Below are 283514 nucleotides of genomic sequence, written 5' to 3'. Positions count from 1 at the left end.
TGGGCAGAGCTGACAGGTAAGGATGGCTGGTGGCAGAGCAGGGTGTGGAGACACCTGCCTTTCTGTCCCCTTTTCCTCCCTGCCTCCGCCTGAGGCCCTTCTGGGTGGGCAGAGTGTGTGTGTGAATGCTTCGGGATCAAACATTTCTGGGTGTCTCTGATTGAGGGCGAGGCTGAGCTGGACGAAGTTTGGCTAGACCCCTTACATTGTGTGTGAGGCCTGGGTAGGAGTCAGGCTGCTCCAGGGAACCCTTGGTCTGCTGAGTTACCCACCAGAGATTCTGGTGGCCTCTACTTCTCATTAGCTCTAGACTTAAGGCCATGTATTGGAGACAGATTTTTCTCCCTAGGCTGGCCATGATGTCACAGCTGAAGGAGAGAGAGGAGCAAGGGTGAACGGTGGTGGCCTTCTAGGCTGGCCGAGGGCTGATAAATTACCTCTTGCCCTCAAGGCTCAGCAATTACCAGCCCATTAAATCCTTTAACCCTGGGAAGCAGAGACAGCTGGAGCCTCTGGTCCCAGAGAATCCACAGTAATGAAACCTTTTATAACAGACCTTTGGACTAACCACTCTTAAAAATCATAGATTCAAGGGGCCAAGGTGGCTCCAGGGTAGAGCACTTGTCTAACATGCATAAGGCCCTGAGTTCGATCCCCAGCACCACACAAAACCAGACACAGTGGCACATCCCTATAAACCCAGTGCTCGAGAAGTAAAGGCGGGAAGATTAGAAAGTAGTTCTAACTCACCCTTGGCTAAGTAGTGGGTTTAAAGCCAGCCTGGGCTACTTGAGATCCAGTCTCATTAAAAAAAAAATCAAAGTGAAACAAAAACCATAGACTCAAGGCCTGGGGATGTGGCTCATTTGTAGAGTGCCCTTTTAGCAAGAGGGAGTTTCTGTGTTCAAGCCCCAGCTCTGACAGAATATAGACTCATTGATGTTTTCTTTGGAAGACTGGTGAGAATACAGTGAAATTGTGTATGGGAGAGACACAGAATAACCCTGAGTGTTCACACTAAAGGGCAGGTGTTATCCGCATTCTAGGGGAACAGAGGCCCAGAGAGGTGGTGTGACAGGTTCAGGAACACACAGCTAGGAAGTGCTGGCACACACTGACCTGGAGGAAACCCAGGTGGACTGACGCCTCTTGAAGTAACTTGCCCCTGTGACCTAGTCCACAGCTCCTGTCTGAAGCTGAAGGCCTCAGAGGTCCTTCCTTGATGCGAGGCCCAGGGACTCCAGACTTTGAGCCAGCCCTGGCTCAGTTCCTGTGGAACCTCAGCCAATTTATTGAATCTCTCTGGACCTCTGTTTCTTTGTCATTAAAAGAGCAATGGAAATCCGCTCCCCTCCATGTGCTCCTAGGCAGAGGATGTTACTTTACTGAACCACTTCCTCCTGTGGGCACTCCCCCTCCATTGGGTGGACGCTCTGCCTGTCCTCAGCTGCAAGACCGGGAGGCATGCTTAGCATGGCTGGCAGAATACAATGCTGGGTGCTGGCCAGCGGGAGATGCCTGATCCTCTGTAGGACAGAGGGCTCCATCCTGTGAGCATGGTTATTGTCTCAGTTAGGGTTTCTATTGCTGCGATGAAACACTGAGACCCAAAAGCAAGTTGGGGAGGAAAAGGTTTATTTCTCCTGAACTTCCAAATCACTATTTATTGATTTATTTATTTATAAAGGAAGTCAGAACAGGAACTCAAACAGGGCAGGAACCTGGAGGCAGGAGCTGATGCAGAGGTCATGGAGGAGTGCTGCTTACTGGCTTGCTTATCCTGCTTTCTTATGGACCCCAGCCAGGGCCACCAGACCAGGGATAGTGCCACCCACAACAGGCTGGGCCCTTCTACATCAATCACTAATTAAGAAAATGCCCTACATTGCTGGGCAGTGGTGGCATACCCCTTTGATCTCAGGACTTGGGAGACAGAGGCAGGTAGGTCTCTCTGAGTTTGAGGCCAGCCTGGTCTACTATGTGAGTTCTAGAACAGCCAGAGCACAACAAAGAAAGCCTGTCTCGAAAAACAAGAAAAGAAAAGAAAAGAAAAGAAAAGAAAAGGCCTTACCGCTGGCTCTTATGGAGGCATTTTCAGATAACTCTAGTTTGTGTGTCAAGTTGACAGGACACTGGTCAGCACAGCTATTAATGGGCAGCAACCGCTTTCAAGCCCTACACGCTTGTGTCTGAACGTGGGTAGGAGCACATTGAGCCATCATGTTTGCCAAAGGCGGAGCAGGGCCCCAGAGTTGAGCTATGGACTTGGAATTACAGTTCCTCTAGGCCTCCCCAGGGAGGAGAGGAGTGTTTATGGAGCATCTCTCACCCCCACCCTCCTCACCCTACCCCCACACTCCCCACTAGGCAGAGGTGAGATGCTTCGGTCAGCCCTGGGAGCCCAGAGCCACCAGGCTGGGCCTGCAAGCCCAGCCTTATTATATTAATGAGCACCAGGGTGAGGATTACCACTAATGAGATTAGTCACCAGTGGAGCTCCCCCACTCCCACCCTCAGCCTCCAGTGAAGCGTGAGAGGAAGGCGTTGGGCACCCAAGCCTTTTCCATGTTTCTAGAACCCTGAGAGAAGCTACCCATACTTTACAGGTGAGGAAGCTGGGCCTCAGCAAGGGTCTACCTCATGGTGTGTGTGTGCTTTTTGCTTGCTTGTTCTTTCTCTGTCTTTTAAACATATTTACTTACTGAATGTGTGTGTGTGTGTGTGTGTGTGTGTGCCACAGTGCATGTGTGGCGATTAGAGGACAATTCACCGGGTCAGTTCTCTCTTTCCATCACATGGACTAAAGGTGTTTATTTACTTAGGCGGTTAAACTGTCCGTAAGCCCCTTTACCCACTGAACCATCTTGCTGGCCTTGTTCTTGTTCTGTCTTTCTATCTTTTCCCCCTTGCCTTTTATTTTGAGTCAGGGTTTCTCCTGGCTGCCTTGGAACTCACATCAATCCTGCCTCAGTGTCCCCCCTTGAGTGCTGGGATTACAGGTACCACCATACCTGGCTCACCACTCCCTCAGTGTCCCCCCTTGAGTGCTGGGATTACAGGTACCACCATATCTGGCTCACCACTCATTAGTTTCTCTGTCCCTCAAAGCACTTGCAGACCTTTGCAGTGGACCAGGACATTTACTTGTCTCAATCTCACGAGAAAAGCAACGTCAGCCTCCTCCAAGGCGGGGGTGGAGTTGTGTGGGGGGGTGAGTTTCCCTGTTTTCACCTCTGGGCCCCCTTTTCTTTCAGCAGTCCTCACGCTGTGGATCTAGATAGACCCTGGGCGATTTCTCTCAGTAGAGCCGAGGTGTAGCCAGAGGCCTCACTACTGTTCTCTCACCTCTTCTCCCCTCAGGCCCTTTGGTCAGGCCAAGCTTGGGGCACCGCCTCTTGGTACCACCTATCAGGTACAACTGAGGCTGCCACTTAGCCATTCACCCTACAAACCCCCGTCCCTTTTTAGGAGCAGAGTCAAGCCTCTCGTGATGCACCCAGGGAGTCTCACTCTCAGTCAGCTTCCCAGACAGCCCAGTGACCTGCTCAGGCTCTGGGGACACCAGGAGAGAGACATCCGTATCCTGCGAAGCCTCCCTTCTCACAGGCGGTCACTGTGACATGTCACAATGATACAGTCAACGAGACTGTGGGGTCTGCCTCTCTGCTGAGGAGCCAGACCCCCGGTAGTTTACATGAATTGAGCTGAAGGATAAATAAATACCTTCTCTCCTATTTAAGCCACTTCTCTGGGTTTCTGAGTTAGATGCTAGGCTTACATCCTGTCTAAGAGGCAGGTCAAAGGCTAACCTGCTGGGGCATAAAAAGACACTGGCATTCGGGGGAGCCTGTTATATCCACATCTGGCGAGTCTGGCCAGTTGTGTCATTTCTCCTGCCAGTGGCAAGGCCAATGATGGCTTTGCCTTTTCCAGGTGCGGCCTGTTTAGCATCCCGGACCAGAAGGAGGCCAGCTTCACATCTGAACTTTAGAGTCAGGCCTTGTGGGCTGCCTGCAGCTTGCTTTCTTTTGATTCTCAGGTACTTGTGGGAGATGGGTTCTCCTCCATCCTCACAGGCTAGGGCGTCAGGGTCTTATGAGGGTAGATTTGGGGATGAGCAAGAGATGATGGGGAGGTGGCCTGGGTAGGGAATAGGATGAACAATGACAAGGAACTTGTGCCGTGATGCCTCCTCCAGTTGACTGGACAGGAGTCCAGTCAGGCACCCTGAAGCTCTTTGCGATGGCGTCTGTGGACAATGGCTGGTACTTGCTTTGGCGCGTGTGACTCAGAGGTAGGAAGTGTCTTTCCCCACTCTGCCTCACTCTGTTGAGTGTGTTTACCTCACACTCATAGCAGGTGGGAGACACGGTCATGGTGAGGGAGGCTGCTGCTTCCCTTCAGTTGTCTGACAAGGACAGAAACCCAGGCTCTCGCAGAAACCATGTATCAAATCCTGGGTTGATGCTTACGGGGAAGGTGGACCACGGCTAGTCGCTCTACTGGAATGTCCTGATGGCCAGGCCTGAGTGTCTTCTGATACCTGGGACAGAGCTCCTGGGTGGAGAGCAGACATTGCTGACCTCTTGGACAGCGGAGGGGACACATGCTGGATGTCAGATGGCGGTAGAAGGCAGGAGAGTGTGGGAGGTGGGATGCGGTCCCCACCCCGGTGTGAGCGGACGATGGTGTTCAAAGCATGATATTCTGGGGTTTCTCTTTAGCAGAGAGTGGGGCGTGTGTGCAAAAACAGCTCTTTCTTTTTCTCTTCAAGGGGGACAGGGAGAGAAGTGAGCGTGGAACTACTGATTCCTGAGAGATGTCTCCCTGCCTTGTTTGTTTGTTTTTGTTTTGCTTTTTGGTAGGGTCTCACCAAGTAGCCTTGACTGCCCTGGAACTCACTATGCAGACCATACTGATTTCAAGCTCACAGAGATCCTCCTGCCTCTGTCTCCCAGGTTCTGGGATTAAAAGACATGAGCTACCACATTCAATTTTCCTTTCCTTTCCTTTCCTTTCCTTTCCTTTCCTTTCCTTTCCTTTCCTTTCCTTTCCTTTCCTTTCCTTTCCTTTCCTTTCCTTTCCTTTCCTTTCCTTTCCTTTCCTTTTTCCTTTTTCTTCTCCTCTCCTCTCCTCTCCTCTCCTCCCCTCCCCTCCCCCCTCCCCTCCCCCCCCTCCCCTCCTTTCCTTTCCTTTCCTTTTCTCTTTTTGAGGCAGCATCTCACTATGCAGCTTTAGTTGGCCTGCAACTGGCCATTCTTCTGCCTCATCCTCCTGTCACAGACACACTTGTGGACAGACTCGCATACACACTCGTGGGCACACTCACATAGACACACCCTCACACACAAACACACACTCACAGACATACCCACAAATATATACTCAAAGACATATGCACACTCAGACACACACACACACACACACACACACACACACACACACACACACACACAGAGTCACACCCACAGGCATGCTGCAGAGGCCCAGAAAGCAACCTGGCTGGGATAGATTCCCGGGGCTTTCCCTATCTGGGACATTTTCCTCTGGGAGCCGGCACAGGCCACATCCCTGTGGCTGGGACCACACCTCTGGCAGCAGGAAGCATATGGTCCAGCTTCCAGTTTTGGAAACCAGAGGTAGGTCCTACACCCCTGAGAGGCGCTGTCACCATGCTTCATCCAGGCAGTGCTCTGTGCCTGTGGCAGTCTTCCTGTCGCTCAGGTGTCTCTCTTGTTGTGCATGTAGATGCTGAGGTGCCAGTCCTGGGGAAGGGCAGTGAGTGGATCCATTACTTACGAGGTATCCTGACGGTCTTCACCACCCTGGGTGCCCTGGTTCTGAGCACACAGGAGATGTTCACACTGCTGTGAGTGAGTCCATGGAGGAGATACTGCCAGTGCCACCTGCAGAGAGGAGCCCAAGGGTCCCTCAGGCTCCAGGGAACAGCAGCTAAGCGGCACAAGTTTCCGGCCTGGGACCCTGGGGGTCTTCTACGCCCATCGCCATGCTTATTCTGAGTCTTGCTTTCCTCCTCCCCACAGAGGGCTGCTGGTAAGACGTTGAGGTGGGATAGGGGAGCCACAGAGACTGTTTAAGATGAGAGACCCCTCTTGAGCACCAGCCTGGGTTCTGCTCTTTGCACCCCCCCTTTTGGAGAGAAAGAGCTGGGGGGGGGAGATTGATGGGGGTGAGCTGAGATTGACTCGCTTTGAAACTGGTTGGCCTGGAACTTACCAGGCTGACCTGAAACTCAAGATGATCCTTCAGCCTCAGCTTCCCAGATGGTGGGGTCAGATGTGCTCTACCACACTGACCTTCTGCTTTGCGTTCCCACTTCACCTCCTCAGAGAGGACTGGCGTTGGGCAGCTCAGGAAAAGAGGACAGAGAGAATCCTCTGGGGTGGAAGGTGACAGGTTGGGGACCTCCCCTGGGTCCTGACTCACTTTTGAGGTCAACCACGGTCATGTGGTCCCTGTCCTCATTCCTCTGAGTTCCCCAGCTCTAGTCTCTGGGTTCCTCCTGGGCCTGGCTGGGGGCTTCCTGTGTGGGGTGGTCCTAGTGGGTCCTCACCTTAGATTCTCTTTGTCCACATGATGGGGGTGAGGACCCACGAGTGTCAGGAAGCCACTCACAGGGGCTGTGAAGTGGATGGTGCCAGTGGTGGCCTCTGGGACTGCAGATGCCACCAACTCAGGGATGGAACTGTCCCATGAGTTTCCTACAAAAACTACGCAGAAGTGCTATTTTGGGGTTCCTGGTGTGGGTAAGCTGTGTCCCCTCCCCCAGTGCAATCCAGGAGCTGACCTCTGCCACCTGCATGTGGCCTTCCTTAACGGACAGTTCCAGCAGGTGGGATCCAGGTTAGATGATGTCCCTGCCGGCTGGAGAAGGTCGAGTGTCTGCTGTTCTTTAAGGGGGCATTTATACACGCAGGGAAATGAACAGCAGGGGTGGTCCTGTTCCCAGCAGCCCTGGCAAATGCATAAAGCTGCCATCTTAGAGATAGGAAACAGAAGTTCAGAGAGGTTAAATCTTCAGCCTAAGACACACAGCAGGCTGGTACCGAAGTCAGGACTGACTCCAGGGCCGTTTGGCAACCAAGTTCCTTCCCCTGGCCAGGTGTTGGTGGGACTGGCCATCTTGTCTGGTGGTTGTTTGTACCCAGGCTCCAAACCATGGGGCTACCTGTCCCCAAAGACAGCTGCCAAGGTGCGGATCAGTGTCACATTTCTCAGGGTACAGGCAGGAGCAAGGAACAGACACCCACAACACTCATGTCTGAGGTCCCTAGGCCCTGAGGAGCAGACTCGGCTTCTTACAGTGTCCCCACGAAGGAGAGAGTACATTTGGTGCCTAGAGCTCAGATCGAGGCTGGCCTGTTTCCAGAGGTTTCAGTCTCAACCCTTACCAGGCTGGGAGTCTGAAAACTTCACCTCCTCCACCTTAGTTTCTCCATCTGAAAAATGGGTCTAGGCTTCCAGGGCCTAGGGTGTCGAGAGGGAGCATCTTGAGGGCATTGTAGGGACAAAGGACCCTTGTTTCCGCAGCTTTCACACCCACACAGGCTGCAGGATGACATAGGGGAGGTGATTCAGGGACAGATTCCACCATGGCTATGGGGAGGGGAGGGGAGGGGAGCGGGGGAGGGGCTTCACCCTAGCCTTTGGTTCCCTCGGGAAACAGGAAGTCCGAGCTGCCGACGCGCTGCTGCTCTGGCTCCAGGAAGCCAGATGACCCCTTCCTCTCCCCTCTCCCTCCCAGCCCGGGAAGGAATTCACTGAACTGTCAACAACCCAGCCCAGTTTCTGAATACATCTATGGAATGGCGGTGGGGGTGGGGGCGGAGCCAAGGCACTACCTGGATCCCGTAATTCACTGTACTGTCAACAGCCCCGCCCAGCTTCTGAATACGTCTATGGGATGGTTGGGGGCGGAGAGGGGAGCTAAGGCACTAACCAGATCCGGTAATTTACTACTGTACTGTCAACAGCCCGGCCCAGCTTCTGAATACAACTAAGGGGTAGGAGGTTGGGCACCAAATATCTAGACCCCGTTATTCTTCTGGGTGGCTGCCGAGGCTGAACGAGGGGGAGGCACCTAACTCAGGCCACACAGCACACAGGGGCAGGCGTGGGTAGGACCTGGGAGTCAGGAGCTCTCACACTTAGCAGGAACATCATGGGAGAACAGTGTGTCGCCCTCATATCCTAGGGAGCAGGTGGCATCTAAAGTGCCATCTTTAGAGGTGGCACTCTCTAAAGATGAGGAAACTGAGGCCCCAACTGTTTAAATACCTCCTGAAGTCGCGCAGCAAGGAGGTAGCTGAATCAGGACCTACACCTGTCCATTATTTCCTTCTGAAATGGGAACATGGCAGTCTAGCCTGGGAAAGGACATATCTCAGATCACTCAGAACGCCAGCAGCAGGCTTGCACTGCCCCAGCCCCCGTGACAGACAGCCGGCTGCGTGAGTTTCCTCAACAACCCCCCCCCCCCCACACCCAGAAGCAAGGCTGCATTACAGTGTCTGTGTGCCCCTGCCCTCTCCAGTACATCACGATGCCCCTAGACCCTCACTGAACCTGGCGTCCAGGAGAGTATTCAGGGGGAGATCCGGCATGGACCTGGAGCTCTTTGCTTCCTGCTCATAATGCAGACACAGTGCCGGGACTGTGGCAGCCATTCTGTGACAGTGAGGCTTCTCCCCTAAGATGAAAGTGTGTGTGGGAGCTGGCTGAGGTTTATGAGAGGGAAGGGGGATAGTGGCATGGGCTACACCTCTGCCAGCCGGATCTAGCTGGCTTTTGTTTGTTTGGTTTGGGGGTGGGTTTTTTTGTTATTGTTGTGTGTCCTCCACCTCTTCCTTCCCCCGCTTCTCTTCTTCCTCCTCATTTTCTTTTTCTTCTCTCTTGTTTTGAGACAGGCTCTCATGTGGCCCAGGCTGATCCTGAAATTACTGCGTAGCCCAGGCTGGCCTTTATCTCCTGGTACTCCTATCTCAGCCCTCTAAGTGCTGAGATGACAACTATGAACCACGACAGGAGGCAAACTGGCATCTAAAGCAGAGGGCACTGTCAGAGGTGTGGCAATCAAAACAGATCACAGGATTGAGGGCGGAGCTTGTGTAGGGAAAGGGCCCCAGGGGAGGGTGATTCCATTGTCTCATGAAGTCAGCAGCTGACCCCTGTGTAAGCAGAGTGTTCCATAGGAAAAACCGGAAAGGGGATTCATGGGACGGTGATGGAGCATCCAAGGGCCGCTAGGGACATGGGTTGAAGGTCCTGTCACTCTGTTCTGGTGAACTCTTGACTGATGCTGGTGTTCCATGTCCAGTGTCAAACACATGTACACGCACACACACCGATGCACAGGCATGCGATGCACAGGCACGCACACAGACACATAGACAGACTGAGGGAAGGCTTGGTAGAGAGCCCCCTGAGGCTGCAGGAGGGTCTCTTGTACACCAGTATCTCATGCTCATGGTGCTGGGGACCCCATCCTGAAGGTGAGAAGGCTGCTCCAGGGTCGGGGCCAAGTGATGGAGAAACGGTTCTGAGTCCCTGTGTGTTTGCCATACCCGGGCGTCTTTGGCAGGGTGAAACCTGCCCTAAAAAGTTGGGTGGGCACAAGCTCTTACAGCAGGTGACAAATGAAGCAAGTGCTGTCCTGGCAGGTGAGCCTTCATGAGGAAGGCAGTCTTGTGAAGGAAGGCTGTGAAGAAAACCTGGAGAAGGCTTCACTCTCTGCCAAGTCCACTCTGGAGGGAGCGCTCTTCAGACGGGGACAATGATCCACCTGGTGTTCCTGTGCATCCGGGCACTCTTCCCCAACCAGACAGTTCTACATTCTCACACATATTTTTACTCGTTCATCCACCCATCTTGTCTCAACTCCTATGAAAACCTTTCTATTCCCCTACTGATCCACGCCCTTTTCCCTCTCCTCATTTCTGCCCTCCCTCCCTCCCTCCCTCCCTCCCTCCATCCATCCATCCATTCCAACACTCCTTTATGCCTCCTCCCCCTCTTCTTCCATTCTCACATAACCCATCCATCTATCCGTCCACTCATTCATTTGCTCATCACATCCACCCACCCATCCATCCATCCATCCATCCATCCATCCATCCATCCATCTATCCATCCATTCATCCACATTTCCCCATCTATTCCCACTCCCATGAATACCTTCCCAGTCACTCAGATTCCCAAGTTCACTCATCCATCCAACCACATTTCCATCCATCCATCCATCCATCCATCCATCCATCCATCCATCCATCCATAGATATGCTCACGTTCATGCATGCACGCATCTATCTATCCATTCATGTACCCACCCAGCCACACTGGTTAACCTGGTCGTTCAAAGGCAGGTTCTTTCTGCTTATTTTCCTCTGTGGTACTGACACTGTCAGGTTTTTGTCCTCTGTTTTTCTCATGGTTACAACATGGCTGCACACCTCTATATGTGTCATCTCACACACCCATACCAGAGACCAGAAGTGAGGATGTTTCCTATTTGTGCTCCTTTAATGAGGAGGCTGCTCCTGCAGAGCCCCGATGGGCTTGCTCCTTTGTCTCTTGAGTCAGGTTTGCATCACATGGCTGTTCCTAAGCAAGTCTCTGCCTGGGGAAAAGGTGTCATGGCGGCCTGGAGAAAATAAGATGGTGCCTGGGGAAGGGTTGGTCTCCTCCCGAGTGCTAGAGACGGAATAAAGCTGGGATTCATTTAGCAAGGAAAAAGGCAGGGGAAGAGGGAGGCGACCGTTCAGTAGACAAATGCCTAACCGCTCTATCCATCTTTCCATTCCCTGCCATCCACGTGGCGATTCATCCATCCATAGAGCTCTCATTTATCCATGCATGCATTGACTCATCTATCAAACGTTTATTGATGCCCACTGTGAGCCAGGCCCTCCGCTCTCTGTCTGCTGAGAACTCAGAAGAAAAAGATCTCGTTAGGGAGAAATATGGAATTTCCCATAATACCCCTGATAACGGCTTTATTTAGTCACAGTAAGAATAATATCGGTGGCGTGTGCTGTGTGGCTCTGGCTGCAGAGATCTCTCAGGGCCTCTCCTTCATTCTGTACACGTTTTGGGGGCGCCTGCTGCATGCCAGGCACGGGCTTTGAGCTTTACAGAGTGCTTTTCCCTACATTCGTCAGCAAGAGACCTCCAACGCCAGAGTCCTGATGGCTTCCAGAGGTGGAAGAGAAGTGTCCCTGGGGCTTCCTTCTGAGCTGCAGTGTCCCCGGGGCCAGTTGTCAGGAGCCCCCCACCCCCAGGAAGGAGGGAGCATTTTTACAGAATGTCTCTAGACGGCAGGTGAATCTCTAGAGCATGTGATGGGTGGTGTTCAGAGTGGGGATGGTGTGTCCTGCCCGGTTACAGGTGGCTTCCAGGTCAGCTCTGATGGAATTGTCATTCATCAGAGGGCATCATCTCCACCGACCCCAGATGCCCAGGTATTTGCTCTGCCCACCCAAGCAGTGTTCACAGCCAACTCTCCAGGGACTGTGATGTTGGTAACTGTCAGTTTGTCCTTGACACTTGTGTCCCCCATCTTAGACAGGGTCAGTAGCCTGTCTGGTCCCCATGGGTCTCTCTGGACCTCTGTGTTCACCTTTATAACTCACCCAAACTTCCATCATCCTGGTCTATCTTCCTTTTCTCTGCTCAGAGGGTCCCAGGGTGCCCATGATGAGGTGCCCATGCCTGCCTCCCAGGTGGTCATATTCCCGCTTCCCAGATGAGCTATGTGTGTGTTCTGGGGACCTGTGGGGTGTGGTCAGGACACAGGGACTCTCATCTTTCTCTTTGAGGTGGGCTTACTTCTGTAAGGGGAGGCGTGTTGGAGGCCAGTTGACATGTGACCAGACCTGAACATGGCTGCCAGTCTTCCACACACAGAGCCCTGGCCTGTGATTTCTCCAGTCCAGGATGACAAAGGCATCTGGATCCAGTTCCTCGGGAGTCCCCATAGTCAAGGGTCAGAGTCCTTCTCTCTCAGGGAGCTGGCTCCACTCAGGGACTGCTGGGATCAGTTCTCTGTCGATTCTGCTTCCTCGGTGATTTGTAGAGGTCAGTGTGAGGAGCCAATCACAGAAATGCATCAGTCAGGGCCCCACCAGTCAGGGCTCCACCAGTCAGGGCCCCCACCAGTCAGGGCCTCCACCAGTCAGGGCATCACCAGTCAGGGCTCCCACCAGTCAGGGCCCCACCAGTCAGGGCTCCACCAATCAGGGTCCCCACCAGTCAGGGCTCCCACCAGTCAGGGCCCCACCAGTCAGGGCATCACCAGTCAGGGCCCCCACCAGTCAGGGCCCCCACCAGTCAGGACATCACCAGTCAGGGTCCCCACCAGTCAGGGCCCCACCAGTCAGGACATCACCAGTCAGGGTCCCCACCAGGCAGGGCCCCCACCAGTCAGGGCCCCCACCAGTCAGGACATCACCAGTCAGGGCCCCCACCAGTCAGGGCCCCACCAGTCAGGGCCCCACCAGTCAGGGCATCACCAGTCAGGGCATCACCAGTCAGGGTCCCCACCAGTCAGGGCCCCCACCAGTCAGGGCCCCCACCAGGCAGGGCGCCCACCAGTCAGGGCTCCCACCAGTCAGGGCCCCCACCAGTCAGGGCCCCCACCAGTCAGGGCCCCCACCAGGCAGGGCCCCCACCAGTCAGGGCCCCACCAGTCAGGGCATCACCAGTCAGGGCCCCACCAGTCAGGGCATCACCAGTCAGGGCCCCCACCAGTCAGGGCCCCCACCAGTCAGGGCCTCCACCAGTCAGGGCATCACCAGTCAGGGCCCACCAGTCAGGGCCCCCACCAGTCAGGGCCCCCACCAGTCAGGGCGCCCACCAATCAGGGTCCCCACCAGTCAGGGCCCCCACCAATCAGGGCCCACCAGTCAGGGCCCCCACCAGTCAGGGCCCCCACCAGTCAGGGCGCCCACCAATCAAGGTCCCCACCAGTCAGGGCCCCCACCAGTCAGGGCGCCCACCAATCAGGGTCCCCACCAGTCAGGGTCCCCACCAGTCAGGGCCCCCACCAGTCAGGGTCCCCACCAGTCAGGGCCCCCACCAGTCAGGGTCCCCACCAGTCAGGGCCCCCACCAGGCAGGGCCCCACCAGTCAGGGCATCACCAGTCAGGGCATCACCAGTCAGGGCCCCCACCAGGCAGGGCCCCCACCAGGCAGGGCCCCCACCAGTCAGGGCCCCCACCAGTCAGGGCCCCCACCAGTCAGGGCCCCACCAGTCAGGGCATCACCAGTCAGGGCCCCCACCAGGCAGGGCCCCCACCAGGCAGGGCCCCCACCAGTCAGGGCCTCCACCAGGCAGTGCCCCCACCAGGCAGGGCGCCCACCAGGCAGGGCTCCCACTAGTCAGGGCCCCCACCAGTCAGGGCCCCACCAGTCAGGGCCCCCACCAGTCAGGGCCCCCACCAGGCAGGGCCCCCACCAGTCAGGGCCTCCACCAGGCAGTGCCCCCACCAGGCAGGGCGCCCACCAGGCAGGGCTCCCACTAGTCAGGGCCCCCACCAGTCAGGGCCCCCACCAGTCAGGGCCCCCACCAGGCAGGGCGCCCACCAGGCAGGGCTCCCACTAGTCAGGGCCCCCACCAGTCAGGGCCCCCACCAGGCAGGGCCCCCACCAGTCAGGGCCCCACCAGTCAGGGCATCACCAGTCAGGGCCCCACCAGTCAGGGCATCACCGGTCAGGGCCCCACCAGTCAGGGCCTCCACCAGTCAGGGCCTCCACCAGTCAGGGCCCCCACCAGTCAGGGCCCCACCAGTCAGGGCCCCCACCAGTCAGGGCATCACCAGTCAGGGCCCCACCAGTCAGGACCCCCACCAGGCAGGGTCCCACCAGTCAGGGCCCCCACCAGTCAGGGCATCACCAGTCAGGGCCCCACCAGTCAGGGCATCACCAGTCAGGGCCTCACCAGTCAGGGCCCCCACCAGTCAGGGCGACCACCAGTCAGGAGCCCCACCAGTCAGGGCCTCCACCAGGTAGGGCCTCCACCAGGCAGGGCCCCCACCAGTCAGGGCGCCCACCAGTCAGGGTCCCCACCAGTCAGGACCCCCACCAGGCAGGGTCCCCACCAATCAGGGCCCCCACTTAGTCAGGATCTCACCAGTCAGGGCTCTCTACCCTGAAAGCCAACCCTTCGAGTATCTCCCTACACATCACAGAGACCTGCAGAATAGGTGCCCATGCAGCAGGCTTTCCAAGCCTCGTGAGGAAAGGTTTTCTGGGTTTTTTGATGTGGTGTGGCCCTCCATTCCCCTCTCCTTCCCTGCCTTCTTTCTGGCCTAGGGAAGGAATGAGCCCCACACCCATCCCAGACAAGCATGCCACCACTGAGTCACGTCCTTAGCCCTCTTTTTATTTCTCATTTTGAAATGTAAGGTTGCCAGGTTGGCCTTAACCTCTGTAGCCCAGGCTATCCTTGAACTTTTGATCCTCTTGTCTCAACCTCTCCAGTAGCTGTGATTACAGGCCAGTAACCACTAGGCCAAGGCAAGAATTTTCTTGATCCAGAAATAGATTTTTCCCCCTCAACTCATGGCCAGAGGCAGCAATAGAAATTCCTGTATAGAGCTCTATCTGTCTTCCAAGATAGAGATGCCATTTCCTTCCGAGGTAATGGCAGCCTGGCATTCCCAGGTCCTGTTCACAACACGACTCCACAAACCCCACTCTCTCTAGCTGTATCTTCCAGTGGTGGGTAGCAAATCCCTCCTAATGTTAGCCACATGGATGAATCCACAGAGGAGCCCATGGTTCAGGACCTCTTGTGGAGGGAGAGGGCTGAGCTCGCGACCTGCCTTAACCCTCTGTGTGTCAAGGGCTCCAGCGTCTCCATCAGTTCGCAGTGAACTCTGGCTATCCGTCTTCACGCTGACAACTGCTCAGAGCTTGACACAGCGGATCTGTGGACTTTGATGCTGGCTCAGATTCGGAGGTAGGCCTCTTCAGGAGCACGGTTTCTTCCTGGATAGGTGAGTTTCCCAGCATGGCTCCTGGGAGGAAGACCCCAATAACTGGGAGGGAGGTGCAAGAGGCAGGAGGGAGATCAGTCTTGGTTCGTGGGTGTTGGCATCATTTTCAGGGGTGCCTTCCTCTTCTGGCTGTTGGGTTTTACGTCATAATACAAAGGTTACAGGGAGGTTGGGATTGTCACTGTGCTGGCCAAGCATGCAAGGAGCCCTGGGTTTGACCCCCAGCATAAGCTAAGTATCCTGAACAACAAAAACAAAAGACAAATATGAATGTCCTTCTCTGATGTGTGTTACCTCAGAATGGAGAGCTGCCCCAAAGCCAGCCTGTGAGTGGTCCCAGACTGCCATGCTACCCAGCAAAATTCCCCTGCACACAGCGGTAGGGCTGGCTCTCTTCTTGTGGCCATTTGTCTTCTTGACGAAAGGCTTCGTGAGTAAACCTCGGAAGGTCTTGAACTCAAAATTCTGCCTCCACATCTGGAGTGCAGGTATGTGCCACTGTCTTAGGGTCTCTTGCTGTGAAAAGGCACCATGACCATGGCAACTCTTACAAAGGAAAGCATTTAATTGGGGCTGGTTTCCAGTTCAGAGTTTTCGTCCATTCTCATCATGGTGGGAAGTATGGCTGCATCATGGTAGGCAGACATGGTACTGGAGAGGTAGCTGAGAGTTCTACCTGCAGACAGGTAGGCAGCAGGAAGTGAGTGAGACACTAGGCCTGTCTTGAGCATCTGAGACCTTCCAATGACATACTTCTCCAACAAAGTCACCTACTCCAAAAGGCCACATCTCCTAATAGTGCCACTCCCTATGGGCCTATCTGATGCTTTGAAAGAAAATGGTCTCCAAAGGAAGTGGCGCTATTAGGAGGTGTGGCATGGGTATTGCCTTGTTGGAGGAAGTGTGTCACTGTGGGGGCAGGCTTTGAGGTCTCCTATGCTCAAGATACCACCCAGTGTTTTAGTCTACTTCCTGTTGCCTCCATATCAACATGTAGCAGCTCGTTCTGCAGCACCATGTCTGCCTGCATGCTGCCATGCTCCTCACCATGATGATAATGAACTAAACCTCTGAAACTGTAAGCTGCCACCTCAATGAAATGTTTTCCTTTATAAGAGAAGCTGTGGCCATGGTGTCTCTTCACAGCAGTAAAACCCTATCTAAGACTAAACTGGGGGTCATTTTTATTCAAACCGCCACAGCCACCATACCCTGCTTGGATTAGGTGTTTGGATGCTGTAAGCAGTGACTTCCGAATAAGGATTCCCCTGTTCCCTAGAGAGCTCCTTGTCTTTCTTAGAGATTTCCTAGATTTTCTATGTAGAGATCTAAAAGAACCAAATAGAAATTAGAATATTTTCCAATTCTAATTCGCATTTCACAGGATGTATTTTAAGCCTTAAGCTGTGATTTTTATTTGTGAAGACTATTGGGCCACTAGGGAGAAAAATCCATAGTAATTGATACAGTGATAATCTGAGCTGACATTTTGATGAAACTGTATCATTTTTAATTCTTCATGGATTCGTGTTTAAAAAAATATCTGCAGTATAAGTTTAAGTTTGGCACCGTGCATTTGAAATAAAACAAACAAACAAGGAGACGCACATGTCCGGCTGGGACAGCAGGTGGCAGGGCCCTGTGGGGAGCTCGTCACTCCCTCCTATTGTGCCCAGAGGGATGAGCCCATATTGTCACCTAGGAACTGAGGCTGCTCTCAGAAGTCACTGGAAGGCAGTGCGCTGGAGCTGCTGTGGGCTTCCTGGCTCATCCAGCTTCAGTCAATTAACACCTGAGTGTCTCAAAAGCATTTATATAGAAATGTTTGTGGTCATCTTCCTTTCGTTTTTATTTTTATGAGGCCTGATCTGGGACTCAGCATGTAGACCAGGCTGGCTGTAAACTCACAGAAAAAAAAGTTCATCCATCAAGGAGTTCCGACCCAAATAAAACTTTTTAAAACTAAACGAGACAATTGCCTTCTATTGGTTGTCTATTCAAATCATCTGAACTCAGCTGGGGTTCGGTTGGTAGAGCGCTCACCTCGCATGTGCAAAGCTCTGGGCACTCTGGGAACCAGGCTTTGTGGCTGTGATCCTGGCACTTGGAGGAAGAAACAGAAAACCAGGGTCATTCTTGGCTGGAAATTGAGTTTTAGGCCAATCCGGGCTGCATGACACCGATTTCAAATAAATAAATGCATGAAATTACTTAGCAAGGCCCTTGGGCACAGGCCTGTAAACCCAACTACCAAGGAGGCTGAGGATGGAGGATAGCCTGGGCTACCCAGTGAGTTCAAGCCCAGTCTAGGTGACATGATAAGGTAACTCAAAATGAAAAGTCTGAAGAGAGCTGGGGATAGTTGCCCAGTGGATGAGCGCTCGCTGAGTAGGCGCAAGGCCCTGGATTCAATCCCCAAGGTTAACATAGAACAGTCACCGTGAACGTGCAGGTGTGTGTGCGTGTGTGTGTGCATGTGCGTGTGCGTGTGTGTGTGTGTGTGTGTGTGTGTGTGTGTGTATGTGTGTGTATGCTTCCCAGGGAGGCTGAAGACAAAACTTTCCTTTTAGGGCACCATGAACTCTTGCCATAGCATAAAAAGCGTCCAGATGTATCAATTGCTTAAAGATGCTGAGGAATCCGCCCAGGTTCTCCCATGCTGGAAAGCCCCCAGGCGGCCCCCAAGAAACAAATGTGGACAACAACAACTCTGCAATAAAGCCCCCGTCCCCGTGGGAGAGCTGCAGACGTTTGCCCATCACACAGATCTCACCCATCACCTGCACTTGTGTAGTGCAGGTTGAGTGGGCACAAGGCACTCATGCCTCACGGTGCTTATTTTATATTAAGGATGACTTTTTCTGCCCTCTCCCCCACCTCTGTAAACCATCCAGGTGAGAGAATTCGGTTAGCAAGGGACACAAACATTGAACTACACTTTAATCCATATTTAATTTCGCTGGGCTATGGATCTCAGACCCCCTGCTCCTGCCTTGGCTTTCCCTTTCTGCCTTATGGATCTTGATATTTTATTTATGAACCTAGTAATTTTTATATAAAGCAAGATCTCATTTACTTTTTCATTGATTGGTATTCAATTAAGTCATAAACTTGACAGATTAAATCCTCGTAAACTTTTTAACACCATTCAAACATTTAATTAAGCAAATTCCTTTAGATATTTCAAACTACAATTACAAATTTAATTTATCCAATTCAAATGCTTCAGACTCCTGACAAGGGAGCCTTACAAAGATGATGAGCAAATTCTTCTTAAGCACCTCTAAGCAACTTCTGTAAATCTAATCAGATGCGAAATTAGTTGCTAAGATTTTGTTTTAAGTATTATAAAGACAAGTCACGACAGCGCATAAGAGGCTGAGGCAGGAGGATTCCCAGTTTAAAGCCAACATGGGGTTCCTGGAGGGAATCGGTCTCTAAAGAAGTCATAAAAACCACGTAGAAAAAAAGCAGCCCTTGTCTTAGGGCTTCTATTGCTGTGAAGAGACACCATGACCACCGCAAGTCTCATAAAGAAAAAAAAACCATTTAATTTGGGTGGCTTGCTTACATTTTCAGATATTGAGTCCTTTATCATCATGGTGCGACACTGTGGCATGCAGGAGATGGGATGCTGGAGAAGTAGCTGAGTATCCTACATCTTAGTTTGCAGGCAACAGGAAGTGGTGTGTCACACTGAGTGAACCTTGGGTAAAGGAGACCTCAAAGCCCACCCCCACAGTGACACACTTCCTCTAACAAGGTCACACCTAGCCAGGTGGTGGTGGCGGTGGCCGCGCATGCCTTGAATCCCAGCACTCAGGAGGCAGAGGCAGGAGGATCTCAGAGTTGAGGCCAGCCTGGTCTACAAGAGCTAGTTCCAGGACAGGCTTCAATGCTACAGAGAAACCCTGCCTCAAACAAAACAAAACAAAACAAAACAAAGCCCCAAAAAACAAAACAAAAGAAAAACAAAACCATACCTACTCCAACAAAGCCACGCCTGCTAGTAGTACCACTCCCTTTGAGGACCATTTTCTTTCAAACCACCATACCTCCCAAGCCTGGTTAGCCATGTCTTGTTACAACGGAAACACAAATCATAAAAAGTATCAATTCTGTGGGTTCCTCATCTTGTATTAGAGGCAAGGTCTGTCCTTCGACCTCTGTACATTGTTCCTCAGTGTTGGGGTGGAGCCCAGGACCTTGAGGATGCTCGTCAAGAGGATCTATAACTGAGGCACACTCCAGCCCCTTCTCTGTCTTTCCCATCCCAATCAAGATGAACAATGCCCCCGTTTTAAATTAAAGCTACTGGGCAGAGAGCTGGAGAATGTGGCTCACATGGGAGAGCGCTCTCCTAGCAATCATGAAGTCCTGAGTTCCACAGCACACGCCTGCAGTCTCAGCACTTGAGAGCTGTCCACAGGAAAACCAGAACTTCAAAGTCTGAGCTGGATAGGTGGTTCAGTGAGTAAGCATGCTTGCCGCTCTTTCAAAGGACCCGAGTTCAAGTTCCATCTCCCACAATAGATACCTCACAATTGCCTATAACCCCATTTCCAGGAGGTGAGCCAGCGTTCTCACACCACACATGCAAAAAACAAAACAGAGCAAAACAAAAAAAAAAAACCCAAACCAAAAACACCCTCTTTTTCTCCCTTACCTCACACACACAAATTTAAAAAAAAAAATAAAAAAGAAAGAATTTTAAGGTCATCCCCAGGCAGGCACAGACTGAGTTTGAGGTTAGCCTAGGGCACCGTAGGTCTTATTTGGGGGAAAACAACAAAAGCACAAAACAACAACAACAAAAAGCCCACAAAACCTCAGGTCCATGACACAGAAGACTGGGCCGTGGGACACGAGTCAGAGAATTAACAACGGAGGCCAGTGTTGGCGAGCTTCCAGGTTATCTATGCTAGCTTGGCTTCCGAGTGGTGAGTTTCCATGGGCCACACCACTGAGACACCTAACTTCTTGCTTTTAGGACTCACCCAACTCCACATGCTCTCAAGGCTGTTTTCTGGAAGTGGCCAGTCTGTGAAATTACCGGGGACCTACACCACTGGTCTCACTCTGTTCTTACAAAATTTAACCGTGCGATCGTTTACTCAAAACCATGAGAGCTCTGTTTGCCTTTACAGCACACCCGTTGTCTTTACAGGTTGACCCGTCTCTTCTTAAGTCAGTAGGAGTGGTTTGGATGTTCTGAATGCGAGTTCTTAGCCACGCATGTCTGTTGCCGACGTTTTCACCCACCTCTTCTTCAACAGCTGCGGAGTCTGTTCTCTGAGCTCCTAGATACCCTTCCTCACTCCTGATAACCTCAACGACCGTGGGGTAGGCTGGACTTCATCTATTGGAAAACGACGTCTCAGTCTGACCCTCGTTCTCCCTCCCCATCTCCTTCTTGCTTATGTGATTTGAAACCAGAAGTGGGCGCTGCTATTTTTCCAGTCCCCCCATTCATTGGAACAGCTTATATATATCATAGAACAGAAAATGTGCATAGAAAGTTCATGAGAACACAAGTTGCTCAGCATCTATAAATAACCCCTCCCCAGCGCTCCTGTGAGTAACCCTAATTAAATTCATTGGTTCCCTAAAAATAAAAGACTTTAAAGTAGAAGGGGGTTAGTTGGAAAGAGGAAGGGGATGGGGGGATAAGAGAGAGTAATGGGATGAGATGAATATGCTCAAAATATGTTATACACAGTGTGAAATACATCGTTTCATAATGAAATACATTATTATATACAACTAATGTATGCTAATAAAAACCAAAAGGTACACAAAAGTAATTGGACAATTTAGCAAAGATACACCCACATACTTTCCACCCGGGCTGAGGAATAACAGCGCCAGAATGCAAAAGTTATTTTGTAAATCTCTTAAAAATGTGTGCTTGTGAATTTCAGTTTGGCCTGTATCTGAACATATTGAGACACTGTCTCAAAAAAGCAGGACCCGAAAAGCAGGACCCAAACCTGAGTCTACGGTTAGAAGGTCATATAGAGCCCTGCCTCTGTCTGTCTGGTCCCTGTGCACTGTCCCCTTCTGGTGTGCCTAATTCTTAGGACACCTGCCCAGAGCGACACCTGCCGAAGTCCTTGACATGTCACCTTGCTTATCTGTTGAGGAAGGTCAAGACTCCCCCAGCTACAGAGTGGTTCAATTCAGAGACTTGCTTTCAACTGCTGTGTGTTGCTTGGAGCTCATGTGTCTGTTCCCACCATCAAAAGTGCTGGACACTGTCCTGAGTGGGGAGGGAAAGAATTGGGGTCCCGTCAGATGCTACTTCTGAAAGTAGAATGGGACTTTATTTCCTTTTGACTACCTAATCTTGCATTGCTTTTCCCTGTTTGTAGAACTCACGCAGAGTCCTAGTGTAAGGATATCGAGGAAGTGTTGTTGTCTGTCCCCCCCGCCAGCCCTACTAGATCCAGGGAAATGCAGACCTTCCTTAGAAACAATGCTGGGACAGTAAGGAAAGTCTTTCATGACCTTGACTGTGGACCTCCTGGAACCTGTGACTGGGTGTTGGGACAATGAAGAAGGCTTGAGGTTGGGTCTGAAGGTTTCAAGGGGATTTGCAGCTCTGACCACCAGGAACTTCAGACTAACACCGCCCTGCCCCAGGGTTTCTCTGTGTAGCTCTGGCTGGCCTCAGACTCTCTCTGTAGACCAGGCTGGCCTTGAACGCACAGAGATCCACCTGCCTCTGCCTCTCCGGTGCTGGGATTAAAGGCCTGTGCCAACATGCCTAGTGGAGACTGACTCTCTTGACGTCAAAGAAGCAACTAGATTACTCTAGATGGGATAGTCTACACACAGCCATCAGATCAAGGATTTTGTTGAGCTCTTGATGGCTTTGATGTGGCATTATGACAAAAACCCAGGATTCTGTCTCACCGCTTTGTTAATACTTAAGGGTGTGCTTTCCCCAAGAATGTGTGACAGCTGTGAAAACAAGACCTTGTGACAAGCTAGTCAGATCCCCACCTGCAGGGCTGTGCACACCGAGGTCCTGAGGAGGTCTCCTCACCTGCTTGCCTGCGTAGTGAGTAGCTTTGTCATCCTGATGACTGACTGAAGGGATGGCCACTGTGTGCTCCCAGCCCACAGAAGAGGTCCTGCACCAGGCTTGGGAAATCTGCTATGATGTTTGACACTTTCCTCCTTGCTGGAGGGGCTGAGACATGGTGGGGAGGGGAGAAAGATGGAGAGGGAGAGGAGAGAGGGGAGACGACCATCCTTAAACCTAGACGGTGGCTACAGCTTCAACTGTGAAAGAGGCATGGAGGTTGGGTGAAGGGGAGGCCAGAGGGAAGGGAAGCTGGGTCAAAGAGCTGACCATGGAGCAGATTTTGATGGCAGCGTGGGTGAGCTTAATGTTTGTGGGCTGGTATTTAGGATGAAGTTCTGTACCAAATGATGGAGTGGGGGTGGGGGAGGGATAGAAGGAGGAGATGAGAGGAGGCGGGAAGGAGGGTCTTATCAATTTAGTACAACTGTTGACTCTGTTGCTGCATACACAGACAGCATAGTTGCTGTGGAGGGTCATGGTGGCTCCGTTGGGTTGATAGGAAGCCCTAGGTGAGGGGGGATATGGACGCAATCACCTGACCTGGGGTGTCCCCATCGTTTATACCTCATGAATTTGGTTCCCTGGATTTCAACTCTGGCTAGGGGCATCAGTATTTCTCTACCCCTTGGAGTCTCTGCAGACACAGGTCTCCCGACTCCCTTCAGCTCACCCTTCAAGGCAACTAAGGTACATTCTCTCTATCTCAGGTTCCCACACCACGGCCCCTCCCCTCCACCTTGGGTGTGGTCCAGAGCTCCTTGGTATCACTTTCAAACCCTCTGGGACCTTGCTCTTGCGTCTCCTTCAGATTTACCTCAATTCCTCATTTTCAGTCTTGCCATCCCAGCATCTAATTTCCTGCCACTGCGCCTCAAGCACCTCCTGCCTCTGGTCTTAGCATGGGATGGAATCCTTCCTCTATCACCCAGAAAACTTCAGCTTTGTCTTCCTGTTTCCCAGTAGCCTTTAGGACCTGGTGGTTGAGTTGGGACATCTCAGAGCCACCCATCGGCCCGTAACACAGGCGTTCAGTTTTGGGCCCTTGGCTTGCTAGCTGGGGCAGGGCTTCCAGCGCACACAGATCTGCCGGTTTAGAGCCCAGCGCCGGCCAGTGTGGTTATGTGCGTCTGGCTATCTGCAGGTGCCCGTGTAGTGACAGGGTGTGTCCTCGGGGCAGGCTCTCTGGGCACAGAAAGGCGGGAGTGGTTGTGGCAGAGAGGTGGTGGGTGTCATGAGAGGAGTTCTGGTTTTTGCCGGAGTTGCTGGAGCTCAGCTTTCCTCTTGAGGCCCCAGCAGAGGTCCGTGGGGGGATGAATGGGGATCCCTGGGGAAAAAGTGGGGAGCCGCCTCCTGGCATCTCTGCGCAACGCCTCAACGCCGGCCCAAGCTGTCATAGCAACAGCGCGCTCCAGCGCAGGGGCCAGCCAATGGCAGCGCGTCCCGGTGAGGTAATGCCCGGACCTGGCAGCCTATTGGTTTAGCTTTTGCCCACGCTGGGGTCCTGGGCGCGGGTGGAGCAGGCTGAGGAGCTCGACAAGCGCTTGCTCAGAGCCAGGCTCCTTGCGCACTCTTGCGCGTGGCCTTTCGAGCGCACGGACTTTATCTCTGCCCCTTTGCTCTGGGTCTGGCTGCATCTTCCTCCTCTCCGTTTCCAATTACCTGGGTCCTTCCGTGTCCCTCCAAGTGTGTCTCAGGGCCTTTGTGACTCCTGATGACAGTCCCTTCTGTCTCGGTGCTGCGACTCCTGGGTCTTCTCCAGACAAGGGCGCACTGAGGGTTCCTTGACTTGCAGCCAGGAGGTGACTCACTGCCTCACACTGCAGGTTGGCCCGGTCAGTCTCAGGGGCACCTTCTTTCCGGGCCCTGGGGACCTCAGTCCGGCAGGCTCAGGTCTGGAGTTGAGCTCTGGTCTGCGCCTGTCCCCTGATGGAGCTCACCAGGTGCTTGTTGATTTGTGGCCTGTTCCCCGGAAAGACTGGGTGATTTGTGCATTGGGGAGGGGGCAGGCACAGAGAGAGGCATGAGCTCCAGCAATTTCAGTAGCGGTAGTTAGATAAGAGAGTATGTCAAGGTGACTGGACTCTGGCTGTAATCGTTCTTACCCTCCATGAACACATTTCCGTCCCTCTGTGCCATATTTGTGTTTGGCTGTATTCATGCGGAGTGTACAGGAAGTCACAGGTTTATCTGGGGGAGCTGGCAGAGACCTCAGGGGCAGAAAGGCAAGGAACCCACCTGGAAGGATCCAGGACTGGGGAACAGTCCAGGAATGTGGTACCTACAGGGGAGTTTGCACTTGACCCCAACAACCATGTGCCGGGGCCACTGCAGTGTGTCTGAGCAGGGACAGGGCACAGGTCCAGCACTGGCTTCATGTTTTGCTCAGCCCCTGTGTCCATCTTAAGAGCCCTGTATGACTGTGGGGAGGGGACAGACACTTGTTGAGGGAAAGCGTGCACCGGAAGTGTGGTTCTGATAGAGGAGGCAGACATGATGAGGAGGGTCCTGGCTTCTTCGCTGTGGAAGGGACAGCTGTGGGAGAGTGTAGAGGGGCTCAGGGCGACACCTACCATGCTGACTTGAGCAGCTGAGTGTGTATTCCCAAGGAGAGAGGCAGGCAGTGCAGAGTTGGACCCCTGGGCTCTGAAGAACTGGGGGATGCCCAGCTGGGCTGCCAAGGGGAGAGCTGTGGGCTGGGGTTGTCTGTGTGAAGTGGTGACTGAAGCCGTGAGACGGCTTGAGGACAAGGACGCTGAAGGACAATTGTGTCAGAGGAGGGACCCTCTGAGGTCCCAGGGAGACCTGGCTTGGGGTTGGGTCTCAAATGAACGCCGACACTGGCTCGCTGTGTGTCTTGGAGCGAGTTACTCTTCTCAGGGATGTCTGTTCTGCCAGCAGAGCCTCTCAGAGGTGGGGAGAGGGTTTTGGGGAGCTCTTCTGTTCTTTGGTCCTGCTGCCTACTAAGGAATTGCTATTTTTTGCAATGTTTATGATGTTTACTTTGCACATAGTGAGTGCATGAGGTTGCACATGTCAGAGAGGGTTAGGTAAAGATACTTGCTGCCATGCCTGATGGCCTGAGGCCAGTCCCCAGGACCCACATGGTAGAGTAGGAGGATGAACCTCTATATGTACTCTATGACATGTGACACACTCTGTGTGTGCATGCATGTGCAACTGTGTGACAGGGTCTGGTGTAATATAGGCTAGCCTTGAACTGGCTACATAGCTAAGCTAGGGATGATGGGCTTCTGATTCTCCTTTCTCTCCCTTCCAAGTGCTGAGATTTCGGGTGTGCACCAGCATGTCCTGTTTGTTCAGTGCCGGGGATGGAACCTAGGGCTTCATGCGTATTTGTTAATACTCTACCAACTGCTCCACAGCCCTAGACATCTCCTGTTCTTGGTGGCTTCAGCTGTCAACTTGACACAACCTAGAGTCATCTGGGGGAGTCTCAACTGAAGGATTACCCAGATTAGATTGGCCTGTGGTTGTGTCCATTATCTTGATCGATGGCTGATGTGGGAGGCCCAGCCTACCACGGGAGACACCATCCCTATGCAGAGGGTCTGAGCTAAATAAGCCAGCTGAGCGTGAGCCAGACAGGGAGTCAGTAGGCAGCCTTCCTCCCTGGTTCCTGCTTGAGCTGACTCCCCTCATGGTGGGCTGTGACCAGGAAGTGTAAGCCAAATAAACCTTTCCACTCCCAAGTTGAATGAATCTCTTGGGATACAACCTAGGTCTTAGAGCCAACGTCACCCCAAGTCAAGGCTGAGGCCGAGGACCATTGATCCAGGCCAGTGCCCTCAAAGTCAGGGACCAGGTCAATTAGTCCATGTGTGTTCAAGCCCCACCAAGCTGCTGTACTCACGATACCCAGGGGAGCCCCTACGGTCTGTGTTAGTGTCCCCGAGAGGATTCAGAAGCAGCTGAAGTATGAGAGGCAGGATCTAGAGGCCACAGTCCTTGATTCCAGTGTGACAGTAGCAGCCTGCTAAGCCCTGCACCCTGCTCTACCCGACTGCTTTGGGTGACTTCTTGTGTTCAGACCCCTGAGCAGTGTGATGTCAGTCACACGGCCTCCATTTTCTAGTCGATGGCTGGAGACTCCAGGAACTAGCCAGGGCTGCCTGAGGTCAGGTTCCTCTAAGCTTGGGTTGAGCAAGGAGAACACTGTCTGTGTCAAGTCCTGGGCCTGGTCTCCTGTGGACCTAAGAGAGCCCCAGGCAGGGAGAAGCTCCAAAGAACACACAGAATAATGTCACGAGGTGGTCTCTGGCCGTGAAGCACAGTGAGGAGGGACAGATGCCCTTTTATCTTCTGTCATTTGGTATCTGTGAAAGAATTTGTGAGAACATGGGTATAAGTGTGTTAGAATGTCACCCTCCTGAATATCCTGCATACCAACACACACACACACACACACACACACACACACACACACACACACAGAGAGAGAGAGAGAGAGAGAGAGAGAGAGAGAGAGAGAGAGAGAGAGAGGGGTGGAGGCGTGGGGAGGTGGGGCTCTGGCCCTGGCCTCGCTGCCAGGAAGCCCCAGGGGTGTCTTTCCTCCCGCACAAAGCCTGCTCTTCCATGTCCAGCTGGAAGTGTCAGCGCTGTGCTGAGCGCCAGTCTCTGCTTGGAGCAGGAATCTTCTCTCCTATCAAAGCCTCCATTTTGAAAGGCATGGACCCTGCCAGGCAGGGAATCCTGGCAGAACCGAGGGCTGGGGGACCAGGGTGTGAAAAGCCAGGCCCCGGGGAGAGGGGAGCAGTGTAAACTATAACCCAGAACCATGCATAACTTTTTTTCTTTTTTGAGAATCCCATGTACTCCAGGCTGACTTCAAACCCAGGGATGACCTTGGAGTTCTGATCCTCCTGTGTCCATCTTCCTCGTACTGAGATTACAGGTACATGCCCAGCACGCCCAATTTATGAGGTGCTTGGGATTGAACTTGGGGCTGGCTTTCCTGACTAGGCAAGCCTGCTACTGACTGAGTCACATCCGTAGCCCAGCCACCTCTTTCCTCCTCACTGTGTCTCAAACATCTCACTGACATCATGGATTCTTCAGAAGAAACCCAGCTTCGGAGAGCCTGCCTACCTGCTCAAGATCCCATGGCTAGAGAAGGGCAAGGTGGAATACGTCACCACGTGTGCAAAGTGGAGCTGGGATTTGAACTCGGGTCTCTGCTCTCGGAGTCTGTAGTCTTTGTGCACCCCTCTTTCCAGGTTCTGTGGTGGATCAGACAGACTGAGGGTGTGTGGCAAGACAGACACGGGTGGCTAGGGGAGGGAAGGGCTGACTCTGCCTGTAGGGTCAGGACACAAGGCATGAATGACAGCCAGGGGTGCTCTAGGGAAGGGGCGGGGCAGGGCAGAGAAAAGAAGGGCATGCAGGCGTGAAATGGGGTGCCACGTTCTGGTGCTTTATGGCTGGCCCACTGAGCAAGAAGATGACCTCCATTTCTCCCTGCCCCCACCCAGCCTGGTTCAGAATGCTTTACTGTCCTCATCCCCCCCCCTCCACCCCATGTAGGCTCCTGAGATATGGACAAGAAAGGAGCTTGTCTTTTCCTGGCTCTGCTGGAGTCCTGCCGCTGAGGTTTGGTTACCATGGTGACAGGCTCCATGGAAACCCTCAGCTGGCCTTTTCCAGGATGGGCCTGGACCCAAGCCCACCTGCTGGTGCTTTGCCTCTGCGGCCTTGGCATCTGGGGAGATGTGTGGGTGGTCATTCTGGGAGTTTCCTTGCATCCACACGCTTACCTTGGCAAGAACAGAGACTCCTAAGGGTCAATAAGAGCCCTAAGGTGTCTATTCCTCTGGCACGGAGGGCACCAGTAGGTGGCCCCAGGATGCCTCATCAAAGCAGGCCCAGAAGCCAAAATTCTCATGTGGAGATAAACTGTCTGTGGCTACTGGTTGGTGACCTGCCTTGCTGGCTCCACGTCTGGTCTGGGTTTATTTCTCCCCGCTCTGTTTCTCTCTGAGTTCTGCTCTGGCCAGCCTGTCATCTGTCCCACACCCCGGCACTCACTTTGTTTCCAGGGGGACCTTGAACAAGTCACTTCCTCCTGAGCAACGGTTTCTCCCCTGCTCTCTCCCTCTTTCTCTAAGACAGTTTTTTTTTTTTTTTTTTTTTTTTTTTGGACAGGGTCTTATCATATAGCACAGGCTGGCTTCAAACTCAAGATCCTCCTGCCTTGACCTTCTGAGTGCTGGATTACAGGTGTGTGCCACCATGTATGGCACCACAGATACCATATCTCCGAAGTGTCCCCTGTGGACTGCTGCTTATTTGGTGAACATGGGCTAAAGTGACCATTGCATTTAGTAAGCACTTATTGGTGTCCGTGTATCTGGTTCCTTCTTTGTGCTAAGAGCTGCCCTTCCACCATCTCATGTTCATAATGCTACTGTGAGAGACAGAATTCACATGCACGCTAGGCATGTGCACTGTCACTAAGCTGCACATGTATACGCATGCCACAACCCATATACAGAGGTCAGAGGACAACCTGCAGGAGGTGGATCTCTCCCTCCACCATGCGGGACCCTGGGATCAAACCGCAGGCTTGGCTGCAGGTGCCTTCCCCTACTGAGCCATCTAGAGTCCGAGACAGTTTTCACTCAGTTAGTCTCTGAATGCCCTGGGGTGAGGAAGGTGGAGGTCCTGAAACAAAGCCACCAGGGGAGCAAAAGTAGAAGGCGCTGCCGTCCGTTAGCTCGGAGTGACTCTTAGACACCTCATTTCGTGGTCTGTTAGCTTTTATTGAGCACCAGCTACACCGTAGCCTCCTGGCTTCTGCCCTTCAGGAGCTGTGGAGTTGGGGGGGTGCAGAAGGGAGGGGTGAGGAGGCCAAGCTGCTGCAGTGTGTCGAGAAAGAGGACGGTGGATGGAGGCAATGCTTGTTTTTGCTTCATTCCATTTTTGACTGGTGCATACTAATTATGCAGGATCATGGGTTACAGTGAGGTTTTGATGTATGTGCGCATTGCATGATGAAAAATTAGGTAATTAGCCTATCTGTCCCCTCAGATATTTATTGTTTGGTTGTGGGGAAACTCCAAACCTCTCCTAGCAATGTTGGAGTCGACACCGCACCATCGCTGAGAAGCAGGTTCCTAAAGAGGGTGGTGATGATGTCTCTGAGGGATTGACACATGAGGGTGGCATCTGAAGAGTGAGGAGATCAGTCTACGAAGGTGGAGATCTAGGTGGGGCCAGCATGAATGAGGCCTTGATGGAGGTGGAGCTTGGTGTGCTCAGGGTAGCGAGGAACCAAGGAAGTGAGGGACCATGGAGCTTGGAGGACTGAGTGCTGGGGGAGAGAGTCGAAGACAGGGAGAGGGAGGCCCAATCTCACACTGGGGCCCAGATGCTTCATATGGCTTGGTTCTGAGTGGAAGGTTCTTAGGAGAAGAAGGGACCTGGTTTATGCATTAATCCCCCCAACACCTGGGCTGCTGTATGGAAGCAGGTAGGAGAGAGAAGGCTAGGAGGCCAGGAGGCTGTCACAGTGGTCCAGCTGGGGATGCTTGGGCTGGGGAGGAGATGAAGTGGCTGAGTGGGATGCCCTTTGCATTTAGGACAGAACTTTCTGGTGGGCATTGAATGGATCAGGAGGAGCAGAAAAGAATCAAGGATCACACCCCCCAATGCCTCTGGCACCTGCAGGAAGGAGGACAGACAGACAGAGCTAGGGAGTGCTGGGACTGCTCCTGGGGCAGCTGGCTTCTGAGAGAAGAGAGAGAGTACAGAGCTTGGAGGAAGGCATCTGAACCAGATACTGATGGCTGAGGTTCTGGGACGAGATCTGGGGTGCAGAGGCAAACTTGGGAGTGGTACTATAGACAGTTGTTTTAAGTCATGGGCTTGAAAGATAAGTCCACATAGACAAGGGTGGGGAAGAGACAGAGGAGAGGAGGGGAGACAGTGAAAAGAGAGGAATAGAGAGAGAGAAAGGAAAGAAGAGAGGAGACAGAGAAAGTGAGGGAGGTGGGGGAGAGGAAGAGGGGAAGAGAGACATTTGCTCAGTACATGTGCATGTGTCTGTCAGGACCTGGTGTGCACCACGTGCCCAGCACCAAGGAGCGAGTAGAAGGTCCCAGGTTTGCACTGAGTCTAGATGCTCAGCCTGGGGTCGTCCACTGGGGTCTGAGCCCTTCTGTGTGATGCTGCACTGTGGGGATAGCAGGTTGCAGCCAGAGGCCTGGAAGGAGTGCATTTAAGAAATACCCCGGAGATCTGAAGGGTATGGATGAAGAAGAGAGCGAAAGTGGAGCTGGACCGACGTTTGACTAGGTAGGGGTTGGGGAGATATCCAGGTAGAGGCAGCAGGAGGGATTCCCTGGAGACTCTTAGGTATTCATGGTTGCTGGAGGAGCGGAGGGAAGAATCATGAGGCCCCTAGCAGTTCCTCTCCCACCTTCATCCTGACGGTGCCGCTGGTTTCCTGAATTTCCAGGTTTTGGTGTCTGCCTGACCTATTAGCACACATACCCCGAGGAAGGCAGCACATGCTGATACATATGTGTGCATCGGAGAGCATATGTCAGGCTGTAGAGTCTGGAACAGCTTGGAGTCTTGAAATTTCTGCGCTTGGGGACAGCTATGAGCCGTGAGCCTTGGGTAGGGATACCCAGAGGCTGCCAGACTGGGGTCTCACCCGGAAGAGGGTGATGATGACCTGTGGCAGCTCTGCAGTTCTGCCCAGATGAGAGCGATGGCCACAGATACCTGACTGCGAAACCTGTGGGAAGGTGACCCCAAGAGGGGGCAGAGGTGGTGAGGGCTGGGGAGAGGGGAGAATGAACACAGACTGTGGGTGTGGGGACAGGAGAGATGGCTCAGATGCACATGGCAGCTCACACCAGCTGTAACTCCAGTTCCAGGGATCTGATGCCCTCTTCTGGTCTCTGTGGACACCAGGAACGCAAGTGGTGCATAGACATACATGCAGGCAAAACACCCGTACATGCTTTAAAAAAAAGTGTGTGTGTGTGTGTGGGGAAACATAAAAGAGACATTGAAGATTGAAAGTTGTGGAAAAAACCAGAAAGAGCCAAGAGAGAGACGGTGCATGTAGAAGCAAGGGCGGAGGTTGCTGAAGTGAGGGAAGGAGAAAGGGGGGAGGGAGAAAGAAAGATTTGTATCTTAGCTGTGGGTGGCTTTGATTTTATGCTTCTGTTCATATTAGTTTCTAGGTCTTCTTTATGTATACTTTCCAATGATCTCTTAAAGAAATAAGGGCTAGTGAACAGCTCAGCAGGTGAGGTTGCCTGCCACGGCCTGAGTTAAACCCATAGGACCCATTTGGTGGAAGGAGAAAACAGACTCCCAGAAGTTGTCTCTTCTGATCTCCATATACTGAGTTGTGGTACACATGCATAAATACACACACACTGATGCACACACACATACATACAAACACACTCACGCACTCACACATGAATATATACACACACTCATGCACACATATGCATACACACACTCATGCACACATGTATGCATCCATATACTCTCATGTGCACACATATGCATACAAACACACTCATGTACACAAACATACATGTATGCATACACATTCATGCACACACATACATGCTCTCATGTACACTTACACTTGAATACACACACTCGTGCACACATACATGCATACATATACATCCACTCATGCACATATACACTTGAATACATACATGCACACATACCCTTGAATACATACACATATACTCATGCACACACAATTACATACATGCATATACATATGCTGTGGGAGTTCCTTCAGCTCCTTCAGCCAATCGCCGCTGAGTTACCAGCCCATTGGGGCGTGGTCTCTCCCTTTAAAAAAAGCAGCGGCTGTCCTCCACTCTCCTTTTGTCTTCCGGCTCCGTTTCCGGCCCCTGGACTCCTTTCCTGTTCGCGCGGAGGGGCTGTTGTCTGGGACGGTAATCTGTAAGTTTTTTCCCCTTTGAATAAATAACCATTCTATTAATCATAATTCCAAACTGGTGTGGGATTGTCTGTGACTTACGCCTTCATCTGGCGCCCCACGTTTGGTTGTAGAACCCCCCCTTCCCCCCCACTCAACTGCTTGCTACCAGCTCGGCTAGTCACGAGACCTCCCTCAGCTGCGGCCTGTGCCCTGTGTGTGGAGCCAGCAGTTCAGTTAAACCCCACGCCTCCCAAGCTCCACAGGCTCGGGACAGTCTCTGCCTGCCTGGTTTGCTCTTTTCTGAGTTGTTTTTAAATTTCCCTTGTAAGTGCGGTGCTTTAGTGGCGTGAATCAGAACGACTCGGTCACGTGGAGGCATACGCGGCTTCCGGGTTGCTCTTTTCTACCCCTGGATTCTGGGTTTCTGGTTCCGTGTATGGAATTGATTTAATTAAACTTTCTTTCTTGAGCAACTTATATTTCCTAGTTTTTAACAAATACTAAGGCAGACACTGAAACAGGACCTGTTTAAGTCACCTTTGCAGTGGTTCTAGTCGCAACTTGGCAACAGCGCCGCCAACTAGACAAGAGGTAATATGGCAGTTTTTGTTTCCAACGCCAATTTTACTGTTTTCTTTATTAATACAATGGATTATGTCATGCAAGGTTTATATGACTATGGGAATATATTAATTTACTTGTTGCTAGGTTTCAGTTTTCTTTTCAATATTTTATCATTAAGAAAGATACGATTTTTACGGACTAATATTGAACAACTAGTTGAAAGGATTAAAATTATTGAAAATCAGGGGTTATCTGAACAAGTGGATACTATGATAGACAAAATTGACTCCATGTCCAAGGGTACTAGGAAGTTACCTGAAAGGGTACAGGCTGTTGAATTTGACGTTCAGATGTTACCACAAAGTTTTGATAAGGTAACAGATAGAATGAACCTCCAGAATGGGAACCAAAAAACTGATACCTTAGTGAAATTACTAGAAACACGGGTAGGTCAGGAGATTCAGGATTTAAGGGATACAATGATAAAAAGATTAGAAATGATTGAAGAAACTATTGGAGCTGGTGAACAGAGTAAGAAGGCACAAGGACAGGATACAATGCCACCACCAGCTGTTAGAACTGGCTTACCCAGGGTCCTAACAACATACCCTGTAATTTATTCTGACAAAGGGTTAACTTCCAAAGGCTCAAAGGGAGTTAAAGAAGCTAGATGGACACCAATAGCAATGAATGATTTAAAAGAAATTAAGCAAGCTGTCGTTAACTTTGGCTTGCACTCTGCATTTGTTAAGGAAATGATAAGGACTTGGGCTTCTAATGTCAGAGCTACCCCCCATGATTTCTCTCAGCTAGTGTCTGCAGTTTTAGATGATGGGCCTTCCTTGATGTTTGGAATTTATTTCAGAGAAGAATCCAAACATATGGAACAGCAAGGAAGAGCAAAAGGTGTGGAGGTTTCCCAAGATCAAATTCTTGGTGTAGGAGCATATGCTGATCCACAGGTCCAAGCTCTTTATGATGAAGAAGTGCTGTCCTTATGTCACAAAGCAGCCTTGAATGCTTTGAATAGAATACAAGATCCAGCAAAAAGGGTCGAATCATATACCAGGGTTAGGCAGGGACAGAGAGAACCCTTTACTGACTTTGTGCAAAGATTAATTAAGGCTCTGGACATAGGGGTAACAGACCCAGAAGCTAGACGAATACTTCTTGAATCTCTAGCTTTTGAAAATGCAAATACTGAATGTAAAAAGATAATTGGGCCTTTAAGATCTAGATCAGCACCAATGGAAGAATGGATACAGCATACAATGAATGTTGAGATGTTTAGCTATAACGATGAATCCTGGGTAGGAGAAGCGATTTCCAAAGCTATGAGGAGACATCAAACTACCAGGTGTTTTAATTGTGGTAAATTAGGACATCTGAAAAGGGATTGCAGGCAAAGAAATCCTAGGAATAATATCTCCTCTGGGAATGACAAAAGTAAGAGATCTCAGCCTTCAGGTATATGCAGAAGATGCGGTAAAGGCCGACATTGGTCCAACGAATGCAGGTCAACAACAGACAGACAAGGCAACCCGATACCATCGGGAAACTCCTTGAGGGGCCTCTCGCAGGCCCCCAAGCCAAAAGTGGCCCAGTCATTCCCAGTTACAGTCGAAAATGTGTCTCACCAAGAAAATTAAAAACTCCAATGTCTGCCGTAAAAAGTAATACTGGTCTAAATGATGAATTACATGTGGAGAATGAGTCAAAAAATTCAGGAGGACAGAGTAAACGTATATTTTGGCAAACGTATATTAACGATCAAAGACCAAAGCTAAGAGTCTGTATAAATGGCATTTTTATTGAAGGCTTATTAGACACAGGTGTGGATGTAAGTATAATTACTCCAGAATCCTGGCATCCGAATTGGCCTCTTCATGAGGTAGATGTTCAGTTCCTGGGAATTGGAACCCTATCTCGTGTAAAACAAAGCACAAGATGGGTGGAATGCATAGGGCCTGAAGGGCAAATAGGAAGATTAAGGCCATATATAGCAAATATTGCAATAAATTTATGGGGCCGTGACCTGCTACAGCAATGGAATACCCAGATTAACATTCCTGTAGTTCCAGGAACTCACAATTCTGGGAAGGATATAATGAGGTATTATGGAAAAAGGTCACCAGCCATTCAGGCTGTACAAGAACACACAGCCAATAGCAAACCTTTAGAGGTACCAACAGCCCTACCTTTAAAATGGCTAACTGAGAAGCCAATATGGATCAAGCAGTGGCCTCTAGCTGAAGATAAGTTACAGGCTTTGGAACAGCTGGTACAAGAGCAACTAGATGCTAACCATATTGAAGAATCAACCAGCCCTTGGAATTCTCCTGTGTTTGTTGTAAAAAAGAAATCTGGTAAATGGAGAATGGTGACAGATCTAAGAGCTGTCAACAAGGTAATTCAGCCTATGGGTCCGCTACAATCTGGAATTCCTTTGCCTTCTCTATTACCAAGAGGATGGCCTCTTATAGTTATTGATTTGAAAGATTGTTTTTTCACTATACCTTTGCAAAAAAAGGATAGAGAAAAATTTGCCTTCACAGTGCCTACTTATAATAATTCTCAGCCTACTAGGAGATATCAATGGACTGTCCTCCCACAGGGGATGCTCAATAGTCCCACATTGTGTCAATATTTTGTTAATAAGCCACTGGAAATAATTCGTAAGCAATTTCCCAAGTCCATAATTTATCATTACATGGATGACATTTTATTATCTGATTCAAATAAAGATATTTTGGAAAGTATGTTTGAAGAAGTAAAGAAAGTTTTGCCTAGGTGGGGATTACAAATTGCCCCTGAAAAGATTCAAAGAGGAGATTCTATTAATTACCTAGGCTACAGAATAGGGTTAGAGAAAATTCGAACACAAAAGGCACAAATTAGGAGAGACCGGTTACGGACTCTTAATGACTTCCAAAGATTGTTAGGAGATATTTCCAGTCTACGACCAGCTGTTGGGATAACACCTGATCTAATAGTTCATTTAAACAAAACCTTAGATGGTGATAAGGATTTGAATAGTCCCAGAAAATTGACAGTTGAAGCAGAAAAGGAACTGACAATGATTGAGGAAAAATTACAGGAGGCACATGTGGATAGGGTCAACCCGAATCTTAGTTCCATCCTAGTCATACTGCCTTCCAGAATTTCTCCTACAGGGATTTTAATGCAGAGGGAAGATATTATTTTAGAGTGGATATTTATACCTCATAAACCAAGTAAAAAATTAAAAACTTATGTAGAAAAGGTTTCAGAATTAATTATAAAAGGTAAACTGAGACTTCGTCAACTAGCAGGTATAGACCCAGCAGAAATTATAGTGCCTTTTACTACTGAGGAAATAAGAAAGTTATGGGAAGATAATGAACCATGGCAAAGAGCTTGTGCTAATTTTTTGGGAGAAATTAGCAGCAACTATCCCAAAAGTGATAGACTTAACCTCATAAAGAGAACTTCTTGGATTCTTCCTAGAATTGTACGTGATGCTCCAATAACTGGAGCTCGGACATTTTATACCGATGCAAATAAATCAGGGAAAGCAGGTTATAAATCAGAAGAATTGAGTAAGGTGGAACAAAGCCCTTATAATTCTGTCCAGAAGGCAGAATTATATGCCATTCTTATGGTGCTAAGGGATTTTAAAGAACCTCTTAATATAGTTACAGATTCACAATATGCAGAAAGAGTTATCTTGCATATTGAAACCGTTGAATTCATACCAGATGACACAGAGTTGACTTCATTGTTTATCGAGGTACAGGACATAATTAGCAATAGGCTTTGTCCAATGTACATAACACACATCCGGTCCCATACCGGTCTGCCTGGGCCTCTAGCACAAGGTAACGCTGAAATTGACCAATTATTGATTGGAAGCGTTCTGCAGGCCTCAGAATTTCATAAAAAACATCATGTCAATAGTAAAGGCTTAAAGAAAGAGTTTTCCATTACATGGCAACAAGCTAAGGACATTATAAAGAGATGTCCTACTTGTTCTTTCTATAATCAAACACCATTGCCTGCAGGGAGTAACCCAAAGGGTACTCAAAGGAATGAAATCTGGCAGATGGATGTGTTCCACTTTATGGAATTTGGTAAATTAAAATATGTACACCACACCATAGACACGTATTCAGGTTTTCAATGGGCAACTGCCCTGAGCTCAGAAAAGGCTGATTCGGTAATCACACATTTATTGGAAGTTATGGCCATCATGGGTATACCTGCACAAATAAAGACAGACAATGGTCCAGCATATGTATCTAAGAAAATGAAACGCTTCTTTGCTTATTATAATATAAAACACGTTACAGGTATACCAAATAATCCTACAGGTCAGGCAGTTATAGAAAGATCAAATCGTACTATAAAGGATATGCTAAACAAACAGAAAGGGATGAAAGATACCCCCAGAAATAGATTGCATAATGCTTTATTAACCTTGAATTTTCTTAATGCTAATGAGAAAGGAACAACAGCAGCAGAGAGGCATTGGATAATGGAAAAAACTTCTGAACTAAACCAACCTGTTTATTTCAAAGACGTGCTGACCTCTCAATGGAAGCCAGGAGATGTGCTACGTTGGGGAAGGGGTTTTGCTCTTGTTTCCACAGGAGAAGAAAAATTGTGGATACCATCAAAATTAATAAAGGTTCGATTTGAAGAGGAGAAACCTCTTGGAAAGGAGAAATGACAGCATCTACAATGATGATAACCATACAGGTGGTAAGAAAAGCATATAGAATGGGGGCAGGGTTCTGTTCTTATCTCCACAGGAAAACACTGATCTTTGAAAAGTTCAAGGGACCCTGGATATTTGAATACTGACAGATGGAAAATAACGGCCCAATAGGGACTATCAAGAAAACTGAATAGGTTCTGTAAGTACCATATACTAAATCATATTTCTAAATTTATAGAGCTGGTTTTAGAGTTGGACTCTGGCTCAGTCCCTCTCTAATTCCAAGCCTGTTGTTTAAAGAAAAACCCAGAGTTTCTGGAGTTTCTGTCTCATGTCAAGAGCCATGATATGGGACAGAAAGAAATATGAGTTTAGAAAACATCTTTACTTTTCTTCATATCTATCATACCTTCATTAAATATATCTATCATGTCTCTCATTGAATATAGGTATTCATGTATATGTCTATATAATTAATGTTTAAGTTTTCCACAATGAACAATGAGTTTTTCCTACAGTGACATTTGAAGTTTCCAGGAAGAAGATGGGGCCCCATAACAACAACTCCACCTGGTTGATATGACGTCATGATACTGATAGCGCTACTACAAGACCTGTTTTGGGTACCAGCTGCACAAGACGGTTCCAACGTGCTGAAATGGTGCACATCTTGTACAACATTCTGGCCAGACCTCCACAAAATACTCAGAGACTATTTGCAATTTTAAAAGACATTGATCTTGAAATTTAACCATCATTTTACTTTCACAGGATCCCCCAGAAAGAACGTCGCCCCCATGACAGCTGGAAGTAATTCTAGAGAACGACGTCCCCTCTCCCAATAAAGTTTGTCCTTGGGTTTAGGGACATCATTTAGGGGTTGGTTATAATTAGTATACGGTTGAGGGTTGGGGGAGGAATTTTATAAGCACAGGAATCTTAAAAAAAAAAAAAGGAGGGATAATTGGATTATGGGATAAATAGATTTGTACTTGTGAGTTATTGCTTTTAGACAAACATATTGGTATCGATTCTTATATATTGATACAAAGTTAAATTATGTTGACTATTTTATGCATGCATGCTTCATGCTTCTACTTCTGTTTAAAACATTTTTATGTATTTGTATATATATATTGTATTGATATATGTATATTTACCATATTGCATTGTACACTTCTACCTCTGATTAAGATACTTATATATTGTTTATGTATTGATATATATTTACCATATTGCAATGTATACTTGCACATTGTTTATATTTGGAGGTCTCATTGTCCTCATTTATTGCACACTTGTTTATTATCTCAGTCTTTAAGTTAGATAGATATTGAGAATTATATAGATCAACAGTCATCTAAGTTTGTCATTTATAATTAGACTAATCAGGTTCTTTAGATATATAGAGATTATATTCAGTATAGATAGATAATCTTCAACCTCTTCAAAGAGCTGTAGAAAATGGCCTTTAATCTAATTCAGAGTTCTATGGTAGGGAGACACAATCACTCCTGGCAACACTGATCTATGCCCGAGAGAATGTTGAGCACCAAAGACACTCCACCTGGAGCCTTTCTTCTTGGCAGAACTGGCCTTTGGGTAAAGAAATGCTCATACCTCAACTACTGACAGAGTTACAGAATATCCGTAAATGGATAAAACAAGACTGTCATATCCTGCCAAGACAGGGTAAGATAGTTTTGAAGTTTCTTGCCTTTGAAAATGGTATGTCAGTTACATCAGGCCTTAGCCAAAGTTGGTTGCTTCAACGCTGCAAATGTGACTTTGGGTGTTTGTCCAGGTAGCCAGTTGTCTCTGCGATTTGGTACATGTTCTGGAAGTTGTTTGATTGCACTTCCTAATTACTCAGATAACATTATTTCCCTTCTCAGATCTTCGATGGGATTGAAGATTATATAAATGTAGTTACTTTCCTTTCATGACTTGGCCAAGTTATTTGTTATACAAGACTTAAGCTAGTTAGAATAGGATATTTGTATTTATTGTATATAATTTCGTAGGTTTGTACTTATTGTATATAATTGCGTAGTAGGCTTAGAACTCTCTTACTTAAACAAAAGGGGGAGATGCTGTGGGAGTTCCTTCAGCTCCTTCAGCCAATCGCCGCTGAGTTACCAGCCCATTGGGGCGTGGTCTCTCCCTTTAAAAAAAGCAGCGGCTGTCCTCCACTCTCCTTTTGTCTTCCGGCTCCGTTTCCGGCCCCTGGACTCCTTTCCTGTTCGCGCGGAGGGGCTGTTGTCTGGGACGGTAATCTGTAAGTTTTTTCCCCTTTGAATAAATAACCATTCTATTAATCATAATTCCAAACTGGTGTGGGATTGTCTGTGACTTACGCCTTCATACATACACATGCACTCATGTACATACATGCATATATACACACACTAAATAAATAAACTTCAGTAAAAATATAAAACATGGTTTCTAGATGTAAGTTGGGTCTTTAAACTTTTGCAATTTGGAAATATCTGAGGAAATCTTAATGATTTGCATGCAAATTGACCTGGAAATTTAACTTCATAAAATTTATTCAAAGGAGGTAATCATGGACATGCTGATGACTTAATTGCAAGGAGGTTTCTGAAGTGTCAGTTGGTAATAGCAAAAAACTCCCCGAGAAACGAAAAGGAAAAGAAAAGCCACTATCTAAATGTACAAAAATGGGCAGATAAACAAATAGAAGATGGATCCATTGTGCAGAATGGATCTTTCCCTTACGCTTCATCCATACAGTAATTTTTGAGTGGTCTTTAAAACAATGCAGAAGGCAAGAGGCAGGAGGGCATCCTGCAACCCACTCTTAGTAGGAAAAAACATGTTTGCCTGTCAAACGACCTGGAATTTAAAATGTTAGAACATTTTTGTTTATTTTTATTGGGTTTATGATGTGTGTCTTTGTGTGCATGTGTTTCTGCATTTCTGCCATGATACACATGTGGAAATTAAAGGGAAACTGTGAAGTTGGTGCTCGTCTTCCAGCTTGACGTGGGTCCTAGCGATCCAACTTGGGTTGTCAGGTCCCGCGGGAAGTGCTTTGCTGGATGAGCCTCTTGCCTGCCCAACTATCAGGAATTTTTATCAATGGAATAATAACTTCGCTGTGCAGCAGCCAGAACACTAGAAGTGAGTTACGTCGCTGTGGTAAATGCTCTGCACTGGGCTGCTGTTGCTGCCCTCCTGCCTTGTTGAGTCCTCCAGGGACACAGACATGGTGGCCATCATCCAAGTGTGATTTTGATGGTCACCATTAGATCCCACCTCATCCATGCCAATTCACACAGATATATATGCCACCTCTTCTCTGTTAACTGTCCCACAGGGGCTGAAGCCAGCTGCTACCCACTCAGAAAAACAATCTCTTACACCTTGGTAGGCGCTAAGGCAGTCTGCTCTCCCGACAGCTGCAAATGGATGTCTTTTAAGGTGGGCGCGTTGGCAGTCTGTTTGTTGCGAGTGAATGAACCCTGTAACTGGAGTGTCAGAGACCGACTCCAGGTGTGTGCAGAAGGTTCACATACGCCTGAGGCTTGGTCCATTCCCTTCCCTTCCCTTCCTTCCCTGAGGAAATAAAAAAAAATAAGATAAACAGGGACTGGAGAGATGGCTTAGTGGTTAAGAGAAATGACTGATCTCCCGGAGGACCAAGATTTACCTCTCAGTGCCCACATGGTGACTCACAACAATCTGTTTATTCCAGGTTGAGGGAGCCTATGCCCTCTTCTGGCCTCAGAGGGTACTGCACACAGGTGGTACGTTACCTATATGCAGGTAAAAAACCCACACACATAAAATAAATTGGGGAAGGGAGATAAACAGCAAAGCTAGAAGAAGACACAACACTTCCAGGAACTGAGACTTGCTAGACTGGATTTGTCTTTATCTCCCCTCTCCCTGACTCTCGGTGACTCCATGGTGCTGAGGATTGAACCCAGGGTCACACACACCAGGCTAGTGCACCATCAGATGCCAAGTCTGTCTCTCTGGCTATCTGTTTTCTGTATCCCACCCAATCTGGAGCAAACGTAGAGAAACATAAAACCTAGGCATAAGCTATTTACTTCTTTCCTAAACTCAAATGTCATCTATGCTTGTGCAAACAAACCGAGCCTTCATCCATCTCATGGGAGAGGGCTTCTTCCTCTCACATCCACAGTTTCTAGACAGCAGAGAGTTGAAGGTACCCAGGACCCACAGACAGGACCCCAGGCTCCTCTCTGGCGTTCAGAGTAGACAAATCCACAGAGAGGGTGCCCGCCTTCAGGTTCGGTGGCTGGACTTCCTGTCAGCACTGCCCTCCCTTCTCCAGCCTTTGACCATAGTTTCATGTTTCAGATTCCTGATCCTCAGACAGGAGCCATTCCGTCACATCCTCAGTCTCTGCCCTGATCCTGGGTATGCCCACTGGGCTGGTGATTAGATTTCAAGTGAGATGTTACCTTGGCAACCAAGTTACTGGCTCACTCAATTAACCCGCTTCCCCCTTGTAATCAATACTCATTAGCTTCCAATCGCTTCTTTTCTGTGTCTTGCAGCCTTAAGCACACTTAAAGGCTCCACCTGCTTCTTAAAGGTAACAACCGTCTCCCCCTTGAAACCTGGGAACATGTTTGAATCCGGCAGAAGCCTTCTCCCCGGGCCCTTGGGGCTGTTGCCTTCATTCAGGCTCATCGAGGAAGGTGCTAGCTGGTCAGCTAGGATCCAGGGCACTTCTGGCATCCCATTAGGCCACAGGGCCTGCCCCACAGGGACATAGGCCAGGAGCATGAGGGGACCTTGGCATTCAGGACCAGAAAACGGGCTTCTGTGTCCCCTTGGCGACCCCTACATGCTCAGAGGGAGAAACATTACGGAATGGGTGTGGTGGGCAGCCCTAGTTGAGAACAGAGAAAAAACATGGACCCCCGTGGTCTGTTCCCCTTCTCACTCTGCCTCTAAAGCAGAAGTAGGGTGGTGGCCTCATTTATGGGGAGACAAGGTTCTAGACACCCCCCTTTGTTGCACAGAGGTGGGGACATCCTCTGTGGACAGTGGACATCCCAAAGCCTCTGTCCTGATCCAGAGCTGGTGCCCTCCAGGGGCCTGGCCTGGCCCTTTGTGGAACAAGGATGTCACTGGGGCTGGCCAGAAGGGACAGTGGAATTGTTTAATAGAGCCGGAGGCATAGGCACCTATCTGACTGCCACATCTTGGTCATGGTACATGTGTGACACCACCCCTGCATGTACACATGCACACAAAATAAATTAAAAGGGAAAAAGGCTACATCTGCCTTTAGCAACATGTTATTGGCAGAAGTGTACTATGGGGGTAGTCAGCTGACCAAATAGAGCATTCTCTCTCTCTCTCTCTCTCTCTCTCTCTCTCTCTCTCTCCTTCTTTTTTACTTTTTTTTTAAAAAAAGATTCATTTATTTATTATGTATGCAGTATTCTATCTGCATGCCAGAGGAAGGCACCAGATCCCATTACAGATGGCTGTGAGCCACCATGTGAGTACTGGGAATTGAACTCAGGACCTCTGGAAAGAGCAGCCAGTGCTCTTAACCACTGAGCCATCTCTCCAACCTCCTCCTTACTCTTTTTTAAAGAAAGTTCTTTAAAATGATTCACTTGCTTGAATGTCTGTGTACCACATGCAGCCAATGCCTCAGGAGGCCGACAGACGGCACCAGATCTCGTGGAACTAAAATTACCGATAGACACCTGTGCGCCACCATGTGGATGCTGGGAATTGAACCCAAGTCCTCTGGAAGAGCAGTTGCTCTAACCACTGAACCATCCCTCCAGTCCTTATTAATTTAAAAGACAGTTTCATGTAGTCCAAGCTGGCTTCAAACTCATTATGTAGCCAAAAATGGCTTTGGGCTCCTGATCCTGCTTATACCTCCCAAATGCTGGGACTACAGTGTAGTTACCCTGATTTGCCCAATTCAGTAAGAAACACAGGACGACCTTGAACTTCGGATCCCCCTGCCTCCGCTCCTAAACACTAGGATGATAGATAGATGTGTATAAACAATGCTGCCTGTTTGTTGCTTGGGAATGAACCCGGGACTGATCCATTCAGTGGGTTGTAAGCCCCTCTGCCTCTCCCAGAGATAGGTGATCATGCAGCTTTAGAATCTCACTCTGTCCTCACAAGCTCAAGACGGGTTCCCATTTTATAGACGAAGAAACTGAGGCACAGAGCTACACTTGGCGAAAGTTACCTGCAATTAAGAAAAAAAGTCAAGACTTGTCCTTGGGGTTCTAACTTTTGCACATGCTGTTACCCTTTTCCTTCCTCTCTTTGAACTCCTATTCATCCTTCAAGACCCAGTTCATTATGGCCCAATACCACCTCTTCCAAGGAGTCTTCCCTGGTACCCACCTGTGCTCTGGCTTTGGCACAGACTTCTAGCAAGTCATGTGTTGAGACAAGAATGGGGCATTGGTGACCATCTAAGTTGTAGATTCAAAGCCCAGCTCCCCTCCCCAAAGGGAGGGGGCAGTCTCCTGCTTCTACCCACCCCCATAGGTCGTAGGCAGAGAAGAGAGACTGACTTGCGTTATTCCCAATGAGTGCCCTGAGGTTTAAAATGGAATAGATGTTTCTTAGAAGGTATCTGCTCGCCTTCCTCATGGACAATTCTGGAATTGCTTGAGCATTTAATGGTGCATCCTCTTGAGCCTCAGTTTCCCTGCCTGTCAGTGGAGATAGTGCTTCCTCCGAAGGCTGGGGGAGGGCAACCTGAGAGAGCCCTGTGATGCTTTCCTGTAGGTGACTGCTGGCGGCCGGCTCCGCTCAGAACTATTATTTTCATTAATCTCATTACCGAAGGGCACGTGGTAACGGGCTGCTCGCCAGAGCCTCCTCCCGGGCTGGACTGCGTCTTCAGGCCAGGCAGTGGCTGGCTCCATGCCCAGCTCCATGGAACAGCTCTTTGAGGGAGGAAGAAATGAGTCCGTGGCTCAGGGAGGGCTCATTGGAGAGAGAGGTTGAGTGTGGGGCAGGGGCAGCATTCCCGGGGAGCCCTGGGGACCTCAGAGATGGCCCCCCTCTGTGAGTGCAGCTCCAGGGCAGGAGTCAGGGGGAATCACCACCCTGCCCTTGCTGTCCACTGGACAGTTACCTGTAACGGGATCCCACTCCGAGACTCCGGGTCTATAGTCAGCCTGGACTCTGGGGAGGGTTCTTACTCACTTTGTACCTCAGTTTCCCCTCTGGGAACTGGAATCCTTCCCATTGGGGTCATTGCTAACTGAGATGGTCCCAGGAAGTGGCTCAGAACAGGTACAGCATGTGCTCCATAAAATGACAGCCATGGCTATTTGGCACAAGGGAGGGGCTTGTGGGAAGGTCCTGGGTCTCCTCTGAGCGGTGACTTGAGCTCCACCCTCCACTACCTGTGTGAGCTTAGGCCTCAGTTAACCTGGGGGGGGGAGGTTGCAAATGGCTGTAATGTCTGTCCTTCTCAGGCTGTGCTGATCCACAGACACCAGCTCCTGCTTGGGAGGTAGCACCATGTTGAGGGGCAGAGAGAGAGACAGAGACAGAGACAGAGACAGAGAAAGGAGGGAAGGAGAGGAGGGAGGGAGAGAATAGAGAAGGAGGGAGATATGGAGATTGAAGGAGGGAGAGAGGGAGGGAGGGAGGGAGAGAGAGAGAGAGAGAGAGAGAGAGGAGGGAAGGAGGGAGAGAGATAGAGGAGGGAGAGAGGGAGGGAAGGAGAGGAGGGAGGGAGGGAAGGAAGGAGAGAATGAGAGAGAGAGAGAGAGAGAGAGAGAGAGAGAGAGAGAGAGAAGAGCAAGCACCTGCCCTGCCTTGTAGAGGTCAGCTGACATCTCTCAGGACTCCATGCCCTCCTTCTACCATGTGGGCTCAGGACCCTGTGGGCTCAGGTCTCAGGAATTTAACTCAAGCGCCTTTCCCTACTGAGCCATCTTGGTCAGGTGTGCGTGTGTCTGAGGACTGAGGGTTGAGGTCCGACTGTGTATGCTGATTCCCTCCGCTCTCAGCCATTGTACCCGCCTCCCAGGGTCTGCATCCGGCCAGCACTACATATATATGTTTTAGTTAATAATCCACAACATGACCGTCGCAGGAGTTAGGTCTCCGTCTGAGGCTCTGAGAAGCCGAGGTGGTGACTCCGGATCACACAGCTCAGTTGGCCCATTCTGTCAACTGTAACAAAGCCCCAGACCTCCCCAGACCTCCACTGAGCCCTGGCCCTTCCGGACTGGCTCCGAGAAGTCTCAGGGTCACTGGTCTGTCCCTGCCGTGCCCCTCCAGTTCATAAGCAGTACCTGAGCTCCCATACTGAGTGGCAGACAGTTCATCTTGAAGAGTGGCCTTGGCGGCCTGGGGCGTGTGGGCGGGGCACAACTTTTCAGAAATCCAATAAGTCAAGTGACTCAGTGTGTGAGCAGCCCCCTTCCCAGCCCAGCCTCGCTCTGGTCCCACCCCTGCCCCGCCTCCTTCCTTCTTCCTGACTCCCATCCCAGGTACAACCTCTTAGGTCCCAACTCCTGTCCCTTGCAGCCATCTTCCTAAACCCCACCCACCCACGCAGCGCCTTCCCACAGGCAGATTGGATTCTGTTCCTTCTCACCTGTTGCCCCCCCACCCCCCCCCCTCCCGCGCCCAGACAGTAAGACTCACCTTCCCAGCTGCGTGTCTCAAACTGACCCAGACATGGCCCAGGGCATTGCCTAATGTGCCCAGCGGCCTCTGAGGTTCCGAGCTCCTTTGGCACCTGCCAGGAGCGCCCACCACCGCTCTCTCCTCAGTCCGCTTTAGCTTCCCCTTGACGCCTTCTCTAGGAAGACCTTCCCTGATTCCCAAGAAGGGTTGATGGCATTTCCCCCTGGGTGACAGTTATCTCTGGAATTGTCTCTTCTCTCCATCACACCTTGAGAACCTGTAATGATACCCGATAGTTGCCTTCATGGGGCTCTGCTCTGTGCTGTCCCATGCCTCACCTGCCTGACCTACCATTTTCTAAACGTCCCGAGATGAACGGGAGTGCAGCTAGGCTTGCCCTCCCCCAGGCTAGCTGTGTCTGGAGTCTGCTAAATGAAGAGGAGCAGCTGAGCGAATGGATAGATGACAGGTCCCCCTTGGTTAAGTCTCAACCTTAGGAACTCGATGGGAGAGAAACATTTAATGGCTCCGAGTGCTATTATCCCATTTTACAGATGTTAAAACTGAGGCTTAGAATTACCAAAGGACTCTCCTATGCCCAGAGAAGGTGATGGCAAAGATGGGGTTTATGTCATTCAGTGTGTGTGAAGACTAAGGTCTGTGGAGTTATTTCTGGGCAGGGGAGGGACTCATTTCATTCAGTAAAGCTGTCTTCCTGGGGATGTGGTCTTGACTCTGTGCCAGGCACCTTTTAGGTCATAATCATGAGGTTTTTGGAGTGAATCTAGCTGAGGTTCAGCCAGGAGAGCCTCTTCAGAACACATTGGAGGGAGGGTGTGTAGACATGGCCCAGAAGTTGGTCTTTGGGAGTGCGTGGTCCTGGGTTCGAATCCTGCTTCTTCTATCTGCTGGCTGAGTGGCCTTGGGCAAGGGTTTAACCTATTGGGACCCCCTTTCCCTCACCTGTAAATGGCGCAGCGAGCTTCCTGGCGGGTTTGTGTGAGGATCACACAGACTGTTTCTAATGTAGGCAGTGCACACACACACACACACACACACACACACACACACACGAGTGTCTCACCAACATTTACTTCTGTTGAACCACAGTGAAGCTGGCTTTGGGTCAGGTTGAGAACTAGGCCATAACTGGGGAAAAAGCTAGACCAGTACTTCCAGGAAAGTGTCGGAATCTGGCCGCATTTCTCTGCTTCTTGGGGTCACCCAGAGAGTTTGGCTGGGGGTTAGCCGCAGGTTGGACTCAGCTGGGGCCTGGTGTATAGGAGAACGAAGAAAGTAACTGACAGGGCTCAGAATCCCACTGTAGCTGCATCTACTCGTGGGCTGTGACCTTGGACCTCTTTTTTTTTTTTTTTTTTAAAAATGATTTCATATATGTATTGTGTTTGCCTGCATGTGTATCTGTGTGAGGGTGTGGGATCCTCTGGAACTGGAGTTGTAGGCAGCTATGAGCTGCCATGTGGGTGCTGGGAATTGAACCTGGGTCCTCAGGAAAAGCAGTGCTCTTAACCACTGAGGCCCAGCCTTAGACCTCTTTAAACCTTAGTTTCTCCTTCTTCTCCTTCTCCTTCTATTTTATTTTTCAAGACAGGGTTTCTCTGTCTGTCCTAGAACAGGCTGGCCTCAAACTCAGAGATCCACCTGTCTCTGCCTCCCAAGTGCTGGGATTAAAGGTATAGGCCATCACCACCGCCCGGCTAGTTTCCCCTTCTATAAAATGGGGGTAATGTCACCACGCCCAACAAACTGAAAAGATCAAGTCAGATCACGAGGTTGGCCCTTAGATCTCAGCGAGTGCTTTACAGACTTGACAGCTGAGCTTGTTCTTCCAACGACGTGGGATGATCCTGAGTTCAAAGCTTGCCTGAGCTTCAGCTTTGAGTAAGATCCTGTCTCTCCTGTCTCAAAATAAAACAACGCAAAAGAGAGGCCTGAGGCTGTGATTCAGTGTTAGCATGAAAAAAAAAAAAGATTGTCTTTTTCCGAGGATTTCTGTATTGGATTATTTGTTTCTGAACCATGCGGGTGGTTTGTAGCTGGGTTTCTTCTACCCATCACTCATCCACCCAGGCATCTCTTCCCATTGTGGTGCAGGTTAGCAATGAAAAGTCGTAAGGGGGTCTGGGTGAAGCAGCTAGCCTGGAATGAGCAGGGGAGGCCTCACCAGAGGTGGGATGATCCGCTCGCTCCATTTGCAGCCTGGCAGGGGCACACTGTACACAAAGGCACAGGAACCTGGTCTTTGCACGGCGGGGGAGCTGCTAAAAGGAGGGCTGTTTCCAGTCACCTCCCGAACCTACTTCTGGCTCTCTGAAAGTCAACCTCTAGTAAATGAAGCATGCTCGCCCCCTGCTGGACATTACGGCCAACTGCGTGTTTGGCTTTGGAGACTCCCAGCTGCTAGGGCTGGGAAATCAGATGACCTTAAAGGTGAATAGAGGAGGCTGGGGGTGGAGGGGGTCTGGGGACTTGTACAGGGCAGGATTCGAAGCTGTGACTCCATGACTAAGCCCTGTCAGTTCCCAGGGAGGGGGACCCCTCCTCTGGAAAATCCTGGCAGCTGAGCCTCAGCTTGTGGAAGCAGGGTGGGAGGCTGTGGAGAGCAGAGGGGGTTTCAGATTCCCAGTTCCTTGCCTCATCTGGCCGGCATGGTTCTGGGATTTCCTGTTTTGTCCCAGATAAGACTCAGGGGATAAACTGATAGCCATGAATGAGAACTCAAAATGTATGCACCAGTGGATGCATGTGTGTGTGCATGCATGCATGCGTGTGTATGTATGCATGCGTGTGTATGTGCATGTGCCTGTACATGTGTGTGTATGTGTGTGCTCACATGTGTGTGTGTACGTGTGTGTGTGTGTGTGTGTGTGTGTGTGTGTGTGTGTGTCTTGAAGGGTACTGTAGATATTTAGCAACAGGTGTCCTGGGCTGGTGACATCACCCAGTTAAGACTTTGTTGTTCCTTTATAAGAATGTCCCCACCTCCACAGCCCTAGGATTGCCATCGTGAACTTGTTCCGGGTTCTCCAGCATCAGATGGGGGGGCAGGGCGGGATGGGGGCACGAAAGCAGGACAGACAGATGGATGGATGTTGGAGCAGGGTGAACTCATATTTCCCCTAAGGCTGAAACAAGAAGGTAAGAGGGGCAGGAGAGATGGCTTAGAGGTTAAGAGCACTGGCTGCTTTTCCTAGAGGACCTGAGTTCAATTCCCAGCAACCACGCGGTGGCTCACAACCTTTTGTAATGAGATCTGGTACCCTCTTCTGGAATGCAGACAGAACAGTGTATACATAATAAATAAATAACCCCCCCCAAAAAAACAAGAAGGTAAGAGAAGCTGTTTGTTGGTTGGGGGGCTACCTGAGCCTTTAGCCTAGGGAGGACCGGTGGCCCTCAGTGTCGTGAGGAGCCAGGGAGGCCACAGCTGTGTGATGCTGGGCCCTTGTGGCATGTACGGGGCTTTGTGACTGCCTGACCTCCTCTTCCTCTCCCAGCTGTTCTTCCTGCCTGGGCTGCAGTGTGCTGGCACTTGCATGTGTGCATGTGTGCATGTGTGCATACGTTCCCGTCTTCATGTGCTCCGCATGTTCATGTGTAAGAGCTGGGAGCCAGGGTTGCAAGCGACTGGAATTCTGTGGGCTTGACTCCCTCAGGAAGAAACTCATCAGTGCTGGGATGCTGCCCTGTGGGCTTCGTTCTTTTTGCATCCTCTCCTTGCTGCGTCCACGTTGGCTCTAGCTAGCTTTCAGTGTCCACACATTGCCAGGTCCCTCCCTGTGGTGGCGGACAGCTGGGATCCCCACCTGACTTCTTTCCCCGGGGCCTCTAGGCCCTGCCCAATGCTCTGCTGTTTGCAGCCCTCTTTCTGGACCATCCTTAGAGTCCCACCCCTGTCTCGGACTGAGCACTGGAGCGGACTCTCTCGTGTTCCCTACTACGCCTCTGGGACTTACACCAGTGTCTAGCACACAGTGGGTCTTCAACAGTTCTGAGTGAACTCCAGCAGAAGCTTCTGCTACGGGGGCCATTTTGGGGCCAGATCATTCTGGCTTGAACTTGGGTTGGGATCTCAAGTTCCAGCTACATCACTCATGGCTTCCTATCCCTGAGTCTCCATTCACCTGCCCTGGGGTGGGGGGCTAAGTTGACTGGTACCAAGCTGGCTTGGAGGACTCATCCTGCAATGCATCGGCATGTGGGGGGCAGCAGCTGGCATTCCCAAACAGTAGCAGAAGGTCAGACCGTGTGCTCAGATTCCCCTCTTCTTTAAGATCACTTTACCATCCCCACCGCCAAGGCTATTGTCTCACTTGACAGATGGAGACACTGAGGAAAAAGCCAAATGCCCAGTGTTGCCCCATCTTCAAAGCCAGGGCTGCAGGATTGAGAGACTTGGGTCCTAGCCAGCCTCCTGGCCACCCCATACTGCTCAGGAGGACGAACTGAGACCTAGCCCCAGCTCTGTCTGGTTCACTGTGACCCTGGGGGTCCATGAGAATCCCATATCTTCTCAAGCTTCAAGGAGGTCCAGGCACAGAGCCTGGGGAGGTAACACAACACCACATGGACTTGGCATGGTGGCACATGCCTGTAATCCCCGTGCTAGGCCGGTCAAGGCAGGAGGATTGGAAGTTCAAGGTCACCCTTGGTTAATAGTTAAGTATGAGCCAGCCTGGGCTGAAGAGACCCTGTCTCAAAGCAAACAGCCAACAGGAGGTCCAGGAGCAGGGAGGGCTGGGAGGAGGTCAGACAGCTCTGGGAGGAGCCGGGAGCTGCTGACGTGGGGTCAGCCGGCCTTGGCCACTCAGCTCTGGTTCGAAGTTGCCAGGCCAGAAGGCAGCCTGGCATGGCCAAATCTTTGAACTTTTCAAGAAAGCAGATAATTTGGATTTTTGATGCGAAATCTGATTTTGAAAGCATTGGCAATGATTTCCAAAGAGAAAAGAAACAAAGAAGGCTGTGTGGGCAAACAGAGGCCATTTGTGGCCTGTGTCTGGGCTCGTGGGCTGTAGCTTTGCAGTCCACAGAGTGCCCAGTTGCTACAGACCCCTTCCTGCCCAAAACTCTTCTTAGAAATGACTCTTGCTGCTGTGTGCTTGCTGTGGCTGGATGAGGTCATTTAACCTCCTCCACCCCCCCCCCAGTTCTCCTTCTGTGTAAAAGCTCTGTGGGACATATTATCTCCACGGGGCAGGTGGGCCAGCAGAGACCTAGAGAGGTGGATTAACTTGTTCAGGGTCACACATGCTTCTCCCAGCATGCCTCGGGCTGCAGACTGTGTGGGAACGTGCTGAGCAGTGGTCTGAGGAAGCAGCGCCGAGGCTGGACCTCTGCCAACAGCCCATCATGGATGTTAACAGATGTCCCCTCCCCTCTGAGGTCCTGCTGAGTGACTGCCCTGGAACAATCTTGAGGTTATGGGGTGTGGGGGTGGGTGTCCCCACTCCAAGGTCAGCAGAGCCTCTGTCAACTTGTGATTTCTAGCAGTGTGGTGAATTTCTCCAAATTGTGTGCTTCTGAGGGCTTGCCCGCCTAGCTCAGGTGCTGTGTGCCATGTCTCTGCCCATCTGAGCCCAGGAGGCTGCAGTGTGCATGCCTTCCTGCCAGCTCAGGCATCTGCTTGGTGGGTTCTGCCTGTGTGCACCACTGACTGGGCCGGTGTGCCAGAACCACGCATGTGTTTGGTGCTTGGACCTTGGAAAGTCTTAAGGGTTTAAAAAGAATTGAGGTTTAATTCACTCGCAGAAAGCACACACGTCTCAAATGCACAAGGGGAGGGAATTTTTACTTACAATCATGTGACTACTACCAGAGCAGGGGCTCCCTATCCTCCTGTACCTGATAACTGCTGAGTTGGTTAAGGTTCTAGCCTCCATCACTGTGGGCTTCAGTTTTCCTTGAGTTTTGACCTTGATTCTGTACCAGGTGTTTATTGCATTAGTGCATTCAAGCAGCAGCCAGGGCAGGGAGAGATTTGGAAGGACTTCCAGGTGGATGTCAGGAGAGTCTGGGACTCACGCCCTCAGGGAAGCTGTAAGCTCAGGGAGGCAACAGGCAGTAATTAAAGTGGCCATTGCTTATGCCGTCCAAAGAATCGATCTTATCTAACTGCCACCATCCCTGCTCAGCCGACACACTGGTCCCCATTCTGTGGAGGGAGACTGTGGCCGTTAGAATGTAGTCAGTCCCGATAAGCTCACAGGGAGTGGCACTAATAGGAGGTGTGGACTTGTTGGAGGAAGCTTGTCACTGAAGGGGTGGGTTTTGAGGTCTTCTATGCTCAAGCTATACCCAGTGTGGTAGACAGATCACTTCCTGTTGTCTTTGGGTCAAGATGTAGGACTCTCAGCTCCTTCTCCAGCACTGTGTCTGTCTGCATGCCACCATGCCACACTGTGATGATAATGGACTAAACCTCTGAAAATGTAAGCCACCCCAATTTAATGTTTTTCCTTTATAAGAGTTGCTGTGGTTATGGTGTCTCTTCATAGCAATAGAAATTCTAATTAAGTTAGAGACTGAGACTCAACAAAGGCTCACGGAGTGGTCAGGATTTGAACCCAGGTCTACCATCTCCCTGCCTTCCCCCTCCAGTCTCTCCACTGTCCCTTTGCATCAGTGGTGACCTCTTGCTGGGGGCTGGGATCTCACTCCTGGGGGCTGTCCTTGAAGCCCTCTTCTCTGTCCCTTTAGGGAATCCATCCCGCCCACAGATGAGTGTCACTGGTACGCTGGTACTCCCAACATGGGAGAACTAAGTGACCTCTCCTGAAAGTGTCCCTGGGACCTACCTGACCCACTACCCCTTAGCTGACGGCTGTATGATGGACTCACAACTAATGCATGCCCACCCTGATATCCACTGACCTGACCCTTACCCTATTGGCTGAAGCCTGGTCAGTCTCAGGGATGTGGCCATGGTAGTATTGTCTGTGCCATCCAGCATTTCAAAATGGTGGGCCCCAGGGTCTAAAGAGGGGACACAGACTTCCACAGGCTGGGAGGGGACACTGGCCACACTTTTCCATCCTAGAGACCCCAGGGCACCTGTTATTACGGCCCAGTTGAAAGGCACAATGGTGCCACAGAGACTGGGGTTTTCAGGCACACAGGGGGTATGAGTTCGAATCCCAGCTCTGCTACATATCTACTGTATGGTCTCAGGCAAGCCATTTTGCCTCTTGTGGCCCCAGTTACTTTATCTATCAAATAAGAACAGAGTGAAGGCCTTAATAACCACGGCCAGGCCAGGAGTGATGACATTGTCCAGCTGCTGTCATACACCCACTATCTCCAGAAGACTGTTGAGGGGTATTGCATCACCCCATTTTACAGAGGAGAAGGCTGAGGCTCAGAGGGACTCAGCGTCCTGCTCAGGATCTTCACTGGCGCCTGACGTCTCTCTCGATCTGACTCCACAGCTGAGAATGTTTAACCAGGTGGGTGATCCCACTGTTTAACAGTTGGCCTGGCTTGGGCCTCGTGCCATCAAAATAGATGCCCTCTGGGAAGAAACCAGCGGTGTGCTCTCCCAGCCCCTTCGTTCTGCACTTGACGGTGTTAAATGGGATTAGTTCGTGAAATGAGATTACAGATGTCACACGTCTTGGGGGAACCACAGAATACCCTGGAAGCCTTGGTTTTAGTTCCTCCTGTCCAGTGGGGAAGGAGAACTGACTAGGGAGTCAGGAGATCTGGGCTTGAGTCCTGGCTGTCACGCGCTCTCTGCCAGCACTTCCCAGAGTCTCTGGTGATTAGCTCCAAACCCGCTAAGCAGCTGGTGTCCATTAGCACCCGTCAGGCTACGCGCTAATTACAAACGGCTGAGCCTGGAGGCCTTCCGTGTGGCCACTGTTCACTATGTCAGTCAAAGAAGGGATGCTGTCCTCTGAGCAGAACTTATTAGGGTCTTCATCGGGGGATCCTTAAGAGACCCCTGTTGCTATTCCCTCAGGGAAAGAAGGGGTGGGATGGTCCTTAGACCCTCTCCTGACACTCCAGCCCTGCCTCCTGCCCCTTCCAGCCAGTTGTGTACAATTCTACTCCAACTGCAGGGGTTCGGGAGGCCCTAGAGTATGGAAGGCTGATTGAAGCAAGGGTTCCATCTATGTGGCTGTGAGGAAGTTGTCATTCATGCTGGGACAAGACTTCCCGGGGATGTGGCTGCTATGGGGTCATGTGAGACCCTGTCAGTGACTCCACTGTAACTAAGCACAAGAAATTCACGGATTCACCAAGTTGGACTTCGGTGGAACTGTACCTCCGTCTGGCACTGATGCTATCTTGAGGTGGGGTGTCAAGCATTTGCCTCTCTCCTCCCCAGTCCAAGTTCACACAACAGCCTTCAAGAGACACACATAGTGGGTTCAGCTCAGTATGCAACCCAGGAGGTTTCCATGTGTCTGTGTAGACCAGCAGAAGTACCCCGCTGCGAAGAAAGGCCAACATGCCCATCTCCCTCAGAAGACTTCCTGTTCCCCTCAGCCTTGGAACTTCTTTTTCCTTGTCCCCAGGCAAACCCTGAAATGTGTCTACCACACTAGGGCATTCTCTTTTCCTAGCTATCTAATAAATGAAGTCATGCGATGCGTCTGTGTCCCCTTTCCTTCCTGCAGGGTAGTGTTCGAGGGGACCCCCACTGTGTGTATTCTTCCTATTAAAAGGATCCATGACTGTCTGCTTTTCCACTCATAAAGCTGCTGGCGGAGCAGGGGTGTGGGGCTAGCGAGATGGCTCAGAAGAATGCTTGCCATGCAGATTTGAGGACCTGTGTTTCATCCCCACGTAAAAAGATCAGGTGTGATGGTGCGCATCTCTAATCCCAGGATTGGGAAGGCTGAGGCCTGGCGCTGTCGGGGGCTTACTGGATAACCAGCTTAAACTGAGCTCATGAACTCCAGGCTCTGCCTCAAAAACCAAGATGGCAGGCTCCAGAGGACATTTGTCTAAGGTGGACTTCTGGTCTCCATACGCATGCACACCTGACATAAATGTGTCGCCGAACACACATGACCACTTCTTCCTCATACAAACATTAACGCTGCTGGGAACACCCCTGTGTGGTTGCTTTGGGTGGTCACGTGTCCTTATTTCTCCTTGTGGCAGAGGATCTGACTGTTTGCCAGGTGGTCTGTCCGGGGAGTTCTGCCCCTCAGGACTTATGCTGGGGGCAGGAAGATCATGTTGGTTCCTTTTTTAAAAATTATATATTTTATGTGCATTAGTGTTCTGCATGTATGTCTGTGTGAGGGTTTTGGGTTCCCTGGAACTGGAGTTATAGACAGTTGTGAGCTGCCATGTGGGTGCTGGGAATTGAACCCAGGTCCTCTGGAAGAACAGCCAGTGCTCTTAACCGCTGAGCCATCTCTCCAGCCCCTCCCTCCCCCTTTAAATTGCGTTTTAGACAGGCTCTCAATATAGAGCCCAGATTGGCCTCAACTTCAATATCCTCAGCCATCTGAGTACGGCTATCCCAGGTCTGTGTCGGCAGACCTTTCTAGAGCATGTGGCTTCTCATGGCCTAAGGTGGACGAGGGAAGAGCCAATATGAGGAGAGGCTGGCCATTGAACATCACTGCCTGCGTGCTGATTGGTCCTAGGAGGCAGCAGAGAGAGAACAAGGTCTAATCAGAGAGGTCCTTAGAGAGGCAGGTTTTGTCAATATTGCCGAGAGACCATCCTGTCAGCCCGGTGCTGTCTGAGGATGAGTTTGCTTTCCTTGTGGAGCAAGAGTTCCTGGTTGCAGAGTGGCCCTGCCTGGGCCAGTGGCTTTACCAACTGAGCTGTCTCCCAAGGCTGTTGAATTCTGGGAAATCCTTCTGTTGCACCTGTGACCTTGGCTCTGCATACTCGCTGGGACGATGCCCGGGAGTCACACTGCTGAAGCAGCAGCCCTGTTATACCAGGCCTCTTGGGGACCAAACTGTCAGGAAAGAGTCATGTCGCTTTATTTAAAATGAAGTGGATTCTAAACACCACTTAAAAACACATTAATAATGGTGTTGGTGTGTTATTCATCTCGGAAAAGTGACAGATGTTTCCCTCAGCAAATGGCCGAAGGGGGTGTGTGAGGCAAGGAGCCTGGGGATTGATTAGCGCCTGTCAAGGGGCCCATTCCAGTTGCCTGGTCACCTCCCTTCTCTGCCTGCCCCCTTCTACCCTGCCACCCTCCAGGGAGGGCTTCTAGACAACCTTCCTCAAGCATTTGGGGGGGCTGAGTGCTAGCCTGGGATACTGGTCCCTGTATTTTGGGTTCAGTACTCTGACTTTCTTTTGGGGTCACATCTGTCCCTTTTTTCAACCCCATTCCAGTGGCAGGCTCAGAGCTGGCCTCCGCTCCAAGGTGAGCCAGTGTTTGCAGCTGGAACCAGATGTACCCGAGGCAATTCACACCCTGGCAATTCAAACCTAAACCTTCCTCCTTAATTTTTTTCTTTCTCAGCTGGGCATGGTGGCGTATGCCTTTAATCCCAGCACTTGGGAGGCAGAAACAGGTGGATCTCTGTGAGTTCGAGGCCAGCCTGGTCTACAAAGTGAGTTCCAGGATAGCTGGGACTGATACACAGAGAAACCCTGACTTGAAATCTACCTCACCCTCAGGTCAGTCCCTATGAATTGCTTGCCAGTTATCACCAGGAATTGCAAAGGGTGCATAGTGTGGTCTTGACTTGACTTTCTGAGAGCCTCACTTTTCCCTCCTGGGCTCTTCCTGCTTGCGGGGAGGGGAGATGTAGAACTCACACTTGGGGAGAGCCATGGGCATAGGCAGTGGCTCAGCATCCTTCCCAGAAACCCCAGGGCACAAGCTGTCCCTTCATCCATGGCCAACCAGGTATGGAGGCAGGGACACAAGGATGCTGTAATCAGGAACAAGGTACAATGCTCCGGCTCTGGTCTCTCACTTGCTCCCATGTACCTTCCGGATTAAGCCTAGACGGAGGAGGTACTCAGTGAGGAGCTGGAGTGCAGTTCAGTTGGTAGGGAGCATGCCTGGCACCCACAAAGCCAGGGCTCGGATCCCCAACTGCAGGTGCCAGTGTGGTTGTTCACGCCTATAATCCCAGCACTTGGGAGGTGGAGGCAGGGGGATTAGAAGTTCAAGGTCATCCTTGGCAATTTAGCGAGTTACCAAGGATACTTGAGACTCTGTATTATAAAACAACAGCAAAAATGAATAAAGGAATGACCGCGCTTTGATGCCCCTCCTGCCCCCCAGCACAGAACTCGTGAACTAAGGTAGGGTTCTCCTGGGCCCACCCCACCTGCCAGGCCTCCCTGCACTGAGTCAGAACTCTGCCTAGCTCCTTCATTTGCTGTTTTCTTTTTGGCCCTACTGTGTGCTAAGGGCTGCTCCAGGAGCTGGTCATGATCAGGCAGGAGAGGTGGAAAGGCATCACCGTTAGGGTCAGTCAGAGCTAAAGGCTGTGCTGTGGAGAAAATCAGTCAGGGAAGTGTGTGTGTGTGTGTGTGTGTGTGTGTGTGTGTGTGTGTGTTGGACTTTTTTGTGTGTGTGTGATTTGTTGGGGAGGGTTTTTCAGAAAAAAAGGACATTTAAATTGAGACCCTGTAGGTGAGAGAGGGCGTCATGCACATCATTGAGAAGGACCGGACAGCAGCAGAGGCCCTGAGGTGGGGGTGAGTTCAGAATTCTCGGAGAGTCGAACACAGACACCAGTGGTTGGGGAGGAGGGGTGAGGCTGGGGAAAGGGGAAGGCAGGGAAACAGGGGAAGGGGTGAGGCTGGGGTGAGGAGTGAGGCTGGGAGGAGAGGGGAGGCTGAGATAAGGGGTGAGGCTGGGGGAGAGGGAAGGCTGGGAGGAGGGGTGAGGCTGGGATGGGGGTAAGGCTGGGAGAAGGAGAAGGCTGGGGGAATGGGGTGAGGCTAGGAGGAGGGCTGAGCCTGGGGAAGGGGGTGGTTGGGAGAAGAGGGGAGATGGCAGCTTACAGTGTGGATTGCTCACTGAGTTTTACAGGAAGGAGAGGGATCCAGGGGGTTGGGCTCCAGGGGACAGGGGTTAAGGAGAGAGCCTAGAGAGGACATGGGAGAGGCAGGAATTATGTATTAGAAATCCAGAGTGGGACTGAGAGATGGCTCAGAGGTTAAGAGCACTGGCTGCTCTTCCAGAGGTCTTGAGTTCAATTCCCAGCAACCACATGGTGGCTCAGAACTATCTGTAATAGGTCTGATGCCCTCTTCGGCCTACAGGCACACATGCAGGCAGAACACTGTACTTAAAAAATAGATAAGTCTTATAAAAGAAAGAAAGAAAAAGAAATTCAGAGTGGAGCATCAGGAATGGCAGAGTGATCTGCTTGTTGTGCTGCGGAGGCTGGGGCATGGGAAGCTATAGGTGAGCACTTTGCTGTGTAGAGCGGTAAGAAGGTGGGTAAACTCAGAGACAGGAGAGGGCCCTAGGTCAAAGGTCAGGGAGGAGGCGGCACAGCAGGCTGCCAAGGAGGGCCAGAAGCACTCTGGGTATCAGGGGTCAAGGATCATGGGTCAGGACTTAGGGAGATCTCTAAAGTCAAACTTCAGGGACCAAGGAACCAGGGAAGAGGTTACCCTACCCACTGCTACGAGGTAAGGAAGCTGCCATGGAGTGAAGAATGGGATGGGGTGGGGGCATGCGTGTGAGCATGTGTGCATGCGTGCATGTGTGTTCGTGAGTGTGTAAGGAAGACTGGAGCTGAACCCGTCAACAGCTGACCGGAAGCTGCTGGGAGACTGTATTTCTTTATTTCCAGATGCCTTCTGGCCCTAGCAGGACGGCCTTTGGGGAGCCTTTGATCTGACTACACCCCTCCTTCATCCCTTCCTGTTGTCCCTTATCTAGGCTCCTCTGGCCTCTAATAGGGTCACTCTCTCCCCACTGTCTCTGATCTCAGCTAGGCTGTGTGGGCCCCTGGGCTACCCCAGCAGGAAGCTGGGTCAGTGGGCACATCCCCAGCAGAGCGAGGCTTCTCTGGCCTGTGAGGCCCTTTGTTTGGGATGAACTCTACAGTTTGATCAGGCCCCAGGAAGTGATCGCTGGCACTCACCAGACAAAGGGCCTCTTGAGAGGTCAGGAACTGACCATTGGGCTGATCTGTCCAGTGACTCATGGACCATCCCGGAGTCAGAGCTGGAGCCTGGGCTTCTGGGGTGCTCTGACTTCATGGATGTTGCTATTCCTGCAGAGGCTTCTTCGCTTCTTCATCCAACCCCTACTGGGTCCTCCATGAGCCATCCCAGCTCCATCTCCTACCCCACCCCTAGCAAGCCTTGTGCTCCCTTTTCCAAATAGGCTTCTCTTCCTGAACCCTTCTGCCATTCTAGGAGAGGGAAGGGTGTGTAAGCAGCCCTTCCCCTCCCTAACCCCAGGGGCCAGAGCTGACTACAGCTTCGGTGATGGCACACTTCAGGACACTTCAACATTGATGATGGCCTCTGGTACATCTCAGAGAGGGGACCCGTCACCTGGAGAGTTTCTTCACCCCTCCACATACAAAGGAATGAACCCCTCAATGGTGGAATGCCCCAGTCTGTGCAGGTAGAGGAGGGACTTGCAACATTGCGGTGTGGGGTTCAGAACCTCAGGGATGCACAGTGGACCAGCTGCTGAAGTTGCTTAGGTTTTGCTGGGTTTTGTCTTTTTTTTTTTTTTTATTTTTGAGACAGGCTTTCTCTGTGTAGCCCTGGTTGTCCTGAAACTCACTCTGTAGACCAGGCTGGTCTTGAACTCAGAGATTGGCCTGCCTCTGTCTCAAGTGCTGTGATTAAAGGCGTGTGCCACCACCACCGGTTTAGACTTTGCTCTTGATTAAAGAAAGGGCTGTGAGTCAGGGATCACACTTGGCTGCGCCTCTGTTCAGGTTCTCTATGAGCTCCCCTTTCCAGGCGGGAAGAGGGAGCCCAGTCAGGGCATCTCCTTTCCTAAGCCAGTTAAATAAGCCTGTGTGTGTTCTGAGTCCTGGATGGGAACCTGGGGTCCTCTGTACCTTCTCAGCTTCCTTCAAGGCGGGTGTGGGTGTGTCATAAGAACCTTGTGGCTCATCATCCTGGACCACAAAAACACCAGTCACTCTACTCCTAGTCCAAAAAGGGTTGTAAATCAGATCTAGGGAGGACCACAAGGATCCGCAGCTGTGTCATGGTTCCCAGATATGCCTCCAGGAGGGGCAGAGGCTTCCTGGCATCCACCTTGGAGCCTGACGTGCTCAATAGGGATGCAGACAACCTCAGCTGCCTTATCTCCAACGTATGCCTCAGTTTCCCCGTACTTCAGCGACCTGGGGTAGGTGTGGGTGGTGATGTTGCCTCTTTCTTGGTTCCTCTTTGCTTCCACACTGCCTTCTGTCTGGGCTGAGCTCCCTGGGGGCTGGAGGAAAGAGCAGGTATAGGCATGCTGTATCTGGACGCCGTCAACTCCCGGGTTCCGCTTCTGTAACAAGAGTCCCTCCCGGTTCTAATCGCCTCCCTAGTTGGATATTCCACCCTACTAAGGAGAGTGCCCTGGGTCCTGGGACACACCTTTTGTACCACAGTTTGGAGGCAGAGACCAGCCACTCATCGATGCAGCGCGCCCTCTGGTGGCTGTTCTTGAGCACTGCTCTGTCCTGGCCCTGGTAGCCAAATTATCTGGGGGCGGGAGAGAGGACCGTTTGTTTTGTTTTGCTTTTTTTTTTTCTTCTCCTTTGTTGGGGGAAGATGCGTGGAAGTGAGATCCCTACAGCGCTACAGCTTCTGGGAAGCTTTGTGGAGCCCAGATGCAAGCCTGCCACTGACCCCTGCTCCTTCAAGGCCAAGGCCCTGGCTGGGGTTTTCTTTCTTGCTTGGTGGGACCTTTGTCCCTGGGAACTTAGTCATCCTTACACCATGACAGGAGGTTGAGCCTCAAGAATCCACATGATGGGCGTGACCTGCCCAACCTCCTTCTGTTCTGTGATAGATGTCGACAGAATCTGGAATTTTCTTTTTGTTTTTTTCAAGACAGAGTTTCTCTGTGTAGCCCTGGTTGTCCTGGAATTCACTCTGCAGTCCAGGCTGGCCTCAAATTTCAGAGAGATCCTTCTGACTCTGCCTCTCAAGTTCTGGGATTAAAGGCATGAGCCACCATGCCCTGCCATGGGGGGAGGGGAATATCTTGATTATGCTTAATTAATTTGGGAAGACACATCCTTAATTATGGGTGGGACCACTACCAGGGCAGGGGACCCCGGACTGTATAAAATGGAGGAAATGAGCCAAGCACTACTGTGAAGCCTTTCCTCTCTGCTTCTTGACTGAGGATACCACACGATCTCTGCCACAAAGGGCTGTAAGCAGGAACTGCGAGCTAAATAAAACATTTCTCCCTTAATTTGTTCCTGTCAGAATATTTTATTATAGTAACCGGGAAAGACATGAAGTCACCACCCTTCTAGAGACTCCCCAGGGTCTCTGGCTCCCAGGAGAAGGCCTATCATGCTTCTCCCTGGAAAGACCCTTCCTTTTCTTAGAAGAAAACTACTAGTCTGAGCTTAAGACTCATTTTCTCTCTACAAGTCAGGGTCTTATGTAGATCAGGCTGACCTTAAACTCAATATATAATGGAGGATGAACTCTTGCTTCCTCCTCCTGAGTCTGAGTGCCGAGATGACACCTTAAAGGAGTAAGTCACAAAACAATCCCACACCAGTTTGGAATTATGATTAATAAAAGGGTTATTTATTAAAAGGAAAAAACTTACAGATTACCGTCCTAGACAACAGCCCTCTGCCGACCAGGAAAAGAGTCTGGTAGCCGGAAGCAAAGAGAGGGAGCGCACACCGCTACTGTTGCTTTTTCAAGCCAAAGAGACCACGCCCAAGTGGGCTGGTATCTTAAAGCCTATTGGCTGAAGGAGCGGAAGGAGCTCCCGCAGCAACACCTTGCCCAGTTTGTGGGGTGCTGGGATTGGACAAAGAGCTCTGTGTGCTGTGTGTCCTGTCGGTTTCTGTCGCTGGGATAAACTACCAAAAACAGCTGGAAAGGAGCGGGTTTATTTGATCTGCAGGGCTCAGTCCATCACTGAAGGGAGCCAAGGAACTCAAGGCAGGAACCTGGAGGCAGGAACAGAAGCCCAGACTGTGGCGGGGTGCTGCTTACTGGCTTGCTCTTCACAGTTTACTCCCCAGCTTCTTACACTCCCCAGGATCACCTATAGATTTGCCTGCGGGCCAATCTGATGGAGGCAATTTCTCAGTTGAGGTTCGCTCTTCCCAGGTGTGTCTAGGTTTGTGCCAAGCTGACGAAAACTGTGGCGCTAGGTAGCAGGTCCCCAGCCCCCAGCTGCTCTTTTACTTATTTTTATTTTAATAATGGAAGTAACAGATGTCTGACTTCACATTGACCATTTATCTGTTTTTCACATGTATTTCAGTGGCATTACGTACTTTCTCATTGGTGGGGGTCAGTCACCAGCCTGCACACCACAGCACATTTTTTTCACAAACTCCATCGCTGTCCCCATTAAATACCAACCACCACCTCCCAGCAGCTGTCTGCTCGGTCTCTATGAGTGTGACAGCTCTGACCTCTTGATGAGCCATGTCATGTGCTTATTTTGCTGAGTCTTTGAGGCTTGTCTGTGTTGTCGTAGATGTCAGAGCCTCTGGGTGTGTGTCTGTGTACATGTGTGTGTGTGCACTTGTGTATGAATGAGTACCTGTGTGCATGTAGAAGCCAGAGGTAGATATGGGACATCTTTATCTATAGCTCCATCTTATTGTTATTTTTTCATGTATTTCCTTCCTTCCTTCCTTCCTTCCTTCTTCCTTCCTTCCTTCCTTCCTTCCCTCCCTCCCTCCCTCCCTCCCTCCCTCCCTCCCTCCCTCCCTCCCTCCTTCCTTCCTTCCCTCCCTCCCTCCCTCCTTCCTTCCCTCCCTCCCCCCCCTCTGGAGATAGGTTATGTATCCCTGGTTGTCCTGAAACTTGCTCTACACACCAGGCTGGCCTCAAACTTAACAGAGAGCCGCCTGCCTCTGCCTCCTGAGTGCTGGGATTAAAGATGTGCACCATCACTGCCTGACTTATTTTTTCTTAATAATTTTAAAACTTTATTTAAAATATTACTACAACATTTCCCTCTTCACTTTCCTCCCTCCAACCCCTCCTGTGCACTCTTGCTCCAACCTCTCCCATGCCCTGCCCCTCTTTCTCTCTCAAATTCATGGCCCTTTCCCCTTTGATTATTATTGTTATGTATATGTATAAATTATATTGAGTCTGTTTACTGTTGCATGGATGTGTATGATTTCAGGGTTGACTACATGGTACTGTATAACTAATCAGGGGCTCATCCTTGGGGAAGACTAATTCTCCCTCTCTCTGCAGTCCTTTATTGCCTGTAGCTAGGGCTGGGGCCTTGTGAGATTTCTTTTTCTATGTTAGCAGTGTCTGCTGGGGTTGTCACTGTTCAGGCCTTACTTAGGCAGTCATATTGGTGAGCTATTTTGGGTATAGCTTTGCTGTCATTTCTAGGAGACACGATCTCATAGTGGACTTCCTGGTCCTCTGGCCCTTCCAGTCTCTCCGCCCATCTTCAGAGATGTTCTCTGAGTCTTAGGTGCAGACATGGCTCTGTAGATGTAGCTGCTGGGGCTGGGCACAAGCCCGTTGTTCTGGGTCCTTCGTTTGATTTGTTTCTGTCATGGTTTCCATTTGCTTCAAAGAAAAGCTGCTCTGGTGAGGGGTGAGAGCTACAGTTGCCAGGAGGAGGCAACAAGACCGCTCGCTGAACCTGGGGCTCACTGATTGGCCAGAACAGCTGGCCAGCAGGCCCCTGAGGTCTCCTCAGCCTCATTCCTCAGTGCCAGGGTCATAAGAACCAGTATTCTGGGCTTTTATCTTGGCTGCCAGAGATCCAAGCACTTACCAACCAAATCTCCACCCCAGCCCTGTTTTCTTTATTTTTATGGTCAAGTCCCATCCTGCCAGTCTGTCTGTCCCTCGATGGAGACTGGGTGACTCCCACACCTGGAGTAATTGCAAATCTGGGGCTTGAACAAAACCAGCCACGTCCCTGTTCCTGCTTCCCTCAAGGGTGTCCTGGGAAGGGCACTTGCCCGTACTTTCTGCGTTTGTCTTTCTGAGGCTCACCACAGTTTCCACAGGCTGCTGTGCCAGCTCACGGTGTGCCAGCCACATGCAAGTCACCGACTGCTCCTGTCTCCGCTTCCTCCTTTTCTTTTCTCTGTTCCTTAAACAAAACAAAACAAAACAAAACAAAACAAAACAAACAAAACCAAACCGCAGTAGCTCTCCTAATGGTGGGATGTAGCATCTTATTCTGGTTTTGTTTATGATTCCTAGTGATGAATGATGATGTGTGTTTTCTTGAGAGCATATGGATCTTTTATTATTTTGAAAAATTATTTATTTGCATATAATTTATTTATTTATGTACATTGTTGTTTTTACCTGCATGTATGTCTGTGTGAGGGTGTTGAATCTCCCGGAACAGCAGTTACAGACAGTTGTGAGCTGCTATGTGAGTGCTGGGAATTGAACCCTCGTCCTTTGGAAGAGCAGCCAGTGTTCTTAATCCCTGAACCATCTTTCTAGACCTTTCTATTCTTTTAAATTAACATCTATTCTCACTTGCTAGCATCTCCACCAAAAGTATCACCACCACCTCCTCCTCCTCCTCCACCTCCTCCACCTCCTCCACCTCCTCCACCTCCACCTCCTCCACCTTCACCTCCTCCACCTCCTCCATCTCCACCTCCTCCACCTCCTCCACCTCCACCTCCTCCACCTCCACCTCCTCCACCTCCACCTCCTCCACCTCCACCTCCTCCACCTCCTCCACCTCCACCTCCACCTTCTCCACCTCCTCCACCTCCACCTCCTCCACCTCCACCTCCACCTCCTCCACCTCCACCTCCTCCACCTCCACCTCCTCCACCTCCTCCACCTCCACCTCCTCCACCTCCACCTCCACCTCCTCCACCTCCTCCACCTCCACCTCCTCCACCTCCACCTCCACCTCCTCCACCTCCTCCACCTCCACCTCCTCCACCTCCACCTCCACCTCCTCCACCTCCTCCACCTCCTCCACCTCCACCTCCTCCACCACCTCCTCCACCTCCACCTCCTCCACCTCCACCTCCTCCACCTCCTCCACCTCCACCTCCTCCACCTCCTCCTCCACCTCCACCTCCACCTCCTCCACCTCCTCCACCTCCTCCACCTCCACCTCCTCCACCTCCACCTCCTCCACCTCCACCTCCTCCACCTCCACCTCCTCCACCTCCACCTCCTCCACCTCCTCCACCTCCACCTCCACCTTCTCCACCTCCTCCACCTCCACCTCCTCCACCTCCACCTCCACCTCCTCCACCTCCACCTCCTCCACCTCCACCTCCTCCACCTCCTCCACCTCCACCTCCTCCACCTCCACCTCCACCTCCTCCACCTCCTCCACCTCCACCTCCTCCACCTCCACCTCCACCTCCTCCACCTCCTCCACCTCCACCTCCTCCACCTCCACCTCCACCTCCTCCACCTCCTCCACCTCCTCCACCTCCACCTCCTCCACCACCTCCTCCACCTCCACCTCCTCCACCTCCACCTCCACCTCCTCCACCTCCTCCACCTCCACCTCCTCCACCTCCTCCTCCACCTCCACCTCCTCCACCTCCTCCACCTCCTCCACCTCCACCTCCTCCACCTCCTCCTCCACCTCCACCTCCACCTCCTCCACCTCCTCCACCTCCTCCACCTCCTCCACCTCCTCCACCTCCTCCACCTCCACCTCCACCTCCTCCACCTCCTCCACCTCCACCTCCACCTCCTCCACCTCCACCTCCACCTCCTCCACCTCCACCTCCACCTCCTCCACCTCCTCCACCTCCACCTCCTCCACCTCCTCCACCTCCTCCACCTCCTCCACCTCCTCCACCTCCTCCACCTCCCCCACCTCCACCTCCTCCACCTCCTCCTCCACCTCCACCTCCACCTCCTCCACCTCCTCCACCTCCTCCACCTCCTCCACCTCCTCCACCTCCACCTCCACCTCCTCCACCTCCTCCACCTCCACCTCCACCTCCTCCACCTCCTCCACCTCCACCTCCTCCACCTCCTCCACCTCCTCCACCTCCTCCACCTCCTCCACCTCCTCCACCTCCCCCACCTCCCCCACCTCCACCTCCTCCACCTCCACCACCTCCACCTCCTCCACCTCCTCCACCTCCTCCACCTCCCCCACCTCCACCTCCTCCACCTCCCCCACCTCCACCTCCTCCACCTCCTCCACCTCCACCTCCACCTCCTCCACCTCCTCCACCTCCACTTCCTCCACCTCCTCCACCTCCACCTCCTCCACCTCCACCTCCTCCACCTCCTCCACCTCCTCCACCTCCACCTCCACCTCCTCCACCTCCTCCACCTCCTCCATCACCATCACCATCATCACTGTCAATCACCTGGAAACTTGCTAAATTTGCTGCATACGGTGGCATACATTTGCAATTCCAGGACTTAGGGAGATTTCGAGTTTGGGACTAACCTGGGCTATACAGAAAGATCCCATTTCAGGCCCCTCTAGGAATGGACTGAAGTGGACCCTCTGGGCGTGCCATGTAAGAGACTGTATGGCACAGATTGGAGAGCCAGAGCCACTGGTTTGGGCATGGTGCCAGGCACTTCCCAACATCATTTGACTGAAGACACTATTATCCACACATGAACAATGAAAACAGAAGCTCAGAGAGGTAGAACCACTTACCTAAAGTCACACAGTTTGGCTTCTAACTACCTTGCCTTCCCAATCATAGCCTTCCCTTGGGATTTATCAGGTGCCTGGGTGAGGTTCCCTATATGGCCATCAGGCGGAGCACTTGACCTAAGAACTGAGCTGAGCTTGGCCGGAAAGCATCCTCATGGGGTTATTTCAATCAAGGTCCTGTTTCACAGAGTTGGGGACTGAGGCACACAGTACATAGCTGGTGAGTGGTGGGGTTGAGGTGTTGTGTGTGTGTGTGCGTGTGTGTAAGCAGGGTTTTGGAGTTCTGGGTAGTCCTGGCTAGCCTCAAATTCAGCTGTAGTGGAAGATAATCTTGAACTTCTGATCCTCCTGCCTCTAGCTTCTGGTGCTGGGTTATAGGTGTGTACCCCCATGCCTTGCTAGTCTAGGCTCCTCATTCTCCTGAAGGGAGGTGCAGGCAGCAGAAACAGGGGCAAGGGCTGTGGTGGACAACTGGAAATCTGGTCCCATATTACCACACAGTCCTTGGTTACAGAGAAAGTACCAGCCTGGCTCTTGCCCATAGCAGGCCAGCTGTTGGAACACCAGGGCAGGCAGCTTTGTCTCTAAGGAACCTGCGGTGGTTGCCAGGTGGAGTGTGGCATGTAACCAGTGCTCTCTAACTGGGAAAGCTAGTAGGGCTATGGGGATACCCCTACTCCACCCCTAGATAGAGACTCTCAGTGTGAGGGAGACCCTGTGAGGGGCATGAGGATGGAGGGGCCCCTGTGTGGGGTGTGGGGATGGAGGGGCCCCTGTGTGGGGTGTGGGGATGGAGGGGCCCTGTGTGGGGTGTGGGGATGGAGGGGTCCCTGTGAGGGGTGTGGGGATGGAGGGGGCCCTGTGAGGGGTGTGGGGATGGAGGGGGCCCTGTGAGCCCCCCACCCCACCATGCTCCTTCCTGGTGTTATCCTTGGAGTTGGGCTCCGAGGTTCATCTCAGGGCCTGAGATGGGCGGGGTTGGGTACACAAACACCAGGCATGCAGGAGGCCTAGGGAACAAGGCTTTCCCTTAGCAGTTTCTACAGGGCTTCCAAAAATAAGAGGGTGCATTCCTGCCTCCTGCTGCAGCTGCTAATTTATGTTAATTAGATGCATGAAAACCCCAAGTCCCCAGTGATACCCAGGCCTAGGGAGGATGGAGCTGGGGAAAGTGGATGAAGCGGTCCTGTGTTTCTGAGGTGGCTCTGCTGACCTTTAGCTGGGCCCCAGGGCAGGCTGCTTCCCATGAACCTTTGCCATGTGAGGCCAGGGTAGGGTACTCTTTCCTGGTCCCTGGATACTAAGGAAAACTGGGCGAAAATTGAGGAAAATTGCTATCTTGTCTAGTAGGAAAGGGCAAGGTGACTGACTAGAGATCAGGTCCTAACCAGGTCATGGACACCCTTTCCATGGCAGGGGTCACTGTGGCTACCTCAGGGGCACAGAAAAGAAAGAACCGCACTTGGGGCAGCTTCCCTGTGTGGTAGCTGGGGCTCCTGTGGTGGTCACATAGCCGAGGTGGGACTAGAGGACTCAATGTTGTACCTCGGTCTCCTCCAGGGAACTGGGGGTACCGGCTGCTTCCTGCCACAGTATTTGAGGCACTGAAGGACATGTCACATGTGGGGAAAGAGCGCCTTGCAGGTAGCTGTGACCTATTAGCTGTGACCTGAAGCTCCTCTGGAGTCTGGACTGAAACTCCTTCCAAGCTGATGAGATTCTCCAGGCCTTTCTTTCCCTCTGTTCCTGGCAGGCTCTTCCCCTGCTAGCCAGGGGCCCATGATGGCTTTTCTGCTATGAGGGAGACTGTGTGTGTGTGTGTGTGTGTGTGTGTGTGTGTCTATATTTCATGTGTGTATGTGTTCGTGGCACTCTGTCTGCACAGTGGGTGATGGCACCCTGGGTTCCTGCTTCCTCAATTTGTCTGAGTGGGCTCGGCTACCAGAAGGGTCTTCTCTCTACCTCTCCCCCTGGCCCAATCTGCATGTGTATTTAGTTTACTAATTGCCAATTGCCCAGGACAATCCTTGATTGTTCTCAGCTGCCTGTACTCATTCATTCAGGAACTCAGGAACTGGTTTCTCTCTCTCTCTCTCTCTCTCTCTCTCTCTCTCTCTCTCTCTCTCTCTCACACACACACACACACACACACCCAGGAGCACTCTCCCTCCCTCATCCCCTGAAGCACTGTTCCCTCCTTCCTCCCTGGAGCACTCTCCCTCCCTCATCCCCTGGAGCACTCTCCCTCCCTCATCCCCTGGAGCACTCTTCCTTCTGCATTTCCTGAAACACTGCTCCTTTCCTCATCCCCTGGAGTATTCCCCCTCATCCCCTGAGCACCCCTTCTCAGCCTTGCCCAGTCAGAGACCATTCATGTGGCCCCTGGGGTGGAAGGCCGGGTGTTCGGCCTAACAGCTGACCTATGATTGTGTCCTTGCACAGGAAGTGACCTCTGAGCCCCCTCCCGTGGCAGACATATTAGGAGGAGGATGATAAAGATGTCCAGCCGTGAGAAGCTCAGGAAGGCTGAGGGACCAGCGACCCCCTCCAGGACTGTCTAGCTCTCACAGCATTGCTAAACCAAAGCCCAAGGTCTGCGGCTTGGTGAGCTGCCTCTTCTTGCCTGTTATAACATCTGGCTGCACGAGGAATCTCAGAGACAGGGGCTTGGCTCTCTTGGGCTTCTGGTCCCATCAGAGATGGCTTTGAGACTGGATCCCACACTCAGGAAGAATTAATTTAAAATTTCCATGGAGGACTGATGTCCGCTCTGGTCTCCAAGTTATTTTAGGACACCCTGGCTAGGGCACTGTGCCCTCCGCTAAATAGTCTTAGACCAAGTAGTCTTAGACAGCCCCCCCCCCCCCCCGCCCCGCAGGCCTCTTATGGCCCCTGTTGCTGGCAGGGGTCTGGGTCCACCCTGTATTCCCTGGGCCCTGAGGGTGGAGCACAGGTGGCCCAATGACTCAGGCACTGTGGTCTCTGGGCTGAGCAGGACGTTTGTAATCAGCACAAACAGCCCGTGTCACACTTGCAATGCCCCCAGAGCTGTGCTCAGCAGGACCCGTGACACAACCTGAGACCAGGAAGAGAACCACTTTCCTGTCAGCCGCTCACACATATGCAGCTCATGTGACCTGGCAAAACAAGTCTGAATTTTCCACTGAGCCATGCATAGTCCCTGTAGGGTCAGGTTGTGGGGCTGGCAACAGGGCAGGGGTCAGGTTCCTGAGCACTCTCCCTGTACTCTACTGATGAGTCTACCCCCCACTCCCCTACCCCCACCCCCCAGCCCTGCCCCAGGCTCAAGCCCATCTGCTAGCGCCCTGAGAGTCACTGCCCCTGGCCTGGTGTTCTTGTCTCCCAGGGGCCTCAGAGAGGCCTCTTCAGTGAACATAATCTAAGAGTGAAATTCTCTCCTGATAAGGCTTTCTCAAAGTATAGGTGTGTGTGTGTGTGTGTGTGTGTGTGTGTGTGTGTGTGTGTGTATGTGTATGAGAGACACAGACAGAGAGAGAGAGAGAGAGAGAGACTCTAATGACATACAAGACTAAAAGACACCCCCCAACACATACTCACACACACACACACACACACACACACACACACACACACACCAGCAGTAACAGCAGCAAGAGGTAGGCTGCATCAGGAAGACACAGGCATGCAAATTCTGCTTGCACAGGTTATGGATACCACCCCCAAGGGCTGCTACTTTTTTTTTTTTGGCTTTATCCCTTTTGAGATGCAACCAATAGCAACTCAGCTTACAAACTTAAGCATGGGAGGGACTCTGTGCTGGGCCCCAAACTCACCTTTCCATGTTCTGGGGTGACAGTATGACATGTCCAAGCACATACCCATGTCCTGCATGGGCATGACAATGACCATACCACTGTGGGTCTCATGGAAGCAGGAAGGGCCATGTCTGAGCTGAGCTGGGAGGGAACTCATACTTGCTCTCTCTGCTTTGGGGTCCCCAGAGTTAGACAGGAGGACCGTCAGCTCTAAGGGACTTAGGACCTCCAATTCAGGGTCTCTCCTGGCTCCTTGCAACCTTCTCTGGCATCCCTGGAAACCCTGCTCTCGTAGGATAGAAACCTTGATGGCTGGTTATGTTAGCATCCAGATCTCGGCTGTGGCAAGAGCAGGATCTTTATTTTCTGTTTCTTTTTTGGGGTTGGTGCTTCAATTTGAACTCAGGGTTTCATGACTGCTAAGCAAATGCTTCGCCACTGAGCTATGTCCTAGACTTGTTTATATGCCCTCCCCCACCCCGAAACAGAGTTTTGCAGTATAGCTCTGGCTGTCCTGGAATTCTTTCTGTAGATCAGGCTGCTCGTGAACACAGAGATCCACCTGCCTCTACCTCCCAAGCGCTAAGATTAAAGATGTGCCACTATGCCCGGCCTAGACTTGTTTTTTCATCATTGGGCATCTCTCTCTCTCTCTCTCTCTCTGAACTTTTGGGGCTCAGTTATCCCCTACCATGATCTGGACTTCAAGCCCAGGCCACCATGTCAGTGCAGCAAGTGTGTTTACCCACCAGGTCACCCCCACCCCTAGCTCCTGTTAATTCTGAGACAGGGTCTCAGTAAGTTGCCCAGACTGTTTCTGGATTTGTGATGCTCATGTCTCAGTGTCTGGAGTTGCTGGGGTCACAGGCCTGTGGCACCTGGCTTGGCTAGGGAGGGCCTCTGTCTCATTAGTGTATTGTTCTCTGCCACTCTTGCCTAGATGCCTGATTTGCTGGAGGGCCCAGGGCCAAGGGCCAGGGAGGGAGAAAGGAGAAACCAGAAATCTGGGAGGAAGCAGTACTGGTGGGGATTCCAGCATGTCTTTGTGATAAAGCGTGAATGCAGCAGGGAGTGGCATGCCTTTGATCCGTGCACTGAGGCAGGAGCATCAGGAGTTAAGGGTCATTCTCTGATATACAGGCCAGCTGGAGCTACAATAGTGAGGCGCTGTCACAAACAAAACAAAACAGCAGAAAGCATGTGTGAAGCCTGTCTGAGGCAGGACAAGCCATCCCCCAACTCCCTACACCCTAGCCCTGGAGAAAGCCACTAATTCTAGACCTTAGGGCTGGGCACGGTGACATATGCCTTTAATCCCAGCATTCAGGAGGCAGAGGCAAGTGGGTCTCTGTGAGTTCGAGGCCAGCCTGGTCTACATAGTGAGTTCCAGAATAACCAGGGCTATATGGAGAGACCCTGTCTCAAAATAACAACAACAACAAAACTCAAAAAAAAAAAAAACTCTAAAAACCAAAAACCCAAAACCAGAAAAAAATGAATGAATAAATAAAGGAAGAAAAATAAGAAGACCTTTGGATTAAGCTTATTGTCTACTTTGGTCAGGTGTGGACAGAGACCCAGGAGGAGAGGAGGCCTGCCTGTGTGGATGCTCCGAGTCGGGGCAGACTGGCACACAGTTGTGGCTTCCATGGAGCGCTGCTGTGCAGAGCTCTGAGGTGTGGACAGCAAGAGGAACTGATAACCAGAGATGGGGGGGGCCCGCCTGCAGCCACACACCCACCTTGCTGACTGGGGTGCTATGGATGGAGAAAGACTCGAGGATGCGGAGGAACCTTCTGGCTGACAGCTTCCTCCCTCTCTCACAGCCTCAGACTTCCAAGAGAGCAGCAGGCAAACACAGTAGAATATGTTGGAGTAGGTGGGCTGTCTGTCTGTGTGTTACTTTCACTGGTTAATAAAGAAACTGCCTTGGCTTTTTGATAGGGCAGAATTCAGATAGGTGGAGTAGACTGAACAGAATGCTGGGAGAAAGAAAGCAGAGTCAGGCAGATGCCATGATTCCCCTTCCCGAGATGGACGCTGGCTAGACTCATGCAGGTAAGCCACGACCTCGTGGTGGCATACAGATTATTAGATATGGGTTAGTCAAGATGTGAGAGTTAGCCAATAAGAGGCTAGAACTAATGGGCCAGGCAGTGTTTAAATGAATACAGTTTCCATGTAATTATTTCAGGTGTAAACTAGCCAGGAGCCGGGATCCCGGCGGGAATGCAGTCCACCACTCCTTTTGCAACAAAATGTCTCTTGGTCCTTTGGGAGTGAATCACCCTTGCAATGCTCCAGGCTCGTACTGGGAACTAAAGTGTCTGCTTTTTGCCAACAAAGGCATTACCTACTACAAGAACACCATAACAGGAACCAGCCCCTCTGTGCCCATTCTCTAACTTGACCCAGGTCCAGTTCCTTAGCCTCCCGCAGCCTGGAGCTATCCTCCCGCAGCCTGGAGCTATCCTCCAGGCTCCTTCTCTTTACGCTCTGGATCTTATTAGGTCCCCAAGACATGGTCCTTGCAGTGGGTGCAGGACCTTCAGCTGGCCCTGCTTAGCAAGTGATGTTTTCTCACGGATCCTCCCAGGGTGTTTGAGGCTTGGATCTGCCCTCGTGCTGATGATATTTACTTGTGCCCTTTGGGTCAAGGCTGCAGGCTCTCCCACTGTCCCCAGACCTCTCTGAAATGTTGATGAACTCTTGGCGATAGTGGCAGGTCCTCCCTCTAAACTTCCAGCACTGATCAGTGGCTTCTGGATTTATTCAGAGCCTGGTCACTCCCAAGGACCTGGAGGGGGCTTCATGCTGGCTTCCAGCCCCCAGGGGTGTCCTCATGTTCTCTACCCACTTCCTCATTTTCTAGCCCATGAGGCTGGTCTATCTTCACCTCATTTTTCCCTGGCCAGCCCGATCCAGCCTTACTCCAACGTGTGGGCTGATTTGATTTCCAAATGAGGCCCAGCACCGAGCCCACACGTGCATGCTGGGTGTAAGTTGTAAGAGTCGACTTATGAAGTGCAACAGTAAAGAAAAATGAAAGGGAAAAAAAAGACAAAACCGGAAGTTTTATAAAAGTGCTTGGTAGGTTCTTTCTGTTTGAAAATAAGCTAGACGTTCAGAGTGGTGGTGGCAGCACCCTCTGTGGTTTCTGCCTCCTCCCCCAACCTATGGTGCCTGACCCTGTAGCTCTGACACTTTGCCTACACAGCCCATAAAGCATAGGCTGGGAACTGATGGAGCAAACAGCGGAGCCACTGTTAGGTCCCAGGAGCAGAGACTCATCCTAGGCCTCTGGAGGGAACTTAAATGCTGGTAGGAGACACCCTCCTCCTTGAGTAGGGACCTCACTTGATCACAGTTCAGAGGCTGTCTGTCTGTCTGTCTGTCTCTGTCTCTCTCTGTCTCTGTCTCTTTCTCTCTGACACACCACACACACACACACACACACACACACACACACACACACACACTTTCACTTTCTCCACTCTTTCTTTGGGGGGTATTTCTGCTTCTACCCTGCCTCACCCCTGATTCTGGGTTGATATTGAGGCAGCAAGCCCAGTATAGATCTTTTTTCTCTCTGGTTCCCCTTTGGAACTCTGAGAGGTTATGGACACCCCTGGGGGTGTGCTTTTATTGCAAAGACCCCTGCAAGCTGCCAATTTTGACTTTATATGAACCTGCTCTGGTTACGTTGGGTCCACAGGATCAAAATTTTTGTTGTAGTTCTTTGATGCAGGGTTTCACTATGTAGCCCTAGTTGGCCCGAAACATTCTATCCAGACTAGGTTTGCCTTGAACTTTTGGTGAGCCTGATTGTACCTCTAAGTACTGAGATCACACACACGTACCACTACATCTGACATGAAATCAAAATTCTTTAGAGTTTGGGCGCAGGCATGCAATGGGAAGGGCATGAGACAATAGGGAGAGCCAGGGATATTCAAAGGTAGACAGGTTTGAGATTAAAGTACTGTGTTGTAGTTCTGGGGAGCACAGCCCTAAAGGCCCTGGTGGCTTGCTGTCCTCTTCTGCCACCCACGGTCCCCATGCCTGTTGCTGATGAACAGGAGGCCTGACAGGGGCTGTGTGACACTTGGTCTAGCTTTTTAGTTTCCTGTCTGAGATGTGTCTACCATCTGCACACCCCTCGTCACCAACTCCTACCTTCTCTCTGTTCTCATCCACCCCTCCCCCCCACCTTGTAACCCAGGGCTCCTACTTACCACTTGAAGGGAAAGAGAGTTGAGTTTAGCTCACGGCTCAAGGGTACAGCCCGTCGTGGCAGGGCAGCTGAGGCGGCAGGAAATTTGAAGCAGCTGGTCACATCACATGCCCAGTCAGGAAGCAGGGAGAGATGAATGCTTGCAACTGCTCAACTCCTTCCTCCACTGACACAGTCCAGGATCCCGGACAGGGAATGGTGCTGCCCACAGTGGGCGGGTCTTCCCACTGGCATGCGCAGAACAGTGATTAAAAACTTGGTCAAGTTGACAAACTAAATCTAATTTGACAGACACTTAAACTGGCACGGGAAAAAAATTCATAAACAAAGATTTTTTTTTTGTTGTTTTAGTATTGTAAGTGCAGACAGAAGATAGGAAGTAATCACATTCCTCCTATGGTTTGAATGTGTCCCCCAAATGTTAGAAAATTAATACCCAAATTCTGTGCTAATGGCATTTGGAAATGGGGGCTCTTGGAGGGATGGAGCCCCTTGGTACAGTTAGTGGCTTTATAAAAAGATGCCAGCTAATGGCCTCTCTGTCTTCCTCATGGGATGTCCAGCACATCTTCCCGTGCAGCTTGGAGGCTTCCCAGATTCTGACTTTTGGACCACAGAGCCAAACCTGGAGCTAAACGATGCTTTGTACCATGCTTTCCCCAGCCTCCCACCTTCACTCACGGCAACAGAAGGTGCATGAGGTCGCTGGCTCAAGGGTATTAACTATGACACCGCGGCTTGAGAGAGAATTTTGCAGCTAGACCAACGGGTGGCTCTGCCCGTTTTCGTCCCTGGTGACAAAATGCTTGAGGTGGTCAACTTCCAGGATGAAATCCAAGCAGAAAGCAGCAGAGAGGAAGGGACTGGGGCAAGGGTACCCAAGGAACCCCACAAAGCCCCACTCCCTCCGGTAATGCCCTCCTGAGTCCCCACATTTCTCAGGATCCCAGAAAATTTAGAATCCAGCCCTGGATGAGCCACTGATGAGGAAGAGTTTCTTCCTACAGTCACCTCAGCACAGGGCCTTTGTGGGACATTTAAGTCCAAACCATAAAAGATACTTAACATTTTCCATTATATTTTAAGTATTTTTTCATTTACTTAATGTGTGTATGCACGTGTGTGTGTGTGTGTGTGTGTGTGTGCGCGCGCATGTGCCAACTGTGGAGATAAGAGGACAATCTGTGAGAGACAGTTGTATTCTATCACCATATGAGACCTGGGGATTGGATTTAGGTTGTCAGGTTTGGTGACAAGGGCCTTTACTTGCTGACTTATCTCTCAGGCTCAAAGACCCCGACCCTCACCCATGCTCTGGGCCTCACATGTGTGTTAGACGAGTGCTTGCTTCGTTTTCCATTGCTGTGAAGAAACACCATGACCAAAAGCAGCTTGGGGAGGACAGGGTTGATTTCAGCTTACACGTCCACATCACAGCCCATCAGGAACCTCCGTCAGGAACCTGGAGGAAGAATCTGAAGCAGAACGTGGAGGAGCGCTGCTCCCTGGCTTGCTCTTGTGGCTTGCTCAGCCTGGTTCCTCATGGCACTCAGGGCCACCAGGCCAGGGGTGACACTTCGCACAGGGACCAGGGCCCTTTGGATCCCACAGGCCATTCTGGCAGGAACATTTTCTTAGTTGAGGTTCTCTCTACCAAAGTGAGACTCTGGCTTCTGTCAAGTTCTCGTAAAACTAGTCAACACAGAGCTCCACCATTGGACTTACAGCCCCAGACTTTTTATGCTTTTTTGAGATAGGGTCTCACTAAGTTGCCCAGGCTGAGCTTGAATTCACTCTATAGCCCAGGCTAGTCTGCTGGCTGCTCCTGCTTCCTGAGGGCCTGTATCACTGAGTCTACTCTTTGTTTTCTCTGTAGTTTGGAGCCTGTCCTGGAACTCACTCTGTAGACCAGGCTGGCCTCAAACTCACAGAGATTCACCTGCCTCTGCCTCCCGAGTGCTGGGATTAAAGGCGTGCGCCACCACCACCTGGCTTCAGCTCTACCCTTACTGTGGTTGAACGGAGCAATATATAAATCTACTGAGCAAAGTCCTATGTATGAAGTACGCTACCATATATGATCACAGTGTCAACATCAATGTCCTTGTCTGTTCCTAGAAATCTCTAGGAAGGCCCAGAAGAATCCACTCTAGAATGTTGTCCCAGGGAAGGATGCCATCATCGAGTGGCTCCTTATCTTTGGGGTACCTCTGAGTTTGTATTTCGGTCCGGTACCGTGTGCATCTGTAATTGATTCAGAAATCCATGTGGACTGAACAGCAGAGGTGTCACTGTGTGTGAGAGGTGGGCATCCGGATGTCACCGGGGGCTGTTGGGGAGGCAGTGAGACTGAGAAAAGCTGCGCACACTCAGGCCTCAGAACACCTCTGTATTCTGCTGCCTGGGGCGGTCAAATGGTGTAGTGGGGATGACTGGGAGCCTATGCCTGAACCCCTGTTCTCACACGTCCTCTGTAACACTGTCTGCCACCGTGACACAGAGACAACAGCCGTCTCATGGGGGATGGAATGGGAGATGGAAGTGTGAAAGGCCCGCGATCCCAGGGACTCTTGGATGTGGTTCCTTTCCATCCCTGGACAGCATGGCTCTCTCTGTATGGAGACACTGTGTAGAGCAGGGCCAGTGCCCCCTTCCTGGGCAAAGTGCCAGGCCACAGCTGCCATAAGACAGCTAGGGTGGGTGGAAAATGACAGCCTCAGATAGGCTGTCTGAGAAATGGCGTGCCTCTCCAACCACAACCTCCCCCGCATTTCCCTCCAGCACGAGGAGGCTTGGGGGCTGTGAGACCAATGGCATTTTAGGCCTGTACCCCAGGTCCTATTGGACATGATGCCCCGGGACTGGAGACGGTGCCTCAGGAGAGGCTCTGTGCCCGTGAGAGAGTCACCAGGAAGCTGAACCGCTTGCTGCGAATGAGGCCTGCAAGCCACAGGGAGCCACTGAAAACTCTTGAGCCAGACAGGGCTTGTTCAGAACCAGCTTTCAGGAGCACAACTGGCCTAGGGGGCAGGTGGCAGTTTGGGGGAGGTGTGGGTCCTCACAGGCCACCTGCCCAGCTCCAAGTTCCCCAGCATTATCTTGGTCTTCACAGTAATTCCGTAAGCAGGATGGGGCTGTTGTCACCTCCTTCTTACCACTGAGAGAAAACAGGGCCCCAGGGAGGTGGTGACACCAGGCTTTGTCATCCTGCTTGCCCCAGTAGAGGATGGGAAGCCAGGCTGTGCCCTCCCCAGGATCCGCACCTGATTCTTCTCCAGGGAGGTATTTTTAGCTGGCTGGTGTCATTTCAATTGCACCCTTTACCTGTCTTAGGAGCCATTACTAAAGCTGAGACCGTGGTCCCCACCTGTCCTTACAGGGTTTCTGTTGGGTCCTGGGGGCTGCCACCTGGGCCCTGCCAAGGCCCTGTTTGACCTCTGTGAGTGGGGCCGGGACCTTTGGACAGCCTGTAGGCAGAACATTGTGTGGGTCACTGCTGTGTATCTAGATTCCAGCCCTGGGCACGTAGTAGGTACTCATAAAGACTCAGTGAGCACCCAGTCACCCAGTGATGACAACACAGGTCAGAAGAGCACATTCACGATGCCATCCTGGGTAAGGGCGAGATCAAGGACCAAGTTTCCTTAGCAATGAGGTGGATCCATATCCAGCTAGGATCTTCACAGATGCCTGTGGACGGGGCTGAGTTGATCTGGGGTTGGTATAACCCTTAGGTGGGAGACAGGTTCTTGTTGGTCTATTTGTTAAAAACTACTAATTGATCACATGTATTGGTATGATGTGGAGGCCTAACTACTTGCTCTCTAGACCCAGAAGTCCCTGGCCAGGGCCTCATAATAGATCCCAACCCCTCAGCTCCCTGGGCCTAGCTCCTTTCTTGTCTAGACAGCTGTATGTGGTGGCCAGGAGGCGGCCCAGTATGAGGTCTTCTCTCCATCAACCCTCCCCCCGCCCTGCCTTGCTGCATATTGGGGTACAGGGACAGTTGATGTGGCTGGATCCTGATAGGGGCACATGAGAAGGACTCAGAAGCCCAGGGCTTGGATGAATGGAGAGAGGAAGCTGGAGGTAAAGACAGAGGAAGCTGAGTCTGCCATCTCAGACTGGCCAGCAATAAAAGCAAGAGGCATCCATCCCTAGAGGGGTCAGTTTGAGATGTAGCAAGTGCTCCGTGGTTGCAGGGCTATGCATATATGTGCGTGTGCGCGCGCACACACACACGTACACACACACACACACACACACACACACACACCACACACACGCACATGCACACGCATGCGCACACACACACACACACACACGATCATGTGTCCTGCAGGGAAGTAGAGCTCAGTAATGGCCTAGCAGGGCTAGCTATAACCAAGTACCCAGACTAGAGCTGACTTCCTCAAAGCCTGGACCTGCAACCTGCCCAGGAGCTGCGCCTGGCCCTGCCAGAGGGAGGCCTAGCCACAATAGGGCTCTTCAGCCCATGGTTTGCTGGCTGGAGCCAGCTTTTTCATCACCTGACGAGATTTATTGGTGTCTCCAGAGAGCTGCTGGCCAGAGGCCTGGCAGGCAGCAGGGCCTCCTGGCTGTTTACCCAGAGCCAGGAAATCAGAGAGCAGCATCAGCCCCGTCCTGCTGGAGGGCAGCCAGCTGTTGAGCACAGATGTGCAGAGGGATGGGTCCTGGCTAAGCAGGAGAACCTCAGAGAATATAGACGTGGGGGGTGCTTGGAGCCTCCCTGACATTACAGATGGGGAAATAGAGGCTGGAGTGGGGAAGTGAAAAATCCCAAAGTCACACATCACTTCTGGACGTTAGTCAAGACCAGAAGCCAGGCTTGGGAGCAGTGACTTCCGACTGCGGACATGGTCTTATGGATGGCCATCTTTGTAGGCTGTCTCCCCGGGAGCAGTGACCTCGTGAATTACTTTTCTCATGGCTCAGACAAAATCAAACACCTGACAAAGAAATTTAAGGGAAGAAGGGTTTCTCTGGGCTCATGGCTTGAGAGTGTGGTCCATCACGGCAGGGAGATAGGGAGGCAGGCCTATGAGATGGCCGGTCACATTGCATCGGCAACAGGAAGCAGAGATAGCTGAAGGCTCCATGCTCAGCTTGCTTCTTCTATGTTCGGTCCAGGACTCCAGTGCACGCCTTGCCTTTATTAGCCTAACCTACCTAGCTAATCCCTCACACAAATGCCAGAGCCTTATCTCCGAGAAGATTCTAGATTCTGTCAAGCTAACTAAACTAACCACATACCCCGTGTATCCTTTTTATGGTTCTGATGTGAGCAGCTAAAGCAGGCCTTGGTGCATGTGTGGCCACCAGGGGACTACTAGCTAGAGTTAGCTCTCTCCTTCCATCACATGGGTCCCTGGGATTGAACCCAGGTCGTCTGGTTTGGCAGCGAGCGCCTTTATCCACTGAGCCATCTCGCTGGTACTAAAATAAGCTGTTTGTTGAACTCACACAGGAAGTCAGAATACCTGGACGGTTTTCTCTTTTGCTTAGTATAAAATGTCCAGGGGAAGCTGTCCAGGTCTGAGACAAGAGTTTTGGGTGTCACCAGGGACCTGGGCTGTCTCATCCCTCCAGATATGATAGCTTTGGTTCTCACGTTTCTAAAAGGGCTGCCGCTCCTCCAAACATTGCAGCTGCCTTTCTGGGAAGAAGGGAGGCCAGACAGTGGTTAGAGGACCTGTGCTCATGGAAGCTATGCTTTTTAAACCAGAAAACTGCAGGCTTCCTAGAAGTGCCTGCGTGGCAGGTTGTTTAAAGCATAACTAACCCTCTGCCTTGCTTTTTTTTATTTTTAGCTTCTCTCAGGGGCAGGACCTATTATTTTTGTTTGGTGGCCGTTGTTGTTTTATTTGATTAAATAAAAATCCCCTTTGTGGGGGAAATGCCCTCTGAGGTAATTGTTACAGTTCTTACTAGAGTGTGAGCTACAGGTGTTGCCTCAGTCACTTCCTAGGAGGGTGGGGTAAGAGTGTGTGTGTGTGTGTGTGTGTGTGTGTGTGGTGGGACACAGGTCTGGGGTTCTGCTCTCCTCCCCTCCCATAGCACTGGCCATACCCACATGCCTATGTAGGGTCTTGGTGGGTGATCAGAGTCAATATTCAACCAAGGACACCAGCTGGGCTGTTCATATTATTTACCACAGAGTCCCTGCCAACCACGGGGTGGCGGCCCTGAGGCCTCCTGTCTGCAGGGCCCATGGAGGTCTCAACATGTGAGTGTGTGTTTAACTCTGCCTCCCGGGCAGCCGTGGCCTCTGCACTACCTGGTGACAAGCCTGGAGGATGGAGGGCTCAACACCTCAGAGCAGGGTCCTCTGAAAGCCTGGAACTCACTGGAGATCGGGATCTTCCCGGCCCGGGTCTGAGGCTGTGTTTCCCGGGCGACTATCAGAGCAATGCGTCTTCAGCAAAATGGAGGCGCAGGCAAGCCTGGGCTGACACACTGGGCGGGGCTGAGAGGGACAATGAGCTCTCTGACTTCTCATATTTCCTGTGACTCTACCCTTGGACCTATAGGTCTCCGTTCCAAGCCCCAAAGGCAGAGGAGGATGAGGTCACAGGCAGAAGGCCCCAGAGAGGCCACCCCAGAGTTAGAAGAGGCCCCCCGGAGCCTCCCTAAACTGCCCCACTCACGGCCACATGATCCTGAGAAGGACCCGCCTCCTAGAATGGTTCTGCTGCCGGGTTGTTGTGTGTCCTCCCTCAGGTCGAGGTCAGCTAGGAGTACACCGGTACCCCTTTTGCCTTCTTGTCCCAGCCGGGCCTGGGGGTGACTTTCATGGGAGGGCTCGATCAAGGACAGAACGGGTGGCAGCAACAATAGCGATCGGAAGGACCCACGTGGAGACGCGCTGCATCTGGCATGGCTGGAGGGACACAGACTCCCACACTCATTGTTGAAATGTAAAAGCTGGTGGAGCTGTGAGGGCTATTTTTACCTCCCAGCGTGTGGGTGGAGAGGGATGTTCTGAGCCTGCTCTGGCAGCGCAGAGAAAGTGGCAGAGCGCTCCTCCTCCTCGGTGCTGGCTTCTGGAGCCGGCTGTGGCAGGTGACAGAACAGGAGCCCTGCCAGGAACTCAGTCTTCTTAGGAGAAACGTTGAGCTAGGATCTCAGAAGTCTCACCAGGGAGCAAGTCTGCAAAGACACTTTTATATTACTGATTTATTCATTTTTCAGCCGTGGGGTTGGAACCCAGGGCCTCACATGCTACCCAAACACTATCACTGAGCTGAGAGGCCCTGGGCCTGTCTTTTTTGAGACAATGGCTCCCTAAGTTGCCCAGACTAGCCCTGAACTCACTGTGTAGCCCAGATGGATCACAAACCTTTGATTCTCCTTTCTCCGCCTCCTGGGCAGCTGGGATCATAGATCTGCTCAGCCAAACCTGTTGCAAGAACGGTTTTGTGAGCAGCATGGAGCCTCCCACCCTCCATTCCCTGTAACCTAGGTGACTGCTGAGGATCTGAGCTACAGAGGACTCCATCGGCCAGCAGGGAGGGCGCAGCTGTGCTGGGGGAAAAACTCAGGCCTGACAGAGGGTGCCCAGAAGTCTGTGCTGCTGTCCTCTGCTCGTTCTAAACTCTCCCCTGGGAATTGAGGTTGTCCTGGCCACCGCTCTGTGCATGAAGGAACAGAGAGGCTTGTAGACCATCAAGGTCCAACCAAGGTCACAGCAGGAGTTGAGGGTTCCATGCATATGAACAGGGGGGTGGCCTCCATGGAGGGGGAGGGGGTATTAGCATCTGTTACTAAGAGCAGCGAGTCACCCTAAATAACCTAAGTTTGTTGTCTTACAATCTATAGGCTGGGAGCCCTGAGTAGGTTGCCCACAGCTAAGCTCTGAGAACAGGAGCCCCCACGTGCTGATCCCTCCTCTGCCTCTCCTAGCTCCTAAAAGCAGCCTGCACTCCTTGGCTTGCAGACCCATCGCCTCTCTACCTTCAGAGCCATCAGCCCTGTGGTGTCTTCCTGTCTCTGGCAACCATCTCTTGATTTCTAGATCAGTAACCCAGCCCTCTCTAGAAGTCTCTTTGCCATATAAAATAATTGCAACTGCAGGTTTTAGGGTGATCAGGTGGGTGTTGTGGGGTGCTCTATCCTGCCAACACGGTGGCCTTGGGGATAGTTGACTTTTGAAGACCATGGTCACTCTGGGAGGGGACATGCAGGTCAGGATCATTCCAGTGGGGACCGTGGGCTCTACCAGGGAGTCCCTAGCCTCTGCAGGCTGGCGACCCAGCCAGGGTCCGACAGGTAAGCAGTGCAGAGAATACGTGTATCTGTGGCAGTATGTGAGACCCAGTCCAGGATTTGGGATCCAGCAGACCAGAGTTCAAGTCCCATCTCTACCTTGTCCCAGCCCTCTGGCAGGTGGTAGATGGAGGTGGGGGTGGGGCTACCATGGAGGAAGCCAACAGATGCTTCTCGTGACCTCATTTCATCTGCTCTGTGGCCTCTGCAGGGTGGAAACAGCAGCTCAGAGAGGCCAAGTTCTCTTCTTGAGATAGCACAGCCGCTGAAGCTGTGTGTGTGTGTGTGTGTGTGTGTGTGTGTGTCAGGCTTTCCCAGACCTTGGGATGTCAAGCCAAACAGTAGCCGCCACGTCATGCATGCAAGGCCTCCTTCCTATGTCCTTTAAACCCACTGACCGCCTTGTAGTTTAATGCATCTGTCTTAAAATGGAGCTTTATAAGCTCCCATAAGTGGAAAATCATGGAATTCATGGGCTGGTTATATATGTTTTTGTAAGGCACATTAATATAAAATTTATCACTATAAAAGCAAAAAAAAGTCTACCCACAGATTATATAAAGCGACGCCACACAATCCCTCTGCTCAGGATAGGCTCTGCAGCTGTTTCTTCCCACCCTAACAGTATTGACAGGGGTCCCTTGCCACGATCCCTGCGTGCTCCCCTTCCCCACATTCCCAGCCATCACATGTGAATCCCCAGGGCTGTCTGCCGTCTCCCAGCACTGCTCAGTCCTAGGCCAGACCCTCTGCCCTGGTTCCTCTGCTGCTCTCCTTACCCAGACAGAAGTTGTCAGGATTTGAGCTCTGGTCACCAGTCCCCAATTCGCGTATCATTTTGAAGTCAGGGTTCAGCTAGGCTTTCAATTCTAATGAGTGTGTGTGTGTGTGTGTGTGTGTGTGTGTAGGTCAGAGGTTGACACTGGTGTCTTTCTCAATGGCTCTCCGGCTTATTTTTGGAGGCAGGTTCTCTCACTGAGCCCGGAGCTCACCCACTGGGTTACAGGTGGGGCCGCCTTGCTAAGCCTTTTACATGGACGCTGGGGAGCCGACCTCAGGAACTCAGTGAGGAACACTTTACCGATTTAGCGATCTCTCTAGCCCTCACCCTGCCGAATTTTGTTGCTCTGTCGGGCAACCCTTTTCAAGATGGGGGGGGGGGCGCTGGGTGCTGAAGGGCCTTTTAAAATCTCTCCTGGGGCAGAAAATGATGAACTCCTGTGGTAGCCAATCCAAGATCTACAATGTCACGGGAGGCGGGGCTTCCCGGCTGTTCCTACCCTGCTCTCCGCTTGGGGCTTCGCGTCCCTTCCTTTAATTGTGAAGATCCCTTATCCTCTGAGAAGTCAGGGAAGAGCCCCGAGCTTATTAATTCCAACGTTTCCCAGGAAGAATATGCAATCCCGGTTTCCTGTTTCAGAAATCTCACAAAGCATGTTCGGCCAGGGGTCTCCCAAATCACCTCGAGGGGTTACAGATTGCAAAAGGGGGAGCCTATTACAGGGCCCAGCCCATGCTCAAGCCCATGACTTTGCTTGGTGACCATTCTTCTCTCCTTCAGAGTCCAGGTTGAGAGGAAGGTGGAAATGAGCGAGGATCTCATCTCCAGGGGTGGCTTCTAGAACCCCTGGCTTCTGTTCCAAACCTCATTCCTTTTTAGACTAGCTGGAGAACATCATGCGGGTAATGAGCTCATCCTGTGCCTCAGTTTTCCCTTCTGTAGAATGGGGATAAGACTAGCACCTCCCTGGAACAGCCCAGGTGAGGAGCAAAGGGGCTAAGCCACACGAGAGCTCAAGAAGGGTCAGATTACTGACAGTTGCTGTTTTTGCAGCCAGGCAGATCTGGGTTTGAATCCTACTATCAGAAATACTGTTTCATTGGGGGCAAAGTCTTGACTTCTCTGGTTGGCAGATTCTTTTTCTAGAAATGCGCTTCTAAAGGTGGTGTTTAGCATCCAGGAAGTGGTGTGTATGAATGCTTAGCCCAGCCCCAGAGCACCATTGCCCCTGGGAGTGGTAGATGCCCCAGTCAGGCTCCCTGAGGTCGGATGTGACCCTCCCTGCTTCCCGCCCCCCCCCCCCCCACTGCAGCTGTTTTACCCCAGACATACAGACTTGGCCCCCACTGTCTGAGGGCAAGGCGGAAGTGAGGCGAGCAGCCGGCAGCTTCCTCTTTTTTTTTTTTGCCCTGCTGTGAGCCCAGGACTCCTTGTTGCTCAGAGCATCGGAGCAGGGGACCCTGCACCATGGCCTCCCGCGCGGCACCAGTCCGACAGACATGCTGTTGCTTCAATGTCCGAGTCGCCACCACCGCCCTGGCCGTCTACCACATAGTGAGTACCGGGGTATCTGGGGTGTTGTATGTGTGTGCATGTATGTGCGTGTGTCAATGTGTAACGACCTCCTGAGACCTCCCAACAGGTGGATTACTGCTTATCAGTTGTCTGTGGGACTCTGGACAAGCCTTGTGCTGCCCTGGGCTCAGCAGCCCTTGGTCAGATGGAATCAGAACAGTGCCCTTAAAGTTGTCAGTGTGCGAAGAGATGGGCAGGCTGGGATGGTTCCAGGGTGTGGGTCTCACGCAAGCCTGACTGCAGGACTTTCTGGGCCCTATCCCACGGCTGGGATCTGGGGTCACACCTACTGGGCTTCCAGTAGATTCAGGGGACCCTGTTGCTCTCAGCTCACAGCTCAGTCAAACCACTGGCTTCTCCCTTCCAGGGCAGCTCAGGTTCTAAGCTTTGGGGAACTGCTTGGTGCAGCCAGCATGACTCAGTGACTCCTGGCTTGCTACATCATGACCCTGAGCAAGTCACAGTCCCCAGGGAAAGGTCTCTCTCTGGACTGGCCCAAGGCTGGGGTCTGGGTTCTATTCTGCTTGGATTTACATCTGTCCCCAGCCCCTGGCCACACGCAGCTCCCAGAGGCCCAAAGTCGGGTCTCGGGTCTCTGTTCTATTCTGCTCAGATCTACACCCCCACCTCTGCTCCCTACCCCTAGCCTCCGGCCACAAGCAGCTCCCTGAGGCCCAGGCATCTTCCTCTTCACTGACTCAGACAGAGGCTGTGGCTAGCAACTCTTCTGGGTCTGGAAGCGCTTCCTCAAAATCAACCTAAATCCGTAGGCTGCTGAGCCTGGTGACATCTGCTTCCGGCCACAGGCAGGGTGGCTGGGCAGTGGTAAGAGCCTGCTCTGTCCCTAGACTCTTGTGTGTGTCTCCCGGCCCTCCCCCCCTTCCCAGCCTTTGCTGTGCAACCTTGGGTGACTGGTGTAACCTCTCTGAGCCTGCTTCCTTAGTTCGAAAGAAGAGAAGGATGATAAGAGCCGTGTGAGAGGCTGCTGTGTAGATGAAGCTGGTATCTATAAAGCGTGAGGGATGCTGCTTAACACAGTCCACTGCCTTTTTATGTGCGCCCCGACCTGTCCATGTATTGCAGCGGTTCCCAGCCTTCCTAACACTGTGACCCTTTAATAAATACAGTTTTATGGTGGCCCTCCCAACCATAAAATTATTTTCATTGCTTCCTCATAACTGTAATTTTGATACTGGTATGAATCATTCATACACACACACACACACACACACACACATATGTATACACACACACACATACACATAGGAGATAAATGTTTGCCAAAGGGGTCGCGACCCACAGGTTGAGAACCCCCAATCCAGAGGTTGGCATCAGGGGGAGCTCAGAGGGAGCTGACGGAGGCGGTGGCACTCTGTCTCCGCATCAAGTCTTTCCGGCTGTTGTCTCTGGGATGGCACAGTGTTCTGGGAAGGATGTGGGGAAGGTCCTTATGCCGGCTCTGGGATGGCACAGTGTTCTGGGAAGGATGTGGGGAAGGTCCTTATGCCGGCTCTGGGATGGCACAGTGTTGTGGGAAGGGTGTGGGGAAGGTCCTTATGCCGGCTCTGGGATGGCACAGTGTTGTGGGAAGGGTGTGGGGAAGGTCCTTATGCCAGCTCTGTGCTAGCCAGCTGCTTGAGTTTCCAAGAAAATCTGACTTGGGGCTGCTTCCCTTTCTAAAGTGGGGACCTGGGGCTGTGGACTGGGGTCTTCTAACTCAAATGTTGGCAGAGTGCCGAGTGGTCTCTAAGTGGCTTCAGTGGGGTGGAGGGGCTTGCGGCAGCGGGGACCCTTGCTCCGCCTGCTCTGGTGGCTGCTCTGGTGACTGTGTTTCTGCCTTTCTGAGAAGGCCATTCCCATCTGATCATCTGATATCTCAGAATATATTAAATATATTTAAAAAACAGCAAAAACACCCCAGTAGGCTGTACTGCGTGATCATTGAGGTTTCTTCTTGTCCATACCATCCAAGCTCCTTGGCTATGGATGGGTGAGTGATGTCCTATTTCCATAGAAACCTGGAGACTGTGGACCAAGAGGTCCGGGAAGGCTTCCTGGAAGGGGCACCGTGGATGGAAGGGCAGGCAGGGTTTGGCCGCAGTGTGGTTGGGGAAATGCTCATGAGAAGTTGGGGTGCAGAGATGAGGTGTGTCTGCTACAAGGGCCCTACTGAGGCTGCCAGGGAGGTTGGGGAGGAGGAAGTGCTAACAGCTTTGTGTGAAGTTGGGCCTTCGACCCTTTCCTCCCGTGTTCCGCTGCTATTTGGGGCTGGATGGATCCTTGCATTGTCTGCCAGGAGTCACCGCTAAGCCAGCATTCGAGTCCCTAGATGGGAGCCATGATTGTGCAGGCTGTAGAACCGCTGCTTAGTATGTGAGACATGCAGAGCCATGGAGTGTTCTAGAGCCACAGGGGGCAGACGAGCAGGGGAGGAGCCTGGAAGACAGACACCCATCCCAGGGACTGGGTTAGGGTACAGTTTTTATTTTCCTGCCCCCTCCCCTAGCTCGAGACTCCTGTTTCTTCCCAGAAAAAAGGGGCTGGGGGCTTTCCTTTGGTGCAGCAGGTGGGTGGCAGGTGTGCCAACAGGACGTCACACATCTGGCTAGAAAAAGAGAAGCCGCGGCCAGATGTACCAGTCACTCAAGGTGCCGTCATCTGGAGCCAGCCATGGGTGACATCTCTGTATGTTGCGAGCTATTTGTGGACTTGGCCCCTGTGGGTGAGGGTTAAATTGGGCCATTGACGCCTGAGATAGGGCCACGCTTCAGGGAACCGTAAGGGTACAATTACGGGAAGATCCTGCCTGGCAGCATGGCTTGTGGTCTGGATGGATGCTTCAGGTTCCCAGGCTTGCACACGGAAGTGAAAGTGCTCTTCACTGGTCTCTTGAGTCCTGCCCAGGGTGTCCTAAGTCGGTGGCAGGAAACAAGGAGAGAGGAGGGGACCCCAGCAGACCTTTTTGCTAGAGACATTCCTGGGCTCTCCCCTGCTGTATTCCTGTATTCCTGATATGGGGTGGGGCATGGACCTGGTACCTGCAGTGGGGCTGATACAATGAGCAACTGGGCTGCTATTAGCTTGTGGACTGTGAAACCTCTATCTCCCCTCCCGCCACCCGCTACCCGTTTTTCTGTATTTGCTTTATTTTATTTTATTTCTTTGCGACAAGGTCTCTCTATGAAGCCCAAGCTGTCCTGGAGCTCACTCTCCTGCTTCGGCCTCTCCACAGCTGTGTTTACAGGTGTGCTCCACCACACTCTGCTCCCAAGCTGTGTCACTGGGATGGGCTGGGACCCAGAGCCTCACACATGCCAGGGAAACTCGCTGGCAGGGATGGCATCCCCAGCCATCTCTTTATTTTGACCTAGGGTCTTGCAAGTTGCTCGGGCTGGCCTGGAACTTGTGTGCTTTCTCCCTTAGCCTTCAGGACGTTTGGATGACAGACCCGAATCACTAGACCCAGCACATAGACTACTTTCTAAAGCACGCCTTTTGGTTTTGGAACAGTTTCTGACTTAGAGGAAATGGCAGAGCTAGTGCACCGAGAACTCACAAGTGCCCCCTCCGGTCTCCGTGCCGCCTGTGTCTTACGTCAGTGAGACACACCTGTGACCACTGCACGTCAGTACCCACACACGGTGCTTTCTCTTTCTGGCCTTATCCTTTTCCTGTTTCAGAGTCTCTCTGGGCCATCACAGCGGGTGCCATCCTTCTTGGGTTCCTCTGGCCAGCAGCAGGCTCTCAGGGCTCCCGGAGTCTCCTGGATTTGAAGCTGGGATGGTTCTGAGGCTCTCTGTCGGGCATTTTTGTGGACTGTGCCTCACTGGGGGTTGCCTGGTGGGCTGTCTCGAAGAGCCCAGGTTCCTGTGCACCAGGGAGGAGGATCAGTATGCTTGAGGCACTGTGTCGAGGGGTTGTACTACCCGCCTCTCAGACGGGTACGGATGGTGACTTTGACCCCCTGGCGGGCATCTTCTCTGCAGAGTTTTCTTTCTCCCCTTTCCCTTTGGGGAGTGGCTCTTTGCCCAGCTCATATGCATGGAGTTGGGAGTGAGGTTCCGCCTTCTGGAGGGTAGACTAGACACACAAAGGACTGGGGCTTCTTCGTGGGACAGCCATCCATTCCCTTTTCACGCCTAGTGAGTGGCTTACGGGCATATAGGGCGGGGACTCCCAGGTACCGTGTCTGGTCTACAGCAGAGGAGCTTTAATGTGTCAATTGAACATTACGCTGTACACAGAAAACCAGGTGGCACATCCTTCACCGTGTGCAATGTGTAGACAAGGAGCAACGGGACTCCTTGCTAGGCCCTGGCTTGGGTAGTTGGCCTGTTTGGGAGGCGCCTCTCCTCCCTCAGTCTTCTGGAATTCATTTTTTTCTCTTATGATCTTCCAGGTAGCTTCCTCTTCTAGGAAGCCCTGCTGGCTTGCCTGCCTCGGAACTTCAGGCTTCCTCCTCGAATGTCATGCTGTGGGTAGTGAGTTGATATGTGCCACGTTCCAACTGGAAACACGACCATCTTTGCCATCTGGGCCTCAGTGTTTCCAGCTGTTAGCCAAGGCCAATGGTCTCTGTGCCAAGGGTGATTCTTTGTAGGTTTTCGGCTTGGTAGTCCTGGGTGTCATGGGGTTGGCATGTGGGTGAGTGTCCGTGGCTGGCAATGGGGCTCAACCACAGAGGCCATTCCCCCTTTGAAAGCATATGTGCTCATCAGAGATCTAAAAATCAGGTCCATTGTCTCAGTGGGGGAAAGTCTCAACCAAGGTCTGGGGCCTGGCACCTCCTTGCCTGATACCCTGGACTGGACAGAGGCAAGATCCAGCCACCTCTGTGTTTCCTACCTGCAGTGGAGAGGCCAGCAGGGCTAGCTCAGGGTCCTGGCCCCTCCTCAGCATCATTTTGGGCATCTTATTTGAGGGTCTTCCTGTTCTGAGAAGGGTGTGGCTAGGGAGGCACTGAAGCACCTCTCCACTAGCGGGGTGGGAGCTGCCCTGACTTAGGGCTGGTTGCTGGCAGGCCACGGCTCCTCTGCCGTCACCTGGACATAGTGACCCAAGAATCAAGGTTTTTATTCTCAGCCTAGAGCAGTGGCCCAGAGAAAGGGATTGGCTCTGAGCTGGAGTCTCCCAGGGAACCCACCTGCCTTAGAAGGGGGCTCAGAACTCTAAGAAAGCAACCAGAGATACATGGTTCCGATCCTCTCTGGAGGAACCTCAGGACAGAGCCTCAGGATCCTCCAGTTGCCTGGGGAGCCAGTGTCCCCAGCATGAGCCCCTGACAACAGTCATCTCCACACAAGCCCTCAGTTCTTTAGGAGAGGAAACTGAGGCACAGGGAAGCCCAAAAGGGCTGCTGAGGGGACAGGCCAACTGGCTCATCAGAGAAAGAAAAAAGAGCCTGGGTTCCTGATCCAGATGCAGGCAGGGGACACAGTGGTGTTCCCAGTCGCCATGGGCTGATGTTCCCAGCAGCCATAATCTTAGACATGGAGCCCATACGTCAAGACTCAATTTCATCATTACCTGCACCGTGGAGAAAGTGGGGATCCTGACAGAGCCTGCCTCGGAGGGCCTAGGCCAGCATTCAGGGGAGGACCTGGGCATGCAGTAGGTGCCTAATAATTACAGCTGCCATAACACTCACTGCTGTTATTGGAGGTCTTTGCCCTGAGAACGGGCACACGTGTGTGTGTGTGTGTGTGTGTGTGTGTGTGTTCAGGTTACGCAGGCATCATGTCTCAATGCAGTAACAGCTTTGTGTTATTTTTTATCTATAGACGCAGAACAAGGAAAGTCATAAATCAACAGACTTTCCAAATGCATTGGTAGAAGCACTTTGTCACAGCCGAGCAGGGACATCTGTGCCGTGAGCCTCTGAGGCTTATCTGGGACACTTTTAGCCTTTGGTTGGTGGAGGCTTGGAGTCTGTTAGCACATTCTGAAAGGGTCTATCCAACAATGGCAAAGTCATCAGGTTAAACACCGAGGTGGGAAATACGTGACCGTTTAGGGGCTAAAGAGAGCCTCTACAAGCTGACTCCGGGCCTGTTACATTCCAGCTCTCCACAGTCATTGAACCTAATCTACCTGCCTTATAGTTTAGTGTGTTGTTGTGTTTAGTATTTTGAGGAGGTGGGTGGTTTTTATTTTTGTTAACAAGATAAACAGGAAGTGGTGGTGTAAGAAATTGCATGGGGTGGGTATACAGGATGTTAAAGATGAGCAACCAGGCCGAGGGCTGAGCCTGGAGAACAGCTTCACAAGGCTGCCCATGAAGGGAGGTTAGTCGGGTGGACCCCTACCCCAGGGCATCTCTAGCAGGTTCTGTCCATCCCTTGACCTGGTATTCCATTCCTGACTCCTGTGTCTTTGGGCAGATCCACCTCCTGTCTTCTCTTCGGTTGGGTGGCCTTGCAGGGGGAGGGGATCTCCAGAGAGCTGGAACTGGCTGCCAGCGCGCTGGGTCCAGCATGTCCCGGGCCACCGGTGGAAAACTGTGTCAGACGTCATCAACGCCATCAACGTCATCAACGCCCCTCAGCTCTGCTGCTCGGGCCTCTGTGTGTGCCCTGACTTCTGGAGGGTGGCTGTCAACCACACCGTCACTGTGTTCCCAGCTTGTCCCACACCATCCCCAGCCACATAACTGCTGTCACTAATGAGGTGGGGGATATGACTGTGTGATTGGGCGACTGCCAATCTCGATTACTAATAGGGGTGCCTCTGTTCCTGGGTGGGGACTCTGTCCTTCCCTTGTGCCGTCTGCTATGACTGACCTCCTTTCCAGGGATATTCTCTTCCACTAAGAATCCTCTCCTGAGCCCCCAGAGTCTCCGAGCTCCCCTCGTGTCCCCAGGTTCTGCACTCTATGCCTCTGTGCTCTGCCTTGGCAGCTGCTACAGCGGTTGGCTTGGCCTGAGTCATCTCTCGTAAGCGCTGAGGCCTGGCATGCAGCAGGTGGCAGCCAGGTCCTAGTGACTTTCATTTCTATAAACCATTAACTGGTTACTTACCCCTAGAAACGTACAGACATCCCAGTCCCAAATTGTGACCAACTCTCACCAAGCAACTGTCCCCTGAGGTGTCCCTCTGGTCACCGCTTTGCCCTGTGTCTGCCTGTGACTGTGCCTCAGTGCTTGGAGCGCTCCAGGGTGGTGTCTTCACGGCCTTTGACTCCTGAGGTCACCTTAGCCCTCTAGCCCCTCCTTTGCTGCACAGGGTCTCACAGTGCGAGCCTCTCAGGTGTATTTATTTGTCTGCCTCCCTGTGAAGGAAGAAGGGACCTGGGGTGGCTCAGGCTCTGAGGCTTCTAGTTGCAGCTACTGGTAGCTGTGTTTCTTGTTCTTACACAGGTGGTCTGTGGGGCTCAGCCTATCTTTTGAGGTCATCATCTTTGTGGAGATAGATGTCTCCTCATTTTCTCCTCACAGTGACTGTCTGAGGTGGGAGGGTTCTGCTCTCTCTTCTATATTGGGGAAACTGAGGTACAGAGAAGTTTAAGTGGCGTGGTGAGGGCCACACAGGATACTTGTGACTATACTGGGGTTCTCTTTTGTTTTTCCTTCTCTCTCTCTCCTTTATCTTCTCTCTCTCTCTCTCTCTTTTTATTTTTCGAGACAGGATTTCTCTGTAGCTTTGGAGCCTGTCCTGAACTCGCTCTGTAGACCAGGCTGGCCTTGAACTCACCGATATCCTCCTGTCTCTGCTTCCGAAGTGCTGGAATTAAAGGAATGTGCCACTACCGCCCGGCTTCTCTCTCTCTTTTCTCTCTCTCTTCCTCCCTCCCTCATTCCCTCCTTTCTTTCCTTCTCTTTTGGAGACATGGTCTTCTGTTTTCCAGGCTGGCTTTGAACTCTGTATAACCTAGAGCTCCTGATCCTCTTGCTTGCACCTGGCAGGTGTTGGGATTATAGGCATGCACCACCACATCTGGGGCCTCTAAGCCCCTAGAGAGAGTCCAGGCTGTGGAGAGGGATAGTTAATGACATTGGGGCGGGGGTGGGGAGGACCCATCAGGGCTGGGGAGGACCATCAGGGCTGGGGGAGCAGAGCCAGCTCTGGTGACTCTGGACCTAGGTGGCAGCGAGGGAGCCAGCTGGGCGCAGTGGAGTGTGCAAGCAGAGCGAGGGTGTTGCGGTGTTGCGGTGGCGTCTGGAGGCTGGGGGTGCACAGAGGAGATAGTGTTTTTGGGGGAGTGACCCTACCCACCCACCCTGATAAGCTGGGACAGGAAGGAGGGAAGGGGAAGGGAACTTCCTCAGGCTGCTGACACTTCTGCTTCCTCTGTGTCCTCACAGATGCCTTGATCTGGGTTCCTCAGGGTGGGATAAACATTTAGGCCTTGTGTTCTGCAGCTTCTCAAGGCTCCAGGCCGAATGGCAGGACACAGTCAGGGCTGATGTACCCATGGGTCAATGGTGGAGGGCTGTGGGTGGCACCAGGGACTCCCTGTAGGTGAAGGGTGAGGACAGGCCTGGGCATGGCTCTCCAGTTCATCTTCAAGTGTTGCTAGGAGACCTCCCCCACTTCCCCTTTCTCCTTTAGATGAGTCGTTTATGCGGTGGCTCCTGAGGTGCTTGGGGTGGGATTAACATCTGCTAAGGAAGAACCAGGAGGTACCACGGGGGCTTAGGATGCAGTTTTGCCTGTAAACGGGGCTCTCAGGAGAGCCCCAGAGAACTGTAGGTTTCCAGCTGGGAAGGGAGAGCGGCTTTAAGCAGCTGTTCTTAATTGTTTTGAAATTATTTTTTATTACCTCCGCCCATACGGATATTTCGTCTGTATGCATATCTGCTCACCGCAGAGGTAGGAAAGGGCAGCAGGTTCCCCGGAACTGGAGTTACAGTGGTTGTGAGCACCTGTGGATGCTGGGGAGCTGTTCTTTGGGGAGATGAAGGCATCTTTCCAGTCCCACCATTTGCGAATCCTTGATCCTCAGCTGGTGAAAGACTTCAAGCTGACTCTGGCGTGGTGGGGGGACCCCTGTCCTTCCTAGGTCCCAGTACCTTCCCCTTTTTGTCCTGCCTTATTTGTACCCAGAAGGAGAGGTCTGACGTCAGTAGCCCCGCCCACTATGCTCACCCACCTCTTATCACCGTGGCATCTGAGCACAGCCCTGTCATCTCCCATCCGTGTCATCAGTGTCAGCGGCAGTATTTTCACCACGGCGACCACAGCTGTTACTTACTTGCTTCCCAGCACGCCCGCTGGTGTTTGCTCCATCGCCCGTCCTGCCGCAGCCCTGTCACCTATGCCAGTCTGACGCCAGGAAAGTGGTGCCTCTCCTTCTCATCCGCGGGGCTGGCACTCTCAGCCTGACACCTTCACACATCACTATGCCTGGACCTCCGTCCCTGACCTGCCCTCTCCCTCACACCCTTCCCACGTGGGTGCCCAGGCCTGCTCAAGCTGTATACCAGCTCTGTACCCCGTGTGCCTTGGGACCCTGCAGCAACCTTGGAAGGTGTCTGTCCTCATTTCAAAGCCCAGAGAGGTCAGTGGCTAACTCAGGGTGCAGTGCTCATAGCCACAAAAGGTCACCTGTGTGGTGAGAGGATGCTGGGGTGGGCACAGCAGGTTCAGTGACGCCTGGCTCCCCAGGACACTGCCAGCCAGCTTCCCGAAGCCTGGGAGAGCCTCAGGACTGTAGCCTGGTGGAGTTCAGGGTCAGTGGGGGAGGCTAAGCCTGGAAATCTCCCTCTCTGTCCTCTGTCCTCTCATGGCTGCCTTGAAAGAACCAATTGCTTCTTGGGAGCTTGGCTGCTCACTGAGGCGTTTGGCCAAGGCTGAACAGTGTCCTCCGGGCCGGTGCAGCTGGAGGCTTTGTGGGTGGAAGGCCATTGATGTGGGGCCTTGTTCTGCGGCCCTCCCATATTTTTTTCAGTGGCCTCAATTGCCCCTGGTAGAGACCCTTCCCACTGTGAAAACTGAGGTGTGGGAGTGGCCAGGGGGAGGTCACCATCACGGGTGACACAGATGGGTAGAGACTCTGTGGGATCCAGAGTCTGCAGCTCTGAGAGCCAGGGGCCCTGGATAGTTCCCAGGGAGGAGGGAGGAGGCTGTGAACAGACCTACCAGCCCTGAGAAAAGCCCTGGTGGTGGGAACAGGGGCACAAGGTTCCGTCTAATGTGTCCTGTGGAGCAGAGAAGCCCCTCTTCTCCCTGTCCCCATTGCCCGGGCTGGTTCATTTTGTCTTGTTTACTGGGCCATGGGCAATTGTAGACCAAACTTGTGTTCAAGTCTGAGCACACAGTGGGGTCAGTAGTGTCACAGTAGTGTCGCTCTCTTGGGGAGCACAAGGTGGTGGGCTCTGAGGATGACTCCTTGCTGCTGAGCGGACCCCTCGGTTGCCTTGCTGTGTGACCTTGGGCTGCTATCTGTCCTCTCTGAGCCCCAGACTCTCAAATGGCAAATGAGGACAACCCCTCCCCCCATCCCCCAGCAACCTACTGAGTAGAGATCCAAGGTGACAGAGAGCTAGCAGAAACTTTTATTTTACACAGGGAGCCAAGTGGTGAAGACCAACAGCCTGGTATAGGTTTTCAGAGATTTCTGGGAGGCCTTGAGCAAGCTCGGTGACCTCTGAGTCTGGTCTGTGGAGGGGGCAGAGAACAAAGACCGACCCTGGCATGGCCCTTTCTTGCTGTTTTCCGGGCCACTGGCTACTCCCAAGGGTTGCTGCTGGGACCTGAGTGGCGGTGTCTCTCAGAGCACAGCCCCAGGCTGAGGAGTCCGTGGGGGTAGGGACTGTGAGGAGCCATGTTCCCTGTAGTGGGGTAACTGATAAGGCGGTCCTCAGGGCCCCTAGATGCAGTGTTAGGGAGACTAATTTATTCATCTGAGTTAGGGTCTCATGTAGCCCAGGCTGGACTCAAACAAACTCTATAGCTTAGAGCGGATGACCCTGATCTTCCTGCTCCCACCTCTCAGGAAGTAGGATTACAAAATGCTGTAGCACGTGGGACTTGTGGGGTGTCCTGCATGCTGGGTAAGCCCTATCCACTGTACCCCAGCCCCAACATGAGGATTTCTGACGTGTGTACCACCTCCTTTATTAATCTCTGGAAGGTCTTGGCGTGTGTCTCTGATGTTTGCAGTACCCTGCAGACAGCATAGGAATGCAGACATATTCTGAAGGTTTCCCGGATGTTGGTATGTGGCCATGGTGACTGCTCATTCTGGCGTCTGGGCCAACAGACCTGGCTCAGTGTGTTTGGAGACGGCTAGGTATGGGGATAGTATTGAAGACTTGGATGTTTATCTCCACCCTGCCCTTGCCTTGCTGTGTGCCTCAGGCACACCCCCCTAGTCTCTCTGAATTTATGACATGAACAGAGAGATCTTATAATACAAGACAACCCAGGGCTCATCTGGCAACTGGAAGTTGGGATCGTCTCACCTGGCAAAATTCCTGGGCTCAGGCCTGGGGGTGGGTCTGCATCCCTTTCTCAGAACCCCCATCCCGTTGGTCCTGCTGCCTCTCAGGATGAAGCAGAGGATCCCTCCACATCAGGCGGAGGAGCAGTAAGAAAGAGGCTGTGAGTGATTGCCCAGCCCAAGGCTGGCTCTGGCCTCTGCCCCTGCCAGGTCCCCCTAGGGCTTTTCTAACACTGCGCAGTCTGTGCCTCCTGCATCCTGTGATCGCCTCTTTACAGATGGGCAAATTCAGAGAGGTAAAGCGACTTTCTCAAGGACACGCAGCAATCTGGACCCAAATCCTGGAGCCATCTCTCCATCCATTTCCTGTGCTGTCCTTCTTTCTGAGTTCCCGAACTGGAGGTTCAGAATGATAGATTGAGACTGGTAAATTGAGACATGCTAAAGACAAAAAACAAACAAACAAACAAAAAACCCCAACCAACCAACTGACCAATCCCCTGGAGTTAGCAAGGGGAAGCAGATGGAGGGCGTCTGGCTGCCTGTCGACTCAGTATGACCTGCCATAGTGGTCAAATGTGAACTTAGGCTGTATTGATAGAGATAGGGCGCCCACACAAGGGAGGGGGATGCTGATCAGTGTGGGGAGATGTTCCTGGAGAGATGAGTGTGTTGTAGTAGGGAAGGGGCACAGAACTCCATGGGCAGACACGTAGCAGGGTGTGAGGTCCATGAGGTTGCATGGTGTCGGGCTCTCTTCTGCCAGCTGGCCTCTGGGTGGACAAAATGTGACCCCTGACATCCTTTCAAGCTGCAGTTTTGGCCACTGGGACACCCAATGCTTAGGCCTGTCAGAATCACACCTTCTGTCTGTCCTGGATGGTAGGGATCCCTAAGGGATAGGCTTCATTCATTCATTCATTCATTCATTCATTCATTCATTCTCTAAATGCAACAGCCACATCGGTAAATAAAGAGGAGACCCAGGCCTCCCTGCGGGAGCCGGCAGTTCAGGCCACGCCTGCTCCTTGTTGTGCAGACTGAACTTTCTTACCTGTCCTGTGCTTTGGCCAGCCATCCTGTCTGGCTCCCCACAGTCTAAGAGGCTGCCGTTATCAGCTCAGACCCTGGAGTTGTGGTGACCTCTGCAACAAGACTGCTCACTGCGGGCTTGGCACTCCACAGAGCATCTTAGGCCTCTACTGACAGCCCATGGCCTTGAAGCTCCATGATGCTTGGATGTGATGACTAAGGTTTCGTATCAACCAGAGCCTGTTCTGGATTAGAGGGTGCAGGGAAAAGGTGCCGTTGGGGTGCCTGATCTTCAGCCCAGAAGCAGGGTGTCCACTCTGAGTCTGCCCTGTACCTACTCACAGGAGGTACCTAAGGTAGCTTCTGAATGAACCCTAATTACAGATGTGGAAACCGTGGCTGCGGGAAGTCAGGTCACTTGTCCACGGTCACACGGCAAGGAAGAGGAAGGGCCACCACGAGGCACTTAAACACCATATGTTTACCCAGGATGCTCACTGACCAGGCTAGCTGTCACTCCAGCCCCTGACAGTACCCTGCTTGGAGGGCAGCCCTGGTTGACTGGTGCTCCACTCTCTCCCAGGTCATGAGCGTCTTGCTGTTCATTGAGCACGTGGTGGAGGTGACCCGCGGTAAGGTCTCCTGCCGATTCTCCAAGATGCCATACCTCAGGATTGGTATGTCTGGGTACAGCGGTGGTTGGGAGGGGACCTGTGGGCAGTGCATGGTTAGGGCACAGAGGCTGGGGGCTGTAGTCCTGTCTTCTTCACTGGACTCCTGTGCACCCTGCCTGACTCTTTAGCCTGGGGTATTTAATCTGCAAATGAGCCTCTCCCCTGTTTGTGCTAAAGCCTTCCTCAGGTTCTGAGGCTTAGACCGAAGTTCCCACCATATTGGTCACTTCATACATGTCCTGCCCACCAGCCTCTCCTTCTGCCTTTCCTAGCCCCCACCGTGTAGAGGAGAGCCAGCCTCCTGCCCTGGTCTGATCCCGGGCTTTGCTGTTCACACTCCTAGTCCCACATTAATGGTTCCCAAAGCCTGGTCCCCAGAACCCACTGAGACTTTGCCTCAGTCTCTGCCCTGCCTTGCAGCCGACCTGCTCTCCAGCTTCCTGCTCATTGGAGTGCTTTTTGCCATCAGCATCAGCCTGCTGTACGGAGTGGTCAAGGTGAGGCTCGTGCAGGGATGGAGGGGCCAGGAGCAAACGCCTTCCTGCTGTCCTGAGTACCCCCACAGATCTTCATGTGTCCATCTGGGAGAGATTCCGCTCCCCGTGCGACTCCAGAATCTGTCAGTTTTCAGTACCTTTTCAGATGTGAGCTTCAAGGGGCTGGGCCGGGTTATCAGGGGGGCTTTGGAGTAGCGGGGTACTCACAGGAGATCTGCATTCTATGGACTATGAGTAGGGTTGGGAGCTTTGAAATAAAAGAAGGGGACAATAGTGTAGAGTATAGGGAGATGATAATTTCTCCTTAGGGACAAGAGCCCCGACCCCCGCCACTGCAGAAGGACACTTGCTCACGAAATCCTGGGAATGTGGTTATACAGATCCAGACAGAGAGAGTTGGGGTGACTTGGGGAAATCTGGGGGAAACTGAGTCAGGCTCTACTTCCTGCAAAAGAGAAGTCATCAGCCCCATGGCCCCTGGGAGGTAGGAAGTGGACCTTGTCATTTGGCCACCTGGAGAGCGTCCTGCCCTGCAGATGGTGGAGATGCAGGTTAGGAAGAAGTGGTGATTTTAATGCTGACCTGTCTCATTCCCTGGCCACCTCTGCTGTGTCTGTGTCCTCACTGTGTGATGTGCCTATAGGGGATACTGCAGGAGCTCAACTGTCCAGAGCAGGGGTCCCTGAAGACTCAGACAGGGTTTCTCCATCACCTCTGAGTAGCTTAGATAACTATGAGACCTCCCCCCTCCAAGATACTACTATTTCTGTGACTTTGCCCCACCCCCTCATGAAAGAATATATGCATGGTTGCTGGGTTCCCACCAATGGAGAGAGATGCTGGCTGACCTCCCGGGCACTCTTTCTATGGCCTTGACCACCTGGAGGAAGGTGGCTACTACACAGGGCAGGCTCCTCCCCCTGGGCCTTTACCTGCTGGTCTCCCCTGCTTCTGGCCCTGTGCTCAGTCCCTTCATCTAACAAATTACAGATCTAGCTGGTGTCTCTTTCTAGGGTGCCCTTCTTTGTAGAATGGACACCGTGTGGGCCTGGTCCTTCAGGAAGAACCAATGAGCCAAGCTCTGCTCTCAGAGTCTGTCATCCAGCTCCCACGGCTGGGATGCAAATGCCCAAGAGAATCATGCAGAAGGAGGGTTCATTTTGGCTCGTGTTTCCAGCCCACGGTGTGCTGGCTCTCTCTTTGTGTGTGAGATGAGGCACAACGACACAGTGGGAAGGAAGTGGCATTTGGCTGGCAAAGCTGCTCTCTTCATGGCAGCCAGGAAGGAGGGAGAGGAGAAAAGGTGTCATGGCTAAGTCCAGAGAGCACACCCAGAGACCTTCAACCTCTAATCAGGCCACACCCCCTACGCATCATGTCATCATCTCATGACCCCTTTGCTGGACTCAGTTGATAGAATGCTTGCCCAGCATGCACAAGGCCATGGGTTCAATCCCCAGCACCGCACAGCCAAGGCATGATGGTGCATACCTGCAGTCTAAGCGCTCTGAAGGCAGAGTCAGGAGACTTAGGAGTTCAAGGCCATCCCTGTTACAGAGGGAGTTTGAGGCCAGCCTCGAGTACATGAGATCATGTCTTAAAAAACCAAAAGACAGAAAAACAAAAACTATAACTGGTCCTTGTGTATGGAGCTGCTCCTTGGTGTCTTCTGAGACACCATGATGCCCCTCTCCTGGTGCCCAGAGTGTGACTCACAGGAAGGTGTGTGGATCCAGGCAGGGCTAGTCACTGATCTGGTGGCATTAGTGAAAGCCAGAGAGGGAACAGGCTGCATGGGGACAGGATAGCACCGTGGAGTGTTGGCACGCCAGGGGCCTGACAGGATGAACCTGCCTTCTAGAACCGGGAGAAGTACCTGATGCCCTTCCTGTCCCTTCAAATCATGGACTTCCTGCTGTGCCTGCTCACACTGCTGGGCTGCTACATCGAGCTGCCAGCCTACCTGAAGTTTGCCACCCGGCCCCTCTCTGTGAGTACCCATGTGCATGACCTCACCTGGGCAGGCTGGCCAGGTCATGGTCCCTTTCCTCCTCGCTATCCTTCAGCAAGGCCCCTAATCCCTGCAAATCACTCTCAGGCAGGATCTTTTTTTCTGCAGGCTATGCCTCCTGCCTTAGGACCACATAAGGGTGGCATGAGGTTGGAACGTGGTGTGTAATGCAGCAGCCCCAGCCCCCGATGAGAGTAATGTCTCCAGACCTCAGAGCCTGGTGAGACGGCTGTTTCACACTGGTCGTGCATGGATTACCCCGGAGAGAAAGGCGTGGTGCCTTTTTGGGCTTCAGTCTTAGTCTAATTCCTCTTTTGGAATCCAGCCAGATGGATGGATGGTCAAGACCAAGGAATGAAGGGATGGAGGAGAGCTGTGGTGGCCCTAGCTGGTCGCAATAGGCACAGCTCTGTCACACCTGCCTTTCACAAACCACAGCTCTGGTCCTCGAAGGGCTGGGCTGTTGGAAGGAGGGAGGTCTGGGGAGTTAGAAGACCCTGTCATGGTCCCGGCTCTGTGCACACCCTGATGTGAGCATCACACGTCCCTTTCTCTAAGTACAGTTGATGAGGGTGTGGCTAGTGGATGGTCTCCCAAGGGAGGGCTACTCTGTGCCCCGCTCATGAGGTTTCATGCTTCCTCTTGGTCCTCCTAAGGGTCCCTCTAAGGTCCCCCTGATGACCCTGCAGCTGCTCGACTTCTGCTTGAGCATTCTGACCCTGTGCAGCACCTACATGCAAGTGCCCACCTACCTCAACTTCAAGTCCATGAACCACATGGTGAGTGCTGGTGGAAGACCAGGCCGCATCTTGGCTGTGCAGCTGGGGGCAAGGTGTCCCCCCCACGCTGGGAAGCAGTCATGGTTGGAGGCTGAGTTTCCAGGCGGGGGGGGATGGCGAAGACTCAGGTGTGAGTGATGTACTGGGGGAGCAACTGTCAGACAGAACTTCTAGGGTGAAAGGAGGCCAGGTCACAGTGAGCCGTACGACATCCTGCCCTGCCTTATAGGAATGATACTAAATGTCCACTGCTGTCACTGTCCCCAAGCATGGTGACTTAAAATAGCACATGTTATGTGACAGTTCTGAGGACCAGGGACTTTGTGGTGGCTTGCTAGGTGGTTCAGTTGGTGTCAGCTAGCATGGCTGCTAGACTGGAGGCGAGTGATCGACTCCCCCAGGGGTCCTTATATCAGTATTGATGCCTCCTGCAGTTCCTCACAGTGTGGACCTCATGTAGGGCAGCCTGAGCATGCTCAGGGCATGGCTGCTGGCTTTCCCAGTGGACGGGTTGGGAAGAAGAAAGGGAGATGTCAATAGGGATGTCTTCATCTGGCATCGGGCTGGCTGCCCCCGAAAGCTCACACTGCCCCCAAGTGAATCTAGCCCACCCTCCAGGAAAGAGGCCAGTGTTGCTGAATTCAGAAAAAGGAGGATCAAAGAATGTATGGGTGCCAGGCATAGTGGTGCTCGCCTGGAATCCCAGCACTTGGGAGACTGAGACAGGAGGATTGCTGTGAGTTTGAGACCAGCCTGGACTATGTTGCAAGATTGTTTCAACAGATAGACAGGCAGACAGAATGTGTGGGCATATCTCCTCCTTTCCCAGAAGTGATGCCTCTCATACCTGGGGTCAAGCAAGTTGGTCCCAGCTGGAGCTACCCCGGAGGTGGTGGGTGTGACCTGCTGGGTGTCAGAGGACTAGGCAGCTCCCTGAAGCCATCTAGTGAAGACATGAGGTGATTCCCAGCCTGGGAAGCACCAGCTTCACTCGTTTTCCCTGGGACTCCTGAGCTGGGAATTGCCAAGGTGGAGTGTGTGTGTGTGTGTGTGTGTGTGTGTGTGTGTACCTGTGACCCTGACTGGTGGGGGACTAGAGCCCCCAGAGCTGAGGTGTTGATGTGGCTCTATATTGTTGCAGAATTATCTCCCGAGCCAGGAGGGCATGTCGCACAGCCAGTTCATCAACATGATGATCATCTTCTCAGTGGCCTTTATCACTGTGCTCATCCTGAAGGTGAGTGGCCCTGCACAGCCGTGGTTCTGTTTTAAGCATGGTTTCAGGCTGTGCAGTGGTTCAGGTTTCCCCATAACAGACTATGAGGAGGCAGAATGAAGTGTGTTGTGGTCCCCTCCTGCTTCTAACCTTTCTCTAGCCCACCTGCCTCAGCTCTTCTGACCTGGCTTGGAATCCTTCCGGACATTCCGCTTAGAGTCTGTGTGTCTGTGAAGATGTCTGCACTCAGCAGCCTGGACCCAGCACGTAGCTCTTTGCGACACTCGTCCAATGTGCTGTCCTAGGTTAGATTTCAGCCCTATGGGATGAGGCCATACACATTGTTCTGTGCTCTTAAAAAACAATGCTATCAGGTGTCTTTGTTTTGTTTTTGAAACAGGATCCAGGCTGGCCTCAAAGTCACTATGTAGCCCAGGCTGACTTTGAACTCCTAATCCTCCTGCCTCCACTTTCCAAGTGCTGGGATCATAATCTATGCCCTCAATCTCAGCTCAGAGGCAGGTTTGAAGAGGACTTTCCCATTGCTGAGTTCTGTTTCAAGATGGGTGGGGTCCTTCGGATAGTGAGTTCCCCATCACTCAGATGGATAAGTAGGGTGTGTCTGTCTGTGTCCAGGGAGGCTGGAGGGATGATTAAAAGCCTGGATATCCCTTGCTGCATGGTGGCTCTGGGAATCAGGATGGGCAGTCTCTGGGGCATGCCAAGCTGGCATGTGAGGAAACCCAAAGCTAGAATGGGAGGGGTGTCTGAGCAGCTGTTTGGATGCTGACTTTTGGGGTGAGCAAGTGGTGACTCCCTGTAGGCATTGAACATTTATCTGGAGCCTCTCAGGCAAGAGCAGGAGGGCGGACAAAGCACAGCCAAAATGGACTCTTTTCTAGGTCTACATGTTCAAGTGTGTGTTGAGATGCTACAGATTCATCAAGTACACGAATTCGGCCACAGAGAACAGCAGCTCCAAGATGTTCCTCAAGGTGAGCCTGATGAAGGGGCAAATACCAGGGCTACCACTTTCTTGCTGTGCCACTTGGGGCCAGTTCTGTTCCCTCGCCAGGCTTCAGTACTTGTAAAAAGATTGTTGGACCAGAAGAAATGTAAACAACATTGCCTCTGATGGTCTAAGATTCCATCCACCAACCCATCTATCCACCCACCTACCTACCCATCTATCATCATCCACCTTCCCACCTACCCATCTATCAGCCATTCATCTACCCACCTACCCGTCTATCATCCGCCATCAACCCATTTACCTGCTCACTCATCTATCCATCATCCAGCCATCTACCCACCTATCCACTCACCCATCCATCTATTCATTCATCCCTCTAGCCACCTACTCATCCATCCATCCATCCATCCATCCATCCATCCATCCATCCATCCATTCATCCATCCACCCATCCATCCATGCATCCACCCACCTACAACCTACCCATCTATTACCCATTGTCCAACCATTATATATCCATACATTTACTCATCTACAACCTACCCATTTATTGCCCATTGTCCAACCATTATATATCCATACATTTACTCATTCTATAATCCAACATCCATCCATCCATCCATCCATGCATCCACCCGCCAATAACCTACCCATCTATTACCCATTGTCCAACTATTATATATCTACACATTTACTCATCTACAACCTACCCATCTATTACCCATTGTCCAACCATTATATATTCATACATTTACTCATCTACAACTTACCCATCTATTACCCATTGTCCAACCATCATATATCCATACATTTACTTATTCTATAATCCAACAGCCATCCATCCATCCATCCATCCATCCATCCATCCATCCATCCATCTATCCATCCATCTTTCTACCTACCCACTCACTTACCCATTCATCAAACCATCACCTTGTCCCTATCGGCAATGGTACTTGTTCAGAGCACAGTCACGGCAAACTTGGTAGGGTGCGTTTGGTTAATAGCTACCAGATTGATCTGTTTAGCCAACCACTCGTCTAACCATCATTCATTCATCCACCCACCACCCACTCATCCATCCACGCATTCACTCACCACTCACAACCCCACTAACCATCATTCATCTGTCCACCATCCCTCAATCCTTCCTCCTTCCTTTACTGCCTCTTGTTCCTTTGGTCTTGTACCCAGTGTTGGAGGGTAGAGGACACTGAGATGTCACCTCTGTCTTATGGGTGTGCATAGTCTAGAGTGATTCCAGTTGCCGAGATGTGTTCACACCTTAGTATAAAACACAGGGACCTAGAACATTGATCTGGCACACCAGTGCACCAGGGACTGGTTCCTGGAGGAGGTGACCTCTGGTAGGGGACGGGAAAGAGAGAGGGTTCCTGGCAGCAGCTGACTGTCAAGTGATAGAAAATTGCAGCCGCACTAAGTGTTGGGAGCTTACTTTCTTCGAACCATGGAAATTGCTTTAATTAAGACACTTCTGGTTGCAAGTAGCAGAGACCTAACTCCTGTTGATTTAAGTTCCAAGAGGGAGTTAGTAGCACGTAGCACTTAGAAGTCCAATGCAGGTGTGGCTGAGTCCTGATCTTGGGGTTTGATCCCTATCTTTTGACTCTCCTCTCCTCAGTCTGTGCTCCAATTTTGGGCAGACCTTCCCTATCATAGCAAAAGAGCTGCCAGAACCCACAGACTGACACCCTACCCTTTCAGTCGCCCCAGCAGGAAGGGTAGTATATCTGACTGGGCCAGCTTGGGTCACTTTACTTTCCCCAGTCAGAGATTGATAGCCATGGATGGGATGGATGGGAAAATCAGTTCTTTTGAGAGCATTTGGGTCAAGAATGTTCATCAAAGCCCTGGGATATTGAGGTCAACGGGCCAAGGCAGGTGTATTCCCTGTGGGAATGGGAAGAATACTCAGATCTCATAGGCATGCAAACCGCTGTCATCATCATTTCGATGGATGTGGGAGAGTCCTTGTACCCCAGGTTAGACTTCATGGTGCTCAGTTGTCTTCTCTTTCTCTCCCAGGTGGCTCTGCCATCCTATGAGGAAGCCTTGTGTCTACCCACTAAGAATCCAGAGGGAGACCCTGCACCACCCCCATACTCAGAAGTGTGACACCACCAGGCCTCAACCCTTGGGTTGGGAGAGGTGGAGCTTCCTCCTGCTTCTTATTCACTTTGGTGGCTGCTGTGACTTACTACAGGACAATCTGCTTGTGCACCCCCTCACTGTCTTCTCCTCCTGGGGACCCCTCACCCATAACTGAGTCACCCCTGGACTAAATGACCCATTGAGTCTCAGAATACTCAGCCTACCAGCTCACCTTGTCCCCATCGGCAATGGTACTTGTTCAGAGCACAGTCACGGCACACTTGGTAGGGTGCGTTTGGTTAACAGCTACCAGATTGATCTGTTTAGCCAGGTGGCCAACACTGAAGGGGCAGCAGGAAAAGAATTTCGACAAGCAACAGTTCTGAGTATCCGTTTACATGTAGCTCTCAGGCTACAGGGCAGTTTATGATCGTAGTGCCCATTTACCAACCCCATACTCCCAAAGTATACATATAAAACAATCCCTTCAAACAGGTTGCTTAAATAGTAATTCAGCCAGCTGTTGTCACTAGGATTTATGATAAAATCCAATAAAAATCTGAGGTGTCAAACAGAAGGAAAAAAGAAATGGCATTCCTCCCATTATTCACTTCTTTGTACCCCGTGGGTACCCAGCCTCTGCTTGAGTTCCTCTAGCAACTGGAGGCTGGGAGTCCAACAAACATTCCCACCGCTGCCGTGTTCACTCTGTTTGGTGTGGGAAATAATGGTTGCTTCTGTTTTAAACATCTCTTCCCATGAGTCACCGCTCTGATGGCAAGCTGTCCTCACCTTCAGTCAAGAGCTGGCTCTGTGTTCCCTATGGACAGACAGTGGTGAGGTCCCTGCAGTCACGGCAGATTTAGGGTCTGGTTGTCTTGCCATCCCAACAACCAGATTGGTCCAGCCTGTTTTCACCAAGGCTATGTCACTCTGGCGATGACAGGCTTGGAGTCAGACTCTCTGTGGGGAGCAGTCTGTCACCATGGCTACCCAACTGGGGCAGGTTAGCTGATGGAGGGTGAAGAGCCAGCCAGAGGCTTGTGTTCCATGGTGGCAGCAGGGAGGGTCGGTCCATGCTACTCTGTTGGCTTTCCCATTGCTAGGGGTAATGCTGAGGATTAATCCTATGGCTAAGGGTCTACACCCTGCCTGTGGTGTAGACAGAGCTGCAGGGCTGAGAGAGGGCTGAGAGAGGTTCCCACTGCACCTATGGCATTGCTTGTGTGTGACTTGGAATAGGGGCCAATAAAGCAGCTGCAAGCTTTGCTCTGACTCCTGTGGTTCTTGACAGATGATGCAGGGACAGAGGGCCCACCTCTGGCCTCCAGCCTCCATTACCCCAGCACACACGTGTACAGCACTTCTGCCTATCCCCTGGGGCCTGCTCAGCTTGCCAGTGCCACCCCTCCAAAGCTGTTTCTGACCACAGGTCACTATGTGAACATCCTCACATCTCTGTCTCCCTGGTCCAGGGGGAGCTCTGTTCACAAGGAGAGAGATGGCCTCCAGTCATGGCCTGCTCTGGATGCTGGGAGCTCACAACTGGGGCTGGGAGACAGATCCACAAACTGTGGTCATCACCTAGTGCCCTGGAGAGTGACCATGACCGCAGAGTCTCAAGGATGAAGTTTCTTCGGGGATATTTCACCAAACGGAGTGAAGGACAGGTTGTGCTAAGTAGAGGCTGGTCCAGGCCAAAGTTGCAGAATGTGTAGGGCCACCATGGTGTGGGAGGGGCTGGGCTTGGTGTCCTACCAGCTGAGGGGAAAGGAGGCAAGCACGGCCCCTTGCATGGCATGACTCTGCTTGCGCGTCCTGGCAATCCCATCCTGAAGAGCTTACCGTGGACGCGGATAGATGTGAGTAACAGAAGCCTTAGCGACCCTTCATGTCCAGGGTTCCCAAATGGGACCCTGTTGGGTCTTAGGTCTCACCACAGAGGGAAAAGGCCAGGGAATCTGGGCTTCGGGCATGGCTGGGTCCAAGACAGACATATTCCTCATCGTGTCTCTTTGTCTTTCTCTATATCCCGCTCCTCCAGTCTGGGGCCACTGAGCAGTGAAGTCCTGCCTGAAAGGGACTTCAGGAGACAGCTAGGGTAGTTTGAGTCAGGATCTGTCACCAAGAGAGACCAAACGCCTGACATGGTGGCACCCTTGGAGACCGGAACAAGAGGATCTCAAGTTATTTACGCTAGCCTGAGCTTCATAGTGAGACCCTGTCTTGAAAAACCAGCTGCTGGGGGCATAACTCAGTGACAGAGTGCTTTCCAAGCATGCACAAAGTTCTGGGTTCAATCCCCAGCACCACATGGAAACAAAATCAAAGGCTAAAGACTCTAGCCTCAGGAACTGTCAGGGCTCCCAGGGATGGAAGATTTCCCTGTGTGTTCTATTTGCTTTTTATCAGCACACACAAGCAACTGATAGCACATGACTCCAACATGGATGCAAAAGGAACTACAGAGGCCCAGAGACACCAAGTGACTTTCCCAGGACCCCACAGCACTCGGGTTAAATGGAGGCCTTTATTTCTAGTCCTAAGTGAGGGTTGCTGAGATGGATCGGGGCCTCAGCCTGTGTGAGCTTGTGTCTTGCAAAGATCCATGCGAAGATCCTTTTACCATGACTCCAGATTGCCCCAGAAAGCAGGGGATGGAGCAAGATCAGAGGCCACAGGAAAAGACCACCTTGCATCCTGTCATTCTTTGGATCCAATGAGCCAAATTGTTGATCCCAAGGACCAGGCATGTCTGGGTGTACATCTGCCTCCTCTCTCTCTGCCCCCAGTGCTGACCGGGAGTCTTGGTGCTGAGCTGTGTGGTAGGATTGTGCCTTGTGGTCAGGCAGTGGGGAGGGGGCAGCCTAGGGACAGGAAATAGCTGGGTTTGGGGAAGTCCATGTGGCCAGCCAAGTCAGTGGGCTGTGGTCGCCTGGGCAGTTCGTGTAGGGGCCTCTCAATGCTCTACTTGAGGCTCAGACAGGGCCTCTTTGATGGGGAATGGGGACCCCGGGGGTTGCCTGAGTGGGAGGCCAGAAGGAGGCCAGCTGGGAAAGGGGCTGTTGTAGGGCCGGCAAGATGGTTGTGACTAGAACGTGCAGAATCTTGCCGGGTCGTGGAGCAGGAAAGCATAGGTTTCTTGGGAACTATGACAGTGGCAGAATGTTCCCCCAATTGCCTGGGCCCTTTGATGTTCTAGCTCCGCAAACATATTGGGGGACCAGACACAGGCAGGCCCCAACCTTGTCCATGACCCACATGTGGCGTCAGGCTGGTGCCCACCCTACCCTGGACCCCAAGGGTGACTGCTGCACAGCGCCTGTATGCAGACTCAGGGGGTAGAGAAGTGTGTGCTTCTGTGGACGTGTGGGTGGATGTTAGGTGAGAGTGTCTCCCAGGTAGAAGGCGATTCCATACATTAGCGGAACATAGTGCTCACTGCTGGCTTCCCTGCACACCCCCTGCCTCATCTAGCACTTGGCTTCCAGCTGATGTGACCCCTCACAGGACCCAAGATCATGTGACTTCCCCTATGGCTCTTCATCCCGCAGAGGCAGTGTTCTAGCTACTGACATGGCAGGGTATCCGTCCCTTTTCTTTTGTAGGTCCTGTATGTTAAATAGCTCTGCAAGTGAGTGGGACTTGCTCTGTGACAGTTGACTAGCTGCTCCCCTTTCCTGGCTTCTGCTTGACTTTGGGGTGACTGGGGATTCCACTCAATCCTATTGCTTTTGGCAGCAACTCCAGTTTGTAATAGAATGGAGGCAGGCAAGCATAGGGAATAGCTTGTCACCTGGGATTTTACTTGGCTTGGACTATGTGCTCAACCCTCTTGTAAAAAATGTACTTGGTAATCCAAGACCGTACCTGCATTGAGCTGCACATTCATTCAGCTCCAAACAGTAGAATGTATTTACCTCCTAACAATCATCAATAACTCCCCATTTACGTCCCTGTGGGATGGCTCAGCAGCTAAAGTTGTTTGCCACGAAGGGTGACAACCTGAGTTTGATCCCAGGACCTACATGGTAAGAGTAAGCTGACTTCTGAAAGCTTCTCTCTGACTTCCATATGCACACTGGAATGTGTGTGCCTACACACACACACACCAAGAAAAACAACAACAAGAACCATACACAGAAAAAATATTTCTTTTGTGAATAGTTTCTATTCAAATATATGCCTAGATATATCAGATACTAGACCGATGCAGACGTAACTGGCTTTGGGCCCATACTTAGTAAGACAAACTGCATCCTCCGGTAAAAGACCCGATTACCATCTTCTGCTTGAGTGTAATTGGATGTGCATATGGTTAAAATCAGATGCATCATGGGGAGGGACAAGCAGGGCAGGAAAAGGTTACAGAACCTAAACCTGTCAATCAACATAGAGAATCACTCTTCATAAGCCCCCTGGAAACCAGCTAATCTTTCCCTTGAACCCCATAAAGGGCAACCCTAAACAATAACCAGGGCCCTTCAATATTCTCCCACTGGGGCAGCCAGCAGCTCACTTGCAGCAAAGCTACCTGTCCTCTCCCTTTGTTCTTGAAGAAAGGTTCCTTGTTGCCTTGCAATTGCTGTGCGCCTTTATTTCAGTTTCTGGAACAAGACACCAAGAACCTGGAAACACCTGGTCTAGACACTGACCACAGGTGACTGAATCATTTTACATGTCAGAACAGCAGGCTGAAAGCTTGGGCTGGGGCCCTCCCTGGGCCTTTGGTGGCAGCACAGCCTCTGAGGAGTGGAAATCAGCAGCTGGGTGGGTCTCTGCAGCCACAGGCATGCGTGCAACCCTGGCAGTTTGGGCTCCTGAGGACCAGTGCCCATAGCCAGGTCCTTCCAAGGATCTTGGAGGATGTCTGCCCAGTTAGTTGTCAGGTATATCCCAGCAGGAACAAGATGCCAACTTGGGAGAGCCACAGTTGGATGTGAATGCCCAGCCTGTCTGGGGAATAGTGAAGTGGCCACCCCACTGGTCCAGACGGTCCAGCAGGGCAGTCAGCCCAGCATCCTCTGGCCCTTGTGCTCTCCTACAGGATGGGTTGTGCAGCCAGTCTTGGATGCTCTGGTCTAGATGACCCTTGGGTTTCTGCACAGTCCAAGGTGTGAGGTATTACATCACTTAGTTGACCAGGAAGCCTGATCTCCCCCACTCCCGTTTTTACTACATGGTCTCACTTGGTTATCCAGGCTTGTATCAAGTTCCATGTTTAAGCAATCCTCTTCTTCCAAGGCCAGGATGACATGTGTCTGCTAGTGTATTTGGCCATCTGATTTCTGATCTGGGGGTGACCTGGGCCCCAGATACCTTTTCACCCAGAAGAATGTATTAGCTATTTTTCCTGTTTCTGTGACGAGATAGCCTAAGAAATTCAACTTAAGGAAAAGATGGGGCGTTTTGGTCCATAACTCGAGGCAGGGAAGCCATGGCGGCAGGAGTTCCGGGTGGCTGGTCGTATCACATTGACAGCCAGGAAACAGCAATAAAACGTTAGTTCTCAGCTCTGTTCCTCCATTTTATTCAGTCCTGGAACCCAGTACAGGCAGCTACTCACATTTAGGGTGAGTCTCCCCACCTCAATTACCCTAACCAAGGTAACCCCTCCAGGCATGCTCAGAGCTGACCTAACCTAGACAGTTCCTCACAGGTGTTCCTGGAGGCCTGCCTCCAAGTAGACTCCCCTCAAGTTGACTATCAGTGTTAGCCATGACAGAGAGTGGCTCAGCCTGTTGCCACTCCCCGTGTGTCCATGCTGGGGCATCAGGAAGTCAGGGGACATGTGCTCGCTGTCTGAGACGTGAGCCAGGTGTCTGGATGTAGAAGTTGGACTCAGCAAGTCACTACCATGAGCAGCACTGCGGCAGGCCCTTGCAGGGCCAAAGCCTGCACTAAGCCACCGCGACCCTAGGTGTGCTTGTCACTGCGTTCTCATCTCCCCTGACTGACACAGAAGGTACTGAGCAAACAAACATCCACGTAGCCCTCACTGTGCTCCTCTCTCACCTGTGATAGGAGTTTGAAGGCCTCAGCTTTACAGAGGGGCTGGGGAGATGGAGTCCCTGGGAGCCACCATAGTGGGCATGCAACAGGACAGGGCATCAAGCCCAGCTCCATTCAATTCTTAGATGTTTCCTTCTAGCCAGGATCCCTGCGAGCCTGGCCCACCAGGCCATGGCATAGTGTAAGATAGTTCTGGGCGATATGCAAATGAGGAAGCTGAGATGTAACTAGTCTGAATTTATATGAATAGAGTAAACATACAAACCACGCCTCAAACCAGCCATTTCACGCCTGTTATTTTATTAGGAGGAGGAAGTTCTAAGATACAAGTTGTTTCAGAGTTGTCGAGGGAGGTGGAGGAATTAGAGAGGTTATATATGCTGGGAGGCTGCTCAGCGGGTAAAGCACTCGACATGCAAACATGAAGACCTGAGTTCAAATCCCCAGCACTCATTTAAAAGCTGGACATGTGTGTGACTGTAACCCCAGGACTAGGTATGAGATGCAGAGACAGGCGGATCCCCTGGGACTTGCCATCCAGCCAGGTTAGATGCATGGGTGAGTGCCAGGTTCACTAAGAGACCCTGTGTCTTAGTCACTGTTCTATGGCTGTGATAAGACACTATGACCAAGGAAACTCATTTAAGAGAAAGCATTTAATTGGGGGCTTGTTCACAGTTTCCATTTTAGTCCACTGTCATCATGGTGAGGGTGGGCATGGTGGGCATGGAGGCACGGTGCAGGTGGGCAAGGTGTTGAAGAAGTAGTTGAGAACTGTATCCTGATCTGCAGGCAGAGAGAGAGAGAGAAAGAGAGAGAGAGAGAAAGCACACACACACACAGAGGACTTGTGGGCTTTTGAAACCTCAAAGTCCACCCTCAATGACACATTTCCCTCAAATAGGCACACCTACTCCAACAAGGCCACGCCCACTCCAACAAGGCCACACCTCCTAATCCTTCTAATCCTTTTACACAGTTCCACTCCCTGGTGACTAAACATTCAAATAGATGAACCTATGGCAGCCATTCTTGTTCAAACCATCACACACAGTCTCAAAAACAAAGGTGGAGCATGATAGAGGAAGGACACCTCATGCTGAATTCGATCTTCCACACACACATGCACATATAATACACATGAACACATGTGAACTCACACACACGGAGTAGAACACACACCTGTGAGCTCAGCACTTGAAAAGCTGGGGCAGGGGGATCTCTGTGAGTCGGAGGTCATCCTGCACTAGAGGGTGAGACTCTAGGAAAAAAGTAATGAAGATTTATTTTGGGATTGAGCAACACAGTCAGTGATGGGCAGTGAGTGCAGGGGTGGGGGCAGGCTTCCTGGGCTGAGACAGGAGACAGTCATCTGTTGGAGGAACATGCTGGGCCTACGTGTGAGCACTGGAGAGGGAGTCCTGAGTCGTACTTTGGCAGTGGCAAGCACTGGATTCTCTGAGCCATCCTGGGCACCTTAGATTTCTGGGAGGCTATCTGGCATGGAAAGGAAGCACACAGAGCTCCTGATTTTGAGGCCAGGGAAAATGTTTCACAGTTTCAAAACACAAATATTTCTTTTTCTGTCCTCAATGTATAGGCTGAAGTTCCAGGTGCGCCCGACTGTCGGCCCCATGCAGGAATGTGAAAGCTGGCCTTCTCTCTACGACCCTCACCATTCCTGAAAGCCTACCTGTGGCATATTTTGGGACTCTGTTAACTAGGGGAGCGACACAGAGAAGGCGCCTGTGCTGCTTCTGGGGGCACAGACCGGCCATTCAGAAGAAGCTGAAAGGGCGGCTTCATGGGCCCAGCTGGGCCCAGCAACAGGCTCTGTCCCCTGAGCCGCAGGATGAGTGCCCGCTCAAATCTCCCTGTCCATCCTGCCAAGAGCCCGAGCGTGCACCTCTCGCTGAGACCACCATCGCTGTCGCCATCGCTACTCCTCATGTGACCTAAATGGGACCGCACTCATCACCACATTAGTTAACAAACTTCTTTGTTTATCACTGTCCCTGGGCCTCAGGGATGGGAGAGAAACTGAGCCAAAAAGGATTCCCATGCCGAGGTGGCGAGGACAGCCACACAGCACAGTTTGGGAGACAGGATATCTGCTGCAGTTTCTGGGGACTGTGCAGACCCCTCCCCCAGGGAATGGAAGGGAGGTGTCAGCAGTGCGGATGCCTCTGGGTTGGCAGAGGCGTGGAGGGCTGAGAATTGGGGTCAGATGAAACCAAATGTGAGAAGGCAAAGGGAACAATTTTTCTTTAACATAGCCACAAAGGGGAAGATGTCTTCACTCTGCCCTTGAACCGGCTGGGTAGCTTCAGGCTAGTCGTTGAACCTCTCTGGGCCTCAGTTGTGGCATACGGCAACTGGGCTGATAGACTGCCAGACAGGTCTGTGATCGCACACACAGAAGACTGGCACACAGGAGGGTGGTACGTGGTCGTCATGACAGTGTAGGGGTGATGCCATGGTCGCTGAAGATGCAGTCGTGGACTAGGTCAGCTGTGCCTGGGGATCTTCTCTGAAACCAGTGAAGGGCAACAGTGGCATTCCCCTGCCTCATCTTCCTCCTCCTGTCTTCTCATTGCCTCCCGATGTGATCCCGCATGGCTGGTTCTGTTGTGAGGGTGAAGAGGATTAGCAAAGATAGTTCAGATCATCCCTCAGTCTCCCTAGCTAGCTCTGGCAGACAGCACTGGCACTGTCCCCACTTCCAGAAGAGGTATGAGGCACAGAGGGGTGCAGCAAGTTGCCTGAGGTCACACCAGCAGATGCTCTGGCTCCCATATCTGCCGTTACCCACCCCGTGTGCTGCCTTGCACACGCTAAACATGGCTGTGCTAGTCACAGTCTGGGAGAATTGTACTGGGACGAAGTTAGTGAGAAGGAAGTGCTGGGCAGATAGCCCTGCTCAGCCCAGCCAGCGCCCTCTGGGAAGAAGGTGTGCGCAGTGAGGAGTCTAGGGAGCAGGTTGAGTGAGGAAACCGGGTTGGGGATTGTGGGTGGGGAGGACGTAGGAATGAGGGGCAGTGCAGGGCAAGGGCTCGAGTGTCCCTGGGTGGTAGGTCCAAGTCAGCACGGGCTCCGGCCAAAGCGGCCTCCCCACCCACCTGAGATTTCCTGAATTCCAGTTGTGGCTTGAGTTGCTTCTGCAGGCAAAGGGGCTCTTGTGGCCAACTGCTTCCTCCCTCCCTTTCCAGGGACACACACCTCCATTCAGCCTGGCCCCGCCCCTGGGGGTTGGGGCAGGGGTGCTGTCCCCTGCCCAGTGGGTAGATAAGACGGGTCCTTCTGGCCCCTCCGGTGTGCCACTGCTGTCCCCGTTGCCGCAACCATGAAAGTCCCCCCTGGCCCAGTCTTTGCTCTCTGTGGCCTGCTGCTGCTGCTGCTGCTGCTACAGGTCCCTGGGAGCCATGGCCTTGTCCCTCAGCCCCAAGGTAAGGGGACCATGGATAAGGGGGATGCTGGATCCACGACCTCTGACAAACGGTATGAGAAGCTGAACACAGACACAGATGGAGGCTAAATGGGAATAATGGGTTTGGGGGTGTCAGTGTAGGAATGACAGTGGGGATAATTGTGTCAGTGAGGGCTGGGGCAGGAGACCCTCAGGGCCGCGGGAACCAGGAACCTCCAAAGAGCCAGCCAGAGTTGGGAGCAGTGCTGGGCTCAGGGCTCTGTTAGTGCAAGTTTGGAGACCAGGTGTCTGTTCAGCTTCCATCTCAGTGCTCTGGCAGCTCTCAGGTGCTCAGCCGTTCCAGTACAGATGGGGAAACTGAGGCTGTAAGAGGAGGACCTGCCTCAGCTTGGCCTGTGAAATAGCCCCAGAGCCACGAGGGGTCAGGTCCACTAGGAGGCTGGGATATAGCTAACTCTGTCTCTGGACCCGTGTCCACCCATTTGGAGGCTGAGCTGGCAGGGAGCAGGCTGTCAATCATGAAGAACCGGTGGCACATCTCTCGTTTTCTGGTCCCTTGTGTCCTTAGGGAATGGACTTGTTTCTGTGAGGCAGGGGCTGGGCAGGGCAGTGTGTCACAGAGCCCATTTCGGTTGCAGAACCAAGACATCTGGCCCTCAGCTTCGTCTCCCTCTTCACAGATGGGAAATGAGGTTCAAAAAGTGCTGCCCCTGCCCCGGGGTCACAGAGCAGCCGAACCAGGGACTGAACCCAGGCCCGCCTCCTTCCACCACTGGCACTCGCGGTCACTGGTGCTGCCTTGGGGTCTAGAGGGATACTGTTCCTCGGGGTGTCTTGGGGCCACTTGGCCAGGATGACAAGGTGCCTCTAGGAATTGCTGCTCCTTCCTTGCTCTGGGAAGGAAGTGGCTCTAAATAGCCCGTGCCCACCCAGGAGGCTGCCTAACCTTCTGCCAGCAAGTCCCGCTGGCCTCCATGCATGTTTGCTTGTTTTCGGAGGATTCTGCAACAAGCGGGATTAGCCCGCTGCTCAGATAAGGAAGGCTCAAGAGGGAATGTGTGGCCCAAGATGAGAGGGGTCTCCTGTCTTTCTCCCCACGGGCTGAGCCGCCTGCCTGAGACTACACACTGAGCTGAGGTTCTAGCAGGACCACTGAGGCCCACCCTGACCTCCCTGGAGTCCGAGGCTACTCCTCTAACATCTTCTCCTTCTCTCTGCTTTCTCCCGCCCTGCACCTCCCAGGGCACCTCTGCCGGACACGCCCCACGGACCTGGTGTTTGTTGTTGATAGTTCCCGCAGCGTGAGACCCGTGGAGTTTGAGAAGGTGAAGGTGTTCCTGTCTCAGGTCATCGAGTCACTGGATGTGGGGCCCAATGCCACTCGAGTAGGCTTGATCAACTATGCTAGCACTGTCAAGCCCGAGTTCCCACTTCGGGCCCACGGCTCCAAGGCCTCGCTGCTGCAAGCTGTACGCCGCATCCAGCCGCTGTCCACGGGCACCATGACTGGCCTGGCTCTGCAATACGCCATCACCAAGGCCTTGAGTGATGCTGAGGGTGGGCGTACCAAATCCCCCGACATCAGTAAGGTACGGAGCATTGGCTAATTGCAGCAGGATTCAGGGTTGATGCCATAGAGTTCTCCAGGCCTCTCTGTTCAGTGTTTCCTGGTGTCTTCCTGTGGGGCAGCTGTTTTCAGGGATGGAAGGTCATTACAAACACCACCCTGTGGAAGTGGCAGAGCTAGGGTTGGGATTTTCTTTGAAGTGGAGAAAAGCAGGCCAGGTGGGGACAGTAAAGTCTCAGCAGCCCCGATGCCACACGGCCACTCCGGATACACTACTTTTAAGCACTGTTTCTCAGTTTCCCCACCCATGAATCGTAATACTGATAATCGCCCTTGCAGCTTGGCTCAACAAGGTGCCTGGTACCCAGCATGCCCTACATGGCATCCATGTAATTGTCAGCCTGTGCTTGGGAAGGTGAGACAGTCCCTGGAGTCACCATCACAGAGGGCCCCAGGAGTGTGCTGAGCACACACAGGCTTTCTGCCCACATTGTCCTTCCTCCGAGTTTGTCCCCATGTCGGCTTTTGTTGGCTTGAGAAGTCACCATTTCCCTGTCCAGATCCAGGGAGTAGCCCCTTCCTTACTCTCTGTTGCCCACTTTCTTGCTCACTGTAGACCATTGCTGATAGCTCCATTGTATACACCGGGAAAACGGTACAGAAAGCTTCAGCAGTGTGTCTAAATTCTCAACGGCAGGAGTGTTCAGGGACTGTGACACACAATCCCAGCCATCCCCAGTCCCCAGAGAAGTGACACCAGATGCTGGTGGTCTACTTTGTAGCTGCTGCTCAAAAGATTTATCATGAGGTACAGGAGCTGGGACCGACGGCCATGCTTAGAGGCTGGGGTAACTCCAGGGGATGCTGATGGGGAGAGAAGGTGACCCGTGCTACCTGCAGCCTGCACATCTCTAGAGTTAACTGGTCCCCTAGAGCAGACTGGTGGCCTCAGAGGAATGATGAGGACACTACTCTCCCAGGGGGGTTGCTGGGGGTGGACACCTGGTGGGACCTTTAGAAGTCTCAAGGTTGGGTAGAAGTTAGAAACCACAGCGGTTGGGTGGAGTGTGACACCTCAGAGTCACAGCTAGGTCCCTGAGGGGAGGAACGTGCAGAATCACTTCCCAGGGGACGGAGTGATGGTTCTGAAATAGCTGTTGATCCTTTGGGGCTCCTGCAGGTGACTCATCTCACTCCCTCTGGCCCCATGCCTTTCACAGAGTCAGAGACCCCGAGTAAGCAAAGAGGGACGCAGGGAAGGAGCCCCATTTCTGGTCCAGACCTGCCTTAACTACTTCACAGTCAGGCACCAGGACACTGCCAGGCTTGGAGCCCCTCTTCTTAAGGCAGGGAGCAAGGGTATGGGGGAGGGGAGCAGTCGGTAGGCTCTTCTTCCCTGTGAGGGGTAGGTGTCATCCTGGGCAGTGGAGGAGGACAAAAGGGCATTTTCCTATAGTGGGTCTGTTCTCTTTATTTGGGGGGCGTTGATTTTCCTTTGAGCCCTAAGCAACACAGCTATAGCCTGGAGGTGCCTCATCTTCATTTATGAGACTCGGCTTCCCTCTGGTGGTCATTATGCAGAATTGTAAGGGGTTAGTTTCTTGCCTGGGCATTTTCTCCCACGCTGACCACGGGGACCTCAGGGAGACCAGAAGCCACAGTCACCAGGGCGTGGTTCTCGGCATCTGGAGGCCCCAGAAAGCTTGAGTGTGAGGAAGACACATGGCGGTGTTTTCAAAGTTTCTGTTTGTTCTCAGGAGGTGGGACGCCAGGGCCCCAGAGCTTTCTGCCTGATGGAGGTGACTCCAGAGACTGGTGTCAGAAGGGAGACACCTCAGCCCTCATCTCCCACAGTCAGAAAAAGTCTGTAGCCTCCATGGCTAGTGGGATCTCTTTTCTGATGTGTGTGTGTGTGTGTGTGTGTGTGTGTGTGTGTGTGTGCACGCACACACACACACACACACACATGTCGACTGCCCCCAGTTCTGTGCCTCTTGGCGAATTCCGGTGCCTTTCAGACTCGTCTTGAGGGTTTGTTGGAACCGGTCCTCACATGCTTCTGCGTGCAGGTTGTCATCGTGGTGACTGATGGGAGACCCCAGGACAGCGTGAGGGACGTGTCTGCGCGCGCGCGGGCCAGCGGCATCGAGCTGTTCGCTATCGGCGTGGGCCGCGTGGACAAGGCCACGCTGCGACAGATTGCCAGCGAGCCTCAGGACGAGCACGTGGATTACGTGGAGAGCTACAATGTCATTGAGAAGCTGTCTAAGAAGTTCCAGGAGGCCTTCTGCGGTGAGCGTCCGGGAGAGGCGGGGCCGAGAAGGCCTGGGGGCGTGGCCTGGATAGAGGTTGGATTGAAGAAAGGTTAAGAGTCAACACGGGTTGACTAACTCTGGGCACCATGAAATTGGATGGAGCTGATCTCAGAGCCCGGCCTGGGATGGTGGAGATGGGGTGAAGCAAGGGTGGAGATAGAGAATAAACGTGGGAGGGCGAGTCTGGGGGCAGAGCACAGCAGCAGTGCAGAGTGAGCACTGGGAGGGACTAGTCCAAGGGGTGGGACTGGGACAGGGGACAGGCTGAGATCAAAGAGCCAGGCTGGGTAGTGTTAAGGACTGTTAGCATCAGTATCAGGGTGAGGCCAAGGGTAAGGCCTCCATGACTTAGGAGTGGAACTCAGAATAGGTTGAGGTACATCCAGGCTTGACCAATAATGGGGGGAGGTGTTTCCAGATTTTGGAAGTACCCCAGCCTGAAGTTCAAGACCCTTTTTATAGGATGACTTTACAGGGACCAAGGGTGGCCTTGAACCCATTAGGGGAGAATTTTAAAAACAAAACAACAAAACCAGACCAAACCCAACCTACCAGGTAGATCTCAGCACCAAAGGTTTCCATGATACAGGAGGGTCCAGGGGCCTGGGAAGGTTTTGAGTCCTTTGTGGAGGGGAGATGAGGATTTCTTGGGGATGTGACTGTCACAAGGCACAGAACTGGACCAGGGATGAGGCTGGGGCCCACTCTTCCCCATGTAGGTAATGGGGTTCAGAACCCGTTCCTTACTGTGAGGTTTGAGTGAGTCATCCAAGGCACAGCACTAGCTCCCAGCTTGCAACAACTTTTTGATCATGGGATTGGTGTGTTCTGTGCTTAATGTCATATGAGCTGTAGAGACTCAGCTATAGGAGTGGAGAAAACATACAAGAGGCCCTGCCCCCATGGCCTCTACCATTGCACGGGGCTTTATCCCCTTCTTTGGGGACCCTGGCTCTGGCTAAGCACTGCCATCCTGAGTTGAGAGTGTGGGAACTGGGCTCTATCCAGTTTGGGTTGCGTGTGTCTCAGTTTCCTTGAATGTGCCGGGGTCGGGTCTTTATGGACAGGGAGGAGCATTTCGGCTGAGATGAGCAAGCATTTGTGAGTGTGATATCTGAGCCTCCCCTTGTCTTCCCAGTGGTGTCAGACCTGTGTGCCACAGGGGACCATGACTGTGAGCAGGTGTGCGTCAGTTCTCCAGGCTCCTACACCTGTGCCTGCCATGAGGGCTTCACCCTGAACAGTGACGGCAAGACCTGCAATGGTCAGTGGATGGACCTGGGAGAACCCTAGGGAGGGAGGTGGGAGATGGTCCTGCTTCCCAGGACACCCATCCGAGACATTGTGTTCTCTGCTTCTGGACCGATCTACAAAGTAGGCAGATGCTTTCTAGAGCCTCTTAACTGTGTGGGAGGTTCCCTTCCAACTTTTGACTCCCTCCATCGCAGTAGGTACGGTGTGTTGAGGTCGGGCAAGGCACAGATCCTGAGCTGATGTCTGGGTGTCACCGGTTTTGAGCTGTGTGATTTCTCAGCTGTTTCTGATGCTGTAAAATGCGGCCAGGAACTCTGGCGTTGTGGAGGGAAGCCTGAGATACAGAGAGGGTGACCCCTGAGTCCAGAGCTTGCACACAGTGGAGCGGCCAGGCGAAGGCGGCAATGGATGACCGTCTCCTCAAGCGTCACCCTCCTGTCACTGTGCTCTCTTCAGTCTGCAGTGGCGGGGGGAGTGGCTCAGCCACCGACCTGGTCTTCCTCATTGATGGGTCCAAGAGCGTGCGGCCTGAGAACTTTGAGCTGGTGAAGAAGTTCATCAACCAGATTGTGGACACCCTGGATGTGTCGGACAGGCTGGCCCAGGTGGGGCTGGTGCAGTACTCGAGCTCGATACGTCAGGAGTTCCCGCTTGGCCGCTTCCACACCAAGAAGGACATCAAGGCGGCTGTGAGGAACATGTCCTACATGGAGAAGGGCACCATGACTGGCGCTGCCCTTAAGTATCTCATAGACAATTCCTTCACTGTGTCCAGCGGGGCAAGGCCTGGTGCCCAGAAGGTGGGCATTGTCTTCACTGACGGCAGGAGCCAGGACTATATTAACGATGCTGCCAGGAAGGCCAAGGACCTCGGTATGTGTTTCCTGCCTGGCTTCTGGACCCCACTGATGGCCAGGGATTCCCATAGGCACAGTTCTACTGCAGCTTGCTCTGTGACTTCTGATTAATGTTTTAAACCCAGATGACTTCTAGGTGTCTGCTAGATCAATTCTCTCTTATACCCATGACAAAACTGAGGCTCTGGAGGACCGGGTGGCTTGTTCTATAGTCCCTTTGTTGCTGAGACTTTCATCCTTCCCAGCTGTAGTAATATCAACAATAACCTGGAAAGGAGAATAACAAAGGTTTATTTATTTGGGGATAAACTCGCAGTAAGGGTAGCCATCCACAATCCTCTGCAAGCACTGGGAACTGGAACCGAACCCAGCAGATAAAGCTGGTCGCACATGTTTTTTAATCTGTGCTTATAGTACACGGGACCACGCCCAAGTGCGCTGGTATCTTAAAGGTTATTGGCTGAAGGATTTCCCACAACACCCAGCAGAAAGTCGGTTCCCAAGAATACACCAACTGTTGGGAAACAAACCCTCTTTAAGACAGGTTATACCATTTTAACCAAACAAGGAAAATACTAACCATCAGGCAGATGCTTTGAGGGTCAGATGATGCTCGCAGTATAAACATCACTGAACACATAGCAGAACCTCAGCCAACATGGTAGATTTATTTGTTCTTGTTGCAGACACTGTGCCTGCAATTCCAGCAGCTGCCACCAGGAAGTGTCTTGTGCAGGCAGTCTAGGCATAACCTCCCCCCCCCACCAGCTCCAGGCTCAACCATCTCTCTGTCTGCGGTCCAGGAGGCCAGCCTTCTGTGTTTGGTTTCTCTGACAGGCTTTAAGATGTTTGCGGTGGGCGTGGGCAATGCTGTGGAGGAGGAGCTGAGGGAGATCGCCTCTGAGCCGGTGGCCGACCACTACTTCTACACAGCTGACTTCAAGACCATCAACCAGATCGGCAAGAAGTTGCAGAAGAAAATCTGTGTGGGTGAGCGAGCCCAGGGGCTGTCCAAAGGGAGGGGCTCTGTGGGGAATAGAGCCACCCTGGGTCTGAGTGTGGCCTGGGTAAAGCAAAATGGCACAGTGGTGGCAGCACCAGCACTGGGCTGACTAACTCAGTACCAGCCGAGACATGCTGGACTCCCCCCCCCCCCCCCCCCCCGTCTTTGACCAGTGCTATCCTCAGTGGTCTGCACGTTCTGTCATTTGTCCCATCATGGTCCTGTTTTGTAGCCAGGAAAGCAAAGGCTGGAGGGGTGGGACCACTGTTGATTGTTGAAGCCAGGAGTGAACGCTGTTGCCTTCCTGGCTCTACTGATGTCTTGGCCCATGCTCTGATCCTTGTGGTAAAAGTCTGGGCTTCTAGGTAATGGAGAGAACTTAGTTGGTAATGTGCTAGCTTTGCAAACATGAAGACCTGAGTTCTATCCCTCCAGCCCATCTCAGAAATCAAACAAAACAGCCAGAGGGCTGGAGACATGGCTCAGTGGTTAAGAACACTCACTGGCTGCTCCTTCTGGAGGACCTAACTTTGACTCCCAGCCCCCATATGGTAGCTCACAACTGTCTGTAGCTACAGTTCCAGTGGGTCTGACATCCACTTCTGTCCTCCCAGATTCCACTCCCCCTCCTCCCCAAATCTCCCCTGTGTCAGCCCCAGCAGTGACTAGCCCCTGTCCCTCCCACCGCTCAGCAGTGGCCTTCCCTCCCTCTCTTCTCTCTGCTGCAGAGGAAGACCCGTGTGCTTGTGAGTCCATAGTGAGATTTGAGACCAAGGTGGAGGATCTGCTGCAGGCCCTAACCAGGAAGCATATCCTTGCTCAGGCTGTGGAGGGCAGGGGTGAGGAGGGCGGGAGAAGCACAGAGGGCCAGGATACCAGGGCATGGCCACAGAGGGTTTGGCTGTAGGTATAGGCTTGGGGCAGCCCCCTCCTGCTAAGACCTGGCGTCTGGCTAGCAAGGCTGGTACCTGCCTGGTAATGAGCCTTGTCAAACGCAGTAGCTCCCATATGGCAGGGAAACTGAGGCAGAAGCCAAGTTCTAGGGATGGGGCACAGATGGAATCTGGATCCGCTTCCCAAATGTGGAGCTCATGGGCTCATTTCTCAGGCACCTGGTGACATGACAAACCTCAGAGGCGGACCCAGCCCTGAGAGCTCGCCAGTCTCAGGGATTCCCCAGGACTAAGCACTCCTGGGCTTTGGTAGAGGGGTAGGGAGTGAGAGAAAGTCCTGGATGTCACTCCTAGGGGAATCCAGAAGTGGGGTCAGGTCACTCCCAGCTCTGGTCACATGCTCCTGCCCTTAACTCCAAGTCCACTGGAAGCTCTGAGCAAGCGGCTGGCTGTCCTGGAGAACAGAATCGTCTAACAGCTCCCATGGCCTTGGCATCTTCCACCCAACGCGTGACTCACAGAGTCCTGGGAAGGTCCTCTGTAGCTGGAGTTAGTCTGGCTTTGATGCAGTAGCAAGGCAGCCTGGGGAGAAGGACCGTAGGTCTCCCCAGCCTCTGGTGTCCTAGGGCTGAGAGCAGCAGAGGACGCGTGCTTGTGCCTGTTGGGAGTGCATGATGATGTCTGTGAGAGTGTGCGTGCCCAAGCGTGCTCACGTGTGTCCGGGAGCAGGGCCGTGTGCACAGGTGGAAATGCAGAGAATGGTTGCGTGAGAGACTGGGTGTGCGGTTTTTTTCCAATCAAAAGCTTAATATATTTCTGGGTTTTTTTTCTCCAGTTAATTCTCTAGCCTTTCTTGACTCAGTGATTCTACTATTCCTTGAGGAGAAACAATTAAATGTGGTTCACTGTATACCCTGGATGGAATTGGAAGTGGTGGCTGGGGATGAGGAGGAAGGAGGATGGAGGGGCACGTGCTGGGGTTGCTGGGATGAGGCAGTTGTGGGGACAGCCGCATGGTTCTGATGAAGCTGACAGAGGTCACACCACGACCAGATCGGCCTATGTCCTGCCTGTTCTTCTTCACATTCGTCCCCATGGTACCAGTCCACTCTCCCAGGGACCAGTCAGAGAAGGCTCACCCATCGAACCCACTTTATGGAGGGGAAGGCTGAGTGATGACGAGGTTTCTATCTGGGTACCGGCTCTTGCATCAGGACCGCAGGACAGCAGAAGAATGCAGTACCACAGGGATGGGAAGTGATACCAGTTAGGAATTACTTATTCAGGCATTCATTTCTCAGGTATCGAATGTGTGCACAGCCTCCAGATCAGGCAGGAGGGAGAGGGTGGCCCTGAGAGGGACTCAGAGAGGCAGAATCTTTGCTTCACCTAGGCAGCTGGAGAAGAATGTGGCTTTAGGTGGTGCCAGTCTCTCCTGGGAAGCCTGGGTTGGGAGCATTCGAGTGGGGTAATGGGGAGGTCTGCTGAGCCTGGGGTGATGGGGAAGACCACTGAGCCTGGGTTGGCCTGGCCCCTCAGGTTTTCTGCAACAACTCTGATGAGCTTCTTTGGCTCACTGGCTGGGCTAGCTGGGCCTCTGGGATGGGCCAGGAGCCTACCCCAGCATGAACATTTGGCTTGCCCCATGTCTGTTCCTCATCAGGAACTTAGGTCACGGGGGAACTCTCTGACAGAGTCTTGTGCCCTCTCACATGATGTCTGTGCCCAGGGCTTCCAGACACCAAGGCCTGAGTACTCAACAGGCAGTTTCTCTGGGACAACCTCGTCTGCATTTTGGGAAGTACCACCCCGAAGGTTCCAGGGCTCAGCTAGCAGGGAGAGTGAGCATGGAGGCTTTTAGGACAGTGACTCCCTCTCAGTCTGTCACGCAACAAATGCAGTGGATTTAGGCCGGGCCTTAGTCTAGGTGCTAGAGAAAGAACAGAGCTGAAAACAAAAACTGACAGCCTTGCTTTGCCAATGTTATGTGATCCCGGGCCAATAGGGATCTTGGGCCCTCCTCAGTGCAATGGAGATTTGACCCAGGTCCTTTCCAAGGACCCCAAACAGAAGCAAATGGCTAGAGAAGCACCCACGAGTACTGCCTGTGCCTGGCACAGAGTGGCTACTAGGCTCTGAGCATCCACGAGCGGTCTCACAGGGAGGTGAGGGTGGAGGGTTTAGGATCCCAGGGTATGAATCAATGCCCCTCCCCACCAGTTCCCTGGCTCCAAGAGACTCTATCATCCTTGACTGTCCACTGGTGCCCTGTACCATCTCACAAGATACCTGTGACCAGGGCATCCAGAGAGCCAAGGGCTGGGTACACATGGGGCAGGACCTGCTGGGCACATGTGGGTTTGGTGGGAGAGCCTTGGAGGCCAGGCAAAGCCCTTTGAGGACCCAGGATATGAGGCACACGAGGAGATGGGTGGAGGTCAGCAAGGGTACAGGACTTTGGGAGAAGGAGAACTGAGTAGCCAGGTTCAATGGCCTATTCTTTATTGCTTGGCTCACTCATGCACGCCTGAGTTCATTTCACATTAACGAAGCCACGCGGAAGGCAGAGTACACACCAGGTGCTGGGGATAAAATGGAAAATGCCCCGTGGCCTCTGGTAGTTTGCACTTACTGTGTAGGGGAGGACCACAGCATTAGAAAGAACTCTATGGAGATTTGAGTCAGGGCTAGAGAGTGGGAGAGCAGGCTGTGGTAGGGGTCCGTGACTCCAGTGGCTGGTGAAGCCTGGGGCTGGGGAAGGCATCCTGGCAGAGGGCCAGCCTCAGCATGGATTTAGAGTGGCAAGGGAGGTGGGAAGAATGTGTTGAGGGGGCAGAGAAAGGCACGTGGGAAGTCCTGGACTGGGAAGGCAGGCCTGGAGTAAATGCCACAGGGCTGGGGAGTAGCCAGGGGCTGGGAAGAAGCCTGGAGTAAATGCCACAGGGCTGGGGAGTAGCCAGGGGCTGGGAAGAAGCCTGAGAGATTGTTAAGGGTCCATGAATTGGTCTTGAACTTTGGGCTTAATCTGGAGGGTGGTGGGAAGGAAGTCTTGGAGACTTTTAGGGGAGGGGGCGGACTTCTCCAGGTACTTCTTGTACAAGTATGACTTGCTATGCCTCCCGCAAACACTAGATGGGGCAGGAGGTGGAAGGGACTGAGCATCCATGCCATACACATCTCCAGGGAAGGACAGGGACTTTGAAACTGACCCTGCTGGATCCCAGGGAATGTGGTTGGCAGAAGGCATTGAGACCCTTGGGTTGGTTTGGACCTTGACCTGCAGGGAGAGCTGCTGGCAGGTCTCCCTCCACCCCAGGAGGCAATGTTTGTGTCATCATTCTGGGCCACGTGGGACTCATCCTGGTGATTGCAGCAGTAGGAAATCCCTTCCGGTTTTCCTGGTTTACCCGATGCCAACACAGGAACTAGCTTTGCCCTGCTACTCCCACCTCCCGACAATGAGCGTCACCCCTCAGCACACAGGACGCATTCAGCAGACTTGGGGGCCACGGTTCATCTGCTATCCTGCTAGGAGTCAGTAGGCTCACAGCTGGGCCAGGCAGTTCTTTGAGGAGCAGGGCCCCATGCCTGGAGGCCAGGGTGCTGGCCATGGGTGAGGACCCCACCAAGCAGGCTACGGGGTAGAGAAGATACGGTCAGGGAAATTGACAAGGCCCAGTGCCAGGAGGAACCGCAGAGCAGAGGGCAGGAGAGGCACGAGGCAGAAACTTCCCCTGGGGTGAGGCTGCAGCTGCCCCCACTCAGTCAGTTCTTGCTATGGACCCAGCAAATGGGAGTGTGGATGAGTGCATGCATGCCTCTGTGTGTGTGTGTGTGTGTGTGTGTGTGTGCGCGCGCACAAGCTGGCTCCAGGAGGAAGAATTCTGCATCAGGAGAGTTCGGAATGCAGATGAGGGAAGCAGCTGGCTAGTTTCTCAGGAGATGGCCTCAGGCGCCAGCGGTTGGGACAGATGACCAAGGTTCTGAATTGCTGATGACAAGGACTTCAGCTAAGAAAGTAACCGAAGGGTCCATGCCTGAAGGCCCTATGTTCAGCGATGTTATTGGGCCCCATTCCTCTTTGTTCTTGGCTCTGGTCTCCACTCTGACTGACCACCTTCTGCTCGAGCAGCCCTCTCCCCGAGATGCCAACAGCTCTGCAGCTCACATCCTTCAAGCCCCAAGTTCACAGGCTGTGGCTTCACTGACTCTGACTGGACACTCTACCTGTCCATGACCTATCACTGTGGTCAGGAACTCCATGCTCTGACAGGTCAGTCAGGACTGGGACTCCGTTCAACCACAGAGTAGGGAGAAGTCAAGTGTCAGGGGCATATGGTCACGGAAGGACCGAGGAGCTAGTCAGTGGTTCCACCAAGAGGGGAACTGTCACCATTTGCCAAGGCTGAGGACTTGGAGGGCAGAAGCCACAGATGTCCCTGCTGGGTGGGGATGGGGACCCTGTGTGATTCATTCTGCTTGGTGTTTCTAGCACCTGCCTTTCCACCTCAGGTTCTGGGGAGAGCAGGGTTAGCCTCTTGGGGTTTTCCTTCTCTAAACCCCAGCACTGATTCCTCTCTCATCTCCCCAAGTCTGCTACAGGTCTCCCCCACAGCAACCACCTTTTCCTTGTCTCTCACCAATCCAGCCTAGATTTGATTCATCCAAGGCTATACACAAACCTCAGAAAACCAGAACCCAAGCGATGCGGGGTTTTTCTAAGGGAAACACATCCCCTCTAATTTTGCTTTTCTGAATTTCACATAGACGCACAGGGCTAAAGTAATCAGTACTTTTTAAAATTTTTTTCCCCCTGGGGCTCCAGCTCCAGTGGGATCTCCTGGCCCTGCATGCGGCTCACCCAGTTTCAGGGAAGAGTCCTGTTCTCACAAATGCAATTGGTCCCAGGATTTGGCAGGGGGAGGGTGGTGGGCCTTGAGCAGGATTCTTTTGTGTGTCTCCTCTTTTTAATTGCATGGTTTTCTCCTGGAGAAATAGCTTTTGCAATGAGAGGGGTGAGTGCAGGGTTCCAGTCCCACATCTGTTGTAGAGCCCGGGAGATTAACACAGCAGAGAACAGAAACCTTGGGTGGAGTGCTTGGGTGAACGGCTTGCCTAGCTGCACTCAAAGCCCTGGGTTCATCTCTAGCACCGAATACAATCCAACTGTGATCCCAAGTGAGTGCCATTCTAGTACTTGGGAGGTGGAGTCAGGAGGATTTGGAGTTCAAGGTCACCCTTGGCTACGCAACAACTTTGAGGCTGGGGGTGGAACTTGACCCGCAAGCAGAGGCAGGAGTAAGACAGCCTGCAGGGTGTGGTGGGCACTGTGCTCTCTCTCATTGAGGTCCCTCCCACCTCAGGCTCAGAGAGGTCAAGCATTAACCTCCAAACTGCACAGCCGGAAGCCCGCAGGAATGAGATCTTAAAATTTCAGGCCCTGGAATTGCTATGGAGGATGTGGCCACCAGGTGGCACCATCAGCTCAGGAATGGGGCTGTTGTCCAGTAGCTGGAGGAACCTTCAAGTGTGGTCTTTGAGTTGAGCTCTGTCCTGACAGAGGGAAGCAGGCACCTACCTGTAACAACGCATCTTACCCTTTACTCCTGCTAGGGCTTCTGGGGGACAGCGCCATTTCTTCTCAAGGTATCATGGCTGTGGATTTCCATCCAGCCAATGACTTCCCATCTCTCCCTGGCTCTAAGAGGTTCCTGGGATGTGGGTATCTGGTACCCCATCTTATATCTCTTTGTATCTGGGATCTTCCCACACCACTGCAAGCTTAAGGCTTACTCCCAAATGCTGAGGTGAGGTGAGGCCCAAGAAGCAGCACCCCAAGGGTGGACCTCATGTCTTCTGTCTTCCTTTGTTCTTTTGGGTCAATGACTGTGTCTTCAGGATACCTTCACTCTGAGGCAAACAGAGGTTTCTGAGGGACCCCACATTAGGTGGCATGGAGGAGCACTGACCTAAGTCCTGGCGTGAGACATGGCTGTGCCTGAGGAGACCGAGAGACAGAGGAGCCTGCCCACTTTGTTTCCTGTAGTGGTAACAGGAAGTGGTTTGTAACACACGGCTATCGATAGTAGATTATAACCCACACTATATGGTAAAATACATACTGTATTTATATAGCCAGATGCAATCATACACAGCATAAATGTAACGGAAACACATAGACAGATACACAACAGAAATAAATATAACGTTCAGTGTTACAGAACAGCCAGCTCACGCTGCATTTCCATAAATAGTAATTAGTGAGTGTAAACCGACGAATAACTGTTCATACTTTCCGCTTGCTGAGCCTTGCTCAAGGAAACACCGATCTCATTGGTTCCCGAGACCCTCTGTGTGGGGTGTTCCTCTCTCACAGGAGGGTCAGTGGGGCTCAAGGGGAAAAGGAACAAAGTAGAGGTGCTGAGATTTGAACCGTGCCTCTCAGCTTCCCTGTTTTGTTGCCGTTTCCCTGTTGGCTCTGCCCCTGGGCCTGTCCCACTTGGCCACAACCAGAACAGGCGTCTTGCTGTTCACAGACTCCCTCCTTCCTCCGGCCTCCCTGACTCCTTCTTCCCTGGCACTGCTGGAAGAGGGGCAGGTGGCCACCCTGGAGGATTTTCTTGCTCTTCAGTATTAGATTACTCCGTGTGGTTTCCTGTGTTCATTCCAGGCAGGAGTCTCAGGAGAGCTGCTTCCTCTCCTTCCCCACCCTTCCCCTGATGCAAATAGAGGCTCTGATCTCCAGGAACTGGAAGTGTTGAGGTCCTTGAACCCCATTATCAGGGACCACCACGGTCATTCTTAGTCCCTTCCCCATGAGGCCTTAATTCACGTGGCCTGTGTTCAGCTGGTCCAAACCAGGAGCAGTAGCCAAGGTGGAACCCTCTCAAGAGAAAGAGGAACCTGGCTGCCCTGGGGTGTGCTGGGCAGGAGAAGCTAGGCCTGCCCACCTGTCATGTGGTCCCACCTCCCTCCTCACTACCCTCTTCCTCTTCCTCCTCCCATCTCCACTCTTCCCTCCCAGCTCCTCTCCCTCCCTTACTCCTCCCAATTTCTTCTTCCCTCTCTCTACCTCCTCCCTCCTCCAGAGCCTCCCAGGCTGCTCACTGGGGATAGCAGAGGGACTCCTGGGTTGGGCATGGGCAAACAGTTCCTATTTCCTATTTTACTAGCCACGTATTTATTTTAATGGGCATCAGAGAAAAACCCAATATGCAATTAGTACATCAAGGCTTTATTTCATGGACATTACTGCTCAGGGTGAGGTCAATCGGAAAATGAGCCCATTTCTGGTCTGTTCAAAGGGAACAGGAAGTGACATGTGCAGAGGGTGCGGGGGAGGGGGAGGCAGGCCAGGAGAGCTTGAGGGAATGCTGGCGGTGTCTGTGTGTCCTGAGACAAATGCTTGAATTCAGCCTGATTCTGCCCATTACTGGGGGTCCTGGCCTCGTCTCTGAGACTCAGTTTCCTCCTCTGTCACATGGGATGGCAGCAGCAGCTTGTGGATGTGGCAGGAGCTGCATGTGAAGGTGGAGCTTGGCTCAAGGTGGCAGCAGGTGCTTGTTGGCCTGCCCCAGTGAGACCATCCGCAGCTTCCTTTGAGGAAGGGATGAGCGACTCAACACTCATTCTCTGCAGAGTATTCAGGAGCAGTTCCCACCAGGGTCCTCTCTGTACCTCATACTCTGGGAGCAGGGTCCACTTGTCACCTACTAGGTGGTGACATAGTAGCCGGAGGCCACAGGACTCACTGCACAGGGACATGGCTGTGAGGAGCAATCAGAAAGAGAGGGTCAGTTCTGCAGAGTGCAGGCCGTCTTTGGCTTACGGGAGGAGCTTGTCCTCTTGTGAAGATCTGTCGGTGGGTGGTGTGAGTGTGGCTGTAGGGAAATTTCTGGGTCTGTGAACCAGACCTGAGTATCCATCATCTTTCATCCATCCATCCATCCATCCATCCATCCATCCATCCATCCATCCAACTACCATCCATCCACCATCTGTCCTCTATCCATTCAATACGCATCATCTCTCCCTCTCCCCAATCACCCCTGCATACATTATTACTCCATCATATCCATCCATCTGTCCTCCATCTTCTATCCTCCGCCATTGTTAAACAGCAATCGAACTTTTTGCTGTGTGCCAGGCATGAGCTGAACAATGTACCTACGGTTGGTGGCTTTGTGGTGCTTTAGAGGTACAGAGAAGCCAGTGTGGTGCATATGTAATTGTAAAGTGTGCTCGGGATGGGGGTGGGGAACGTAGACACCTGCCTGGCAGAAGAGATACCTGAGCCAGGGGCTGCAGGACCAGGAGCAGCCCAGAAATGAAGAGGCAGGAAGGGAGTGGGGATGGTTCAGCCTCACTGTGGCTTCGTGGCAGGTGGTCTGGAAGATCAACACCATGGTCCCTGGATCTGTGTTGTGCTGGAGGTGCTGGAGAATTCCAAGTTGCCTGGACTGTGCCGGGTGTGAGTTAAGGAGGGATGGGAACAGGCCTGTGCCAAAGGTATCTTGGCTACCATGTGAGTATTAACTTCGAGTGACGGGTGGGTTCAGAGGTCCCCGTGAACCTGGATCTCAGTCTTGGTGCAGTGAGGAGTGAGCTGAAGGGTGGGCAGGAGGGTCCTGAGATGAGGCAGCCAGAATGCTGACTCATGTGATAACCAGGGCCCCGTCAGTGTTTCTGTGTAAAGAACCATGTTCAAGAGGATGTGGAGCTTGGTTGCAAAACTGAGAAATCTTGAGTATCTGAAGTTTTGGGTAGTAGCCTGTTTCGAAGTATAGACTCTGTCTGCATAAGAGGAAATGAAGTCACCTCTTAGAAAGGATGATGGGGGACCTTAGGACAAGGAGAGAGTCTGAAACTATCTAGTCACACTGGGCAGCTTCCTGGTCCTCGGAAAAGCCCAAAGTCTGCATCCCCATTCAACATGCTGGCCTTTCTCTATTGGACTTAGCCACAACCATGGCTCTTCTCTCAGCCTACCCAGGGTTTGCGCTCTCCTTTCTAATGGCCGCTCCTCAGACGGTGGACATGGCCACAACTGTGACTGTTTTCCCAGCCTACCCAGGCTCTCACCTGGCACCTTCTTAGGACTCCACCAGAAGAGGAAGAGATAAGGTGACAGTTGTTAAGGTCTTGACCTTCAGTCATACCCCTGCCTGGAGATGCTCTGGTTGTGTTGGAAAAGCCTTTTGGTCAGCGTCTGAGTCATCTTTCCGGCTGGGTTCTGCCCAGTGCTGGGCACAGAGCAATTTTGGGTTTCCAAGGAAGACTAGATGGATGAGTGGATGGAAAGGAATGAGGGATGGGAGGCATGGTAGGGAAGACAGAAGGAGGGGGAGATTGAAGGACAGGGGAGGAATGGAGCAATTGAAAGAAGGAGGGAGTGATGGGGAAGGGATGGAGGGCTAACTGGAGGGGTGGATGGGAGGAGGAATGAAGGGATAAAGACAGGGATGGGCAGAGGGGGAGGGGAAAGATGCACAAAAGAACCAGGAGCCAGGAGATTCCGAGTAGGCAGATGTCATGGTGGGAAGTCTGGCTTGGTCAGCCTCTATTCCAGACTCATCTGTCCCTCGGTGGTGATATGCCAGGCACATAGGTGTCATTTGAACTCTCATATTGCCACAAGGGGGGAGTGGCATTCTTCACACCAAAGATGAGTTAGTGGAGGTGGATCGGCCACATGTCTCAGCAGGGCAATGCCATGGCTTGAGCTTCAGTTTCTCCATCCTCCGTCCTGCCCCATTCCTAGTGTTCTACCTGATAAGGCTAGTAGCTGCTGCCCATTTCCTGTCTGTGGTTTCTAAGGCACAAGGACCATCAAGAGCTGGACAGGCCTGAGTAGAACCTGGGCCTTGCCACCAAACAGCTGGTGATGGGTGCACCATGTCCCTCAGACACTCAGTTTTCCCATCTGAAAAGCGGGATTATGTAGTGAGGGTCAACGTGACAACATACGTGTGCATGCCATGCCACAGCACCTGGTGACAAGTAGGGCTCATGGGGCAACCTCCCCAAACTCCTAGATTGCCTGAATCTCCTCCCCCTCAGGCCTCCAAAGAACAAGATTTTCCAGGTTCTCTGGGATCCTTCAAAGCTCAAAGGCCTGTGAGTTTCCCTCTTTGTTGCAATCAAGAGCTGCCTCTGTTTACTCTGGTTGTGCCGTGACTGTACCAACCTTGGCATCCTGGGGCCTGGAGCATAAAGAGGTTACAGAACTCTAACCTGTCCTCTGGTGGCTATAACTAAACATGGAGGCTGTGAGCTATTGTCTGGGTCTGGAGCTTAAGGCTGGTCCTGCCATGGCCATGGGCATGCAAAGGGCCCCTGTGTCTGTCCCTGAGAAGTCAGTGACTTTGAGAGATGGGTGACTGGCTGGGCCTGGATGACCTGGTCACTTTTCTCCTGAGTAGACATGAATAGGTCCTCACTCTCTGGTCACTGACAGGGCTGCTCAGTGGGTGGGTGATGATGTGTATGTGTCTTAGATGGCCATCTGGTGCTCCTTGTGACCTCCCCTCTGCTCTTGGCTGGGCTAACTCCTGATGACTGTAGACCAGATGTCTCCAAACCCAGTTATGTCTGGGAGGGTCCACCTGGGGCTCAGGTTTGGGAAATCCTTCTTTGATCATTGTCTTTGCTGTCCTGCCTAGAGTGTAGCAGACCACCAATGTGTGTGGTACCTCTCCAGCCTTCTAGTGGCAGGTAGCCAAGCAAGCCAACTACCTTGGGAACCACTGATTGATCAAGAGGAAAATATACCATGACAAATACAGCAGGGTTCTGACTGTAGGCCTGAGTTTTGTCAGCTTAGGGGGTAGGGTTTGGTGAGGAAGCCTAGTCTTCTGGGAGTCCAGGCCATGACATTAGCCTAAGGCAGAGCTGGCAGTGGGGACCACACAGCCAGACTGATATAGTGCCAGCTCCGCCTCCGAGGAGCTGTGGGACTTAGCCTCATTCACTCAGATGCCACCTATCCAGTAATTGAAACAATCCCTTATTCACTCTATCCATCCTTTCCTGTTCTCATTATTTCTTCCTGCATTCGTTCAATTGTCCATCCATCCACACACGCATGCACGCATCCATCCAACCACACATCCGTCATCCACACACATATTCATCTATTCACGCATACATCCTCCATGCATGCTTGCACAATCCAATCATGTATCCATCATCCATGCATATTTGCACACACCATCCATTCATGCATCCATCCTCCATGCATGCGTCTACCGACACAGACAACAATTGTTTGTCTCCTCCACACCCGGTGAGTGGGTTTCTTGAGTCAATGCTTCCATCTTTTCTCCAGCTTGTGGACAGGCTAAAAGACCAGGCTCCAAACGTGACTCCGGCCTAGACTGGTAAAAAGCACAAGGTCAAGGCTGAGGGTGAAGCTTGGGGGTACAGAATGTGCTTAGCATCTGTGAGACCCCAAGTTTCATCTCCATCCCTGAACAGAAATAGGGAAAACCCCTGACAACCAATCACACAACAGCCACCCTTCCCGCTCTCTCCAGCCTGTGCTTGCTCTCCTGTGTTTACTGTAGGATGCTGGGAGCTATGAAGCACTGAGGTGCGGCCCTAGGGTTGTAAGCCCGAGTTCTGTTCCACCTCTCTGTCACTCAGGGTTGGGTGACTGGGTCCTGGAGGAGGGGACAGGGCTGTCTCCCAGGGGTTTTAACCATCCTACTGCTAGGGATGGTGTCTGTGTGGCCAGAGTTTAGCCAATCCTCTTCATTCCACAGAGAAGGACTCCTCTGCCTACCTTCTCACTGGGGAGACCCTCCTCTTCCTTCTTCCCGCCTCCTCTCTTCCCTTCTCTTCTCCCTCCCTTCTGTCCCTCATTCCCTTTTCTTTTCTTCCTACTTCTTTCTCTCCTTCTCCCTCCCTCACCCCTTCCTTCTTTTCCCTCCTTCCTTCCCTTCAAGGCCTAGAGTATATTGGCTCTACTAGAGGATCCAGGCTGGCTCCAGCCCATCTAGGGAACCCGAGTTCTTTCTCAAGCTCTCCCTGGCTCTTGGTTTGGCACCCATTCCTATGGAGACTCCTGGTGAGCTGCCCCCAGGCTCTCACCTACTACAGCTCCTGGGGAAGAATGTACCTGGGTCTCACATTCCCTTTTCCGCAGAGCAGAGAAGAGGTAATTATGGTCAGTATTTTCTTGTCTTTGTCCCTCCCAGCCTGGTCTCTGGACTCTGGGACAGAGGAATTGGTCCTGATTAAAGGAGGGTGGTGCCATCATTCCGAGGCCTACCCCTCTGATCTCCCAGATTACAGGCATCAAGGTAAGACCGGGGAAAAGAGACAGAAAATGAAAAGAAGAAAAGAAAAAAAAAGAGCAAAGAGACCTCTATTGTCTGTGCTGGGAACAGACACCCACGGCTCTGAGAGCAGCAGCTGGTACCAGGGTAACCTTCCGCTGGGCGGTGGAGGACCAGAGGGACCAATGATCCCACAGAGTCAGAGGTCAGGTTGTCAGAGCTTGGATATCTGTATATTCTTCTCCCTCCATGCTGTTCCGCTCTGACAAAGCCACCCTGATTCATTAGAAGAAAAGGATGAAGTATGACCATCTCTGCGTGTCTAGGTACAGATCTGAGGTTCCCAGGGCAACAGCTCTACACATTGCCCTAGGCCTGCTCATGGCTTAAGGTTGCAAGTGAGATGGGGCTCCCAGTGCTAGAAGCAAGAGGCCTTGGAATTCCAAACAGGCAGGATATCTTCCTGTAGATCCTGCCTCTGGGTTGTGGGGCTTGTAGGAGGATGCAGAGAGCAGGGCACCCAGCTAGGCACCTGCAAGGACACGAGGCTTCCGTTTTCTCCTCTTTTTATCAGGGTCCCCTAGTGCTGGAGATTCCATTGGTCATGTGACCTAATGAGTCAGCTCCAAGCACCCCCTCATAGTCCAGTGCATGTCTCAAGGAAACATCTCAAATTGAGCTGATGCCCACTGTCCCCACAGTCCCCAAGCCTGGTTGTTCCATGCTGTCCCATCTTTGTACCTTCCTAACGTGCCGGCTGCAATCTTGTCTTCTTAACTCTCTACCTTCCTTCACAGCCATGTGATGTGGGAGGTCCTTCTGTATGTGTATTGATTTTATTGGTTGATGAATAAAGCTGTTTTGGCCAATGGCTTAGCAGAGTAAAGCCAGGTGGGAAATCTGAACAGAGATAAATAGACAAAACAGGCAGATTCAAGCAGATGCCAACCAGATGCCCAGGAAACAAGACATGCAGAAAATGAGGCAACACCATGACCACGTGGCAATACATAGACTAATAGAAATGGATTAATTTAAGATGTAAGAGCTTGCTAGAAATACGCCTGAGTCATCAGCCAAACAGTGTTGTAATTAATATGGTTTCTGTGTGATAATTCGGGTCTGGGTGGCTAGGAAGTGAAAGTGTATTCTGCATTTACAGCCATGGCCAGACGATGCCCAGAGAGGACAATGGTGGGCATGGAGTCCTGGGGGTAAAGGGAGCCAGGATAGAGTTGGTGAGGAGCATGGGTAGCCTGCAGAGCTGTTGTTTCTGTCGTGGTAGGAATCCGCCAGTGTAGTCTTGCCAAAGCCAAAAGCTGAGCTGGGGAGGAGACAGTAAAGGGAGCAGCAGAGTTTGGGAGGGGGACAGCCTCTCCTCCCTGTACCAGCTCTCTGCTTTCCCACTCTATCCATCTGGTCCAACCTGATCTCTGTTTTGTCCACACGGCAGGTGGGGACTAGGGTCAGGTGTCCTGTTCTGGTCCAGTAAGCTATGGGAAGTGGGTGTGGCCACACAGCCATTGTCTGCAGGTCGAATTCTCTCCCTAGGCTCGGGGTCAAGCGAAGGAGAAACTGAGAAAGACCCTGGCCTGGCACAGGCCAGAGGGCATGCTTCCCAGCTTGGAAGTGTCAGAAGCTTGTGGGAGTAGGGGGAGAGGAGCAAGCTGGAACAGGAGGGACAGATGCCAGGTCTGTCTTACTGTGTCTTCTCAGTCCTGATGAAATCTTTCCCAGAGAGAGTGTCGCTCTCTCCGAGAGCCTCCTATACCCATTTCTCCTTGTGTCTCTCTGTCACAGCCTGAGACTTTCAATCCCTTGGTGGGTTCACAGTCTGCGGTCACTCTGAAACCCTGGCCTTTTGGTTCCAGAATATTGGCCAGAAGACCTGCCTCTCTGCTTTGTTGTTGCAGTCCTAGGGCTGAGTGTGGAAGATGCTAGAAGCGCTTGTGGAAGGAAGGAGGGCGATGAGCCTGAACTGGGAGCCAGCGGGTCTGATGCAGTCTGGACCCCCACATGTGCTGACCCTGGGTTGACAGCACAGGGATGGACTGCCCTGTTCTGTGAGCCCCAGGCCTTAGACTTCTCAGTGATGGAGGCAAGTATACCGGGTGGGCTCTGTCTGGGTTTTGTGGTACAGATGGGGAAAATGAGGCCTTGACAGAACAGAGGCTGGTCTCTGGTGACAGCCTGGGTCCTCCAGAAGGAAGAAGCAAACGTGGGGAAATCAGAGGTTGCTGGAGTTTAGGGGTGCTTGTTCACAGAGGATTCTGGATGAGGGGTAAAGCAGGCCCAGCACAGGCTTGGGGGAGAGCACAGGGCGTGGCACTAAGAGGAGTCACAGGGCAGCCCTGTGTTGGCAGGTGGGGAGAGATGGAGGATCAGTTGCAGCATGGAGTTCAAGCTGATTGATGTGCAATCAGATCAGCTGCTTGGGAAGAAAAATAAAGTAAGCTAGAGCCAAACCAGCAGCCCGACAATGCGTCACCCAAAGTGGGGTTTGGTCTGCATACCCGGGACTCTGCCAAGGTATCGTGACAATGCCACTCAGGAGGGATCGAGGGAGCAGTGGCCCAGGGCTGGCAGGGTTGAGGTGACTTTCATGCATCACCTCCTCTCTGGGAATCCACCTGCTGTCACAGAAGGGACCTTGACAAAGGAATCCGGCAAACTAAGGAGGCCTCTGGCCCTGTTAAGGACAGCACTGTGTGCAGTGGCTGCGGTCAGGAGCAACCCAGGTGCCCATCACCGCAAGAAGGAGAATGCGTTCTCATATTCAAAGGGACAGTCATTCAGCCACAAAGGAGAATGGAATCCAATCATTTGCAGCAAAATGGACGAGACTGGAGGACTTTGTTCTAAGAGGAATAAGCCCACGCAGACAGGCCGGTGAGATGTGTTTGCTCTCATTCATAGGAAGAAAATGTGGACCCGGATGTAGAAGAAAGGTGATCACTAAAGGTTGGGAAATGGGTGGGAGGGGGAGTGGGGAAAGTTGAGTTTGATCAGTGTGTGCTGTATGTGTGTGGGGAACTGTCAGACTGCCCCACGAGTATGTGAAGTTAATGCATGTTAATAAAAAACGAACTAGGAAAAAACAGAAGCAAGCAAGTACAGGGTGGGGAGGTGGCTTCAGTGTGCAAGCGCGGGGACCTGAGTTTCATTTCCAATGTCCACGTGGAAAGAAAGGCTTGGTGGCAAGCACTTGTCATCCCAGAACTGGGGAGAGGGGGACATGAGGAACCCTGGGAGTCACTGACCAGCCAGCCTAGCCCACTAGGCAAACCCAGGTCCCAGTGAGAGATCCTGTCTCAAAAAATAATATAGATACCTCCTGGGAGGGATGTCTAAGGTTGATCACATGCACACAAAACCAAACAACCCCCCCCCCACAAACACACACACACACACACACACACACACACATGGCCCCCTCGAAAACCCAGCACTACCACCTCCATCACCACCAAAACCATAACCAAACAACTAACCGAAAACAAAAATACCAAAACAGCCCCCCTCTGATTTTCTCGGTGTCTGAATCCGGTCGGACTACCCTGAGAGTAGGTACCTGCTCTGGCTGACCTCAGCCAGACCCCCAGCTCAGTCCAAATTTCTCAGTGGGCAGGTTAACAGCGTCCCCACCTTTCCCAGTGTTTGCTCAAGGGAAGCCCCAAGCAGGCTGGATCAGGCTAGTGGCAGGAGATTGAGGTACAGTCACACAGAGCTTAAGGGGAGCTTGGGAATCAGGTTCCAGGAAGGAGCGAGACTGTGTTGCTCAGGGTGTGGGCTGTAGACAGAAAATAGGTGCACACAGGCAGGCCTGGGTTCAAAGCTTTGTATATAGCTGAGTGCTTCACAGTGGGAGCCTTGCATTTTCCCCAAGATTATACTTCAGAGATTCTTTTTTATTTTAATTTTTTAAAAGTGTTTTTTTCTTTTCTGTGTTAGCAGAAGTGTTTTTCTTCTTTTTTGTGTTAAATTTCTTTTGTATAAAAAGTGTTTTTTTCTCTTTTGTATTATAAAGTGTTTTTTCCTGCTTTGTATTTACAAAAGCGTTTTTTGTTTTTCTTTTATTTGTATTAAAAAGCGTCTTTTTTCTTTTTATATTAAAAGTATATGTTTTGCTGGGTGGTGGTGGCTCATGCCTTTAATCCCAGCAATCAGGAGGCAGAGGCAGGTGGATCTCTGTGAGTTTGAGGCCATCCAGATCTACAGAGAGAGGTCCAGGACAGGCTTCAGAGTTACACAGAGAAACCCTGTCTCTAAAAAACCAAAAAAAAAAAAAAAAGAAAAAAAAGAAAAAGTATATATGTGCATGGGTGTTTTGCCTTCATGTATGTGTACCATGTGTATGCAGTACTCATAGAGGCCAGAAGAGGGCATTAGATCTCCTGAAACTGGACTTATAAATGGTTGTGAAGCTATGTGGGTGCTGAGAATTGAACCTGGGTTCTCTGGGAGAGCAGCAAGTGCCCTTAACCATAGAACCATCTCTTCAGTCTTTCAGAGGGTATTTTTGAGTATGAAACTAAAAAAATATACTGAGAATCTAGGGCATCAATAGAAAAGCAAGCAGTGATGATCACACATTTATCATTATTTTACTACAAACTTGTCATTGGGACGGTTGAAGCTAATTGTCAACTTGATAAAACCTAAAGCCACCTGGGAAAAAGACCCTGGAACATACCTATTAGGGATTATCTGGAGTGTGGCAATTGGGGTGGGAAAACCAGTCTGCTGCGGGCAGCACCGTTCCCTGGCTGGGATGGGTGCTGACTACAGAAACAGATAAAAGGAGCTGAGCAGTGGCGTGCATCCGCTGCACCCTTCTAACTGGGGTGGATACCGTGTGGCCAGCTATGTCAGGGTCCTGCTGCCTTGCTCTCCTCACCACGAGGGACTGTGCCCCTAACTGTGAACTACAACAAACCCTTTGCTCTGTGAGTGACTTTTGTAGGGGTGTTTTTATCATAGTAACAGGGTAAAAGAGCTGAGGCAGTTGCGATGGTTGTCACCTCGCCTCTCTTGTTTGTGGTGGCATCCTGGCCGTGTGCATAGTAGTTGTTCAGCTCATGGGATGGTACCCCCAAACTCTCCCCTGCACAATTGCACAGAAGCCCCCTGGTAGCCCTTCTCCCTGGGACTCCTGAGCAAAGAGCAATTTTGTGGGTTCTCAATCTCTTTCCACCTTCATCCCTGATCTATTTCGTTATTGACTTCGGCGGCTTAATGCGCCGGCTCTCCTCTGGGAGAGCTGGTGACAAAATGACAGGGAGCCAAGGTCTCAGCGCCCTCTGCTCTGGCTTTTATCTGCCTGATTTCATGCGACTGGAGCCCTGGCTGCCACTCAGCTGGAGAAATGTCAAAATGATATTAAATCACAGAGTGTAGGCAGGAGACAGGAGGATGCTTGTCACCCACCTCCCTCTGGTCCCTCTGGTCCTGAGCCCTTAGCAGGGAGGGGACGTGTGTTTGGAGGGAGCCTGTTTCATTTTATACATGCTTTTTCACAATCACAATGTTAGACTTGGAGGCAGTGTTGTTGGGGTGGAGCTGGCAGCCGTCGTGTGTGCTCGCAAAGGCTGTAGCCAGTGACATGGAAGTTCATGCCAAGACAGAGCCAGGGGGTGAGCCCAGAAGGATAGGGCTATCACAGGCACAGTGAGGTTGGGTGGTCTCTTTGTAGTATTCAGACTTAGTTTTGCAGTGCTTGGGATGGAACCCAGGGCCAAACACATTCTAGGCAAGTGCTGTACCACTGAGCTACAACCCCAGACCCTTTATTAGGGTTTTAAATGTGATAGTAGAAGTGGCCCACTGGCCTGGGTCTCATCGAGTTGGGAGACTGAGGCAGGAGGATTATAAGTTCAAGGACAGCCTGGTAACTTTGTAGGACCCTGTCACCCAAAGGATTGGAGATGTAGCTCACTGTTAGAGTATTTGATAAGCATAGGTGAGGCCTAAGGTTCAATTCAATCCCTAGCATCACACACACACACACACACACACACACACACACGAAGTGATCTTAGCTTACTGTTAAAATTTAAGCAAGAAGTATGTGAGAATTTTAAATGTCCCCTCCCCCAGAATGAGACAAAGGTCTCTCACTGAATCTGGAACGCAGTGAGCTCCAAGGGTTCTCTTCTCTCTGCCTCCCCAACAGGACTGTACTGCCATCCTTGGATTTTTAGGTGGGTGCTGGGGATCTGAACTCAGGCCCTTTACCCTCTGAGCCATGCCCCCAGGTCTCTGCTGGTGTCCTTTTCCAGGCTAGGTAAAGCATCTGGAGTATTGGGGTGCTTCTCAAGGCCACTGGTTTCAGTGCAGGGCGGCTCTCCTGTTCCTCTCCACAGAGGTTTGGAAGGTATTTTCCCCAGGTGTAGAATAACCTGTCTTTCTTTAAAAAAACACAGCTTGCACTCTGAGCATCATTGTGCAGCTTTTGAGAACATCTTCCCACTTGGATCTCTCCCATTTTCCCCAGCAGCTGCCAGGCAGCCTTTTGTTCAAGGCACCAGTGCTTGCTGAGTGGGGTCCCTTTTAGGTGGTCGGCTGGTTCTTAGGGAGTCCTCCCACTATTCTTGACAAGGCTGCCACGCACCCCACCCACCAATTATGCAAGTGCTACGTGCGTAGATTCTCTTTATTGCAGAGTGGAACAATTTAGAATAAAAAAGAAGTTCCTGGCCTGGCTCCCCCACGTTTGAATCCCGTCCATCTGACTGTTGTTCTCAGGGCGGCAAGCGATCCTCACGGACCATTTCCGTGCCTCTCCAAACACACAGACACATGCATTTTTAATGGGTATTTTACAAAACATAAAGGTATCATGCAATATGCATGTTTGCGCATCTCCTTTTCCCCCCGCCAGTAACAACCCAGACAACGCTCTGTGTCAGTACATACGGAGCATGGACCTCATTAAAAAACAAAACAGAGCCTTACATCATGTTTCGTGGCACAGCATATTTTTCCCTTAAACCACTTTTGAACGACATTTAGATTCCCTCAGGTTTTCCTCTCCCTGTAGAAGTTCTAGGGCTGGGAATACGGCTCGGTGGGTAAGAGTGCTTCTAAGAAGCATGAGGACTGGGTTTGGGTCCACAGTGCCCACATAAAAAAGCTGGGTGTGGACCGGCACTGTGGGGGTGGGGTGTGGATAGGAGGATAATTAGGCCCGGCTGGTGGGCCAGTGAACCCCTGATCTTCTTGTGTCTGTTTTTCTGAGCCGGGGTTACAAGTGTGTGCCCTCGTGCCTGGCTTTGTCTTTAAAATCTGAGTTCTGGGAGTGGCACCTAGGTTCTTGTTCTTGCACAGCAAGTGCTAGCATGGACTTCCATTGAAAGTAGCCAGTCAGTGAGATGGAACAGAAACTGTGCATGGCTGGATCCCAGCCCCCAGGAGGATGCTAGGTTGAGGCTGGCTTGGGATACATAGGGAGGCACTGTTTCAGATAACAACAGAGCCAAAGTGTTCTGATCAGTTTTGAATCCCCAAATCTCTGAGCTGTAGGGGAGTGGAGAAAAGTTACGTTCACCCAGACTATAATAACTTTAGCTCTGTATTAAGTATACTAATTTTTTTCAGAGAAGTTTTCTAGAAATTTAATTAGATTTATCATTTGGTATTTTATGCTTGCTTTCTGTAGTAAGCAGTAGTTATCCCCCCCCCCAACCCATTTACTGGTGCACAGGAACAAAATCCAGTTGGTTTTGTGACACTTCCCCATTGACTCTCTCTGTGGACTTTGCTAGGTTTCTTTCTCTATTCTGTCTGTTGGCCTCTCCCATCAGACTGTGGACTCCACAAGTGTATGAGCCCTTAGTAAGGGGGACTGGCACGATCTGACCCAGGTTTTCAGGGTCACTCTGTGGGCTGAGGCAAGAGCCCCACGAGGAGGCAGTGTCCCTAACCTTGGTGTTGGGGTTGGTGGCTTGGGAGAGCATGAGGGTGTTTGTGCACATTTGATGAGTCCCCTCATCATGAGCCCCTTCTTACTCCCCACACTGGGGCTCTTTTTCCTGCTGAGAATCCTGTGTGCCCTTTCACATCTATTGTTGACAACTGGGGTGTGTGTGTGTGTGTGTGTGTGTGTGTGTGTGTGTGTACGCACGTATATGTGTCAGGGGTCTGCTTCTTGGGAGTCAGTAGTCTTTCTGTTTTTACTGGTTCCAGCTATAAGTCCCTTGAATCAGTTTAGTCAGTGATGTAACTGGTCTGAACCAGGGTCATAGGGCAGGTGGGTGGGGCCTGAGGAGAGTGAAGAAAGTATTGCCCGCTCTTTCAAAGGTCTCATCCATTCACAATTGAAAGTGCATGGTAAGGACCTCCATGGCCAGAGGCAGCAGCGTCAGCACAGCCTTGACCTTTTGTAAGAAGTTGTCAGTACCAGACTGCAGCTCAGCATCTAGGAGTCCCAGGCTTGCCTGGCTAGCGTGGCCTGGCCGGGCGTGTTGAGGACCCTTTGTCTGGCAGGACAGCAGGTCCCTTCAGCAGGGATTGCAGGTCCCTTCATCTTCTCATGTCCCTCTCCGTCCTTTTGTCTTAGGCATTATGGAGACTGAGAATGCAAAGTTGAACTTGACAGCGTGCCTAGGTGCCCTGGGCTTTGGGATCCTGGCAGGGCTGGGAGGAAGGAAGAAGATCACATGTCCACCTTCCCGCCTTCTTCCCAGGGGGTTTCCCCGTGTCTGGTTGAGATGGAGAGGAACAGGTGTGTGACCATCCAGGCTGGCCCTGTCAATGCCGATGGGTAGACAGGATGAGCTCTGGAGCCCTTGTGCCTACAGGGTCCACCGAGCCAGGAATCCACAGAGCCGGGATGTCCCTGAGAAGAGCAGCAGGTGGGAGGCAGCCCGAGCAGGTGGGAAGGCAGAGCTGGGAGAGAATGCCATCAGATCTGTTTGTGTCTTCATCAGATGCAACCTGTTCGATGGACCAACTGCACATCTATATTTTGTATTGTTTAAACGAGGCACAGACTCATTAAAAGGTCCTGCAAGCTCCTTTTTAAAACTTTGAGAGACAAATATATTTACCACTATGTTCTTAGAATAGCCCACACACGAGATAAAAATGAAATAAGAACAATCTAATTGGTGAACCATCCAGAATATTCTGCGGGCAGTGAAAACATTGTTTACACTTATCCTAGATGGGAAATACTTAATGCTATAATACGAAGTTTATAAAAGACCCCTGGGATGCTAAATTATACATTGCAGATCAATAATGACTATGCCGCAGAGCTGATAGAAAAATACGGAAGGAAATGGGGCCAAATGTTAAACACGCACCTCTGGGACTGAGAATGTGCGTTAGAGACATAGGGCAGCAGACGGCAGCTCCTTGTTTGTTAGCGGGGTGAGCTGATTTCATTTCAAACTGGATGTCATTGCTCTGTTTTTCTGTCCCACGGTCTCTGATGGGAATGTCCCTTGCAGAGTCAATAGCCGGGATTTTAGACACCACGCTCTTGTCTTTTTGTAAGTATGTGGCCACACGAACACTGTCTCTCTGCCATCTTTCTCCCTTCTTGCTATCTGGGCAATGTCTCACTGGAGGCATGTGTCTTCCTGTTGTCTGTTGAGCTGGGTCTTAATAGCTTCAATATCCCAACTTCCTGCCATTCAAAAGTTAGAAAAAGTCAGAGCTTGAAGCCCATCCATTCAAATCTTCTTGCTGACGACAGACCGAGGCTCAGAGAGGTAAATAGCTTTTCTAGGGCTGCACAGCCAGGAAGCAGTGGGGTAGCATTGAGTCCAAGTCTGTGAGATTCCAAGGCCTGTCCCACGCCACTGCTGCTTGGGGTCCTCTTCTCCTTCCATGGTTTGCTCCTTGTACCCATCTGTAGGGGTGCATTTTGGCTCCACCTGGAGGCTGTGGCTCCCTGTGGTCCTGTGCTTATGATAGGGACCACAGACATGGGCAACTGTTATTTCTCCTCAGAACAGCCTGGAAAGTACAGAGGTGAACCTTGAATTATGCTATACACAGCCGTGGGGCCTACAGCCTTGTGAGGAACTAGGGAGCAGGAAAAAGGGAACACTATGTCCCTCCCATCTGGCTTTGGGTCCCTAGGATCTCTTGACAGACATGCCCCTGTTTCCATCTCTTGGGAGCCTCCTCTCTCTGGGGACAGAAACTTGCCCTTGTCTTGTTCTGTAGTCTACCCTGCCCCTGAGCCTAGAGCAGCCCCTGGAATACAGTAGGTGCTCAGTAAACGTGTGTTGGATGAAGAAGGGAGTGAATGAACGACACCTGTCTGAAGTTGCACCCCTTGTCACGTGTGCCCTTTGCACTCAGAGCTGTGTCCTTCCTGGGGGATGAACTTGTCTTGAGCTTAGCCAGGTGGGCCAGGAGCTTGCCGATTGCCTCCTAGGACCTGGGCATCTCTGGGTCTACCCGTCCTCCTCATCAGTGGGGCATTTTTCTCCCTCACCTTAGCTTCCTATCTGCGCACAGAGGGTCCTCTCTAGTGGTTTCTGAAACATCGCTGCATCTTTTCGGGTCACCTGATCAACTGGGGGAACAATGCAGTGGTCCTGGGCCTCCCTGTAGAAGAAGGTTCTGGGAGGAGATGCACAGCATTGGGAAGCCTGGCACGCCACTGTGTGTGCCTACTTACTCCAGCGACTGTTTAGAGCTTCCTGAATTCCCTCGGCAAATGTCCCCCATCACCAGGACTAATTTACTAGCACCTGCTTGGGTTGTGAGGCCTGGAGACTGTCTGCACAGGCTCAGTCAGCGAGGCCTCTGAGAGAGGCGTAGAACAGGGCAGACACCACCTTCCCAGGGGTCAGGACTGGGGTTTTTCTGCAGCTCCTCTGAACTCTAGGGGACCAGCCTTTGGCTCAGCAGTGTCCCAAGGGGCTTAGGGGACAGACTCCGTGGCATGACAGACTGCCCTTGGTTCCCAGCTTTGGTTCATACAGTGTGATGTTAGGTAAGTTCTGTCTGCAGAACGCGGGTGGCCGTCTGTCCTCCTTCTTGGCACATGTCCCCTCCCTGTCCACACGCAGCGGGGCCTGCTAGCTCTCCAGGGTTCTGCCATCTCTTCTCTGTTTACAGTAGATCTACTGTCCCTGGTCAAAGCTGGAATAGTCATGACTCCCTGGGCCTCTGGATACAGTCACGGACCTCTGACCCAGTGAGACTGGAGGACTAAAGTCTTAGCCCCTCTGGAAGCTGAAGGTGTGACCCACAGCAGCTGCTGCAGAGGGCTTTCAGCTTCAGCGAGGGCCTGGTGCAGAGGTGAGAGGCGGAGTCTCCGGCCTGGTGGTGTCAGGTAGAACGAGCCTGGCTTTTTTTTCTTTTTCTTTTTTCTTTTTTTTTTTTGTCCCTTTCTCCCAAACTCAGGGTTCTTTTCAGCATGGGGGTGGGGTGGAAAGACTTCTCTTACCACACATTGGATTCCTGTGCAAGACCCTGCTAGCCTGGTCCCCTCTCAGTGCAGATACCAGCCTCTGGGTCTCATTAGGACCACCATGTCCTCTATCTAAACATTACATTTTTATTAACAAAGTCCATCAGAGACAAAGGCTCACAGGGAATGACTTTGGTCTGGAGAAGAAAGAAGCTAACCTCAGAGCCGTACTGTGAGTTGAGATAGGGTATGGGCTAGCAGATGTGGGCTTGAAATCGGATTTTGATTTGCCACGATGAGTAAAGAGCCTTTCTCCTTGACCTATGTCCCCATCTCCTTCATGGGATGACAACATCACCTACTTTAGTCAAGGGCAGGAGAAGAAATGGCCGTGGGAAGTGTTACCGGGCACATCTGAGCAGCTGCTGTTGTGTTGGTAGCTGTTGCTTCCATCTTGATGACATCAGCCAGGGAGGGCCTCAGTGAGGGGCTGTTTATATGGGGCTGGCCTGTGAGCGTGTCTATGGGGGGCTGTGTTAAGCTGATTGACGCGGGACCCAACCCACTGTGGGTGGCACCATTCTCTAGGCAGGGGGTCCTCAACTGTGTAAGAGTGCAGAAAGTCAGACATCAGCCAGTCAAGCAAGGATGCATGCCTTTATTTCTCTCTGCTCTTGACTGTGGACGGGATCTGAGCAACTGTTTCAGGCTCCTGCCACTGTGACTTCCACACCGTGATGGGCTGTCATCTAAAACGTCAGCTAAAATAAACCCACTCTCCCCTAAGTTGCTTCTTGTCGGGCCGTTTTATCACAGTAACAGAAAGGAAACTAGGACAATCGGGATGATAAGGCTGGCTGTTTAGAGCCAAGCTCAGTCACTGGACAGATGAGCTGCCTTAGGGACAGAAGCCTCTGCAGCTCCTGGATAGCTTTCTCGTGTACGTGACCCTACTCTTAGTCATTGTTTGGTTCACTCTCTTATCCATCCATCCATTCATTCATTGGATTATTTGTACACTCGTCACTGATCTGTTCATTCACTGGCTTACTTCCCTCATCCACTGGCTCACTCCCTCAGTTGCTCATTCAATCACTTATTGGCTCATTTATTTGTTTATGTGTCGACTCATTTATCTATTCATCAGTTCACTCACTCTTCTTCCATCCATCCATTCACTGGCTCACACATTCATTCCCTGCCTCACTAGTTCATTCACAAATATACATTGAGTATCTGCGAGTGATCGAGGCATCTGACGGGGCAAACCTGGTCACAGCCTCCCACAGTGACCATCCCACTGTAGAGTTCTGCTCAGGGTAGAGACAGAACTGGGAGAGGCGAGGAATCTGGTGTTATTAGTAAAGAATCTCCTGCCCCCTTGAAGGCTCAAGGTGACCTGATGTGCGAGGTTCTCTGAGGGAGAGGGTAGGGCAGCGTCTCTGCCTGCACTGAACCCCACCACCTCAACGCTGCAGCCAGGAGTCCTGGGAATGTTCTCTACTTCCTGTTCTTCAGACCCACAAGAACTTGCCTGAGTCCCCAGCTCAGGAAAGTCATGAACTTAGAGGCCACTTACTGAGCAGGAGCAGCCCTGAGTGTCTCTGGATCCTGTATTGGACAAGTGTGTCCTGGCTCTGGGTCATAAGGCCTCTCTTCTCCCCAAGGCCTCCTTTCCTGGGTTTGGGTAGCAAGTGTCTACCATGAGTGTCAAAGACAGCAGCCACCTGCCTGTTCACGACATCACTCTCCTGATGATTGCTCTCTGAGCTGACCCTGGTGTGCCCTTGCTGGTCCCCTGGCACTGAGCAGGGTTTGGAACAATAGAGACTCTGGGACAGCATTTCTCTTGGGGTTCTAGTCAGTCTAGCATAAGCCTACAGGGAACCTTGGTTTATGAACTCTGGGCTGAGGAAGGATTCAGTAGCTGGTGTTCCCACTGACTGCAGGAAGAGAGCTGGATTCCCAGCTAAGACAGGTCTGTGGCTTGGCTGTGGCTCAGTGGAGATCGTGGGTAGAACAGTAGCTATCAATATGACCTTGGGTCCTAGCAGGAGCAGTAATGAGGTTAAGAAGTATACATCTTGGTAGGTTCCTCCTAAGGCCTGTGAAGAGCTAACCTCTACTTCTGGTGCAGGAACAAGGTTCTGCTGATGCCAAGGTTGGAGAGGAGTAAAATTCTCCCCCACATGTCTACCCTCGGGTTCTGGGGAAGGAGGGAAATTGAAATCCTTGCAAGGGCATGGAAACCCCCAAACCAGAGCTTTCCAGAGCTTGCTGGCCCCTGCTCTGCAACTGTTCTCTCAGTAGACTGTCAGCTTTTTCTGACCAGCGAGGAGCAGGAGGAGGTGCACATGCTCACAGGCAGTGGGGCCGAGGCAGGCACAATGGGCCTGGCCCTGTGCATAGGAACAAGAGGTAGGGACTTCAGGTTCTTCACACCCATGTGTCTCAGTCTACGCTATGGATACGGAATCTGACTCCTTACCTGACAGCCCCACGTCTGACTCTGGCTTGGCTGTGTCCCTGAGTCCTCTCTCCAAGCCTCAGTTTCCCCACCTTGCTGAATTCTGTGCATGGGAACCTTGGTTTCCTGACGTGAAAGGCAGAGTCCATGCCTCCCAGCCCAGGCTGCAGCATCACCCACCATTGCTTTGCTAGCTTCAGTCTCTAGGAAGCTGCGTGCTCCCTCAGGCTCAGTGACGTCACTGCATCAACTTGCTCCTCAGAGCTCTGAGTTGGGAGATGCTGGGGTCTACACATTTGCATCTGGACCACAGATGACTGAGGTGCTGTGTGGGGGTGTCTGGCACTTAGTGAGTGCTTTGTAAATGTAGCTAATAGCTCTTACAGCACTTGACACTTTCTAATGGGGCCTGCCCTAGTCACTGTTCTATTGCTATGAAGAGACACCATGACCAAGGCAGTTCTTATGAGAGAAGGCATTTAATTAGGGGCTGGCTTACAGTTTCAGAGGCGTAGCCCATTATCATCATGGTGGGGAGCATGGCGGCATGCAGACGCTGTAACAATGGCTGAGAGCTACATTCTGATCTGGAAGCAGAGAGATGGTCTAGGCCTGGCATGGTTTTTGAAACCTCAAAGCCCACCCCCAGTGACATACTTCCTCCAACAAGGCCACACCTCTTAATCTTTCCAATCTTTCCAAATGTCACCACTTCCTGGGGACTAAAAACATTCAAATATATGAGCCAATGGGAGCCATTCCCATTCAATCCGCCACAAGGATGCTGTTGCTGTTAGGCTCAGCATCCCACCTCATCTGTGAGAAGTAGGCACATCTGGCTTTTGCCCATAAACCGAGGAGGTGAGCCCAGGCTTCTGATTCCAGAGTCCAGGCTGTGACTGTATTAATACACTGATTTACTAACATGATGATGGGAGCCCTGAAGTTCTGACCTGAGAGCTAAGGAGACGGGATAAAAGCTGGGTTGATGATGGGATCGGGGTGGTTAGACCTACTCCCTGTGGTATGTGCCATCTATGGGGCTAAAAGAATAGTACTTGGGATGGAGAGGAGCTGACAGGACAAAGGATAGAGTAGAGGACTCTGGGCTGTCTCTAAGCAGAGGCCAAGCACGACTTGATCATGAGTCTAGGCACAAGATTCTCTCCTGGGGAGAAATGGTAAGATAAGACAGTCCTCCCCAGCACCCAGACCCACTGGCACCCTGACCTTGGTCATCTAACCTTGAAAACAGGGGGAAAATAAACTCTGTTGAGCAAGCCCCTTAGTCCACGGTGTTCTGTTTTGACAGCCTGAGCAGACACGTGAAGGGAGGGTGGAGGTTTTCCTGTTTATTTGCTCAGTGTTGTTGGCTCACCCTTCTTGAATATTCAGCTGGTGATGTTTTCTGCTCGTAATCGATGAGCTCCCATTGATTTCCAGATAGAAATATTTCTTGGGTGCACTTTTTAATGAGACGATAGTCTTGCATGAACTAACACCAGGTTAGAGAATCTCAATTTGGATGTGTTTCATTGTAGAAATGGCATCGATTCCTCACTCGGGACATCTGTGTCATCTGGTCTCTACTGGAGTCATCTGTCTGGGTTTTGGCCAGGGGTTTCCCTCACTGTGTCGCTCGCTGTAGGGATGTAGAAGCTGGAAAGTCCCTAAATCTCTTCTCTCTGAAAATGGTAGGTCTTCCTCCCTACTAACCAACCAATTATGCCACAGCGAGGGGATTTGCTTGTGGAGGGGTGGGAAGGGGGTGCTGGGGGGTTCACTGAGATAGAATATAGTTCATGGACGAAGATGCCAGAACAAAGAGAAAGTTCTGGAAGGAAGAGGAAATGCTTAAATCCTTTTATGTGCTCTGCCGCTGCCCCAAACATGGCTGCCCTAACTCCTTAGAGTTGAACTAACTCATTGGTCTGAACTCATGCACGAGGAGGGTAGGGTTTCTAAGCCCACAGTAAATGTCTCCTCCTGGCCTTGCTGGATCCCTTATATCCCTTTCTTTCTCTGCCACCTCCAACTTGGGCTCTGAGAATATCTAATTCATCTCCCCACCATCTGTAGGTTTGTCCTTCAGGGGAGGTCACACCTGGCACAGTACTGGTGGGACCCATCTGTGTAGTTGAAGTCACGGGTTCTGTTGAGCATGCACTGGTGCTCAGGATGGTACCCATGTAAGAACTGGTGTGAAAGGGACCCTGGAAGGTCCCACTGCATGTGGGGACTGTGGCAGGCAACAGAATATGCCATGAAGAGAGACTTGCTTGCCTGGACAGGAAGAGAGAGATGGGGATTGGGCAGAACTTGTCTCTTAAAAGGACAGGGTACCATCTGCCCTTGAGGCATTATGCCAGGGTGTGCCTGAATACTAACAACCCCTACACTAGACGGTCCAGCCCAAGGGCCAGTCATGCTGCTACTGAGAGCTGTATGAGTCTTATGAAGATCACGAAGCTTCATGGGGGCAGCAGCCCGCTCAAAGTCACACGCATGTTGGTGGTAGGGCCAAGATGGCTGCTGTACTTGGCTCTCCTACAGTTTGGAGGGTCTCAGTGCCAAGTGGCTTCTCTGTTTCAAGCTTAGTTTTCATTCCTCTGTAAATAATCTCAATTTTAGGAACATTTGTGTCTGTATTTATTCCTGCTTGTCTTTCATTGTGCTTTCTGCCTGGGTAATCCGAGACTTGCAGGCAGCTAAATACGAGGTGCACATTTCAATGAAACGCAATACAAAATAATTGCACAGATTTCTTTCAGGTCTGAGTGACAGATTAATCTCCCCAGTACATCTCTCTTCCCTCTCTGCTTCTTCTGCTTTTGGATCTTTCCTCCTTTTTTCAAATTCTCTGGAATTTAAGTGGCTCCCTGGTACCTAGGCACTGAGATACACACGAGATCTCCATCAGACAGCTTTTGTCCCTATGAGCAATGTCCTCAGGACTGGGGAGATGGAACTGGCTGGGAACAACACCAGCCCTGGGCAGGGAGAGAAGGGATCTCTGTGGATGACGGGTAGGGTGGGGCCGGTTTCTGATGTAGGACAACAAGAATGCTTTGTGATGCTGGACCCTCAAGACAGACACCATGACACCATCATGGGTGTCGAAGAATCAGAACTATAAGGAATACTGTGGACTTTCACCAAAGCTTGAGATCTGGTCAGAGGAGGGAGGAACATGGATGGAGTGGGATTCATGGCCTTAGAGGAGATGTGGGGGAGTGGAGGAGCCCCCTTGGGTGGAGGAGGCACAGGGGAGAGCCTGTGAATTCTTGTCTCCCATGGGGAGTGTGTTCTGTCCTGGGAGTACTGAAAAGTCCTTGGAAGTCTGAGAGGCCCTAGCAGATCTGTGAAGGAATTATTATTTTTAAAAGATTTATTTATTTATACAGTATTCTGCTTACTTATCAGAAGAAGGCATCAGGTCTTATTAGAGATGGATGTGAGCCACCAACCATGTGGTTGCTGGGAATTGAACTCAGGACCTCTGGAAGAGCAGGAAGTGCACTCAACCTTTGAGCTATCTCTCCAGCCCCCCGAAGGAATTATTATTATTACTATTATTATTATTATTATTATTATTATTATTTTATGGCTGTTTTGTCATGATTTGCAAGACTGTGAGGCAGACAGATGACAGAAGGCAGGGGGAGGCTGCATGGAGTCCAGAGGGAGTTGATGAGGAAGAAGAGGCCGGGAAGCTGGGGAGAAGAGAGGACCAGCACAATGTAAGTGTTGCCTCCCTGGCTTTCAATTTATTCACCCATCTGGATCTCACGACAGCTGTTGAATGGAGGCAGAGTGGTCACTCCACAGAGCTATCAGAGGGGAGCCAACTGAAAAGGTGCCAGGCGACTTAAGAGGTGTGTTAGCTAGTCAGAGGCCACCAGGCTGGTAGGAGGTGGGAGGGCAGAGACCCTGGACTCTTAATGGAGCACAAGGTTTCCCAGGATCCTGGGGCCAAGTGAGGGTCCCTGTGTTTTAGGGTGAAGATTAGCAGAAGCTGCCTGGGAGGGGTGTAGAAGGGGGTTCTCCTGGGGTTGGTAATCACTTACTGTTGAGTCACACGCTGGAATAAGGGAATAAGTTCAGAGGGGACCAGAAGGGGCCTGGCTTGCAAGCATTTGTGTCCAGTGAAGAAACCCTGGATCATGACTTGGAAAACATCCATGTTTGATGGGTCTGTTCGATGACTGGACAAGAAAACGGACTCAGCCACATTGAATCCCAAGCTGCAGGAACAGTGACTGCCTATATCTAGAGTTCAAACTCAGGCCTGCCTGACCCCAGATGGTCCATTCTTCTGATGGGCTGCCCTGGCCAGTCCCACATGGTACTCTGCTCCTTTGGTAGCTCTGAACCCCCTTGGTCTCCTGACCTAGCTGTATCTCACATGGTGGGGCTGTCTATCCTGCAGCTTGTCAGGTTTGCTGAGAATCAGGCTTCCTTTGGTCTCCTATCTATCTCTAGCTCCAGCTGTCCCTCCTGACTCCTCCTGAGGCCAGCAGCAGCTGCAAGGGGACATGGGACATTTAACCCATTAAAGGACCATTCTGCTTACCAGAAATTGTGTTTCACCCTCTCCCTAAACCTGTTCTGTGTCAGGAAGCCCAGAGGATTCAAGTGGTCTGCTGATCAATTCCAGTCTGCCTCCTGCTCATGTCCCCTTGGATGTCTGAGCCATCCCTTGGGGCCCCAGGGCCTCTGGCTCCTCTCTCTCCTCCTCCCTTACACAAGGCATCATGTTGGAATACAGGCTTTGGGGCTCCACCTCCCATACGCAACCTGGCTTTACTGAACCTCCCTTAGCCTCTGTTTCTGAGCTGTCTACTGGCTGCAGAGATAAGAATGACCAGCATCTGTGAAGTTCTGGGCTGAGCCCTGGTGTGTATTGTGTGATCAGTGGGCAGAGCCTCACATTTGATCCCTTCAGGTCCTGATTCACCCCAGATCACTTCAGACATGGCTTTGCCCATTTGATGCAAGTTGGAGTCCTTTGGCTGGGCATTTCAGGCCCCTGGGTGGTGTCTCCTGTTGTCATTTTGGTGTGACCCACTTTTGTCTCCACTGTCTTGTAGTCTCGAGTGACTAATTCTCTAGGCACTTGCTGCCACCGAAACACACTTCCAACTCCAGCTGTGTTCTCGTAAGGATTGCTCTACCCCACTGTATCTCGAGCCTTGGTCCCGATTTCTCATGGGGATTGCTAACCTGTAGCTGTGCCTCCTCCAGGAAGCCTTCTAGAATGTTGAACTGGGCAGACCCACTTTTGTGGCCTGCACTCCAGCTGAGAGTGAGACCAGCCTCCGGGAACCTGCGCTCTTGCTGTCCCCCTCGGGGGAGGCTCTTTCTCCTCTCCATAGCTCAAGGGAGCTGCTACACCTCACAGCTCTGTAGCTCTCACCTTACTAGAAAGGCCTTTTGTGTATTTGTCTGATAAGAACTCCACAAGAGTCCCTGTTCTCCATAGCTGCTCCCCTTCCTCAGCCAAGAGCAGTGCCCTAAGATACCTGAAGGGAGAAATAGAAAGCAGAAGGAGGGGGAGTGGGAAGGAAGGAGAGGGAGAGAGAAGAGGAGGGAGGGAGAGAAATAAAGGGTGGGCAGTGGGTGAGCACAGAGCCTCAAATGGCCAACAAGCTTTTCCCACAGGAGTGTCTGACACCTCTCATCTCTGCTGCTGGGAAATGGTTTCGCCAAACCTCTTAAACCAACTGTCAAAATAAAGTGCTCAGGGAGACACATCTCTTGCTTTGATGGCAAAATTCCCTTGCACTGAGTCTTTAATCCTGGCTCCCTGTGAAACGGGAGCTGCTGAACACCCTCACCCTCGTCCCTGCTGCCCCTCTCCCCGAGCCCCTACCCACCTTTGCTTACAAAATGCCTCAGCAAAGCACTGTGCCGGTATAATGATCGTCATTTGGTTCCTCACGACAATTCTTTTCAGAGGAAAATGACAGCGCCCAAGCCTTGTAGTTTAGTGTCTGGAGAAGGGAGGTGGCACTGACTGTCAGCATGAGGGGAGGAGGGAGTGTCTGATGGTGTAGACTCTAAGTCTGTCAGCAGGAGGAACATCTGGGAGAATGAAGTACCTGTGCCGGGGTACTGAGGCCGAGGGATAGTGTGTTCTCTAGTCCCCTGTGCTGGGGTACTGAGGCCGGGGGGTAGTGTGTCCTCTAGTCCCCTGTGCTGGACCCCAGAGATGGACTTGGTGGGGATCATTAGACCTCTTTGTCCCCCTTCACAGTGTGACTACATTGAATAGATCGCCTTTCTCTACTTTTTAGTATGATATTGTCTCTTTAATTGGTTGATCAAGGACTGTTGGCTTAGCCTGGCCGTTCTGGTTGCTAGGGTCCAGGCACTGACCCTAACACCTCTAGTGACATTTGACCCTATGGTCATGTGGTTCACCGTGGGCCACTGTGGGTCAGGATCTGTACAACCATACAAAACTCTGGCCTAACAGACATCAAAGACACAACTTCTCACCCACAATGATGAGGTGGGGACCTCTTGGGCCTTTTGGGGACATGCCATTCATGTCTTTGGTAGAGACACGAGCTGGGCACACAAGAGGCTTCCATTATTGGGAGGTGTTGAGAAACCCATGGCAGGAAACCAGTCAGCAGTGGATGTATGAGGTGTTCACAGAACCAGATGTGTGGAAAGATGGGCTTGGTAAACCATAGCCTCAGGCCATGGTAAGCCACCTTCTGTATAGCCCACGGCTAAGGATGGCTTTTACAGACAAAGACCTGTGGTGGATTTGAGGACAGGGAAACCGAACTTTGAATCCCAAGTGGGAGAAAGGATGTGTTTATTCTCATCAGTGGACCTGTGCTGTAAAAATTTGGACTTGATTATTATATTTGAATTTCATCCATAAAAGATTTGTGGAAATTTGTTTTCTCTCTTATGCAGTATTTATGTTGACTCCTTGATGTTCCCTCTTGGCTCAAAAAGCATAAATATTTGCTGTCTTTTCTGCTGACCTCTGATCTAGAAGGTCAGATACTTGACAATGTTAGCGAAGCCGTCTGCTCTTTTTACCACCCCTGCCTTTTTAGTCTTAGCGTGTGGCCTCATGACGACTCATGACATGACGACTGTCACAACATAGTCTCATGCCAGTGTTCAAATCGGGAAAGAGGATGAGGCAAGGATGGAGTCAGCAGCAGATCTCACTGCCCCATGGGCCCAGCCCTAAGCCACTCTCCGAGGAGGAGCCTACAGGTTGCCTGCTACCGCAGAGCTAGCCCAGGGTCTGTTAGGGAAGGAGAGAGGGGCAGTCACATGCACTGCCACAAGGTCCTCAGTGCTGGCTAATGTGCTCAACGGCAGTGTCTCAGCAGTGTGGGGTCTGGGCTGGGGACCAAGTCTAGGCACTTGAGGGAGCCTTACTTTTCGCCTTGCCTCCTCCTCCTGCTGTGGGGTGTGTGTGTGCAATCTGGAAGTGTCTATAGGGTAGTTGTCTCCTGTGGGTTAGGCACCACAGCAAGAGAGTCATCGACAGGTACCTGTGGTATGGAATGTTCTTGCTATATGTTAGGGCAGTGATCTGGTCTGTCTGTGAAATAGACCCTTGGCTTCTGCTCTGTCCAGCCTTGGGCAACATGGGGAGAATCAGGAGTCCATGCGTGAGAGCATGTCTGTTCATGGAGTCCTTGGTGCATGTGTTCACCTGACCTCCTAGCTCCCTGGGGCAAGGACCTGTTTTTGTTTTACAGTTGGAAACCTGAGTCTCAGGGTGGTGACCCCAAGTCTCATGAGGTCAGGTGGTGGGCAAGGCAGTGTCCCATCTGTCTCTCTACGGGGCTCTTGGTAGAGCTGGTACAGGTACAGGGAGCCTTTCCCTGTTTTGAGGACATCACCAACTCCATTCTTATTTGGGCTAGTGTCTCTCAACCCTGTTCTTTGTCCCTCTTGATACTTCAGGCCTTTAGGGCTTGCCTATGGTGTGAGAGGACTCTCTTTCCTCCAGGACTGTGAATTGTTGTACTCAGAATCCTCAGTGGTGGGATACACAGTTCCCAGGCTGGTGTCTAGGTCCTGATGACATTTCTTTGTGAACCAGCACAGTTACGCAGAATAGAAACACAAGCTAATGACAGCTAATTACTGTGCATATTCATAGATGGTTAATGTCGTGGTTTGAATAAGGAGGTGCTCATAGATTCATATATTTGAATGCTTGGCGCCAGTTAGTGGAACTGTTTGGGAAGGATTGGGAGGTGTGGCCCTGTTGGAAGGAATGTGTCACTGGGAATGGAAGTTTCAAAAGCCCATGTCAGGCCCAGTCTGCCCCCAACTCTCTGTCTGCTTGCTGCTTGAAAATCGCGAGTCAGGATGTAAAGCTCTCAGCTATTGCTCCAGTTCCATGCCTCTCTGCTTACCCCCACGATGATCATGGACTAACCCTCTGAAACTGTAAGCAAGCCCCCAATTAAATTTTTTATTTTATGAATTGCCTTGGTGGTGATGTCTCTTCACAGCAACAAAACAGTAATTAAGACAGTCATGGTGTATAACACCTGCTTCCAATGATCCACGCCTATGCACCACAGTTGCATGGGTGAAGTCTCTTTACAGAACTATAATGGGAGCTTGAGTACCAGCTATGACTCAGAGCCTGCATCTAACTCTTCTGGGGGGACCTCCACTGTTACTGCTGGTCCACGTAGACCAGTGTCCATTATTGCCTGCTGGACCTCCTGGCATCTAAGAGAGATGATTTTGTTTGTGGGGGACATTCAAGTAGAGGGACCCTTGTCCAGGGACTGCTAAGGAAGAAGGGGCTCTGGGCGTGGATAGAACTGAGTGGAGTCTCATGAAAGGAGAGGTGGGTGGGAGTTCAGATGTGGTTTTCTGGGCCTCGTGGGTAGGGTCAGGGTCAGGAGGGAGGTTTTCTGAGGAGCCATGAACTCTTGGGAGGAGGGGGGAGCTGTCTCCCCTGGAGGAGGAAGACCTCTGAGGGAACCAAACACCACTCCTAGGCTCTGAGGAGAGAGACAGAAGAAGAGGGAGGCCACGGTGCAGGCTGGTTTCTCTTGGTGTGATTTTCTGTTATCAAATGGGAACCCATCTGAAGGGCCTTGTTTGCGGGCTTGATGCGGTGCGTTTCCTGACCCTCTCTGCCAACGTGAATTGTGCACAGCACAAATGGACACATTTGGATGAACTGACACCCAGAATTGCTCAGCACCACTTTGCTGTGTAAAAGACAGCAATTTCAGCTGCTGCAAAGTAGTGTTTTTCTCCACCGGCAGATCTCTATTTTTTTTTTTTTCTCATTCAAATGGTACTCACAGGGAGAATCTGCCTCATCTTCTAACCAGCTCCAGGGAGATTGATCAAGACATCTCCATCACAGGCAGGAACGTCCCCAAATGGGGGCCTGCGATGCAGCTTCCTCATCAGTCCCTGGAGGTGGAACAGCAGCCCCTCTGTTTCTGTGCCCGCGATTTCCTTCTATCTGTGGATCTGAACTGGGAGGCCCCTGCTCCCTCAGCCTCCTTGAGCTCAGATGGCTTGGGCTTGTCTTGATGCTCTGGGACACTCAGTCGCTCGCTACTACCTGCTGGAAAGAGTGTCCCGTGTTCTTAGGCTGCAGACACCTCACTCCTCCCTGCCCCAAATCTCTTCAGCACCCCGGAGAGTCCCCTGGGGGCACAGATAGGGTCTGAGTGAACAATGCTGTCTATTAATCACTGACTTCTCTCTCCTTTTAGAGCTGGGGAAATGGCCACAGTCTCTTAATCTCCAGCCCCTCCCCCTCCTGTTCGGCTGTGCACATAGGTGGTCAGGGACAGGTGACTGTCTCAGCAGCTGAGGAAACAAGTCCAGACACTGTTCACTAAAGACAGTGAAGGTGAGTCGACACAGGCCAGTTCCCCATGTCCCGTGTCACAAAGTAGAAGATGCCTGGTGACATTACAGGTAGCCAGGCAATCTGTGGCTGAGGAGGAGGTGGCATGTCCCGGAGCGCTGGTTTAATGTCAACGTGACACAAGCTAATGTCATCGGAGAGGAGGGAGCCTCAATTAAAAAAATGCCTCCGTAAGATCAGGTTGTAGGCAAGCCTGTAGGGCATTTCGTTAGTTAGTGATTGATGGGGAGGGCCCATCCCATGGTGGGTGGTGCCATGTAGTATGAGGGCCGGCTTGTTGGGGTATCTGTCCCGCCTGATACCCCACAGTCGGCATGCCCCAAAGAGAAAATCACACACAGGATTCCATAAGGTTATAAACTGATTGGCCCATTAGGTCAGGCTTCTTATTAACTCTTATAACTTATATTAACCCATTATTCTCATCTATGTTAGCCATAATGGCTCCGTACCTTTCTCAGCTGGGCAAGTTACATGCTGCCTCTTCAGTGGTCTGCGCAGGAGTGGCTGAGGAAGTTTCCTCCTCCCTAGCCTTATCCTATTCTCATTGCCCCGCCTCTACTTCCTGTCTGGTTGACCCGCCTATACTTCCTGCCTGGCCAATCAGTGTTTTATTAAAATACATGATTGACAGAATACAGATAATTCTCCCACACCAGTGCCATCCTGGGCTGGTGGTCCTGGGGACCACTTTAAGAAAGCAGGCTGAGCAAGCCACGAGGAGCAAGCCAGTAAGCAACACCCTCCACGGCCTTTGCATTAGCTCCTGCTCCAGGTTCCTGCCTCGTTTGAGTTCCTGTCCTGACATCTTTCAGTGACTATAGAAGAAGCAGAGCTATAGAAGTGTAGGCCAAATGAACCTATCTCCCCAAGCTGCTTTCGGTCATGGTGTTTCATCACAGCAATAGGTACCCTGACTAAGACACCTGGCTAAGCATGTGACTGCCTACTGCTGTTCCCCACCCACCCAGAGTCCCTAAACACCTCATACCCCACTGCGTCCTGAGCTCAAGAGTCTGGTCAGCAGTTTCCATGGTTCCTGTGTTCCAGGCATGCATGTGGTGCCATGATCTAACACGGGCTGTTCTGCTGTGGTCCTCACCTGGTACTCTGACAGTTTGTTCAGCGATGGAACTTCTTTCCATTTGATTCACAGTCCCTGACTCCGGAGTCACGTGGTCCAGTGTTCTCACTGGGGTGGGTTCCCAGCCTCTGTTCCTAAGGCTTCCGCTTACCTCCACACCCCCGCTTCTCCTTTCTTTGTAAAGTCTCCAGTTGCTGGATTCCCTCATGGTAGCAGAGCAAACCAAGATACTGCAAAGTCAACTTTTGAAGTCTGAACAGTTTCTGATTTTCTTTTCTTTCTTCTTTTTTTAACCACCACTAACAGGACTGCAACAGATATATTCATTCTTTAAGGTTCCTTGAGATGTCTGTGCTGTGAGGACTGGCTCCTAGCTGATGCTGAATGAGGCAGTGTGAGCTTTGTTGTTGTTGTTTGCATTTTTTAAAGACAGGGTTTCTCTGTGTAGCCTTGGCTGTACAGGAACTCACTTTGTAGACCAGGCTGGCATTGAACTCACAGAGATCCACCTGCCTCTGCCTCCCGAGTGCTGGGATTGAAGGCATGCACCACCACCACCCTGTTCAGTATGGACTTTTGAAAACCAGCAACACCTCATTGAATGGAGTGAGCTGTTTGCAGGCCCTGCCTGCTTGATCTTGATGCAAATCCAGCTCTGGTTTCTTTTCATTCTCACCATGCATGGGCCGGTGCAGAAACCTCCTGCTTGTTCCTGCCTTTCCTCTCAAGAGGGAATGGCTTATATGAAACGCTTGCTGGAGACTTTCTTAAGGCCCCAGCTCTGAGACAGCCACACTTTCTGTGGCTTGGGACTGGCAGTGTCTAACCTTTCTCGCTTCCTCCTTGCTCCCTCCCAGCCCCGACTCCTTCCTGAACCTAGAGCTCTGTAGTTCATGTCCCAGGCTTCACCTTTTTCTTTCACCCACAGTGGGCTCTTTACAAGTCTGTCTCCTGCTCCCTGACTCCTCCAGGTCCTACCTCCGTGTCTCCTACTCTAAAGGCTCTAACCCTGACTACAATCTGGCTCCACCGACCTCTGCAGCCTGGGCTCCCATCGTGTTCTCCTCGCTTAAGATAACCCAGCCATATTTTTTCAGCCCTTAGAACTCTGAACTTTGGCACCCACGCCTGTGGGAAAATGTGCCACAGAATTTAACTGCTTTGTGCTCCCTACTGCTTGGACCGTCTGGGTGGAGTGGGAAGGTGAACGCAGGTCGTCTCCTGACCAGCTGAAGACACTCTTACCAGAGGATACTCTATAAGGTGTTGTGTGTAGCATGATGCTCCATCTCCTTCCCGACCCTGGAGCACGAGGGGCTGCCGTGTCAGGATGATGGAGAGCATCTTAGGGCCACTCCGGCCAGAGGGTACTTTATAAGGTGTTGTGTAGCTTGGATGCTCAATCTCCTTACTCGCCGTGGAGCACTAGGGGCTGCCATGTCAGGATGATGGAGAGCATCTTAGAGTGTAATTAGCTCAATGCCTTGCTCTCTGGAGTCATCTGTGGTCATTCTGGAGCCCCCACTTTCCCTTCCCTCCAGCCCTCTCCTCCTTGTGATATTTTTAAGACACCTTATTTTTGATCCTCTACAATACAATGCTTTCCGCTGCATCAATTTGTAAAGACCCCTGAGGGAGCAGGGCTGGCTCAGCACACTCTCTGCAGAACCACAGATGCTTCTGTGCAAACTGTAGGAAGGGGCTGAAGCAAGAAATGGCAAAACGCCTGCCAGGTTTAGTTAGGTCGGAGATGGAGGGAAGGTGTCTGGGTGGGGCAGGCTGGTCAGGGCCACGGTCAGAGCAGCTTGTGCAGTGCTGGGAGCCTGAGACCTAACTGTTGGTCCCCACCCCGTTTGCCCTCTATAACCCAGCAGTGTCCTTCTCTGCTAGTACCTCCAGAATCTTCCAGCAGCAGTCAGTGAGGGACTAACTGCCACCCTAACTGCCTCTCCTGCAGGGTATCTGAGCTTGGCTCTCATCACCCACATCAGGTGGCTCAGAACTGCAACCACCTGGAACTCCAACTCCAGGGAATCTGATGCCCCCTTCTTTGGGCCCTGCACACCCAGCAGACACACAGGCACACACATACACCTGACAATTACAAATAGAATAAAATTAAAAATTAATAAAAATTAATGTCTCATACATGTTGATATTAGTTTGTAGAATCTTAAAATTAAGAATAACCCCAATAACTTTATTGGCCAATGTTTCTAGGTATTTAGCCAATGTCAATAAAGGCACATGTTCACATAGAATTACACAAGTGAATATTCATGGAGGCTTTATTTATAATGTTCTTTTTTTTTTTTTTTTTTTTTTGAGACAGAGTTTCCCTGTGTAACAGACTTGGCTGTCTTGGAACTCACTCTACAGACCAGGCTGGCCTTGAACTTAAAGAGATTCACCTGCGTCTGCCTCCCAAGTGCTGGGATTAAAAGTGTGAGCCACCACTGCCCGGCTGCTCATGACATTCTTAATCTGAAACAACTCAAGTGTTCATTTCACAGATTAGTGGATGAATAAACGGATATTTCACTATGAGTGAAATATTAGGCAGAAGACAAAAGGGAAGGAACTGTTGATAGAAACAATAAAATGAATTAAGTCATTTGCCAGCTCACGGATCCCAATGTCATCCACTTCCTGGGAAACCAGGATTCATGAGAGTTTTCAGGGGGATTTTTGTATTCGCAGCAACATGAACTGCAGATTGATACAGGCCACGGAACATTGATACAGGCCACGCCAACCCCATCCCCAAGCGGCATGGTGGTGGAGTGGCTGGGAGTCTGATGGGGGTGGGTGGAGCATTTTCTCTGAGGCCAGGGAACCACTGCTTCCCAGGATGCTTTGTCTCCCAGCACGTGTCCTTCATCTTCAGTCTGATGGCTTCAGCCACAGCTTGGACCACACCGCACCTCTTGGCTAGGAGCGCCTAAGCGCGGGACTTCTCTCTGATTGGTTCATGTTTAAAGGTGTGTCCATCTCTAAAACAATCCTGCATTGACTGCTCCAATCTGGGGGTGGCTTAGCCTGATCGGGTCCTAGGTTGAGGAGGACTAAGGAATCAGAGATGGGCTGTGGGTTGGCCTTGGCCTCCTCTCATCTTTTCTTGAGTCTCAGTCAAGCCGGTTCTAGGCAGTTAACAGCCACAATAGAGAACATTTATGGAGAACACACGGCTTCTTCCAGGCATGCTCTCTTGCCTGCTGCACCCTGTTTGCTCATTCATTCATTTATTCATTCAACATTTTCATGATGCTTTCCATGTGCTATGAGATGCATTTGGTCCACGGGAGGGAATCACACACAGAAACTCAGTTCTTGGCCTGGTGCGCGCTGCAGGTGAACCAGGGCAGCCATCGGCCAAAAACCAGATAAATAAAGCTGCAGAAAAGGCTTCCTTCCAGTTCCGGGCCTGTGGAGGATTCTAAGTGAGCCGGGGTGTGATTTATTACCCTGGATGAACGGCATCATTGATTTCTTCTTTCTTTCTCCATTCACTGGGCACTCTCTGGACCTCCACGGCTAAGGTCCCACATGCTTGGATGGTTTATGGAGCACTTACGTGCCAGACGCTGTTATTACATCTTGTCCCTACAAGGGTGCCAGGAGGAAGGCATCATCAACCTCTCTGATCCCACTGGCAGTTAAGGAAATGGGAGCCTGGGATCCCTGTGAGGCTAGATTGGTGATGGATTTTGCCCACTTTTGCTCTAGTCAGTAAAGGGCTACCCCGCTGATCGAGATGGTGCTATTATTATCATGACAGGGATCACCATGGCAGCAGAGCAGGCACAGTTTCTCCTTGCAGAGTTCACCTGGTGACTCTCCACGTGTAAAGTATGTATATCATGCACTATGTGCAAATTAGCAAGGTGGTCTCTGGCCTCATGTCACTTGAAGCAACCTCTCTGTGGGGATAAGTGTCTGGAACAAGGCTGCTGAGTTTGGGATTCGAACTCAGCTCTGCCTGGTCCTTGACAAAAAGGGTGTTCTGGGGAAGCAGAGACAGGCAGATGCCTGGTGGTCTCTGGCTAGTCAGTCTAACCAAAGGACGAGAGCCCCAGATTCAGTGAGTGACTCCGTCTCAAAAAAGAAGCAACCCAGATGTCTGATGCCAACCTCTGGCTTCCACATGCATGTGGACACATGTGTATGGGTGTTTGCACACACACACACACCTAGAAACAGTGGAAATGGAACAGGTTCACAGCGGGAAGCTTTGGTACACCCGCAGCCCCTGCATGGGGATCTGGGCTGCTTCCTGGGTCTCAGTGCGGAGTTCCAGCTCACAGGTCCAGGCTGGATCAGACTCAGGTTCCCTAAGTTCTCAGAGGCACCCCTGGAACCCTGCTCTCCCCACCCCTCACTTCTTTCCTTTCGCCTACATCATCACGTATTTTTCTATTATTTACAAAGAGCCCTGATTTAGATGCCCCAACCCCCATCTGATTATTAAAAAAAAAAGAAGGAAAAAAACAAAACAAAGCAAAAACACCTGTTTAAAAAAAGAAGCAACAATTCTTCTAGCAGTGAGTGTCTCCTGCTCAGAGGCCTCATCACACGCGAAGAACAAGGCCCGCACAAATGGATATGGAAATTAAACCCACAATCTGGGCACACACTTGTTTGACAAGTGATAATTAACTGCTGACAATATAATTTCAGGCTGGATGCAAATGTGGTTTTCATTAAAAAGTAATCAAAAAGATGCTCGCATCTGGGAGTGTGGGCTCCAGCAGCAGAGCCCGGTTCTTCTGCTATGAGATACTTAGGGTTGGTGTTCCTTGTTTAGATGAAGCACAGAAGCTGATAGTGACATTGGGAGAAGTCCTCAGGGCAGCCTGCAGAAGGCGATCCATCATTTTGTCCCACAGTCAGTGTCCAACATCCTCCTCTGGCCATCTCTGGTCTCAAAAGGTATCTAGGGTTGGCGTAGCAAGAGACAGATCTGACTTAGTTTGGGTTCTGAAAATATCCCTTTCCAGTCCCTGGGGTTGTTTCATCATACATAGCAAAATGGTCAGGGAGTAGAGAGAAATGGCTCGGTGGAGTGGGAAGCAAGGATGTGAACTGGTATAGCAGCTGCCTTTCACAAGCTCTGGCATCAGTTTGACACTTCAGAAAATAACCTGGGGGCTGATGGAGTCAGTCTACAGTCAGCCTGCTGGATGACTGTCAGCCTGTGATGGGAAGGACATTGTGGTGGTGAGGTGAGGTGGGAAGCCATGGCAGAGGGAAACTGTGGGAGAGCAAGGAAGCTGTTTTGGTTAGGGTTTCTATTGCTGTGATGAGACACCATGACCACCGCAACTCTTATAAGGGAAAACCATTTCATTGGGGTGGCTTACGTTTCGAGAGGTTTAATTCATTATCATCATGGTGCAACATAGGGGTGTGCAGGCAGACATGGTGCAGGAGAAGGATCTGAGAGTCCTCCATCTTGACTCACAGACAACAGAAAGTGGTCTATGTGCCATACTGAGTGAAGCTTGAGCAAAGGAGACCTCAAAGCCCACCTCCACAGTGACATACTTCCTCCAACAAAGCCACACCTACTCCAACAAGACCACACTCACAACAAAGGCACATCTCCTAATAGTGCCTCTTCCTATGAGCTTATGGAGGCTTATTGGGGCCAATTACATTCAAACCACCATAAGTATTCACTTTTTGGTTGCTGGTGAGTCTTCCCTGGCTTTCTCTTCCCACTTATGCTCTGTTTGATCCTCAGCCTATGGGGTGGGCTGCCTATACTCTGGGTGAGCCATCCACACATTCAGGGTGGCTGTCACACATGCTATGGACTTTCCCAATGCTGTCTGTCTCTGGAAATGCAGACAGTAAGATCTAGAAGAGCTTTGGGAATGTACAAGGCATCTCTCAGTCCAATCAAGTGGATGATCAAGATCAGTCTTTGCCCTCGCCACCAAAAAGCTTCGAACTCTTGGTTGCATGATAAAAGTTTGGGTTTGATCCTCTCCAGTGACAGGAGGTGGTGAGATCTTGGGTACAATAAGAGAATTGCATAAACTTCAGCCTTTCAGGGGTCAAACACCAGTGACAGTCTGTGCACAATAAAAGCAACCTATTTCTAAGAACTAGGAGGCATCAGGGGAGTGGGTGGTATTAGGGACAGAATGTTCTGCCCCCTACAGGCTCATGCATCACTGGTGCTATTTAGTCAAAACTTTTGGTAGGTGGGGCTCAGTTGGAGGAAGTGGGTTACTAGGGGCAGGTCTTTGGCTTCCTGATCCTCAAAGATATGACTAATTCACACTTCTGGGGCTTCTGCCTGCACAGGCCAACTCCAACCACAGTGCCTTGCCTGCCATGATGGACTGAGTCCTCTGAGCCAAAGAATACTTTCTTCCCTTCTGCTTGATTCTGAAAGGAAAGAGGACTTTCTTCCTTGGGTAATCACGCCTACAGTTTATCTGTCTTTGGGTTGTGTCCCAAATGTGCATTGTAGATTTTGCTTCTAAACCTCCAGTCTAAGCAGTTGAGAAATAACTGACGGCAGGCTGGGGCATTTGTGAAACATCTGGTAGAAGTCAATCCAGAGTTGTTTCCAGAGAGGTGCAGCTTCCTTTAAGGACCACATTCTCTCAGATCAAGACAAGTGAGAAAACAACTTGCCACGATGAAGATTTGTTTTCTTAGCTTCTCCTGCTGCTGCTGTGATAAATACTCTTGACATAAGCAACCTGAAAGTGTAGATGCAAGTTTCTGTCCCACCGGGTCCCACAACCATTCAGTTCCAAAGAAACACACAGAGGCTTATATTAATTATAAACTGTTTGGCCTATTAGCTCAGTCTTATTGTTAACTAGCTCTTACAACTTAAATTAACCCATAATTCTTGGCTATGTTTAGCCATGTGGCTTAGTACCTTTTCTCAGTAAGACATTCTTATTTTGTTTCCTCTGTGTTTGGCTAGTGACTATGTCTCTGTCTTTCTTCTTCCAAGAATTCTCTTAGTCTGATAGTACTTTCTGCTTGGCTATTGACCAATCAGCATTTTATTAAACAATACAAGTGACAAGTCTTTACAGTGTACAAAAGCATTATCCCACAGTATGAAGGAGAAAGAGTTAGTTTTGGCTATCAGGTCTAGGTTAGATTATTACCACAGGTTAGCCATGGGAGCATGAGTTCAAGATAATTGGTCACTTTATCTCAGGATGTTTGTTTTCTTTTCCCTTTTGGGTCAGAACTGAGCCCACAAAATGGTGCCAGGCATGGTTTGGTGTGTCTTTTATCTCATTTCACCCAATTAGGATACCTTGCAGGCATGCCCGCAAGCTAACCTAACCTAGATAATCCCTCATTGAGACTCTTCTCCTGCTCACACCAAGTTAACAGCTGAGACTAATGAAAGCCAGTACCATAAAAAAAATCCAGCCAGGGACTAGAGAGATGGCTCAGTGATTAGGAGCACTGGTTGCTTTTCTAGAGGTCCTGGGTTCAATTCCCAGCACCCACACAGCAGCTCACAACTGTCTGTACCAAGTTCCAGGGGATCCAATACCCTCACACAGACATACATGCAGGCAAAACACCAATCAATGTGCATCAACTAAAACTAAATAAATCATCAAAAAGAAACCAAAGCATTTTAAAAATATAAAAACAACACTGATAGAAATCATGATGCAATTAAGTCGGTGAAAGCTTAAAAGATAAAAATCAAAATCGCAGGCTTAGAATATGCTATAAAAAAAGAACAGCTGGATTAGGAAAACAGAAACCTAGTCCTGAAGCTTGTAGTCATACAGCTAGGAAAGTCTCCAAGGGAAGACTGGAGAGTTAGGTAGGACTGGAGAAGAGTCAGCCCACTGAAACTTGGATGGAAGGAAAGGACCTTGGGTGCACCACAGAGAGGACCAGAGACTTGAGGAGAGAATGGGAAAGTCTGCCAATCCCTCATCGATACCAAGACGTTTCTCAGAGTCCACAAGGACCTTGAGGTCATAGTTTTAAGACGTCACTGTAACGAGCAAGTGCAGGAACTGCCTGCCTCGGCGTGGCAGGGGAGACATCACTCCCACTCTTCCAGGAAGCTGTACAGATTGAAATCAATGACTCTTCTGACTCCACCAGAGAACCGAGGCTCTTAGTGTAAGCATCATAATCATGCCTGGTGGGATGGCTGGAACTGGAGAGTCCCAGCAGAGACGAGTCTGCACAGGCAGCTGCAGCCACGCACTGGTAGGAAAACATAAACACTTCGGAGAAGTTTTTACAAGGTGAGTGTGAGCTAGTGTGGGATTGAGAAAGCACACCGTGTGTCAGAACCTTAAGAATCCCCTAACTGTGTAAGGAAATATTAGAATATTTTCTTTAGGCAAAAGGAAAAGGATGCATTTGAATGCTGAAGTCTGTAAAAAAAATAGGGGTTGGAAGGAAAAGGAAAAGCCAATAAGAATAGAAATAAAACTTTTGGTTTTTTAATATATATTTTTATTGATTTTTATTGAGCTCTACATTTTTCTCTGCTCACCTCCCTGCCTCTCCCCTCACCTTAAACCCTCTCCCAAGGTCTCCATGCCCCCAATTTACTCAGGAGATCTAGTCTTTTTCTACTTCCCATGTATATTAGATTCATGTATGTCTCTCTTAGAGTCCTCACTGTTGTCTAGGTTCTCTGGGATTGTGATTTGTAGGCTGGTTTTCTTTGCTTTATGTTTAAAAACCACTTATGAGTGAGCATATATGATAATTGTCTTTCTGAATCTGGGTTACCTCACTCAAAATGATATTTTCTAGCTCCATCCATTGTTTTTTTTTAATCCTCAGTTATATTCACCCCTCTTCTTGTTGCTGTGATGAAATCCCCAACAGAGCAGCCTAAAGGAGAGAGGCTCATTTCAGCCCACAGCTTGGAGGGCACAGTCCGCTGCCATGGCGGGAAAGGCTGGATTTCTCCTACTTATAGTGGTGGGAGCTTGCAGTGTGGATTGTTCACATGCTGGCAGATCAGGAAGTGGAGCTCTAGACCAGCAGTGGATGTGGGTTTAACCTTCAGGACCTGTCCTCAGAGACCCACTGCAGGCTAGATCGCATGTTCCAAAGTTTTCTCAACTCTGACCCCCCCAAAACCTCACCACCAGCTAGAGACCAAGCACTCAAACACTGGATGGAGCCTGTGGAGGGGCATTGCACATTCAAGCAAAAACAGTCATCCAGAATCATCTTCAACTCTTCAAAGTAATAACAGGGATTATATATTGAGTGATTACCACATATAGGAAAGTAAAATGGTTGACAGTCCTGTCCAGGGAATGCTGTGCTAGATACCGAATGGAACAGTGCTGTTTGGAGATGAGACCAGGTTAGAAAAGTCTATAGTATAAACTCTAAGAAATCCACTAAAATTTCTTTGAAAAGGAAATAAAAAAGCATGGTGTTGTAGCATATATCTATAATCTCAGCATCTTGGGATGTGAGGCAGGATGATCAGAAGTTCAAGGTCATCCTTGAGACCAGCCTGGGATACATGAGGCCCTGTCTCAAACAAAACAAAACAAAATCCATGAAGTATAATGGACACATAGAACAGTATAAACTTCACAGTTAAAACAGCAAAACCATGGTAGTGAACAGAAAACAGTTACAAGCATGATCTTATAAAGTGAGATGCATGAGACCAGGGACATTTACAGAAACAGGACTGAGCCAGCGACCTAGGCTGGAGCAGGCCTGAGACAGCAAACTCCACAGGAGCAGGAACAAAGGAACAACCATAGAAGGAATAGGCTGGAACCAGTTACTTTTGTGAATTTGGGCATGAGTCTGGGACCTCCAAGGGAGTAGGTCTGAGCCAGGACCTCTACAAGTCTGGGGCCTCTGAGGGAATAGGCCAGAACCAGAGACTTCTGCCAGAGCAGGCCCAAGGCAGCAACCTCAGAAGAAAGAGCAACAAGCAAGCAATCTCTGTGGGAGCATTGAACCCTGGCATTGCAGAGAAAACCCCAGGAGTGCTGAGTCACTTCCAGAAACACGGAAATATGGAGTGATCAACAGGATAACTGGAACTGTGGCCCTGACTGCACCATGAGGAGCAACCATCTAAGTCTTGGATCCACTGGCACCTGGACGATTGATCACCAGAGTCACAGACAGCCCCAACTACACCTATGAGAAGAAAAGACATGTATACAAGGTAAGAACACATACAATACCACAAAGAGCAACATGACACCAGTAAAAACTAGTAACCCTACAACAGCAAGATTTGAACAACCAAATATAGATGAAGCAGAAGAAAATAACCTAAAAAATAACTTTAGGAGAATGTTTGAGGCACTTAAAGAGGAAATGGTGGTGCATGCCTTTAATCTCAGCACTTGGGAGGCAAAGGCAGGTGGATCTCTGTGAGTTCAAGGCCAGCCTGTTCTACAAGAGCTAGCTCCAGGACAGGCTCCAAAGCTACACAGAGAAACCAAAACCCTGGCTTGAAAAACAAACAAACAAACAAAAGAAATGGAGGAAAAGACAAACAAAAAATTGGAAGACATCAACAACAAATCCCTTAAAGAAAACCAAGAAAAAGCAATCAAACATATGAAAGAAACTATTCAGGACTTGAAAATTGAAATTCGAGAATAAATAAAACACAAACTGAGGGAATTATAGAAACAGAAATCATGAGAAAACCACCAGGAACCACAAATGCAAGCATAGGCAGCAGAATACAAGAGATGGAAGAGAGACTCTCAAGTGTTTAAGATACAATAGAAGAAATAGACTCATCAGTCAGAGAAAACATTAAATCTAACAAAATCTTAACCCCAAATATCCAGGAAATATGGAATGGTGCAGGAGAATTGTTTGTATTCTGTCAATCATGTATTTTAATAAAATGCTGATTAGCCAGGCAGGAAGTAGAGACAGGTCAACCAGACAGGAAGTAGAGGTGGGACAATGAGAATAGGAGAAGGCTAGGGAGGAGGAAGCTCCCTCTGCCATTCCTGCCCAGACCACCGAAGAAGCAACATGTGAACTGACAGCTGAAAAAGGTACCAAGCCACATGGCTAACACAGACAAGAATTATGGGTTACTGTAAGATGTAAGAAATAACAAGAAGCCTGACCTAATGGGCCAATCAGCTTTATAACTTATAGAGATCTCTGTGTGATTGATTTTCTCTGGGACTTGCTGGTTGTGGGGTACTGGGTGGGACAGAAACCCCAACAAGCCGGCCCTACATGTTACAATGGGACACCATGAAAAGACCAAACCTAAGAATAATAGGTATAGAAGAAGGAGAGGAAGTTCACCTCAAAGGCACAGAAAATATATTTAACAAAATAATAGAAGAAAACTTTCCCAATCAAATGAAAGATATGCTTATGAAAATACAAGAATCTTACAGAAGACCAAATAGACTGGATCCCAAAAAACGTCCCCTTGCCAACATTATAATCAAAACACTAAACATACAGAATAAAGAAAGAATATTAAGAGCTGCAAAGGAAAAAGGCCAAGTAACATATAAAGGCAGACCTGTCAGAATTACACCTGACTTCTCAAGGAAACAATGAAATCCAGAGGTCCTGGTTAAGTGTTATACAGACATTAAGAGACCACGGATGCCAGCCCAGACTACTGTACCCAACAAATCTTTCAATCACCATAGAAGGAGAAAACAAGATATTCCATGAAAAAACAGACTTAGCCAATACCTAGCCACCAACCCAGTCCTACACAAAGCACTAGAAGAAAAACTCCAACCCAAGGAAATTGGCTACATTAACAAAAACACAGACATTTGATGATCTCATAACAGCAAATCCTGAAGAAGGGAAAACACACAAAATAACTCACCAAAACCAAAACTAAATTAACAGGAGACAGCAATCACTGGTCATTAGTATCTCTTAACATAAATGGACTCAACTCACCTATAAAAAGACACAGGCTAACAGACTGGATACAAAAACAGAATCCATCCTTCTGCTGCATACAAGAAACACACCTCAACCTCAAAGACAGACATCATCTCAGAGTAAGGGGTTGAGAAATTTTTTCCAATCAAATGGACCTAAGAAACAAGCTGGTGTATCTATCCTAATATCTAACAAAATAGACTTCAAGCTAAAATCAGTCAAAAGAGACAAAGAAGGACATTTCATATTAGTCACAGAAAAAAATTCATCAAGAGGAAATCTTAATACTGAACATCTATGCCTCCAATACAAGGGCACCCTCATATGTAAAAGAAACACTTCTAAAGCTTAATTCATACATTAAACCCCATACACTAATAGTGGCAAACTTCAACACTCTACTCTCACCACTGGACAGGTCAATCAGACAAAAAAATGAACAGAGAAATAAGTGAATTAACAATTAATAAATGAGACCTCCTGAAACTGAAAAGCTTCTGTAAAGCAAAGGACACGGCCAACAAAACAAAACGACAGCCTACAGAATGGAAAAAGATCTTCACCAACCCCACATCAGGCAGAGGTCTGATCTCCAAAATATACAAAGAATTCAAGAAATTGGTCATCAAAAGAACAAATAATCCAATAAAAAAATGTAATACAAACCTAAACAGAGAACTCTCAACAGAGGAATCTAAAATGCTGAAAGACTCTTAAGGAAATGTTCAACATCCTTAGTCATCAGAGAAATGCAAATCAAAACAACTCTGAGATTTCATCTTACACATATAAGAATGGCCAAGTTCAAAAACACTGACCACAATTTATGCTGGAGAGGTTGAGGGGTAAAGAGAACACTCCTGTATTGCTGGTGGGAGTGCAAGCTGGTACAACCCCTTTGGATGACAGTGTGACGATTTCTCAGAAAATTAGGAAACAACATTCCTCAAGACCCAGTAATACCACTTTTGGGCATATACCCAAAGGATTCTCAAGCATACCAAAAGGACATATACTCAGCTATGTGCATAGCAGCATTATTTGTCATAGCCAGAAACTGGAAACAACCTAAATGCCCCTTGACCGAAGAATGAATAAGATGAACATGGGACATTTACACAATGGAGTATTACACAGCAGAAAAAAATAATGACATCTTGAAATTTGCAGGCAAATGCATGGATCTAGAAAACATCATATTGAGTGAGGTAACCCAGACCCAGAAAGAAAATTATCATATGTACTCACTCATAAGTGGCTTTTAAGCATAAAGCAAAGAAAACCAGCCTACAAATCACAATCCCAGAGAACCTAGACAACAATGAGGATCCTAAGAAAGACATACATAGATCTAATCTACATGGGAAGTAGAAAAAGACAAGATCTCCTGAGTAAGTTGGGGGCATGGAGACCTTGGGAGAGGGTTTAAGGTGAGGGGAGAGGCAGGGAGGTGAGCAGAAAAAAAAATGTATAGTTCAATAAAATCAATTAAAATAAAAGAAAAACAAACAAGAAAAATAAAGTGAGAAACACTAACAATAATTTTCAGTGTCATTTGATCTAAATCTACCAATTAAAAGATAGACACCCAGGGCCCGGAGAGATTTCTCAGGTGTTAAAAGTACTGGCTGCTCTTACAGAAGACTTGGGTTCAATTCCCAGCATCTACATGGAGGTTCAGAACTATCTGTAACTCCAGTTCCAGGGGGATATAATGACTTCTTCTGGGCTCCACAAGCATCAAGAACACATGAGGTGCACAGACATATCTGTAGGCAAAACACCCACACACGTAAAATATGAACAATAAAAAGAGGTCAGTCAATGGGTACACTTGGGCAGATGAAGCCCCTGGAAGGGGCTGGAAGTGGGGCTTATTGCTAATGTTCTGTTTACTGTGTGAGCATTTTGTACCTGGTGAGCATTATGATTTGTGTGCTTTCCTCTATGAACTGTGTATCATCAAATCATTCACATTAAAAAAGACAACCAGAGTTGGGGAGGCGGCTCAACAGTTAAGAATGACTGCTTGCTAGTCCAGAGATCTGAATTTGGTTCCCAGTGCCTGTGTGGGGTGGCTCACAACTGCCTGGGGATAGGATGCCCTCCTGTAGCTTCTAAAGGTACCCATGTACACATACATATACATGCAAAAGTAAAGTAAATTTGTAAAAAAGATACCCAGAGAAAGACCTGGTTTCCTAGGAAGGAACAAATTGAGGGAGAGAACAGACTTCTTAGCAGCAGCAACAGAGACCGGAAGGCAGTGGAACAGGGTTTTCAGCATCCACGGAAATGACAGAAGAATCATCTAGCCAGCTACACTTCCATTCAAAGTCAAGGTAGAAAAGGAGCTAATTTCAGACATAATTCATCACTCACGGGGCCAGGCCCAGGGACCAGACAAACGCCCTGATAAATTTCAGGGGCAGGGTGGCCAGAAGTGGGAGGAGTTGGCTCCAGGTATCCTGTTGAACAGAGAAACCACTGGCCAGCTTTGGTCACAAGGCACAGCAGCAGGGAGCAATAAAAGCTTAGTTATTACACAGGCCTTTAGAGGAGAAACCCAAACACCAAGGAGATGGGCCTGAGAGTTCTAAGATCCATGTGCAGCTCCCAGAATGGGAGGCTGTACAGCGCACTGGGTGTGCTTATTAAAGTGTAAAGGTCAACCAACCAGCAAGAGAGGCCAAATAGACCTTTTCCAAATTGGTAGAGGGAATTAAGTACTTAAGAATCGCTACCTCTATAATGTAGGGCAGGAAACGAGAAAATCACAAGGAGGGCGCAGAGAAGCTGCTGTTAGGTAACAGTGGGTCAGAAGGGGGAGGCCTGTGTCTGGCAGTCCTGCTCATGAGTGACTTAATGACATCACTGCTCTGAGCCTCAGTGCCCTTCTCTACACCTTGGTAGGACGATGGCCCCTGCAATGTCATGAAGGGACAGTGGTCCTCAGCACAGGCTAATGCAGACAGGGCTGAGCTCTGACTTCTCTTCCCTGAGTCTTGTGTAGCCACCCTGCTCTGTGTGGCTCTCTCTTTTCTCCCGTGACAAAGAGCTTTCTGCATCCAAGCTTCATTGTGTCAGAGAATGAGAGATTATCACACAGGCTCAGATAGCCGCTTGGGATCTTTCCCAGGGACAGAGACAAGAAGTGATTCTGATAAATTCTGCTTTATCTTGGCTCTTCACTTGAGTGATAATGGCCATGGCCATGTCCTGAATGCTAGAGCCAAGGCCCATGCTGTTTTACCCACGCTGCCTCCCACCCCCATCTGTACTTTTCCAGGTGGGTGCACTCCCATTCCATAAACACCAGGTGATGCAGGTTTGAAAAGTGAGCCACCAAGGACATGGGTAAGCTGTGACCCAGACCCTGGGTCTGTCTGAGTGTGAAGTCTGTGGTTCTTTAAGTTCCAGAAGCTTCTGGTCCTCCAGTGATGGAAGACTGGCTTTGGTGGGAGTTCTTCCCAGGGAGGGAGCTGGGGCTGCCGCAAGAGAGTGAGCGGAGGGAGGGAGGTGACTGATGCTGTGTGGAAGGACCATCTGCCCATGCACAGCTGACCTTGAAGTCTATCTCAGCAGCCTGGCCACCTCTGGAGATGAGAGATGAAGTCCATTCTCCTCAGAGGGGCATGGAGGCCCTGTGTGTCTGGCCTGTGCTCCCTCGCCTGCCTCATCTTTCACTGTAACCTCCAGTTAGACCCACCTACTGCTTCAGATCCTCTGAGCATCCCATTATCTCACTTAACTTCCCATTCCATGCAGTCAAATGCTCTGCCTTAGGCAGAATTATACCCCTGTGTTGACAGAGGTTTCCATCCCTCCCTGTCCCTCAGTCGTTCAGTCCCAAAGAAACACACAGAGGTCTACATTAGTTATAAACTAGTTGGTCTATTAGCTCAGACTTTTTATTAACTAACTCTTACATCTTAAATTAACCCATAATTCTTGTCTGTGTTAGCCATATGCTTGGTACCTTTATCAGTGAGGCATTCTCATCTTGCTTCCATTGTGTCTGGGTGATGATTGCAGACTGAGCCTTTCCTCTTCCCAGAATTCTCCTGTTCTGGTTGCTCTGCCTATACTTCCTGCCGGACTACTGGCCAATTAGCGTTTTATTAAGCCAATACAAGTGACAAATATTTACAGGGTACAAGGTCATTGTCCCACAGTACCCCTTTTGTCTCCCTACTTTTTCATTGCCATTTTCTTTTCCTGGAAAGCCCTATTTCCTATTGCTCAGCCAGATGAACTTCCTACCCCATCTTTCATGACCTCTCCTCCATCTCTTTTGCCTTCTTGCACTCAATGTCTTCCTCTTTGCCCTCCAATATTGTGCTCCCCCTATCTGAGCAGGCCCTAGTGCCTAGGGGTCCTGTCTGCAGCAGTGACTGCTTGAGGATGCAGGTGAGTATCCAATACACATTTGTCAGAAGCCCCAGTTGGGCCATTGTTATTTTGGTCAACACTGTCCTTTCTCTCTTTGTGAAGGTCATAGGGCATGACATCCCTGGTTTCTGTCCTAGCCTTTTTTCCTCCAGAACCCAGTTTGAGCCTGACATACAGTCAAAACCCAGTTCATCACAGTCAACTTCAAGGCTACCAAGTCACCCCCTGAACTGTCCCAAGCCTCTTTTGTTGTTAGGTGACCTTTGTCAACTCTGTCCACACAGGAACCAGTTCCCTCTAGCTTCATCTGGACAACTGAGAGTCCCTGTATTGAAGGGGACAGTGTTGAACGGATAAGTGAGGGTGTTCTAATGGGGTCAAGCTCAGAAGAGGAGTTCATCGGGTTCAGGGGACATATGTGTAGCACACTGGCCTTCGGTAGAGAAGATGACCTAGAATGAGCAGAAAGAATTGGGAAGGGATTCTAGGATAACCAATGACGGAGCTGAGTACTCACTGTTGTGAGGTAGGACCATGGGAGCATCAGCAATCAAGTCTTTGCAAAGAACGCTGAATCTTTTGCTCCCTCCAGGTCAAAGTCAGGCAAATATTACCCGCTATGGTCCCTGTGATATCAGACCCTTATGCTAACCTCTCATCAATGTGGCTGCATCAGGCTCAGTGTAGAGACCTGGGCTCTGGTCCCCTGCTCATGGACTAGCTATTAGCACTCAGAACAATGTCCTGGCCTCACTCAACCCCTGCGCTCGTGTGCTCCGTGTGTGCACTTTCTGCTTCTGGGGTCTCAGATGTGAGCACAGGATGGGGTGCAGAGACAGGAGGCCCCTGATGCAGACAGAGCAAGAGACAGCTTGGAGCAGTGTTTGAGGACAGGGAGCCATGATGCCACAGTGAAAATGAATGTTAGGCTTAACACATAGAGCACGCAAGCTTATATGCATTTATTTCGCTTTGCTCTTGATTGTAGATGTGATGTGAGGGCCGTTTGAAATTCCTGCCTTGGCTTCCCCACAATCACACACTAGGCTGGAATTGTAAAGCTGTAACAAACCCGTTCCCCCTGGAATTGCTTTTTGTCAGTGTGTTTCATCACAACCACAGTGGTGTTTTCTAAGAAAACGTCAGTCTTTTCCAGGAAAGAGGTCACCCACGCCTTCCCAGGGAGGTGAGCAAGGAGAAGAGAAATGGAGGAGCAGGACTTCTAAGTCCCAGTCCTGGGGGCAACCCTCTGCTGCTGTCACTCAGCTGGGTCTGCCCTCCACTCCAGAGCCACTTTGCTTCTTACCTGATGAAATCAACCTTCAGTATTAGTTCCCTTTACTCCCGGTGTGAATTCTTCTTTTTGGGAGGAAGGGGCGTCTATTCTTCAATCCACAGCGGCAGTGGGGAGCTTGAATTACTCCTAAAACATCTGCTGGACAGAGAGACCACCATGCCTCAGTCAGTCCCGATCAATTCCCTACTGCTGTGTGCTGAGCTCCTGCTCTGTCCTTGACACCATACTAGAGGCTGATGACATTGTGAAGCTGGCTGCTCCCCAGGATACTACACAGGGTCCTGGCCTTGGTGTAGAGTGGGAAGGAAGAACATGCATCGAAAGAAGATCCCTTTGTGAGCCCCAGTGAGGGACACAGGCAGGAAGCAAGAAAGACTAGGAGTTTGGGGACCTATTATCATCTTGAGGATCCCATGGCAGAGGACTTCTGAGTCCACAGCTACGGTCTCCGGAGCATCCTTTCTGAGTCCTGTGGCGGGGGTGGGTGTGGGTGGGTTGCAGCTCCCATGTCAGCTTCCGCCCACAGTCATTCCCAAACCGCAGGGCACACCTTCCCTTGCTAGCGGTAATTATGCCTCCTGGAGGTTAATTTGTAAGGAAACAGCAAGGCAGTTATTTTAACAGCTGATTGTTGAGATCATGCTGGGGGCTTGCTGTATAATGGGTAATTGCCTGGGACAGAACAACAATGGAGTCAATTCTATTTAGCTGTAGCCACCCATCCTGGGGAGCAGCCGGCTTCTGCTCATACTTGTTCAATCATATCCTATCAGATTCTAGCAGAAACCTTTTCTCTTCTCTGAGAGTACTGGGGCCAATTAGCCAAGAGCCCTGTTGAAAGACCCCAAGGACACTGGCAACATCTTGCTCCAGTTTACTCCATTATTCTAATCCCCCCTTGCCACCCTCCCCCCGGACCAGGCTTGCGAGTATCTGTCTGTTTGCTCATTCACTGAGCGACCCTCTGACTTTCACCTCTACCCATCCATTCGTGCTTTCATCCCTTTACCTTTTCGACTAAAGTGAAAATCTATTTTAAAATTAGTTTTCTAGGAGGGAAATTTCTGAGATGGTCTTTCTACAGAGTTCCGGCAAACCTTGAACTTGTGAACCTTTTGCTTCAGTCCCCTGCCCCATCTCATCCATGTGTGAATTTCCACTTTCCCTCCATTGTTAAAGCACCCATTTCCCCCTTCCATTTTCTGGTACTTTATTCATCCAACTTTTTTTTCTCCTCCAATAGTCACATGTGGGAGCTGGAGATGCAGCTCAGTGGTATAATTCTTGCCTAGCACACATGAGGTCCTATGTTCAGTCCCCATTATTAGGGACTATACATCCATCTATCTATCTATCTATCTATCTATCTATCTATCTATCTATCTATCTATCTATCTATAATCTGTCTCTGTGTGTGTATGTATGTATGTATGTATGTATCCATTCATCCATCTATCTACATACATACATATCCAGCCATTCATTAACTTCTTTTTATTCATTTATCCATTCATTCCTTTTTAATTGACTCATTAATTCATTCATTATTAAAGGACAAAATTCCAACAGTTTAGCTTAAGGGTCGTACTTGGTTTTGTTTTGTAATTTTAGAATGGAGTGTTACATCACTCTATAAAGCAATGAGTGTTCCCATGGGCTGGTTTTATAGACAGAAGGACTGAAAGAAGCAGGAATGATAATAATAATAATAATAAAAAAACCCAGAGAGGCCTGGGGAGGAAATGCCATATAAAACCTGGTGTGGTGTTGTGCACTCATAATCCCAACACCTGGGAAGTGGGGACAAGAGGACGAGGTCAAGGTTATCCTAGGCTACATAATGAGTTCCAGGCTAGCCTGGGTTACATGAGACCCTGTCTCATACTTTCCTTATTAAAGAAGGTAAGCCTTAGAAAATCAGGTAGCTAAGTCATTTGTGACAATAGGACAAATCTGGTGGCTGTTGTGCTAAGTGAGATACGCTGGGAACAGACACCACATGGTCTCCTGAGTGCAGTCTACGGAGTTGGGCTCACAGGATCAGAGAGTACATGGAGGTTACCCTGGACTTGGGGTGGTCCCCAAGAACAGAGAGATGTCAGTCCAAGGGTGTGAGATTTTAATTAGACAGGAAGAGTAAGTTTGGGGGTCATTGTATAGCATGACACCAACAGTGAGGGATGTTAACGGTCATGATGTGACATCATATTAGAGGCTTTTCTCAGAGCTGTGGCCAAACACCTGCAACCGAAGGAAGAGAAGGTGTCTTTGGCTCACAGTCTGTGGTTGCATTCCATCATGGTGGTGTTTTAATTTGTGTGTCTGTTACTATGGTAAAAATACTCGGACTAGCTGGGCGGTGATGGTGCACACCTTTAATGCTAGCACTCGGGAGGCAGAGGCAGGTGGATCTCTGTGAGTTCAAGGTCAGCCTAGTCTACAAGAGCTAGCTCCAGGACAGGCCCGAAACCACCAGTCAAGACAATCAATCTCTTATAGACATGGCCACAGGCAATCTGTGAACTGAGACTCCCTCAGCTACTATAGAGTATCCAAGGCCAATGGCAGGACACTCCTTTTCCTTCACTCTAAGATGACCAGATTTCCTCTTCCTCAGTTACCGGAGGAGCCAGCAAGTGCCCTGGGAGGTGGAGCAGAGGCACTGAGGTACACTGGTGTCTCCAGTGAAGGTGAAGATGAGTTCTCAATGGCGCTCCGGAGCCCAGACATGTCTAAGGCTAGGGTTGGGCAGTCTAGCATCAGGATGCCTCCCCCTGTCTTGGTGTTGCAAGATCTGTGGTTGGGCAGAGGCTGGTTGTTCAAGGGGATTAAAATGATTGGATGTTATGTTCACTCTGTAGGTCCCCAGCGAACCAGGGGTCATAGAAAGGAGACAAGAACTTGGTGCTAGCTCCCTGGTGCCAGCCTGTCTGGAGGAGAGCCGAGGCCAGTTAGGGCAGGAGGACCCGACATGCCAGACTCTGAAAACTTACCAGGTTACAGGTGACACCTGCGGAAGGGACACAGACTCAAAGACATCCAGAAGCCCAAGATGTGCTAGATGGCATCGAAGCCTTCTTCTAACTCATTGAAAGTGCACGGTTCCTCCGCGGGCACTGAGTTAACTTGCCTCGTGTGCAGTTCTGTTTAATGGTCTTAGCTATGTGAGAGAGGAAGCATTGTCATCTTCAGCAGAACACAGATCCTTGGAGGGGAAGTCACCTGTCCCAGGTCCCTCAGCCAGCAAGAGATTAGATACTTAATACCAATGCCTCTGCTTCTGTTCTCAGAATCCTGCCCCTCTTCCACTCACAAACACAGTGAAGTCACGAGAGTCAGGCTCCCTTGCCACTCACCTGGCTCCTCTGTGTTGTCTATTTTAGGTAGGGGCAGATGTTAAAGAGTCATGGCTCAGAATGAGGGGTGGCCCAGACTAGCTGTGGCTCTCAGAAGCTGAAACAGGAGAGACAAGGGTATAGCTACCTGCCAATCATCAAAGGAGGTTGTCCTTAGGATCATCTTTGTTACTCTGACCAGGAGTCACTAAACCTCTGGTCCATCTCAGATGTGTCTGGGCATCTTATCTTTCTGAAGGAGGGAGCCCTTATGGGTACCAGGGCCAGACCCCATGAGTAGAAGTGAAGTCTTCAAAGCTGAGCATCTCCTTCAGTCAATGAACAAACACCTAAGAGTACCTGCTGGATGCTGAGCATGGGGGCTGTGACAGTGAACCGGGTAGAGCTGATTTCTGACAATGGGGAAGGACCGTGGACTCTGCCCTGCCCACTGTGGCTTCTGTTTCTGTCATCATGCGGAAGTTTCTGGCTCACGTTCCCGTCTCTCCTGTTGCTCCGTTCCACGCACACCATTTTCCCATCACACACTGCTATTAGTTGTTTTAATTTGTTTTTAATTTCCCCAGGACCACTGGAAAGGGAAAAGTCCAGATGAACGGCATCGAAACAGTGGATCCAAGCAGAAAACGTCTTGTTCGTTCCCATAAGAAATAACTAGGTTAATGCAAATTAATTCAAGGCCAGCTATAACTGCAGAATGAGATGGAGCCTGTTAGCTTCATTTTCTTCCCATGGTATTGATCTATTCATCACCGCAGCTCACCGGGAACAAACATGCTCTTCAAGAGCTTCCCAACTGAAAATAAATGCCTCATTAAGCTAAACACGGGGACCTGAGAGTGGCCTTGGTGTTAGGCCACTAATGAATGTCGTTACAGGGAAGGTTCCGGAGTCCGCAGAGGGACCTTCCAGTCTTCAGCAGTTCAGCATCGTGCTTTGTGCGATCAAGGGAGGGGACTGCCCCTGCAGCTTTGGCAAGAGGTCCCTGATTAAATCAGCCACCTTTGGCCTGAAAAGAGGCTTGGGAGGGAAAATAGATCCCGGTAATGGGGGTGGGGTGGGGGTGGGAGTAATGGGTGAGGGAAGTAAGGAGTGTGGTACTCGAACAAGGAGGAAGTTGACTTTCACCTCTAGAATGAGGGGGAAAGAAACAGGGTGGGGCCTGGTTATCCAGTCCCAGGTGCCACAGCCTCCTCTGTCAAAGGCAGACTTTGCCTCAAGTGGACTCGGGTGCTCTGATGCAGGTGGACCCTTAGAGGCATCTGTGACATCCAGCTGGGTTGTGGGGAACTGCTCAGTCAGCAAAGTGCTTTCTCTTCAAGCCCAAGGTTTGAGTTTGAGCCTCAGGACCCACATGAAAAGCCAGGCATGGTGGTTTGTGCTTGAATTGCCAGCAGTGGGGAGGTGGAGTCTGGTGGATTCCTGGGACTTGCTGGCCAGCCAGCCTAGCCTGATCATCAGAGACACTCTGTCTTAGTCAAAGTGAATAACACCCAAGTTTACCCTCTACTTACCTATCTACTTACCTACACACACACACACACACACACACACACACACACACACAAACACATACACACACAAACACATACACACACACTCACATGGGTGGTGTGGGGAGAATCCAGTTAGATACTTTTGTCCTATACTGAGTATAAGGATGTCAAGTCCCATAGATATTAAATGAAGCCACCAAGGTCACCTGTGTAAGTAAGGCAATTGAGATTTGAACCCAGGTTGGTATGACTCTGGGTGGAGACCTCTCACTTGAACCCCCTCTGTCACAGGCCCACCTGACACCATCAGACTCTCCTCCACCACTTATTGCCAGCCCTCCCCCTCCACACCATCCCACCTCCTTGTCCTCATGTCCTGAGAGTCTATAGAGCCACGGGCCTTCAGCTGATTACTAAGAAGAAAGGAAAAGAGGAGAAATTGCATGGACTTGGGACGTCCTGGTGCAGGGACATATTCTGGGTGAAGATACTCTGATTCTTGGGCCCTTATCACCAAAATGGGAAGAGTCCTTCCTACTGTGCACTCACTGTGAGGGTGGAAGGCACTGCCCTGGTCCTGCTCTTGCCTGTGCCAAGCCTCCTTGCCACGAGAAAGATTCTGACACAGTCAGCTGGCCCTGGTCCTGCTTCCGTGCCACAGACTCCTGGTATAGTCATTTGGGGTCTAGTCCCTAGGTAAGTGACCTGTCCCCTCACAGGTGACATATGGAAGAGCAGAACTGCCCCAAACCTTGAGTCTGCATGGACAAAACATCAAAGGATTGCAGAGATGACCCACGGTGCAGTCTGGGACCTCTGAGTGCTCCCAGGTGGGTGGGGACCAAGAAGTGAGCATCTCCAGACACGGTCCAGGTCCTGGGATGAAGGTTCTGGACACAAATCCAAACTCTTGGCAACGGTCTGGGAGAGGATTTGGGATGTGGCTTGGAGAGGTGATCTCCTAGTTAGTCTTTCAGTTTCTGTGATAAAACACTGACCAAAAGCAAGTAGGGGAGGGAGGGGCTCATTTCTGCTTATACTTTCTGGTCACAGCCCATCACTGCGAGATGCTAGGACCGGAATTCAAAACAGAAGCCTGAAGCAGAAGCTATGAAGGAAAGGTGTTTGCTGGCTTGTTCTCCGGGCCAGGCTTAGTTAGTTTTCTTCCATAGTCCAAATCCTCCTGCCTAGGAATGGTGCCGCCAACCTTGAACGGCAGTCATCGGTCAAGGTCATCGTTCACAGATCAGGCCCCAGACATCCGAGCCAATCCTGGCAGTTCTTCAACTGAGGTGTCCACGTCCGAGGTGACTTCAGGTTATACCAAGTTAACAGTAAAAATTATCCGGGACAGCGAGTGTTCCTGGGGAGCAGCAGAACTGTCTGTTCAAAGGGACTGCCCTGCTGGAGGCTGGAGCTGGCAAGGTGGGGGAGGAGCGGAGTCGACAGAAACCAGATGCGCAGGCTCTGATGTCTGCTCTCTTGGTATCTGGATGCTGTGTGTTCTATGACTTCATGAGCCGGGGTGAGGTGTCCTGAAGCATGTGACAGGATCTGGGTCACTTTTCTCCACATATAATTTTACTTGATCCTCATAATCCATAGCCCTCCCCCCAAAACAACCCAAGAGGAGTTAGTGTCTCTCTGTGTCTGTTGAGGAATAGGGACTCACAGGTGGCCAGTGACCTAGCAGGGAAGTGCCATACACAGAAGACAGAGAACATTCTCACTCTGTGCCAGGCTCTGTGGCCATGGCATCCCCCCCGCCGCCCTGCGCCCATCACACATCCTGCAAGGCTGCATTTTCTCCCTCTGCTGGCCCCTGAATGTCAGCTCCATTTCCTCCCCTTCCTTGGACTGACTCAATCACCATGCTCCCACGTGTAGAGTGAGCCCAGCCATGCACTCAATGGGATGAGTTCCCTCGCTATAAGGGTCTGCTCTTCTACCTAGTGGTTCTGTGCAATGAGATTGCAACTTAATTTCTTGTTAGGGTATTTTATGGGAACTCGGGGAAATGATCATTTATTTCGCTATTGTTATATCTATGTTATTTGTTTAATGCTGCTGTCATCTGAATGTTCTGTGAGGGTAGGGAGTGAGAAAGCAAACCCATAGCAAACACTTATTGAATGACTGAACAAAAGGATGACTGAGGGAGACACAGAATCATCTATACAAGTGTCATGGTGCCTTGAGACATAGAGAAGTCCTCCCTCTCTCCTGTGTGTGTGTGCTCTGCGGATATGCTGTGTGGTTCTATTGCTCTGGGTGGAGCTAGGCTAGTTTAGCAGGGGTGATGAGTTCATCAGAGTGGTTGGAACACTGGCTGGAAACTGGTCCAGTGGCGGTGGCCAGATGGCACATCTCTGCTGTATGTTTTCTCTCGGACATCCTTGAGCCTTGCTAATGTGGGATGCTGGAAACTGGGGCTCGGGGAGCCAGATGCTGTTCCCTGTCATATCCTGTGCATCTTGGGTCCTGGAATCTTAACTGGAGTCTCCAAGGGAACAAAGAAAGGACACAGAAGCATATAAACAAAATCTGGGGTCAAGTGGATTGTGGGTACTTAGATAGAGCCACGCCTATGCAGCACTCTGGACTCTCACTGAGCTTGCTGTGTGCAGCCCAGGAGAAGGTGAGCTAATCTGTGTGTGAAGTGTCTACAGGCAGCTGTCTCAGGCTGTCAACATCGTGGGAGTGGAAGCTTCAGTTGCTAGTGTTTGCACTCCCCTGTCAAACACTGCCACCATTGATTGTCACCTCTCTGAGCCTCGCTTTCATTCCTGTGAGTCTGAGGCACTGGGGTCCTCGACATGTATGTGCCCGTGTCAACAACAAACATTCAAGATTTCCTCTGCTACCTACAGTTCCCCACCCATGGAGGAGGTCTGGGGAGCAGAAACCGTTAGGGGGACTGTGTGGGAGGGCTTCTCTGTGTATCTAATTTGCTTTCTGTTGTGGCTCCTTCATTGGTCTCCCTGGACTCAGTACTGAAACTGAACTTCAGTTGGAGAGAAAATAATTAAGAGTTGTAAAACCTTGCTGGGAGTGTGGCTCCGGGGCTCCCCACGGGGTGGCCGGGCAGAGTTTTATCATTGGTGGGTCTCAAGCAAAGACCCCTCTGTGAACAATGGGCCACTTAGCACTGGTTAATGGCTCTATGTTGCACAGGCTTAAGTACCTTCTTGAAATTGATCTTCCTGTGAAAAGCACGCTTTGGAGACACAAAGCGACCACCAGAGAGCCTTAAATGAATTGCGTCTTATCAAGCAGAGAAGCAGTATATGTGGAACACACATTAGGAGGAAAGTAGAGGCCCCTGGTGCCCCAGGACAGGAGGGAATGTCTGTGGCACTGAGCTCATCTGTGTTCATACTACAGCCTGGGCCACTGACACAACGGCGTGGAGTGGTCTTCCCCTCTTCTGTCCCTCTCTTGTGGAGGTGAGCCTCTCCTCACTCCTGGGATGATGAGAGGAGGGAGATTGGGATGCTCCTTCCCTCCTGGACTCCATCAATTGAGAACACATCCTAGAAAAGAGAAAAAGTGCATCAGGGGTGCCGGTGCCCCGATTCCCAGGAAACGTGACCACGCGATACCTCATCGGAGGTGCCCCTGGAGTCACTAGGTCAGAGTGACCATTGCAGACCTGGAGGTGTTTCTCTGAAATGGGGGAAGGTAGAAGCAGTCAGAAAGTGTTTCTTGGAAGCCTCATGGTTCCATCTAAGGGTCCTGACCTGATTTATATTTTGGAGACAAGAGGAGTGGATTAGGACTAGGGGTACCCCTGACAAGTGAACATGAAGGTTTGGGCTGAGAAGGGAGGCTCAGACTCCTGGGAGTCTCAGAAATGGCTGTGCAGGCCTATGGTCTCTGGTAGATGCCCAAAATAATCCAGGATGGCAAAACAGACCCCAGGATCCAGAGCGTCTACAAGCTTGGGGAGAGACTGCAATGGATCCATGGCCCACTCCCGGAGAAGCAAGGGCCGTTGAAGGATTTCATCCCTGGAGCTCCTCCGTGGCTTCCCTCTTCTGTCGCTGGCCATTCTTCCTTCTGCTGAGATGACCAGAGCCTGAAGCTCCTGTGAGCAGAGGCAGCACAGCCTGCACAGAGCCAGCAGGAAGGGACAGCCAACGGAGTGGTGGTTCTCAATCTGTGGGCCGCGATCCCCGCAGAGGTCACATATCAGATATTTGCAGTATGATTCATAACAGTAGGAAAGTTACAATTATGGAGTAGCAATGAAAATAATTTTATGGTGGAAACCACAACGTGAGGAACTATATGGAAGGGTCACAGCATTAGGAAGGCTGAGAACCGCTGGCCTGCGGTTGGCCTCGCAGCACCCGTATGTACAGCAACCTCTATCACAAGTGCCATGGTCCAGCTTCCTTCCAGAGACAGGCCCTGTGCCTGTCAAGGCAATTTCATTTCCATATTCAATTGTCGGACATAAGCAAGAGGAATTAAAATGTCATGATCCTCGTTGCGTGTCTGGTGTGCATCAATCTGACACACATGGACATGTTTGCCAGAGTCGGTCAGTTACATCATGAAAATCTTCACAGAGGTCCACCAGCCTCCACAATCCTTTTTTGGTAACAAGCTGTAGGAAGTAGGGAGGCCTCTTGTAGACTGTGACCGTCAGCATGATGAGTCCCTTGGGAAGCAGAGCTGGGGTTCCAGACAGACGGCCATGGGCTCTGGTCCCAGGAGACAATCACTGACCTTCGTGCGGTGGGATCCATGGGATGAGGCAGGAAGGCAGTCGAGGTTGGTGAGGGTCTGCAGTGGGATTGCCTGGTCATAGGAAGTCACATCCCTGCAGATGGGTGGCGAAAGGTGTGTGTGTTCCCGGTTACTATCATACAGACCCTCCAGTTTCTAAGGGGCATGTGGGTGACCTTGAGGGTGACTACATCTCTCTCCTGATCACCTCCCTACCTGGAAGTCAGAGCTGGCGATCCATACTTCCATCCCCTTGACAGGCTGTCTATTAGTGTCCTAAGGAGTTGTCTGGGGATGCTGCCAGTAGGTCTTGGTTCACAGCAGGTACTCACATCAGTTATAGGTTGTGGACTTGACTTGGGAGTTCAGAAGCAGGGTTAAGCTGGGGAAGACAGTGATGTGGATCCCTGGCTTCCAGACCCCTGTCTCTAGTGACAGTCTGATAATATTCTAGGCCCACCAGATGGATAGACACTGAGACGGATCGGATTTGGAAAGTCAAGGTTGCGGTCAAGTCCATCAAGGCAGGTGGACAAGCTCTGAGAGAGGCTCCAGACACATGGACCAGGGATGGGAACTGAGCCAAGCCAAGTATCCAGTTGTGTACAACATGCAACCACAGCAGGTGGATAGGAGCAGCTCCAGCCTCTTGGACAAAGGAAAGAACAGACAGCTTCTGTGGGTTGCTTGGGGCCCACAGATCAGATGAGGAGTGGTGTCCTTGGCATGACTTTGTGGCTCAGAAGGAACCAGGTTGTAGAGAAGAGTTGTGCAGGGCACACCGTGTCCCCAGGTGTCCCTGTTGCAGATGAGCAGAACATGTCCTGATGCAGGTGCACGGTGCCCAACTTGAAGCAAGTGCTGTCTAGGGTCAGCTCTCAGCAGCTCAGAGGAGGGGAGGGAAGTGTTCCCACCTCCTTGCCCCTCAGGTGGAACAGTGGTGTGTGGGATGAACAGGGAACAAAGCCTCAGCCTGACCAAGAGCAAACCTTTTACTGGCTCCCTCCCGCTCTCCCCCTTTCTTACTCAGGTCACCCCTGTCATGGATTTTTTTTTCTGCTGCTGTAACAAAACGTGACCAAGAGCATTTGTGGAGTATAGGGTTGATTTCATCTTACACTTCCAGGTAGCACTCCTTCATGAAGGGAAGGCAGGATCAGAGATCAGGGTTGGAACCTGAAAACAAGAAATGAAGCAGAGATCACAGAGAGGTGCTACTTAGTGGCTTGCTGTTGATGCCTTGCTCAATCTGCAACCCAGGACTACCTGCCCAGGCTTGGTACCACCCACAGTGGATGAGGGTCTCTGATATCAATCATTAATCAATAAAATGCCCCACAGACACATCCAAAGACTATGCTCATGGAGGCAATTTCTTAGCTAAGATTGTGTCTTTCCAGGTGACCCTAGCTTGTGTCAAGTTGACAAATGCTAACCAGTGCAATTGACCCTTGTCAACTTGACATACAAACACATCACTATTAAACCGCAACCTTTCCTTCCTTTATTGTCCCCAAGAGTGCATGCTAATATTAACATTAGAATAAAAATCACAGCCCATATTTAAAAGTCCCATTTAAAAAATTTCAATGAGCAGTACCACTACATAACTATAGTTTATTAAACACTTAAAAGTATAAGTGGCTTAAAAGCTGTCTGTAGGACTGAAGAGACAGCTCAGTGGTTCAAAGCATCTACTGTTCTTGCACAGGACCTGGGTTCAGTTCCTAGCACCCACATAGAAATTCACAACCATTCATAGCTCCAGTTCCAGGGGCTCCTGTGCTCTCTTCTGGCTCCCAAGGGCACCCAGTACACACACACACACACACACACACACACACACACAAGAAAAACACCCATACACATAAAATAAAATTTAAAATAAAAAACTGTTTAATAAGTCAGAGCCCACAGCATCTCCTGTGTCTGGATACACCTCCACAGCCCAGCCTAGAGGTGCACTTTGCTAAGCCCCTCAGCTGGCTTTTCATTCATTAAGTTGACAGTGTCGAGGTTACATGGCATTTCTGGCTCTTCTTCCTGAATTTCCTGCCTTGTAATAAATGACCAGTTTTATCTGTCCTCAGGTATTTCTAATCTTAATAGTTTTTAAATAAAACTCCAGCTACAGCAGTCAGCTTCCTGGAGCGTGAGGGCCGGAGAAACACCAGGAAGAAGCTGCGCTGGTCACTGCGTGATCTACTCATGACCGTCAGGGCCAGCGCTCACACATTAGCATTGTGTGGCCTACAGTGATGTTCATGTGTACCCAGACAAGCCCACACTCCATTGTCACAGGCAGAGGATGTGCAGAGATCTGTGGAAGAGGCGTTTCATTTCCAAGCCTTTTCTTTCCTCACTCCGAGGCAAACTCAGGGCCATGTTCCGATTCTGTGTCAAGTTCTACTCAACTCAACCAGCACATTTCTGAATCCCCCACTCTCCTCCTGTGCAGGGCCTTTGGTTTGGCCTGTGGGGAGACACAGATTAGGCTCACCTATGCTCTGAGGAGAATGCAGGCTTTGTGGTTGGTGCAGTGGTAGCTCTTCAAGGAGTGTGTGCAGAGGCATGTCCACAGTCATTCTTGGCCCTGTCTGCAAAGGCAGTGGGCACATGAGTGGAGGCCTGGGTGGGTGAGGACACAGGCTTCGGTGGACAGAGGGTAACTTGAAAGAGGGGGCGAGACAATAGTTCTGTTTTAGTCCCACCTCCCATTGCTGCTCATGTTCCACGAAAATGGCATTTGTTTTTCAAACCAAACAGAACTAAAGGACAAACCAAATAACAGGACAATAGGTTAACGCAATGGCTTTTAAAGCGATTTCCAAAAAAAGCCATCAGAAGGGATCTTATGACAGCAAAGAGCATTCAGAGAAGCTGGGTGAGGAATGATGGCACATTTAGACATTTTCAGTGTCCCCACCGGCTAGGCACAGTCCCTGCAGCATTTCCCGCTCTCAAGTCGTCCACTGCTTACCCCTCTGAAGCTGTGTGAGTGTCTCTAAGGCCAATAGCGTTTGTTCTTTAGTCTGTGCTCTCCCTGCAGGAGAGCGAGTCTGGGTCAACCCTTGAGCGCAGCTGAGATGGGAGCCCGCTGGCATGGAGAGGAAGAAAGCCTCACTCCTGGCTGTAAGAGAAAGAGGTTTAATTTTGATGTGTGATGCTGGGGTCCTTTGTAGATATCATTTTCCAGGCCTGGATCCATCCTTCCACCTATCCATTCTTCCTTCTTTTCTTTTTGCACCAATTTGAGACAACTATCAATATGGTATACCATACTGGTTGAAGCCTTTAAAATTTTTGCTTATTAAGGCAGTATTCACCCCATGTAGCACCCACCGTTGTAGTCATTTCAGACGAGCAGACCAGTGGCACTGCAGGCAGTCTCGGGACTGTGAGACCAGCACCTCCAATGCCAGAGAGTTTCCATAGGCCTGAAGTCCTATTGAGTGGCATGACCCTTCTCCCTGGGAACCATTCTATGAATGGCCTCATCTAGATGTCTCATATAGCTAGACTGGTGTTATATTTGGCTTTTTGTAACTCACTGTCTTGTATTACTGAGCACAACGTCCTTAAGGTTCATCCGTGTTGTAGGCTTCAAGGTCTACTTGAGTTCATCCATGTTGTAGGTGCTCAGCTGGGACTCTCACCTCCTCCCATCTTGGAGGAGCAGAGGACAGAGGGCAGAGGGCAGAGGGCAGAGAATGCTGGCACTGGACTCTGTACCTTCCATTTATTCAGTCCCAGACCCATCCATGGATGGGTGCTGCCCACATTTTGGATGGGTCCTTCCTCCTCAGTTAGACGTCTCTGGAACCAGCCTCACAGATATGCCCAGAATCATGGCCTGGGCTATTCTAAATTCTGGTGAATAGATATCAACGTTAACTATCACAGATTCATTGTGTTTATTTTTCCTTGACTAATTGCTTTGTCTGGGGCTGTCAGAGCTGCTTGAGTGGGAGCAGAGAGGAAAGGCACCCTTGTCTGTCCCTGGTCCGAGATGGAAAGCTCTCTGGGGTTTACATTAGAGAGCAACTTTGGCTGTGGATTCTCAGGATGTGGTTTTCTTCTATTTCAACTCAGGTGTGTTTATGTCCTTAAACAAGGAAGGATTTTAAACTCTTACTAGATGTTTTGCTGCTTGGGACGACTTTTCCTTTGCTCCTTAAGGCAGTGCGTGGTGTTGATTGGCTTTTGTGTGTCAGAGCATCTTGGCAGTCTGGGGGAAATAATCTGATGTGTTAGTCACCTCCCTGTGGCTACGATAGAATACCTTGACCAAGAGGAATCTACGGAAGAGTTTCCTTGGCTTACGGCTCTAGAGAGAGAGAGTCCACAGTGGTGGGGGAGGCATGGTAGCTGGTGGCTGCAGCAGGAAGCTGCCAGATAACATTTTTAACATTCAGGATGCGGAGAGAGTGAACTGGAAGTGGTACACGGCTGTAAGCTCCCAGACCCCCCACCCCCACCAGTGATGTACTTCCTCCAGCAAGGCTACGCCACCTCCCCAGACAGTGCCATCAGCTGGGGACCAAATATCTGAGATTATGGGGAGTGTTTCCCCTTCAAACTTCCACATTCCACTTGAGTTCTGTTAAACTTACCGTGTGCACATTTTGTTGTGGATTTTTACATGAACATATTATTAGCTTGTGGTTTTTTTTTTTTTTGGTAACTTGTGAGGTTTTTTTGTTTGTTTGTTTGTTTGTTTTTTGACGGCACTTTCCTGGCTTCAGTATTGGGGGAACACTTGTCTCAGAGAATGAACTCGTAACTTTCCTTCCCCTGCAGCTTTTTTTCCCTTGTGAGATGGGAATTTGATGTTGATGTTAATTCCTCAAGTGTTTGGTATCATTCGGAGGCTGTCATGCCCTGGGCTGCTTTTGTTGTGTGGTTATTTGTTATAGATTCAATTTCCTTACTAGTTCCAGGTCATTCATAGATATATATTTATATATTGGCTCAGATTTTCTTTTTTTTTTACTTCTTAGGGAGCTTTATGTTCCCAGGAATCTGTCCCTTTCTGTGAGATTACCCAGCACACCAACAGACAATGCCACAGCGTTATCTTATAGTCTTTTAAATTTCTGTGACATCAATTGCGATATCTTCTTTCATATCTGAATTTGGTTATTGGATTCTTCCTTCTTTTTTTCTTAGTTTACCTACTGAAGAGTCTGTCAGTTTTGCTGATCTCTAAAGAACTGTTAGCGCCACTGATTTCCATGCATTATTTTCCTCTTCGCTTACTTCGCGCAGTTCTGCTCCAATCTTTGTTATTTTCTTTCTTCTGACGGCTGTAGGTTCAGTTTGCTCTGATTATTCTTACAGAGGTATAAAGTAAGGATTTTAATTTGAGATATTTCTGTTTCAACAAGGAAGTTTATAGAGCAAGCTTCCCCCACAGTCTGCTTCTCACTACACTCCCTACATTTTGGTACACTGTATTTTTTTTCAAAATGTATTTATTTAATGTGTATATGTGTGTGTCTGAGTACCAAGTAGCAGTGCACTTACAGAGGCCACAAGAGAGTATTAGATCCCCTAGGACTGGAGTTGCAGAAGGTTGTGAGCTGCCATGTGGATGTTGGGAATTGAACCCAGGTTCTCTGCAAGAGCAGTAAACAACTGTAATTGCTAAACCATCTTCCAGCCAGATTTTTGTTTACTTCTCTCAAGGTATTTTTTATTAGCCATTCTATGATCTATTCATTGGTTGTTTAAGAATGTATTGCTTGCTGGGTGTGGTGGCACACATCATTAATCCCTACACTTGAGAGACAGAGACAGGTGAGTTCTCTGTGAGTTCAAGGTCAGCCTCGTCTGTATAGTGAGTCCCAGGCCAGCCAGGAATACATAGTGAAACCCCGTTTAAAAAAAAAAGTGTGCTACTTATATTTCCATTTTCTGCCTAGGGTTGATTTCTAGCTTCATTTCATTTGACTGAGAAGACCCCTGTGTGTGATTTTAATATTCCTAATTCTATTGATTTGTTTTGCTCTGTGGCCTAACACACGGCCTGTCCTGAAGAATGTGCACGGGTGTCTGTTACTTGAGTCCTGCTGGTCAATAAGGTTGTTCAGGTGCCTGCTTCCTCCATCGCCCGCCTGGTTTCTTCCTCTGTTATTGACAGTGGGGATATTGAAGTCCTCTGCTAACGTGGCTGCTATCAATTTCTTCCTTCAATTCAGTCAGTGTTTGCTTTGTCTATGCAGGAGCTCATTCAGTGGCTCCAGCCACACTGCCTGAATCAATGTTCCTTTATTGTACCCCGAGCAGCCTCCCTCCCTGGGGTTCTCACTGCATTTCTCCCTCTGTGAACCTCTGACCCTGGCTCCCTGCCATCCTCACATCATGTCCTCGTGACCATGTCTTCTTTCCACACCCAAACTGGTGTGTAGCCCCATGGGTGTAGCCTCACAGGGTGTAGCCTCATGGGTGTAGCCCCATATTCTCATGGATGTAGCACCTCAGTTTCTTTTCAGTTAGATCAGTGATCAAACCTGCTTGTTAGTGCTGTTTAACCATTGTGTCTTTTGCAACATTTTAGCCACATGAGAACAAGCTGTCCTTGGCATCTAGCAGAGCTTGGTACCAAACACTGCCTCCAAAAGCACCTGCTGAACGAATCTTCACTCCTATAAGAAGTTTTCATGGCACATGGTATCTTTATCTTTGTCACTGAAGAAGCCAAGGCTCAGAGACACAAAGCTACTTGCCCAGAGTCACAAAGCTGATGAGGAACAGAGCTGAGACTTGAACTCAGACATTGAAAGGGGCCCTGTGTACACCATTCATAAGTCCTTGTGGGCAGGAAGAGGGACCTTCAGGCCCCCCTCTGCAGCCTTTCTCCCTTGCCCAAACTCCTTAACTCACCCATTCTTCAGCCTTTCTGACCTTGAACTGACTGAGCATGTCAAGCCTCTAGACCATCATGTGTGCTGGGTCTCCCACCTGAAAATGCCCTTTCCGCTGCCACATCACCCGATGAGTTCCCACCCCACCTCCCACCTTGCCCTGAGTGTCGGTTCCTCTGCAGAAACTCCCTGAGCTGCTGGTGAGATTCAGCCACTCCCTCAGCCAGTCTCTAGGACCAAAGCCACACCTTCTGTATCCTGCCAAGAACCCCAAGTTTCCAATAGCAACAACAGCCGTCATCATCCAAATCACCAACCTGGCAGTCATATGTCTATCACTACACTTCCCGACACTGCACCCCACCCTGCCATGATCCTCACCTCTGTTTGACACAGAGCTGCATGGCGCTTTGTTTTCTCACCACATAACATAAGCATGTACTCATTTAAAAAGAACAAGTAATAACTCCCATGATCCTTTGCATCAGATAAGGGGACCAAGGTACCTTCTGCACAGCAGTCTCTCATCTGTGAGTGTGTGGCTGGGACTTTGCTTGCCTGTGTGACACCAGCTTAGCAATGTCCAGAAACTAAGGCCCTGGGGAGGGAGAGGGTCTCCTGAGGCCAGTCCCCTGAATGGACTGTGTCCTTCCCATTGTCATTAAATCAGTATTCAACTGCAGCACACAGAGGGAGTCCACTCCCCTGCTCAGGCAAAGATAACATCAACCGCAGAGATTTAACCACCATGTCCCGAGTCACCTTGCTGGGGACTGCATGCAAGTGGGTTCCAAGGTGCCCATTGTGTTGGGCTTATGGATCACCCTGAAGGTAGCTGGCTCTCATTATATCTCAGGAGTGATAAAATGACCCCTTCCATGGTGGTTGGTGGAATGAGGCAGGCTGTCAATCTCAGGCAAATGTCTTTCCCTCTTACCCCAATGTTGGGCTTATTCAGTGGTCTGGTGATGAGGCTGGAGTATGCCCTGTAGTAAGGAGGTACACCCTAGATGTAAGGGGTGGGCTGTAAATAACGAGCTGTTCCTAACCATCACCTCTACCTCCTGACCAATGATTGTCCTTTTCCCCCTTTTTTGCTCTGTTGCCTTGGTGTACCCTAACCTGAGGCAGCTGTGGCTAACATGAGGTTGAAGATCTTTATTTAGAGTGCTGTATGGGAGTTTCATTAAGAGTGAGAACAGGTTAGGCATGGTGGCACATGCTAGTCCCAGCACTCAAGAGACAGAGGCAAGTGGATCTCTGTGAGTTCAAGATTAGCTTGGTCTGCAGAGTGAGTTCCAGGTCAGACAGGGCTATATAATGAGATCCTGTCTCAAAGACAAACACAGAAACAAACCCCAAAGCAAATAGACAACAAACAGATTTTTTTTAAAAAAAGGGTGAGACTAAGGAAGAGAGAGAGAGAGAGAGAGAGAGGGAGAGAGAGAGAGAGAGATTAATAGACAGAAGTTTCCTGGTGACAGTAATGAAGAAGGATCATGGACCAAACCAAACACTTTGGAGAACAATCATGACTGCCTTCCCTGAGGCCTGGTTCTGTCCTGATTCCCACTCCCACACCAAGAAGAGGAAATGGCTCATGGGTCTGCTTTTTCCTTCAGAAGGGAAGAGGGGACAGAAATGAGGCCAATGAGAGGTACCTGCAGAGGCTGCGGTTGGCTACCCCGAGTCCCACCCCATGACTTTCTAGCGTTGACTGAGAGGCTTTGAGGACCGTCTCCCACAGCTTCTCCCTTCTCCCCACCTCCTCACCTGTTCCACCCCAACTTGCTGTGTAGCCACAGCTGGAGTACCTCAGGTTTCTGCTCATCTGGTGAGTGGTGAATGCAGATGGTGGCCTCATCTCTCAGAAAGTACGTATGCATGCACATGAGTGTGTGTGTGTGTGTGTGTGCACGCGCACATGTGCGGGTGACTGGTGCTTAGAAGGTGTTGTGTAAATGTTGCTTCCTGTAACTGTTTTCTGAAACCCAGGGCTGCACCCACCCTTCCCCTCCAGCAGGGCAGGCAGGACCCTAAGGAAATCTCAGTCAGCGGCTTCTCTCTGGAAAGAGAAAAAGAAAAATATTCTAACTCTGAAGGCAAATGTCACAGGCTTGGGAGGATTTCCGAAAACAAACTGCGTGAAATAAGAGAAAAGAAACAGGAGGGAGAGGAGGGTGTGGGGAGAGAGGTTTAAAAACTGGGACTGTACACATAGAAGTCAGACTTTCTTTTCTAAAATATAGGGAGGTTCAGCCACCCTGAATGTGGCCCTGTCTGGGGACCAGAGCTGGGATCCAGTCCAGCCAGGACACCTCGGGCTCTGAAAAGACACTTCTCCCAGTCCCCGCTCATGTCCTCAGCTCTGTGCATAGCATTGCCTCTGTCCCACTCAGACATTTCTGCAGCCTAAGGACCCTGGAGGCGTCCAGGAGGTGACCCTGGACTAGAGAATCTGATGCTCAGCCTCTCAGCCCTGGAATTCTAGGATAGCTTCAGCTCAGATGTCACCTCTGCAGGGAGACCATCCTTCTTGGCCACCTGGGACAAAGTGGACATGGTGGCCCCCCTCTTCCTCCTTTTTCATCCCAACTAGAAGACATGGAGAGTGGCTGGGTTGGCTGCCTGTGGCTCAGCAGCAGCCAGCAGTTGAATAAGGACTGTTTCTGCTCTCTCTCTTGACAGGGAGAGCACCCTCAGAATCACTTAGAGTTAAGAAAATCTTACTCCTCATAAAGGCTACAGGGCCAGACTGGGAGGAAAATCCAGGAAGGCTGACTGCTTCCTACTCCTCCAAAAGTTGACAGTATAAGCCCCCACCCTCACCTAAAAACCCCATTGGCTTGTCTTTTAAACACAGCCTGGGACAGGACCATATACATTACAATAGCAGCTGAGGAGGGGGCTTATGAGGCCAGGTTCTGGCTTCATAACTGTCTGTCTGTCTATCTGCTTGTCTCTTTGTACCCCCACCTCCTCTTGCAAAGGCCCCATGTAGACCAGGAGTGTGCAAACCCATTTGGCTATTATTTCATTTAATGCCCACCCCCCAGAATTGCATGGGAATAGCCTTTCAAATGTACTAATTTCCCTGGTGAGGTTGGGGTGGGATGAGCCAAACTCCAGTGAGCTCAGATACTCCTCTGAGATGGGATAGCCAAATGGTTAGGAAGTGGAATTTGATCCCACATCCATCTGGCTGCACAGGCCTTGTGACTAGGGCAGTTCCTCCCACCCTGCCCCGCTGAGTGACTGGGAACCAAAGACAAGTTAAAAAAAGGTGGACGAGAAAAGAAGTAGGTGTGGTAGTTAATTGTCTCATTGCTCTGACAAAATACACGACAAAAGCATTTAAGGAAGGAATTGCTGATCTTGGCTCTCAGTTCAAGGATATCTATCATGGTGGCTAAGGCAGGGCAAGAATATGAAGCAGAGGGCCACAGCTCACAACTCACGTCCAGCCTTGCTCTTCTTCAGAGCACCTGTCTATAAAGCCCGTGGTTAAATTTACGTCAACATTTTTTCCTTTACTAAATCCCAGTGCTGCTCCATGCTGACCCATTCTAAAATTCCCTCCTGTGGCAGAGTCAAGGATCTGGCTTCACCTGAGTGGACGCCTCAGAAAGAGCCCCTTGGGTTGCTGTTGGCAGTAGTGTGGGGTTGTCTCTGCTGCAGTGCACACTGGTTGGTCCCCAGGGCCAACTGGGTAGCTACTTAGGGTCCTTCCTCCACGCTATCCCTCCCATAGGCCTTCCCGTCTGGCCCTCCATGATGGAGCTCCAGGCTAGCCACTGGACATTTTCAGTGAACATAGAAATTTCCTGAGGGAGTTGGGAGAAGAGAGGCTGATGTCCTACTGACTAGCCCGGCCCCAACTCCCTTGTGAAGTCAACGAAGGCTGACATTTGTTCTTTTCTTTGGGATCCCCGTCCCAAGTTGGAGGGGATGCTTTACAGACTCTCAGCCCCTCAGCCTGGACTTCTTCTGTCGGGGACCTCAGAAGACACTGGGCAGAGGCCAGGAGTCAAGGTGTGGACGGCACACTGTGAAGTAGTTGGAAGATGCACTCATGCACACATCCTGAGCAGACAAAGGTTGCAGCAGAGTGGGGGAAATCACATGGGCCTGGGAGAGTGACCCTGAAAGTCATACCTATGCCATGGGCCTTTTAGAAGCACTGTCTACTGGCTTCTGTGTGACTGTCACATGCTCACTGCCCAGTCCAGCACCATAGTGACCTGTGAGTCCCAGTGGGCTCCTTACATTCTGGCTCTCCCTGACTTGCTCCCCACCCCCAGTGCTCCCCATCTAGGCAGGGGAGCCCTAGGCCTGTCTGACTGTGGGCTGTGTTTACAAGGGCACCGAAGCCTTTGAAGAGATCTCAACTCAACATCCCAGCTTGAGGCCACGCGCTCCCCAGGGTCCTCATTAAAGAGCTAATAGTGTTGGCTCTAAGGCTGTAGAGGAGAAGCGAAAAATTAAAAAATATATAATATTTATGGGAGCTGGAGAGATGGAGCGGCACTTCAGAGCGCTGACTGCTCTGGCAGAGGACCCAGGTTCAGTTTCCAGCACCTAAATGACAGTATACAGTCATCTGTAGCTCCAGTTTCAGGGGGTTCAAGACCCCCTTCTGTTCTCCATGGGCACCAGGCGTGCATGCAGGCAAAGCACTTATACACTTAAAATAAAAAAAAAAATGCTTGTATTAACTCTTTGAGGATTTCCTGCATGCATACAATATATTTTTATCATAACCACCCCCTCTCTTCCCCCTAACTCCTCCCAGATTCTCCCTTCATCCGCTAAACCTGGATTTTTTTCTTTTTCTTTCTTTGTTTCCAATAATGCAGAGTTCAGTTTGTACTGCACAATACTCTTGAGTGTGCGACCATCCACTGGGAGTATGGCCCACCCACCAGGGCCACATACCCTTAAAGAAAGTCAACTCTCCCCCTCTCCAGAAGCCATTGACTCTCAATAGCTTCTCAGCTAGGGGTGGGGGCTTAGGTGAACTTCTTAAATAAATGAATGCTGCTTTTAAAAAAGTGAAATACAAAATGAATCTATCTTGCCAAAGACAGATCTCTGCACTGTAGAAAACACGTCAGCTGTGGGTAGTGGCAGTCTATAAATACAAGTTGTTTTTCAGATTCTGTGCACTCAGAAACAGGTACATAGACTTTTGAAGGAGAGGTGGAAACAAGCAAAAAGTGTTCCTGGTCAGCAGGCTTCTGTTTCCAGCTATTCCACCAGCGGAGGCAGGAAAGTCACAGGTTCAAGGCCCCATCTGGGCTGAAGAGTGAGTTCAGCATGGGCAACCTCGTGAGGTCACCTTTCAAAATTTAAAAATGCAAAGACAGCTGGATGGGGCTCTGCCTTAGAGTGTTTGTCCAGCACACACAAGCCTCAGGGCTCAATCCCCAGCACACACCAAACAAGCACGGCTTAGGAAAAATATAAAAGGTCACCCAGAACAAAGAGACACACACATTTATAATTTTGAAGGTTTTGGCTTCAAACCTGAAGGACTTAGCCAGTGACCGTGTGGTGATGATTGGGGTGGGGGTCTAGGAGTTGCTGGGGATCGTCTTCATGGGGTGTGTATAATAAAGTGAAGACATGGTATGATTGAGGTGAAGGTTTGCGTTGTAGATATAAGGGAGAGTACAGCCAGACGCATCTGGAAGAGTCCGAGCAGAGAAAGCAGTGAGCTGAACATAGCCAGTAAAGTGAATTTGCCCACAGTGTGTGATGGGGAGCTAGAGAGGAGCACTGAGGGATGGGCTAGAGAGAGGGGGCAAGCGGACCAAGAGGGAGCATGGCCCAAATGGCTGGGCTGTATAGGCATGAGAAGCTGGGAGAAGGGAAGACCATGGGCTGGAGAAGTTTAGGGTTGGGGGTGAGAAGAACTGAGAGGAGCCACAGGTGCTGAGTAAGCAGGAGGCCAGCAGAGACTTTAGTGTGCTAATAAGCACTACATTTAGCTGCTTTTTCCCCAGTTTCTTTTGGACTTGACTGGGTGGAGCATTTGAGTGGGGTAGAGCTAGCGAGTGATGGATGGACTGTGACATCCTGTATTGTTACGTCCTCCTTGTCTATAAGGCCCTGCCAGGGTCACCTGCGTGTCCCCCGCGAGCCTTGAACAGCCATAGCAGGCTTGGGAGGAGGCATGGGAGTCAGGCTCAGGACGGGCCTTCTGCTCCTGGTGTCTGCTTTGCTGGGTGCTGAAGGCCCAGAGGACCACACCCAAGAGGAACCACACAGCCTGCTGTGTCTTGGTGGCTGAGATCAGCACCCTCAACTCTTCCCACAGTGGCCTCTTCTTTTGCTCTCCTTTCTTCTCCATCTCTATTGTTAATCTCCAGTCTAGAAACGTCTTCTTGTCTGCAGTTCACTTTTGGAAAAAGGGGAATCAGAAAAGAAGGCATACTGCCTGTGTCATGGCAACAGGACAACCCAGGGCTTTATTCTGAAGAACATCTAAAGGACCCCACCCCCCTGGGAAGGCACCATGAGAGACTGGGGATGATGTAGACTGAGGACAGTCAGAGATGGAGTTTGGGGACATTGTGCTGAGCTACTGGGATGCTCAGAACACAGCTGAGAGGGAAAGCATGGGTGGGGTGTAGGGTGGAACGTGCTTTTGATTGGAATAACCAGATCAGTCTACCCATTAAAAATAATTGCTAGAGAAAGCTTCCATATGGTTCTTTTCAGTATCCAGCCAGCTGAGTCACGGGCTGACCACAAATTTTGACCTGCTGCGGAGTTAACATTGCCTTGTACTTGTGTGGAGCCGTTAGGTGGTGGTGGGGCAGAGATGGCTTGGTGAGGCTCCACCTACAACATGAGCTGCTGCTGCAGACTGTCCTCAGAACCCCACAAAGGTGACTGCAAGGGACTTCCTGTCAGTTCTTAACAAACAGTTGCACCAGGTACTTACTGGCTGTGGTTCTGGGGATCGCACCTATGGACTCTTGGGTGCAAGCGTTCTAGTTTTTACTCTGAGTTGGGGGCGGTGAGGGAGGTCTCAAGTTGCTGTTCTGTCCTTGAACTCACTCTGTAGCTCAGGCTTGCTTAGAGTCTTTTTAAAAAATCTTTTTTCTTTTTTTCCATCGTCCACTTCTTTCTCTCCCTTCTTTCTTCTCGTCTCTCTCTGTCCTTCACACCTTCCCTTGTATCTCTTCTCTCATGGTACTGGGGCATCAACCCAAGGCCTCACACATGCAAAGCAAATCACCCAACCACTGAGCCACATCCAGGAGTTGGATCTATACGTGATCTGGTTTCTTACGACAGAAGATCATTGACTGACTCAAAGAATCTCAAGTTTAGGGATAGAGGGGGCCCTGCCTTCTCCCAGCAAGCCAATGAGATGATCCCTGGGAAAGCAGCAGGTTTTAATTCTTGTTTCTAGAGGTGTGATTTCTAGGGACATCATCTAGGGACGGACTCCACAGGTGACCCCTCTAATCACAGCCAAGCACCCGGGGGAGGAGCTCTCTGCGGCAGTCACACCGCCCAGAGTTCCCTGAAGCAGGTAAGTAAGAGTGGTGACTGCTCTTGTAGAGGGTCAGAGTTTGTATCCCAGCATCCACAGCAGGTATTCACATGTCCAGCTCCATGGGACTGACACCCTCTTCTGCAAACACACACATACACACACACACACACACACACACACACACACACACACACACTTAAAAACTGTGGTTTTTTTTTTTTTTGGTTTAACATACTGGGGTTTAGATTTTATCTCTACCAACTACTAGCTATGTGATCTTGGGTATACCTGTCTGCCTCTCTGAACCTTTCTTATAAATATATATTGTAAATTTGAGCCTCTTTTGCGTCTATGGATACATGTGTATGCATATAATATATTAATTTCTCTGGGTTATTTTGGAACTGAAATGACAGCATGCATATAAATCTCATCATGCAATGTACCTGGCACATAGTAGGTGTTCAAGAAATGAAGTGATATTACGAAAAATTACGTGGTCATTGAACTTCTGCAAGGTTCAACAATTGCTGAAATCCCAACTACGCAGATCCCAGAAGCCTGGCACCTCCCCGCAGCCCTAACTGGCCTTTCAAGTGATGAATTGGACTCTTAAATATTTAAGCAGCCTTGGCTGTTCTGCATTAAAAGTTAATAAGTCTCAATAGAGCGTTTGTCAGGTGAGTTTAACATCCTGCTGTGGACCCATGGCATTACCCAGAGGCGCAAGGTGGGGATGATCTTCAGATGCGGGCGAATCTGCCTTGGAACACTTGCTGGATTCTCCTTCTGTGCAGGGTCTTGTGCTTCCTCCCTGCCAGGCAACCCCCCCCTCCCCCCCCCGCCTCCTCCTGCCACCATGATGACGCGCTTCTGATCTGGGCTACAATGGGTTCTGCACTGGTGGGCGTGTTCACATCCCCTCCCTGACACCTTGGGAACTAAAGCTGGGAGCAGATGGGGCTGCGTGGAAACAGTAGACCTGGGAACCTAGGGAGAGGAGAGGGGTGGGCTCCCCTGGGGTCTGTTTACTCCGGGTACCACCAGGTGATCTTCGACAGAATAAAAACGTCCTTTGGTCCTCTTTATCTTGCTCGGCTTGATGCGTCTGGAAAAGAAACACTTGACATTCAGGTTGTAGAGAAGAGGGAGAAACAGAAACATGAGAGGCGTGTGTGATGTGTGATATTCAGTGGCAGCCAAAGGATGGAGAAACTGCAGGGGAAGATGAGCCAGATGAGGACCAACCCCAGTCCTCCAGCCTGGGATTGCTGGAGGTGCTACAGTACCCTCAACCCTCCTCAGCCTCCATCTTTCCTGACAGGGTCTCCCTATGAAACACAGGCTGCCACTCCTGTTCCAAGTCTGCACCTTTCCCTCTGCCAACTCATCCCTCTGCCCCACTGAAGAGATCCTCGGACCGTGGCCCCCTTCCTTCCACTGCTTGTAGCTACATTTGACTGATTATGAGGATATTGGCTTTGGCCTGGAGTAGAGCAAGGTGCTTTTGCTTTTTAATTTTTTTTCTAAAACAAATCAGTTTCAAGTCAACCCACACTGGCAGACAGGATACCATGTCTGCTTAAGGCTGGGGGTACTGACTGCTCTGGGATCCAGGATGGGTCTTTGTTTCGGACCACAGAGTCTTGAAATGTTCTGTCTCAAAGCAAGAGGCCAAACTATGACAGCTCTGTCATTATCAGGGGACCATGAGAAGAGACCTACTGGCTGGTGGCAGCATAGACTATCTGGTCTGTCTCCCTAGAGGGAGTGCCTCTGTGTCCAGCAGGGTGTAGCCTGCACGGCAGCCCCTTGCTTTGAAACAATGCCACTGGCATATATTGCTTAACTGCCTAGGTTCAAATCCCAGCCTCACCACCTGTAAACTGTGTGACTATGGGCAACTTGTCCCACTTCCCCGGGCCTCAGTTTCCTCATCTAAACTGAGGGTCATCGTAGTGGCCACGTCCTAGTGTCACTGTGGGGGTCAACAGTCCTCTCTGTGCTGTAGAGCAGCTGCAGTGACAGCTTCTTACATTGCTGTGGTTTTGATGACGAGGATGTTCAGGAAAAGACCTGCTGATGTACGCATGCGTAGTCGAGCATGCACTTCCTGGCTGCTTCGGAAACAAGCGCGAACACTGGGAGACCCAACTGGCTTCTCGTTCGGATCATGTGTGACTTAATGTACAATTCTGTGAGTCCATTTTTGTCTGTTTAATGCTAGGGATCAAACCTGGGGCTTTATGTAAGCCATTGGGCTACATCCTTCCGACTCTGTATGTATGTATGTATGCAGGTATGTAGATATGGGTAAGTGAGGGCTCAGTAAAACCACTGAACTAGACCACTCCATGGGTAGAAAAGAAGGTTTACTGGGGATTCATATTGCAAGGCTGTCCCGTCTCTTAGGGGCAGAGAAAACTACAAATGGCAGAAAGAACGTTGCCAGTTTTTGTTTTGTTTTATTTTTGTTTTTCAAGATAGGGTTTCTCTGTGTAGCCCTGGCTGTCTAGGAACTCACTCCGTAGAACAGGCTGGCTTTGAACTCAGATCCACTTGCCTCTGCCTCCCAGGTGCTGGGATTAAAGTTGTGAGCCACTATCACCTGACTGAACCTTGCCAGTTTTACGGGGATAGGTAGTGATGTGGGGTGGGAGAGGGCATGTGAACCAAACCAGCCTGGGAGTTATGGTGGGGGCTTTGATCTACTGCAGGCTCCTTTGAATTAATCAGGAACTTGATGCCCTTGATGGGGGTAGTTAGCTGTAGGGAGAGGATGAGAAAATGAATGGCTTTTCTGGACAAACAGAAGCTGATTCATAAGGTTTCTGAGGAACGCCGAGCTTAGGCTTTTGTTTACCAGAAAGCAATCCTTCTTTTCACCCAGAGTCCAGCCCAAGCTGAGCCCAGACTGTTATTTAAGACAATGTCAGCAGTATTGCCATTTTGGGCTCCAGCTTTGAACCTAACAGTCTGCATTTATTTATTTTCTTACTTATTTTATTTTCTTTGAGACAATTTTCTTACTTATTTTATTTTCTTTGAGACAGCTTGGCTTCAAACTCACCATCATCCTGCCTCCTTCTGAAAGCTGGGATTATAGGTGTGTGTGCCAGAGCAAGGGTGTCTGGGTATTTTCCTCTCAGCTTGAGTCCCAATTTTGCCATCTGCTAAAGGATGCCACGGTTCCACATGACCGCTGTCTCTGCCTCTAAGCCTCTGGATTTATGACTAGAAACGGGTAGAAAACAATGTCCTCCTTGAACAGAACCAATGTCCCTTTAACTATTTCCTGACCCTTCCCAATAGCCCAACCCTGTGGTCCTTCATCTATAGCAGGTGCGGACTGGTTGCCTTCCTACCCTTGGGCCTCCGTCACACAGACCAGAACCTTCCTGATTTTTAGAGCTTTGAAGGCCGGAGAACAAGAATTTCTCTGTTTTCCTGTGCCTCCCAGAAGACCCTGGGCAAATGGCTTCCCAAACTGTAGTCCCTCAACTCTGTGAGTCAATATCTCAGGGTGGGCGCTGTGGGGTGCAGGAGGAGGGGGAGCTATAACAACTCACTGAACGCACCCAACCACGCACATAGGTTTTCTGGCTCAAGACAAGATCTACAAATATTTGTGGACCCGCGTCTGAGCTCTCCCCCCATGTGCACGGATTGTTCGCTAGAGCACTATGAAGAGGAGGGGACTGTATGGTCCAGGCCCAAGCTGCACAGGAATTTAGACAGGGGATGTTTAGTATGAAAGTCTTTATTTCAGGGACTGGGGAGATGGCTCAGTGGGCAACGGGCTTGTCACTCAAATATGAGGGTTCAGGTTCACAGCACCCACATAAAGAGCCAGATGCAGCATCACTTACTTGTAATCTCAGCTTGGGAGTGGGAGAGGGTGAAAAAAATAAAAACAAGATGGAGTGGGATTGAGTAAGACATAGGGTGTTGAGGTTTCCCCGCCCACAAAATGAGATTCAGTTTTTCTCACCTGTGCGGGATGATCTAGACGAGGCGAACGGAGGTAGGGAGACCTCATGCTCCGGACGCTGCGACTCGCCACCATGATGACCTGGACCCTGAACCCATGCACCAAAATGAACCCTTTGGCCTTAGTTTGCACTTGCCAGGTACCTCCTTGTGACTATGAGAAAAAGTAAACGGTCTCCACCTCCATCCACTTGACTTTGTTTGAAAGAGAGTGATAAGCAGGTTATAAATATGCAGGACGTGCAAAAGCTTTGTATGCTGTTTACTTTCTATCCTCAACTTGGCGAAACCTAGAGATGCCTGGAAGAGGCTGTCTCAGCTGAGGAACTGCTTTGATTGTTTTGTCCTGTGGGCATATCTGGGGGCATCATTTTGATCCATGACTGATGCAGGAGGGACCAGACCACTGTGGGTAGCATCATCCTCAGGCAGGTAAGTCTGGGCTGTATAAGAAAGCTGGCTGAGCATGACCCATAGGGTGAACAAACCGGTACAAACTGGTAAGCAATGTTCTTCCATGATTCCTATCTCGAGTTCCAGCCTGCCTTCCCTCAAAGATGGATTATGACCTAGAAGTATAAGCTGAAATAAATAAAGCCCTTTGCTCCACAGCTGCTTTGGGTCGTGGTACTTGTGGTGGTTTGAATGAGGATGGCCATGGGCTCATGAGTTTGAAATCTTGGTCCCAGTTAGTTGAGCTGTTTGAGAAGGATTAGGAAGTGTGGCCTTGTTGCAGGAGATGTGTTACTGTGGATGGGCTTTGAGGTTTCAAAAACTCACTCCAGGCCCAGTCCAAATGTATCTGCTGCCTAAGGAAAAGCTCTCAGTGGCTGCTCCAGCACCAGGCCTGTCTGCTTCTTGTCATGATGATCATGGACTAACTCTCTGAAACTGTAAGCCAGCCTCCTATGAAGTGTTTTCCTTTTGCGTGAGTTGCCTTGGTCATGGTGTCTCTTCACAGCCACAGAAGAGTGACTAAGACAGTGTTTATCATTGCAAAGGACTCAACAGTCCCCCATGTTGATGGACAAAGATAGAGGAATCAAGACCCTGCGATTGACATTAACATCTAGACAAACAGATCAGAAAGCAGATCTGAAGGCCCAGTCACAGGTCTGTTCAAGGACAGAAAGCCCTCTGCACGATAGCCATGATACACAGCTGGCCTAAGTGTCCATCAGTGGAAGAAGGAACGGCAAAAACGTGACACAGATGCACACTGAAATAGTGCTCAGTCATAAAAAGTAACAGCATGGGTGAGCCCGGGGGGCATCATATTAAATACTCAGACACTGAAAGACACTGAATTCCGTTATTCATTGGAAGCTAAGCATGCAGATTTCATAGAAGTCGGGTGTAGAACCACACTGAGCAAAACGGGGGGAAGAGGGCACGGTGAGAGGAGAGCTACAAAACACAGAATTATAGTCAGAGAAAATGAGTGAGTTCTCAGCATAGTAGGCAGCCACAGTTAAGAATAATTTACTGAGAATTTAAAAATAGCTGTAGGCTAGCCGGGTGGTGGTGGCACACACCTTTAATTACAGTACTTGGGAAGCAGAGGCAGGCAGATCTCTGTGAGTTCAAGGCCAGCCTGGTCTACAAAGCAAGTCCAGGATAGCTAAGGTTACACAGAGAAATCTTGTCTTGAAAACAAAACAAAACAAAACAAAACAAAACAAAACAGCAACAAAATAACTGGAGGAGAGGGTTTGGAAGTATTTCCAACAGGAAGACGTGATAAATGTTTCAGTGGTGGATATGCTGATTACCCTACTCTGATCAGATGTGTATCAAAAATACAGCATGATACGGTCCCATAAGGTCACTGCATGTCAACTGAACAAAACCAGGAAAGAGGGTCTGAAGAAGCATTTTACAGTAGACAGAAGACAGACAACTGAAGAGATGCCAGGCCTGCTCACACTCAGAAATACAAATAAGGAACGTAGGAGCAGCTCTGCACACCTACACTTGCACACACTTGGATGGTTGGGGTCCTGAAGGGGACCATGCCGTGTGTGGGTAAGAGGCACCAGGGGAGGGGGTGGGTGCTCCTGCTGTCCTAGTGAGAATGGAAGTGATGCGATCACTTTGGAAACAGTAAACAGGCCTGGTGACACAGGCCTGTAATCTCACCTACTGAGAGGCTGAGACAGGAGGGTCACAAGTTCAAGGCCAGCCTAATAATTTAATGAGACTTTGATTCAAAACAAAGGAAAAGCAAGAAGAGTGTGAGGATACAGGTCAGCCGCCAACCACCACCAACCATGAGTGAATGCCAAGGTGTCAAAGAAACACCACTTCAAAGCTTCTTGACAATTACAAGTACACCTACCGGTGCTATAAGGAATCCCACTCCTAAAAATCCACTAAGGCTGGGGCTGGAGAGATGGCTCAGTGGTTAAGAACCATTGACTGTTCTTCTAGAGGATCCAGGTTCAATTCCCAGCATCCACACAGCAGCTCAGAATTGTAACTCCAGTTCCGAGGGATATGGTACCCTCACACAGACAGACATGTAGGCAAGACAGTACTATACTTCAAGCTAAATCTTGAAGGCAAAAAAGAAGAAAATTTCTTTTAAAAAGACCCACCAAGGCACGTGCAATCAAATGTCCATGCCAAGAGCCACCCAAGAGTCACTCATGAAATGTTCAGAGTGGCTTTATCTGTGATTGCCCTAGACTGGGTGCAGTGCAGTCATCTGACCAGAGGTGACTGGGAAGAAGAAATTTTAAAATCCACATCTGGGGGACACTACTTGCCACTGCAAGGGAAGGCCACTCACATGTACTCTGTCACAGATGACAATCACGGTAATTGTGCTGGGTGACAGAGGACCCATACCCTGAAAAGATCTATTGATTCAAAATATAAATTTGTTTGCGGTGACAAGGGATCAATGTCAGGAGATAAGACAAGCAGAAGAAGTTGCTAAAGGACTTGAGGAAGATTTGGAAGTGACGGATGGCTGGTTTTGTTAGCTAGAGCGCAGCGAAATTTTGTGGGTGGGTACACATGTCAATGTTACATAATTCTGCATTTTAAATATGCACAGTGGTTGTAAATTATACATCCACAAAGCTGTTGGCAATAAGTTACCATCAATGAAGGTCACTGTGAGAACAGATATTCCCGGGCCCAGCACACAGTAGGCACTCAACGAGCAGAGCTGCATACAGGCTTCTCAACGTCTCGCGGTCTCTCCAAGGCCTTACGTGGCCTCTGCTAGGAACCAGAGAGGAGGTGGGGGACCTGCTCCGCTCTGAGGCTCAGGTGTGTTACTCCACATAGAGCCTCAGGTCTCAGCTGCATCCAGCAGCCCGAGAGAGTGACAGCTGCCATGACAATGCATGAACCACAGACAACGCAGCTGCCCATTCCCACAGCCGCCTCAGGCCTCAGGAGCTGGCCTCCTTGCTGGTCCCCGTTCTCTATGCCGTCATCCCTAGCTTGTTAATCCTGGCATGTTTCCATTGTCGTCTTACCAGCAAGGCCCAGGTTAGTCACACCAGGCAGTGTGATATTCCCGTGGCCAGCTGGCAGAGAAGAGCAGAAGACCACGTCTTTTACTTTCTGATTGCGGTAGTTACGTGTGCCGGCCAGGCTGACATTTTCTATTCTTTTCTCTCCTGGAGAGATGAGACTTTTCAGAAACTGCTGGTTTCATTTGAAACCCCATCACCGAGTGGGTAGCACATACAGAGAACATCGGACTCAGTGTGCTCTCAGGGAACAGAATTCTGGGGAGAGGCAACAGCGGAGTGGTCGAGGAAGCTGTGAAAGTGGGAACACAGCCTCACCTAAGTCACACGGTGAGCTGGTGACACAGAGTTCAGTATCTGACTTTGCGTCCATGGTGATGCTGATCCAATCTTCGACACTGGGGTCCCAGATCGAGGCCAGCTTTTGCCACAGTGAGATCAGCTAAGGGAAGGGAGGGGACAGTATGGGTTTGCACACAGAACACAGAACAGGGACAGTGATCTTTACTGACAGGCCTGGGGAGGGACATTAAACAAAGGTCTTCATCCTGTCTGAAACCTGGAGTCTCCACCTTCTAAGATGAAGTTGTCACAGGCGCTCGAGGAAAATCAGACCCATGTCATCTGTCTGCAAGACATTGCCAACTGTTAACACCTCCCAGAGGAGTGCCATCCGATCCCACTCTGGGAAATGCCACGTTCAGGCATTTAAAAGTCAGTGTGATTCAGGGACAAACTTTCCCAGCGTTGGTGGGCTCCCCCCAAGTCTGAGCATGGAGTGAGGGGGTGTGGACATGTGTCTGCACTGTTCCTGTGGCATGGGGCATCAGACAAGAGAAATCACCATCTCCCCGGGAGCTCCTGTTCCGCTGGTGGTGGGGGACACAGAGAGGTGATAATTTCAGAGAATGACCTGAGTGAGAAGTTTGGTATGGGGTACATGGAAGGGAGGAAGGTGAACAGCGTCTGTCTGGGGACCCAATGGGGACAGCTGACATATGAAACTGGATAATTAGAGGAGATTGTATACAAAAGGATGGGCAAGGGGTAGGAACAGCCAGAGGCAGTGAGTGGGATTTCCCAGCTTCCAACAACAGAAAGGCTGTGTCCCCACTCTCCAGCCTGTTGAAAGAATGTGTGCTAGCAACGTGTCACAGACAAGAGTCACTAGAGAGGTGGGAACCATGGTTGAGAAAATGCCTTCACAAGACTGGGCTGCAGGCAAGCCTGTAGGGCATTTTTTCAATAATGGACATGTGAGGGCTCATTGTGAGTGGGCCATTGTGAGTGGGGCCGTCCCTGGGTTGGTGGTCCTGGGTTCTGTAAGGAAGGAGTCTGAGCAAGCCACAAGAGCAAGCCAGTAAGCAGCACTCCTCCACGGCCTCTGCCTCAGCTTCTGTGTCCAGGTTCCTGCCGTTTGAGTTCTTGTCCTGATTTTCTTCATTGATGGCCTATGATGTAGAAGTGTAAGTCTGATAAACCCTTTCCTCTCCAACTTGCTCTTTGGTCATGGTGTTTCATCACAGCAATAGGAACTCTAACTTGGACAGAATGGAGAAGGAGTGTGAAATGGAGAGGTCTGAGTGCAGGAGCCGTTGGGAAGGCTGCATGAACCCTTTCGGGTAGCGGCTGACACCCGTTGCAGGCAGGGTGTGCTTACAAGGACAGGCCCTGGACCAGGACTTTCTTCTCTTCCCTGAATCCCCTGCCTCGACTCCCTGATGGCTGGAGAGGTTGGTTTTAAGTTCAGTGTGAGTCAGTGGGTGAGTTCAAGCATAGTGTTGTGGGTCAGATGTCTGTGGGGCTACAGTTGGAAGTCAGGGCAGAAGCAGAATAGACAGGGAGGCTGTGACACTGAGTAAGCCTGCCCAGAGGCTCGGTCAGGGTCCCAGGTGGGAGAAGAAGGAACAGCCATGGCTTGTGGTGGGGTGGGCTGGGGGTGCCAAATTTGGAGGGAGAACCTCATCCCTGGCTGAAGGATCAGATGTGGGGGACAGGGCACAGGAGCAGGGCACCTGGTGGAGCTGGACTCAGGGAGGGTTGGTGGGCTGTCCGGAGCGGGGTTAGGGTTGGGTGGGGAGAACTATGGGAAAGAGTGAGTATCCTGGGACTGGAGAGATGGCTCAGAGGTTAAGAGAACTGACTGCTGTTCCGGAGGTCCTGAGTTCAATTCCCAGCAACCACATGGTGGCTCACACCCATCTATGATGAGATCTGGTGCCCAGAACCCTATATACATAATAAATAAAAATTTAAAAAAAAAAGTTGAGTATCCTGTTTGAACATTAAAGTGGAAATAAATCTGGGGCTGTCCACAGCAGGGACAGTGGTCGTTTATGAATAGAAGAGCCCTTCTTCCAAAAGTGAGTTCTTGGTCACAGGAAGCCATATTGGTCACTTTAAAATCTCAAGTGCTGCTCTTGGTGTTGTGGTAGGATGATGCAGCACAGGTGTGGATGTGAAGGGAGGAGGCAATGTGGGTGGGGGAGGGCCTACACAGAGCCCAAGGGTCCTCCCTTCACCCCCCTCCCCAAGGTGACCTTGAAGGCCTGGGCAGCGTTTCCAGGCTTCTCCTTCAGGGGAACCTAGGGTCTAGGAGGCATGGAGGTTTCCTAAAATAAAATCATGGTACCAGCACCTCAGGGTGCATACCTCTGGGTGCATACCTCTGGGTATGTGGCTTGAGAAGGGGAGCCACTTTGGATTGCTCGTGGCAGGAAGAGAGCAATGATCAGAGAGGACCGGCCACTCTGAAGATGGGATCCTCTTCCTGCCCTTTGCTGAGAGTTAGAATGGAGGATGGGCAGAGGGTAGGGGCTGCTCGTGAAGGGCACAATGTCCCTTGGGTGCTGAAGCATGACTAGGAGTTTGTTAGGCCGACAAGGCAGGGTAAGGATGTGCCAGGTGGCAGGGGCAGCGTGGCGAGCCACATATTGTCATCTGACCATCACAGAGAGCATCATGAACACAGGAGAACGGGGACCTGACAGAACAGACATGTGTTTACAGGAGCCAGCATCTGGGCGCCCCTGCAAGGACACCCCTGGATGGCTAATGCAAAGTTTTAAATGTAATATTCAAGTTGGCAGATTTCGGAGTCAATAACTTGATTGCAGATCCTTTCTCTCTTTTCTCCCTCCCCTTCTACTGATGCCGTTGGATGAGTTGCTTAACTCTCTGTGCCTCAGTTTTCTCATCTGTGAAATGTGGATGTGACAGTGCCCGCTAGTCAGCATGTAAGAACCATAACTGTGCCAACTGCTTCCAGTGGAGCCGAGCACCCAGCATGTGTCAGGAAGGCGTGAATTCAGAGCCACCCGGTGTGGATGGCGGGCGGGGGGAGTCATCGGTGTCACCAGAAAAGTTGAGTCCCAGAGAGGAGAGGTGGCCTCTTCATAGTGGCATATTGGAGCTGGTGAGGGGCCCCCTCCCTATCTGGCTGTCTTCTAGGGGAGGGGATGGTGGTCTGTAGCAGAGGCCCTGACATTTAGCAGAGAGGATCCGGTTGTGGGCAGGCAGCTTGTGGCTGCCCCTGGTCAGGCACAGACACTCTCATTCCTCTCTAGCTCCTGCATTATATCCAGGTCAGGCAGATGGCAGTGTGGCCGGGTGTGCGGGAGCGCCTTGCTGGAGGGACAGCTGAGCAAAGCTGACCGTCTAAGAACAACATCTCAGCCTAAGGCCTAGAACAGTGGCTCTCAACTTCCCAATGCTGTGACCCTTTAATTCAGTTCCTCAGGTTGTGGGGACCCCCAACCATAAAATTAGCTCATTGCTCCTCCATAACTGTAATTTTGCTACTGTTATGAATTATAATGTAAGCAGCTTTTGGAGATCCTGGTTTGCCAGGGGGATCGCGACTCACAGGTTGAGAACCGCTGCTCTAGACTCACAGGTTGAGAACCGCTGCTCTAGAGTCTCAGCTCTCCTGATTCTCTCTTTGTTTCTTTCATGTGTTTGGCTGTTTCATCTGCATGTTTGTCAGATTCCCTGGAGCTGGGGTTATAGATGGCTGTGAGTCACCTTGTGGACATGGTAAATTGAACCCCAAATGCTCTTAACCGCTGAGCCATCTCCCCAGCCCCTGCCAAGTCTTAGTGTTGATAATAACATTTTTTTTAAAAAAAGCTTATATACACACAATAATGAATAGTGATTTTATGTATGCACATCTTGCCTTGTGGTCATATCCAGTCTCTCCCATCACCCTGCTTTATCCTCTCTCATGCTGGTCTCTTCCCTTGTTCCAAAATAGCCTCCCTTCTGCTTTCAAGTCTTTCTGTGTTTTAGCCTAGATTCTTCCTAGGGTCTTAACATCTGGAAGCTGATAACTATCTCCTGCTGGATGAGCGCTGTTGGATTTTCTCATCCATTCATTCACCTATCCATTCACCCATTCATTCACCTATCCATTCACTCATTCATTCATCTATCCATTCACCCATTCATTCACCTATTCATTCACCTATTTATTTATGCATTCATTCACCTATCCATTCACTCATTCATTCATCTATTTATTTATGCATTCATTCACCTATCCATTCACCCATCCATTCACTCATCATCTTAATTATGCTCCCCGCTGCTATGACAAAACAGTTTTACAAAAGTAACTTAAGGGAAAGGGCTTATTTGATTCATAATCCCAGGTGACTGTCCATCATTGCGGGGAAGTCAAGACTGAAAGATCTTGAAGCAATTGGTCACATCACATCTACAGTCAAGAGCAGCGAGCGACAGACAAATCATGCATGCATGCTAGTGCTCAACTCCAGTCTACACTTAGCCCAGGAGCCCCAAGTCCAAGAGGAGGTGTCACCCATGGCAGGCAGGCCTGCCCTCATCTATTAATGCACTTAAGATATCCTCACAGACATTAGAGACCCTTCTCCCAGGTGGGTCTAGATGGTAAAGCCCAGTTGAAAATAAAAGCCAACCATCATACTCTTTCATTCATTCATCACTTATTCCGTTACTCTTTCATTCCACTGCAAATTAGTTAATTAAAATATTCCAAGGTACCTCCTGTGGGCTGGACCCAATGCTGAGAACCAAGAACATAGCTGAGCACCAAGAACATGGCTGAGCACCAGATAGATAGAACCTTTAGGGGGCACCATGTTCCCGTCTTACAGAAAAGGAACCTGGGGTTCAGAGAGGTTTGGAGATCCCAGGGGGACACACAGTAAGGAGGGAAGGAGGGAGCAACGAGAAAGGGCGGGAGATGGGGAGGGAGGGAAGATCAAATCAGCTCAAAAACAAAACAGTAGTGCTTGGTGTTCCTGGGTCTGAGCCGAAACAGGTTCACTTAAACAGCACTGTGTTCAGAAACATAAGTCACAAGACTGTGAGTGTGTATGTGTGTGTGTGTGTGTGTGTGTGTGTGTGTGTGTGTGGTGATATGTATCTGAAAGTGCGGGTGCTTGTGTGTATGGCATATATGTGGAGGTCAGAGCACAACCTTTGGGTGTCAGTCTTCACCTTTCTAACTCATCTGAGGCAGGATCTGTTTGCCTCTGAGAGCCAGCTAGCAGGACCCGAGCTTCTGGACTTCCTCCTCCCCAGCTCCCAGCTCCTGTAGGTATGCTAGGATTGTAGACATTTACAAACCCTGTCTGGCTGTTACACAGATTCTGGGGGTGTGAGCTCAGGTCACTAGGCTTGTTTGACAAGCACTTTACCTGGGAACCAACTCCACAGCCCCACTCATGAGACTCACTCACCCGCTTTGTGCTGAAGTGAAACACTGTGTGTGTGCGTGCGTGTGTGTGACTATGGTTGGTTGAGGCTTGGCTAAGGGCATGATTTCATGGCCTTTGTAGTGTTTTCATTTCTACTTGTCCATTGCTCCTCTGAGCCATAGGTTCTTGCAGGCAGGAGTTATTTCTTTTCTTTTCTTTTCTTTTCTTTTCTTTTCTTTTCTTTTCTTTCTTTCTTTCTTTTTTTTTTCAACCCAACACTGTGACCCTTGAGCCTGACTCAGGCCTGGAGCAGGGTTGGGGAGAGAAAAGCTGTGTATTCTGCAGCCAGCTTGACACATTCAAATGACCCATCCCTCATGTCAGAGTTATAGTAGCACAAGACAGTTGTGGCACAGCCCTTAGGGGGCCTGGGCAACTCCAGGCACTGACCCTGGATTTGCTCTGCCTGAAGACACCTAGGCACCCTAGGACCCCTTGGTAGAGGGGGGCTGGGAGTGTTCTGGGGCTCCAGACTCCAGCACAGCCCCTGCCATATCTGAGCTGCCTTGAAGTGCTTTACTTCATCTAGTCCCTGGAGCCTGGCACTCAGGGGCAGAAGGTTGCTGAGGTGTGTGCAGTACACGCTGAGGTCCTGGCAGGAGGCAATCTCCCATGGAGGTAGCTGTTCTTCTGTGCAGACTGTCCATTGTCCCAACTTCTGGATTTTTTTCTCTGACCTGTGCCTCTGAGATAACCTCTAAGATAAACCCCACAAGTCATGAACTTGTTTTAGGACCCTTGAATAAGGAAACATCCCAGGGGCTAAGCACAGAGGCGTGACTTTCTCTTTCCTGCAGCTCTGTGGATACTGTGGCCTTCCCCATGGGGCAGAAAGGCCAGGGCAGAGGACAGAGCCTTGACACCGGTCCCCAACTTCTTCCTCAGCACTAGACAAGTCCTCAGCTGAAAGAGAGGAAAGAACTTGCTGGTTCTTACAGAAGCCATGCTTAGCCCTCAGTTCACACCACCAATGTTCATGCCCCGTAGCAGCCCTCATGGGGCATCGTGATTTACAGACCGGGAGCCAGGGAGTGTGAAGACCAGATAAATCCACACCTCCTGGGCAGCATGTTCATCCCACCAAAATGGGCTGGGGGCTGAGGGAGAAGCTAATGAAACCCAGGAGTAGGATGTAGGATTAGAATGTCTCCTGTGAACGGGAGACGCTTGAACACATTGTGGCCTAGAATGGGTGGGCTGGAGGTCCTAAGGCTTAGAGGCACAACCAGGCCTCCGGCATTGCTGAAGAGAGAGCCTCAGCCCCTTATTTTTTTTTATTCATTTTTATTTTGCATTGAGGTTTAAACCCAGGAAGCTGAGCAAGGATGCTACCGCTGGGCCAAAACAGCCAGAGGGAGAGGCCTGGGGACCCGAGTGGTGAGACAGACTGATCACTAAGGACTTTGCAGCTGGCTAGATGTCAGGACTCTAGGTTGGAATCCTGTCACCCTTCTACCGTGTGACCTTGGGCGAGCACCTACTGCTTTCTGAGATTCTCTTCTGAAGACAGAGCCACAGGACCTGGCGCATAGATGTGAGAGGATGCACTGGGCCAGGGACTCCAGTGTGCTGAACTCAGTGCTTGGGCACATGCAAGAGCCCTAGGACTGTCAGCCATTGAGAAGGAAACCCTGGTCCTGAGGATCCCCTGTGCCTTCCTGTCCTGGAGACTGGGCTCTTTGGGGGTTATATATAGATTTCCTTGCAGGACCCCCCTCTTGCTGCTCCCCTTCTTCCCCATTGCTTCCACCTGGGATAAGGGTGGGGGCGCTGCTCAGTTCCAAATGTTCCTCCCTCCTTGCTTTCTTCATCCCTGTAACAAACAGCTTCACTTAAAAAAAGCCATCTGGGAGGATGGATGGCCCAGGCGCATTTTGTGGTATTCGTTTTTCAGAGAGAAGAGCCAAGAAATTAAAGGCGCAGCACTTAGGACTCCATTCTCATTAGACCCCTTAATTCTGACTGTGGGGTTGTATTTCTGAGTTAGACGGTTTCTCCCCACCCCCACCGCCTGATGCTGTGAGCTTGGTTTGCATTTGTCTTCCAGAGGCCTAGTCCTGATGTGCAAGGGTCCATTTCCTCCCTCTAGATAAATCCTTCCTTCATCTTCCACCAGGAACAGGCTGTACTTGCGACCCTCCCATGCCAACTCTCCTCTTTAGTACAGGCTCCTCCACCCCTGACTGGTGGCAAGTGAGAGAGGGGAATACCTCTTTCTGCAAGGATCTTTAGATGCCTGCTGAGGTGGCTCCGAATGCCAGCTTGGTACCAGTGGGCAGAAGTCTTGAGAAAAAGAGACACATCCAAAGCAGGGGCAAATGAAGACCCCGAGGAGGGGTAATGTACTTCCTATTACTGGAAGTTAACAGTGGACAGGGGACCATCACTATGGAAGCTGGAGGCCAAAGAGATAACGACCCTTAACTTCAGAGCCTGGGAGACCTGACCGGAGTCCCGACCGTGAAGTGTCCGGCCTTCAGCTACTGGCTTACCCTCAGTTTTAGTTTCTTCATTTGGTAAATCAGGTGGAATGATAGTCCCTACTTCCAGGGTTGTCATGGAGACAGCAGGACACAGTGTGTACAGAGGGCCAAACTCTGTCTGACACAATGTGTACTTCTTAGACAATGCAGATGACCAGAATGATCATGCCCCTGTAAAAGGTATGGCTTCATGTGACTGTGGTTGAAGATTCCAAGCTCCGGCCTTCATGATTTAATCAGCTTGTGGGAACAGGACACTTGGAGATTCTAGGCTGTAGGATGCTATGACTGGGGGTCTTGTGCACATTTCCAGGATGAACCAACAGGAGGGGGCCTTCCTCCTACCTGAGCAACCGCAGAAAGGAGAGAGGGTGGGCCTATGCTTTATATGACGTCAGACATCAGATGGTAGAGGCCTGTGGTCCAGAGAAGGGCAGCAGTCACAAGAGGCCCTATGACTCGCTGGACTGGAAACATTTTCACGTGTCAGCTTGAGGAAGCTGTAGACTTGAGGAGCCCAGAGCCACAGGAGACCTAGGCAGCCAGTGCAAGGACAAGTGACGTAAGAGAGAACTGCACGGGGAAAAGGAGCCTGCAGATGCTCAGGGGCCCTTTGTGTGACTGAATGCCAGTTTGGCTAGGCAGCCTGGGCAGTGAGTCTGATAGTTCACCGCTGTGAGAAGAAGGTGCCAATCAGCCCTGTCTGGGAGTACTGAGCAGACCATGGTTAGCACTGGCCTTGACCAGGAGCAATACTGGCCACCGGCTAGTGTAAAAGGCACAGAGCTCTTGGGGACTGGGTAGGGAGCTCAAAAGGGTGTCCTGTCAGTTGTAGGGAATAATTAGCCTCATAAGAAGGATGCCCTGGGCTGGCTCAAACTTGTGTGTTGGATTCCTAGGGCTTTGTGGTTTCAAATAGCAGAGATATGCCTCTCCTAGGGCAGGAGGCCAGACCTGGGTGCTAAGAAGGAGTCTGAAGATCGCTCTTCCCAGGGTTCTGAACCTCTTTTGAAGCTTTGGTAGATGTTCACAGTCTCCGGCTATCCTGACACCACGGATGCTTCATTCCCTTGTTAGCCTCCATATTCACATAAGCCTTTTTCTGAAGACACCAGGACCCTAGACACTCTGATCTCATCTGAACCAATGACAACCTCAAATGCCCCATCTTAGGTGATGGCCCATTTGTGAGGCGGACATGAATGTTTGAGGCTGCTACTCAGCCGTGCCTAAGATAATACCCAGGGCCTGGAGAGATGACTTTGTAGTTTAGAGCTCTTGCTGTTCTCCCAGAAGATCTGAGTTCAGTTCTCAGAACCCATGTTTGGTGTCTCAAAACTGCCTGTAACTCCAGCTCCATAGAAATCTGACTTTCTCTTCTGGCCTTCTCCTGCACTGGCATTTACAAGTGAACACGCACACACACACACACACACACACACACACACACACACACACACACTTTTTAAACCCCCTTTTAAAAGTAAAACCTGAAAGTATCAATTTGTTTCCAACTTAATTTTGCCACAGAGAAAAGCTCAAGAATATTTATAGAAACACAAAAGTATCCATATATATCAGGGTAGAAGTTACAGTGTCTGATCCCTTACAGCAGATTACCAGCGGTGCAGGGAGGAAGAAAACACAGCTCAGAGCCTGGGGAGTTATTTTCAACCGCAGTCATTCCAGAGCCGACACCGATAGAGACTGAGAAGACGGGGACACTAAAAACAACTAGATGTTTCAGATATTCAAAAGTAAAGCAGAGACGGACGCCACTGGCGATCTTCACTCAGGCTCTAAAGATGCGCTGTGAAGGAATAATAATGGTTCAGGAAGAGATATGCAGAGAAGAAAGTCACGGCAAGACTTAAGACCATCGACAGCCTGAGACCACATCAACAGTTCTCACACAAATATTCAACTGGAGGTCCCAACATGGCAGGGAGGTTGTGGAGAAACGATTTGATGAAATGGTAGTTAAAAACGTTCTTCAGATTTGTTGAGAATGTGCAAGATGTAGGCACAAGAAACACAATGGAAGCAGTAGTTGCCACTCGGATCCTGATGCCATAAGGGATATCTGAAAAGCCACCAAGAATGAAGCACAGAGCAGTAAAGGCGTTGGTGGTGGATGGCTATGTCTCTTGAGCTATGGAATTGAAAAGACAATGGAACAGCATCTTCAAGCGAAAACTGTCAGCCTAGACTTCTATGCCTAGGAAAATGCTTTCCAAAATGAAGGCAAGATGTGTTCAGACACATGAGCTTAAAGGGCTAATCACAGAGCATGATGGGAGGTGGTAAAAGAAGTCCCTCAAGGAAGGCTTACAGTGTCAAATGACAAAGGAAGAAATGCATCAGCACAAAGGCATAAAAACGATAGTTTTTCTCAACTTGCACCAACTAGAGACATCTGGACAGAACCTCAGTTGAGAAATTGCCTCCTTCATGGTCTGTGGGCATGCCTGTGGGGCATTATCTTGATTGTTGATTGCAACGAAGGGCCCAGCCCACTATGGGCAGTACCATCCAGAGGTGGGTGGTCCTGGCATGCATAAGAAAACAGGTTGAGCAAGCCATGAGGGACAATCCTCCATGGCTTCTGCTTCAGTTCCTGTCTTCAGGTTCCGGTCTTGATTTCCCTTACGGTAATCTGTAAGTTAAATCAACTCATTCTTCCCCAAGTTTTGATCAGTGTGTTATTACAACAACAGAAGCTGTTTTTGTGGTGTGTGTGTGTGTGTGTGTGTGTGCGCGCGCGCGCGCTGTTTAGGCACACACATGTGGGTGGAGGCCAAAGGGCAGCCTTGGGAGTCATTCGTTAAGTGTTACCTACTTTGGTGTTTTGAGACAGTGTATCTTACTGGCCTAGAATCTATTGACTTCATTATGCTGCCTGGCCAGTGAGCCCCAGGGATCCACCTGCCTCTGCATCTCCAATCTGACATCACTACCACATTTATTAGTCTGTTTGTTTGTTCATTCAGCTACAGTTTCTGAGGATAAAACTCATGACTTAATGGAAAGCTAAGTCATCTCCCCAGCTTCATTACTGACATCTCTTAGGAGTGAAATATAATCATAGCATCATATCATAAGGCTTATAATGTCTGTGCAAGTAACATACATGTACTAGGGCTGAGGCTGAGAGGAAAGAAATGGAATTTCGTACGACTGTAAGCTCCTTATTCTGTTAGAAATGGCATGCTTTCCACTGGTTAGAGGTATATATTAAATATATCCCTTATAACCTTGAAGAGCTTGCCCCTGCAATACTGACAAATAGAAAGTTAAAGATGATCTACAGGCGATAAAAGAAAGAAAAATGAAAAGTATTTAAAATCAGACAGGAAGAGAGGAAGAGGGGATAAATAGTTAACAGAAAACAAGCTAAACACAACCAACTCAGTAATGATATTCGATACCTGTTGTATAAGGGCAGAGCTTTTCATATTAGATTTAGGAAACCGCAAGCCATTTGTTCATTAGCTAGGGGTAACATGCTTGGAGATCCACGTACAGCCTAGTGTGATGGTGCTTGTCTAGAATTCCAGCCCTTGGGAGGCTGTCAGTGTTGTTGTGAGATGAAAGTTAGCCTGGGCTACCTAGTAGGTTCGGGGGCATCCTAGGCTACAGGGGGAGACTCTGACTCAAGAAAACAAGAAGAAACCAGCAAGATAGGTGTGGTGCTTTGAAATAAAATGGCCCCCAAAGGATGTGACCCTGTTAGGGGGTTTGGCCTTGTTGGAGAAATTATGTCCCCATGGGGGCGGGCTTTGAAGTCTCTCTAGCTTCACTCGGTGTGACAGTCGGTGGACTTCCTATTGCCTCTGAGTCAAGATGTAGGACTCAGCTACGGCACCACATCTGCCTGCATGCTGCCATGCTCCCCACCCTGGTGATAATGAACTGAACCTCTGAAACTGTAAGCCACTACCTCAATTAAATATTTTCCTTTATAAGAGCTGCCATGGTCAAGGTGCCTCTTCCCCGTAATAGAAACCCTAAGACTACTGTGTCAGACAGCCTGAACTTGACCTCTGCATCACTGTCATCCCTGTGATGACATCGCCGGCACTTCATGTACATACACTTGCGCATCCTGATGTAAGCCCTACTCATGGGGGATGACATGAACCCGAAAGCTCCCCATAGCCCTCATCTCCATGTCAGTCCTCTGGGCAAAGACCATTAGAATGAGGAGGGACACCTGGCCATTTTGTTGACATTGACTTCAAAGGACAAATGGCCATTCATGCAATTATCCTGGACAGCCTGACCACCCTCTGAGGACTTTACAGGTCCCTGAGAGTTACCCTAAGGTTTTTACCTCCCCAGCAGCTGAGAAGGCTACAGCCTGCCTTGTTCTTAGCCTCTCTTAGGCCCTCTACTGCAACCCTCCCACGTCTGTGTGAATAATAGGCCTGTGCTCTGACCTCACATTTTCTGATTCCTCACTGCAATCCCGATAGCTGTTAGCCCAAATAAATACCACCATAGAGGGATGACATGAGGGTTCAGCTTGTAAGCCCTGGAGCTGGGCATAATGGGGAGGTGGGCCGTGGAGACCCATAGTGGTAAGAGCTCGACTCCAGGGCCTGTCTTTACTCCTGTCTCTGTTTGGGCAGCCATACCAGAAAAAGACAATCTGGGAAGCTTCAACTACAAATAGCTCATTTCTCATGGCGTTTATGGTGTCCCTAAAGTCATCCCATTAGTGTGCAGTTTAGAAAGTGGGGCAGTAAAAGTCCACAGGGGGTGAAGGTCAAAATCACCAGGAGGCAAAGATCACAGATGGCTTAGGGATTTGAGCTGTGACTAGCCCAGGGCAGGAGATTCTAGGACTCTAGAGATGCATTGTCCTCTAAGACCCAGGGATGGGGACCAGTGGAGAAGCAAGAAGAGGAGAGGTGTCACCAATGGCTAATTTCTGCTTCCCAGCTTCCTGCCAAGTCCGTGGACAGAGTTAAGGTGCCTTGTCACATGCTAGGCACTGAGCCAGGCTGGGGACAGAGAGGTGGCAAATGGCCCTCATTTCTGAAGGTGAGGAAAAGATGGAGCAGTGCAATCAATCATTATCCCTGCATAGCACAGACCTCACTGCGACCGGGAGGTCGCTGTGCAGGGCTCTGCAGTGGGAGGGCGGGAGGAGGTGAGTTCCTGGGAAGGAGTCAGGTGCCACTCCAGGGTTTTCACCTTCCTTCTCAGTCACCATTGCCATCGCTACCACTCGTTGTGATCAAATGCTAGTCTGTGAAGGTAGGGTTTGGCTGAGATTAATGTGCTGTTAGATCAGTAGGTCGCTAGGATGAGGTGACCTGCAAGCCTGGTGAGGCTGGCCCGATCAGCTGGAGGGAGGCCATAGGAGAAATCACACCAGCTTCTTCAAAGAAGGGTGGGAGTGTGGTGCTTGGCCAGCAGGACCTTTGATGGGGTAGGTCCCCAATGCACAGCTGCTCTGCTCACCCTGGCTCCAGCCTCCTGACTATGACCATGTCTACCTTGAAGAATTGGTACCGATTGGCCTCTTAAGAGTGTAAGCCAGTTTCTTTACTCCCTCTGCCCCACACACTCACTAGCTCTCTCTTACTGTCTGACCATTCCTCTATATACACATTCGTATTACTCATATTAATCCAAGGAATTATTAAGAGATTATCCAGAGAGGCAGATTCAATTGGGTGTTGATTATATGGAAGGTGCGTGCGTGCATGTGCATGCACACACACACACACAAACACACACACACACACACATACATTAGCACACGTGTGCATGCACACACACACACAGACTCAGAGATAGACACACTCCTAGCCTATTGATTCTATTTCTCTGCAGAGCCATGGCCAGTAAGGCATTGTCACCAGTGCCACCAGCATCTTAAGATCATAACTGTTTTCTCAGGTGCTTGCTGAGCTCCTGGGGACTACCAGCACTGAGCAGTGTATGGCAGGCTCCTCCCAACAAACCAAAACCATGAGATAGGAACCATTTTTAATCTCATCTTAGAGGTTGAATTTGGTGCTGTGTCTGTATGTGGGAAAAAAGAGAGAGAGAGAGGGAAAAGGAGAGGAAGGGAGGGAGAGAGGGAGGGAGGGAGGGAGGGAGAGAGAGAGAGAAAAAGAGAGAGAGAGAGCGAGAGAGCACAGAGAGCACTGCCTAGGTCTCCTGTAGGAAGCAGTGGCTTCAGATCTGCAGTCCAGCACAGCGCCCTCCTTACTTGGCATATACATTCCAGAAGCTTCCCCTTGGAGTCCTCAAAAGTTGACCCCAGGTGGCCCCTTATACACTATGGCTTGGGTTCACATCCCAGTTCCGTCTTCCACATGGCAGAACCCTGAAACACCCGGCTGCTGCTTCTCTGGGCACATGGAAGACATGGGTGGTACGTCACTCTTGATCTTGTCTAAACACTGTCAAGGCTCCCTTCCTACCTTCCTTCACTCCCTTGAAACCCTCAGGTTATCCAAAAGCACATGCTTACCCCATGCCCAAGCCCTGGTGCCTCACTGGGCAGCTTCGAAGCTCAGCTCCACAGAACCAGTTGGTGGAGATGGATCGAGTCCTCTGCTCCCCTCCTCCTGCCCAGCAGTGGCAGCCAGGGTGATTCCTTCCCCTTCAGAGGTGACAGCCCATCAGTGTGGGCCCTTGTTTGTGGCTATAAAGTTTTAAGTTCTGCATCTCATCCTGGGTGGTTTCTAGTTACAGCAAATAAAAATGGAGCCGGCTCAAAGAGATCAAGGAAAATCAATGAGTAATAAAAGTCGCTGTGTGGAAAATTCGTCATCTCCATGGCAGGAGGAGCAGGTGTCAGCCTTGGGAGAGCCCCAGCAGGTGGCTCAGCAGCTGGGGAAGGGAGGATGGGGAGAATGGAACTGTGGAGGTGGGCTGCACCAGCCAGGTGGCTCTGTTTCTCAGAGCTGATGTGGCATTTCTTGGCACCCTGGTGGAGCGGCAGAGAGAGAAGGGTAAGTGGGGCTGGCTGGCTGTGGGTGAGGGGTGAGGGTGGTGGCACGGTGTAGACCCTTGATCTGGGCCACTGAGTGGGGGCTAGTGACATGAACATATGAGACATCACGGCTGCTGAGTGTCCTCTTCGTGTCCTAATGTGATCACAGAAGGACAGATCAGCCAGGCAGGGTCAGACCACCTACCCACTGGGGAAGAGCTCAGTTTGTTTTCAGCTCAGCCGGTTCCCATCCCACATCATGCCCCAGGTCCTCCACCTAGGATTTGAGGACTTCGTAAATTGTCCTAGGAGTGGCCACCCTGCAGAGTCACATCTGACATCTGTAGGGCTTGCATTAAGCACGCCACTTGATGATCACATTCAGACCCCTCAGATTCCCATGAGAGAGAAACTGAGTCAGGAAGAGGTTAAGTCACTTGTTCAAGGTCACACAGCTCTGTGCTCATGGACCAACCTCCTCTACAATCCTTTCCCTCCAACTGCTGAGAAGACCTTGTGATAGTCCATCCTTTCCCTTGTTATACAGAAGGGGAAACTGAGGCACAAAGAGAACAAATACCTGCATATTAGTGGTCAAGCTGAGTCTCTTGACTTTTGCCTAGCGTCTCTCTATCTGTAGGCTGTTCTGGTCTCCTTCTCCTCAGGCTATGGCAAGGAAGTGACCCAGAGGCCAGAAGAGGCCAGATACAGGGAAGCCCAGGCAACTATGGGGGTGCCAAGAAGGAAATGGGAGTCACAGCAGCTAGAAAACTGCCCAGAACCTTCGACTTCATTCTCCCACCCAAACACAGCTCGGCAATGTCTCCTTTGCAAATGAGAGCTGGCATAGAGCGAGCAGATTAGCAATGGTCATAGTGGCACTTTATTAATTAGGTACCCTGAATATATTAAACCTGGGCATTTAATTTAGATTTACAGGGATAATTTGGATTTATGGGACTAGTTATCACACGTTAAGTACGGAAATGCCTGTTGGTTTCATAGGCGACATTTCCTGAAGCACGTGAAAGAAAACAACAGACCATTTAATCATCCGCTGTTATCTCGGAGCTGCGGGATTCTGAGGTGGAACCCGCATCCTACAGGTGTGGGGGTCTCCTGACTGCATAATCTTGTCTTCCTTCCTGGTTTCTTAGATTCAGACACCCTGCCACAGAGGAGGCAACACTCAGCAATGCCAGCTCTCTTCCCTGCATTCCTGCTGCCTGGGCAGGATCAGGAGAGCCACGTGGAGCTTCTATGACGGTAAGCCTCAGCCTGCATCCTTCTGTGACTCTGACACTTGAGGACCTGTGGCCTTAGGCCACCCCTCTCCTCTGTGTTCTCTCTTTCCTAGAACTTAGAACCAAAGAGGATGTGATGTGGCCCCGATGCCCTTGCAGGGTTCCCATTTGGTGGCTTTCATCTCGTGTGTGTCTCGGGGATGGTCACTCAGTTCCTGTCCACTATAAATACTGTGTCTTCCTCCACCATATGGTCCTCTCTCTTTCTTGGAGTTCTGCCCTTGCTGTCCTTCAAAAGCCACAGGGAACCTGTGGGCAGCTTACTGGGCTCTGTTCCAAGATGAAGGGAAGTTTGGATCAAAAGGAAGGCTGAGGTCAGCCCTAAGGGAGTCGTAGTCCAGGGACAAGAAGCAGCTCCCAGCAGAGCAGTAACGTGCCCAAAGGTGTAGGTGAATGCCAGAAGCTGGGAGGAGGTGGGCTTAACGGGAATCTGCTTGGCACTGATAGATTTGAGAAAGGCCACCCAGCCTTAGGATGGCAGGTGTGGAGGGAGAACCTTAAGAATCCCCATCTGCACAGGCAGTGAGTGGTCCTAGAACCACGGGTGGCTGTGGCTTGGATTCCTGTGGGTGCCTGCCTTTTCCACAGCCATGAGTTCCGTTCAGCCCTGCCCTTGCCCCACACACTCTGATTGTGCCCAAGATCCCAAGCAGGGTAGCCCAGGGCAGCAGCTCCTGGAGTCCAGGATGGCTCTTTTCAGGAGTCTGGATGGCCACTGAACTTCAGTGACTGGCAGGTCTAGGTGTCAACTCAGCTGATGGCAACAGGTCCCACACCATGGCCTCAGGTGGTGCAGAACTGTCCCAGCCCAGAAGGCAAGATAATTCTGAGGCCCTGTTAGTCTGTTCTTGCAACTCCTGGGAACTCATTCTCAGTGTCCCCTTGCTCTCTCTCCAGTGCTACCTGCACCTTCCAAACAAATGCTCACTCTCAGTCTTTCCCTCCAGTTCTGCTCCTTGGGGAGAACCCTTCCCCCCATCAGATCTCCAGATCTTTTCCTTCCATACTCCCGGCCATCTACACTGCTAGATGTTTCCTGGAGTCTTTGCCTCTGGGTAGTTGTCTGTTCTGGGTTCTGGCTACCAGAGGACAGTCCTTTCTCTTTCTTTCTCCCTTTCTTTCTTTCTTTCTTTCTTTCTTTCTTTCTTTCTTTCTTTCTTTCTTTCTTTCTTTCTCCCTTTCTTTCTTTCTTTCTTTCTTTCTTTCTTTCTTTTCTTTCTCTCTCTCCTTCTTTTCTTTCTTTTTTCCTTCCTTCCTTTCTCCCTCTCTTCCTTTATCCCTCTTTTCTTCTCTCCATCCCTTCCTACCTCCCTCTCCTTCTCTCTGTTTCCCCTCCTCTTTCCTTCCTTCCTTCCTTCCTCCCTTCTTTTCTTTCTCTTTCTTTCCTCTCTTTCTTCTTTTCTTTCTTTCTTTTTTTTGTGTGTTTTCATGTATGAGTCTGTGCATGTGTATCCGGGTACATGCATGGGTATGCAGACACATGGTGACCAGAGGTCAATGTCAGGCATCTTTATCAATCATCTCTCTTATTTTTGAGATAGATTCTCCCATTGAACCTGGAACTCACTAATTCAGTTAGCAGGACTGGCCAGCTATCCCCAGGGATTCTCCCATCTCTGTCTCCCCAGGCACATGCATCCATGCCTAGAGATTTACATGTGAGTCAGAATGGAACTAATGTCGTCAGGCATGTGCAGCACTTTGCTTCCTGGGCCACCTCTGCACTCCTTCCTTTTAGGGTTTCAGTAATATTCCTGAGGAGGGGCAGGAAGGCTGCAGATGTCACACCAGGAAGGACCATCTCCACAGCAGGACTTATCTGTATCCCTCACCTGCTTGGCCACAGGAGCCTTCCGTATGACCATTGGTATAAGCCCATAGAACAGTCATAGTGAAGGGTTGGGCCCTTAAAGGCCTCCTGGAGCTCTCTCTCCCTCATCATCACTTCCTCTGGTGTCATATGCTGGACTTTACGATTCAGTGGGTCGGAACACACCAGGTTCCCAACAAATAGGCAGTGTCTTGGGGTCACTTGATGCCTCATGGGATACTATCTTTAGCAGTATGCAAAGATTTGCTCTGCTATCCTGCAGGTCCTTGTGCTGGGAACTGCCTGCTCGCTCCATAGTGACGTCACCTGTCACAGACAGTTGATGCTTTATCATGAGGCCTCAGTAGCAGCTCAAACATCCCGCGGAGCCTGCCTTTCTTGCTTCGGGTCCTATTCAAAATCAGTAGCTTTTTGATAGATGAGCCAGTCAGGCTAGTGTGGGGATGGGATGGGAGATTAGTTGCTTCTGAAATCTAGAGTAGTCCACTGTGCACCTTGTCTCTTAAAGGACACCAGACAAGCTGTCTGTCACTGTCTGAAAAATACTTTGAGTACTGCATCCTAGAAACTTCATGCTGGGGTCAGCAGAAGCCTTGATGGGGTCCTTCAACCATTTGGTGCTCTATGTTCTGAAATATCTTAGGGTTGTCTCTTCCACTCAGCAGGTCCAGTACACGTGATGTCATCATTCTGGTGACTCAGCATGGTTTCCTTGCGACACTAACTCAGGTCTCTTCAGTCTCCATTATGTCCTAGCAGGAGAGCTGACACAGTGCTGAGCCAAGGCAGGGCGTCCTGCTGTTCCTGCTTCCAATGAAAGGCCGCTCATTCTGGGCCTTTCTGGGACCATAATTGTTTGCAGTTGCTGGGAGCTGAATGGACGTCTCCTCAGGGAGTCACATCTGGAGTAGCAGGTGCCCTGGGAGCCACCACTGAGCAGCTCGGTGGTAATTCTCTCCCAGCATCTTGCTCGACACAGGTCAGGCAGGCAGGTGAGATAGGAACAGAGGAGAGACACACCACCTGGAAGTCTGTCACCAGAGAATGACAGGGAGGGAAGGGGCCTTTCTCAGATGGGGCAGAGGACAAAGGGATGTGGGTTTGAGGACCTGGAATGGATAGGGGAGGCACCAAAAGGTCTCAGATTTACTTGACTTCTCAGGATCCTTCCTTTTCTCCATTAACACCTTGTTCATTTTGGCCATGGGGTTCCGAAAGCCTGGAAGCCAGATTCTAATTCAGGCACCCGCAGGACTGGGTGGCAATATACCATGGGGTTAGATAAGGTCTGTGGCTACGGGACAGAAAGGACCACTGTAACCATTGCTGAAGTTGCTGTTGTCCAGTTGCTACTGGAGTCACAGATCACAGCGAAGAGAAAGGAGACCGTTGTCCCCCTACCTCTTAGTGTCTGTTCTCTGACAGCTCCTCCAGGCACCTGAAGCTGAGGGAGCCTTTGGTCAAGGGGAACCTGGCTAACAGCTGCAAGGCCCCATTGTCCCCAAGAAAGGAAAAGCCAAGGGCCACTGGGCAAATGACCAGTCCTATGGGTCAGGACTTTGCTTACGTGTGAGACATGTCTATTCAGTTCCTTGTCTCCGTGTGACACTGAGAGGCCGTTTTCATGAGTGCCCCTCCTTGACCAAGGATTAGAGACAGCAAAATCAAAATGGTGACACCAGCAGGTCCTCCCTCATGGGTTTTGTTTCCTGTTAACTCATTTTCTGACCTTGAATAAAGGTCTCGATTTCTTAGACCTTATTCTTTTTGTCTGTGAAGTCAGGTCTGTGTTGAGGTAGCGGTACTATGGACAGCTCCCTGTACCGGAGATGGGCAGACTGGGGGCAGAAGCAGGGGTTCTGGGATTCTTAGGCTGTGCCTAAGCTGCGTTCGCAGGAGAACACGCTCAAATGTCAAGCCACTCACACCTCAGCCCCTTAATGAGTTCTGTATCTCCAGGCTAATGTCGCCCCTGGCAACGCCGATCTGGTCTCTGTTCCTTTCGATATGCTCGCTCTACGCATTGCTCGCTGGACAAGAAATTGCCATGGGCGGCCTGCACTGTGTACTCAGCTCTGGGCGAAAATAGACCCTTCAAATTACAGCCATTGTGAAGATTGGATTTGTAAGCTCTGGGGTCTTGCTAGGCCTGAGTGCTGGAGCTCTGAGGAGTGTTCTGTTTGGGTTGAATTATGAGCTTCAAAGTGTTGGAATTTGGGGCCACGTGGCAGGTGCTGAGGGGCCTGAAAGAAGCAGGGCGGTGGTGGGGGATGGTGGGGGTGGTTCTGGGAAGCTGGAGCTGAGCGGTTAGCTGGGAAGGGCTTCTGATTTCTTATTCTGTCACGTACTGCCATGCTGGTTACCTCGGCTTTCTAAGTTGGTTCTTTCCTTTGTAAAGTATTAATTACAGTCATGGCTGACCTGTGCTGGTCCCATCCTGGCCACTTCTTCCTTCAGGAAGCAGAAGTCCCCGATTCCCCAGCCTGTGGGTGCACATACAACTCTTCCTTCTTTCCTTCTTTCCTTCTTTCCTTCCTTCCTTCCTTCCTTCCTTCCTTCCTTCCTTCCTTCCTTCCTTTTTCTTTCTTACTTTCTTTTTTAAAAATAGGATAGAGTCTCATATAGCCAGGGGTGAGCTGCAGATGGCCTGAATTTCTGATCTTCCTGCCTCCACCTCCCAGGCACTAGAATTACAGGCATATGTCACTGTAGCAAGAACTGGTGTGTGTGTGTGTGTGTGTGTGTGTGTGTGTGTGTGTGTGTGTGTGTGTTAATTTATTGAGGGGTGCTAGGGAGAACAGGCTCATGGGATTGAGGGAGCTGGTAACCGGACACACACTGCTTCACATCGCCTGACTCTGGTGTTCATAACCCAGAGAGTGCTCATGACTTCTCTCTCTCCTTTTAACAATGACATCTTGAAATCTGTGGGCAAATGGATGGATCTAGAAAGCATTGTATTGAGTGAAGTAACCTAGACCCAGGAAGACAAATATCATATGTACTCACTCCTAAGTGACTTTTAGACATAAAGCAAAGAAAAACCAGCCTACAATTCACAATCCCAGAGAACCTAGACAACAAAGAGGACCATAAGAGAGGTATACATGGATATAAACTACATTGGTCGTAGAAAAAGACAAGATCTCCAGAGTAAATTGGGAGCATGGGAACCATGGGAGAAGGTAGAAGGGGAGGAGAGAGGAAAGGAGGGGAGCAGATAAAAATATATAGCTCAATTAAAAACAATAAAAAATGAGAAATCACTTCTACAGGCAAGAAGTCACGTCTTAAGGTTGGTACCCCAAGGCTATTGTGCCACCATGCACAGTTTATGTGCTGCTGGGGACTGAACCCAAGGCTTTGTGCATGCCAGGCGGGCACTCAGAGAGCTGCATCTCTAGCCCCAGACATTGTTTCTAAGCACAGAGCCTTAACCTTCAACACTCATCAAATATAGTTAAAATTTAAAAATGGGACAGGGGATAAGGAGGCTGTGATGATGGCTCAGAAATCAAAAGCCCTTTCTGTGTAATCCTTGGGGCCTGAGTTTAAATCCTAAGAACCTTTTCCCTTAAAGGAAAAAGCCAGGGCGTGGTTGCACATGCCTGCAACTGCATTCAGGAAGATAACAGGGTTGTGTTAACCACCAGTCTGGCTCTAGGCTTGGTGAGAGAGCTTGTCCCAAGGGAATAAGGCATGCAAAAATAGAGCAAGACACCTGACATCTGCATGGCAGCTGCTGTCTGTTCCCTCCATTCTCAGTGCATGGAGGTCTCTGTCTCTTGTGTCTTAGCACAGAGTCTGTTTCTCCAGACTCAGGAAAAGGCCCAGGAGTGTGCTGCTTTGACTGATGTGCTGGAGTGGATGGATAAGACTCCACGTGCCCAGTTGTGGTTGTTTGAATGTATTTGGTTCCCATAATCTCTTAGGGAGTGGCACTACTAGGAGGTGTGGCTTTGTTGGAGTGGGTGTGGCCTTGTAAGAGGAAGTGTGTCACGGTGGGGGCGGGCTTTGAGGTTTCTTATGCGCAGTGTCATGGTCAACTTCTTGTTGCCTGCAAGATGTAGCACTCTCAGCTCCAGCATCACCTCTGCCTGTGTGCTGCCCCGCTCCCCTTCATGATCATAATGGACCGAATCTCTGAAACTGTAAGCGAGCCACCTCAATGAAATGTTGTCCTCACAAGAGTTGCTGTGGTCATGGTGTCTCTTCACAGCAATGAAAACCTAACTGAGACACCAGGTCAGCCTTGGGGAAGTAGCTCTCCATGACTCTCTGGCTTCTGCTGTCCTTGGTGTGAGCCATGCACTCATTCCATCCCATTGAATGTGTATCCACAGCCAGTCTCACTGGATTAATGCAAGTGCATTCGCATTGGAACATTGTTGGTGCAACACTTTGAGCCCTCCCAGGCTCGATACAGGAACCTAGTGGACTGACTTCACAGACAGTATCAGAGGCGAAGCATGAGCAGACTGAGTGGTGTTCCCAGGGAGGGGCTGCAGGACCTGCCCTGATGGCAGTGAAACAGGTGGATGGAGTGGCTTGTGAAAGGTGAGGAGGACCTGAGGACAGGCTCCTGGTCTGCACAGGTAGCCAATCATGTGTAGCTATGGTGGGGACTGTTTACCAGAGCAGGAGGTATCCTGTCCGCCCAGAGTTTTAATGCAGATTATAGCCGCAGCTTCACTGGCAGGATGATATAGTCATTGGATCAGATTCTGAAGGCAGAAACTGATACCAGTGGATCATCCTGGAAGAAATGCCAGTGGAGAACTGTGGACAAATGGCTGCCCAACCCTTAGAGAATCAGAGAGGGGCTCCACAGGGATGGGCACTAATGCAGGAACACCCTGGTGTGGTGTGTGGGTGGGGATGGTGTTTAAGATCTGGAGAAGTCTAAACCCTACTCAGTCCACCTGCAGCCCAGGCTCTGATCCTTCTTGAGTCAGCCAGGGCTAGGGCTCAAAGCGCCCGCTGAACCTCCTGTGTTAGAAAGGTCATTTCCCAAGAACTTTTGTTCATATAGGCAGGATGACCTTGAATCCCTGATACCCCTGTCAGGACCTTTCAAGCCATCACATCCTGCTGTGACTCCCTTCTGGGACTTCTTCCAGTCCCCTGACATACACACCTCAGCCTCTCCCAAGTCTCACTTCTTACAGCATCAATAAGCCACCTCTGTGGTCCCCTGTACTCTCATGCCTTTAGCACTCTGTGAAATCCTGTGGTTGGGCCACACCTCACGTAGCTTACTGATTCCCTGAAGGTTTGGCTCTGGACAAGTCTTAATTAATATCTTTGTTTCTGGACTGTAGGAACTGCCTGGCTTAGAGGAAGAACTCAATAAATATTTGCTGAATTAATGAAAATGTCTGTGAAAGGCAGGACTGCTGTGGTGCTGTTTGTTCTTCCACAGAAGACAAAGCCACCAGCCAGAGCAACGGAGCTCCAGTGCTGGCATTTGGAGCACCAACAAGCTGGGGACAAATGCTGGTGACCCCTCTGTTGTTTAGACTCTGGGAAGAAACGGTTCTCTTGACAGGCGGGACTCTCCTGAGGCAGGAGAGCAGAATAGAGAGTCTCTAGAGGCATTCCTCTTCGTCACTGCTCTCTTGCTGTGAAGAGACAACACGACCTTCAACTGGGGTCTGCTTACTACGGTTTCAGAGACTTAGTCTGCTATTATCATGGTGAAAAGCAGAGGACCTGTAACAGTGGCTGAGAGCTCTACCTGCAGATCTGCAGGCAGCAGGCAGAGGGTAATGGTGGGTCTTCAGAGCCCATCCTTAGGGGCGCACCTCCTTCAACAAGGCCGCACCTACGAATCCTTTCTAAATAGTTCGCCAAATGGGGACTAAGCATGCAAAAGGGGGCATTCTCCTTCAAGCCACCTCAGGCATCAAATTACTACATGAATTAGGCTCTGGCCCTGCAAGTTTTATTCCCACAGCAGGGGACAATTTGAAGCTCCTTGAACCATAGGCTGCATGTAATCAAACAGCATGCGTGATAAAAGCCCTCTCCAAGGCTGAAGAGATAGCCCGGTGCATAAGGTAACACAAATAACTGAGTCTGTATCCCCAACACCCACGTGAACGCTGGGAGTAGTGGTGCACATCGGTAATCCAGTGCTGTGACTTGATGGGATGACAGAGATAGGTGGATCGCAAGGGTTCGTTGGCCAGTCAGTCAAAATGGCAAATTCCGGGTAAATAAGAGCCTCTGTCTCAGACAACGAGATGGAGAGCCATAGAGGAAGACATTTGGCCCCGACATATACCTCATTCACATGGGGGACTACTGTGTAAGTGATGCTGGAGAAGGGATGGGACTGTGTAAGTGATGCTGGAGAAGGGATGGTATTGTGTAAGTGATGTTGTAGCAGGGATGGGACTGTGTAAGTGACATTGTAGCAGGGTTGGGACTGTGTAAGTGATGCTGGAGAAGGGATGAAATGTGTAAGTGATATTGTAGCAAGGATGGGACTGTGTAAGTGACGTTTTAGCAGGGATGAGATGTGTAAGTGACGTTGTAGCAGGGATGAGATGTGTAAGTGATGTTGTAGCAGGGATGGGACTGTGTAAGTGATGTTATAGCAGGGATGGAACTGTGTAAGTGACGTTGTAGCAGGGATGAGATGTGTAAGTGATGTTGTAGCAGGGATGGGACTGTGTAAGTGATGTTGTAGCAGGGATGGGACTGTGTAAGTGACGTTGTAGCAGGGATGAGATGTGTAAGTGATAGAGATTCGTATTGCCCAGGGCCTTTAAGCTTTAGTCGTTTCCTACATCTCTGGCCTTCTTCCGTTCTTCAAGGTGCCCTTCTCTGTCTTAATGATCTGTCTCTATTTTCACCACTATTCGCCAGCCTCTCTTGTTTTGGGACACAAGATCCTGGAAATCTAAACAGTTGCATTTGAGACACTCTGATCCACACCTATAGCGTTCCACTCATGTGTGGTCCTCTGACCAACAATGATGTGTCATGGAACCCAGTATGTCTCCTCTTTGAGTTTCTCCTGGACATAAACGTTTCCCAGCCCTGTGCAATCTCCCTGTCCTGGCTCCAGGTGACAAACAGGATCCTCTTATCATCCCATGAAGAGGCTTCCCTCTCTCCCTCCATCATCCCAGACCTCAGATGTTGCAGCATCCAAACTTCGCTTTTCAGCCCAGTCTTGCCAGTATTCCTGAGGCATTTGAAACCTTATTCTCCAACTCAGATATCTCAAAGAAATTCTAGTGGCCTGGCTGCTTCTTCCCCATGATCTGATCACCAATTCTGGCCTTATGCCTTCCCTGACCCTCTGGCTGGGTGCCCTCTGTTACTAAGGCAACTGAATGTCCCTTTCATGGGTTCTTAGTCTTGTTAATAAAAGAATTGAAAAGGGGGCTGGGAAGGAAGCTTGAGAACAATTTTATTATAAATTGAGAGAAGAACAAGAAGAGAGGATAGATGTTGTGGGAACTCATTTCACCAATAGTTTTGGGGTATTTGCCTTAGGGTGTGGCTTCTTGTCTGCAGACCTGATCCCTTAAAGGGAGAGAGACAGAGGTTGTTTGCCCCCTTGGATTGTGAAGACAGAGTCAGGAGACATGAAGCAGCGTATGGTCAGCTCCCAGCTCTAAGACCACTACCCCAAAGCTATTGTTGGAATGGATTTCCACAACAAGTTGTGTTTGTGCTACCCCGAGAAGTCAGATGAAGGGGAAGAGAGAAAGCAACCCCTCCTCCCCCCGCCATTTGAAAGGAGCCATGTGGTGGAAGTAAGGGGGAGAGAACTGACTTCAGAAAAATCCCAGAGCATCACAGAAAATACACTCATACTTTGGACAGTGTCCAAAAGAAAGAGAGACGAGAAGAAAAAAAATGGAAAGTCAGACTTTTCTGAAGTTAGAAGTAGGGAGATTTAGAGAAGCTATGTGGAAGTTGCCCCCAAAGCAACGGTGCCAAGGGAGGGCTTCTGGGAAAGCCGGTGCACCATCTCATTAAGGGAAGAGTCCTCCCCTCTCCTTAGTATGTGTCTAGGCCAATAGGTTTTCCTGGTGGTGGTGGTGGTGTGGGACGTTGTACTCCTGGCCAGGTGCCTGCCAGGTCCATTTGGATTAACTCTTAAGGAAGGAGGAGATTGCACATAATGTTCTTTAAAAAAAAAAAAAAAACAAAACCTTTAATACCAGTACTTGGGAGGCAGAAACAGAAGGATCTTTGAGTTTGAAGCCAGCCTGCTCTACAGAGTGAGTTCTAGGACAGCCAGGGATGTACAAGATGTACAGGGAAATTCTGTCTCAAAGGAGGAGAAGGAGGAAGAGAAGAGGTGGAGGAGGAGGAGGAGGGGAAGAAGACGAGGAGGAGGGGAGGAAGGGAGGAGGAAAAGACAAACAAATGAAAACATACACACATACACACACACACATACCCCAAACTCAAAGTCTTAAGTTTTGTTTATTTTTATGTGTATGTGTGTATATAATGTGCAAGCAAGCAATGCTTTGGAGGCCAGAAGAGGGCCTTGGAACTGGAGTTACAGGTGGTTGTGAGCCACCACTATGGGTGCTGGAAATTGAACCTGGGCCCTCTGCAAGAGCAGCCAGGTCTCTTAACCTCACAGCCATCTCTCAGCCCCTAGCCTGTACTGTTCTGATCTTCACTAGGGTCAGAGGTAGGCTCCATTATGGAGGGGTCCATTCTCAGTGCTCTCTAAGGCTACTAACGCCTGTTTAACTGCCGCTTTCTGCACCAGATCTACACACCGACTGGCCTGGTTGTCCTCAGCTCCTCCCCTTCATTCCACTCCATAACAGCCATGAAGAAGCAGGGACATGGCCAGGTACACGCCAGACTTCCAGGCTTTGCAGTGGGCATGTGTGGAACCTGGTTGGTGTCCTCGTTTGCACGGCTGGCAGAGGGAACTCAGCAAGGTTTAGCTTTGGAGGAGTGGCAGGAGACCTGTGTGGCTAGAGCACAGACAGTGGGGGAGGAGGAAGGAGAGGCAGGGGCAGGCTCAGGGGTAGCTGGGAAGGGGCAGTGGCTCATGCAGGTCGGTTGAGTTTCAAGTTTCCCTCTGAGTGGGATGAGAAGTACAGAGGGATGGGGGCTTTTTCGAATGTGTCAGGATTCCGTGAACTCTTTAGGCTTCGAGAGACCTGGAGCTAGGGCTGGGACCAGAGGAATCTGGCTGCTTCTGGCCATGAGACTCCATTACTTCTGGGTTCAAGGATGCTTAGCTGCACTGTCCTGGGATTCAACTCCTGCTTCTGAGGACCTCCTATGACCAGGTCCCCAGGTCCTCACCATCTACCTGCTGACTCCCTTGATCTGTCTGCCCAGTCTGGCTTCTCTTTTCTGGGACACAGGCTGTAGGTGCCTGTTTCTCTATATCCAGCCTTCTGAAGCCTCCTACTTGTCCCGTGGCTAAATCTCCTTCCAATCTTAGTCTCAGATTCTGCCACAGCCATATTGGATGGACCGCCCCTAAAGCAGGGCCCTGGGATTGAATGCCGAGCCTGCTGTGTGAGGTCAGGAAATGCCTGAATCTCCTTGGAAGATGAAGGAAAGGAAACAATATCCTCATAGAAGAACTGGGAGTCCATACCTATAAAGAGGGAGACACTTAACTCCCACCAGACTCTACAATCTTCTTGGTGAATGGGCCAGGAGCAGCAAGGGCAGTTGACTAGCTCATCCTCACTGCCCTGATTTCCTGGGCTCAACCTCAGATTTACACCAGGAACACCCTTGTGTGGCACCTTGATGTGACTGATCACCCTTCTTTTTAAAATGTGGTATTTTTAAAAAAAATTCTTATTTGTGTGTGTGTGTGTGTGTGCACATGCACCTGAGCATGTGTGTGTGTGCATGCGCCTGAGCATATGTGTGTGTGCGTGTGTGTGCATGTGCATGTATGTGAGTGTGAGGGTGCACCTGTGCACATGAGGAGGTCAGAGTACAGCTTGAGAATCAGCTATCTCCCCTCACTGTGGGTTTTGAGAATCAAATTCAGGTTGTCTGGCTTGTACAACAAGCCCTTTTACCTGATGAGCCGTCCCAATCTGGTCATCCTTCTGAGGTTTCCCCTAACTGGAAGCCTTCCTGTTTAGGGCTCAGGGGGACATCTCTCCCAATACCTCATAACATAGAGTAGGCCAGACACACTCTGCTTCCCGGAGCACCCAAGTCTGACTATTCCTAGGAGTGTGTCTGCATCCCACAGGCAGATCTACTCCCCAAAGCAGAACCAGCCAACTGCACCTTAATCACCTCCTCGGTTTATGCCCGCATACTCTGCGGATCTCATGCTACACATGAATTCTTTTTAAAAAGCCCTATCTTCTCCGGAGTTCAGGACTTCTCCAGATTCATCTCCTAGCAGACCTGCCACGAGAATGAACAAAAGATGATCTCATTTAAAAGAAAGGACAAAAGAAAAGCCTGTTGGCTGGGAGAGAAGAGCTGGGCTCTCAGCGCCTCAAGCCCCAGAGCTACTGTCTCATTTTGGCAAATGGCTCTCTCCACTTTCCTGCTCCTGAAGGCAGAGGGCGGGAAGGTGCCTCGTGGTATGCCGGCATCTGCCATGTGAAAGAAAATGAGATTTCCAGCAGAGTCGCAAGATAAGTGGACAATCACGAATGCGGAGAATCTATTTCCACAGGCAGAACTTCATAAAGCCGAGGACAGAGAGCAGGACAAAGGACTTCGGGGATTTGTGTGGGGACCTCTGGAGGAGTACCCAAAGGGAACAACACTGATGGAGCGCTAGTAAGTCCTTCTGTTGGTTCTAGACACCCATCTGAAGGCCCTCAGATGTCACCCCTGCCTGGGATGGGAGACGGCCTCTGTGTAGGTCCTGGATGGGAACTCAGTGGGACTCCATTTTGTAGACAAGGAAATGAAGCTCAGCCAAAGGGAGGGACTTGCTTAGTCACACTGCAAGAGACCAGACCTCTGGTTGCTGATGTGTCCTAGTTTGGAGTGACCGAGGAAAGAGCCCACATTGGGCATGTTCTATATTTCTGGTTCTTTGACATCCCACTGTAGTCCTGAGAGGTGGCCTTATTATCCAACCTTAGGTTTCAGAGGACGAGGAAATTGATCAGGTCAGACTCCTGTGTGCTGGACAGGTTCAGTCTCACCTGTTTACTTAGTTACGGGCAAACAGTACCTGGGAGTGTGGCAAGCTAGCTCTGCTTCCTTCTGCCCTCGCCCAGCCAACGGCACTGCCCCTCATACTGATGCTACTGTCTAGAACCCATCACTGCTACCCAGCTGCCTGCTGGGCGGGTCCATGCCATCTTTGTGAAGTGTCTTTGCCCAACCAGAGATGACCCTGTGCTGATGCAGCTGACGAACCTGGTCCTTCCAGGGCAGAGAAAAAGACATGATGGGAATTCCTGTTCAGGAGGCAGAGGCTCTCTCCCTGGTCCCTTTTAGGACAGGGGCCTGGCTGGATGTCCCAGCAGTCCACGAACTGGGCCTGGCCTGTGACGCTGTTCAGTTGTGTGTGTGGTCCTGGTGAGGAACAGGGATGGGGACAGAAGCCTGCCAACCCTCAACCTCCTTAGTTCCTGTCTGGCTGTGTGAATCTGGACGGAACTTCTCTAAACCTGCCTTCCCACTGAGAGGTTATTGGGTTGGGCTATTTCTGGAGTTCTGTGACTCCAATTCTCATTGAGTCCTTCGTCTTTGAGTAGGTATTCAATTTCATTTTCACAGTCCAATGTGGTCGGGGCCCCAGGCAATCAGAGGCTCAAGAGAACTTGAGAGAGAGGCCCGAAGCCCAGGTTCCTTCCAGGTATGCGGGCCTATCTCCCAGCCCAACAGGAGGTTCCATACTCCCCTCTCACAGTCTTCTTCCAAGTCCTTTCTCTAAAGTTTTGGATCCTTGGAGCTTGCAGGGTGTTTTCCAGATCCCTGTATTCATGGACATGAGTCCCGCCTGGCTGACCCCGCTACAGTGGCTCCTGCCACTGGCCGTGACTCACTTCTGCCCTTTCCTCTCTGTCCCACACCCGGACTCCCTCCGGCAGGACATATACCAGGAAGATCTGATTAGTCCTGCTTTAGACAGTGTGGGAAATGAGAACCCAAACCCAGAGACTACCCTAGAGAACAACTGAGGCACAAACCTGTTCCTCCTCATCAGCAGGGCCAGGCACCCACCTCATGGGTCCTGCCACATGAAGAGAACACAGTCACTGCTTTGGCTGGTTCTTCCCCAGGCCAGTTTCTCCCTCCTGCCCCTCAGTCTCCAGCCGTGTCTTGCCTACTGCCGCTCTTAGGCTTTCTCTCTCTCTCTCTCTCTCTCTCTCTCTCTCTCTCTCTCTCTAATGCATCCTTTTGTGTGACTGTAAATTGCTTTCAGTTGCAGTGAAGTCTGTCTTGAGCTCTGCATAAAGTCAGATCCTCTGGCCTGGAGGACCAGCTTGTCGTGGCTTTCCATTCTCCACAGCCAGGCACAGAGGCCTATTGTCTGAGCCACAAAGGAAGATAGAATGGTACCTTGAGTGTGACAGGAAGGTCCCTCCCTGTGGCTGCAGATACACCACAGTATGTGAGGCAGCTAGGGGAACCCTGGCCATGTGTACCATCCAACATGTCCCCATGTTCACCTAGGAGGGAGAGCATGAGGTCATAGGGATAACCTGAGCGAAGCTCATGGTCACTGAGCCCTTCCAGTGGTAAATCAGATCCATAGACCTCAGTGGAACTGATAAGTGGGTCCCGCAGCAGTCCCATTCTGCAAGACAGCACCGGGGCATAAAGAAATCTCCCACTGTGCATCTGCAAAGTATAGAGAAGGTCACACCAGCATGTGGAGGCCTTGCCCCGGGGTGCAGCTGGGTGTCCTCACAGCAGCAAGCCCGACCGTGGACACGAGAGACACACTCTCACCTCACTGATCACACCCTCTTGTGCACTGGTGAACAGCAGTGACGTGGTGTGTGTACCTAGGTGACCAGTCACTCCTGTTCCCTGGGATGCCTGGGTCAGCCTGACTAGATATATAACACACAAAATGCAAGTAAATAAACAAATACCTTTCAAAATGACAACCTGGTTTTATTAGTCTAATGCTTTGGATTATGGGAGAAGAGAGGATTTAATTTCAGGGGACAGATGCTAAGGATAAGTGACAAGGCAGACGTGACAATGAGGTGGGAGAGGAAATATGTATATCTGAGGCTCTCTCTCTCCCTACTGCAGGGTGTAGTATTCAGGTTCAAAGAGAAGGGTAGAGACCCAAACACACACACACACACACACACACACACACACACACACACACACACTCGAAGCTCCAGGGGAGCTCAGTCCCCAGGCCGTCAGGGGGTCTGAGTACAGATGGGTTTCTCATTTCAGCATGGACACAGTGAGGAGCCTCCAGGTCCCACCAGGGCTATACATATCCCTCAGCTCTCAGCAGAGGCACAGCATCTAAGACCCCATTTCCAGCCTGGGGCCAAGTTCAAAGGGAGGCCAGAGCCCTGAGACAGCTGAGGGAAGACAGAGCCCTGAGCGTGGGCTTGCCCATGGTAGGCTCTCAGCAGGAAATGGGAACTGTAACCACAGAGGAGGTTCTGTGGCCACCTTCTGTGTGTGCAAAGATGGGTTTATCGTGATATTTGCATATGTGCATACCATTATGGTTCTACCGTACCCTCCCATTGCCTCTCTCTGTGCCTCCAACCTCTACACGAATCCCCTTCTTACCCCTACAAGAAAGAAATCCTTTTGGTCCCTTTCCAGTATGAGATGTGCTTGGAGCTAAGAGTCACAGATGTGCAGGGTCCCTAGGCCCCTCCATCTCCTAGCTGGTGGCTGGCATCCATTTTTCTCAGAACTTTAAGGGGTGGAAAAGCTGAGGATGGAGTGCTACGAGACTGAGCCCAGGATCCATAATATTTGTTATACAAGGCTTCACATCCAGAATGAACAGGGTAGGGAGTTGAGGAAGGGGCTGTGCTAGACAAGCTTGGAGATTGCGCCTCCCTGAGTATCAGCTTATGGAAAACAAGGGCAGGGATTTCTCACCATCTGGGACTTTAAAAACCACTGTCTTATGCCAAATGGCCAATCGGCCACGTCCTTTTCTCTGCTGTGCCCTGCTCTGTGGGTTGAATACTGAATCACTTCTGCATTCACTAGACCCTTGGATTTGTATGGAGAGAGATTTTGTGTGTGTGTGTGTGTGTGTGTGTGTGTGTGTGTGTGTGTGTCTCATGCCCCCACATTGTCCCATTCCTGCTTCTTGTCATATATTTTTATATAAGTCCACTCAACATAGGAGAGAAAATGTGCCCTGTCCCTCCTGACCCCTCCGTCCTCCGTCCTCTCTATTTTCAGGCCCCTTCATCCTCAAGCCCAGCACAGCCCCTTCCACTTGGCCATATGCACGTGTGCATGTATTAAAATCTAGATCCCAAGTGTCAGGGAAATCACAGGGCATTTGTCTTTGGAGTTAAGGGCTGGGAGGGTGAAGGCTTCTGCTCACACGTCCCTGCCATAGTGGGGGCCCCAAGGGATGTTTTTCCAGGACGGCTAAAGGTTTTCCAGAGGAAAAACTCCCTTATGAAATGGACTTGGGCCACTGGGATCTCATATTTCTTTTTGATTTTCCTATGCAACAGCACAAACATCTCAGGCATGTAGCAGCAAGCATTTTTCTTCCTGGCTTATGGGCCTGTGCATCACCTACAGTGGACTGAGATCTGCTTTAGGATCTGCTTCTCAGCCCTGCTGGAAGCCAGAGGCTTCTCGTCCTTGCCATGGCTTCTCTTGGTGTTCTAGCTATATTTTAGTGTCACCTTGATAGAAGCCAAGTTGCTTCTGCAACACTGAGGTATAGACAGGCCTGTAGGGCATTTTTAGAATTAGCGATAGAATGGGAAAGGGCCCAGCCCATTGTGGGTGGTGCTGCCCTGGGCTGGTGCTCCTGGGTTCTTCTATAAGTAAGCAGGTTGAGCAAGCTGTCAGGAACAAGTCAATAAGCAGCGCCCCTCCATGGCCTTTGCATCAGCTCCTGCCTCCCTGTTCTTTCCCTCCTTGATTCCTGCCCTGACTGTCATCCATGATGGACTGTGAAGTGGAAGAATAAGAGAAGTAAACCCCTTTTCATCCACAGGCTGCTCTTGGCCGTGACTTTAATCACAGATACCCCGTCATAGAGGGAGAGGGGTAAGTGGGGGCCCGGATGTGTGCCACATCTCCAGGTCTTGGTTGGGAACTGGCAGCTGTCATTTCTGTCCTCTTTCCACTCTTCTAGCAGAAGCCGGGCAGAAGGAGACATCAAATTAGCATATGAAAGAAAACCAGTGGCAGAGAAAGATCTGACATCCATCCCAGGGCCACTGGGAAGAGGCAGAGGCGTCAGAGAAAAGCCAGCAGGGAAAAGCTAGGTGCTATGCGAATGACCCAGAAAGGGTTGCCAGTCCCGTGGAGGGAGGCCCAGCACCATGGAAACCTTGGCTGTTTCAGCTCTGACCCACTTCCGGTCTTGGAGCATCTTTTTTTTTTTTTTCTCCCTTTATAAACCTTCTTTTCTGTAACTGTCCATGTGTCTCGTCTAAAGTTTTGTTCAGGGACATGGAGGCCTGTAAAACCCAGCAGTGACTGTGCACTTCAGCACCTGCATTCTGCCCCCAGCATCAAAGGGACAGGCAAAACTGTCCACTTCAGTACCCTGCGGGGTCACATGGTGGGAAGGAAGGAACTAGGGACAACACCCCTTCCTTACTCTTGCGTGGACTCTCAGAAACAGGCAGGAGAGAGGTTCTGTGGTCTCTTCTGTGAGGGTTGTCTGTCTGCCCCTCAGAACTGCAGACTAAGCCCTCTCAGGCAGAATCAGATGCCCTCCACGGGAGGGGCAGAGATCCCTAAGTCTTTCCATATAATGTACATAGTCTGAGCCCCTGCCTTGAGGCTGGGAGTTGTCTGTGAGTTTCCCTGTCATTGGACTTCCTGGGGACTTAAGTCCTTCTGAGTCCTCATTGGTGTTTCCCCCACTCCCTTCTGATCTCTACCCTCTTTCTAGCCCCACAGAACCCTCTCTTCTACAACAGCTCATTTTAACTGCTAGTTTCATTGAATTAAAAATGCCTAGGGCACGAATAAGGCATACCTGTGGGTGTGTCTGTACATGGCTTCCTAAAGAGGCTTGAATGAGGAGGGACATCTCCCCCGTTAAAAGTGGACAGTGATCCCATCTTACAGGCTAGGGCGTTAAACTGAATAAAACGGGGAAAAGTAGAAAGTCACAAGAGCCCCAGCACTCCTTCCTCTCTGTCCTGATTTCACAGGGGATCAAGCTGCTCCCACTGCTGTGCCTTCTGGCTAAGAAGGACTGTTTCCCTCTGAACTATGAGCCAAAGAGATCACTTCCTCTGTTTCTCAGTTGCTTTTTCTCAGGTACTGGGTCAGAGCCTTGAGCACAGCCGCTAATACCACTTGCAAGCCTGGCTGTCCCGCCCTTCTGGTGCCTAGCAACAGGTGGTCTATTCCGTTTCTACTTTCTGGCAGTACAAGAAGCTGCTGAAAGTTCTTTATAGTCTTGTTCTAACTGTGATGAAATTCTCTTCCCAATGTGGCTAGTGAGCTCCAGAAACCCTTCTGAAATTATCTGCCACAGCGTCCCCTGATGGAGCGAGCCCTCAGGCACAGTGGAAGGTTACCCCCATTCTGTGGTTCATTTCAGTACAGGAAAGGTGTGTTGAGGAACCCGATCTTCCTCAGAGTTTTTCTTAGATGTTTGCTACCTCCACTTGCCCCAGTTAGTGTGGAGGGCTCTGTATTAGGGTCAGTGTGGCGGTGCCTGTTAACTGAGGAAACTCGTGGCAGGACCCTGACATGCACAGAATCTTATCTATTAGGTCTCATTTCCTTCTGGAGACTCTCCTCCCCTTACAGTCGGCCTAGAATCATGGCACAACAGTTGAGCTCTCAGTAGGCAGCTGGGTTAAATGAGAGCAGGTAGAGTTTGGAGCAACCTAAAGAAGCACCCCCAATATCTCAAATTCCTCAACTCATGCTTCCCACCTCTGACTACCCAGCTACTACCACAGGAGGTCTACTAACTCTGGAGTGCGGAGGGATGGCAGATGTGACCTCTGGCTAGGCCTTAGGCTTCTCCTGGGTGGTCTGAGATGAGCCCAGAGCACAGCAGCGCATGCCTTCTGGGCTCCAGGTATGCACCCTCTTCCAGGGGCAGACCTTTGCCATCTCCTTTGGCTCTTTGGGAGGTGCATGTTTTCAGGGCCCCTTCTGTACAGCCTCCTGCTAACCTGCTATGGCCGTTAAAGCAGCTGCCCACCCACAGGCCTCTCTGTGGAGTGGGAAATGATTTCCCTGGAGAAGAGGAGTGGGGCAGCCATGAAGGGAAGGAAACAGAGGACATGGGTCAGAGTCCTGGCCCTGTTGGAACTTTGGCCCTCAGTGTCCCCACTGTGTGGTAGGTATAGTCCTAATTCCCTTGCAGATCTATCAGCAGAACCTGGTAGACCCTTAAAAATCCAAGTCTCATTTCTGCTCCAGAGGTCAATGTTTTACACATACAAACACCCCTAACACACCTAAAACATGTATGTACACATGTATACATCTGCATGTATACATGCACACCTATAACGCCAAATACACACATACACAAATCAATATATACATGCATATATATGCACACATATTTGAACATACCTAATCCAAAAACACACATTCTCACATACATGCACCTACTCATGGGGTACACACACAAACAATTACATACATCTGCACACTCACAATGCACACACCTACTTACATCAAATACACATCTACATGCGCATGCATGCACAGATATTCATAAGCATCTCTACACACACAAAACTCATAACTGCATATAAATACACATGCATGCACACACCTCTATACAATCCACATATGTATGCATATCAACATGCATACACAAGCATGCATACAGACTGACATACCATACATATATATCATATTTATAAGTAGGCACATACATTTATACATTTATAAGTACCCACCCCCCCACATATCTACAACAGATACCTACACCATATCTAGACCCACACACCTACATATAGTCTCTCTGAGACTCAATAGTACACCAAATTAGTCTAGAGCTCTGGTACCTGTCATATCTGGAGCGGATGACCCCTTCCCCTGATGATCTTCACAAACCTCCAAGGGCCTCCAAGACCCATGAACAACCTTGTTCCGCCATTGGCTGCTACCAGGTTTGCTTCCCTCTTACTTGTCCCTTCCAGGGAGGGACACCATCTGATTCTTTCCTAGAATCCAGCCCCTGACTGCAGCAGAGGAGGAACTTAACTGCTTCCCTCAAGTTACCTTTCCCCAAGCAGTCCATGCTCCAAAGAAAATCTGCGTTCAATTACCTAAGAGGTTAACATCGCCTGCCATTTAAGCTTTCTTTAGATTATAGAACCTAAGATAGCCGTTGACCTTTGGCTAACACCAGACGGGTGACACTCTCCCCTTTTCTAACACTGTGTCTCAACTCAAGCTCAGTTTGTAATTGCTGTGAGGTTTAATTTGCAGAAAAGGGACATTTGTCTAAAGAATCACATGAACCAGCACAGGGAAGTCAGGGTCAGTTGAAATTTCTGACTAGAGGAAGGAAAACAACAAGTGACAAGTGTCTTGGGTGACAAAGGGACCTTTATTATTGTTCTGGTTAGTTTTACCTGTCAGCTTGACCCAACCTGAAGTCACATGAGAAGAGACTTGATGAGGAATTACTTAGGTCAGGTTGGCCCGTGGGCATGTCTGTGGGGGATTATTAATGAATACAGGGAGACTCAGACCACTGTGGGCAGCACCATTCCCTAGAAGGGAATCCCTGAACAGCATAAAAGAAGAGAAAGCTAGCTGAGATCAAGCAAGCAGGGATGCATCCATTTCTCTTCTCCCTGCTCTTGACTGTGGGTGTCTTGCTTCAATTTCCTGCTTTGACTTCCTCAAATGGTTAAATGGGTTGAAACCCAGAATTGTGAGACAAGTAAATCCTTTCTTCCCCAAGCAGCTTGCTGTTAAGGCGAACGTCACAGCAATAGAAATCAAACTGGGGCCATTACTGGGCAGTCTTCCCAGTCAATGCCACGCTGTGCCTTCTTCCCCACCTTGTAAGAGCCCGTTTGTGCACTTGCTCTCAGTCTGTATTTAAGTATGATAGGTTACTCATCTTCTCAGAGCCAACGCTGGAACAGACCTGATTTCCCTACAAACGCTTGCTAATGTTGGCTTTCAAGTGCTGAGCAGACAAACCAGGGGCTGCTGGCAGATGTGTGAATTGAAGGTGAGGGAGGGAATGGGTGGATGACCGACCATTCCAGCAGCCCATTCCTTCTCCCATCCCTCGGCCTGGACCACGTGTTGTGATCTCAGCTCCAAGGGTTGAATCATGTTTTCCCACCCTCTGTAAAGAACACCTATTGCTCTGTGTATGTCGAGCCTGCCCTCAGTTCTTGGAGCTGATACTTGGTTTGGGGGAAGCTCTTGTACCTGTCCTGATCCCCTAAACTCTGTGTGGTCTGAATGGGACCTGTCCTTCATTTACTTAGCATTGGCCAATTGGAATTTGCCCCTGGGCTTCCAAGGTAGGACCCTGCCCAGCGAGTCCTGCCTGTCTGTTATGAAGCCAGGAGAGAAGCCTGCAGTCCACCCAGTGGTGCTGAAAACCTACTATGGGAAGAGAAGGCTCCTGCTTATGTTAGAGGAGGAGGTGATTGAGAGGAAGTGGAGAGTCGGGGGCAGAAAGATTGAGAATGGATGTGGGAACTCAGCAGTCTGGCTCCTGGCCCTAGTCTCCCTGGGATCCATCAATGTCTCTGCCATTCCTGGGTTAGTTACACTAAACAAGATGTGACCACTTATTTCCTTAAATCACATTGCTGTTACTTGCAGCCAAATGTCCTGGCAATCCCACCATGAACACGTCACCCTTAGGTGAACCATAAGGTATTTGTTCTATCTGTCTGTCCGTCCGCCCATCCGTCTGTCCTACTGTCCACCCGTCTGTCCCATCCACCCATCCATCTACCTATCATTTATTTATTTTATTTTTGACATCTCTATCTACTTAAACATAAAAAAAAATGATGACCACGTAGCAATTCTAAACCCTCCTGGGCTACTGTGTGATACATGCAAATGGGTATCGAAGAAAGCAGGGTGATCAATGCTCCCATCTTCTTGTCAAGACAGTGTGTTGGAAGTCTTGTCTGCTTCTCTTCCAATTATTCTTAAAATGCAGAATGGGCTCAAAGCACAAGCTTTTGGGGGGCAGAGACCAGGTGAAAGAACAGATCATCCATGGGCAGAAGACCAGACGGTTAACACTGACCCTGCTCTTCTCCCGCCATGTCTTGGGTTCATGAGTGCCACAGCAGTTTAGGGTTATAAGAGGCCTCTGAAACCATTACACTGACCTAAGTTCAAGTTCATTGGTGACTATTCTGAGATCAGAGGGAAAACGAGGAATACGTTTTGAGGTAAAACTCAGCATCTTTACTGTAAAACAAAGCAATGACTTCTATGGATCTCGAGTCAAATAAGTAATTGGGCTGTGATCGGTTCCCATAATGTACCATGGGAATTTCACTGGACCATGGTGCCCCAATCATAAATTAGACTTGCCCCTTGATGTTGTCCGTCTGTAAAAGGCTTCATTTTCATCTCAACCTTTAATCTTCTGTCCATGACAGAAGAAGGGGCTAGAAAGGCCTTTGGAAGGTGAAGCCTGGCTGAAACTAAAACAGCATCTGCAAACAATGCTTGTGGGAGTTCCAGCACCTTCCAGGCGGGAGTCCCAGGGCGCTTGCAGACATAGGCCTCTGAATCTCCAGCTGGAGTTGCTTGCCATGCTTTCTTATTGTTCTGGGGTGATAACTGTCAGGGTTCATTTAATCTTCAGACCCCCACACCTCACAGGCTAGCTCTGGATAGCTCTGGTGGCAGTTGGGGGGCTACCCACCCCAGAAACAAGCAGAGAGACCTTACATTTGATTTGACAATTGGGTACTGTGATGTCTCAGGCTTACTGAATCTAGGTCTTTCTAGATCAGGGTAGTCCTGGGGGTGAATGGTCTGCTTTCTAGGAAGTGGCAGGGATTGCCTCTGATGAAAACCACCTCAAATTAGAATATCTCATGAACAACTTCAGGTTCTGACAGCTACTTGGTAAGCACCCCTTTCCCCAGCGCTCAGCAGAAACTACCCTTCTCTTCTCTCTTCAACTCTCCCAGAGACTGTCCTGCAGACAGCAGGACCCAGGCTCAAATCCTACTTGGCAAGAGACTGATGTATAAATACAGACACATGGCTTCGTGGCTGCTCGTGACACTGGGAGCAATCATTGTTTTAGCTGGGCCCGTTTCTTTCATAAGGCAGGAAAGGGAACGTACCGACTCATGGAACTGGAAGATCGGTGGGGACCGAAGGATGGCTGGAGCCAGGTCCTGAGGAGTGGTCCTTTAAGTCCTGAGCAGGATGGGTGTGCTTACTCATACCCTGATTCCTGACCAAAGCCTCAAGAGGCATCAGTGAGTTGTGGAAGGGTGGCTGGAGAGGCTGATAAAGGTTCCTAAGGACCCCAGGTCTCACTGTTCTCTGCTCCACAGGCCTGTCCACCTCAGGCCCACACACTCCCCACTCAGGTCTGTTCAGAGGCCCCCACAGAAGGCCTTTCACATGCCTTTCCATGGCTCTCTCTGCTCTGTTGACTCTTCGTGTTGTGTGTTCTACTTTAACATGTGATGGTGGCTGGAGGGACGTTTGTTGTCCACTGCGGAACAGTGTCTTTTGAGGATGGAGTGGCTGCTGTCAATGACTGCATTCAACATTCCTGTCCTTGCTTCTCCGAGTATCTGGCGAGGGGCAGAGAGAAGAAAGCTGGTGAGATCATGGCCACCCTCCTACCCCAGCTGTGTGACCTCAGGCCAGGCCCTGTCCTCTCTGTGGCTAGGTTTTCTCACCACACAAGGGACACTGCTGTCTTCCTCTCCTGTTCCAGCACACACAGGCTCTGAGCAGCCCCGTGATACAGGAACATGAAACCAGGCTGTTTAAGTAGCACCCAGACTGCTCCACTCAGGGTCCCCCCCTGACTCACGACTCTGCCTTTGGTCTCCTGGCTCCTGAAGCTTCCTGGGAAGGTGACCTTGTTCACCCTGAGCCATGACATCCCTCAGCAGAGAGAACACAGGCTTCCCTGCTGTCACACTGAATGAAGGCTTCCGGTCTGGCCCCATTGTCCCTGTCACCCATCACATTCCTCGGCTTTCACACCTGGCTCCTTCCCACTAATGAGGCAGCCACACAGGACCTCAGTCTGAGCTCTAGTCTTGTTCTTTGTCCCACCCGTCTCAGGCAGAGGAAGATGGGAATCCAATGATCCTGGGCTTTGGGAAGGGTGGGTCCTTTTTGGACCTGTGTTTGTGCTCTGCTCCTCCTGAGGGCATTTGCATTGCACGGAGCGCATGGCAGTGCAGGTGGCTGTGTGAGGTGTAACCTGCGGAGACAGCTCGACGCATATGCGCATGAAATGGAATGCAGAATTCCTTTTGCAGGATGGAGTCAATAAGCTGTATCCAATTCCTGGTTAGCTCATAGCAGCGAACTGAAGAATATTCACCGGAGTTCAGTGCCCCAGACAGCAGGCACAAAACGCTCCTGCGTTTCCCAGCATCCCCCGCGCTTCCTTTGTTGCTGGGACCAATGAACTGTGATCAAAGATGTCTTGAATAATTTCCAGTGAGATGAGTGTGGCCCTGTCCTCTGCAGCGCTGACCTCTGGGACCACATATCCTGGGCGAGGGAGAGAGATTTGTTTTCCTACCTTCACCACTTCTCATCCCAGCACAGAGAAAGCAAGAACAAAAATAGATGCATTGGGCGGAGGATGTGGCTCAGTTGACAGAGTGCTTGCCTAGCATACGGAAAACCCTGGGATCCCGTCCCAGCACTGCATGGCTGGCTGTGGCGACATACATCTGTAATCCCCGCACTCCGGAGGTGAAGACAGGATGATTAGACGTTCAGGATCGTCTTTGGCTGTATAGGGAGTTCAAGGCCAGCCTGGGCTAGATGAGACTCTACACACAGGTGCATTGTGCATGGCAAATAAAGGGATGGGAAGAAAGAATTTTCCACATTCATTGCCAGCCTCTCCCTAGGCAGCACCAGAAAGCCCCGCATCCAGGTGAGGCTTACACACTGACTATTCTGGATTGGGTGCTGTGGAGCTTGGCTTGGAGGGTGCCGCTGTCCCTGTTGGGGAGACCCGTGCTTCCCAAGTTCATGCAAGGGCACTCATGAAAGCCAAGCCCAGTTCTAGTGAGATCCAGTGGCTTTTTTTCTCCTTGTGTGGATTGTGTTTTTGTACTGAGAACTCCTCCGGGCCCTCAGTTATGAAGGTTTCTCCCCTGTATTACCCTCTAACAGCTCTGCAGTTCTCTCCTGTGTTATTTCTGAAATTTGCTGTGATGTACAGAGTGTGAGACGCTTCTCCTTCACCTGTGTGAGTGGAAGGGGTAACGTTTGGTGAATTGACGGGCGTCCCATCCAGTCACTATGTCACCTTTGTCTGCTGGCATGGAGTTTTACATTTCAGAAGAACAAGAGCTACCTTGGTCCTATTTCTTCACTGCTAGATGTCGCTGCCTTGGTGTCAGACGGGCTTATGATTTGCATTTCATTCCTCAGGTATGACATAAAACTCATCGGGAAAATGAGAACGACATATCTCCCCGACTTCTGTGCCTTCTGTTGATCTTTCTTTTCCTCCCAACGCTCCAAGGCTTCTTTAACAAATACACACACACACACACACACACACACACACACACACACACACACACTTTAAGTTGAAGAACTCCTTGTATTAGTGAACTTTTTTATTTGCTATCACAAAATACTTAAGGTTAGGTAATTCATGAAGAAATGTTACGAATTTTGGCTCATGACTCTAAATTAGGTGGGGAGTCCAAGACTGAGAGGCTGCATCTGGCAAAAGGCCTTGTGCTGTGTCAAAAAATGGTGAACAATGTCACCTGATGGGAGCACACTTGTTTACGGTGAGGCCAAGCACCAGGGTTGGCTTGCTTTTTAAAGCTCTCTCTGTGGGTGTACGTGAGTGTGTATGTGTGTTTGCGCGTGCGCGGACATATTCGTGCACGCACGCATGTGCACACCTTAATGCACGTGGTGGAAGCAGAAGACGTTTTTGAGAATCAGTTCTCTTCTCTAGTGGTGGGATCCGGGGATTGAACTCTGGTCCTCAGACTTGCAGCGTGAGTGCTTTTGTGTTTTTCCCATGAAGTCATCTCACCAGCCTTAAGCTTGCTTTATAAGTCCGTCTTCTCAGAACTAATCTAGACCCAGCTCATTTCCTAAACAGACCTGAAGCAGGTCCTGAGAGCCCTGATAGAATCCCTAGAGAAAGGTGTGGATCCTTTCTGAGGACATCCCTCCAAAGGCCCAATTGCCTTCCACCAGGTCCCACCTCTTAAAGGTCCTACTACCTCTCAGTCCGTTGAGGACACGAAGCTTCCGTCACAGGGACAATTGATATCCAGTATCTAAACTGTAGCATCCTTCATGGCAACTGTCAAGTATAGCTTTGATAATGATAAATTTTTAAATTTTTAATTGTCCTTTATTGAGGGTGTTTTTATTTTTTTCTTACTTCCTTGATTTTTTTTTTTTTTTTAGTGAATTACAATTTTTATTTGAACAGAAATGATGCTGTTTTTGGAACCGTTCCAATCTTTTCTCAAAGATAGAGTCTGAAGGCAGAAGTTCCTAAGTATATGTGAGATAGTTGGTTACTATTTAAGGAAAGCCCGGCTAACCCAGCTGGAATAAGATTTTCAATCGGCTATAAACTGCGTCTGAGCGATCATCTCTGCTGGCTCCCTGTAACAGGATGACCTTGAACTCCTGGTTCTCCTGCTGCCACCTCCTGGGAACTGGGATTACAGGTGTAGGACCACCACATCTGGCTGTGGATCTTTTCTCATCGTCTCACAAGGCCTAAGACTCTCCTGTCAACGCCGCTGCTCAGAGAAGGTAAAGCCTTTGTTCTTCAATCTACTGATTCCATTTTGACACCTCGGCTCTAGGACCCAGCAGGTTTGAAACCTTTCTGTTGTTGTATTTTTGGTTCTATAATTTCCTTAGGTTCTTTCTTGTAATGTCCAGCTCTTGTTTCATCTACTTCAAGGGAATTTGTAATTGAAAGATATTTTACAATGGTCGCTTTCAAAACCTTGCTTGATCATCCTAGGATCTGATTTACCCCAAGGCTTGCTCCTGGGTCTGTGTCTCGGCTCTGTTCAGTTCTGACTGTCATGGCTGCTGGTGTGAAAAGTGGTGGTTCTCAGCCTCCCAGTCCTTTGGGTCACTGCTGTCACTTACCCACCTGGTGACTCTGTGCAGGGAGGGGCCTTGGGCCCTGAAACATAGCTGCTGTGGCTTTGGATTCAGGCAGATGCTGGGAAGGTCGTGGCTGCATTGTGAGAGGGAGCACTGCTGACACTGACCCCTCTGCTGCCTTCCGAATAGGAGTCCTCCCGCCTGAGCGGTGTGCTGGGGTCTCTTTTCCTCATCTCATGTCAGAGCTCCACATTGGTTCCAGAACCTGTGTGAATGCTGAGGTAGCCATGTGGACCTTAGCAGCTGCCATAGTTTCCCTCTACGTCTGTCTCTGTATCTCCTGGAAGAGAGGGCAGGACTCTGCTCCTTCCTGAGTGAGTGGAGGTGAGATGCTGAGGACAGGGAGACGGATGTTCTATAGATGCTGGGGACAGACAATGTCCTTGTGACCTGACCATGGCAACATGGCATGCACCAGCTTGGCTTTCAAAATGTTCTGCCTTCTGTAGATAGTTCAACTTCATTCACTTTTTCTTAAATAGTGTGACCCTGGGCATGCTCCTGACATACCTGGTCCAGTTGTCACCTCTGACATGACAGTTCTCTCTGCCTGTACTTGACCCTCCACATTTGGAATCATGATGTATATGTGTATCTTGGGACTGTGGCACTATGCTGAAGCTGGGACTTCTATGACAAAGATGTGGGTCATCGTCTTAGTTAGGGTTTCTATTGCTGTGAAGAGACACCATGACCATGGCAACTCTTATAAAGGAAAACATTTAATTGGGGAAGGCTCACAGTTCAGAAGTTTAGTCCATTACCATTATGGTGGAAATCATGGTGGAATGCAGACAGACAGAGCTGCAGAGGTGGCTGAGACTTCTGCATCTGGATCAGCAGGCAGCAGGAAGAGAGAGACACCGGGCCGGGTTTGAGTATTTGAAACCTCAAAGTTCACCCCCCCCCCCCCAGTGACACACATCCTCCCACAAGGCCTCACTTCTTACTAGTACCACTCTCTATTGGCCTATCGGGGTCATTTTCATTCACGTTTTCAGGTTCTTGCCTTTGTGGGGAGGATGCTCCTGAAGCAGAGACCTGCGGTCAGGTCCCTTATGATCAGAGACTTGGAACTTTGGGGCCTGAACAAGGCACCTGCTACCTGATTCTGAACCAACCCAGAGAATCCATGTACAAAGACAGGGCTGGCCTCCTTCGTCCTGATTCAGTGAAGATGTAGGGAGGGCTCACCTTGCACAGGTAGGGGTACCAAAGGCACCGAGACTAGAGGAGGAGTCCAACGCAGAGGATCCTGGGCCCTAGGAACTCCATGGCAGGATGCAGGGCTGCCACTGTGAAATCTCAGGCAGAAGCAACAGGGCAGTTCTACAGGTAGAGCTGGGAAGAAGGTCTGGTTGTCAGTCTTCCTCATTACCAGTGTTAGGAGGTCAGAGGTCTGAGGAACTCCACCAAAGGAAGCTAGGAGAGCGTTTTCTCAATCAGTGGTAGTCAACTCAGTAGTCCAATTGAGAGGGAAAGTAAGTTATGCAATAGTAACATATTTGCCTGAATTCTGGAAATACATGTATGAGCCAAATATCCTACATTGTATGTCAGAGACTCAGCAGGCTGCACCCACCCTGCCTCACCCTGACCCCTGGATGCCCAGTCTCACCCTGACTCCTGGAGTTCAGCCTCACCCTGACCCCTGGATACCCAACCTCACTCTGACTCCTGGATACCCAGCCTCACCCTGAACCCTGGTGCCCAGCCTCACCCTGACTCTTGGATGCTCAGCCTCACCCTGACTCTTGAATGCCCAGCCTCACTCTGACCGCTGGTGCCTAGCCTTACTCTGACTCCTGGATCCCCACCCTCACTCTGACCCCTGGGTACCCGGCTTCACCCTGATCCCTGGGTACCCAGTCTTACCCTGACCCCTGGTGCCCAGGCTCACCCTGACTCTTGGATGCCCAGCATCACCCTGAACCCTGGTGCCCAGCCTCACCCTGACTCTTGAATGCCCAGCCCCACCCTGACCCCAGAGGCCTATCTGCTTCCCCGGACACTCCCTTACCCACCCAGTCCTGCCGTCTGGAGCTTCCATGATTCTGTCCTGCTCTTTACCCACAAGATAAACCTATTAAGCTCTGGTTCCTGGGTAGCTCACAGCGAGATGCAGAGAACCTGCTCTTCAGGCAATCATAACTGACAGCACTGTGGAAATCAAGGGATTAGAAGCCGGACTGGGAACAGGATGCCTGTGTCACCTAGAAGTTCAAAGGAACAGAAACTCCCTGAACAACAAGAGCCGGATTTGCATAAATCACCACCAGCAGCATCCCAGGAACCCCAGGAGTCAGTGACCTTCCAGAGGGTCAGGTGTGTAGATAGGGGTGCCATTGTGGTGATTGCGGTGGGGAGCAGACTGTCTTTGAAACATGGACTTAGTAAAGGCTGCACTGCATAAAATATTCCAGATCTAGGAAAAATCCCACTTTACATATTAGACAACATTCCTAAAACATGGCCCTCCCTCCAGAATTCAGGAAGACGGGAATTTGCTTGGCACATAGAGATGGCCCACAGCAGGCCCAGAACTGAAACACGGTGACTTCCCGCAAACCCCAGTTTTGGTGATCAAGTAGCTGTGAGATGGTCATCAGGGGCTCAGGATGACGTGTCAGCAAACAACAAGCTCCTTTTTGCACCCGCCACTGTGGTGTGTGTGTGTGTGTGTGTGTGTGTGTGTGTGTGCATGTGTGTGTGGTGTGTGTGTGTGCATGTGTGTGTGGTGTGTGTGTGTGCATGTGTGTGTGGTGTGTGTGTGTGGTGTGTGCGTGCATGCATGTGTGTGTGTGTGTGTTTCTCTCAATTGCCTCAGCAACACCATTTGGTATCAACCGTCTTGATTTTGGGGATGGGAAGCTAAGACTGAGAGTCACCCCAGTGCTTGCTCAGGTCTACCCTGTCGGTCATTCGCGGAGCTATAACAGAACCCAGGACTTGCTGACTCCACCAGCAACAGCTGCCATTTCTCCCAAGTCAGTTGGATAGCTGTGTCTTTGCTATGGGATGCTGGTATTGAAAAGGCATTGGGCGAAAATGACCGACTAGTGTTGTCTGCCCTGGAAATGTAGTGGTGGAACCCAAATGCCCCAGCCACGCCATCTGTGTTGTAATCGCTCACACCACACACCAGAGTGTGTGAGCTGTAGATCCAAAGTCAGGACATCCCCTGAGTGGGCACAGGGCTGGTGAGTGCAGCCCATATTTACTTTCATTGATCAGGCCTCACGCTCTGTGTTTGTGTCTTCTCACTCTCTGGGCTACATAACCAGGAGATACATAGGCTACTTTGTGGATTGGTGTTAGGCATGTAAGGTATCATGGTTTGGAAGGTACTTAATGTCCTGGTGAAAAGGATGGATGGAGGTAGGTCCCCTGCCTCGAAAACACTAGAAGAAAGTAGAGGATGGAAAATAAGAGTGTGGTGTCCTTGCTTTAGTTGCCATTAAAGAAGAAACTGGCTGCAACTTCGTGCGTCAACCCCTTCGAAGAGAAATCTGGGCCAGGACAAATGACAGCCAGCCTCACAAATGTCCTTAAACTTGCATGGTAGCCAGGTAGTTTAAAACTCACCATTCCACATGTGAATGCTTGGTCAAATACTATTGACTGGAAGTTTGGAGATGGAGACAAGCCCCTGTAGTGACAGTCCCTTCGAAGGCTTCCTTGGGCGAGACTGGACAAAGACGGTATAATCGCCAACTTCTCACCCACGGTGGGCTGACAGCTGCTCTCACAGTTAGAAGGCCCTCTAGTGGAGAAGCACTAGATCCAGCCACAGGTTCTAGATGCCGGGTACCGAGACGCCCAGAATTCATGCCCCTCCTGCTACCACCATCCTCAGAATCTCCACACAACAGCAAAGAGTCTGATATACAAATGTTGATCAAGTCACCACAGTCTGAGTCACCCAATGGCCATAGTCCCTATGGACCAGGCCACTCACCCCTACTGGAGCTTTCTCCTCTGCTTCCTGTGATGAGCCCCAGTGCTCTCTCCATATTCCTGCCTCAAGCAAACAGCTGGCGTGAACCTGGACCCTAGGCTGCCACACAGACTTGGCTCTCTGCTGCTTCTCCTTCAATGTCCGTCTTTAACGAGAGCTAAAGGGAATGTGGGTGCAAGGTATCCATGGAGGTTGGGCAACCATAATGGGCTTCCAGCTTCAGGAAGAGAGGGGCACAGGTAGATCAGCCCCAGAAATCAGACAGAGCAGAAGGTGGCATGCTAATGAGAAACGGGCAGCTCTGGAGAAGGTGCCAAAAAAATAAAGTCATTATGGTTCTGTCAGCAGGATATTGTCCTAGTGGTGGCCTTGTGGTCATGGAGATGTCTTAGTATCCTTTGGGTCTTTCTGTGTATCTGTGTGCTCTGTCTTCAAGAGTGCTACTACAAATTCTGCAGTGGCCCTCACCCCAACATGTTGAGACTCTCCTTGGCTTTGGCAAGACTGGAGACCAGCCCTGGGTTCCTATGCTACAAAGGACACTGTTGGAGAAAGCTGGGACTCGGCAAGGGCATGGTGACCACGGAGCGCGTGCAGCCCCCTCCCACCTGCTCCTGCTCAGAGTGTCTGGCTCTGGGCAGGGAGGTTAATGGGATCCCGAGGCTGTGGTGGAAGGGAAATTGCTTGGCTCCCCTGTCTGTATTTTCCTCTCTACGACCGTGGTCGTCTTGTCCTCACTCAGGGCTCGAGTCAGGCTCGGGGCTCATAATTTCAAAGTCCTTTTAACTTTTCAGGTCGGAACATTATTGCTTTGGCCAAAGACCCCTTGAAGATTTACAGAGCAAAGAGTAGGCACTACACAATTCTTAGAGTGCACTGCAGGGTTCCACAGGACATGTGACTCTGATTAGTGACTCCTTCAGGGCTGGCCTTCTGCAGAGTGGGACCCATACTGCAGGTAGGTGCATGTTGAACCCAACCTGGTTTCCCTTCCTGGGTTCACTCTTAGCCAAACCCCAGTCAAGGGTGCTGCCAGGAGCCTATGGCTAAGGAGCTGGGTAGAACCAGAAGATGGGTAGGAGGACTGGGGCTCATCTCCTGCCTTGTGGGCAAAGCCAGACTTCTGCCTCAGTTTCTTTATTGATGGATGAGGAGAAAAACATACCCATGTGACTGCTTTGGGGGTTAAGCCGGGTGAGGGAGACGATGGGCATGGGCCTAGCACAAAGTCAGTTTTCAATAAACCCCAACCTTATTCTGAGACCTGGGGCTCAGGGTTCCTAGAATTTTCCATCTGACTCTAGTATTCTAGTAAAGGGAATTTAAGAAATAAAATATCAGCATTTTTTACCTCTCACTGAGCCACACACAGGACCTGGAGTTCTGAATTGGGCTGGGGCAACTACAATGGAGAACAGTCGGGCCCCTGGTCTTGCCAGACTGACAGGGAATTCAAAGTCTGGTTGTGGATGGGTTTCTATGGCTGGATCAAGGCTGGGTCAGGATGGAGCTAGGGCTGTGGATCCAGTGTTGGAACCCTATTGAGGTTGGCTGAGTCACACCACCAGGGGGACTCTGGATTTCTTCCCAAAGTCAGATTCTTGTGATGGTGGAGAGGTGGTATGGATGTGGGCAGCCTAGACCTGGCAGAGGTGAGGGGGTTTTAAGAGGTTGGACAGGAAGTGAGGAGGGAACTGATACAATGATGGTCCCAGGATTTCCAAGCAGGTCAGGATAGACTCCCGGGAAGTGGCTAACCACTGTTTGTTGACTGGTTTCATTAAGGCAAGGAAGGGTTCCAGGGTCCTGGGGGAATCTATGTCTTAGTAAGTTCCTTTCTTCTCCTCTGCTTCATGTGGCTGCTGACTGTCCTTGGGATTTCTCAGAACCTCAGCAGGGGCAACAGGGTAGGGAACTGATGGGAGCTGGGAGTGAAGGACACTTATGAGGCCAAGGGTCTGGCTGGTCACCCTGATGGTAGGAAGGAGCAGGGAGGCAATCTGCCTTCAGAAGACACCAGCACTCTCCACCCAGTGAGGTGAGCATTAAGTCAGCCCAGACCTATCCACTCAGACCGGCGCCAGAGTCTATGCCCTTCTGGGTACTGTCAATACCCTCCCTGTCTGCAGCAACCAGGCCCCAGTGCTCTGAGGTCTGTTTGGGGACAAAGTAACTGCCCCCAGTTTCAGCACTGAAATCTCCAGGAGGTTACACAGCTGGCTAGGAGCTCAGGTTCCGTATCTGGACAACAAACTGTTCCCAGTGGCCAGGATGACGCACGCTTGGAAAGCACTGTTCAAACAGAGCCCCTGGGCCATTTTGCTACTAACGTGGGCATCAAATCACAGAGATCTGTGAAGGTGTCAGCTATTGAAATTACTGCCTTAGACTTTGCCCAGGCTCTGAACACACGGTCAGTCAGCAGGAGCTGCCGAGTCCAATAAGAGCCGTGAGGATGCATGAGCATCGTGTTGGGCACCGTCCACCAGATGAGAGCTCAGACGCTCCTCTGTTCCCCTAAAACCTTCACATATAGGCTGTATAGGGGACACAGTGCTCCCTCAACACTCTCTGGGGGAAGGTTTGAGACCAGGGAACAGATGAGTGGGAAGCACTCGGGTTCCAAGTGACAACCATCAAACTGAAAAGGATGATGCTGGTGATGCTGGTAAAGATGGTGATGATGGTGATGGTGGTGGTGGTGGTGGTGGTGATGGTGATGATGGTGATGATGGTGATGGTGGTGATGGTGATGATGGTGATGATGGTGGTGGTGGTGGTGATGGTGATAGTGATGATGGTGATGATGGTGATGATGGTAGTGAGAGTGATGATTATGAGGATGATGGTGGTGATGATGGTGATTGTGGCAATGATGGTGGTGATAGCAGTTCTCAAGTGCTGAACACCTACTTTAAAATTCTGTGTTTGTGTAAATGTTACATCAGACATAGAGAGCAAAAAATATATAAAATTCAGATCAGCATCATGATAGCTAATAGTTCTGATATGACCCAGGGTCTTTCTTCTTGATGACCTCTATGAGCTAGTCCTCTCTCCTGAAGACTGCTGTCCTGCCCACTGCTCAACCTAACCACATCAGAGCCTAGGAATGAACCTTCCTAGCTACGAGAGACCTTATAGTGTTTAAATAAATAACATGTGGTCCCGACATGCATGCATGTGATGCTTGTCAACAGGGGAGCTGTGAACGAACGCTCCTGAAAAGAACCTGCATCTGCAGACGAATGGACTAGAATTTCAGGACAGTGGAGAGATTCGAATGGTGCAGGCCCAAAAGTTAATTACCATATCTCAGGCTCGTTCTAGTCCTCTGGAACAGTGATTCCTTGCCCACCTCTGTGTCAGAACTAATGCCCTGTGACTAACAGTTAAAAACCCTTTGGAACCTGTTGTCTTAGCAGGCCAATGGCTTCCACCAACCCTAAAGCTCAGAGAGCGTCTCGGATTACCGGCTGTCTCTTTGATGTATCCACGAATGTATTTTAAAATTGCCTCAATTCATTGCTTTTTCTATTCTGTAAAATTATAAAAACTTCATGGAACTGCTTCCATGTTGGAACATAGAATTTGGGGTGACCTAAGTCTGTATTCCTAAGTCACAGCCACTCAAAATGGCTCCAGATTTAACTATATTTTAGATACTTAAAGAAGATTCTGTGTATATAAGCCTATGTAACACTATTAACAAAGATGACCACATGAGTGTTCCCTCCCTGGCCCCTGGGCAATGTGGCTCTTCCCACTTGTCTCAGGTCTCAGTTCAGGTGTGTTGATAGTGGCTCTGTCTTTCACATTGGCCCACCCATGTATCCATGCATCCTGTAGCTGCTGGTTGTTCATGTGTCTATTATCTTTCTTCACTACTACGTGAGCTCCAGTGGGGGATGGGATGACGTATCATCTACCCAATGCTGGTCCCCAAGCTTAGACCATCGTGTGCCCTGTAAGAGGCATTCACCACGATGGATGGGTGGACAAGTTAATGGAGAGCTGTGGATTACAGGAAATGTGACTTGAATCCATTCTTTCTCTCCACAGGCAGGGCAATAACTTCCCTGAGGAACCTTCCAGGATTTTTGTCATTGGTCATGTTTGGGAAGAGGCGAAGACTGTGAGTCTGCCCTGGGTCTTCTGGTGTGTCAGTGACAATCTCCAGAGAGCCTCTAGCTATCTGGACTTCCCAAGAAGGCCACCCTGGTCCACACTGGCCTGAGCAGCATCAGGTACTTAGATACATGTAGAAGACACGAACTCTAGAGGGTAGGAAAACACCTTGTGGTAGCTCCGGGCCCACGCCCACCAGGATGGGCTCTCAGTGTTGCATAGCAACCTTACCAGGTTGAGGCTCAGTATCAGATTCAGACCATGCTCCCAGCTACTTCACACTTCACACTTAACAACTCTATTCTCCATCTATGGCAGAGTAGGTGCTGCACAGAGACCAGGGTCTAGGTCTGTTCCAGGGCAAGTTCCAGGGACATCTGTAACTCTGGAGCAAGCCCAGGACATCTTCCTTATGTAACTACATCATTTGAAGATTGACCTCAGACTGCTACATATGACCTGAACCTATGACCTCAGGACATTAAGTGGCTGTGCGACCTGTGTTGCCCAGCATGCACTTGACCTGGTCTAGTCCTCAGGTGGTGTATATACAATCTATCTATCAAATAGAGGAGGCCTTAAAGAGATGAGCCTGGGTAGGGCTGAAAGGTAGAAGCAACAGGCACTGGCAGGTGGCTCAGACTTCCCAAATCAACATCTTCACATGCCCTATGCATGCTTCTAAACTGTCCTGATGCCCGGGACCCCAAGGAGCAGAGCCTGGTCTACAGAGAATCCTGGCATTGTCCTAACATAGATGGCCGGTCTTCCTCAGTGTCACATTGAGGGGAATGGGAGGGGCTCATGTGTGCTTGCAACTGGCTAGGCCACATGGTCAGGGGCTTGATGGTAACAGGGTTACAGATTAGAGTTGTGGAAGTTTGGGAAAAAGCTGGAGTGGACATACATGTGGAAGATATTTGCATCTCATGAGAAAACTCACCGAAGTGCTCACCGAAAGTGGGAACCCTGATAATCCAGTGGACAGAAGGCCCTTTGGGACAGTCACCCTGGGGCTTGTTCACAGGGACAAAGGGGCCGCAGTGGCATGGGCAGAGACTCTGCCAGAACTCCTCAGCCCAAGCTGCTACTTGGTGAAGATGACCTCACTGACAGTAAGGACCTATTCACACCAGCAGAGGCTACCACTGAGGCCCTGCTAGCATACCGCTTCTGGGGGTGGAGGGATGCCAGTGGGGGGGTCGGGGAACCTGTGACTTGCTTACTGCCTCAAGGCAAGCGGACTGCAGAAGATGAGGTGGGACTCACTTTGGCATCATGGACAGAAGCTCTGGGTGCAGATTAACCTTTTCCTGCTCATGATGCAGCAAAGGAGGGCGGCCAGCAGCTTTTGTGCAGTTCCCAGAACTGCGATGTCTCCCGCTTTGGGAGACACAAACGATGTCTATCTGCTCCTCAGAAGGTTCTAATGATGAACCAATGTACGGTTTCACCAAAGCTCATCCAGGGGAGCCAATGACTTTATTGGCTTACTTCCAGAGCATGGGGAGGGGGTTGCCTAAGGGAGTACGGGTGACCCCAAAGCAGCCATACTGGAAAGGCTTCATCCAAAACGGATGATGGCTTCTCCATAACCGCAAAGATGGATCCCTGTGTGTTATTTAGCCCTCCCCAGTCTGCACACTCCAGCACTTCCAGGGATCCTGAAGCCATGCACAGTTAAGGTTGTGCAAAAATGGCTGGGAGAAGCAGAGGTCACCTCAGATGAGGATCCAGTGACCCTCCTCTCTCCCTTGCGATGAGGGAATGTTGACAGTCAATAGACCCAGTGGCAATGGATTCTTGCAAGCAGGCACATTCGAGCTGAAGAAGATGGCAGTTTCTTGGCTTGAAGGATCACAGTTTATCATGACCAGTATGTAGCAACCATACTTACTACACACGTGGCCCAACTTTAAAGAATAATGACTCCGTGAAGACTTGGCGGGATATCCAGACAGCATATACCCTGGGGACATGGGTCCTCTCTCTCACAGGGCAGAGTGCTCTTTAAATTGGTGGGGGCTGAATGTGCCAAACATCTGGTCCAGGAGACAAGGGATGGAAGGAGCATAGCTGTTATTGTTCTGCCTGAGTACAGAGCCTTTGAGATTGTCTTTCTTATCACACTGTAGCCAATTTATATTCTGCTGTGTCACGGAGCTTCCTTCTCAGAGAACAAATCAATGATGCATGGGAGGGTGGGTGTGATGTCTGTCTCTGTGTGCATGGGAGGGCGGATGTGATGCCTGGTCTCTGTGTGCATGGGAGGGTGGGTGTGATGTCTGGTCTCCGTGTGCATATGCTTGTGTGCACAAGTATGCCTGCTTGAGAGAGAACTGGGTCTGGTCAGAGTGACCCATGAATGCTGGGTGAGTGCTATATCCAACCCCCCTTTTTTATTTCTCAGCTCCCCTAAGTTGCTCAGGCTGGCCTTGAACTCATTCTGTAGCCCAAGTTCTCCTCGAACATTAAATCCTCCTGCCTCAGCCTCCTGAGCTGCCGGTATTATAGGCCTGGTTCTCTGTCCACTTTTGACTTACGCCACTGAACCAACAGACAGAAAAGAGGTTCTTTTGCCACCTGGAAAGATCCACCCCTGTTTCCAAGGGAAACATGGCCTACCACTACGTCTCCTAGCACATCTGTGCCTGTGTAAAGGCTGTAGGGAAACCAGGGTCACACAAACGGGGACAGAGTACTCGGTGCTAGTCTGAGTCCCTCCAGAAGTTAAAGAGCCCAATATGAGAGCTTTGGGCTGGGAGTGAGGACAGGTGACATAAGGAATGAGCAGTGGCAGGAGGCAGCTGCTCCTACCAGTGAAAGCCTCATGGCCAATTAGACAAGTGCGGCTTGTGGCAATGCTGAGCACCCCAATCTTCCTGCTGGCAATTGCTGCTTGCTTATACGTGCCGGTCACTCTTCTCTCCCCCTTTCCCCATCTTCATTTTATATACAAGTGCTGGGAAGTGAACTCTGGCAATAGAGTCTTCAGTAACAGAATAGTCAGTGGGCCGTGACTGAATTTGAGGAGTAATTTGTAGCTAGCGGAGGAGTCTCGGGACTGTGTGCCTGCTCCATCTGTAGCCAGATCTTGCCCACTTGTAAGATAGATAGCTGCCTCTTGTTAGATGGAAATATAGAGCTTGTTTTCTGTTGGATGAGGTTCGGATATGCGTGGAAATGTGTCTTATGGAAGGTGAGCAGGTGTGCACCGTGCCAGTTACAAATGTCTTCGTCTCCGCTCCCAGGCTCGCTTGACTGCCCGGTGAGCGTGGAAATGGGTCCTGCTCTATAAAGACTTTTCATTTTCCAGTTGGCTTGACAGTAAACCTAGTCAGTAGAGGGCAGAGAAGGCACGCTGCTGGAAAGGGAGTTGCCTTCCTGGTTCTGGAGTATTCCCTGGCTCAGCAGACGGTTGCAGCAGGACTGGCTGTCATTGCCCCACCCCTGAGCACAGGTGGTTTCCTTAACACCCCCCTACTTCAGCCACACTGCAGGGCACAGCAGCCAGCAGCAGCCAGGGTGGCAGCTAAACCCTCTGGTGGTGTCAAGGCCTTCAGCATTTGGTCTATAGACGGTTTTCTATGTTACTCCAGGTAGTGGGCTTCCGCCAAGGACAGATTCCAGCAAATTCCACCCACACAGCATCATAGCAACTTTTCTAATTGTAGTCAAAAGACACTGTCTCTGGAAGGCTTGGGGGCCGTTCTCTGTGTTCCCTGGCTCCAAAGCGGTGGCTGCCCCTCATTTGGCCTGTGTTTCTCTTTTAAAGTCTTCTCTTCGCTCTTATTAGACAAGCTCTCATGACACCAATCCATGGTTGGAATGAATTAATGTCATTCTCTTCATTAAACGTCCCCAATCAGATTGCAGTGCAGCTTCTGCATCCTGCTGGGCCCGCACGGCTATACCTGGGCAGATGTGCAGACAGAGCTCCATGCAGCTGTGGCAGGGAGACTGGGAGAAATTCAGGTGCTTTACTAATTGACAGAGCTCATCTGAATCCACCTTCAAATAGCGGCATGACCTTGGGCCTGTCACTGTCCCCCTCTTCCCGTGTTGGGGCTACTTTGAAGGTAACAGGGAATCAGCAAGATTTATTTATTTGTATATTTAGGGGAAGTTGCGATTAAAAAAAAAGGCCTGTCCAAGATGGAGAGAATACTGATAAAGAAAGAGGCCTATCAGGTCCAGCTTGGTGAACAGATGAGACAAGGGCTACCGGCAGGAGCACAAGGCACACATAGGCAACTTCACTACGTGGGAGTCCCTTGGGCAGTATTCAGACAGTTGTAGCACCGAAGAGTCCCACCTGTAACAGGGGCAACCTATCAGGAAAAGCAATAGGTTCCAAGAGTCCCACACCAGTCAATTGCTTGCTTAGGTCTTAAGGAACCTTGAAAAGGGGAGCAACTTTGAAAAGTAGAGGGAGATGGTGAGGATCCAAAAGACTCCTGAGCCCTGGGGCTTCTCCCTCTCTCCACAGAGAGTGTCAATATACCCCATCTGTATAGGCAATAACAGCTGCTCTCATTCAAGATGGTGCCAGTCATGTCCAACTTGGAGGAGAAAGGCAGGCCACAGTAGGAATGTGGTATGCTCTGATCCAGTGTGTGGGGCTCTGGGAGCCAAAGGAGCCTCTTTGATTATCCTTGGAGTGCACAAACTTCTAAACAGGGTCCCTACAAAGGCCCTCCACCTACCTACTGAGGCCCTAGGTAGGGTAAGCAGTCTGCTGGAGGATGGCCGGATGAATGGGTGGCCATGCTCGCTCTTTCTGTCACTTTCTCACTCACTCGTGGGCACTGGGCCCCCTCGACACTCACGGCTGGATTTTAGGGGCTGCAGCATTCAGCACATTAGCTGAAGTCCCTTCCCTGAGGAGCCTATTAAACAAACTCAGGAATTAGTGTGCAATCTTAACGCCTGTTAAGTACTCTGAGGAGAGGAAATGGGTTGAGGGGGAGCCTCGAGAGGGAGAATCTAATTTAGCGGGGGGGGGAGGGTGGCAGGAAAGTTCTTGGTGGGGTGGAGGCTGTGAAGGTAGAAAATCTGAAGTGTGAGGAGATTGGGAGCCTGAGGGAGTCCTGACCCCACACATGTAGTCTGGAAGATATCAAATCCAGGACTGAACACTCCTAGGTATGCTTGGTGGCAGGGGTGGAGCAGAAGGAGCCAGGTCTGTGTCCCTGACATTCCTCTGGCAAGCAGCGATTCTGGGCTGCCTCCTCCTTCAGTCAGACCCTGGACAGAATTGATGCTGCAGAGGACAGAAGTCAGTGGGTTGCTTGACCTCCAGCGAGCTTCCACATGAGCCATCCTGGAGCCTGTCCCCCACCCCTGTGAGAACACATAGTTATTCCCTGCTCCTCAACTGAGCCGCAGAGCCGGCCCCTCCTCGCTGTGATTAATTCAGTTTGGTAAAGCAGCATTTACACTGGGAGTTTAATCGTCATTTCTGATGCTGAAGGAATTGAAAAATAAATTGAAAGTGTCAGACGACGCATTAGGGCGGGTGATGGAGCGGAAGCAGCCACCCTACTGGCCTCCCAATTGGGTGGTTCGTGGGCCCAAGAAATTAGCCAAGTTGCTGTTGGATCAAGATGATTGCAGAATCAAGGACCAAGGTGACAAGAAGGAACATGGAGGATGGAGACAAGGAAAGGAGGGTGATTACCATGGAGACAGGTCAACCTTTAGGTGCCAGCCCCTGTCTAGGTTACCAAGAAGGAGATGAGCATAGAACAGGGACCCAGCCCCAGTGCTACTTGCTGTAAGCTGGGGTCCAAGTCCATGCCTTCTGCCACCAGGTAGGAGAAAACCAAGGGGCTCACGAGGTCTGACCAGGCTCCAAGCAGGCGGTAAGAACACAGCAAGGCAGAATCTCAGTCCCCAAGGAATTTGTCCTCATGGAGTAGGGAGTAGAGAGAGACCCATGATAAACAGAACAAGTGAATGAGCTGATCACTTCTGAAACTGTCAAAATCTGGGAAGGAAGTCAACCAGGCCCAGGTGGTGAGGAACCACGAGGAGCGCTGGGATGTCCTCTGGGGTTTCCAGAAAGTTGGCGTCAGGCAGAGACTCTGGACTCTGCATGAGAAGAGCTTCCAGACAGCAAGGAACAAGGACCAAGAGTCCCAGTTTGGAAGAATGAACTCAAAGACCACAGAACCATCTAGAAATGACAGGAAGCCCACAGCCTAGTGAGGAGATGTGGTGTGGGTGTGTGGGAGAAGAGGCAATATTCCATACACAGTCTTAGGGTCATGATGGGGCCTCTGGGTTTATTCTGAGTGTAGCAGGAGACCAAGGGGCAGTGCTCTGAGCAGGTGACCATACAGCTGGGTACTCACAATGTTACAGTGCCAGCCGAGGCCATGGAGAAAGTGAGGAGGGGCAGAAGAGAACCTGGTAGGAGCGACTGTGGGCACCAGCCTGGACCAGAGCTGGACGAGAGAAACACCCATGCCCCCTGCTACCCGTGTGAATACCAGGTCTTCAGACTGGCATTTGAGTCTACAGATGGTGGTAGGTAGCCATCTCTTCCCGTCTTTTTTTTTTTTTGGTCAGAGAAAGCTTATCAGCTTGTTTTCCTTTAAACTAATCACTGGATTTCTCAGCTTGCCAGTTTCAATGGCTCCACTCTGCCAACCTCAGGGTGAGTTTCATGGGTACACTTTCCTCTTTAGCTAGGCCTCAGTTGTCCAGTAAATGCAATGGAATCCTTCTAGTGTGAACACCTGCACTGTGAGAGCTGGGCTCTCCCTTCCAGTCTGGCCAGATTCACCCCAGTCCTCTTTCTGCCGCTCACTTTCCCACTCTCTCAAATCCAGCAGATGAAACAACCATGGCCTGTCCTCTGCTGGCCTGATAAGCTCAGAGGGAATGCAGGCCCAGCTCCAGACATCCTGGGGTGAACCCAGGAAGTTCACAGACACACAGTGACGTCGTCACACATACTCTCAAACACACTCACACGACAAAGCACACACTCATGTTTATGTGCCTACAAAGTCATGCACCCTCAAGGACATGTACAATGACGTGCACTCCTCACCCTCAGGGGGTCGGGCCCCTGTCTGGCCCCCTCTCTTGCTTCTCTCTCTAGGACCAGCCTAGTCATAAGCTGTGTTTCCAGGTGGGCTGCAAATCTCACCAGCAGATGGAGAGCTGACAGGAGTGATGGGGGAGGGGCTGGATTTCCTTTTCATTATCTGTGTCAGGACCCAATTTTTCAGGTGTTAATTATAATAATTGAAAATGCTGTTATCAGCACTGGGTGGGGGGCTCAGAACACAGCTGGCTTTGGGATGGTGAGCAGGTGGTGTTCTGGTAACGAGCGCGTGTGCCTCCCTCCCCCACCTGTTTCAGTAAGACTAGAAGGGTGGGCAGTGAACCCAGAAAGGTACCTGAGGATGGGCCTGAGCCCTGGTTGTTTAGTCCAAGCCCTGCCTGGGGCTGACTATGACTTCAGGAAATGACCTGACTCAGTTTCCTTCTCTGTAAACATAGGCTGAGAAGAGTAGCTCTGTCCGAGGCGCTTTGTGAGGTTAAATGTGTTATTTCGAAGTTCTAGAAGGGAGGAGGCACAAGAAGGCTCCAGGTGATGGCCAGAACGCTGGGACTGTGGGGGTAGTTTTAGCATTAGTAAATGCTGGGCCCCGTGGGTGGGGGCTCGCTTTCCTCACAGAAGCAGCAGTAGTGAGGAGAGCGCCAGAGGACAGACTTTGGGTCTGGTTCTTGGTGGTTCAAGGTTTCCTATGTGTCTCTGAGGCTCACTTTCCTTTTCTGCCAACTGGGGGTAACAGCCTTGACCCCAGGTTGCTGTGAGGACCGGATGTGCTAATTAGCTTCCCACCCAGACCCTGGCAGGGATTGATTGCAGCATCTGGTCCTAGGCCCACTCTCCGTTTCCTTTCTGAACTTCCCGACCCCCCTCCTTAGGTACCTGGAAGAGCCTGGTGCCTATTTGTGCATCAGAGCCCCAGTGGCTACCATCAGATCCCAAGAAAAGGATGTAAATACTGGGTAGAGGCTGTCAGTGGTGCTGGGTGGCTCTCAGAAGTTTCCAGCCAATCACAGCAGCACACACTGTGGTGACCTGGACTCTGCTCTGCCCTCACCAGTGACTCTGCTGGCACATAGTTGAGGTTTGCTTGCAGGACAAATAGGTCTCCTGGCAGTTGACACCCTGGAGTCCTGAGCCCTAGGCTGGGAGCCTTAATCGGACCCTAGCTAGGGCTGATGGGAATTTCTGATACCAAAAACTCTGGTGCCAGAGATGGGGTCACTTGTGACCCACTGGACCTCTTCCCTCCCACCCCACCTACAGCCCATAGCCTGGGATACCCAGGACTGCCCTTAGGTGTGGTCGTCCTGCCTACACTTACCCTTCCCACCCAGGCATTCGGGTTCTGGCTTCTGATTTTTCCCAGTGAATACCTGATGGCTGCCAGGATGGGCCGGGAATGGCAATTGGCACTCCCGGCCCCGTGCAGCCCATCTTCTGCAGGCCACCTAATGAGAGCTCGCTCTGGTGTGCTTCAGAGCCAAACACAAATGAGAAACATTCCATGCTATCATTTAATTAGCTGTGGAAGGTGGAGCGGGATGTGCAAGCGGGGAGACGGGGAAAGCTGCAGAGCAAACGAGAGGGTGAGGAAGGTGGGGGAAGGAGCAGGGAAAGGAAGAGGAGAGAGGGTATTGGTACTAAGGTTTCAGGTGATTTCCCCCCAGGGGAGGGCATAACAGAGCAGAACCCAAGGATTGTGACTGCTGGGGGTACAAAAATTCCTAATAGCTAAGCGATTCACAGAAGAAGGAGGAGGTGGTATTGAGCAAGCAATTGCTCGGGGTTATCTGTGTTTGTGCATGCATGTGTGTGCCTTTGCACACATGTACCTGTTGATCTGATGTATATATGTGAGAAAGCGCGTGTGGTCACAGGAGGGTGTGAATTGGATGTTGATATAAGAATATGTGCATGCATGTGTGAAATTGCATGTGGATTCAAGATCTCTGAGAACACCCATGTTTGTGCATGACCATGAAGGTGTATGTGTGCACATGTGTGTACCTGTCCTCATGAATACATACATGAGTGCTTGGGTGTGGGTGTGAAGTAGAGATGTGAATGTTTTTTGAGCATAGGCCAGTGTGGTTTTGGGGTGCCTGAGTGCATATGTAAATGAAAATGTGAGACAATGAGTGTACAGAAGTGTGCATGTGAGTGTGAGAAGTATATGCTTGTGAGTTCAGTGAGAATCTTGGCAGAAACATGCTCACACTTCTAGGAAAAGGGTCCATGGCCTTTGTGATTCAAGTAGACACTCCTGTAGTGGTTTCCCGTCTGCATGTGCCCATGATGCCGCAACACAAAAGAAAGCAGAAGCCCATATTCAGGAAGGATGCATTTGAATCTCTGGATCTAGCCACAGCTAGAGTTATCAACTCCTGGATTTTTCCCCCCTGTGTGAATGGGACAAATAGTCCTTTTGACATAGAGTGAACAGGTTCTAAAAGGGAAGGTTATAAGAGAAGACAATGAAGCAATGGCAGGTATCTAAGCAATATGGAAGGTAAAGCATGCTCGTGTGCCAGTCCTGGTGGCAGGGATGACAGTGCCTGGTCAAATGGGGGGCAAGTTGTCAGAAAAAGATGGGTCTCAGTTTCCAACTATCAACCGCACCTTGCTCTGCTCATCCTTAAGTACTGGGACCAAGACAAAAGCCATCTAGACCAGTAGCTTTTACATTTTAAATGAGCACACTTAACTGTCTTATATTATTCTGCTTCATTGTTTTATTATTTCATTGAATTTACCAAGTGATCTATAAATATAGTCTCCTGAGGACTATCTGTCCCTGAATAGCTTGTATGAGGCAGGCAAGACTTGAACTCATGAAATCTGATCCCAGAACCTATGCTCTCATATCTGGCAGCAAGAGTGAACTGTATTTAACTAGATAATTCTACCCAGAAGTCAAGGAACCAGGTAGTGGCAGGGGTTGTGAAGAGGAAGGCCAAGGAAGACCATGGGAGCTGTCCGACGTTCTGAAACCTAGTGGCAAGCTACACTAGGTGCCCAGTGCAGGATATGTCCCCACTCGTTGTTCAGCCCAGTTTTTCAGCCATCTCCTAAAAGCTCACTGCATTGGTTGTCCTGTGCTCACCCAACTGTTGGTTGTAATAGAACATATGTAAACTTAGGAACCATTAGGATTCAACACATTTTGTCTTCATTTGACCCTTCCCATAAATTTTTTGTTTGTTGTGTTTTACGTGTTAAAGTGTAGCTATGTAAGGCAGAATGCAGAACTATTACGGGTGCCTGCAATATTGTCGGGTTCTTTCCCTCCTTGAGTCCGTACCCTGATGATGTGGCCCTCACATCCTCCCACCAAGCCTGCGGATATCTACCTACCTCTTCTACTACCTCTTCCACCTTGGCTGATGGGTTTGCTCTAGCCAACGAGAGCGATAACATGCACAAAACCATCAGGCTCTAGACACCCTCCACCCCTTGCTCTCTTCCTCCTGATGAGCTTACAGAGGTGTGAATGATCCCGAGCTTGCTTGCCAGAGGTGAAAATCCACCTGAGGGAGAGTGGGGGGAGGGTTCCCATGACAACGATGGACAAGTTGTGAAACCGTCGCAGAAGGCCCAGCAGCGATGGATAGGCCACTGACCACAGAACCACGAGATTAAAAACAGAGGAAGCTTTGACCTGATCAACTGCAAATCCAACCAGGACAGCTAGGAGCTAGCTGTATGTTCATCATCCACATCGCGGGATGGCAGCAGAGGGAGCGAGCTCGTGAGCTTCATAAACAGGTGCACCCCCACACAGTCAGTGCTCAGATCCAGCTTCAGCAAGGTTTTCCTCCCCCAGAAAGCTGTTCTGTTACTCTGAGAGGGGCCCCACATTCCGGCTCCTGTCACTTCAGGTCAGCTCGTATTACTTGAACTGTAAAGTACAGAAGGTCTGTGCTAAATTTATTTTCTTTCCATGGACTGTGCTGCTGGTACTCATAGGTGTCTTGTGGGGTGCATTAATCTGTTCATCTTTTCAAATGCCATTCTGTTCCATTTCACTGGAGCCAGGCTGATCCAATGTTTTCCCCGAGGCCTTGATGTATGGAGAAGGAACATAGCTCCTTATTTAAAGCCAGGAACATGCCTTGCAAGGCCGCTTGCCTGAGGCCAGGGCCTTAAAGGAGCTGTGGTTTTGGATTCTGAGAACTTAACTTTTCCCCTGTAGAGAGACTGTGTTATCAGCCGGAAGACAGTCGGAAGATGGCCGAATACTCGGCCTGTGGTGCACTTGAGATAGCCTGTGTTCCCTTTGTGCACATTGCTTAATTGAGCTTCCTGCTGACTTTGCCCCATTGTATGATAGCTCTCTGCTGACTCCGTACCATTTTTTCTGCCAAAACTGCATATACAATGCTGTACTTCTTAATAAACTTGCTTGGCATAAGACATAGCTTGTGCAAGACCTCCTGACCCCAGTTTCCTAAGCTCCTGCTTCTTCTTTTTCTTCTTTCTCATCTCCTGATCTTCTTTCTTAGGAACCTGCCACTGAAGAATGACTCGCCAGTCCAGGGAAGTCTCCACAATGTACCTTCTATTCTTATAAAGACAGGCTTCGGGTTGTTTCACTTTTTCCCACCATGAGTAAAGAGTCACGGAGTCTTACACACATGTGATGTATGGTCATATGTGCTCAGTTCTCTTGGGCAGATGGTTTTTTATTTCATTTCATTTTGTTTTTGTTTTTTTGAGACAAAGTCTCATGTACCTCACAAGCTGGCCTCAAACTTGATGTGTGTCTGGGATGACCTTGAATTTATAATCCTCTTACTTGTACCACCGTTCTCAGTTTACGTGGTACTAGGGGTTCAACCTATGGTGTTAATGCATTCTAGACAAACACTGCCAACTGAGCCACCCTCCCAGTCCCTAAGCACGTACTATGATTGACTGGCATTCCAAAAGCTGTTGTCATATCCTAAGTGTCTCACAAAAGGTAACTGTAGGTTAAAATGAGAGCCCATGACTATGCATCTGAAGACTGATTTAGTTTAAGGCCAACTCAATGGTTCTTTATGACATGATTTGTTTACTTATCTACTTACTTATTCCTTAGTGAAACAGAGTCTCACTTAGTTGCCCAGGCTGGCCTTGAACTCACCCTGTGGCCAAGACAGACCTTATAGTTTTGCCCCTGCCTCAGTCCCTTGAGTAGGAGTATGGGTCTTCACTGTCACTCCTAGCTTGGTGATTTGTTTAAATGTGGTCTTTTCCCCTTCATGAGGTGTGTTTGGGGGGACGGAGTCATTAATGTTGCCCGCTCACCCCAGCACCCAGGCCGGTGGGAACACAGCTAGACATTCTCTTTAGCTCCTGGTGCACAGTCCTTTCTACCTGCCACCCCTTTCTGTGGCTTCAGAGCTCTGTGACAGAGGTGGGGTGGGGCTTCCGGGCAGGCACTTGCCTTTCTGCAGACAATTAGGGGGAGATGGCTTCTAGAAAGAGCTTCCATGATTAACTCAAATGAAGTGTAAAATTGTTTTTGGTTTAAAGGCTTTGCTTACTGAGGGATCAAGTAGTAGGAGTGGTGGGCAGGGGAGGGAGGGTCCCAGCTGCCTCTGTGCTGCCTCTGCTCCCCAGATAGCAGGCCCTGGCAAAGTGTGTGACATGTGCTGGGCCCCAGTCTGGCGACCGTTATTAACAAATAGGCGAGACCCTGGAGAGCTCACAACCCAAACCAGAAGGGATCTTTCACCTGGGAAGAAGGTGGTGGACAGAAGGGTGGCATTATGCAATTGCCCCGGGTTCTAATCCCAGCTGTGCCACATCCTGTCCAAGTGCCCTGGCGGCCTGCTTCTGTCTTTGAACCCCCCTTGTCTCGCTATTGGATGGAACAGCAATGTCAGGATCACTGGGAGTGAACAGTGCGGCAGTCACTTCAAGTCACAGCTCAGGGCTGGGCACAGGGAGTGCTTAGCAAAGGCCCTGAACTTGAGCAAATCTGTGCAGAGGGATGAGTGGGGTAGAAGAACCTGGAAAGGGTCTAAAAATAAATCAGGTGTCTGGTAGGTGTACAAGACTGGTGCTGATAAGTGGAATCGAGGCTCTGTGGAATCTACTGATCTGGCGGGAGTGTGGGGAACTGTAGAAGGCTCTGGGTAGCCCTTGAGAAGGCAAGGAGCCCTGGTCCTGGTGGCCAAGGCATCTGCCGTGTTTGGGGTGTGAAGACAGTGCTCTGAACTGGGTAAGCATTGTGTAATCAGAGTCAGAGGTCAGAGAGGTCAAGAGGTCAGGGCTGGAAACTGCGGACCTGCTGCTGGGAAGCAGATGGCAGTCATACCTCATTGAGCCAAGACCTAAGAAACAAGAGGTGGCTGGGGCCAGAGATTCCTGGTTATGGATCCTTGGGAGGGAAAGCAGGACCAAGTTGGACTGTGGAGAGGGCCAAGAATGAGTAGGCCTTCCAACTGTTCTCTTGAGTGATAGGGTACTCAGACTCTAGGCTCAGCCAAGGAATCACAGAAGTGCGGATGATAGGAAAGGTTGCCTCTCTGCAAACAACCAGAATTTAATTTTGGTTCTCGAATATAAAAGCAAAATCAAGAGGCTAGAGAGATGACTCAGAGGTTCAGAGTGCGTACCATTCTTGCAGAGGACCCAAGCATGGTTGCCAACATCCAGGCTGAGTGACTCACAGCTGCCTGTGACTCCAGCTCTAGAGAATTTCTTGCCCTCTTCTGGCCTCCGCAGTTAACTGCATTCAAGGGCGCAAATGCACAAACAGGTACATACAAATGTACAGAATATAAAAAACAATACCAAGAAATTGAAACAAATTGAACAAGAAGTATTTCTGCTAGCCTGATCAGAAGCTGGGCATTTTTCCTGACTTAGGTCAGCAACTTGGGGAGAGTTTTGAACCTCAGTCAAGGGTGTGTAGAAACAGGGCACCCTTCTAGGCAACACCATGCAAAGATTCTAAGTAGAAAGCCTAGCCTCCCCAACCCAGCCTGGACCTGTGCTTTATTCTCTAACATGCCCCAGGGTGGCAGGTTGGTGGCTTCCATATAAGGGCCTCCTTCTCTTTCCTGCCTTCCTTCCACCCCACTGGCTCTCCAGTCCAGAAGAGTCTGGAACCAGGACCCAGAGTTCCAGGGCTTCAAACTAGAGCCCCATAGAGCCACCTCTCTGAGGTCTCAGCCTGGGCTGGGTAAGGAAGGGTAAGACTGGAGCTGCCTTGGCTGTTTGTGTTATCTTAGTTTCCAGAGGCCACAGGAGCTCCCAAGCAAGCGTTTTCTCTCCTAATGGCACTGCAGCAGATTAAAGAGGCGCGTCTCTCCCCGCTCTCCGCCCCCGCCGCAGCATTAACAAGTGGCATCCATTAACCAGTGTGGTCTGGCCCAGCAGCTAGAATAACTCTTGGAGAGTTGTGCCTATGTGACGATCTGGCTTTCCCAGCTCTGCTGGTCACAGGCCTGGCCTGGTGGCTTTTGCCAGGGAGTGAAAGTGAACGCCAAGGTGACAGACTGCATGGTCACAGACATGGGCTGGTTTTGGTGTCATGTGAGAAAGATCTGTCCTGCTGAGTAGACCACCGACAGCCATTCACTGGGGAGGGGAGGGGATGCTTTATGTCGGGGGCTTTAACTGGCTCAATAATTCTAGCTCTGTAGCATCATACGGGGTGGTGCAATGAGCTTCCATGAGAGCAGGGTCATTGAAATGGATCGGCTTTGCTCTGCCCAAAGCTGTTAACTATGGTCTGTGAGTCCAGTCCAGGCCACCATCCAGAGTGTAATACTTTGTGGTATATGAAATTGTACAAAATCCAATGCCCATGTTTGTGAGCACATTTTTTTATTAGAATCTAGTCAAAGCTTGTTTTTCACAGATTTCTCTTTGTGTGAGACCTGGAAGGTTCCTCAGAAGCCCATAGTTTGAAGGTTTGGCTCCTTTAAGAGATGGGGCCTACTGGGGACTGTGAGGTCACCAGGGCATATTCTTGGAGGGGTTTGGGGGACCCTGATGTCTTCACTTTGGCCCATTTTTTTTGGATCCCACCATGGGGTGGGTGTTTTTCACTACAGCAAGTTTTTGATCCCTGATGTCCTGGACCACCGTAAGCCCAAAGTTTCAGCCACAGACTGAAGCCTTCTCAAATTGATAAAACAACCTTTTCTTCTTCCTAACTTGCTCATCTCAGGTATTTTGTTACAGTAATGGAAAGCTGACGGTCACATGTATTGTCACTTTCACAATACAATAGGAGGATTGTGTGTGTGTGTGTGTGTGTGTGAGAGAGAGAGAGAGAGAGAGAGAGAGAGAGAGAGAGAGAAAGAGAGAGAGAGAAAGAGAGAGAGAGAGAGAGAGAGAGAGAGAGAGAGAGAGAGAGAGAGAGGATATGGTCTTCAAAACCTGAACTATTTATTCTGTCCCTGTATAAGGATAGTGCCTGGACTCTCACTCTGTGAGAATAAAATAAAAGTAAAATATTTTTATTTGTTTATTTTCTGTTTCTAAATTCTTTTGTTAGTAAGACTGTAAAGTATGGGAAGAAATGGGTTGTGGGGAGTCGAGGTGTATTTCAGGTCATTTAGTGATACTGGCTACTTGCAGTGGGGGAAACTGGAAAAATATTTTTTTTTAAAAAAACAAAAAATATTATTGGGGTAGAAGGGTGATTTGACCTGGCTACACAATAAGATCCTGTCTCTTTGAACAAATGGATCCAGCAAGATGTCTCAGCAGGCAAAGGTGCTTACTGCCCAGGCTGGCAACATGAGGACCCACATGGTGGAAGGAGATAACCAATTCCCACAAGTTGTCTTCTGATTAATATGTGTGTAGTTTGGTATGTGTATCCCCCAAAACCCATCTAGGTCCGTAACTAAGCAGTAGAGTGATTGTCTAGTGTGGTTTGAAGTTGAAATGCTTCCCACAGCCTTGCTTGTTTGGTAAGCTGCTGGTGGAGCTATTTGATGACTGTGGAACCTTGGAACCTCTGTGGAGGGTGTGGGTCGCTGGGGCAGGTCTTGAGGGTGTCTAGTGGGGTCCCACCTCCTGCTTCTCGGTTGCAGATCGAGCCTTTGGCTTCTGCAGTTGGGTTAAAAATGAAAGGACAACAATTTGGGGCCGAGAGAAATCAACACACTAGTAAAATTACATATTTAGCAGATTTCTCAACAGAACTTGGGGATCTACAGCAGTTGGTTCAGGACAGTGAATGCCCAGCAATGAAGACAGTGTAAGACGAGATAAACAGGTTGAGGGAACAGAAGACAGAGGCCCAAAGAACTCATATGCATGCACTGGCCTTTTCAACAAACGGTGCTACACCACCTGAGTGGTCCTGGGGAAAATGGGTTCAGTTGCTTTCCCACACACCTGCAGAGAAGATCTAAGCATGAAATTAGGACAAGAAGAGTGTCATGTGACTCTTTTCATCATTTTTGGGTGCAGTCAGAATGTCTTAAAACACAAAAGCATTAATCACAATTATCATGGAAGGAAAAATAATCAAGAATTCTTTTTTGTTTTTGTTTTGTTTTTCAAGACAGGGTTTCTCTGTAGCTTTGGAGTCTGTCCTGGAACTAGCTCTGTAGACCAGGCTGGCCTCGAACTCACAAAGATCCACCTGTCTCTGCCTCCTGAGTGCTGGGATTAAAGGTGTGCACCACCAACGCCTGGCTCAAGAATTCTTCTTACAATAAACACCCTTTGTCGAAAGAGATCAATGAGTAAGAAAAGGCATTGCCAGAGGTTTCTGTCCCACAGGGTCCTGCAGCTGTTCAGTCCCAAAGAAATACACAGAGGTCTACATTAATTATAAAATGGTTGGCCTATTAGCTCAGGCTTCTTATTAACTCCTACATCTTAAAGTAACCCTTAATTCTTGCCTGTGTTAGCCACGTAAGTTGGTACCTTTTATTAGTGAGGCATTCTCATCCTGCTTCCTCTGTGTCTAAGTGATGACTGCAGACTGAGCCGTTCCTCTTCCTAGAATTCCCCTAGTCTAGTCACCCCACCTATACTTCTTGCCTGGCTATTGGTCAATCAATGTTTTATTTAACTAGTAAAGGTGTAAGAGCATTGTGCCACTGCAGATACTCATGTGAGTTCAGTCTGCAGAGTGCTTGCCTAGCATGCAATAGATGCTGGGGCCAGTTCTCAGCAGTGTATAACCTCAGCACTGTGTAAGCTGGGCGTGAGGTGCACACCCATGACCCCAGCTCTCAGGAGGCAGAAGGAGGACTAGAAATTCAAACTCATGCTGAAGTCAGCCTGGGTTACATGAAACTTATCTCTAAAAGCTATGGGAAAGTGGTGGGAGAGATGGTTCTGCCATTAAGAACACTTGCTGCTCTCTCAGAGGACCCTAGCTCAGTTCCCAGTATCCATGTCAGGTGATTCACAACTATCTGAAACTGCAGCTCCAGGGGATCTAACTTTGGGCTTCCTAGGGAACCTTTGTTCATGTGAATGCACACACACATACCTATACATAACTAAAAACAAAAATAAATCTTAAAGTCACTTCTTTAGCATCATTAGAATTTTATGTTTGTATCTTTGTTAAATTCAAAGAAAATAATTATTTAGAAGAGGGTGCAGAGCCTGAATATATAAAGAGCTCTTCACAAGTCAATCACAAGAAGAAAAACAGCACACACAGGAAAAGATCACTGTCCATCCCTCACGGGAAGAATGCCCAATTTTGGAATACCTGGGACTCCATACCAGAGCATAGTTGAAAAGACTGAAAAAAAAATTCAAAAGTTTAAAAAGAATGTTGAGAAGAGGAAGCCACATTGCAGCTATGGGTTGAGAGGTTGCTGTCCATGGTCTGCTGGCTCTGTTGCTCTGGGCCTGCAGTGTGGCAGAGCGTTGTGGAATGGAGGGCATGGCAAAGCAGAGATGCTCACTCAGAGTCTGTAGGAAGCAAAGAAAGAAGGGCTAGGAGACTCCACTCCCGAGACCTGTAAGCTACTTCTGACAAGGAGCCTGTCTCCTATGCTTCACCTCCCAATAAAGCCTCCATCTCATGAAGTTATTAAGGAATTAGCCCATTGATGAGGTCTGAGACTTCAAGATTCAATGCCCACAGGCTGGCAACCAAGTCCTCCCTGCATGAGCCTGTGAGAGGTGTTTTGTATTCTAATGGTAACATGTGCATGGATATACATGTGTGTAGATATGTATATAAGGAAGAGAAAGAGAGCACCATTAGCCAGCTGAACGAGGAGGTCATGCAGCCTCTCTTTTCCCCAGAGAATCCTTCCCAGGTCTCTCCTGAGCATGCATCAAACCCTCCATGACTCCCTGTCCCCCAACACTGCTGCTGGTATGAAATGAGTCTTGTACTTTCTGACATGGGTTCTTTCACAGTGCAGGGAATTTTCCTGGTGCTTGATGCCAGGAGGTTGCCAGCATGAGCGAGAGGGCCAGGAAAGGCTCAAAACCGAGTGGGAGACCCTGCTTGGGCTGTGAGAACCATCCAGAGGACCTTGTGCAACGCCATCTAGATATGAATGGGAGGAGCTGGATCTTCCCCCACTGTTCACCGTTCCTCCTGGTAAGGGCTCCCTGGGTGTTAAGCCTGTGAACACACAAGGGTTGTGCTTTGTCCTGGGGACTGCTCATATCCCAGGATGCTGGACAGCATCCCTACCCTAGAGGTGGCCTGCTTATAGGAAGCCACCTGGCTAACACAGTAGAAGGTAGAGGGTCTGGGCTCACTGATAGAGTCCTTGACACTTGGCTCCCTACCTACAAGAATGCAATCCTCTGTAAGGACCCAGCTTCGCCTACCCAGCCAGGCCATTGATTGCTGTCTGTTTCTAAAGAGCCAACCTGTCTCCGCTCCATCCCACTCAGCACCCTGTCTGCTTCCTGTTTGATGTGAGATTGGTTGCAAATTAAACTTAATGGGACTTGAGTAATTATGTTGACTTTTTAAAGTGCCTGCAGATAAATACAAGCTTAGCTATCTCGGCTTATCAGTTTTTCTATTGTGTTTCCCAAGGGCAGAGGGGAAAGGGGGGGTATATGATGAATCAAAGACAGGGTGGTGAGGGACAGCTATGAGGGCTCTTGAGGTGTGGGCCCTCACCACCCCGTGAGGCCTTCCCCCACACAGAGCCTGAAGAATGCCAATGCCCGTGCCCTGTGACCCTCAGGCCATCTGCCTTCAGAAAATAACCAAAAGTAGAGGCCAAGGTTTGAGCATGGGGTCCTAAGAATGTAGCACCTGACCTCGGGGACAGAGGTTATGGTGTGAAAGCACAGTGGGCTATTGTTGCCCACTAAACAGGAGAACCCCACCAAGACAGTCACACTGGTAGAGTACTAATAAAAAGAAAGGTGGGAAAAGAAATGAGGATGCAGATTGCTAATTTTTACTACTACAGATTCCTGTCTCTGGTCTATACAGTCTAGATGGTTGGGCGGAAAGATACTAATAGGGGCTAAGTCTGGGTTGGGTTATGAAACATTTGGGTTTTCTTTCTTTCTTTCTTTCTTTCTTTCTTTCTTTCTTTCTTTCTTTCTTTCTTTCTTCCTTCCTTCCTTCCTTTCTTTCTTTCTTCCCATTTTGTGTATTATTTATTTATTTACATTTTGTGTATTTTTTTTTTAGTGTGTGTGCATGTGTAAGCATGTTGGTGCGTGGAGGCCAGGGGTTTGATATCTATAGAACATCCATCACTTAAATATTGTTTCAAATCAGAGATAAGCCTGGTGGGCTGCGGGGGGGGGGAACTCATATCCTTCCCACAGCCTGTCTATGGCAGTCTGAGTGGGTACCTGTCTTAGACCATGCCTTAAAATGGTAACTGGTACCTTGGGACTGTTCTGGCCAGCTCTGTAGGCCCAGGTGCCATTAGAAACCTCCCCTGCTCTCAGCTCAAGGCTGCCGCCTCCAAGGATGGGTGCTTCCTGAAGTATGAGAGACAGGTGGCCTGGACCCTGGTCAACGTACAGTGGGGATGCCTGTGGGAGTGGAGATCATAGCGCCCCAGGGGAAGAATTGTTGCTGCTGCTTCTCTAAGGCCACTATTAGGCTACCCCAGCAGAGAGTAACACAGGAGTGGGGTACTGATTAACCACAAGTCTGGTCCCAGGAAGGTCAGAGGAGACCCAGGAGAGTTCTCCTGGGTTCCTTAGTCTCCTCCTTGATGTGACAGATGCTTGATCCCAGTCATAGGGCTCCTGTTAGCTCCAGAGACATGGCATTTGGCCCTCAGCCCTGTACTCCACAGTGAAGGCCTAGGGGTCTGTGTCTGGGTTGCTTATATGTACAGGGAGTAGTTCATATGGGCAGTGATGGAGGTGGGGGGCAGGGTTGGACAGAGCCGGCGCCTGCTGCTGATGCAAGGCCAGTGTAGAGTCTCCCATATCCCCATCTGGAAATCAGATTCACTCATTCAACAGTATTGATTGAGACTGTTACTGGGTTCATGTTATTGCAAATGAGTGACCACGAACATCCTTGTCTGAGGCTCCCAGTGCTCATGTACCAGAGGCTCTTCTGGGTATGTTTGAGAAAGCAGAGCTGTTACAGGATGAGGGGTTTGCCTGGCAAGTGTTATAAGACAATGCCGCATTAGTCTGACAGAACCAGTGTCTGTTTCCAGGAGACAATGGGGGAGAGTCCCCTCCTCCCCACCTAGCCCCAGCTCCACTCTGCCCAGTCAGCAGGTGGATTCTTTTCCTGCTGCTCCATTTGCGCTTCCCTGATTGCTAATGAGGCGCCGCATATTCGCAAGCACTGATGAGCCATTCAGGCTTCTTCTTGAAACCCCAATTCAAAGATTCAAGTCCTTCGATTAGGGTCGTTCTGGAATCTTCGTATATTCAGAGTGGGACCATTTACTGCTAAACATGTCAAAATAGCTGCTTCCACACCCTGGTTTATCTTGCCAGTTTCTCCACAGTGACATCGGATGAACCGAATCTCTTTCGTTCTTAGCCTTTTTCTGTTGTTTTGTTTTGTTCTGATGAATACCTCCTGTCTTATTGAAGCCATCCAAAAGTCTATATTTTTCTTCTGCAACTGTAGACATAAGAAACACACAAGGATAGTGGTCACTCAGGGAAGGAGAAGGGATTGGTGGGGAGGGTCTCGCTTATGGGAAGGTCTTATTTTCCAATACATTTATTTACGCTAGTGTGTGAGCATGTTCAAGAGTACACTATGTCATGCACTTGGAGGCCAGAGGACAACTTTGCAAGTCTGTTCTCCCCTTCTACCATTTAGGACCTGAGGGTCCAACTCATACCATCAGGCTTGGCAGCAGTGCCTTTGCCCGCTGAGCTGCCTTGTTACCCATCATGGAAATGTCCTAAGTCTCAACCTGCAGTTTTGGGGTTTGCTCTGGGCTGCCAGCTCCGCGCTGTAGGCAGTTTGACAGGTAACTGGATAGAGACACCCAAAACATCTTCTGCTGTTTACGTGGAAACTGACTATGGGAAACATTCAATGAAGTCATTGGTGTGGACATCTCACCTGGCAATGCTGTACACTCTTCCTGAAGTTGCTTTCTGTTCTAGAACCTGCTGTGGCTCACCCATGGCTCCATCTCGCCTTCACAGTCGTCCTGTGTTTACCTCCTTTTCACAGGAGAGGAAGGAGACACCCTGAGATACTAAGTAAGTTGCTCCAGTCATATAGCTAAGAGGACCTGAGTGGCCCATGCTGGTGCATCCCTGACATCAAACTCCTCTTTCTCATAGCCAGGCTTGGGAAGAGTTGAGGTGGCTCTCTGTTTATCCTACCAACCCCAAGGCAGCAGCTTTCCTCTGTCCTACTACATCAGAAGGCCCGCCTCCTCCCCCTGCTCTGTCTCAGAGCAGAACTGATAGAGGCCTTCCTTAGGGACAATGGAGAAGCCTCTTTGGCCCTGTTGCATATCACTCGGATACATACATATACACACACACACACACACACACACACACACACACACACACACACACATATAGTTATATAGTTATAAAGAGCAGAATGAAGGGAGAGATGGGAAATAGATAGACAGAGCAGGGATGGGGTGGGGAGCTCTCTGACTCCACTGACCTTCACTCATCTCACTGAGATGAGGCATACGGAATTTAACACAAA

General features: G+C 50.4%; 2 protein-coding genes across 2 annotated transcripts; both read left to right on the top strand.

Annotated features, from left to right (window-relative positions):
• Positions 1–85163: 85163 nt before the first annotated feature.
• On the top strand, positions 85164–107317 carry Laptm5 (lysosomal protein transmembrane 5). The gene is made up of 8 exons (XM_087904546.1): positions 85164–85354; positions 98371–98464; positions 98882–98958; positions 100820–100948; positions 101626–101748; positions 102890–102985; positions 103867–103959; positions 105984–107317. The coding sequence occupies exons 1-8, from the start codon at positions 85268–85270 to the stop codon at positions 106071–106073; spliced, it is 789 nt and encodes a 262-aa protein (XP_087760672.1). The 5' UTR covers positions 85164–85267; the 3' UTR covers positions 106074–107317.
• An 8087-nt stretch (positions 107318–115404) lies between these two features.
• Positions 115405–262669, top strand: Matn1 (matrilin 1). The gene is made up of 9 exons (XM_087905000.1): positions 115405–115507; positions 116731–117077; positions 119125–119347; positions 120509–120634; positions 121081–121497; positions 122319–122471; positions 123213–123323; positions 124004–124143; positions 262391–262669. Exons 1-9 carry the CDS (start codon positions 115405–115407, stop codon positions 262667–262669), a joined length of 1899 nt encoding a protein of 632 aa, XP_087761126.1.
• Positions 262670–283514: the final 20845 nt, after the last annotated feature.

Source organism: Myodes glareolus, chromosome 3 (genome assembly GCF_982192425.1).
Source record: "Myodes glareolus chromosome 3, mMyoGla1.1, whole genome shotgun sequence".
In the NCBI taxonomy this organism is placed as follows: domain Eukaryota; kingdom Metazoa; phylum Chordata; class Mammalia; order Rodentia; family Cricetidae; genus Myodes; species Myodes glareolus.
The sequence above is the reverse complement of the archived record's forward strand: the minus strand, read 5'-3'. Positions and strand labels throughout refer to the sequence as shown.

What these genes read in the sequence shown, in the direction of transcription:
- Matn1 (XM_087905000.1), top strand. Translation starts at nt 115,405, where the DNA reads ATGAAAGTCCCCCCTGGCCCAGTCTTTGCTCTCTGTGGCCTGCTGCTG. An exon ending in TCAGGCTGTGGAGGGCAGGG is followed by an intron (nt 123,324 to 124,003) that starts GTGAGGAGGGCG and finishes CTGGTGTCCTAG; the next exon opens with GGCTGAGAGCAGCAGAGGAC. An exon ending in GAAATGCAGAGAATGGTTGC is followed by an intron (nt 124,144 to 262,390) that starts GTGAGAGACTGG and finishes GCTTGTTCACAG; the next exon opens with GGACAAAGGGGCCGCAGTGG.
- Laptm5 (XM_087904546.1), top strand. Translation starts at nt 85,268, where the DNA reads ATGGCCTCCCGCGCGGCACCAGTCCGACAGACATGCTGTTGCTTCAAT. An exon ending in GATGCCATACCTCAGGATTG is followed by an intron (nt 98,465 to 98,881) that starts GTATGTCTGGGT and finishes CCTGCCTTGCAG; the next exon opens with CCGACCTGCTCTCCAGCTTC. An exon ending in TGCTGTACGGAGTGGTCAAG is followed by an intron (nt 98,959 to 100,819) that starts GTGAGGCTCGTG and finishes CCTGCCTTCTAG; the next exon opens with AACCGGGAGAAGTACCTGAT.